General features: G+C 41.6%; 1 protein-coding gene, 1 long non-coding RNA gene and 2 pseudogenes across 3 annotated transcripts in view; 3 read left to right on the forward strand and 1 right to left on the reverse strand.

Annotated features, from left to right (window-relative positions):
* The window catches only part of LOC123787297 (uncharacterized), a 56,959-nt gene extending 19,715 nt beyond the window's left edge, over positions 1 to 37,244 (forward strand). The window contains exon 4 of one of the 2 annotated variants that reach the window (XR_015727236.1): positions 36,798 to 37,244. This is a non-coding gene — a long non-coding RNA (uncharacterized LOC123787297). Of the gene's footprint in view, positions 1 to 11,435; positions 11,676 to 36,797 lie in introns of those variants that run through there. The other variant, XR_006778140.2, reaches the window with a different exon arrangement.
* On the forward strand, positions 12,326 to 18,249 carry LOC123787101 (large ribosomal subunit protein eL18 pseudogene; annotated as a pseudogene).
* A 21,893-nt stretch (positions 37,245 to 59,137) lies between the features above and the next one.
* Positions 59,138 to 199,914, reverse strand: HMGA2 (high mobility group AT-hook 2). The gene is made up of 5 exons (XM_045789650.2): positions 198,998 to 199,914; positions 196,254 to 196,340; positions 186,014 to 186,064; positions 74,933 to 74,965; positions 59,138 to 62,186 (listed from the first exon to the last, which is right to left on the reverse strand). The coding sequence occupies exons 1-5, from the start codon at positions 199,106 to 199,108 to the stop codon at positions 62,139 to 62,141; spliced, it is 330 nt and encodes a 109-aa protein (XP_045645606.1). The 5' UTR covers positions 199,109 to 199,914; the 3' UTR covers positions 59,138 to 62,138.
* Positions 199,915 to 226,299: 26,385 nt separating this feature from the next.
* Positions 226,300 to 227,227, forward strand: LOC123787298 (metaxin-1 pseudogene; annotated as a pseudogene).
* The last annotated feature ends 61,131 nt before the right edge of the window (positions 227,228 to 288,358 follow it).

Below are 288,358 nucleotides of genomic sequence, written 5' to 3' on the forward strand. Positions count from 1 at the left end.
ATAAATAAAATCTTTAAAAAAAAAAAAAAAGAATGGCAGAGCTGGGGTGGGAGTTTTTGTGGGTCCAGGGGCACTAAGGTGTAGGTGTGACATTTGACTGCACTTTGGATACCTCGGACTGCTAAAACTTCTTCTTTTTTTTTTCTCCCTATTTAAATTGTTTGCCTCCCTTATGGGACCCTTCCAGTGTTCCAGGGTGGCAGGACCCATCCAAAAGTCTGAGGCATTCTGTGTTCGGAGAGGGATGCTCTCTGTCTCGGTTGGATCCATTTTCGATCCCAGCATGTGATTTGCCATCTTTGTGCCCCTTCTGCTCTGTCTTCTGTTTCCGCTCCCACCCTTGTGCTTGTGAAGATACAGCCTTAGCTGGCTGCTCTCTTAGCGCTGGTCTTGACCCCCATTTCCCCAGTGATGACGTTGGCCGCTTTGGTTTTAGGAACTGTCAGAAAGAGCCACTAACTAAGAGAAAGAGAGGAAGGACCAGTCCTGAGTAATTGGTAAGTGATGCTGGTTTTGTTGGCTTCATTTGTCTCTGCTCCCTCGGAAATACAGATCTACGAAGAGGATACTGTGAGTAGGTTGGTGCCGGCAGAGAGGAAGCTGGAAGGATGGTTGTGAATTCTGTCGCTTGGTCTTCTCTCTCTTCAGACCCAATATTAGCATGTTGTCAGAGGCTTGGGATCAGGTTATGTACTCTGACTCTGGTCTGTTCTTCAAATGGACCAACTTGGGGAGAATGGGGCCCGTTATATGTCTTCATAACTTTCTTATAAGGTGCCAGGTAACATTGTTTTGGACCATTTTGAAGAAGATGGGAAAATTCATTTTTCAAGGCCAGCAGGGATGGTTGCCATGAGCAGGCCTATGTCAGCACATAAAACCTTGCTCTGCCTCTCCTGTGAAGTTTCCAAAGGAAAACTTTTCCATAATCAGAGGATAGTTGCCGAGGCAAGAAGGGTCACTAGATTAAGGATCGGATGGTTATGGCAACAATGACCCATCTGTTCATAAATTATTTCTAGAACCTTTACTTTGTGATAGGCCCTCTGCCAGGGGCTGGGCAGTAGTACCTCTTTGTTGCTTTCTGAACTTTTTAAGCTATTTTTTGTTATTTTATTTTATTACCATTTGTAAGTCAACATTTAGGGAACTTGCTTAAAGAACTCAATAAATCTTGATCTAATGATTCACTACCTATGTCTGTCTGTCTGTCTGTCTCTGTTTTCTCTCTCTCATGCTACCCACATACTCCTCATTCTAAATATTTATCGAGGTTGCAGAGAGGGGGACACTGTTATGGCTATCCTATTACTTGACTGAATTTTAAATGATTATTTGTGAGGCCTCTTCCGTTCATGTCCCGATAAGCAGAAATGTTTTCATCCAGACTTGGTTGAAGTAATGTTTCAAGGTGGGAAATAGTGGTTATTCATTTCAGAAGGGGTAATAAGTAACCCATTGTGTTTTACTGCTGAGGTGTGTAAGATATAAAATTATAGAAATCCAAAGAAGGAAATATCTTTATGGCAAGCTCTCCATGGAAACCTATCAAGCTATGAATTTGAAGAGTGCTAAGTGGCTTCTGGTAAAGCCACATCATTGGAAAGGTTTATCACTTAACAATGTTAGCACATGGAATGCTATAATTCTGTGGTAACTGCAGCCAACAGCTCTTAGCTTTTCTGGACAAAGACACAGATGTTTTCTTTTAGTGCGATATTTAATGTATTCTGTCTTAATTCTGAAGGTTTTTCGCATGCCTCCACATCTGAAACAATTCAGTGCTGTCTCTGTTTGAAGTCCCTCCTGGTTAGTGAGCAGGCTGTTGGTGATGTATCACGTACAGTGGTTTCTGTGATGTGGTTTACTGACCATGGCAAGATGCATGAAGATCACAGTCCCATTAAGTTGAGGCCTATGGTCAGACTTAAGCCATTATCCTCGAGGTGTACGGCTGTTGATTTATCAATGTCCTCATTTTAAGAATGAAATCTTCTCGAGGCTGCCATACACTCTGGATGTATGTCAATTGAAGTATAATGGTATATTCTCTCATAACTTCATCAATAAGAATGTCTTTGAGGACGGAATAAAATGGCAAGCTGGATTTGGCATCTATGTAGTAAAAAGGTTGTGAAGAGATTCATGGTTGTTGGCAGCTGGTCAAATTTCTTTGATGCTCACTATTTTTTTTTTTTTTACTAGAATACTGCATTTGTCACTCCCTGAGCAAGTTGCCCACACATTTATGTACATAAATTATGGTGCCTTTATTACATCACTTCCAACCTATCTGGATAAAAGCATGATGGAATTTTTTTTCCCTGTGTGCAATTTCCATTTCGGTGGCATTTCTGTTTCCTAATAAATTCCAGACAAAATATATGCCCAAAGCCTGTTTTTTATGTATTTCAGCTTTCTGTGTTCAGCCACATTTTGTTTGGGAGATGTCCTGCAGGAATTTACTTAGATTTATGAGTATTTGGAGAGTAATTTACAAAAATGGGGGTCTAGAGATTCGTATAATCCCATCGTGTATCATATCTTTTCTTTTTTTAACCCTATATACTTCAGGGGCGCCTGGTTGGCTCAGTCGTTAAGCATCTGCCTTCAGCTCAGGGCGTGATCCTGGCGTTCTGGGATCAAGCCCCACATCAGGCTCCTCCTCTGGGAGCCTGCTTCTTCCTCTCCCACTCCCCCTGCTTGTGTTCCCTCTCTCGCTGGCTGTCTCTCTCTCTCAAGTAAATAAATAAAATCTTTTAAAAAATAACCCTATATACTTCAATTTTTGGTAATTTGGATGCGATACTTAATGTAGTGACTTAATTCAATTATTTTCTTATAGTTTCAACTTTGATCTCTTTCTAAACTATTATCAGGAAGATATAAAAAATTCCAAAGTAAACTCTGGCACGGATATAGAAGGAACCTCCTCTATTGTTATGGTTTTCTGTCTCCAAAGAGAGCCAACTTTTTCACTTCTACCACTTCACTGACATGAGATATAAATGTGCCCAAGTGCCCTCAAATGGTCTCAGCCTACACTCACATCCCTGCTGCTTCTCTTTCTCATTTCTCTGCCTTCTAGATGTAGAAGTTGGCCTTTTCTGCTACCTAACCAATGCTTAAAGGACAAGTGTTTACATATATTTATTTTGGTTTTTTAATGTTTCAATATCAGCACCACTGAGGAAATGTTTACTGGGAAAACAAAATTCAAACAAATACCAAATTGATAAAATCACTGTATTGATTTTTCTTAAGCAACAAACAGAAAAAGAAACACATTAAAATCTACACCTGCAATCTGTTAAGGTAAAAAACATAAACTTATTATGTTCTTCATATTGAGAAGGTAGTAATACAATTCTATTAGATGTACTAAGAAATCACTCTACACTTGGCAAAGATAGACGTAACCATGTGGCTCAGTTATCCAGCTCAGTGGGTTAGGGCCCCAGGTTTATGGGAGTCTGCAGAAAAATATGACAGCATGATATTTCTTTTTTTTAAACAAAGATTTTATTTACGTATTTGAGAGAGAGAGAATGAGAGAGAGCAAGAGCAGGGTGAGGGAGAAGCAGGCTCCCTGCTGAGCAGGAATCATGACCTGAGCCAAAGACAGATGCTTAACTGACTGAGCCACCCAGGTGCCCCAACAACATGGTATTTCTGACAATATTTTTGACTGGCGACCTCACGTACTTTTTATTTGCCTGGAATTGAGTTGACTGGTTGCACTGCTTGCTGGTGGAGACGCTCAAGAGCTTAGTCAGAGGCTGGCAGTGGATGGGGTTAAGAGATGGGATAAGAGTACAAAAGCCCTTAAATGAATAGGAAATTATCTGAAAACTGACTATGATATATGCAACAAAGTCGATTCTAATATTAAACTTTCTACTGTAACAAAAATCACTTGATATATTATCTCACACCTGTTAGGAAGGCTAGTATCAAAAAGGCAAGAGATAGCAAGTGTTGGTGAGGATGTGGAGAACAGAGAACCTTGTGAATTGTCAGTGGGAATGAAAATTGGTGTGACCACTATAGAAAACAGTATGGAGGGTCCTCAAAAAACTCAAAATAAAACTACCATAAGATCCAGCATTCCACTTCTGAGTATTTATCGGAAGGAAATGAAATCACTAACTCAAAAGGGTCTCTTCACCCCCACATTCATTGCAGCATTTTTACAAAAACCAAGATATGGAAACAGCATAAGTTTCATGGATGGATGGACAAACAAACATCCACATCAATGGATGAATGGACAAACAAAATGTGGTACATATATTCCATGGTATATTATTCAGCCATAAAAAATAAGGAAATCCTGCCATTTGTGACAACATGGGTGGATCTTGAGGGCATTAGGCTTAGTGAAATAAGTCAGACAGGAAAAGATAAATACTGTGTAGTATTTTTAAAAATGTGGAATCTAAAAAAGTCTCTCAGGCTTATAGATACAGAGCACAGATTGGTGGCTGCCAGAGGGAGGGAATGGAAGGTGAGCAAAGTGGGTGAAGTTGTCAAAAGATGAAAACTTCCACTTATAAGATAAATAACTCTGGGGGATATAATATGCAGCAAGATGACCGTAGTTAACAATACTGCATTATATATTTGAAAGTTGCTAAGAGAGTAGATCTTAAAATTTCTCATCACACACACACACACACACACACACACACACACACACACACACATTTGTAACTATGGCGTGGTGATGGCTATTAACTAAACTTATTGGAGTGATCATTTTGCGATAAATACAGATATCAAATCATTATGTTGTATAGCTAAAACTAATATGTTGTATGTCAATTTTATCTCAATCAAAAGAAAAAGAAAATCACTTAATAAAACAACAGGAACAACAAAATAAGCCAACAACAATAACAAAAAGGAAATCTTTTCCCAATCCTCAGGATTAAGTGAAGGATGATTATTTGCAGATAGGTTTTTTATGCAAAGCTCCTTCTCAATCTTTTTGTTGTTATTTAACTCAGCAATCTCTATTGCATTAAAAAATAGTTCACTCTCCAAAATATATAAAGAACTTATACAACTCAACACCAAAAGAAAACAAAGAACCAAGTAGAAAATGGGCAGAAGACATGAACAGACATCTCTCCAAAGAAGACATCCAGATGGCCAACAGACACATGAAACGATGCTCAACATCACTGATCACTAGGGAAATGCAAATCAAAACCATACTGAGATATCACCTCCCACCTGTCAGAATGGCTAAAATCCAAAACACAGGAAACAACAAGTGTTGGAGAGGATGTGGAGAAAGGGGAACCTTCTTGCACTGTTGGAAATGCAGATTGGTGCAGCTACTCTGGAAAACAGTATGGAGGTTCCTCAAAAAGTTAAAAATAGAAGTACTGTATGACCCATACCCAAAGAATATGAAAACACTAATTTGAAAAAAACATACGCACCCTTATGTTTATTGCAGATTATTTACAATAACCAAATTATGGAAGCAGCCCAAGTGTCCATCAATAGATGAATGGATAAAGAAGATGTGAGATACACACACACACACACACACACACACACACACACACACACACACACACACAATGGAAGATTACTCAGCCATAAAAAAGAATGAAGTCTTGTCATTTGCAACAACATGGAGCTAGAGATGGAGCTAGGGAATATTATACTAAGTGAAATAAGTCAGTCAGAGAAAGACAAATACCATATAATTTCACTCATATGTGGAATGTAAGAAACAAAACAAATGAACAAAGAAAAAAAGAGGCAAACCAAAAAATAGGCTCTTAACTACAGAGAAGAAAGTGATAGCTACTGGAGGGGAGGAAGGTGAGGGAATGGGTGAATTAGGTAAAGCAGATCAAGAGGACACTTATCATGATGAGCCCTGAGTATTGTACAGAATTGCTGAATCATTACACGGTACACCAGAAACTAATATAACACTCTATGTTAACTGTACTGAAATCAAAATTTTTTTAAAAAGTTCACTGAGTAAAGCTGGTGGAAAAAAGAAAAGCCAAAAGATAAAATGAAATTAAAAATAAAAAAATCTCAAAAAAATAGTTCACTTTAAAAGTTAAGTTTTAGAACAAAGATTTGGTAGACATACTTTCTGTGTCTTGTACAACTTGTGAAAGGCATACTGTGAAATGCTGTTATTACATTTTGTGGCAACGTTTTCCCATCCTACCAAGGAAGCAACTCTGAGTTTTCTTAGTCCCAAAGATAAAAACATAGTGTCTTTGGCATGTGAACTGAATTGAACACTATGCTTGGAGCCAAGCAGAATAAAGAAAGCTCAGTTACCAAAAGGAATTGTAAGACACTTTATAATGGGCTACACAGATGAGTTTTAGATGCTCTACTGTGTTAAAATTCATTCAATTAATTCCACAAATATTTGCTGAGTGTCCACCAAAAGTCAGGCATTGTTCTAGCCACTGTAAGCTCATATGTTTTCAAATGATGAAAAACTTTTCCATAATCAGACAGTAGTCATTGGGGGTCACAAGATTATGGAGATGATGGTCTTGGTAACAATGACTATATTCAGTTCAAAAAGTAATGATTGAAGATCTATTTTGTAACAGGCTCTCTGCCAGGTGCTATGTAGTAAGTAGTGCTTTCCATTGCATTTTGAACTTTTAAAATTATTTTTTGTTATTTTACTTTATTAACATTTACAAGTCAACATCTAGAGAACTTGGTCCACGAACTCAATAGAGGGGTGCCTGGGTGGCTCAGTTGGTTAAGTGTCCCAACTCTTGATTTTGTCTCAGGTCATGATCTCAGGGTGGTGAGATCGAGCTCCGAGCCGGGCTCCACGTATGGAGCCTGCTTAAGATTCTCTCTCTTCCTCTGCCCCTCCCCCTACAAAATTTTTGAAAAAACTCAATAGAACTTCCCCTATGGGCACAATTTTGATCTGTCTTCTCTCTCTCTCTCTGCCCCCTTCTCTCTGTCTTTCTCTCTCTCCCTCTGTCTTTCTCTCTCTCTCTCTGTCTTTCTCTCTCTCTCTCTCCCCCACCCCCGGTCTCTCTGTCTCTTTCTGTCTCTCTCCTCTTCCTCATGCCTACATACACCTCATTCTATCCCTGTTTGGCAGAATACAAAACAGCTAACCATCCCTACCTCATGGAGCTTACATAACAATGTGAAGATAGAAAATACACCAACATAAATACGTCAGTCATCAATTATATTGGCAAGTGATAAGTCTCTGAGGAAAAATAAAGCCAGGAAATGCAATGAACCAATGGGGAGGGGACATTTTTATAACTTTAAATAGAGGTAGTCAGAGAAGATCTTACTGGGAGGGGACATTTGAGTAAAACCCTGCAGGACGAGGGGGAGAAAGCCATGTGGATAATTGGAGAGGAGCATTTCAAGCATAAGGAACAAGGAGGATACTCACGTGGCTGGGATGAAATGGGAAAAGGGAGGCCGGCAGGAGATGAGTGAGAGAGGAAAATGAGGTGGGCAGATGATGAATAGCCAGGTAGCAGTGTATTTAGGCTTCCACAACACAAAAACAGAGGCTGGGGGCTGAAACAGCAGGAAGTGATTTTCTCACCGTTCTGGAGGCTAGAAGTCCAAGATCAAGGTGACACCAGGGTTGGTTTCTGGTGAGACCTCTCTTCCTGGTTTGCAGATGATGGCCTTCTCACTGTAACGTCACTTAACCTTTCCTCTGTTCAGAGGGGAGGAGGAGGAGAGAGACACAGAGAGAGAACAGGTTAAAGAAACCTTAACTGGGGAAGTCTATAAGAGTGTGTTTGGGTTGGAAAAATCTGCTTTCCTCCAGTCTTCACTTGGCTGGCTTTTCTTGGCATATAGCTTTCACCTCAAAAGCCTTCTCCTCTAAGAGGCCTTCCATGACTACTCAATCAAACGTGTTCCCTGCAGTCACTTTCTGTCTTAGCTGTTTTATTTTCCACATGGCCCTTACACTCTTTGATATTTTCTTAGTTGATTGTTCATTGTTTATGGTCTGTCTGCCCCTCTTACAATCTGCACTCCGGGAGAACAAGGTCTTTGTCTTGTTCGTCACGTATTCCCAGCATCTAGAACAGTGCCTGATGCATAGTAAGCACTCAACAAACATTTGTCAAGTGAAGGAAAGGCTAAAAAAAGAAAGCATGGAGACCCAGTTACGTAGATCACCAAGACTTACTGTGTAAGGGGAAAACAATCCCTTCTGCGTAGTGCAATGTTGAGGTTGACAGGGGACCACACAGTAGACAAAGGGCTGGGCAGATTTCAGGGCTCGAAGCTTTGTATTTTTGAAGGTTTATGTGCAGATCTGGGAATCAAGAGATTGGGGGTTCACATCTGCTCTATCTCCAACTCCCTGTGTGACTACGGTACAAATCATTAACTTCCGCAAGCATTAGTTTCTCCATCTGTGTGGTGTTACCGGCTAGTTTAAACATTTAGAAACCTTCATTGGCATAGATGACTCTATTTATGCTGTTGCTTTCAGGAGATTGAGTGCTTTGTGGAATGGAGCCCTGTTTTTCCTTTTGGCTTCTGAACTGCACTTCCTTGGCAGGCAAGGTGATTCATAGCCTTGAATTCCTCTTCTCCATTTCCCAGCTTCTCCCAGATCATGTCCTCTTTCAACGAGGCTGCATGACTCTGATGGGAAGGACAAGGCCTTGATCACCTTAAGAAATGCCTTGGGTTGTCATTCTCTGCCTTTATTCCTCTTTCTTTGCCTACTCCAGCTAGATGAATCCTCCCACTTTCCACCATGCAGAGAGGCAGGCCTGGCTCAGAACCAGGTCGAGGACATAGCTTTTATTCATCTCCCACTAGATAGAGAGTACAGAAATTAAATCCTGTGTTCAGATCCAAAAGGCCATCCCTGCATCTCCTATGTATTCTCCCCTGCCAGCTAGATATACGGTGCCAGGAGGAGGCCTTGGTTCTGTACACAGTCATTGGGTGATTTCCTTCTTGACTTCCCTGCATTCTCACCTCCGAAGAATCAAGCTTCTCTCTGCGTTTGTCTCTGGCTTCCATCCTCTGGCCATACCTCGCTCAGAAGAAGGAGATACTGCTTGGCAGAGATAATGGTATGGCAGTCAAGGGGATTCAACCAGACTTGGGTTAAACGCAGCAACACTACTAACTCTGTGAGCTAGGGCAAGTTACTCAGTCTCTCTGGGACTCAATTTCTTCATCTGTAAAATGAAGCTGAGGAGAGGTGGTAAGAATGAAGGGATATGATGTGAGCCAAGAATGGAGTGTAGTGCGTGGCATGCGTGCAAATCTGGTAGTTGCTGTTCTCAATGACTCGTACCCTCTTCCCCAAGTCTAGGGAACTCACCTGATCATGTTATGCTCATCTTCTTTTTTAGTTCCAAGGGTTGTTACTGAGGGTTTACCATTTGGGGTTTAAAAAAGTTAACCTCCACCTTTTTGAGACCTTTAATTTGTACAATTAGATAAATGATTTTCACTGTCGGTATGATCTGCTCATCAGCTTGTCTCTGATGGCTAGGGTTGCTGGTGTTCAGAGATGTCTCACTTCACCTTTTAAATAACGATCCTGTAAAAAAGCAAGTGCTCTATCTAATGCTATGTCTACACAGACAAAACCAGACAGAAGTTCATGTAGTTTCCTGGAGCATAGGAACCTAGACATAGCTGATGTAGATGATTCCGTCTACATTATAACACGTTAATGCTTGTGGGACTACTTAATTTTCTTCAAATGGTTGGTATTAGCAATATTTTTTAAAAATAGTTTTATTCCGAAATGAACCTGATTTCATCTTTTCCATGCAATAAATGGCGTATTGGCTTCCCATACGGCCCAGATTGATGAAATATTTTCTTGGTGTCATGGATGGAATTTATTTCCTCTAAAAAAGGAAGTATCTCAATAGGGGCACTTAGTATACATTTGCCAACTTATCAAGTAGTAGAGCAGGTTTTCTTGAGTGGCGTGTAATGTTACTTTCTGGTTTGAAGTTCGAACTTATCCTATAGGGTAGAGCCGTGAAGTGGGATAAAATCTGTTGGTGTTAAGAAGTCTCAGTAGTAGAAGAAAGAGAAAAAGAAAGCAAGAAAGAAAAAAAGGAAAGAGAAAGAAAGAAAGGAAGAAAGAAAGAACAAAGGAAGCATTGTAAGAAATATTTATAAGTCAAATGTTACAGAGAAAAACTCCAAACCAAAACCCATTTCAAAAAATGTTGGAGGAAATGGTGTATCTTTTTATGTGCTTAAGAAAACAGTTAAAAAGAACTTCACAGCATTGGGTCTATTAAGTACATTTATTCTAGTGATTTCCCAGATATTTCCAAGTTCCATTTAAAACAGAAGTCTCCTATCAAGCAATCCTTTGAAATTATTTACCCTTTTATGGTTGTAAAATATGGAAACATAATACTTTTAATGGAAACTCTAATAAACGGCATATGCTACAAAGTGTCTACTGATGTGCTTTATAGGTTAGTATTCTTACGTCACACGAACTTGCAGTCTACACTTCTGATCCCAGTAAATGCCCCAGTGATGGGGAAGAGGATAGCTGGAAGGGCAAGGCCATGAAAGAATGGTATGGCTCACTCATGCTCACCAGGAAAGTATGGCCATCCAGAGTCCTGACAGCAAGCAAATTCCACCAGCAGGCAGAAACAGAATTATTTGGATTAAGGACTTTGTTTTGCCTGAGGGTTGGTGACTTGGTGGTCACTGTAACCTGAAAAAGGTTTTTTCTTATATTCAATATAAAGGAATGTTTTGTATAGACTTGGTTGTGAATCCCGGAATAAAATAGTATGTAATATTTTTAGCACGTATTTAATTGGCAACAGAAATATTAAAACCACTTGACTTATAATGTTAAAATGGTATTCTGGTTAAAATCAACTCCCAATCAAGAAATTTAATGTGTTTCACCAAATGCATATTTTCATACAAAGTAAATATATTTTAAAGTTATATATCCTTAATTTCAGGCTGAAATAGTACTAGCGGCTCACAGATGGATTCCTCTGCCCCTCCTCCCCCCACCCCCAGCCATACAGCCCAGCAAATTACTTTTCATTGAAGTGTTTTCAAAGTATTCTCACTGGTGTATGCTTCAAATTAACAATTCAGGCATTCTACATTAAATAGCAATTGATTTATTGACATTTGATGGATTCATACTTGCGTTTCTTGGTTTCAAAATCTTGTTAAAATGTTGTTAATAATCTGTGGATATACATTTTAAACAACTGTCATTAAATTTAGAATAACTGTCATTAAATAAGGAGAATTAAATTTAATAGAGTAGTTGCTATATATTTAAATACCAGTGGATGATTAGAAGCAGATTTATTGAGGGTTTAATCATGACTGGATAGATTCATGCCTTTCCAGCAAATATATTCATTTTATTTCTTTTGTTTTATTTTTCTTTTTTACAGTGAATGGTTTGTAGGCACGTAAATTGGTACCATATCAAAAGCTGAAGCATCAAATAATTAGTGTCCAAGATATAGAATTCATTATACTGCTCAAGATAACTCAAGACTGTATACTAATCCTTGGTGAATCTGGAAAAGTCTTTGCCGAAAGACTCAGAGAAGCCAGAGAAGAATGGCTGGTAGGAATAGAGAAGAAATTCACCTGGTTTTGTTCATATTTGCCACTTGGTAAAACAGTTGTCTAACCTCTTTTAAAATGCCTTTGATACTATGGGTAAAATATCAAAGACTGATACTTTTAATGACATTGTTCAAAAATGTCAGTTTGATACACTTAGACTATCATGTTTTAGTTTCCTTTTATTTTGAAAGAACAAGACATATCTTCTAATCTATCTGGAGAGGTTGGTTTCTTTTCGCCAGGCTTCAGCCCACCCTACCCCGAGCTTGAAGCATTTTGTTAGATGTCTTTGATCTTCTGTTTGACTTCTGCTTCATGGAAAAATGCTCATAAACCTTTAGAGAATGGCTTTCTGTACTTTCAGATTTATTCAAGAATTATAAACAGTGGACAGATCTATAGCAAAACGATTTTAAGAGCACTTAGGACTCACATGCTAATTTATTTGCTCACCACCAGAAAGGCTTGTTTGGTAAAAAGAAGTTTAAAAAGTTCAACTTTGCTTAGTGAAAAAAACTCCACTTTTAAGTGGCTAAAAGTATTGCATTTCGGGTTTTTTCTTTTTTTTAAATATTAAGATCTCTAAAGCAACAATCTTTTTAAAGATGTTATGCACAAGGATTGGCATGACATTTGAAATGGCTTCAAGAGTCCTGTTACTCTTGACATGCCAGCAAACACTTCACAGATGTGCTTTTCCACTGCAGCCATGTCGAGAGAATACAAGATCTGCAACTACAGACAAGTCCCCCTTACTGCGAGGGCCAGAGTAGCTAGAACACGTCAGCGTGAGAGCCTCCTGTTTGCCCTAATCCATCGTTACTCCAACCTAATTGTAGCTTTTCCACAAATGAGGGGATCCGCCGGTTGAGCTCTACACTCTTAGATGTTGGATAACAGTTGTGGTTTCGGATCAAACAAACAAACAATATTAGAAATCTTTGCCCTTTGGCATTTTGTAATTCTAAAAATATCTTTCAGTATAAAACGTGAAAAAGGATTAAAGATTGTTTATGCTTTTGCTTTTCAAAAATGGAGTCTTCTAGAGTTCTACGGGAGTTGCAAACTGATGTCTCCTATGCTGAATCAGTACTGATTTTATGTGGAAGATCACTTAATTTCATGTTAAAATTCAGATTTCAGCTTCTATTGAAAAATCAGTTCTGGCAACATTAGCATTTTCTTCAGCAACAACAACTGGAAATAGTAGTGGCTGCACATTTTTTTGGGAGACAGTTTAATTTTAAAGTATTTTCTACTCTTTAACCATGACATTGGGCTTCCCGACTCATTTACCTGTGGCCTTCAGTTGACATTCGGGTCTGTGACTCCTGTAGTAAGATTACTCTGAAATACTAACAGTATTACTGGTGTGTCCGTATGAGGGAGTCTGCAAAATTTAAGTTCTGTTCTCAATAGATACCCATTGTGCAGAACCGAACCCTTTTCTTTAGCAGGACATTATGTTTGATGCAGAAGTTGTTTGGGAAATCTACAAACCATTCTCTCAATAGATCTAATTCAGTGGCCTTGGTCCTTGGCAGCCCAGCTTCAATGGGGTAAGCAGTTCTATTCTGGGCTTGGTGTAAGAAGCATCTCTTGCTATGTGGGTGGCATGTAATATACAAATTCCCAATAGAATGCCAGTTCCAGGAGGACAGAGATTTTGTTTTTCCTTGTTGTCAAATTCTGTGTACCTAGAAGACTGTTTGGCCTATGGTAGGTGCTCAGTGAATATTTCTTGAATGAAAAAGTTGGATTATTTATGAAATGTGCAAGCTTCAATTTAAATAGGAAATAATTTTTAAAATGACAGTTATTTTTATTACGGTTCACTGAATGCCTTCTATGTGTTAAGTACTTCACAAACTCCATTTTATTTATTTCTCACAGGAATTCCATGGGATGGGTATTGTTTACCCATTATATGTAGGGACACTGAGATTCAGGGATTTTTAATCATGGGAAGTCACATACTTAGAAACAGCAATGATTTTTTACTCAAGTCTGCTTGACTCCAAAATATATGCTCTTTCTGCTACTCGGTGTTTCCTTTTAAACATAAAACCATATTTTGAAACATTAAGCAAAGTGATGATGAAAGGGTTCTGTCCAAAAAACACCAAAACATCTGACAAATTGCTGACATTGTCTATTTAGTCAACTGGCTTGGCTCTTTATTCCACAAAATCAGCCATTTGGTTGTTTTCTGGCCCTTGCAGTGGAACTGGGTGAACTGAGGATGCCAGAGTTGATCTGTGAACCTGGATCAGAAAGGTTACAAGACTGCCCACATTGAACTGGTTATTCAACCTCAGACTCTCTCCTTTCCCCTGGCAATTGGCCTTCCTGACGCCACGAATTTTCAGCTGGAGCGTCTAAAGGGTTGAATTTTCTCAGGGTGTCCCCTTTACCTCTGGTTTGTGCAACCATAGCTTAAAAGGTTGGTCGAACTCCCAAAGCTTTTGGCCTTCCTTGCTTCCGATCGATTGTGTCTGTTTTGTCTCAGATCTTCACCTTTGGATGTCTACCTCTGGCCTGGTAGTTTTGCTCCAACTCCTGATTTCTCCCCTAGCCTGGCAGTTTTGGGTTATGTATTTTTGATCTTGAACAGTAGCCAAATCCAGTTAATCCAACCATAGGAGTGTAGCACACAAGACTCAAGACACTTGACTTTAGTTGGATTGATCTGAACTGGTCAATATAGCTTGAGTCTGAGAAAGTTGTTTAACTTCTGTGTCTCATGAATACATTTTCCTCTCTTCTTCATGGAGTTGTGGGAACAGCTTTAACGGTGCTTATAAAGTTGTTAATTGAAAATGCTCATGAATTCAAGGTAGTGTATTAATAACATTTTAAACTAAATTTCTGTTAATTTATATCTAAAAATAATTATGTAGGCATAACACAAGAATAGTCTTTATATACAAAAATCAAATAATTGTAAATGGCTAACAGACACATGAAAAAATGTTCAAAATCATTAGCCATCAGGGAAATTCAAATCAAAACCACACTGAGATACCACCTTATGCCAGTTAGAATGGCAAAAATAGGGGTGCCTGGGTGGCACAGCGGTTAAGCGTCTGCCTTCGGCTCAGGGCGTGATCCCGGCATTCTGGGATCGGGCCCCACATCAGGCTCCTCTGCTATGAGCCTGCTTCTTCCTCTCCCACTCCCCCTGCTTGTGTTCCCTCTCTCATTGGCTGTCTCTATCTCTGTCAAATAAATAAATAAAATCTTAAAAAAAAAAAGAATGGCAAAAATAGACAAGGCAAGAAACAACAATTGTTGGAGAGGATGTGGAGAAAGGGGATCCCTCCTACATTGTTGGTGGGAATGCAAGTTGGTACAGCCACTCTGGAAAACAGTGTGGAGGTCCCTTAAAAAGTTAAAAATTGAGCTACCCTATGACCCAGCCATTGCACTACTGGGTGTTTACCCCAAAGATACAGACGTAGTGAAGAGAAGGGCCATATGCACCCCAATGTTCATAGCAGCATTGTCCACAATAGCTAAATTGTGGAAGGAGCCGAGATGCCTTTCAACAGATGACTGGATTAAGAAGTTGTGGTCCATATATACAATGGAATATTACTCAGCTATCAGAAAGAACGAATTCTCAACATTTGCTGCAACATGGACGGCACTGGAGGAGATAATGCTAAGTGAAATAAGTCAAGCAGAGAAAGACAATTATCATGTGATTTCTCTCATCTACGGAACATAAAAACTAGGAAGATCGGTAGGGGAAGAAAGGGATAAAGAAAGGGGGGTAATCAGAAGGGGGAATGAAGCATGAGAGACTATGGACTATGAGAAACAAACTGAGGGCCTCAGAGGGGAGGGGGGTGGGGGAATGGGATAGACCGGTGTTGGGTAGTAAGGAGGGCACATATTGCATGGTACACTGGGTGTTATACGCAACTAATGAATCATCAAACTTTACATCGGAAACCAGGGATGTACTGTATGGTGACTAAAATAATATATTAAAAAAACATTAAAAAAATTTTTAGGGGCGCCTGGGTGGCACAGCGGTTAAGCATCTGCCTTCGGCTCAGGGCGTGATCCCGGCGTTCTGGGATCGAGCCCCACATCAGGCTCCTCCGCTATGAGCCTGCTTCTTCCTCTCCCACTCCCCCTGCTTGTGTTCCCTCTCTCGCTGGCTGTCTCTATCTCTGTCGAATAAATAAATAAAATCTTTAAAAAAAAAAAAATTTTTAAAAAATCAAATAATTGTGAAACCCAAAATGGAGAATCAAAATTGAAGCAAATGTAGAAAATGATGGCCATTAAGGTGAAATAATTGAAAAACTTCTGGAAGTAGGATCCATATTTTTTTAGATAACAGTTTTATCTGTATTTCTCTCCATACTTTTTTCATTAAAAAAGTGATGTAGTTTAGATACACTAAAATTAACTCTTTTTTGTATAAATTTTTATTAGATGTCAAATGATAGTCACATAACTACCACCAAATTAAAAATATAGAACAGTTCCATCTCGCCAAAATATTTTCTGTGCCTTTTTATAGTCAAATTCTACCCTTGACCCCAGTCTCTGACAATTAGTGACAACTAGTACAGAATATTTGGATTCCCTAACCATTTGTGATATTATCTGGCCCTCTTTATGCTTCCCTGTGGGAATTGGAGTTAGAGTTACCAGCACAAGAAAATACTGATATTCTGGTGATTACTATTGCTATAAGTAATAACATCCTTTTCTATGACTCAGAAATCTTGTGCCTTCTGCCAGCATCTGTGAAACCAGGGCAGGTATCTTGTTTATTTGCAAGTAGGGTAAAATTTCAGACCGTTTATATGATTCTTGACTAGTTTATTTATTCCTTTCCAATCTATATACATCTTATTTCTTTTTCTTGCCTTATTGCATTGGCTAGGAATTCTAGTATGATGTTGAAAAGGAGCTGTTTGAGGGACATCTTTAACTTGTTTCCAGTCTTGGGTGTGAGGAGGGACATCTAGTTTCTCACCATTAAGTAGACATAAGGTGTTAATTTTTGATAGATGCCCTGTGTTGGTTTTAGATGTTCCCTTTTATTCCTAGTTTGCTCAGTTTTTGCTAGAGATTTTTTTCATCTTTGTTCAAGATGGATATTGGTTTGTACTTTTCTTATACCATTTTTGTTTGATTTCAGCATCAGAGTAATGCTCAGATCATTAGGGATTGCCAACTTCTGGATGAGAAGAATCATTGAGAAGGCCCCACCTTTAAGGCGCAGGGATGGAGCACCCATCTAAGACTGGGATTGAAGCAGAACAACAAAACACACCTCCATGCCACTCCCAACACCAGGCTAGCAAACTCTAGAAACAAGTAACAGTGGTCTTCAAAAGTATGGAGAGAGTCCTTCTGGAGGCAAAGGCATAAAAGGAAGACCTAAATCTTAGAGTGAAGCAGACATTGAGAAAGACCTTCTGGCAAATCACCCCCTACCCTAAACACAAGGCAATGCTGGAAGCTAAAGCTTGTAGTATAGTGATTGTAACCAAAGCAAGAAAATAACCAAAATCCAGCCCTTCTGTCTGGGCTGACAATTCCACACACTAAAGGCCTAGCAATCCCTAATGATCTGAGCCTACATGTATTCCTGCCCTTCCCCAGGGGTTTTTCTGTTCCTTTTCTCACCTGCAATGTGTCTTCACCTGTACCTTGAGGGTAACAGAATGTAATGCCCTTCCTCCAGTGGGATAAGGCTCTTATTCTGTAGGAGACATAGGAGAGAAGGATATGGGCAGATCTTGCCTTCACCCCACTGGCTGCTCTTTCCTTCTCCAAGGCTGTACCACAAGGATGCTTCTCCAGACTCATTCTGTCTCTAGTTTTCCCATGCACACTCAGTGAGGTCTGTGAGAAGGGCCTGCAAATGGGTGTGAATTCTCTAAGTCTGTGGCTCTCAGCAGTTCTATGCTTTCACTTTAAACTCTATACCCTATACTCTCCCACTGGACCTTTATGATTTATCAACAATTTCAGTCAGTTTTTGTTTGTTTGTTTGTTTTCTGGACCTGGCTGAATAGGAGTTTCCACCATGTCACCTACATTTGCCACAACAAGGACCAAAAGGTTTGGCGCAAGAAGCCCAAGATCCGGGGCTTCTACCTCCTATCTTCTTCCTGAGACAGTTAGTCAAGCTGTATAGGTTTCTGGCCAAATGAACTAACTCCACCTTTAACCAAGTTGTGTTGAAGAGGTTGTTTGTGAGTCACACTGACCAGCTGCTTCTGTCCCTCTCCTGGATGAACCAGAAGAGGAAGCTGCCTGGCCAGAAAGACAGAATAGTGGTGGTTGTGGGGACTATAACCAGTGATGTGTGTGGTAGGAGGTGCCCAAACTGGTGTGTGCGCTGCGTGTGAGCAGCCATGCCTGTAGCCACATCCTCAAAGCTCGGAGCAAGATGCTCATCTTTGACCAGTTGGCCCGGACTCTCCCAAGGGCTGTGGCACCATCTTGTTCGCTGGCCCATGGAAGGACCGAAAGGTATACAGGTATGTTGGCAAAGCCCCAGGAACCCCGCACAGCCACACCAAACCCTATGTGCAATCCAAGGGCTGGAAGTTGGAGCAGGCCAGATGCCGCAAGGCCAGCCTCGGCTACAAAAACTAACCCCAGATCCTGCTTTGTTATTAAAAAGATTTTCGTGCTGAAAAAAAACAATTTTAGCCAAAATTTTTTTTACCAGCTTGTATAGCATCTAGTGTTTTGCTGCAGCTGAGCAAGTGCTCTCCTTGGAGGCATCTTTGTTTGCATTTCTTAAGTTAATTGTTTGCCCTGTGACCACAGCTCTGTAATAGATTCAAGAAAAGTAGCAATTTTGTAAATTATCTAGCTTTTTTTTTTTTTTTTGGTCGTAAGTATGGAGTGATGTTCTTTCCTATTTCCTACTTCCTATATGAAGCCAGAAACCCTATTTCTTGACTTACAAGAAAATTTATTTCTAGGTGTTCAAACCATCTACAAGCAAATCTTATTTCATAAGCCAAATGTCAGGTAGTTTTGGACCTCAAGTAAAAGAAAATCCAATCCAAAATATGTAAACCAGAAGTTCTTATTGTCTTATTTGAAGGGAAATGTGGAGGTACAGGTTTAAATCAAGTCAACAATTTTGTTAGGGTTCTGGATTCTTTCTCTTTCCCACTCTGCTATTCTCAGGACATTGTTGTATCCTTTAGGGTAACTTACTCCAGGGTCCCAGGATGGCTACTAAAGTTCTGGACATCACATCACAGAGGTGAAAGCAAACAAGCCACACTTTAAAAATATAAATAAAATTAATGACCTTTTTGTGTCATTATTTTTTAAGAGAAAGAAAAAGATCTCAAAAGGCTTCCCATCAGACTTGCCACATGTCTTATTCAACAGGACTGGGTCACATGCCCATTGCTCAATTGTTTACTAGAATAGGAATGGAACTCCCCTATTTGATTTAACATCAAGATTCTTCTCTGGCCTGGAAGGGGGACAAATTCCTCTGAAGCACATGGCCACCTGACAGCTGAGAAAAATCAAGATTCTATTATTAGCAAAGAAGAATATGGGGAATGGCTCTTAAGTGCGTGACTAGTGGTGCCTGGTAGAGTTCATAAGGCCTAAGAGGGCAAGCTCTACAGTCAGCCGTATCTAGGTTCAAATCCTGGCCCTTTGTACTTTGGAAAATACAAAGGGGATACTATTTTATAAATTCTAAATACTTGTTATTTATCTCTTTCCCTCATTAAAGCATGTTCTTTACCATTCATTTTGATATCATAGCTCAGGAAGGGGCCCTGGAGAACGCCACAGCCTGGACGTAGATGAGGTGATTTTGGATACGGTAAATGTTCAGAATATGGTAGCTAATGTTACCCCACAAATAAATTGTTGTAATATATTTAGCTAATGGCCTTTTTCTAAGTAAAGGCCTTTTATTACAGCTGCACTTTCTATTCTGAGAGAAGATAAGGAAGTGTTTTCTAACTCCAATGCAGTGTGACAGGCCTTTCGCCGACCTCCTTCTCCGTGCTAGCAAGGGGGCCCGGTCCTATGGCAGGAATGGTAATTTATAGCTTTCCCATTAAGGCAGAGGGTCCTATATTCCTCTCTGGTTCAGGTGAACCATAGCTGTAGGGTATGGAGGGCCAAAGAGGTACAATGAGAGTAAGAGAAAGCTTCAGGGGATGTTTATCTTCTTGTTCACAGCTATGGGATTCTGCAATGAATAAGAAAAGTAAGAGCACTGGGCAAATAATGGAATGGTTTAGATAAATTTAGAAAGACTCTTACTTATATTTTACCAGAACATAAAGATAAGACTCTGCTCAGGTTAAAGTGTAGTGCACTGAGAAAAGAACCAAAACCAAATGAGGCTTTTTTGATTTATCACTCACCAGAGAAGTTGGTTTGCTTTAGTTTTTCTAAAATTTACGCCTAGTCTTCTTAATCTCTCAACATATCTATTTCCCCCAAGGCCCTTGATCATTTTAGTTTCTTTGAATCTTAGAATCGACTTTCTGAATTGGAAGTGTTAGAGCCATTCTGTAAAAAGAGGATGGACCACCCCACCCATAATTTGGTTTCAATGGAAGAGACATACCAAGAGCATATGAAAATACAGAATTAGGTTCCCGTGAACCTCTGGTCACAACGTTTTTATCAACCTGTCAACACATAACCTTGTTTTATGTGTGTGTCCTTTTAAAGACATCTTATTTAATATATGCTGTTGATTCACTAACAATGAACTCACAGACAGTGCTATAACTCACGCTCGAACACGTGTGTTGTCAGACTTCTTAAGTTTTGCCAGAAAACTTCACATAGACTGCTATGTTGCTTTTGTCTCATTTTCATTTTCCTAATTAACAGGGAAGGGGAAAATCCTTCCGTGTGGCTATTTGCCATTGGGTTTCTTTTCGCTGTGAATTGCCTGTTCAGTTCATTTACCTGCTTTTTTTTTTTTTGATGGCCCTTTTCCTATTAATTTATAGATTCTTAAGATTACATTCTGTATACTAATATTTATATTAGTATAAATTCTTAAGATGTACATTCCATATACTAAATAATATACTGATATTTTCTTGAGTAATATCTTCTACATGGTCTTCCAACTGTGTGTCTTTACATTTTGTTTACATGGCCTTTGTCATACAGAAAATTTTAATTATTTTCATGAGGCAAATTTTGTGTCTTATTTAAGAGATTCTTCTGTCACTATGAGGACAATCAGTTTTATTTTTATTTTTTGTGCCTTGTGGAATTTTAACATCAAGGTTTTGCTAGCTTCACAAAAGGAATTGGGGAACTACTCCCTTTTTTTAATCTCTAGAACTCTTATATAAGAGTTGAGTGTTCTTTGAAGGTTGGGTGATATCTGATTCCATACCTTTTATACATGTTAAATCAAACATGTACCTAATAAATCTAATATTTATAGCTATTAAATTAATAGTTGTGATTATATTAATAAGTCATAAAAATAATGTTTAATATGATCACTAAATTATACATTGATAATATAACTTAATATATAAGTTATTAAGTTAAAATATTTCATATGTTTAGTGAATATCACTTAATATTTAATATTTTCTTCTATCTTACAGTTGAGGCAGCAGCTGTATCCCAATAATTGCCTTAGTTTTCCATTTTTAGAACCTTTTGAGCTTATCTTCTTTCTCTGGGAATTAAAAAACTCCAGGTGATCTCAATGTGTTGAGAAACACAGGCCTAGCCTTCTGACTGATTCTCGGAGGAACTTTCTCCTCAGCTTTTCCTGTTTCTCCATGGCTCAGTGAAGTGAACTGCAAATTGCCTTCTTGTGGGGTTAGGGCCTTATTTCAAACATTGAGAGTAATGGGCGCTATGTGAAAACAAGCTTTTATACCTTTCCATTGGAATCCAACTCATTCTCAGTGGTCTCTGAATAAACGTTATCCATATCTAAAATCCAAGGGAAGTTAGTTCTGGCTTTAATAAAGCTCTCTCGAGCAATATCATGAGCCATTCATCCCTGCTAAAACAAGAAAGTAGAGGAGACGTCACAGGGTCAGTCTTGTACCATTTGAGGGCTCTTTGCAGATGTTTGTAGGCCACCATAGGCTTCCAAAAGAAGAGGCTGCATGGACAAGACCAGTTCTCCCCTTCCTTTGTGAGATCTGGAACTCACCATGCCATCTCTGACCTTCTTAGGTGCCTTTTCCTCCAGCTGGGGACCTGAAAACTCCTTTTACCTTCTAGATGTGAAGCAGCATGGACAGTGCAAATTCCTAACCAATCCCAACACTGGATCTTCTTTCCATCAACTGGGGAATAATGGGCTTAATCGGGCCATTGAAAAGGAAGGTCACTTGATCCTTCGTTTGCATTTCTGAGCTTTATTTTCCCTTTACTTTCACCTTTATTGCCTGAAATCAGTATTGCCTAGAAATTCTTTCTACCACAATTATATTGCTTTCCCAGAAACTCTGGAGACTTCCCAGCCCACACCCAGGCCCCTGCATGCCACCATTCTTACTCACAACTCTTGCGGGTTTTTTCCAAGACGGAGAAGATTCAAAACACACTCTTTGAGGCAAAATGGCCCCAGGAGGAGATTCATACTCACATAACAGAGCCTGACAAGGAGTATAACTTATTTTGACCCCTCTCCCATATCAGGATACATATTTGAGAAGAATTGCCAAGTATTAAATTTAAAAAGCACACAACTTCATTCTTATGGTTTTTGTACCCCATTTCAGACAGGCTTGGACAAATTCTACTAATTCTATTGTAAGTCATGGCTCCGAAAGCATTTCCAGCAACTTGAGGGAGAAAGGAGACAGGCAAGGACGGGGAGAGGGAGGCTGGGTAAGATAAGCCTGATGGGCTCTAGTGGGTCCGCCCAATCTGCTTGGGAAGCTGCTGCCACTCACCCTTCAAACTTTGAAAATCTGCTCCTATGGAGATAGACATTGGCAGGGGTAAAGAGGCACACAAGTGAAGAAGAATGAAGGTTTATCCCCCGTCTGCAAAGCTTTGTTCTGCAATCCTATGTGGAACAGCTGTTATGTACAGAGATGAGCAGTGTCTCTCTGCTGGCTGAACCAAAGGACAGGACTCTGGCTTTGGTGGTGGTCCAGGTCCCGGGATTGATCAAAACAGACCCAAGATTGTAAGCTTTTGGCATTCAAGCAAAGTCTGGGGCTGGAAACATGGGTGGATCTAAAACATTAAGCCCAAAGCAGATCACAAAGAATAAAATCAAGTGCTGGAAGAAGAGTGAGTAACTGGGCCCAGAACAGGTACAGGAGGTGAGGCCTGGAAAAACCCTTCCGAGAATGCCTTTTAAGGAGGCATCACAATGACCATATGGTGCAGAGACAGCTGTACAAGGCCCAGCCTGATCAGGGAATTGAATCACAAAGTTTCATCCACAAAGAATGGACATATTGGAAGAGGAGACAGCCATCTACACAGATCAGTGGACACTGTGTCATAGCTGTAATCATGTCTGTAATCTCTGTAATGCTTAAGTAAAAAATAGAGGAGCCTTAGGGGGTCTGTTGTGGGGTCAGTGCCATGGAAAATTTGTAGAAGAGGCCATGATTAAGCAGGGTTTGGAGTGATGCTGGCAGATAAGAATGTGGGAAAAGCCAAGAGAACAGCACGTGCAAAGATACGGAGACATGACACAACATGGTGTGGACGGAGCCATAGCAGTGAGATCATTCTGGAGGGGAGGAGGCAGGGGTAAGGGACAGAGTCAAGATTGGAAAAGAGGATCTATGGGCTGGCATAATGATGGAGGGCCTCAAATTTCATGCTAAGGAGTTGGGTTTGTTTGGTTTTCATTAGGGGGTGTGGAGCCACTGATGTATTACAACCAGGGCTAGGTCCCATGTTAGGCAATTCCAGAACTCCCAAAGATCACGGGGATTAATTGAGTAGATTTCTTAAAACAAATGATACTTGTTACCTGTCTTTTATTCTGATCCACTTGCCCCTCCTCATCCCCTCCCAAAGACTTCGGCACTTAGTTTTACTCTCCTTTCTGATTTTAGCTAGAAAATCATAAAACTCGGAAAGTTGCATGATTCTCTGAGGTTAGATCTGATCAACAGATAGTAACCCATTTTTTTTAATTGCTGTTTTCTTTGTCAGTTGGACTTGAGTTTATCAATTAGTCAGTTTATTTGTAGTGGAAAACTGCAGTTGTAGCATTCCAGGGACAAGCCTTAGTGGGAAACTGAACTGAATGAATCACCATTAGGCATATGAGGTTGTGGTTGAGAAACAAATATTTGTGATACACGCAATTGGCTCAGGTTATGACTTGTTGGCCCCTGGGTATCTGGTATTGACTCCCCTGAAACATGGAATGAGTAGACGAAGGCTCGGTCAGAAGTTGGGCATTTATATTAACACATCTGTCTTAGCTTTCTAATTTGTGAATAAAAACATTGAAATGTACCCACAAGGAAACACATCCAGGCCAAGACATAAAGATCTTTGAGGTCTTTTCAAAAATGAAAATGGTGAATATTCTCTCCTCACTTCACCTATCCCAGAAAAAGCTAGATACAGACATAGCTCTGAGTATTATGGTTGCAGAAGAGTTGGGTTATGTTTGTTTGGTTTTAGTTCCCTGAAAGAGGAAAAGAACAGGATAATTATGGTACAATGAATAGTGCTGATGGCAACACATAACCTAGGTGTAGAGATCCTGGTGAAGGGGCTAGGTCTACATCTTCGCCCTGAGATCCTTGTTATCCGGGTTCCTGTGCTTAGTGTGCTGCAAGCAGGTGGTTGCAGACAATGCCAGCAAGAATGGGTCCTTGGTGCTGGGAGCCTTCTCGGAAACAAAGGCAGGGTTTCTGAAAAATGCAAATGATGCTCAAAGGCAAGGTCCCTTGCAAGGTCTTTTTCCCTGACTAGAGGCTCTGGCTTGATTCTGGCATGAAACTTCAGCTGTGTTCTGGAAGCTGAGAATACCCACCTGCTTTAGGAATGCTTACTCGCCAGAATTAACACCGTGAGGTTATAAGCTCATTTTTATTATTATTACTTTTAATTTGAGTATAGTTGACACCCAATGTTATATTAGTTTCAGGTGTACAATGTAGTGGTTCCGTAAACCTATACATGATGTTGTGCTCACCGTAAGCGTAGCTCCCATCTGTCCCCATAAATTGCCATTCAACCTCATTGACTGTATTCCCTATGCTGTGCCTTTTGTTCCCGTGACTTACTCATTCCATCACTGGAAACCTGTGTCTCTCACTCCCCTTCACCCATTTTGCCCATTTCCCTGCCCTTTCCCCCTCTGGCAACAATCAGTTTGTTCTCTGTAGTTTATAGGTCTGTTTCTGCTTTTTGTTTGGTAAATTCATTTTTATATGAAAGAAGTGATTAAAGAACTTGCCCAAAGAAGCAGAACTGGTAACCGGATAGGAGGGTATTTAAGTCTTCTCTGACTGACTCTACAACATCTCTTTTTAACAGAAATATAATGCAGGCCGCATATGTTATTTTATTATTTTACTTTATTTTATTTTATTTTATTTTATTTTACTTTATTTTATTTATTGAGGTAAAACTGGCATACAACATTTTATCAGTTCCAGGTGTACGACATTATCATTTGATGTTTGAATGTACTACAAAGTGATCATCGTAATCAGTCTAGCTGCCATCCTCACCGTACAATTGACCCTCTTCCCCATTTTGGCCCACCCCCCAACCTCTTCCCCTCTGATAACCACTAATCTGTTCTCATTATCTGTGAGTTTTGTTTTGTTTGTTCCTTTGTTTTGTTTTTTAGATTCTACATGTAAGTGAAATCATATGGCATTTGTCTTTCTCTGGCTGATTTCATTTAACATAATGCCCTTAAGGTCCGTCCATGGTGTCACAAACCACAAGATTTCTTTTTTTTTTTAAAAGATTTTATTTATTTATTCGACAGAGATAGAGACAGCCAGCGAGAGAGGGAACACAAGCAGGGGGAGTGGGAGAGGAAGAAGCAGGCTCATAGCGGAGGAGCCTGATGTGGGGCTCGATCCCATAACGCTGGGATCACGCCCTGAGCCGAAGGCAGACGCTTAACCGCTGTGCCACCCAGGCGCCCCACAAATGACAAGATTTCTGATTTCCTTCTTTTTTCTGGCTAAGTAGATTGCATTAATTGTATATGTATATACACATCTACAGATATATAGATAGATAGATATAGATAGATATAGATAGATATAACACATCTATATGCATTCATCATTGATAGGTTGTTTCCGTATTTTGGCTATCATAAATAAAGCTGGGACAAACATAAAGGTGCATTTATCTTTTCTAATTAGTGTTTTTGTATTCTTCAGGTAAAATGCCCAGCAGTAGAATTGCTGGATCATATGGTAGTTCTATTTTTAATTCTTCAAGGACTCTCTGTACTGTTTTCCCATAGAGGCTGCATTAGCTTACAGCCTCACCAACAGTGTATGAAGGTTCTTTTTCTCTGCAGCCTTTCTAACTCTTATTGTTTCTTATCTCTTTGATTACAGCCATTCTGAGAGGTGTAAGGTGATATCTCATTATGGTTTTGATTTTCATTTCCCTGACGATGAGTGATGTTGAGCATCTTTTCATGTGCTTGTTGGCCATTTGTATGTTTTCTTTGAAAAAATGTCTATTCAGATCTTCTGCCCATTTTTAATCAAATTATTTGATTTCTTGTTCTTTGTATACTTTGGGTATTAGCCTTTTAGCAGAGACATGATTTGCAAATATCTTCTCCAAGTTAGAAGAGTGTATTTTTATTTTGTTGGTCGTTTCCTTCAGTGTGAGGAAGATTTGAGCTTGATGTATTTGCACTTGTTTTATTTTGCTTTTATTGACTTTGCCTTTGTAGTCAGATCCAAAAAATGTATGTAAGAGTGATGTCAAGGGGATTACCATCTTTGTTTTCTTCTGAATTTTTCATGCATTCAACTCTATAAATTATTTCAACTTAGTTTTTGTGTATAGTATAAGATAGTGGTTCAGTGTCATTCTTTTGCAGTGGCTATGTATGTCCAGTTTTCCCAGTACCACTTATTGAAGAGGCTGTCCTTTTTCCATTGTATATTCATAGCTCCTTTGCCATAAATTAATTGGCCATATATGCATAGATTTATTTCTGGGCTCTTTATTCTGTTCCATTTACCTATGTGTCTGTTTTTATGCCAATACCATACTGTTTTGATTACCATAGCTTTGTAGTACAGTTTGAAATTAGAGAGTGTGATACTTCAGCTTTTTTTTTTCTTTCTAAAGATTGCTTTGGCTATTAGAGGTCTTTTGTGATTGCACACAAATTTTAAAATTATTTGCTTTAGTTAAAAAAAATGCCATTGGAATTTTGATAGGGATTGCATTGAATTTGTAAATTTCTTTGGGTAGTATGGACATTTTAACAATATTAATTCTTCCAAACCAATAGCATGGAATGTTTTTCCACTTACTTGTGTTTTCTTCAATTTCTTTCATCAATATCAAATAGTTTTCAGTGTATAAGTCTTTCACCTCCTTGGTTAAATTTATTTTCAGATGGCATAAAAAATTATTCCCAGGTATTTTATTCTTTTTGATGTCATTGTAAATGAGATTGTTTTCTTAATTTCTCTTTTTCTCAATAGAAGCATCACAGATATTGTATTGAGTTTGTATCCTGTAACTTTACTGAATTCATTTATTAGTTCTAGGGGTTTTTTGTCTTTAGGGTTTTCTATATGTTGAATTTTATCATCTGCAAATAGTGATGGTTTTACTTCTTCCTTTCCCGTTTGGATGCATTTTATTTCTTTTTCTTGCCTAATTGCTTTGGCTACTACTTCCAGTATTATGACAAATAAAACTGGTAAGAGTGGGCATCCTTCTCTTGTTCCTGATCTTAGAGGAAAAGCTCTTAGCTTTTCATAGTTGAGTATGATGTTAACAGTGGGGCTTGTCATATATGGCCTTTATTATGTTGAGGTATGTTCCCTCTCTCCCCCCTTTGTTAAGAGATTTTTATCATAGATGGATGTTGACTTTTTCCAATGCTTTCCCCGTGTCTGTTGAGATAATCATATAATTTTTATCCTTCCTTTCATTAAAATGGTATATCATGTTGATTAATTGGTGGATGTTGAATATCCCTAAATTAAGTTTCCCTTAATCATGGTGTATGATCCTTTTAATGTATTGTTAAATTCAGTTTGTTAGTATTTTTGTTGATGATTTTTGCATCTGTGTTGATCATATATAATTTTCTTTTATTTTTGGTAGTGTCATTGTCTGGTTTTGGTAGCAGGGTAATGCTGGCCTTGTCAAATGAGCTTGGAAGGGTTCCTTCCTCTCTAATTTTCTTTCTTTTTTTTTTTTTTTAAATATTTTATTTATTTATTTGACAGAGATAGAGACAGCCAGCGAGAGAGGGAACACAAGCAGGGGGAGTGGGAGAGGAAGAAGCAGGCTCATATCGGAGGAGCCTGATGTGGGGCTCGATCCCACAACGCCGGGATCACGCCCTGAGCCGAAGGCAGACTCCCAACCGCTGTGCCACCCAGGCGCCCCTCCAATTTTCTGAAAGGATAGGCATTAAATTTTTTTAAATGTTCAGTTGAATTTACGATTGCAGCCATCAGGTCCTGGACTTCTGTTTTTTTTGGAAAGTTTTTGAATACTGATTGACTCTTCCTACTAGCAATTGGTCTATTCAGATTTCCTATTTCTTCATAATTCAGTCTTGAAAGATAGTAGTGTTTCAAGGAATTTATCAATTTCTTCTATGCTGTCCAGCTTGTTGGCATATAATTGTTCATAGTAGTCTCTTGTGATCTTTTATATAAATTTCTGTGATGCCAGTTATAACTTCTCTTTTATTTCTGATTTTATTTATTTAAACCTTCTCTCTTTTTTTCTTGGTGAGTCTAGGTAAAGGTTTGTCAATTTTTCATTGATCTTTTCTATTTTTTTAGTCTCTATTTAATTTTTCCTTTCTGATCTTTAGTTTTTCCTTCCTTCTGCTAACTATGGGCTTCATTTGTTTTTCTTTCTCTAATTCTTTTTTTGTAAAATTAAATTATTTACTTGAGATTTTTCTTGTTTCTTGAGGTAGGCCTGTCTTGCCATGAATTTCCCTTTTAGAACTGCTTTTACAGCACCCCATAGAGTTTGGGCTATTGTATTTCCATTCTCATTTCTCTCAAAGTATTTTTTTGATCTCCTCTTTGATTTCTCCATTGACCCATTGGTTGCTTAGTAGCATGTTGTTTAATCTCCACATAGCTGTGATTTTTCCACTTTTCTTCTTGTAATTGATCTCTAGTTTCACACCATTGTGGTCAGAAAAGATGCTTGATATGATTTCAATCTTCTTAAATTTATTGAGATTTGTTTTGTGGCCTAATATTTTATCTATCCCTGAGAATATTCCATGTACACTTGAGAAGAAGGCATGCTCTGCTGCTTTTGGATGGAATGTGCTGTATATAGTTACTGAGTTCATCTAGTCTAATGTGTCACTTAAGGCTGATGTTTCCTTATTAATTTTCTTTCTGGATCATTTACCCATTGATGTAACAGGAATATTAAAAATCCTTACTATTATTGCATTGCTGTCAATTTCTCCCTCTAAGTCTATTAGTATTCATTTGATATATTTAGGTGTTTCTATGTTGGGTGTGTAAATATTTACAAATCCTATATCATCTGTTGGATTGACTCTTATTACAGTCTTTAAAGTATATTTTTTCTGATATAAGTATAGCTACCCTAGCTTTCTTTTTGTTTCCATTTGCATGGATAATCTTTTCCCAACCCTTTACATCAGTCTGTGTGTGCCTTAGATATGAAGTAAGTCTCTTGTAGGCAACATATAGTTGAGTCTTGTTTTATAATCCATTCAGCCACTGTATGTCTCTTAATCGGAGAATTTAGTCCATTTACATTTAAAGTAATTATCCAAAGGTATGTACTTATTTCCATTTTGTTCATTGTTTTTTGGCTGTTTTTTAGTTCCTCTATGTTTCTTTCTTGTTCTTGCTGTCTCTTTCTCTCTCTCTCTCTCTCTTTTTTTTTTTTTTTTTTGGATTTTATTTATTTATTTGTCAGAGAGAGAAAGAGAGAGCACAAGCAGGGAGAGTGGCAGGCAGAGGGAAAAGCAGGCTCTCCACCGAGCAAGGAGCCCGATGCAGGACTCGATTCCAGGACCCTGGGATCATGACCTGAGCCAAAGGCAGACCCTTAACTGACTGAACAACGCAGGCATCCTTCTTTCTTGTTCTCTTGCTCTCTTCCCTTGTGGTTTGATGAATTTCTTTAGTGCTATGTTTTGATTTCTTTCTTATTATCTTTTGTGTATCTACTGTGGGTTCTTTTGTGGTTACCATAAGTTTTACATATAACACCCTGTGTATATGCCACTCTATTTTAAGTTGGTAGGAACTTAAATTTGAACTTATTCTAAAAACTCTACATTTTTACTCCCTCAACCCACATTTTATGGTTTTGATGTCACATTTTACACCTTTTTATATTGTGTATGCTTTAACTGATTATTGTAATTATAGTTAGTTTTGTTGCTTTAACCTTCATATTAGCTTTGTAAGTGGTTAATTCACTACCCTTTCTACATATTCATCTTTACCAGCAAGATTTTTGCTTTCAGTGTTTTTTTTTTTGTTATTAGTTAGTGCTTTTTCTTTCCAGCTTAAAGAAGTCCCTTTAACATTTCTTACAAGGCTGCTTTAGTGGTGATGAACTCCTTTAGCTTTTGCTTGTCTGGAAAAATTGTATCTCTCCTTCATTTCTGGATTTTAGCCTTGCTGGGTAGAGTATTCATGGTTGGCAGTTCTTTCCTTTCAGCACTTTGCCTGTATCATCCCACTGTCTTCTGACCTGCAGAGTTTCTGCTGAAAAATCATCTTAACAAGTTGCTTTTCTTGCTGCTTTTCAGATTCTTTATCTTTAACTCTTGACATTTTAATTATATTGTATTTTAGTGTTAATCTCTTTGGGTTCATATTATTTGGAACTCCCTGTGCTTCCTGGACCTGGATATCTATTTCCTTCCCCGGGTTAGGGAAGTTTTCAGCCATAATTCCTTTAAAGAATTTTTCTTCCACTTTTCCCGTCTCTTCTCCTCCAGGGACTCTTGTAATGTGAATGTTACTCTCCTTGATGTTGTCCCATAGGTCTCTTCAACTATCTTCACTTTTTAAAATTCATTTTTTCCTTTTGTTATACCAAGTGAGTGAGTTCTACTGCCCTGTCTTCCAAGTCACTGATCCATTCTTCTATTTCATTTAGTCTGCTATCAATCCCTTCCAGTGTATTTTTGAGCACAGTTATATTTTTCAGCACGGAGACTTTCTTGTATTTTCTATCTCCTTTTGAAGTTCTTATTGTGGTCATTTATTCTTTTCCCAAGTTTGGTGAGCATCTTTATGACCATTACTTTGAACTCTTTATTAGGTAGATTATTTATCTCTGTTTCATTAAGGTCTTTTTCTTAGGTTTTTCTTGTTCTTGCATTTGGAACATACTCTTGTTTTCTCATTTTGCTCAATTCTCTGTTTGACTCTCTATGTATGAGGTGAAGCTTACCTCTCCCGGTCTTGAAGAAGTGGCCTTGGGGAGGTGATGATGCTTTTTGTTCAACCTTGCCCTAGCTCTTGGTGTTTTCTCAAACTTTTGTGATTGCTTAAATAGCCTGATTTATTCTTTTTTAAAAAATCCAATATAGTTAACATACAATGTTATATTAGTTTCAGGTGTACAATACAGTGATTCACCAACTTTATTCATTACTCAGTGCTCATCAAGATAAACAACTCTTAGTCTTCTTGGCCTATGTCACCCATCCCCCTACCCACCTCCCCTCTGGTAATCATAAGTTTGTTCTCTATAATTAAGATTCTGGGTTGTTGTTGTTGTTTGTTTTTTGGTTTGTCTGTCTCTCTCTTTTTTATCCTTTTTTTTGGTTAGTTTTGTTTCTTGGTATTCCTTTCTCTGACTGACTTATTTTAATTAGTATTATACTTTCTAGATCCAACCATGTTGTTGCAAATGGCAAGATTTTATTTTCTTTTATGGCTCAGTAATATTCATATATATATATATATATATATATATATATATATATATGGAACATCTTCTTTATCCATTCATTTGTGCTGCTTCCATATTTTTAGCTTGGTTTGTTCTTGATAGGTCCCAGTGGTTGAGGGTGTGCCAGGACTTCTCAGTGTTCCAAAGGGAGAGATTTCAGCCAGCAATAGATTCAGGCTGCCAGCCAGATCCTCAGGCAGCAGCTTCTAAAGTATCCAAATATATACACTCCTGTGGGGCTGCAGTTGTAGACCCTGCTGACCTTCAGACTGAGAGATCTGGAGGTGTCCCTTGGGTGACAGGTGCAAGAATTGTGGCGTCTTCTGGGAAGTAGCAGCAAGCTATAGCAAGGAGAGCACATAGATGGTACCTCCCTGCCTATGTTCCCTGAGAGCCCCTCTGTAGCCTTTATATGTGTGGCAAACTTGAAGTTTGTTCCTCAAGTTGAAGTTCCAGGACAATTAAATGGGCCTTTTTCACATGTAGACTGGAGGTATGTGTTAGCCTGCCATCTGTGCAGTGCCCCGCCTAGAACTGTCTTTCTGATTGTTACGGTTCTGTGGGGCCAGGAACACAAGATTCTTTGGCCACCAAAGCCAGGCAATCAAGAGCTGTTCCCTATGTGGACTGAGGTTGTCCCCTGGCTTTAGCTGCTGGAGAGTGTTGGGGAGGGAGGACATGTGACTGTGGTTTTAGCAAGGCCAGGAAACAGTACTGGGGGCTGGGCAGAACCATGCTTTAATGATGCTGGAGAAGGGCACTGGAAGTGGGGCATGCCTTTGGCTCTAGCGAGGTGGTGTCCATATGTGCCTGCCTGTGCTAGCCAGGTTGTGAGGAAACCAAAATTGGCACTCACCAGAACCTCCGTTCCTGAGGAAGATCCCAACTAATTCTGGCCTCCAGCAGACACTTGAAGATAGCAAATGAATGACCTTCACAAAGAATCCCCTTATCTCTCAAACTGTGGCCTTAGTGCTGCTGGTTCCCAGGATGATTGAGTCCACAGGCGAGCTTCTCAAAAGGAGTGTCTCAGATCCCCCCCTGGATCCTGGGGATGTAAGCTCTTTTGGTTTCCAAAGACAGACGTTTTGGGGGCTTTGTTTGTCTGGTATAGGTTCTGAGGGTTGGGGTGACTGATGTGGAGCAAAAACCCTTCACTTCTTAGGGAGAGGCTCCCGGCCTGTGAGATCCCTCCCTATTGTGGGTTGCTGTACCCACAATAAAATGTAAGACCACATTTTTGCCTCTCCTGTCCATCTCCTCCCCCTTGGGGAGGAAGCTGGTCAGCTAGTTTTATGTTCTTTTCCAATGGGAATTATTCCATATGTAGTTACAGATTTGATGTGTCCATGGGAGGAGGTGTGGTCCTACACCACCATCTGGCACCAACCCCTCACCCCAAACATGTAATTTTAAGATTTCTTATAGCCACATTTAAAAAGTAATAAGAAACAAGTGAAACTAATTTTATTTTATTTTATTTTATTTTTTTAAAGATTTTATTTATTTATTTAACAGAGATAGCCAGCGAGAGAGGGAACCCAAGCAGGGGGAGTGGGAGAGGAAGAAGCAGGCTCATAGTGGAGGAGCCTGATGTGGGGCTTGATCCCAGAACGCTGGGATCACGCCCTGAGCCGAAGGCAGGCGCTTAACCGCTGTGCCACCCAGGCGCCCCTATGCCACCCAGGCGCCCCATGTGAAACTAATTTTAATAATATATTATTTTTAACTCAATATGTTAAATTATTGTGATTTTGAACACATAATCAGTATAAAAATTATTAATGAGTACTTTACATTCTTTTCCACACTAAGTCTTCAAAATACGAGACTGTATTTTGCCTTTACGGAGCATGTCAATTTGTATCAGCCACATTCCAAGTGCTTAAGAGCCTCATGCGGCCAGTGGCTACTGAACTGGGTAGGTAGCCCAGAGCTGCAGTCTACCAAACCGTATGGTTTCTCAAACGCTTCAGATTGTAGGAGGGATTTGGAAGAGTGGAGATGAACACCTGGTGTCACCACTAACACCCTTAAAATGGAAGGAAAGTAAGGCAGGGCTGCCACTAGTTCATTTGGTAAATTTACACAGATTTGAACAAAGTTCTCCTTCACCTGGGTAGACACAGCCTGCCCCAGGGTGCTTGATTTGGCAAGCAGAGTGCTTGCTAAATTTTACTCTCACTTACCACCTCTGACAGGAACCCTTATGCAGTGAACAACCCGCACAGCCACACATGGTGGCCCAGTTCCTTACCTTCAGCAAACTCTGCAATCATCTTCTGGCCCTTAGTGGCCAAGATTCATCTGTAGAGCTTCCTCAAGCTTTGGTATCCTGAGAAGTAATTCTTTCCCTTCTCTTAATATTTACATTCTTCTAAACATTTCTGATAGAAGCAAATGCTTCTAATTAAAAAACCCAAAAAACAAAAAAAACCCTGTGTCTCTCAACTGATTCCTTCATGAGGCAACAGATTCTCATTAACAGGACTTAGGAACCCTGCAAATGAAACCCTTGTCTCTTAGCTCTATCAATTGAGTGACTGTGTTTCCACATTGGCTAGAGAATCCTTTCATTCACCACAGAAACCCCAGGACCAATCTATTGAGATGAGTGTATTTTAGAGATGGGCCAGATGGGAAGCGTCCACACTCCATCCGTTTATCATATAGATGTGGCCATTGTCCAAATCTTATAAAATCGCCAAGAGAGAAAAAAACCACAAGGCTGTGCATTTCGAGGGTGATCACAGCTCTTTGGATTATTTTAAAAGCACTGTCTGTTCCATGTATGTGCGTGTGTGTGTGTGTGTGTGTGTGTGTGTGTGTCTTAAGGGACACCTTCCAAGTCTCTCCAGATACAGGCAGATCTGGGTTCAAACTTCTAGTCTGTCACTTATTAGTTGTATCAGGGCGGGTTAATTCATTTTGCTGCCCATCAGTATCTTCATCTCTGTCATAGGGTTGGTGTAAGAATGAAGAGGTCATAGAGATCGTTCATGCAAAGCACTTAACACAGAAATCAGCATCTGTCAGTGACTGACAGATGGCAGCTATTATTATGGGTAATAATAATTTGTTCTTATTTTAACATTTGTAATATTTTGTTGTTAGTAAATCTTCAACTGTCTCACAGCATTTCTCATTAGCTAATGGATTCCAAACATCCCTCGGACTTGAGAACTTGGGAAATAGTTCACACATGAGCTTCCTGCAAAGTAGTCTTAAGAATAAATTCAAATATTCCGGAAGTAATTTTTTCACTTCGATTCAGCCATATTCATAGAGTATTTATTTGGTTTCAGATCCTGGGCTTGTAAAAATACGTGTACCAGGATCCTTCACTCAAGGTGCTTCCTAAGACACAGAACCTTCCTACCACACAGTGACTTACACGACACCTTGCGCTACCAGACTCCCAGAAAGCAAAAATGGTGCCGGGTTTGTAGGTGGACCTCCAGCATTTAGCCTAGCACATAGCCTAGATGCATAATAAGTGCCGAGAAAGATATTTCTGAATGAATAAAAGAAGTAGATGAGGCACGCCCGGGTGGCTCAGTCAGTTAAGCATCTGCCTTCGGCTCAGGTCATGATCTCAGGGTCCTGGGATCAAGTCCTGCGTCGGGCTCACTGCTAAGTGGGGAGTCTGCTTCTCCCTCTCCCTCTGCTCCTCCCCCCACACCCCCTTGAGCTCTCTCTCTTTCAAATAAATAAAATCTAAAAAATAATAATAAAAAAATAAAAGCAGTAGATGGTGAGTGCCAACAAGAAATACGTGTATCAGTCCTAGATGTCTTTCTTTGGGTCCTATTCTAGCACCATGTCCAACCGTTCCCTGACCCTCACACAGCTTTACGTCCAACCATGTAAAACTAACTGCATTTCACAGTGCGTGATTACTGAGCTTTGTACGTGCTGTTCCCACTCTCTGGTTGCCCTTTTTACTGTGTTTGATGAGCTCTTAACTATCGCTGATGTATGTCTCCCCAGTGGAACCTTCTCTGGCCTCTGGGAGTTAATCACACTCTTCTCGGTGTTCTCTTGGTGTTTTGAACAAGGCTGCCCCTGACATTCGTAGGACCCTGACAAGAGCATGAATGGAGGCCTGCATACCAAATGACCAAATGTTTAAGAAGTTATAAATCAAGCTAATCAATCAATAAAATAAAATATGTTCTCTCTTCCTCCCTTGTCAAATATATCATCATCATAATAGAAAAAAAATACGAGAAAATACTATTTTTATAAGACTGAAAGTTGGCAAAATATTGAAGATGACCGAATTTGATTTATCAATCATTATTAAACGTTCTTTAATTTATAGGCTGGAAATATTTGGATGAGTAATAAGAAAGATAAACAGAATTCACACATTATTGTAAATTATTATGTATACTTTTACATAGTTATTCTACAAAATAGACTTTTCTTGACTTCAGCAAAATCATTTATTATGTTATAATAAAGATTTTCATTTCATTTGGCAGTTATGATCTAAGGGATTAAACAATAAAATGTAGTATTCGGTGGATACAAAATTGAATATATCTTCTAAGTGTCTATATTACATTAAAAATTAAAAATTTGTTTTGTTTTCCAGAGAGCTATTTCTTCCAAATATTTTAAATTGTCTACAAAATTAGGAGGCAAAACACGCATGAAAATTAATGCATATCAAAAGTTTAAATCAAAATTATTAAAATAATTATTAAAATAAAACTAGTCCCTCTTCCAGAAATGTTCATACTGATGTACTGGTGCTGAGATTGTCATGATGGGTTGACCAGGGATAAGGAAATGAAGCTGATGACTGTAAAGTTCAAGGTTTGCTTTTGCAGGGCTCTGCCTTCTTCTCCTAACTTTCATATATTTAAATTCATTATCTTGAAAAGTTAATTAAGCCTTATTAAATGTTTTTATAAAAGTAAAAGTATGGAAAAATCTAGTTCTCAGTAGGCATCTAATTACCAGTGTAAATAATCAGTATTCTATTTCATGCATTAACTAGATCTAGATATAAATTTAAGAGTGATTTGAATTTTTAAAATGTTGCAAATTGTTTTCTTTAGAAGCCATGTATGACAAGGTTGAATAATGAGCAATTGAAGAATATCTCCCAGGCCACAAATTGGAATATCAAGAGAAGCAGGAAAATTGATCTTCAGGACTGCTGGGAAATGACGCTCTTCAAGCAGGAGGAAAGACGTGACCACTTCATTTGTCTCTCTCTCTTACCTAAGCACTTGCACTGCTCAGGTCCTCTTCTCGGTGTCTCCCAGATGAAAGCAGTGCTTCCTTTCCAGCCTTGGCAATGGCACAATCTGTATACCTTCCGGACGCACATATGCTTACAGTTCAAGGATATGGGGCAAGAGATGGAGAGAAGTGTTTCCCTGGGGGCCTGAAGGATGTTAGTCTTGAGAGCGATGTTTAGGATTACCAGACATGTGCAGGCACTGAGTGCCAGACCCTAAGTAACGGAGTCCATAAGCTCTTTAATAAAATGTGTGTGGATGTGTGAATGTGTGTTGTGACATGCTCCATTATTTATTTTAAAGATTTATTTATTTATTTGAGAGGAGAGCGCAGGAGAGTGCTTGAGCAGGGGGAGGGGCAGAGGGAGAGAGAGAGAGAATCTCAAGCAGACTGGCTTCTTAGTGCAGAGCCCAATGTGGAGCTCGATCTCACAGCCCTGACGTCACCACCTGAGTTGAAACCGAGAGTCAGGCACTCAATGGACCGAGCGACCCAGGCACCCCGTGCTGCCATTATTTTTTACATAGTGTTCCCTAGATAGAACCCTTAGTTCCTTTAGCATGAAGCCTTGAAATTACCCTGGGCCTCTTTCTTTCTTTCTTTCTTTCTTTCTTTCTTTCTTTCTTTCTTTCTTTCTTTCTTTCTTTCTTTCTCTTCCTTCCTTCCTTCCTTCCTTCCTTCCTTCCTTCCTTCCTTCCTTCCTTCTTCTTTCTTTCTTTCTTTCTTTCTTTCTTTCTTTCTTTCTTTCTTTCTTTCTTTCTTTCTTTCTTTCTTTCTTTCTTTCTTTCTTTCTTTCTTTCTTTCTTTCTTTCTTTCTTTCTTTCTTTCTTTCTTTCTTTCTTTCTTTCTTTCTTTCTTTCTTTCTCTCTCACATCCTCTATGAAATCCATCTCCTAATCCTGTTGGTGTGAGCTTCGAAGCTCGCCCTTGAATCTGACTGTGCACCCAGCTTCTACCGCCACCACTGCCGCCCAAGCCACTGTTACTTTCATCTCTTGTTGGTGCACTGTGCCTTCTGACTCTTCTCTTTCCTCTCTTGCCCTCCTCTGACGCCCCCTAAAGTCTGTAACAGCAGGCAGTCATCCTCCTAGAATATAAGAAACGTCATGTCAATCCTGTGCTCAAATTACTTCAGTACTTTCCTGTCACGTTTAGAATAAACTCTCCCTTGCCATGGTCTACAAGGCTGTTCCTAATTTACATCCTGTCTCCCTCTTTTTCTTCATCTCCTACCACTTCCTCCTGGCTTTCTGTACTCCAGCCACATGGGTCTTATACTATCTGTCAGATACTCTCAGCACCAGCCACCCTCAGAGCCTTCGCATCTGTCCTTCCCCAAATCCGGAACTCTCCTGAACCTCATTCCCTGCTGGCCTTTTCTAAAAAGCAGACCTTGTCCTCCTCTGTTCCTTTACTCTGCCATATCTTTATTTGGAAGATTTATCAATACTTGATCTAATTTTACATATCTATTTTTTTAATGCTCTGTGTCTGTCGTCCAGAATTGTCATTTCAGACGTGGTCTATGTGTTCCAAAGAACTGACTCACCCTCCTGCATCTGGAAACAGACATTTTACCCAGGTTTGGACATGCCTGGTCACAGTGATTGCTTTGGGATTGGACCAGTGAAGCAAGTTAAGTACCTGGCTAGTACTGTTACTGAAACATTTTGCAAAGAGAAGTTCTGACTTCGTTGGAGTTGCTAAATTGGAGCCATGTGTGGCCATTCCACCAATCTGTGGGAGAGACTGTTTAAGGATAAAGACAACATGGAGAAAAATAGCACTAGAAGAAGAAAAGAGAGATTCTTGAATACGTAGTTTGAACACTTGGATTTTCAGTTCAATGATCCAGTGAATTCATTTTTTCCCTTAGGCCAATTTGATTTTCAGTGACCAAAAGATTCTGATGAATATTTTTATACTGCATTACTTCTATATTTGTCTTCACATTCCACACGGATGTACACACAAGTCAGATTTTTACTGAAGGTTTGATGCATTTAAAGAGAATTACCGAATGGGGGATTATAGTAATAACAGGATATAATATATTAATATTATGATTATGTTAGTAATATAACATAATAATTATATAATAAAATGATAAATATCTAAAATAATACATTATGGCATTTCCCATAGTCTAAGAGAAACTAATCTAAGAAGTTGAACAATTCGCAAGGTATTCCCTTGGGGATGTTCCACACCCAACCTCACAGCCCTGTCCTCAGATGCGTGCCTCTCTAAAAAAAGTGCCTCTTCTTTCTAAACTCTCATGGGGAAACTCCACCTAGCTTTTGGGAAATCCTACTAAGGGCGAACGTGACGTGAGGAAGAGAGGTGGGGAGAGGCAGCTCCGGGAGGCCAGTCTGAGGTGGCCTCTGGCATTCCGAGTGCCTCGTAAGTAGCCGGAGGTGAGTATGCATAATCTAAACCCAGACTGGTTTTTTCAGGCCTTCCTACTAGGGTGAGTTGCAGACACCCTGTCCAACAAGTGGTTCCCCTTGTCCAGCAATCAACTGCAAGATTACACACATACAAGCACTAATGATTCTCAAAGACAGTGTAGTCTGAGCCTGTGTTTCCCAAACATACTCCTGAAGTCTTGCAGAGTACCATTAGTTCTTTTGCTTGATCCTACCTCTAAATTTTATCACAAAATATACTCTCTGAGGCATGATCAAATACGAGAGAATCTTAGTAGTGTGCCATGATGTAGTTGCTGATTAAATTTATAGCCCGGGGATCATTCTCCTCAGTGATCTGGACTAGGGAAGTTGAGATGGGAAGTCGTCTCCAGAGGCAAGAGTTTCATTCTTTCACTTACCGTATCTTTCTCCCCTACTGGATCTGGAGCTTCGTGAAAAATCTCAGGTCTCAACCAAAGTAGTCAATAAATAGGTGTTGGGTTAACGAACGAAGACTGTCATGGTTATATTTATGGGTGCATCTCTCAAGAGTTTGGTAACTGGCTTGATTCTTATACACTACTAAATAGAAATGGATTTGGAGTCTTTATTATGGGGCAAGCTCTTTGCCCAGAAGTTGCTGATTGAGAAAAATTCTGAGAGGGGAAATAAATTAGTCCTTAAGGATCCATTAAAAGAGAATAGGTTCCCATGTTGGCCAGAAGAGGGCAGGATCCCTGTGAGAATGTGACAGGATAGCAGTATCTCGGGTGCAGAAAGGTTTCAGAGCATCAGCCACTGCCTGGGGGAGGTAGGAGTTGGAGGCGAAGATAGTCTGAAAGGGATAGGATAAGAGATCTTTAAAATTCTGTTTACTTTATTCAAGCTCATCATTAACTTATTAATTTATTCCTTCATCAAACATTACTGAGTACCTAGTATGTGTCAGGCACGGTGCTTGGGACAAATGATATAGAGATGAACACAGCAGACATGGTCCCTGCCCCAGGGAGCTTACAGACTAGTAAGGGTTACAGAACTTAACAAATAAGTACATCTGTAATTAGAGATTTGGGTAAGAACGATGGAAGAAAGTAATAGACATTAAGAGAACCACTTTAAGTTGGGGAGATTTCTCTGATAAGGTGGAACCTGAAGGATGAAGAGAAAAGTTAGTGAAACATGTGAAAAGTTAGGAGAAACATGTTCTAGGCAGAAGGAATAGTTTGTATGAGGACCCCGAGGTTGGAAGGAGGTTGGAATGTTCAAGGAATTATATGAAGGTTGATGTGGCCACACAGTTTTCCAGAAGTAGTGAGGGAGTATTTGGTATGAGTAGATTAGAAGAAATGCAGGAGGAACATGCAGGGCTTTTTAAGTCATGCTCAAGGGTTTTGACTTTCTTGTGCAAACAAGGGGATGCCACTAAAGGGTTTTAAGCAGAAGAGTGATATTGTCTTGTTCGTGTTTTAAAAGTTCACTGTGGCTGCTGTGTGAAGAATGAATTGGAGGAGGCCTGGGGGAGGCAGGACAGGAAGAAGCTGTTCTAGTAGCCTCGAGCAGGGATGATGTTAGCTTGGACTAGGTGGGGCCAAAAGATGGAGAGAATTGGGTAACTTTGAGTTGTATATGAAGAGAGACTTGATGAGACTTGGTGATTGGAGTTTGAGGAAAGGTGCCATGTTTTTTGACTAGTATCTGTCATGAGCAATTGGGAAAGACTAGGGAAAGGCAAGCTGGTGATGTGAGCATGGAGGGTGGGGAGTAGAAAAGCAAGAGTTCAGTGTTGGACACATTAAGTCGAGATATCCAAATGGAAAAATTCTGGAGTGGAGTTCTGAAGGGAGGGTCAGTGAGAGATACAAACTTGTGAATCATCCACATCTGCAAGTAGCATCCAAAGCCATGATTGTGGATGACAATACAGGGGAAAGGAAGAGCGAGGGATGAGAAGATGTCCCAAGGAGCTGTAACAATCATTTAATATTGAGGCTGTTGTGGGCTGATGGAAAGAAAGGCCTTCAGAAATTAATCTAGTTAATGGCCATGCAGTCTTTCCTCTTGTAAGGTACTCTTAGGTATCATTTTCCTATTGGCACTACAACAAATTGCCATAAACTCAGTGCCTAAAAACAACACAAATTTATTTTCTTCAGTTTCTGGAGGTCAGAAGTCCAAAATGGGTTCCACCGGGCTAACATCAAGGCATTGACAAGGCTTCATTCCTTCTGAAGTCTCAGGGGAGAACCTGTTCCCTTGCACTTCTCCAGCTTCTAGAGGTTGCCTACATTCCTTGGCTTGTGCTCTGCTTCCATCTTCAAGGCCGGCAAGCGACAGGTCAAATCTTTCTCATGCTGCGTCACTCTAACACTGACTCTCTTCTCCCCATCTTTTCTTATTAAAGACTCCTTGTGATTACCTGGGGCCCACCTGCATATTTGAGAATACTCTCCCTATCTTAAGGGCTCCTGAGTAGCAACCTTAATTCCATCTGAAACATTAATTCTCCCTCGCCATGGTATAGAACATAGTCGCAAATTTAGTAGATTAAGATGTGAACATCTTTTTGGGGGGTCATTATCTACCCACCAGACCTTACAAATCTTGCTTATTCCCCTTTGGAAAAGTGTAAAAGAGTGCACACCACACCTCACGTCCTAGAAAGAAGTCCTGTCTGATGGCCCAAAAGGGTGGCACTTGACCAGAGTAGTGAGACTTACTGATGTGACTGTGCGCTCACACCCAGTTGGACAAGGAAGAAAAGCCACTAGCAATGTTATTGGTTAGGGACTTGTTTACACTTCTCTCGTCAACTAGAATAGCTGTTTATCTGCACAGGAATCCCTAGGTCGTTATCATAACGAATGTCTCTATGTTGGTCCCTTTGTTCTGCTTTAGCACAATACGATAGACTGGGTGGCTTATAAACAACTGGGTGGCCCATAAACAATGATGGAGGTTGGGAAGTGCAAGATCGAGGTGCTGGCAGATTCCATGGTGTCTGATGAAGGCCCACTTTCGGGTTTACGGATGGCCATCTTCTTGCCATGAACTCACATGGTGCAAGGGGGGAAGGATCTCTTTGAGGTCTCTTTTGTAAGAGCTCTCATCCACTTTCATCGCCGTCATGACCTAATTATCCCCGAAGGCCCCAACTCCAAATATCATCACATTGGGGGTTAGTATTTCAACATATGAATTTGGGGGGACATAAACATTCCATCTATAACAGTCTCTAAGTAAAAAATAATATCACTTAACACCTATTATAATGAGGAAAAAATCCAAAATCAACCATACAATCCCCACCCCAACAATACCAAGTGCTTGCAAGACTTAGAGCAACTGGAATTCTCATGCATTCCTGGGAGGCATGCAAATGGTGCAGCCATTCTGAGAAACAGTCTGACAGCTCCTCAGAAGGTTAAACACAGAGTAATCCTACTTCTAGGTATTTACCCAAGAGAAAAATACTACACATAAAAACCTGCGTGTGAGTGTCACATTGACTTTATTTGTAATCATCAAAATCAGAACCAATTCAAATATCACTTCCCTGGGGGATGGATAAACAAATGGTGGTACTGTCTTTTCTTTTCTTTTTTAAGATTTTATTTATTTGAGAGAGAGAGAGAGAGACAGAGATAGAGACAGCAAGAGAAAGCACAGGTGGGGTGGAGAGGGAGAAGCAGGCTCCCGGCTGAGCAGGGAGAAGCAGGCCCGATGTGGGGCTCGATCCCAGGACCCTGGGCTCATGACCTGAGCTAAAGGCAGACACTTAACCAACTGAGTCACCCAGGCGCCCCCAAATGGTGGTACTTTCATATGGTGGAATACTACTCAGGAATAAAAAAGGAAGGGAGAACAGATAAATGCAATAGCACAGATGAATTTCTTTTTCTTTTTTTTTTTTTTTAAGATTTTATTTATTTATTTGACAGAGACAGCGAGCGAGAGAGGGAACACAAGCAGGGGGAGTGGGAGAGGAAGAAACAGGCTCCTAGTGGAAGAGCCTGATGTGGGGCTCGATCCCGGAACGCCGGGATCACGCCCTGAGCCGAAGGCAGACGCTTAACGGCTGCGCCACCCAGGCGCCCCAGCACGGATGAATTTCTAATCCACTATGCTAAGAGAAGGAAGCCAAACTCCAAAGGCTACATACTGTATACCATTTTGTGATATTCTGAAAAAGGTGCAGTTATAGGGAGAGAAAATAGATCAGCAGTTACCAAGGACCGGGAGTGGGGGAAGGAGTTGACTGCCAGGTGACCCAGGGGCATTTTCGGGGCAATGGAACTGTTCTAGATCTTGATTGCAGTGATGGTTACATGACTGTAGGTGTTTGTGAAGACTCACAAAGCTACACTAGAAAGGGTCCATTTTTACTCTCTGTAAATTATATTTCAATTTTTAAAAAAGGATGTGTACAAATTCTACAGGTCTTTTTGTCCCCCCAAAAAGGCCCCATCCTAGGTCTATATTTTTATCTAGTATTAATTCTTCTACTATCTTCTTTTTTTTTAAGATTGTATTTATTTATTTGAGAGCGAGAGAGAGAGAGATCACAGAGGGAGAGGGAGAAGTGGACTCCCACCTGACCAGAGAGCCTGACGCAGGGCTCGATCCCAGGACCCTAAGATCATGATCTGAGCTCTAGGCAGATGCTTAACTGGCTGAGCCACCCAGGCGCCCCATTATTCTTCTACTATCTTAAGAGTACTTAGGTGAACCTGCATCCCACTTAAGCTGATGAAATAAAGGTTCTTTTGGAAGAGATCTCCAAACAGCATCCCTGCTGAAACACATCATGGGAAAAACAGCCCACGAGGAGGTCAGAAAATCAAGGTTCCAAGAAGACCACAGAGCCTCTACCTAGTTTTGTGGTTTTAGACAAAGCACTTAAGCTCTCTAGGGCTTGGCTGTTCTATCTGTAAAATGGGAATAAGTCCTGATCAAAACTACTTAATGGAGCATTATGAATATCAAAAGACAAATGACCTTCATTTTACTAGCTCAAGGAGAACACAGGTTCCCTTTATGCATCCTGAAGTGCTTATCAAGATTAAACATGCCCGTCCATGGTAGAGTATGATTATTCTCTTTTCTAATGCTAAAAATCTATTTCTGATGACTAGCTCTGCTGGGCAGCAAGGTAAAGCACTCGGTATGTGGTAATGGTAATCATCACAGTAATCGGTTGTGGCTGGGACCAGTGTTACAGCAACTGTCGTTTACAGAGTAGGGAACGGAGGTGCTCGGAGGCTGCACGCCCGTGCTGGAGTCCGCCCAGCTAATACAAGGGAAAGTGGAGACAGAATTCAGGGCTGCCTGACCTCAGGCCCACGGTCTTTTTCATCCCTTCATCTGCTTTTCTCAGAGCTGTTTTCTATTTAGCAGCAAAATGTCCAAGTTACACTATGATATATACACACAGAGAATCATGTTGCATATACATGTAGATAGCCAAGTATATACATACTATATATGAGAAAGCCAAGTATATACATATTATATATGAGAAAGCCAAGTATATACATACTACATATGAGAAAGCCAAGTATATACATATTATATATGAGAAAGCCAAGTATATACATACTACATATGAGAAAGCCAAGTATATACATATTATATATGAGAAAGCCAATATATACATACTATATACGAGAAAGCCAAGTATATACATATTATATATGAGAAAGCCAAGTATATACATACTACATATGAGAAAGCCAAGTATATACATATTATATATGAGAAAGCCAAGTATATACATACTATATATGAGAAAGCCAAGTACCCACGAACTCACGGAAGTTTCTGACCAATACAGACATAAAAAAGACAAAGAAGGCAGAGTTAACAAAACCAGCATTTTTATTACTTGGCCGATAAAAATTTTACTTGGAGCAAATAGGTGTTTATTTATTTACCTAATGGTCCCATTTTTCTCTATTGTGGTAAAATATACACAACGATGTTTTGTGTATTAAAAAAAAAGTTGAGACCTTATTTTGAATGATTTAATGTGTATTCTTGAAGTGAATGCTTATTCACTTCAATACTCTTTTAAAGAAATATTTGAGCCATAAGTTTATATCTAAGAATCATTTTAACTGTACCCCATTATTCTGATAGGTGGTACTTTTATGGTTGTTCAAGTTAAAAAATTGTATAATTTCCATTGTCATTTCCTCTTTAGTTCATGGATTGTTTGGAGATGCATTTAATCAAAATGTGCTGTGCCTCCCTTTCTATGTTGTCGATGATACCTCATTTAGTGAGAATGTGGTTAAAGTAATGTAATCTCTATGACATCCAATTTTTGAAAGATTTCGAGTTATCCTTTGCAACCTAGTACGTCAATTGTGATAATCAGCGTTTTGTATGTGCTTGAATAGGATGTGTGTCTTCAATTTGGGGAGTACAGAGTTTCGTATAGCTGTAATTAGCCTATTGAATCCATGATGCATGGCCTGCAACAAAAATGCAATCTTAAGTTGACTCAGCAGGAGTAAACTTCCTCTGTCCCTGGATGTAAATTCTGGAAAATGTGATGTCTTTTCTGTGAACTCCCAAATAATAGTCCTGTTCTCACTTTGGTCCCCAAATCCCCATCTCTGGGCAGGGTCCTGCAGGAGATGTCAACCAATGCTTCGTTTGTGTTCAGATGAGATCGCTCCTCCTTCCATGCTAACGTCTGTAGTTGCCAGTCCCCGGCCTTGGTGCGTATCGCTGACTTCCGGATCCTCGGTTTTTCTCTCTCCATTCACCAGCTTCTTCTTCACCTGCTGTTCCTTCTTTGCACCAGCATGCACCTGCCTAGGCCAGCAGTGGGAATTATCCCTGACTCCCCTTCCTACGTCCACCCCTATTTCTAACACACACCAAGCCTCATCAACTCTACTTCCCAACTATCTCTCACCTTGGTCCACTTCTGTCAGTCTCCTCTGCCTCTGCCTCTCTGTTCGGGCCACTGTTATCTCTCGCTTGCATCACTGCGATCGTCTGTGGACTGGTCCTTATCTGTTTTACCCCCTACTCACTTCTTTCCGCTGGAGTCAGTGATTTTTCTGAAATATAAGTCTGATGACATCATTCTCTGCTCAACTCATTCAGTGGTGCTCTACAGATCATAGAACACCCTTCAAACCTCCTAACTCTGCTTACAGGACGCTTCAAGATCTAAACCCGTTTTTTGAAAATTTCTCTCCAGCGTCTTCTGTGATCTTTTTTTCTCTTCCCAAAATGAATCTGCACTCTAGCCATTCTTGGCAGGATCTAAAAGAGGCTATGCCCTGTCACCTTGAAACATGGTGTGTAGAGCTTTATGTCTTTGAGATTGATGATATTTCTTGAGTTTACATATCTTAACTCCCAAAGAGTGGAAGGATGGAAAAAAAATTATACACACATGCTCATACACACACACACACACACACACACATATACACACACAAATACATATATACATATATTTATATTTGTATATACATATATTTACATACATATATGCAAGTATAATAAATGTTTGAGTTAAATATATGGAAAAATGTATGTAAATGTGTATATATATGATGGAAAGTATAACAATCAATGAATGCTTTTAAAAATTATACATGGATGTCCAATTATAGATGGTAGATTAACCAACACACTAACTTCCTCTTTTTCTCTAGACCCCATTAGAATCTTAGTAAAACCATATAAAAAGTATGGATCCATGAGAATAAAAAGAATGGAACTGGAGTCAATGGCAGATACGAGATTTCTACACAATCTTGGAATACCGATTTAGCAAATTTAGCAAAGTAGGGGAGGCTGTCTTTTTGACTACACACAGAGGGAGACAGAGACAAAAGAAATCAGATTTTCCCAGAGGAATCCTAGAAGGACTAAGCATTTTGGAATGCCAGGCAGAGTGGCAAGTGATATTTAGGCATAGAACTGACACAGGGAGATAATATGAGTCATTTGACTGCCATCCATTTCTTTGGACATAAGATATCAATAGCCTCGTTTCTGTACCGAGCCAAGAAGTCAGAGGTCACTTCCCAGGAGACCTGAAGAATCTCAGAAAAAAATAACCTCCACATACCTGGTGTATGAAGAGTTAAAAAGATAAAATCAAGAAAATGTCCCAGAAAACACAACAAAATGATAAGGACAGAAAAATATATACAAGAAAATCCCAGCGGTGTGAAGGATTAAACTGCAGGGTCAACATCTGACCAATGGAGTATCCTAAAAGACAGAAGAGAGAAAATGAAGGTGAAGAAAGTATCAAAGGAAAAGGAAATCTCCCAAGGTTAGAGTCTGTTCAAATAATCAACTTCTCAGTGAGACATTCCCTGACCAACCTCTTCAAACCGCAGCCCTTCCGCTCAGCGCCGTGTTCTCCCTCCCTATTCAGTTCTTCTCCATTGAACTTGTAACCACCTGACCTATTACACACTGTACGTGTTTATCTAAACTCTGCCTTCCCCACGGGAATGTCAGGCCCCCAAGGCAAGGAGCTCTGTCACCTTTGTTCACGGTGGCATCCTCGGTGCCTGGCTGGTGCTTGGCACGGTAGGTCTTCGGTAATTATTTGTTGAGCGAATACATAAGTCAATGACGCCTGAGACCTAGAGCCTCATCTGAGATGGAAAGAAGTCCGTGGATAATGCCTCCAATTGGTTCATCAATAAAAAGATGTAAAGCCTATAACTTAGAAATCCGAGGCAACCACCTGCAGGCACCACTAATGGAATTAAAGGCCCTGAACGGCATCTCGGGGATGGGATGGACGACAGGAGCGCAAGCAGACAGTCACTGTTGGTGTTCATAATTTTTTGGGAACTACTTGCTTTTTTCACCATGTGCCTGAACAGTTAGTTTTATTAAAAAAAAAAGAGTGTATGTCTTAAAAAGCATTTTTTAAATTTATTTACTGTAAATATGTCATATCCATGATAATAATAGCTAAAATTTATTGAGCACTTATTACATGCCAGGCATTGTGCTAAGCTTTACAATGGATTATTGGAGAATGTATTATATATCTGTTGTCATTTTGCATGGATTGAAAACATCTGGATTTAACCTAAAACTAGGAAAAAACCTACCCTCAGTCCAAAAATATAAATATTTAGTAACTCAAACTCAGTTGAATAAATTCCACTTATCAATCCTCATAACAAAGATATAAATTTGATATGCCTCCTCACGTCCTTAAAATGCAAGAAAAAAAACATCCCACAAATATTTTTTAAATAAAGTTTTTATTCTCTAGGAAATGCTTGTAGAACTGCCAACGTGCCTGCCAACGGGATTTGTTGCAACCGGAACTGTAGAAGGTGAAGGGAAAATTGTGTGGAAACTCTTCTGGAAACATCTGTCGGTGTCATCTGCTTACTTTCCTGCCACTCTTCTCTCCACTCCACGTTTCTCTTGCAGTCTCTTCATCTGGAGGATAAGTGACCTTTGATTCAGGAAATCTATGTGGTTTTCACAACATGAAATGACTCCTGACAGAGTCCATACTGGGCCTCGGCTGGTCAGCCTCCTCCTGGCTGGGCTGGGATTTTCTGCTACGCGGTCAGCCACCCGTTGTTCAGACACACGTGGAGCCAGTCACCACAGCAAGTCATTCCTCAATCATTCCAGAGGTGAAATTTAACATTGCTAGGTGTTAAAAACATTTTTTAAGCACGATTCTTTTATTTAGATGTTTCTGGTGTTCAGACTGTGCCAGGGATCTATTGGGAGCCGCCTCTCCTTCCCCTTCTTCCTTTTCCTTGGCTCAACTCCTTCCCACCTTTCAGGCTTCAGTTTAGATGTGTCCTCCCTCCAGGAGACTTTCTGGGCCATGACACGACCTAAATGGGACTCCTGTACTTCCTGAAGCTTCTGGAGCACCCCCCTAATACTTCGCTTCCCATACTGCATTGTCACCACCGTTTATTTTTCGTCTCTGCTGAATCTGACGCTCCCGGTGGGCAGAGACCGAACTATTCGTCTTGCTGGCTCCGGGACGTGGCGGAGAGCCCTGGTACAAAGTAGGGGTTCAGTAAACATCCGTTGGAAGAATGAATGGTCGCGTGGACGAATGAACGGATGAATGAATGAAAGCAACTGTCACTGTATACGGTTCCCACGTAGTCTGCAGAGACTGAGTGTGTGTCCACACTCACAACCGGAACAACTGCATAGCTGAGCTTCACAGTTACAAAGTCAAAGGCTCATGAGTTCAGAATATTGGCTTCAATCCCAAAGCCAGAGGAAAAAGAGATAGAAGGCTGTGCCTCTTTCCTGTGCTTGGTAGGAAATGAGTATTTCCTAAGCTCTTTTTCTCCAGCACTTTCCTAAGTCAAGTGAGAATGCACCCCATAATTTTATAGCCCCGTGAAAGAAGAAAGTAAAAATATTTTCAAAACGGTTTGCTCCTCCTGCTATAACCTAGCCTCGTCCTCAGGGTTTGACACATAGGGGAGGGAAAGTTGTTACTTCTTCAGAGCCTTTGAGTAATAGTTAACGAAGACCACGTGGAAAATGAATTTGCCTCATCAGGCGATCGGGTTCTGGGTTACGTGAAGAGCAATGTTTCCCGTGCAGCCTCCCCCCCCCCCCACTGGGGCATGAGTTGTCCTGGAAGCATCATGGTTACTTCCTGCTTTTTCTATTGCTCTTCATTGGACCAGAGCTAATAGGCACTGAATGCCCTCACGAATGATTTGAAAAAGTTGAAATAGAACTTTAAAGGTTGTCTTAAAATTTGAAGCTAAGGCTAGTGGCAAGACGATGGTTTAAGGGGATGTGGTCCTTCTGTGATTACTGCCAAGCTGGGCAAGATTTCATTTTTTTAGTGCAAGTTATGGGACAGGTTAAGGAATAACAAATCAAAGAAAACCATGGTTTGGAACTGCCTTCTGGACATGCAAATGAGCAGTGAGAAGAAAGAATTATTCTACTTGGCTTATGTGGTGGCTTATGTGTTTTATGTATGATGCTGGATTTTCAGTTTAGGTAACTCTGAAAGACAACGGATACATCAGGACGCTATTAACAATAATTGTAGGAAATTTTTCATTGATATGTAAGACTAGACTCTGCCTCAATGCCAATTTTTATATGGCAGTTGTTTCTTCTGTAAGCAAAGTACTGCTTTCAAACAGAATGTATCTTTGATGCAAATGGTGTTCCAGAGACACATAGACTTAAAAGTTGAAACAGTGTTGGTCACAAATCTTTATCATGTTGTCCATTACGACCAGAACAACAGACACATTATCTTTCATTTATCCAAGTGTGATAATACGTTATGTTTAATTCACTTTCTTTTTTTTAAGTTTATTTATTTTTTAGTAATCTCTACACCCAACATGGGGCTCGAACCCACAACCCCAAGATCAAGAGTCACATGTTCTTCTGACCGAGGCAGCCGGGTGCCCCTCATTCACTTTCTTTACTAACTCTACTTTGAGAACTAGTCTCTGGCTCGAGTTATAATTGTTATTATAATAATGATTATTATTTATGCTTAATTATGACTGATTGCATTTTTATATTATCTTAAGTTTAAGAAAAGCCGTATCTCCCAGGCATGGTTAACTTAGAGTAATATATACACAGGTGCACACCATCTCCAGCAGCTGTGAGGTAGACAGTCTCTCTCATGAAACTGCTGCTGACCCTGAGGTTGCTATTTTGCTGTCTATTGGCTTCAAATTCCAGTAGGTTCTATTATCAGCCCAGGAAGTTGCTTGTTTCTCTAACCTGGAACTATAATAGGAAGTTGTGCACACGTGAGATGTGGGAGAGCCAGGAAGCCTTCCCCCCTCTAATACTATAGGCCTCTCTTGCAGATTTGCTCCACTTAGAACTCATTCCTTTGTGTTAGGTTTTGGGGATATCTTAGTATCAGAGAATCTTAGACTTTTTTTTTTTTTAATATTTTATTTATTTATTTGACAGAGAGAGACAGCGAGAGAGGGAACACAAGCAAGGGGAGTGTGAGAGGGAGAAGCAGGCTTCCTGCCGAGCAGGGAGCCCGATGCGGGGCTCGATCCCAGGACTCTGGGATCATGACCTGAGCCGAAGGCAGATGCTTAATGGCTGAGCCACCCAGGTGCCCCTAGAATCCTAGCCTTTTAAACCTAGAAGGAAAATTAAAGGTGGATCGAACCACTATCCTCAGTCTGTAGATAAGGAAACAGAAACTCAGAGCTTTGTCCAAGGTCTCACTCTGAGAGCTGGAGAACCAAGACGAGGAGGAAGGCCTACTGAAGGGCAGTTCCTGCCTTCCCCTGTGTTCCTTCACCTACTCGTTCTCTAACTTACGCCATAGTTGGGATTCTTCTGGGTGCAAGTGAAAAAAACCCAACTCTGACACACTTCAAGAAAGGAAACTTTATGAGCCTTCCAGCACAACAGAATCCAGTGGGTCAAATAAGGTCTTCAGCACTTGGTCTGTCTCCCAATCTTGTCTCCACTTTCGCCCGTGCTGGCTTCATGGATGGATGGCAACATGCCTCCCCTCTTACCATTCTTCCCTCCGAAGTTAGAGGCGTGCGTCCTCCTAGCTTTAGTTCTGCCAGAGTGAGAAAGGCTCACTTTCCTAGTTGGCCCCAGAAAAGTGCTGACAGTAAGTCTCCTGGGTTTATGACGGACTATGCGCCTGTCCCTGAACCAAACAGAAGTTCGGGTGCCCTGTTAGCAAAGGAAAATAAAATCGATGCTGAGGAGTGTGACGCAACCACGGTTTGCTTCGGGTACCCACTCTCTCTGAGACACTGTGCTGGGTGTCTGTGTAGCATTTGTTGTTAATCCATTTAAAAAAAATCAGTTGGTTTTTCAAAATGAGCATGTGGGCAGAAAGTTGAATGAACAGAAATGGAGCAGATGAATGATTATGTTGGATGTGTTGAGGGAGTGATGGGGAGGCAACAGAGAGAGGCTTGGGGTGCAGAGCCCTGCATAGGGGAGGAAAAGTGAGACCTGAATGAAGGTCAGTGGGGTGCCAGAGGGCTGGAGAGATCTGGACAAAGGCCATGTGATGAACCGCCAGGGAGACTCTATCTGCTCAGTCCCGGGGGTGACCGAGCATGGTTCATTCCTTCGAGTACTTTCAGAGGGGCTAGTGTGGCCATTCACTGTGCCAGGTGGTAGGGATGCAGACGTGGTGAGGCAATGCTTGTGTTGTCCCCGCAGCGCATTACACAAAGATCAAAGCGGTAATTGCCAGAAGGGAGAAGTCCAGAATGTGCCAAGGGAACATACCCTGGAGAAGCTGGCTGCGTGGAGGTGAGAGTGCAAGCAGTGAGACAGGCAGAGACGGCACCCTGGAGAAGCATTTAAAATGAGACTGGAAGAACGAGGAGGAGGTTTGCTAGGGTAGGAGAGGGGCCAGGACAAGGAAAAGCTCTCCAGGCAGAGGGTGTTCAGAGCCCCTGAGAGAGTGTTCAGGGTTACAGAGAAGAGACTGGTGCATTCCAAGCTCTCCTAGGAAGGTCAGCCAGTGAGGGGGGTTGGTAAGAGCTCAGGCCGGAGAAGGAAGCAGGAGCCAAACCGGGCTACAGGACTTGGGCCGTAGGAGAGATTTTGAATTTTATCTGACAGCCTTAGATTTGTGCTTTTAGAAAGCCCTCACTTGCTGTGGGTAGAGAAAGAATTAAACGGGGCGCCACTACACAGTCAGAGCGCCCAAGAGTGGTGGTGGCTTGGCTTGCAGTGGTGACAATGGAAATGAAGAGAGGACAGCCACATTCGAGAGGTATTTGGAAATCTTGGTTTTGCAAAGATGACTTCTGCAATCGTTGGACAGGCAGTACAATATAACTGAGGATTTGTGAAAGTTTCACATTTTCATTAGCTGGTTGAATTGTGGCTTTTATTTTCCATGACAGTATTAAATCAGCTGGGGATTAGGCCGAACATAATTGTTTTATGGCTAAATGTATCCCATTGTAATAAATAATGGCCATATATCAGCCTGCCACGTGCCTGATTTAAGAGTACAAGTCCACAGGGAACTTGGTTGAGCCTACAGATTGGGTGACTAAACTAAAGATAAAGGCCTGGGACTTTAAACTCTGGTGGCCCCGAAGAATGTTCTGGGTTCTCCAGCCAGCTTGCTTGCTGCAGTTTGGATAATTCCTTAAATCTGTTGGAGCTCACGTTCTCCTGAGGCATATTCTTGGATTCATAAATGGGACAAGTAGTCGGGTTCAGATAGATGCTGTGCCGTGGGATGAAAGAACTCTGGTGGTTGGGAGTGAAGACTCGGAGACCGAGCGTTCTGTAATTACAGTGATCTCCCAGAAAGCCGACTTCGCTAAATCACACTGGAGTCTGGGGAGCTAGAATTAAGGATGTTCGGGGTTTGCACCCAAGAGCAGTTTTATTCTGAGCAGCGATTGCGTAAGATATTCTAGATCGGCATTAGTCCAGAGGAGAGAGCGTGGAGCTAGTCAAGGGGCCTCAGGTTCCATAATGGCTCTGCTTTTCCTAGCTCTGTCTCCCCAGGCTGGTCATTTATGCTCTCTGAGCCTCAGTTAACAGCCCCTGTAAAATAAATATAATAATAATAATAATAACAACAACGATAGTAATAATATCTGCTATGCCATTCTTGGTGATGAAGATGAAAAGAAATGAAATTTGTAGAAGTGCTTTGTTAAGTGAAAAATGAGGAAGGAAAAAGATTTGTCAGTCTTTGTTTCTGTCACGATGGGCTGAGTTGTGCCCTGGTAAAAAGCAGCAACATCTTGGGTCCTTAAAACAACGTTGCTTTCTTGGCCCTGTGACGTCCACTGCCGGGGTCCCAGGCTTCTCTTCATGTTGATGCTAGAGCCTGAAACTCTGTGGGGCCTTGTGCGCACGGATCTCACCTCCCTTCCTGCGTCTTCAGGGAGCCTTGCTGCATGCATCACCAGAGCAAGCAGCTGCGCTTTTCCTCCTTCCCGTTTCCCTTCTGGAAGTGCACGTGGATTTTTCTTTTGGGGCATCGCCCATTTCATGTTTCACACAGGGGAGGCCCACCTCTCCCTGCCAAGCGCTCCCAGACCGGCTCAGGGGGGCAGATATGTGACCCACATCTGGCCAATATGTGTTTTCTTTCCCCTGGCCAGAATGATGGGTACATGATGAGCCTATGATCCAGGTCACCCCCAAAATACTCAACCCCAAGATTTTGCTGGAAATCCTGGAAAACAAAACACAGCACAACTGCCCTAGAGGTTGCTAGGCCACCAGGATGTGGATCTGTGACTTCCAGCAGCCACCTTGCCAGGCCTAGAGCAGAAGCTATCTGACAAGGCACCAAAGAGAGAGAAAAGCCGAACTGAGGACTCCACAAAATCAGACCCTGCCCGCATCCCGTGGGTCCCTGGATCAAATCGCGCTAAAGATCCGGTAGCCCGGATGTCTCGGCTATGTCAGCTAATATTTTCTTTTTGGCTTAAGCCATTGTGAACTAGGCTCATACTCCTTGCAGTTGAAGGAGCCCTGGCTAATCCAGCCACTCCTCTCCGGTGCAGGGGCCGCTGGGCTATGGCGGTGCAGGTGGACATGGGCATGAGCCCCCTCATCTCATCCCGGCTCTGATTCGTCATCAGAGAAAATAAAAAGCAGGAACAATCTGTCTCCTTGTTCACTCTCCTTTTCCCTTCCAGTATGCCAGGAAGTAGTCAGTTATTCCAGGTCCAAGGAGGCCAATGCATTGAGATTTAGCTGAGGGAAATCTAAGGGGCTGCAGAATCGGGGGGAAGAGGACAGGGCAGAAAAAGACAATGAGGCAGCCGGAAGAGGAGGTGCGAAGGCTGGCTGCAGAAGTACATTGGGTTTAGGTCTTCTAGGTGGGTGGTTACAGTTAGCGGCTCGAATTGGAAGGATTAATAGGAGTTGGGTGCTATGCACCAGGCAGGAGGAGGGAGACCAGGAGGGTCAGGACCCCAACACTGTGATACTTTCACCAACGCCAAAGACAAGCGCCTGGAGCGACCAGGGCTGATGGCAGGACTGCAATGGCAGAAAGTGAGTGTCCCCTTAAGCACACGAAGCTGTGGGGCGTCAGGGATCCCCAAGACTTGGGCTGTAATGGAGGCAATTTGCATTTTGCTGATTTTTCATTGGTGATTCTTCAGTGAGCAAATCAACTGAGGTCAAATACAGTGCAAACCCCAGTGGGAAAAAGGAGCCTGTATATATATTAATGCTTTCTGTGCATAGAATGTACAACCAAAAATGGGGTTTGAAAACCCGGATACCTTTTTGCCCACGATGTCTAGATATCCTTTGTGTGCCAAAGCTCAAATAATGATAGAAACCAGAGGAAAAAATGTTAGCTTTAAGCCCACCCTGCAGCCAGAAGCAGGCTAAAAGAAATAATAGCCAGCACTGGGGAGCATCTCCTATATGCCAAGTGCTCTTAATCATTTCACATGTGCTGACTTATTTAATCCTCTTAACAGCCTTTTTAGGCAGAGGTTATTATTTCTCCTGAAAAATGAACAAATGGATCCCGCGACTGTTATATGGGTTGTGCAAGCTGCCCCAGCTAGTTAGGGGCAGAGCCAGGATTCACACCTAGGCAGTCGAGTTCCAGGGTTCACACCTGTTGCAGCTCCGGGGCATGGGATGCCTTGTCCAGTGTCCCTGGACGTCAGCCATCACACGCTTTCGAAAGGCGATTGAATTACCTGAATTTCAATGCTAACTGAAGTGAACAGCTGATCTCGGAGGGCTGTTGCTTAAACAGGAACTCCTCTTCTTTAGGTTCCTCTAAGACGTGGCTGCCATGCCCGGCAGAGGCACACACCAATCAGGAACACGGCTTGAGAGGACCCCGGTGGTTCTGAGACCTCGAGTACTCCGGGGACAGTTGTGGCCGCGCTTTCATAGGGCTCCTCTTTCCTCCCATCTCTCTAGGGCAGCCGAGGACAGGGCTTGATCTGCGGCTACCATTCCTCTGCCCCCAACCCCCACTCCAGCGAGTTTCTTCCAAAGTAGGCACCCCACTGTCTAGGGTCTGGCGAAGGAGCATTTTCAAATGGTGTTATCCCACATTTCCAAGAAGGTATATTTCAGCCAGGATTAGGGCAGCCACAAAAGAGGCGAAATCCAAAGTGAGAAAATAGGTAATCAGATGACAGGAGAAGAGGACACGGGAGTAGCCGGTCACAAGGGGTCAGCCCCAGTCTTGATGGAAGTACAGGGAAGGGATTTGGGCCCTGGGAAGGCAAGGGCATCGCCTTCCTCCCACCAGCCTTCCCAGGGCCCTAATCCCTTCTCTGTACTCCTGTCAACACTGGACAAATGGGGTGGCCGGGAGTTATCAAGGTTGTGAATCCAGCACAGAGGCAGAAGGTGAGAACCCAACTCTTGCTCGCTGACCTGTACCCGGGCCTTGGTATGAGAGTAGGGCAGAGGCTGGGCTGGCTGAGCGTGAGTGGGGTCCTGAATGAGGAGGAGAGGATGGAGGCACAGCGAGCCAGGCAGAGGGTCCGGCCCACAGCCATTTCCCATACGGCAGGCAGAGTGCAGACCGCCCAGTTTCACGGATGGCTAAACTCAGACTGGGGGTGTAGACCTCTGTTGTTGCCTTTTGACTGTCTGGACATTACCCGTCTGAATTCCATATTTCACAAGTAACTTTGATTCTTTTCAACTTCTCTTCCCCCTTTACGCCAGATTTCCTAGATCTGAAGAGTGATTGCTCAAGGGTGACCCTACCTAACTCTGAGAATCAGTCTCATTCAATCAAAAGTTATCTTTTTTTTTTTTTTAAAGATTTTATTTATTTATTCGACAGGATAGAGACAGCCAGCGAGAGAGGGAACACAAGCAAGGGGAGCGGGAGAGGAAGAAGCAGGCTCATAGCAGAGGAGCCTGATGTGGGGCTCGATCCCATAACGCCAGGATCATGCCCTGAGCCGAAGGCAGACGCTTAACCGCTGTGCCACCCAGGCGCCCCTCAATCAAAAGTTATCTTATGTAAACCACGCTTGATAAGAAGCATGTCCATTCGGTCCTCTTCTCCACTCCTGAGCTTCCTATCGCTTTCCCTTTCTGAAGTTTCATTCACTCATCTGTGGCGTGAGCTCGCATCACATCGCGCAGATGGCAATGTCATTCATTCTTTGGTTGTTTTTATTACTGCCCATACTTCTAAAGCACTTCCCATTCCTGAATTCACCAAAGAGTTGAGTACTCCTAGCCCTGTTGAAAAACCACCCCCTCTACCCACACCCCACATATGAAATGCTACACAGGCTGAGACTCGTTGTTCCTATAGCGCGGGATCCCTCCCTGTTGGTAACGCAAAACCCCTTTTGTGAGAGGGCCAGCAATTCATCTCTGGTATTGGCGGAGAGGTCAGGATGCCTCCAACCACCTTCAGGGTAACTCAGTAAGGTTCTATTTACGCAGCTCCCCTCCCCCTTGGGTCCAGCTCCCCGGTGAGAAGTTCTGGCTCTTGATGGGCAGGGATGAAATCTCGTTTACCTTTATCACCCCAAACAATATTGGGCACATACTAGGGGCTCCACTGTGATTTGAATGCATTGGCTGATTTTTATGGACACCCTCCTTGAACTTAGGTTTAAACTTAAAATGCTTCTTCACATAATAACTTTCATAAGTGTACTGTTTACTGTGTGAAAGCAACATAATTTTTCTAAAATGAAAAAGAAAACCTAATTCAGGGATCATTTAATGAGTGTCCACTCTACACCATGGTAAACATTTTACCCTCTTCACCTACTTATTCTATTCTGGGTGTGGCACTTCCTTTCTTATTCTTTCTTTTTTCAAGCCAAAGAGTCTCTGTTGGTGTATTTTCATTTTCCAGAAGTAATTTCTTCTTATGTGTTTTTCTATAATAATAAAAATGAAGAGGCTAAATATGGGTTGTATTAGCTACATTTGGTCTATCAATAGGGCTGAACTAATGATCCACTCCAGCAGGAAATGGCTTTCCCTCCCCCTAATCCTTGCAATTTGTTTCCTAAGCAATATATTTGGTTCTTTGCGCATGCTGCCTGGATTTCTGCACCTGCGTGATTTTCTCCAAGGAGATGATCTTTTGAAGGGCCTCTTGGTGCGGGACTTAGCACAAAGTAGGCACTCACAGAATACTGGCTATGAAAATAAATGAATGAAAGAGTCAGGTAATAAATTTGACAATAAATTCCCCAACAGGAGATGTTTTCATGTGGGTAAGTCCTGCTGAAGAAGCTAAATGAAGGGTTTTAGTGGCAGTGGTGGTGGCAGCCCAAAGCAGAAGATTTTTGCCTGGGAAGAATCCTGGATTTATTCACGATCAGCAGTTGATATGTAAAGGCGACCTGGAACTTGGTGGAGTCATTCTGACCCTGCTTATTTATGATTCTTATAAAATAAGAGACTCCTATCCAGAGAAACTCTGTGTCTTTCATTTCTTATACTCCTCACCAAACTTTTGGCTCTCCTGCAAATGGTACTTGAAAGATAACTAGCATATCACCAGCTATTTCCCCTTAGCAACATCGCAGATGCCAGCCTTCAGTAGAAATTCTCTAGTTTTGAACTACAGTGTCTTCTTCCTTTACATTTATTCTAAGGTCCTGTGTAGGATTAAATGCCAGACCGTGGAAGGTGACTCTAGGGCAGTTGATTTAAGAAGTACAATACTTGAAAACGTGACGTCAGTGTTCGTAGTGGTGCGGGCGCACAACGTGCAGGGGGGTGCGAAAAAACGACTTGCGAATGAATGTCTCTCTCCATGACCTGTTTTGACCAAACTTTATTACGCGTTTAATGGCATTATGACAAAGAGTAGGAATCCAAACACATGGGGATCACAGAGGCTGTTATGTTTATTGTGTAGAACAGACAGTGATAATCCACTAAAGAAATATTTTCAACAAGCTAGCGATTCAAAGTACAATCACAGACAGCAATGCTACATGAAGAACAAAGAATAAAGTTAGAAGACGCTCAGAGGCACAGGGAGAAAGTCAACTGCAGTTAAACGTCTTGATACTTTTCTCCTGCAAACATACCTAAACTTGCAGAAATGGTAGAAAAGTTAAATGTCCAGTCTTACTTAGCCGAGACCAACAACAGCAAAGAACAGTCCTATAAAATTTATCTCCCACAAAAATAAACTATATATATAAAAATTTTATGATGTTCTTACTGTTCCATTGGCCACAAGCTTTTTTTTTTTCAGTATGAAAAATGAGGTATACTGGGGCTTAAGAGGTAGTAGTGTGTTTTGATTGTACAACGTATAAGAAATAAAAGAGTAACTTCATCAGAGATGGAAATCGCTCGGTGCTCCGAGTTTGGCCAGCTTGCGCAACTTGCTTTAGTTTTATGAGCTGGCCAATGAGGTTTCGAAAAGGCCCAACCGAGGATATGGAATGGGACCCTTTATTTTTATGAGCCACTGTTTATTTGCTTATTTAATGCACATTAACAGTAAGGTTGAGTTTTAATTCTCTCCGTAGCTCCTTTGGTGATTCACAACCGTGAGCCATCTGCCAGTCTCAGAGAGGTATGTGGCCTCTGAAATGACCTCCCTGAAGCGGCTGGAAGAGAGATGGTTTTGAGTTTCATTTGGCTTCAGTACTGAAAGCCATCCCGACACAAGCCGTCATGAGAAGCTACCTCCTGGCCCAGTTGATAATACCATGTTAAAAAGTCAGCACACTCACTAGGAGAGAAAGCAATAAAAACTCTACATAAGAAGTGTTTAAAATAAATCTGGTTGAGACATTTTACAAAAATCACATTTGTGTAAAATACATGAAAATATCTGTCAAGCATTTTCTCATATTCGACGAATCTTAACAACACATATTTTTTGATTGCATCATGCAAAAGCTGAGCTGGTTGCATCACACCTACAAAGCTTCAAGTTTCTTTGAAGGGTTGGCTTTTATTTTATCTATTTCTTTGCAGGAAGTATGTAAAAAATGCGTTCCTTTCTATCAAACGTCTCTTACAAAAATAGTTTGGACTAGGGCTAGCGGCAGTCTGAACAGTTTCAGACATTGACAAACATGAGTGCTGCAAGTTTCACAAGTTCATGCCTTTTGAAGTCTGGAGGTAGGTCTTTGCAAGTCAATTAGTCCATTTCCTTAAACAACGCATTTTGAGGTACAAACTTGGAGGCTAAGATTGAAACATTACAGTCAAATTTTGTGTGCTGTGTAGTGTGACTGAGGAAAATTATCCTTAAGAACCTAGGAGCGACTTGGTTAAAAAAAAAAACCAACAACAATATTCAAGTTAACGTAGAAATCTAGCAGAGAAGCTGAAACAAGTATTTGTAAAATTTTAATTAAAAAAAAATAGAAAAATACATAGCCATGCTGAAACACAGTAAGGAGACTGCTGCTTTAACTGTAAGGACGTGTAGAAAAAGAACCGCGATGATGGACATCACCTGCCCGTTACGTTTCTTTTCTTGCATTGCTTGTGTATAGCAGCATGTAATAAGTACTAGACTGTAAATTAATTGTAACATTCAGAGGTAGTATTGAGTAGTGGGGATATATTATTGCATCTCTGGCTAAAAGTGCAGTTTGAATGAAGAGACGGTGAACTGAAGCCAAAAGTCAAGCACCTCAGTCAACCATCCTATGTCAAAACGTATTACTTGAAGTAATACATACGCTTGATTTGAGGTAAGTGGTATTTAGGTCTTTCACGGAAACTGATACACAATGAAGAGAGGGGAAGAGAGAGAGAGAGAGAGAGAGAGCCTGCTTTTTTTTTGTTTTTTTCAATTGGAGTATAACTACAGCAAAAGAAATTTAGATTTCGCTCCTCCCACCTCGTCATTCAGGTGAGTTCATCATGCATTATTCTGTTGTACCTTCTCATTAAATGACCAAAAGGATAATTTTGCTTGTCGAGGTTCCTTACATGCTTTGAAGGTAACAAGTGTGATTTATTGCTAAATGGCGTTTGGCTCTGTAGGAAGTAGGTTTTACCCGGATGAGTGTTTTCCTGAAAACGAGTGCCATGAGTCAAGTTCTTACTCCTGCTGATACGTGTGATATCCATCAACAGAGGAGTTGGCAATATTTGCTTGCTTCCTTCCCTTTTTGAAAAATGAACATAACCTTTTCTGGTTTGTTAGCTGAACGAAAGGGTACATCAGCATTTCGTCTTACTTAGAAATAAAAGTTAAAAAATCATCAAGTAAGTGTCTACGAGATTATATGAAAAAGAGAGAAGTAGTATCTAGTCCTATCTTTGGTGTTCTAACAGAAGCTTCGCTATGGCGAGCGGGTTGGGCGGTGGGTGACGTGTACACAGTGTCGAACACCGCGCCTTTCCTACGGGAATGCCCGATGTCACCAGCGTGACACTTTCTCGTCTGTGTGCAGTGCAGTGATTGACTAAACCCGATTCAGAGTTTTTCCTCACCCACCCGCTCTTGCTTATCAGTTCAACAAACTATTAGTAGGTTAAGAAAAAAGAAAACAGTAATTAAAAGTTGCATTGTTAAACTGTGTCCCCTGTGTTTACAGCAGTTTTTCACTAAACCTGGGACTGTGAAGGGATTACAAAGAAGGTGATTAATATAGTCCTTTTTAAGGTTATGTGATTTCTCCCCCCCCACCCCCCGCCCCGCCCCCCGCCCCTCCCTTCCCCACCCCAGATGAAAGTGGAAAGACCATGGCAATAGAGAGTAAGTGGTCACTGCAGTGTCTTCTCCCTTCAAAAGATCCAACTGCTGCTGAGGTAGAAATTGCATGTCGGCGCCCCCTAATCCTCTTCCGCGGACTCTTGTGAGGATGTCTCTTCAGTCTCCTCCTGGAACACACAGAGACACAACCATTACACCGTGTGGGCCGTTCTTACCGGTGGTTCGGAGATGACCTGTTTCCACAGCCCATTATGCTGGCTTCAAAAGAGGACGCGGAGGATTGGCAAGGCCTCATTCCCAGGCCTTCTTAAACCGTAATTGAGGAATCAAGGTGTTGTTTTTTCCCAGAGCAGTCATTAGCCGCTGTTGACTTAAGGCTTGACATCATGGCGGCTGGTCAGCAAATTCAATTGTTTGCAGTTCAGAGAATGTCAGGCCAATGTAAGCTTACTCACCAATTAGAGTAAAAAAGAAATGGATAGATTTTTTCCCGACAGCATGCCGGCCATCAGTTTTAAAAACCAGTGCACAAGTAAGCAAAAAATAAAGGGAAATCCTTTCTTAAGACACAAATGAACCCGTCCTGCTGATATTGGCATAGTCATAGCAGATACTTTTATGATGCTTGCTAGATGCTTTTTTAAAAAAATTTTTTATTAAAGATTATTTATTTATTTATTTGACAGAGAGCCAGAGAGAGAGAGGGAACACAAGCAGGAGGAGTGGGAGAGGAAGAAGCAGGCTCATAGCGGAGGAGCCTGATGTGGGGTTCGATCCCATAACACCAGGACCACGCCCTGAGCCGAAGGCAGATGCCTAACGACTGAGCCACCCAGGCGTCCCTTTGCTAGATGCTTTTAGGCATGCTTTGTTATTGTTCCCATTTGATAGACAAGAAAGTCAAGACATGGCAAGGAATGAACCCAAAGTTACAGACAGAGTAGGGCCAGGAATTGGGCACGCCTGGGAGAGGGTGGCGAGAGCTGACTACTCACTTCCTTTCTAAATCGAGTTCTTCATCCTTGTATTTATTAAAGCACATTTTAAGACAATGAGCAAAGTTTGGCATACCGGCTGGACGTCAATACTAAATCCACATTGACCAAACATTTAATGGTGGGCTGGCCAAGCAGAGAAAATCTAATATATATGTTTTTGCAGGGCCTCCTCTTCATATAAATCTAATTCTTCCTTCTCTTTTTCTTTTCTTTTTTTTTTTTCCTCCACGATCCCTTATGGCTCTGGAATTTGTTGGAGTTTCTGCAAGCTGGCTTGAGCTGCACGGTTCTCTTTCCCTTTGCTTATTTAACAAATGTGCAGTACCTTTCAGGACATGGGTGGTAAAGCGGAGACAATAAACATTTCTGATAAAAGTGTCGTTAGTGAGAGGATGATTTTTATCAAATGCTGCACACTGTCTCATAAGACGGCATGTGAAAAAGATCTGGGAGAAGAGGTAAACATTTACTCCTGCAGCAAACTGAGCCCCTTTAAGAATGGCCAGCTTAAAACAGCTTATAACAGTCTTCATACTTTAATAGATTTGATTTTCCACATGGCTTCATTTTGTCTGGGTGGCTAACTGACACAATTTATACCTCTCTTCCTTTCCCAGGTCACTACAGTACACCATTCAGCAAAGCGTGCTTAAAGCTTGTCTGCATCATATGACCAAACTTCCATTCATTAGTGTTTGAAACACTTCAGCTGTGAAGGAGCTCCTAAATGCTACCATGTGTGACGCTTTTGCGTAAGAGCAGCAAACGGGAGGGAAAAAACCCACACGAACCGGCACTCACACACTCACATGAATGTGTGCGCACACACACACACACACACTCACACACACTCTCTCTCTACCCGGGGCTTTAATCACAGACCACTGCTTACTGCAAACCCCTTGCAAAAGGTTTCAAACATTCTCTTCCCCCAAAGACGGAGAAAGCTGTAAATCCTGGGAATAAACACACATACAAATGAATGGATTACAGCTTAAAAAATAAAACCACAGCAGCATCAAGTCATGAGATTTCACACTGGTTTTGTTTAGTCTGCTTCGGGTTATGTGGGAAATGTGGAACGTATGAGGCTACCTCCCCTCCGTGCCCAACCCCCAAACTGAGGGCTCCACATATTTAAGCAGCAGGTTTATACCTCTTGATAGGCAACAGGCCATGACCCTGAGATTCTCTGTGGAGTCCTGGCCACAAAGGAGGATGTAGCATGATCAAAGCCATACGGACGAAAGAGAGACAAGCCAATGTTCGGCTGCCCTATGACCTTGTCTTTTCACTTAATATTTAAATTCCAGAAAGTCACTAAGCTGTTCGGCAGATCCGCTCTTCATCCTTCCCCCAGTGACTCACTTCTCATTATGACCCAAGGTGTGAACTCAGGGTACTGCTCTGAAACAGACCACAGCATAAACGCTGGCAGGTATCTTTTACTCCTCCTTCTTATGGTTCACAAATTAATAGAACTTGGTCAAGCTGGAAAACTTTCCGGATTTAGCTGTAATTATTCCAATTTCCAAGTGCCCGATTTTTCTATACTATCTGGAAACCAAAGTACTTCCAAATCCGGAAGGAAATAGAACTTTCAGGCCATGAACTTACAAAGACCTTGCAGTAGATGGAATGCGATCGGCTTTTCAAAACATTCCCAGAAACTTTGCTTGATTTGAGCTCTTGAAGCTCCCGATATGTAAGTGGTTTATTTAAATCCCTTAGACACAGCTCAGCTGAAAATGATGGTCCCTCATATTGTTTCCTTTACTTAACAGCATGGATAGTTGTTTGACTAATGAATCTTTCCGCTGACCTTGAAATTCTTCTACTAGTAGCTGTCAGTTAGTCCTGGGTATGTAAGTAGGATGTCAGAGGGTGGGAGCCGCACTCTGTTAACTTTGGGAAGTAATGTGGCTCTCACATGCTCCGAATGATGGTTTTCTCAAATGTCTAGTTAGTGGAGCATTCCCTCGTCTTGGCATGGCCCCGACTGGCCACCCTCCAAGGGACAGCATGGCTGCCAAGCGGATGACGGTGGGGCGTGTGGCACTTCTCACCTCTGCAAACCTCTGTTCTCACCTTTTCAGTGACTTAACTTTTGCTACATGTGTGGTTGCTGTGACAAAAGTATGGATATAATTAAGAGAAGAAAAATCTTCCCTGTCAGGAAAAAAGATTGAACTTGGAAAACCCACCCTCGGCTGCCCTACGTGTCACAGCTGACCAGACCTCACACAGGGCCCTTGTGTGGTGCCAAGTGTGAATGGAAACCAGTGATGTAACGGAATAGGCAGCTGGCTCTGGCGTCCCCAAGGAATCTTATTTCCATAGTAGAGTAGCTGGTTGGGACCCCTGAGATTCAATCCTCTTCAGTGACTTAGAAGACACTGCCACTCCTTCTAGACCATAGCTTGCACCTTGAGATATCTATTTAATTTGCAACATATGGCCAAGGGACCTCTGAGCTTTGAGTAGCCCCCCCGAGAGCAGCTCTGAGGCAATAAGGAGGTGGAAACTCGATAGCCAAGAGTGAACCACATCTCATTAGAGGCTGGTCCGCAAGGTGGGAAGGCAAACAGCAGCAGTCTGGTCAAGGAGGCTAACTGTTGGAATGGGGCTTCAGGAATGCAGGATAAAAAGACTTTTCCAAGTGCAAGTGCACAGTGACATTTTTATGAGCACCAGCCACCAAGACCTCTAAAATACTGAACAGCTCCCAGCTAATCACGCGGCTACTTTACAAAGACAACGGAGGCTTGCACCACATTGGGGCGAAACATGGGAGTGTTTTGGGCAGAAAACCGATGAGAAGGAAAGGAAAGTGGGCAGAGCTGGAAAGCTATATTTTTATTATGACTCCTGGAAAATCGCACTCATTTTGCCTTAGTTTTTCTTTCGTTCGTGAAAAAAAAAAAAAGGAATTTAATAAACGTAACTCTTTCATTGCTTTGGTGAAGCTTGGAAAAACACCCCACTAAAACCTAGAAATATAGTTTGCACTTCCAGCATGTGGCATTTACCTTTGGGCGTACTTCCGCTCATGGACTCAAAAGGAGGAAGAAGACAGCCCCATATCCAACCTTATCTTCGAATGCTTGATGGAATTTTAAAACGTCTTAAGAGTCCAATCGTCCATCTTAGCACACAGACACAAGCGAGGGTGTGTGCTGGAGGAAAATTTAGTACTTAATGTGAGAGCCGAAGCTCTGGGTTTAATTTTCAGATGCAGACTAAACAGCAGGTCTGTAGTGGAAGGGAGGCCAGTGAATTCTAAATGGAACCAGGAAACGGAAATACTCTCCTTGCACATTTTAGGAGTCGGGTCCTCGTGATCCCCTTCTTTGCGTGTAGTTAAGGAGAGCAAAATCACAGCAGTCCGTGTCGGCTTTAATAAATCCTTATTTTTTCCTCCTTGATGGCAAAGAATTCTGCAACTCTTTTATTGTGAAATGCTGCAGGCTAAAAATACATCTGAAATTTCAGCTATCTTGCCAATAAGCCTACAAATACCTGGTTGTCTAGGAAGAGTCATTAGCGTTTCATGACAAATTCTTTTTGTCGTCTTAATATGTTCAAATCCTTAAGGACTCAGAATGACCCATTTCAGAGTTTTTCACGCTCCTGAATATCTCCACCAGTCCCGTCAGAACAGAAAGAGTGGACTCTCTTTCTCAGCAGCAAGAACCAGAAACCGATTTCTCAAGTTCCATCTGCAGCTAAGTGACCCCGCAAGACCACAGAGCTGAGTTTTTCTATTTCTCTGTCAGATATTTTCATTTAAAATGGATTGAGGCTGTTTAACTTAATGGAAAGTGATTATTTCCTCCAACTAGGAAAACTTTACATCAGATTTTTTAAAAATACGTTACATGGAACATATATAAACCAGATATCCTGCCAAGTGGAAGGCATTCTGGTGGAAATGCTAGGAGGGAAATATATTTTTTAAAGGAGACTGAAGAAGTTAGGATATTTAAGGCATTTGTACCCCGTCCTTTCTTTATTTTAGCTTTATATGTCTAGAAATACACAAGCGTCAGGACTACTTGCACGCGTTGCCATCAACTTAATACAGTTAGTGTTAAGGTTTTTATTGAGGGGTGTTTAAGGAAAGAAGGTTGATCCTGGAGGTCTCTGCCCACCAACATCACCCTGACATTAATGACTTGTGTAACTCATGTCATATTCTCACTGCGTCAGACCAGTAATGACAATAGCCATCTAACCGCCCAGCAGGGTAAGAAAAAAAAGAAGTGACAACCAAATGGGGAAATTTTGAAGAAAACAAACAAACAAACAAACAAAAAGCCAGTATAAAACCCTGTAAGATCTAGTGTGGAATAACTATTGTTAATTACAGTTACTCATTCTATCTTTATTTCTTTACCTGTGATTCAATGAGAGACTGCTGAGAAAGAAAATTTTAAATAACGCCTCCAAAAGAAAACAGAACAAGACGTCTTCGATTTCTAAAATGCACTCCTGTTTGTCTCATCTGCACCCTTGATCAGCGTTCTGTCACTGAAATTATCGTAAATAGAGGTAACGTTCATCCCCAGGATACTACAGATTTCTTTCCTGGGGTGAAGGAATATTTACCACTATCTTGAGAAGGGAGTCACACTTTGCAGACAGGGAAATCATTTCACGTGTGAACTCACTTCAAGTTTCAGGATTCTGTAAGTCACCATTTCTGAGGGCCGCGAGCTCTACCAATTTTCCGTGCCAGTTCTGCTTACCGAAGGAGCCTCATATTTGAAAAATAGCTTAAGATGTAGCAAAAGGATTTTTGCATGAAGGAAGAAGCATTCAGAAGAAGGAAATTTATTTCAACATCTCCAAAACTGTTGAGGAATGTTCTTGTTTTTACGCAAAATAGCTTTTATTTTTATTTATTAATTATTATTATTATTATTATAATTTTAGTGAGGGAGAGAGGGGGGCAGAGGAAGAGGGAGAGAAAGAACCTTAAGCAGGCTCCATGCTTATCGCGGAGCCTGACACAGGGCTTGATCTCATGACCCTGAGATCATGACCTGAGCCAAAACCAAGAGTTGGGCACTTAACCAACTGCGCCACCCAGGCGCCTCAGCAAAGTTTTTAAAAACGATTACGTCAAAGGGTATTTAGTGGTTATATTCCAGACGTGTTTATTGGTGGCAGAGACCAGGAGAAAACTTTTCTCTTGCTTTTCTAGGTGTGTAAGTTTTTGCATATCTATTTTTTTTTTAAGATTTTATTTATTTATTTGACAGAGATAGAGACAGCCAGCGAGAGAGGGAACACAAGCAGGGGGAGTGGGAGAGGAAGAAGCAGGCTCATAGCGGAGGAGCCTGATGTGGGGCTCGATCCCATAACGCCGGGATCACGCCCTGAGCTGAAGGCAGACGCTTAACCGCTGTGCCACCCAGGCGCCCCAGTTTTTGCATATCTATTGTGTTTACTGCCAGGGAAAAAAACATTTCCGGATTTTAATCAAACTTTTTTCACCAAACGTTTTTCATTGTCCTGAGTTAGGACCATTGGTTAAAATTAGGAAATATCAGTAATAGTAATGTCAACAAACAATTTCTCAACATACATTCGAGTGTCCAGCAACCACTTCCTGAATGTAAAATAAGTGTCTTTGAACCAAGCAACATATTGCTATTCAAACATTAAGGATTTTTTTTTTTTTTTTAGAAAGACCAGGTTTTAAAACCAGTTACTATTTATTCATATTAATTTGGGTCAGCATGTTTAGATAATGAGAAGAAAGTCTGAATATTGGATCAACAATTGGTTTTTATTCAACTTACTTCAAAATGCAGAGGAAAAGCAGGCAGACATTGCCATTTTCCTTTTTAACCTCATCTATGGACTTCACCACATGGTTAAAAACAGTCATACTTAAAAAAAAAAAAAAAAAGTCCTATGGGAAATCTGGCAAGCCCAGAAACACTTAATTTTGCCCTGTGGAGGTTTTTCTATGGCCTGAAATTGAGTGAGGTTCTTTCACTTCTGTTACAAGTTTATGTCATCTCTCGGAGACAGTCCCTGACAAGACACAGCTGAGCTCACCTTGCCCACATTCCTTTATTACAAGGGTTAGCCAAGCTAAGTACTTCGTATGCTTATGGTTAATAATCATATTGATAGGGGCGCCTGGGTGGCACAGCGGTTGAGCGTCTGCCTTCGGCTCAGGGCGTTACGGGATCGAGCCCCACATCGGGCTCTTCCGCTATGAGCCTGCTTCTTCCTCTCCCATTCCCCCTGCTCGTGTTCCCTCTCTCGCTGGCTGTCTCTATCTCTGTTGAATAAATAAATAAAATCTTTTAAAAAAAATAATCATATTGATATGTTTCCTTGCCCCACCTCTGTGCGATTATATCCTTGAGCGACTTTACTGTAAGGGTTAAACATTGGTTTCTACTGTGCTCTCTCCTTTTCCCTTGACCTCTGCATGTCAGAGGTCAGAGGTTAAATCAAAAAGTATGTCCTATACAACAAAACAGTGCCACTCAGGCTGGGCTTTGATAGAATTCTTCATGTTTTGCCAGTTGGTACCAAACATTTACTGGCTCACAAAATGTTTTACCAGCTTGAAAGAGCATACGTAGGAAAATAAATAAATCAGTACTCTTTATGACTTAGGCAGCATAAATCACTGCGTTCCCTGAGTGAGTAGAAGAGTGACTATTTGCAAGTCTGACTTATTAGGAACTATTTACTGCATTGGCCAACGTACCATTTAAAAGACAAGTGTTAGATTGAGAATGCTCTCCCCTCTGTCTCCCTCCTCCTCTCTCCTTTGTATGTCTAGACCAAGAGCTCCTAGTAAAAATGCCTTCTTCAAGGACAAGAGGCTGACTGCAATTCATCAACTTGCTTGTCCCAAAATGAAATCTCTCATTTTGCTCCAAACAATGTCTAGGTTGTCTGAAATATAAACATCCTTAAAACAGCCCTTGAAGTCCCTGTAAAAACATTCAACCTTTTTTTTTTTTTTTTTTTTTTTTAAGAGGGGAAAAAAATCCCATGATAACCAGGCTTACTGAGAGTTCTTTGCCCGGGTACACACACCCACAGGAGATGTTACTTGCAGGTAAAAACTCTACTTTGAAACAGAAAGCTTTGTTTCTACTCTTTTAGAAAGAGAGAACTTTCCAAACCTCTCCTTGGGAAACTGCAAAGGGGTAGGTTTGTACCTGTCTTAATTGCTAGAGGCGGAGCTGGCCAAGATAGTACAACAATGAGGAAATTGGGGTGAAAGTTAAGGACCCCGTTAGGATTTTTTAAAACCTGTTTTCCCTTTGGGTAGGACGCAGGTGAGGAAAAAAGGTCTGAATTAAAGAGCAGGAGTCATTTCTGATCTCCGCTTAAAGCCTTAAAAGAAGGAAATCAAGAAACAGTAAGATATCCGACCAACCAGCAAAATCTTTTTAGAAGTCGGAGATGGCGGGAGATTTATTCTTACCGAAATACAAACTTGAGAAACAAGGCTCCCTCTACCCATAAGAATAACCTCATACTCTTACGGTGTTCTCGTATATAACAACGACGACAACAAATCCTACCACTATTTCCTACTAAAGTTAAGGACATGATCCATGTGGTGGAGAAGTCAACTGTTTCAAATCGCTAAAAAACGAACATAGTAGCTAATTTCTATGTGTGGCTTAATTTGTCATTTTAAATAAAAATATGGCAGAATTCTCCCAGTAAGCTGTGTTTTCACTGTCTCTGTAATTTAAAAAATTAATGTGACTATTGCGGATTTTTCTCTTTAGATTGTTGAGAGCCCATTAAGGTTCCTGTGAGGATGTGGGACACACCCGAGGTCTCTCGCTGACGGCACCTGCTGGGCTTTTATGAACACAAATCCCTGCAGTAGGGCTTCCCTTAAATTTTTATTCTTCTCTGGACACATGTATTTATATACATAAACGTAGATCGAGATTTTGAAACTTATCGTAATTCTAGACTTGTCTCCTCAGAATGGATTTTGCTGCTTTGTATTCCAGTTTTAAGAAGTGGCGTTCTTGAAGCTCTGGGGAGCTTTCAGAATTTGATAGTATTAGAGTGGTTTACAATGGAGTCTTTGTAATTCCATATAAATGTGACATACATACGAGAACAGTGATTCTGACTGCTTTAGTCCTAATGAGAGGATGTAGCAATTACTGTAACATTTCCCCCTTAGTTAAAACAAGCTTCATTTTTAAAAAGTGCAGTGAAAACGCCAGAGGTCAAAAAGATAGTAGTTTTGAACTAATGCGAATTCTAGGATTTTGGAGAGTATAAATCTCTGGAAATGAAAAAAACCCAGCATCCAAAAATAAGTCAGAACGTAGCAATACACCCTGGAATTTATATAATTTCGAATCTCTCCAAATTTTCTTGGGAGCAAGGGGGTATGTTCTTATCCCGGTGCATAGATGGGTAAGTAGGGAACAGAGAGATTAATTCATCCAGTGATGGGGCCAAAAAGCAAAATCTAGGTCTCTTTACACAGCGCTGAGCCCTTTTCTTTAGACCTAAAATATTTAATTGTATTAAAATTTTCACCACCTCAAAACAGGATCTGAATGGAGCCCCTCGAAGTACTGTTGATGAAGAGAGGATACGAGCCTGAGTTAATCCAGACTGCCACATGGAAAAGCCATCTGGGAGGGTATTTTGAAATAAACAGATGGAAAAGGAAGAGATCCTTTTGAATGTAGTGTTAAATTTACATTATCCTCCATGAACTTCCACGTAGCCCCCATGTTTATATAATTCATCACTGTATCCTTAGACAATATAGATTAGGAAGCCCAATGAGCTCACTTTTTTTTTTTTTAAACTCTGAACTCTTCCTCTGGAGGGCAAATCTGGAGAAAGGTCTGTAAAACAGCCAGATGGATCAGTGAAGACCAACCCAATTCATCTGTGCTTTCTTTGATATTCCTGATTCTCTTGGGAAAGTATTTATGATTTCTTGGTGTATCACTGACCAATTTGCCATCAGTTTCGGCCACATCGACAATCTCCACCTACCATTTATTTGTTTCTGCCTCTCTACTTTTGAATATGCCACTCATTTCATTGATAACATCTTTCTTTCTTTCCCTAACTTACATCTCCATTTTCCCCTCTGCAATTAAACAACACAAACAAAATCAGAAGGCTTCCAGGGGTGCCTGGATGGCTCCTCAGTTAAGTGACCCACTCTTGATGTCAGCTCAGGTCATGATCTCAGGGTCCTGGGATCGAGCCCTGTGTTGGGCTCCCTGCTCAGCGGGGAGTCTGCTTGGGATTATCTCTCCCTCTCCTTCTGCCCCTCCCCCTGCTTACTCCCGCACACACTCTCTCTTTCTCCCTCAAATAAATAAATAAATCTTAAAAAGTCTTCCAAGAACTATCCCCTTAAGTAACACATGGCATTCCTCTCGTCCATCTGCATCTCCTATGTGCCTCACATACACTGGCATTCTGTGGTCATTTGTTCAACAAATGTTCAAACGTCTTCTCATGTGTGTTCACCCAGTATCTTCTTCACCCCTGGCTGGCTACACATTAGAATCATGTGGGGAGTTCATAGAAAGAATGATGCTTGGGTCTTCAGACCGGATAATCAGAATCACTGAAGGGTGGGGTCAGTGGTATGCAGGTAAACTTGCTATCCGGGAAAAAAAAGGTCCTGATTTGTAGCAGTCAGTTTCCGTGGGGTAAATACTCACACTGTAGTGGCTTTTAAGCTATCAACCTGACATCACCAAACATACAATTTGAAAGAGATGCTTACAACTGCCTCACAAGCGCTGGCTCCACACACTGCTGGGCAGGGTCCAGGCATATATACACATGTGAGATATACACACACACACACACACACACACACACAAATATACATATAATATATACACACACACACACATATACATACATACATATACACACAGAGACACACACACACACACGGTGATAGATATATACAATATCCATATATACAATCTCTAGGTTATTCTAATATGCAGCCAACGTTAAGAACCTCTTAACTAGACTACACATTTCTCAGATGCAATGACTGTTTTTCTTGGCCTCATCTCCCCTACAACACCAAGAATAGAGACTGAGTCAATGTCATTAACGGACCACATAAGGTTATTAATCTAGTGTTCACAGCCAGTGATGCAACAGTGAACACTGCAGTAACCTCTGACCCAAATGCACTGACTTTTAAATTTACTTTCTCTTGAAGTTCTTATTGATGAAAAATGAGAGGCTAAATATCTTTGGAATCTCCTATTTAAAATGTTTTTGTTTATATTTTGTTTTGTTTAAATATTGTTTACAAACACTCAAACACTGGGTATTTATTTTTAGTATTCCCTACCACTCTTGGCTTTTGTGGGGGCAGCCATGAGAATTTTGTTTTTTTTCAGTTGAACTCCGCTTTTATTCGACTTAAAACACACATGTAATTATTGACACATTTTCCCTATATGCTTACATGTGTTTAGAAGTTTCAATTTTCTTTCAACCAGCATTTGTAGAGAATAGGAGACACACAAGATTGATTGGATGGTCTTTCCCAGGCAAGGCACCACTGTCCCAAGAGCACAGGGTGTGAAGTACATTTTCAGAGACCACTAGGGAAAAGATCCCATGCATATTGTAAAATATATAAAAGAGCTCTACAAAGAACAGAACTTGGTAACCCATGACCCTGGGTAACAACTTATTTCAGCAGGTTCTGTATGGTGTATTCAGATCTCCTGGGCATCTTTTTAAAAAAGATTTATTTATTTATTTTAGCAGAGGAGGGGCAGAGGGAGAGGAAGAGAGAATCTCAAGCAGACTCTATGCTGAGTGCAGAGCCCAACACGGGGCTCGAGCCCATGACCCCCAGACCATGACCCTGAGACCATGATCCTGAGATCATGACCCAAGTAGAAACCAAGAGTCAGAGGCTCAACTGACAGCACCACCCAGGTGCCCTCTCCTGGGCATCTCTTTAAAACCCAGAAGGGGAGCATAGTGGGACATTTTTAAATGTTAATAACAGCTCACTACTTGGTGATCATGGTTAATTTATTCTTCAGTTTTTTTTTCCCCTTCAAGATGTACTTCCTCAATAAATATGATTCTTATGGTTCTATGTATAGATTATATTTAGGACAAGGAACACCAGGCATAAAGAATAAGAGAAGTATAATTGGCTCCTAATTTTGATGTTGCCAAGACTTCAGAAAATGTGATTCAGCCAATGAGGCAGGACCTGAGGGTTCATCAATCTGCAAAATTGGGATAACTTAATTTCCCAGTTCCCCCACTTTCTTTGAGGGTTTTTGGGATTATCAAAGGTTATGGAATAATGTAATAAACAGATTACATTCCTGTCATAAATCACAATATATTTTTCAGCTAATAAATCCTGTATCAAGTCAATGGAATATGAATAGATCGAAGGAAAGGACAAAATCTGAGGTTTAAGAGTTGGCAAAACACATGATAAGATTATTAAATATGTGTTTTATATGAGGCATGGAAATAAAGATTTTATTTTTTAAAGTATTTGCATTTGCTTTGCACACTTCAGGCCTTGATTGTGTAGGTTTTTTGTTTGTTTGTTTTTTAAAGATTTTATTTTTAAGTAATCTCTATGCCCAACATGAGGCTCAAACTTAAAACCTGGAGATCAAAAGTCTCCTGCACTAGGGACTGCACTGGCCAGGCGCTTCCTAGGGTTTTTAATGACACAGTCTCAGACTATGTATTCCTGGCTTTGTCTGGAGGACAAAACAAATTTGCAAGAATACTGTGATGCTGACATAATCAAAACTAGAAAAATTCTAATCAAAGATTTAATTTGGGGTCATATCTTTTTCACTCTACTTTTTATATTAATGGGGAGGAAAAAAATCATAATGACCATCTCTTACCTGAGCAGGCTTCTTCTGAACGACTTGTTGTGGCTAAAGAAGAAACAAACAAAAAAATTGTTATATTTTAAAGGGAAACATACATAATGAAAATAATTAAGTATACGCATTTTAAATATAGACACTTGCCTGCAAACTTAAGACAAAAAATTGGTTCTAAAATTAGATTCACTTGAGGAGTGAAAGGGGCTAATTTGTTAATAGTTTGTTCAAAAACACTCAGTGTTCTTGAGATACAATTTCCACACCATAAAATTCACCCATAAAGTGTATAATTCCAAGGTTTTTTAGTATATTCAGAGAGTTCTACAATCACCATCATGATCTAGTTTTAGAACATTTTCACCTCCTCTCGAGGAAACCCCATTCCCATTATCGACTGCTCCCCACTTCCTCCTGCCTTCCTAGTCACCCCCCCATCCCTAAACAACCACTCAGCTTTCTATCTCTATAAATTTGCCTATTCTGGACATTTCATGTAAACGGAATCATACAATATGTGGTCTTTTGTGTCTGGCTTCTTTTATTTAGCACCATGTTTTCCGGGGTCATCCGTGTTGCAGCACCCCTCAGTACTTCATTCCTCTTTACGACTGAATAACATTCCCCTATATGGATATACCACATTTTGTTTATCCACCCGTCAGATGATGACATTTGAGTTGTTCCCACCATTTGACTATCATGAACAATGTCATGAATATTCATATATATGTTTTAATGGAGACATGTTTTCATTTCACTTGGGTACAGAGAGCTTGGAGTGGAATTTCTGGGTCATGGAGGTAACTCAATCTTACACTTTTTAAGGAGTCGCCAGACAGTTTTTCAAAGCAGCTGCACCATTTTACATTTCCCCCAGCAATGAATGAGGGTCCCAATTTCTCCATATACTTGTCAACACTTGTTACTGCCTGTCTTTTTATTGTAAACATCTACTGGGTTCAATGCCACCGTGGTTTTGACTTGATGTTCCCTAATGACAAATGATGTCGAACATCTTTTCATGTGTTTATTGGCAGTTTATATATCTTCTTTAGAGAAACATCTATTCAAATCTCTTGCCCATGTTAAAGTTTGTCTTTTCTTATTGCGTCGTGAGAGTTCTTTAGCAGAACTCTTTATCGGAATATGATTTGCAAATATCTTCTCTCATTCTGTGGGTTTGTTCACTTTCTTGATAGTTTCATTTGCAGACTATTTTGTTATATTTACATCTGTAGCTCTTAAATTATGTAGGTAGTACAGAATTCTCTTTTTTGAGTGAGACATCTGAGGGAAGTTTTTTTCTACCCAGCCTAATTAGTTTTCCAATAATTAAAATATTTGGAAGATATTTAAATTATTCTTGGTTTATGTAAGAGTAGGATCTGAAGCCCGAGATTTTTGATGGATTACTTCCAGCGCTCACTCGCAAGTCTAAATAGAAGGCTTACTTCTGTCTATACGTCACCAGGATTTGCCAACATAACTGAGCTAGTCTGATGTGGATCGTGACATGTTTTTGTGGCACAAATGAAAAAAATAAAATCGCTACAGTTCTCTCAAATAACAGAAGTTGGGGCAAATTCACCCTATCGCGGGGCGAAGAGCCCCTATTCATTTTCTTTCATCTCGGAATTTCTCTGACGGTGTGATGGTCCTACGGCTGATGTACTAAACATGTTAGATAAAAATCATCAGAGCTTTTTTGCTTTGAGATGAACAAGATAAAAACTTTTTAAAATGACAAAACACTTTTGTTCGCTGAAAACAAAAAGCTCTTCCCTTTGACTTTAAATCACCGGGGAGATGACATCATAAAAGCCCAGATTGCGAGATGATATTTTCTCCAGGTGGTACTGAACCCAGGATGATGAGGACTTCTTGCCTCTTAGGATTCAAAAGTGTGTGCTGAGAGAGTATTCATTTCATAAGAGTCATTTGTAAGGACAGACCACTTTCTTCCTTCTCTTTCTTCCTGCCGGTGACACCTGTACACATGTTTACTCCCAAACCGTTTCAAATCCCCACACATTCTTGCAGGCTGACTGGTTTCTACTGCCCAGAAGTTCCCCTCCTCTTTTGGCTGAGGATCCCGCATTCATGGGACTCCTGCACACTGCGGGGCTCAATGAAATCTTCTGAAAGGGCTGCCAGCTCACCCAATTTTCCATGAATTAGGTCCTGACACTTCAATGAGGGGAAAGACAATGTCTGAACCTCAGCCAGCCCTGGCTCCCGGCCTAGTCCGTGTCACAGAACTCCTACCAGCTGCCCTTCCACACAGCACTTCATACTTCTCAGACCACCAAACAAACAGACCCTTGAATGCTCTCAATGCTGGTTGGGGTGATGGCTGCCAGGATGTTTTCCCAGCCTCTGGCACCCAATGGCTCCAGACTGTGCCGAGAAAGTTTTTTGTTGTTGTTATTTTGTTTTGTTTTTATTTTTATGAATGGCTTTGGTAGAAAATGCAGACGGAAGCATAATACTACAGCCATTCATAAAAAGGGAAAGGAAACAAACTCTAGTCTGGAAATCTTCTGGGACACCAAACAAACCGCAAGTTTCTTATCTTCCTTGGGGTATGTCCTACCCACTGAGTGTGGGTACCTAGAAACCAGTTGCCTCTTAGGATTCTCGTCATCAAAAACATGGTTGGCCACTGTATCTCTAGAAGGACTGAATACTATCAACTATGCATGCGAATCATTAGTGTGGGTGGCAGTGTATTTCCCTGCACCTTAATGCATGAGTCATATTTTACACATGCATTTCCCACACAGAAGCTAAAAGCCTTTTTATTTTAGCATCTCCTGCCCCTTCGTGACCAGGAGGGCCCAGGCCTTATTATTTCCTTTCCTTTTTTTTTTTTTTAACTGGGAAACTTAGGCATAGGGAATCAAAAATAACTTCCCCTAAGATCATTTTCTAAAGCTAACACAACTTGAGTCTTCTATTTCTTTTAATCCCCTGTATAATACTCTGAGGAAACCCATTTTCTTCCTTCACCACTCCCCCGCACAAAAAAGTCAAATTCAAATCCAGATCCAATGCAGGTGGAGAGTGGCCTTGATTTCCACCTCCAGCTGCACCTTCTTCTCTGGGATCTGAGGATTCCCCACTGCCCCCACGGCCAGAGGAAGCCCCTGGCTTCCTGAGCAGGGCCCAGCTCTGGTTTACAAGGCTTCTGGTGACAGGTGAATGCCAGAGGACACGAGTCAGGCCCCACAGGTTCAGCTGATCCCCTCTCCCACTTGGAGACTCTTCCTTCGTTACCAGCTGTGGAGGGTCTGAAGAAGTCCCTTTTAAAGGCATGGATTTCACGATGACTATTCTATTGAACAAGTAGCAAAGTCCTCTAACTTGCTTATTTAGATGATTCTGATGATTCCATTTCTTTTCTTTTTTTTTTTAAAGATTTTATTTATTTATTTGACAGAGAGACAGCCAGCGAGAGAGGGAACACAAGCAGGGGAGTGGGAGAGGAAGAAGCAGGCTCCCAGCGGAGCAGGGAGCCCAATGTGGGGCTCGATCTCAGGACCTTGGGATCAGCCCTGAGCCGAAGGCAGACGCTTAACGACTGAGCCACCCAGGCGCCCCGATGATTCCGTTTCTAATAACTCTGCACACATGTTGAGTTCATACACTTTAGGCACCTTGTGGACTTGGTATGCAAACTCCAAGTGCACTGAAATTTTAAGTTGCTTGGGTTAAGGCAGAGTTAACCTTTTAAAAAGCTTGTCATGCAAATCTCCACTCAGTTGTTGCATTTAAACATCTCAAACACAGTAGGTAAAAGAGAGCTTCCCAGCCAGAATGAAATAACATCATCATCAACAACAAAGGACTCTAAAGATCACGTGCTTTGGGTTAATACAACGCTAAAAAAAGACCGTGAGAACTAAAAAGACCCCATCACTAGAACATTATCACCGGAAGATTCAGAAAAGCCCTTTCTAACCACTTGGACTTCGAAGTGTGGTTCTCTGCCGGCTCATCTTTATACTGGACTAGCTCAGCCAAATTCGAAGTACAAACTTGATGTAAATAAATATTGTTAAAGTTCGTACAGAGCGTAGGATACAGCGTGCTAAGAAAGTGCAAGGGATACAAAAAAGAAAAGCACATGAGTTTAGATTTCTGAGATCATACAGCAAACCGGTATTTCTCCAAACGAAAGGAAAATAGTTATTGAATTTTTAATGTCCGCAGAGTATTTTGGTTGTTAAGGTTTTGTAGAACGGCACTTGTGTAGGAAATGGCCTGCTGCACCATCCAGTTCCGAATAATTAAGGGGTTCCCCAGCCCTCCTGAGAATCCAACCTATGGTTCCACAGAGTCTAGGTATTTAAAGCTGATACTTAGACAGCTAAGCCACCCTTCTGATAGGCATTGAAAGAAAATCCTTCATAACAAAGGGCCTAGACATTCATAGCTCATTTTTAGTACTAATCTAAACGGTAAATGAAATGAGGCTGGAATTGGGCTTACCAACTTCATTTGGAAAAAAATGAGGTACAATGTGCAGTAAAGTAAGAAAGATCATTATGTGAAGAGTCTTAAGTTGACCTTTGAAAGAAAATAGCCCTTCATTCGGATCTCTGCACAGATGGGTCTTTTGGTTTCACGCAAGCAGCAGATTTTTAATCTAATTATAGCTTTTGTTTTTGCCAGCCACTGGGAGGCGCTTTTGTTCACTTTGCTTTAAAATCATAAGACGGTTGTTCAATCAAGAGGTACTTCTGTCCCTTAGCACAATCCTTTCTTCACGTAGATTGTTTTTCATTCTCACAGCAGTATAGTGGGAGACAGATTCCCCTAGCTATTTACTAAAAAAAGAATTTTAAAACCCTCATTTCTTCTGTAAGACATGAAAGCCCCGTTCAGTGTAACTCTTGAAATGAGAGTTACATTGAAGGGGACTTTAACATCTCCCAAAATAAGCTCAGCTATTTAAAATTTTAAATTAAAAAAAATAATAATAAAAAAATAAAATTTTAAATTAAATATGGGATCATATTAAAAGCATTTGCTAAACAGATTTGTTTTTAGACTTTCAGAGTCCTTTATGCCTAAGTCAGCTTGTTGAAAAAGTGGGTCTTTCGATTGCAATTGTAACCACAGGAGTGCAATCACCTTCATATTTTGCCTGAACTGACTGACTAAAGAATGTATCCCCACCACTTGGAGAAAATTTCATTAAATAAATCGACCGATTGCTCAATTACCTCCACTGCTTTCTGGACTAAATTAATTGGTTATTTGTGATAAAAAGTATCACCCAAATTCAATAAGTAGACACAGTCCAGATTCTACACAAGTAATCGTCCAGTTTCTACATAAACACTTCAAGCATGGCCATGAACCACGAAGGCCCACAGCCCCTTCGTGTCATGTGGCGTACATATTTATGGGAGTGTTTTTTGACTTGTGTTTTGAATACCTCTTTCTACCCTTTTCCCAAATAGTTTAAAGGCAAAAAAACCAAACCAAACAAAAAAAAACACTTTCTTTCTGTATATAACCATTCGCCAAGATTCAGTGCTGAGAAATACGCCTTTCACCCTTCGAAATTTCACAGTGCTATTTTGAATGTATTTTCTTTGACTATGACGTGAACCGAACTGGAGGGAGATTACCATCATCAAGAACGAAAATTCTTTCCTGCCTTTCACGAAATGATGTAATCAACACACTTGTTCATGACGCTCTGTATTTACCATTCTAAAACTTCAATATGGACTCTGGGAAACAAACTGAGGGCTTCAGAGGGGAGGGGGGTGGGGGAATGGGATAGGCCGGTGATGGGTAGTAAGGAGGGCACGTATTGCATGGTGCACTGGGTGTTATACGCAACTAATGAATCATCGAGCCTTACATCGGAAACCGGGGATGTACTGTATGGTGACTAACATAACATAATAAAAAAACATTAAAAAAAAATAAAACAGTATTTCTCAAAAAAACCCCCAAAACTTCAATATTCCTGAAGTCAAGATTTATGTTGGGGTTCCTTTAACAAAACGAACATGCTTTATAGGTTTTGAACCATTTTTTAAAAAGTGTAAGGACCTTTCCCTCTCCTTTTACAAACCAGATCTTCCGTGGAATCCCACAGCAGAAAGCAGACAAAATAAAATGGTACTTCTGACAGGAATGCCGGCGCCTCATTCACCTGACTTCCACTCCAACCCATTCGCGGACCTCCAAGGATGCCCCAGGGGCCCCTCAGCGGAACGCTGGCGCTCCAGAGAGGGTCGTGTAAAGGTCTCTGATCTTTAGATGCAAATCCTCCATCAGACCTATCACACCAGGATGGGTGGAGGCAGAGGATTCCCTTTCACTCAGAGGGATTACACGGTTAGGTTGAACCACAGGACCTTGCACATGTGTTTGTCAAACCCAGTAGGACAGCAATAATTTCATAGACGTTAGCCTGATAGAACCAGGGTAAGGTGACCATTCTGCTTATCATTTTTGTGATTTGTCATTAGGCTTTGGTAGCCCACACATCCTACAGATTTTTATACCTTCTGTGTACTTAGACCCTGCACTCCATTTCCCATGCCACTCCGCCCTGGCTCCTAACACTGACACTTATTTTGCCAAAGTCCTCCAGACTCTGTGGACTTTGTGCCAAAGTCCTCCAGACACAGAGTCCTCTGTGACTCTGTCCCCAAAGAAGGGATTTGCTTATACCAGGTGTGATGTACCAGTTGTCTCGTTTATTCTTCACCTTTTCTTCCAGTACACCATGGCCGGCTTTGTGATCAAAGCTAACTTCTTCTCATACCCACACAAGCCCTTCTGAATTCTTTTTTTTTCTTTTCTTATTTTATTTATTTATTTGACAGAGATAGAGACAGCCAGCGAGAGAGGGAACACAAGCAGGGGGAGTAGGAGAGGAAGAAGCAGGCCCATAGCGGAGGAGCCTAATGTGGGGCTCGATCCCATAACGCCGGGATCACGCCCTGAGCCGAAGGCAGGTGCTTAACCGCTGTGCCACCCAGGAGCCCCAAGCCCTTCCGAATTCTACCTCTTCATTGAAACGGAATGGCTGGAATAATTTGTATGTAATAATTCTTGGTGGCTAGCCAGGAGCGCTCGAAAAGGAAAAATGTAACTTCTATTTAATTTAAAATGGTCAACTCTCAGTTACTGACACTGAGTAGGGGAGTGGAGTTCAGGGACTCTGTAATGCCAAGTGATCCAAAATTATTTTATTTACCTAAGTTTTTTTTTTTTTTTTTGGTAATTAGGAATACGGTGTGTTTAAAGTTTGAAGAGTTTATTTCAGATCAAATGTTGGTGCAGCAGTGTGAGGAGTAGACTCAGCTATAGCTATACAAATCCCATCTCTGCCGCACACGTATACCACTTTTCTTGGGCTGGAAGTCTTGTTGTCATGGCTTCTGCAGTTGCGAATGATCCTGCCCCCTAGTGGTGGGAGGTCTTGGTAAAGAGAAACCATCTACGGTAACTAGCCGGTGGCAATCTTCCTCCAGCTTTGAAAAAGCTTCAGTTAGGTCATAACTTCTATTTCTTGTGCCTCCTGTGTGCAGTTAGAGATGACTGTGCAATGTGTGTACACATGTAGCCCCGGATGGTTACAATTTGACAGTAACATCTGGCTCTTATAGTGCAAAGGAGATTTTGTAGTTCTCTGTACAAAGTCTCCTAAGAAGTGATAAATCTATGGGGAGTTCTGGCAAAATCTCTGGAATGTCTGCTTGGTTTTGGGGGGAAGGGAAGGTGTTCTTTATTTCTTACTCTACTTGGCTTTACTCTTAGACTTTAATGCAAAAGAAAAAAGTAAGCATCATTTCAAAAGTATTTATTAGATTATTATAGCAAAGTGTCCTCACTGTGGCTGGGCTCATTTCATCTGTTCAAGGATGAGAATAGTCACAATCTGCTCTAGTTAGGGTTTATTAACATCAGCCTGTGTGTGTATGGCAAGATGCCACAGCAGTTCTCATGAAAACAGATTTGGGGGTCAATCCTTTGGAGTCTCAGCCTTCCCTCTGGTGCCTCTCAGACACCTTCAGCATGGAGGGCAAAGATCAACAGGGGACCCTTTAAAAATTTCAGTGTCCTGATTACTTTCGAAAGCCAACCTTCTATAATCTGATTAAGTTATTTTCGAAAGCCAACCTTCTATAATCTGATTAAGTTATTCATTGGCTCATCATTCTAATTGACATTTGATAAACTATAAATCAGAGGGGGACTGGGTGTACAAAATAAATAAGAAATATTTCCTGGCCTTAAGAAGCCTAGAGTTTAATGGCGGCGGGGGGGGGGGGTGAACAAGGAAATAGATATTAGAATACGATGTGCAATTTTAGGTTATTTTTTTCTAAGTGCAATGTAATCCCTTATGTTCAATGTAATTTCAAGTGTAGAGAGGCACGGCCATGATTATCTTCCCTCTAATAGGGAAAGACAACATGATTTTTCCCCCCTAATAGGGAAAAGGAGAAAGTAGGGGTAGAAGAAAAAAAAATGTAAGAAGAAATTTGAAGACTTGTTGTAGAGGAAAAGTATCACTTCTTTCCTATCGCACGTACACAAAAATACAGATAGGAAAGAAATTTCTTTGTTTTCGCTTAAAGACTATAATTAAGCTTAAAAAACAAACAGAACAAAACAAGATGCAGTGTGGGATAATGTTGCCAAAACTAGGGTTAGTTTTAAAATGATACTTATTGTGCTCCTGAGTTAGAGCATTTAAGAGGCATTTTTATTTTCTAGAAGACAGCCATGCTTGGTGATATGAGGCATTCTGAAGTGAACATTCACACACAAGTGGGACAAAGGAAGACATGGTCTCATGAATGGACTTTTCATCTCAATTTTTGTGATTCTCCAAGATGTAGGGGCAAAATTCACCTGTAGGCAAACATTTCACTTGAGTAAAAATGATGAAATTAATGTTCCTTCATGGAAAAAGAATTAATCCGTTGCAGTCCTATTTCCGTATTCTAGAAGTTTTTAAACAGAAACACTATGTATTTTTTAAAGGCTCAAATTACTTATTTATTCGCTTTACAGATTTCTTTTTCTCTACATATAACCATTCACATAGCTGGTTCACTCTGCATACACACACATGGTTAACGGCACCAAAGTAAAATGAATAAATGTTTGAAACACCATGCTGCTGGGTTTCAGCAAATCAAACACATATGCATAAATGCTGTGGGCTAAGTTCATACTTTAGCTAATGTCAGCTTTAGCCAGATAGAAAGACTAATTAATGTTCAATAGTAGATGAAGATAGGCAGCTATGTGATCATGGAAATTAAATTATATATTACTGAAAATGAACAATAATTAATACTCCAAGTTTGTTGGTGACATACCTGAAAGTCCAATTAATGGACATAATGTCTTCTTAACATTTGACTGATTCTTCAGGTAGTCGTTATATGAAACTGGGTTTGGACTTGAACCAATTATACCCAATTTTTCATATAACATTTATATCTTTTCTTGTGTGCAGGGGGAGGGGCAGAAAGAGAGGGAGAAGCAGGCTCCTCACTGAGCAGAGACCCCCAGCCCCTCAAGGTGGGGCTTGATCCCAGGACCCTGGGATCATGACCTGAGCCAAAGCCAGACACTTAACCGACTGAGCCACCCAGGCACCCCAGACATAACGTGCTTTTAAACTGGTTCTAATTACTTTTATTTTGATGGAAGAGATTTAGAATCAGTACTTAGAAAATTTGGGGGGGACATCAACATCATGGTGGCATGAGCCATTCCTTTATTCTCTTCTCTCTGATTTACAACTACTCAGACAACCATAACAGGAAAAAAGAAGAAAAAGGTGCCCCATCAGGACACAGAGATCCACTGGACCGCAGAGGAGGTGGCAGAGTCAGGGAAATGGCAGTGGAGCCCACAGGCAGAGAGACAGTGGTGGCAGAGAGAGGGTGGCAGCTGGCCAGCAGTGAGCCCGCACAACCTTTTTGACAAAGGAGGTGAAGGGTGAAGGAAGTGAGTGAGGGTCTGCCTGGTCATGCCCTGCAGCTGGAGGGAACCCTAGCTCTAAGAAGAGATGGCACTGACTAGGGCTGGGTGGGGGGAAGGAAAAGAAAGGGAAGTAGGCAGACAAAGAAGGAAAGCTCTCTTGCTGTCTGCCCCAGGATCAAGAAGACTGCTCATGGACCACTGGGCCCCTTCCCACTTGAGAATCCCCCTACCAGGCAGTAGGCATATCCAGAGCCCAAGTGCTAAGTACACCACATGTCTCTTCCTCTGCTGCCACCCTTTGCTTTTTTTTTTTCTTTCCCCTTTTAAGTGTTTGCTGCCAACCCTCAGTGGGGAGTCAGCTCTGGGTAAAAGAAACCAAAAACATGTGCTATCATGCCACCTTCTGGAAGACAAAAGGAAGGCTCTAGACTACCAGCCCCTTGAACTGTTAAGAATCAAAGTAAACAAAACTATGCCTAAATAAGATAGGTGTTCCCTATTTCATATACAGAGGCAGAGACACTTCTCATCAAACACCATGGAAAACCATGGTAATACAGTATCACAAAAGAACGACAATTTTCCAGCAACTGAGCCCAAAGACATGGAATATTGCTAACTGATAAAGAATTTAAAAGAGCTGTTATAAAGAAATCCAACAACCTATAAGGAAATTAAGAAAGTTAACACAATGATCTCATAAATAAAGAGAAGGAGTACTTCGCTGAAAAGATTCAGATCCTAAAAGAGTACCAAAAATAAATTCTAGAGTTGAAGACCCCAATAAATGCAGATGATATGACAGAATGCATTGGACATAAAGCAGATGATATGAAACAGAGAATTAGGAAGCTCGAGGATGGAAATACAGAAATTATTCAAGTGGAAGAGGAGAGAGAACCACATTTTAAAAAGTAAAGAAACCCTGTGAGAACTGTCTGAGTCCACTGGAAGAGCCAACATAAGAATAATGGGTATTCCAGAAGGAGAAAAGAGGAAGGAAGCAGAGAGCATGTTAAAGAATACTAACTGAGAAGTTTCCAAACCTGGGGAAGGAACTGTACATACAAGTCCATGAAATTAATAAAACGCCTTGCTATCTCAATGCAAAACAGAACAAAACAGAACAAAAACCCATCTCCAAGACACATTATATTAAAAGTGTCAAAAGTCAACAATAAATAAATAGTTTTAAAGGCAACCAGGAGAAAAAAGATAGTAACTTACAAAGGTACTCCGATTAGGCTACTGCAGATTTCTCAGCAGAAACTTTTTGGGCCAGAAGAGTGTGGGAGGACTTATTCAAAATATTAAAAGATAAAAACTGCCAGCCAAGAATACTCTATGTGGTAAAGTTATCTGCCAGATATGAAGGAGAAATAAAGGCTTTCCCAGACAGACGAAAGCTGAAGGAGTTCACCACTACTAGACCTGCCTTATAAGTAATGTTGAAAGGAGCTGTTCAAGCTGAAAAGGCAAAGGAATACAAAACTGATACAGTGATCAATAGTCAGAATTAGAATTGTAACTCTTTTTTAGAATGGTATGTTAAACTCTTAACTATAGTATGAAGGTTAAAGGAAAAGAGGACTAAAAAAAACCTGACTACTACAACTTGTAACAAAATCACAGCATAAAAAGAGACGATTTGTGACATCAAAAATATGAAAGGGGAAGAGTAAAAGGATGGAAACTTTATAGGCAAAAGAAGATAAATTACTCTTTTTTTTGCCAGTAATAATATTTTTTTTATTATATTATGTTAGTCACCATACAGTACATCCCTGGTTTTTTGATGTACAGTTCGATGATTCATTAGTTGCGTATAACACCCAGTGCACCATGCAATACGTGCCCTCCTTATTACTCATCACCAGCCTATCCCTCTTAGCAGAAAATGGACTATTTTATCTATGAGATGTTTTATGCAAACCTCTTGGTAATCAAAAAGTAAAAATCTAGAGTTGCGACATGAAACATAAAAAATGGGGGGACTGAGCAAATCAACAAGGAAAGCCACAGACTTACAAAGGTAGACAGAAACAGAAGGAAAAAAGAAACGATGGAGAGACGAAATAACCAGAAGGCAAAAAATAAAATGGCAGTAGTAAATCCTTACATATCAATAAGTGTAAGTGGATTGAACTCAACAATAAAAAGGCACGGAGTGGCTGGATGGGTAAAAAACCAACACCCAACTATATGCTGCCTACAGGAGATTCATTTTAGCTCTAAAGAAACACACAGGCTCGAAATGAAAGGTTGGAGGATGATATTCCAAGCAAACGGAAATTTAAAAAAGGTGAGCATAACCATAGTTATATCTGGCAAAATAGACTTCAAGCCAAGAAGGGTAACAAGAGATGAAGAAGGTCAATATATAATGATAAAGGGGTCAATGTCAAGAAGATATAGCAATCTAAGTATATATGCTCCCAACACATGAGCACCGAAATACATTAAGCAGTTAGTAACAGGTCTTAAGGGAGAAATAGACAATTCACTACAATAATTGTAGGGGACTTCAGTACCCCATTATCAGCAATGGATAGATTGTCCAGACAGAAAGTCAACAAGGAGATGCTGGAATTCGACCACACTTTAGAATGAATGAACTTAATAGACATAGGACATAACAGATGAATGAACATAATAGACATAGAACATATTACCTAACAGCAGCAAAATACACATTCTTCTCAAATGCACATGGAACACTCTCCAGGATAGACCATGTGATAGGCCACAAAACAAATCTTAGCAAATTTAAGAAGACTGAAATCATACCAACTATATTCTCTGACAACAATAGTATACTAGAAATCAACAAGAGGAAAGTGACATGATCTACAAATATGTGGAATCTAAACAACAAACTTCTGAACAAACTTTGGGTCAGAAAAGAACTCAAAGAGGAATTGAAAGTTATTTTGAAACAAAAATGAAAACACAACATATTGAATATTATAGGATGCAACAAAAGTGGTTTTCAGAGGAAAGTTTATAGCAATAAATGCATATATTAACTAGAAGGCTCTTAAATAAACAACCTACTTTACACCTTAAAGAACAAATTAAGCACAGAGTTAGTAAAGGAAGGAAATAATAAGGATCAGAGTGGGGAAAGAATGAAATAGAAATAAAAACAAAATAGGGCGCCTGGGTGGCACAGCGGTTAATCGTCTGCCTTCAGCTCAGGGCGTGATCCCGGCGTTCCGGGATCGAGTCCCACATCAGGCTCTTTCGCTATGAGCCTGCTTCTTCCTCTCCCACTCCCCCTGCTAGTGTTCCCTCTCTTGCTGGCTGTCTCTCTCTGTCGAATAAATAAATAAAATCTTTAAAAAAAAAAAAAAAAAGAAATAAAAACAAAATAGAAAAAAAAAAAATAAAACTAAGAGCTGGTTCTTTGAAAAAATAAACAAAATGGACCAACTTTTAGCTAGACTAAGAGCAAAAGAGAGAAAACTCAAATAAATAAAATTAGAAATGAAACAGGAGACATTACAACTGATATACTACAGATATACATGAGACCACTATGAACAATTATGTGGCAACAAATGACATAACCTAGAAGAAATGGATACATTTCTAGAAAGGAAGAGGTAAAACTTGTTATTTGCTGATAATAGGATCCTATATATAGGAGATCCCAAAGAATCAGTCAAAAACCTGTTAGAATTAGTCAACAATTTCTGTAACGTGGCAGGACAGAAAATCACCATACAGAAATCAGTTGTATTTCTATACATTAATGATGAAGCATCTGAAAAGGAAATAAAGAGAATAAAGAAAACCATCCCGTTCACAAAAGAATTTAAAAAAACCATAAAATACTTAGAAATAAATTTAACCAAGGAAATGAAAGTTCTGTCTAATGAAAACTACGGAAACTTTGCTAAAAGAGATTGAAAAAGACAAACGAATGGAAACTCATCCCATCATCAAAATGGCCACACCATAGATTCAATGCAATCCCCATCAAAATACCAAAGGCATTCTTCATAAAAACAGAAGAAACAATCCTAAAATTTCTGTGGAACCACAAAAGAATCCCAATAGCCAGAGTAATCCTGAGAAAAAAAGAACAAACCTACAGGTATCATGCTTCTGAATTTTGAACAACACTACAAAGCCATAGTAATAAATATAGTATGGTACTGGCGTAAAAAAAATAGACCCACCAACCAATAGAACAGAATAGAGAGTCCATGATTAAACCCCATTATATAGGGTCAATTAATATTCAAAAATACCCAATGGGGAAAAGACAGTCTCTTCAACAAGTAGTGCTGGGAAAACAGGAGAAACAGGGAGAACAATGAAATTCAATCCCTATCTCACACCACTCACAAAAATGAACTCAAATGGATGACAGACTTAAACATAAGACCTGATGCCATAAAACTCCTGGAAGAAAATACAGGGAAGAAGCTCACCAATATTGGCCTTGGCAATAATTTGGGGGGTATGATGCCAAAGCACAAACAATAAAAGAAGCGAATCAATAAGTGGGACTACATCAGACCCAAAAGCTTCTGCACAGCAAAAGAAACAACAAAGTGAAAAAGACAACCTACAGAACGGGAGAAATTCTTTTGCAAACCACAGATTAGGTAAGGGGTTAATATCTAAAATATATAAAGAACCCAGCCAACTCAAAAACAACAACAAACAATCTGATTTAAAAATGGGCAGACGAACTAAACACATTTCTTCAAAAAGGACATCAACATGGCCAACAGACACATGAAAAGATGCTCACCATCAGTAACCATCAAGGCAATGCAAATTTAAACCACAGTTAAGATACCACCTCACACCTGTTAAAGGCTGTCATCAGGCAGACAAGAGACAAGTGGTGGAGGCAAGGATGTGGGGAAAAGGCAACCCTTATACACGGTTGGTGGGAATGTAAATTGGTCCAATCATTATGGAAGACAATACGAAGGTCTCTCAAAAAATTAAAAAGAGATCTACCATATGATCCAGCAAGGACACTTCTGGGTATATACTCAAAGGAAATAAAAACAGGATTTTGATAAGACATACGCACTCCTGTGTTTATTACAGCGGTATTCACAGTAGTCAAAATATGGAGACAATCCGAATGCCCATCAACAAATGAACGGATAAAAATATGTGGTACGTAAACACAATGGAGCATATTCAGCCGTGAGAAAGAAAGCTCTCCTTCCATTTCCGACAACATGGATGGCACCTGAGCACATCACGTTAAGTGAGATAAGTCAGACAGAGAAAAATAAGTACTGTATCGTCACTTATATATCAATCTAGAAAAGTGAAACCTTAAAAAAAAAAAAACACAGAGTGAAATGGTGGCTACCAGGAGATGGTGTGGTAGAGGGATGAAACGGTGCTTAAGGGTACAAACTTGTAATGAGTAGAAAATAAGCCATCGAGATCACCGTACAGTATAAATGAAAAGAGATACTAATACTGTACTACACTTCTGTGTATGTAAGAAGTATATAATGTGATAAATGTTGCTCTATCAGCCATCACCTTACAATATATAAATGTATCAAAGTAACACACCGTATACCTTAAACTTACACAATACTGCACTGGAATTGATTCACTTCGAAAAAAAATTTCTTTGATTCTAAGAACATTTGGTTCTTAGACTAAAACATTTAAAAATAGTTTTACGAAATGATTTGAGTATTGAGTATTTCCCAGCAGCTATAATAGTTACACATGGAAATTGAATTTAAAAAGCTGAATCATGATTTTAGGCATTTCCTTTCCTTAAGGAAAGAGTCAGTAAATTTATTTGTAATCTCTTAGGTTCTCAAGGACTACAAAGGGATAGTTTATGGGTTGTGAGCCCTATGATACTTCACTGAGTCATATCTCTCCTAGAACCCTAATTTAGCAGTATTTTCTTGGCACCAGCTTAAGGCTGACTTTAGCAGTCGACTTGTTTTGCTTGGAGGAAGTTTAATATTCAATCCGAGAAATGTTAACTATTCCCGAACATTAGCTTATACCCTTTAATTTTTTAAACAGTTGTAGAAGGGAGTTCTCTTTCTTTCACACTCTCACACTTCCAGAGTGCACGCGGCGCCCTGGTCTTTCCAGAAAATACCTTCTTCCTGGACCCACCCTCAAGGTTTTCTCTGGATCAACGTCCTTTTCTTTAGAATCCGTAAATTAAAATATCTCATTCCTTCTTCAGAAAACCAAATGTTTCATTCAGCTTGTCTCCAAATTCTCTGTTTCAAACTCAAGTGGGGCTTCAAGCAAGCCCTGAACCACCCAACTCAGGTCAACTCTTCTAAAATGGGTAATTCTGGGATCAATGTACTGCCAGTTTAAAAGCGACGTATCTTTGTTCATACTATTCCAGAAATGTCTCTCTGAACTGCACTTCCCGATCACATTCATTGAAGTAAACATTTTAAATTTTTTGAAGATTTTGATTTATTTGAGAGAGACAGAGAGAGAGTGTGGAGGGGAAGGGGCAGAGGGAGAGGGACAAGCAGACTCCGTGCCGAGCGCAGAGCCGACGTGGGGCTCCATCTCATGACCCTGAGATCATGACCTGAGCCGAAATTAAGAGTTGGACTCTTAAACCGCCAGAGCCACCCAGGCACCCCCAAACATTCTTAAATTACAATTCAGGATTAGATCATAGGACTTCATTTTGTATCAGTCATAGGATAATGCAGCAATATATAAAGTGATTTAGTGTGTACTGTCGAGGTGACCTCACAATGGCCACCGGAAACAAGTACCTCTGTTCATATAGTATGGTACTGGCGTAAAAAAGCGGGACCCTAAAACAGAGAATGACTCACAAAAGACGACAAGGCCAGTATATAAAGAAGCTACCACTTCACCCCACATTGTAGAGTTCCACATCTTTTGTTCTTCCCACCATGCCACACTGCTCCCGCAGTTAAGCTTATTCCGTGCTTGTTTTCTTATGAAAAACACCACACGTGCTATATGCAACCATCTTCTCTCATCCACAAAAATAGCACTTTTTTAAAAATTAAAAAAAAAAAACCAAGCTAAGAAAAAAAAAACTACCAACTAATAAGAAAAACTGCATTTTGATGAAATAATTTTAAAGATCTTCATTCAAAAGAATGTTTCTAGTATATTTAAAGGACACATCAGTATTAGAAGACTGTTTTCATAATAACAGTTTTGCTCCGGAAAGAGTTTTCTCACCAAAAAGTTCAAGATGTCTCAAATATAAATAGTATCTTGTTTCTCACTAGATTCCTAAAAAGTAGGGATCCCATCCTGCTATTCTTATCTTTACATGTATAGTTTCCTTCATCCTTTTCTTATATTCCCTTCAAAAAGTCTGTGGGGAAAAAAAAATTCAGTCAAGACGATGAAGCCTAAAATTTCTGAGATAACTGCTAATGAATTTTTTGGTTGCTTTCTTTCCCTCTTGTTTATCACCTGTTCTAATAGGTGGTCCTGTTTAAAATATCAGCTATAAATTCCATGGTGCCTACGACACAGGCTACACTTGGTCAGAGTTCCTGTGTCTGTGGTGTTTATAATCTTACGTATTACGTATTATTGTCTGTGACCAACATGTGAGGAAGAATAAAGATGCCTGCTTCCCACTCAGATGCCATATAGGTCCTTCCCACACAGGCCCCTCATCTACATCACCAGACATTTCCCCTCTTCTTTCCCTATGGCTTTCTCCTCAAGAAATCTGTACGTCTCCGGCCTTTAATTCCTGGTTCTGTATCGTCTCTCCATTCGCTGGCTGATGCTTTTGTGCATGTGTTCATTTCTTTGGAATGTGACCACCCATGACACTTATTTTTTACCCATGATATATATAAATACACATTGCCATACAGAGGGAGTCATTTAAAACACTCCATTTAAAGCCAGCATATATGTGTATAATATTTATATATATTTACATTAAGGCACAATTACTAGTCTGAGATATGGACGCTGACCACTTCATGCTCCAACTTCAGAAAAGCTGTGCAGACCACACCAACAATGGAAAATTCCCAGAGATTCTTCACAAACAGGGAAATTGCCCACCCACCTGGCTCAGCCGCTAACACACTTCCTGTCTTCTGCATGAAGTAAATATTCCAAAAAGGTTTTTGACTGAGTTCTAAACCCTAAATTGCCTGGGGGAAGTCCTCTTCCTGAAGTGGTAGTGAAACCTTTCATTGATCTCATAAAAGGTGCTGGTTAGAAAGGATGATTCCTGACTACACGCCTAGATTCAGGAGGAACTCAGGAACCTGCTTTGAAAATAAGCAGCCGGTCCTCTGGGTGGTGCTCTGAGAAACACCGCCGTGGGAACAGCAATTCTTCCTTCCAGAAAGGCTGTCACTGACGCGCGAGAGCGAGCTACCTCTGTGCAGATCCAAAAGTGGGGCAGGAAAATGGGTATATTTTTAAGACATGAGAAGACATATTAAATACGGCTTTATCTCCCTATATTTCTTGTAGATCAGTGTATGTGGGGAAGAGTAATGGATATTAAACTAATTTATAAAAATGTTGATAATAAATTCTGATGCATCTCTCAAGTATCCCGCCAAAGAAATTTCCTCTTCTACGCTTTTGGGTACAACAGGGAACCCAAATGCAAATGGACCTGATAAGGACATTATTTACCTAATGTGACAAAAAGCTTGGACAAAAATGCACCTCCAGCATTGGTTAATTCAGCAGCTTAAATTCAGTTGGTTAAATCTCTTCAGATTCTTTCTATCCTTCTGCTCTGCCATCTTAGATTTATTCTCGGTCTGCCTCCCTCCTAAAGAGTCCTAAAGAGTCCTACCTCCCTCCTAAAGAGTCCTAAAATGGGCATGGCTGTTCCTGGTGGCGCTTCTAGGAATGTCCACGTCCAGTGGGAGAGCCAGTCTCTTCCCACTCCTGAGCAGACTGCCCTGCAAGGGGAATGGGGCCACATGATGGGCTCTGACCAACCAGATTGACCTTTCGGCTAGGAAAAAGGGTCACTCTCTGTGAACACAGGAAGATGGGGAATGGCTACGGCATACCAGCTGACTGGGCTTTGAGCATTTTACTAATTCCCCGTCTCTGAGGGCTGTGGTAAGAGGTGTTCTCTCGACTCTGAACCCAGCTGCACGAGGGTTTTCTTCGCAGTGTTCGTCCCGTGTTAGGGCATACAACTTCGGTCTTTGTCAAGTGTTTCCTTGTAGAACGCACACATTTCAGTTTTGCAGTTATTATGGAGATGGTGTCTGTGATTTTTGCTTTCCTGGTCTGTTTGGAATTTTCCCCTGGAAAATCCGGATTTGCGTTCATTTTGCTGTGGACCGAAGGGTGTAGCTGTTCCTGACAGCTAGTCAATGAGTGCGCCCCGCTGCCTAAAAACCAGGTGTAACTCACTGGTCATGTCCAAAAGGAATGCCAGAGACGGGCAGTAAATAACTAACGTGGGCTCCTGCCCACGTTCTGGATGTCGACTCAATGTCTACTGACTTTCAGCGGGAGTCGATTGGAGTTGTGCTTGGATAAAATGAAGAAGGGCAGAAACTGTGGGTGTGCGGGGGGCCGTTGGCTGGCTGGTAATAACTACTCTCTTTGTTTTATCTTGCTCTTCTGACTCCTTGTCACTTCCCGGGAGTGTCCTTACTCTGTGAATGAGTTGTCTATTGAAAAGAGATGCTTGTCTCTCTGTAGATGCCATGGGCTTCAAGTCCCGTTTCTAGATAATACATGTTTTGGTATGTCTGGGCTTACTGCCAGATATGTGTAGGTATCTCTGATCTTACGGGGGACTGTGGTGGTGGTAGGTTTTGTTTTGTTTTGCCCATCTTCTTTCTTTCTTTCTTTCTTTCTTTCTTTCTTTCTTTCTTTCTTTCTTTCTTTCTTTCTCTTCTTTTCTTTTTTATAAAGGAAGGCATTTATGGGGTACTATCTTTGATTTTAGTTGCTGTTTCCAGGATATGGAAGCTGCTTTGCATTTACTCCAGAAGCAGCTTTTGGCCTTGGGAAATTCTCCCTCAAGGAACTCAGTATCCTTTGGAAGGGTTTGGAGGTGACATCTTGGTACCTGCAGAGATCTATTCCCTTCACACATGGGGAAAGGAAGTTTAAGACGGTGGTAAAGAACACAGCTCTGGAGCCAGAAAGGCCACTGAAATCAGGTCTGGGATCAACTAGGCACAGGCTATGTGACTTGGTAACGACGTAAACCTCAATTTACTGATTTGTATAATGTGGGTAGCTCATTAGTGTGTTGGGCTGATTAAAAATGATTAATGTCTCTTAAATACATTAAGAGCACAGCTGCTGGCTGTAAGAACTTAATAAACATTGTGCAATCGCACTAGGGAAGGTGGCGGTGGTGACAGAGTCATAACAGTAGTGGTAGTGACCGTCACAGCAGTAGTCATCCTAGGAGTAATAGCAACAGCAGCAACATTCTTCTTTGTTTCTCATTTCCATTGTTCAGTATCAAAGAATTAGGTATCCCTCTGGTGAATGATTACCGGACGCTCTGCACCATAAATTTCAAATCCATATTCTCATTTGCCCACGTGTCCCGTAAGCCATGCCATTTCTGTGGCCTTCGAGATTCCGGTTTTGGTTGCACAGGAATATGCATGGCAACCAGAACAGGATTTTTTATGTGCTTTGTTCACCTAACTTGCACAGGACAATGGCAATTTCCTTTGTATTGTGTGATGCAGAGTTCATAGGCATACATTTTACAAAGATGTTATCTAGCCTGATTTCCTTCACTCAGCTCTAGCCTGGCTATTTAAAGCCCTTGATTTGTGGATAGGGATGTCCTCCCCCACATTCTTGTAAGGCCAAAAAGGAAAAAAAAAAAAAAGAGAGAGAGAGAGAGAGAGAATGGAACAAAAGATTTACAGAGAGAGCAAAGAACACACGCATTCATAATATTAACAAGGAACCATTACTTAATGGTAAAAGTAAAACAACTTAATAATGGTGGCTTGCAAACTGCATCTGACCCACAGATCCCATTTGTTGAATAGATCCAGCCATGTGAACATTAAAGCTCTCTATGTGTTAGGCATGTTTGAGAACTCCCTGTAGCTTTTTTCATAATATTACTGTAATATGACGCTGCATCAAGAATGCAGCGCCCAAAGCGCTAACTGCAACCCCGCAAGACTTCAGACTTGAAGTGCGTCCCTTGTTCTCCTATCTTCAAAACACCCTGGGCTGCTGGGAAAGAGAGCCTGGCTTTAAAATGTACTATTGTCAGGGATTTCTTTTGAAAGGAGCCTGTATTTTATTAAATATAATTAATGATTGCCAATTAGATCGCAAGAGTAAAAAACAAAACAGAAACGAAACTCTTAATATTTTCTTCCAAAAGTACCTCTCTCCAAAACGAATTTCCAGCAAGTTACAAAATTAGAATGTCAATGAAAGCAAACTTAATTCTCCTTCTTCCAAGTTATGGGTTGCTTGCAAACTAGCTCTAGAATGCTTAGGCTGTTCAAAGAGTCAAGAGATATACTTTTTAAAAGGGTAACAGCAGTAAATATTCACATCGTGTCTGCAAGTGTGTTACACAGACAGGAAAAAAAAAGCCCCAATTCAAACAGATGCCTCCAGGCTATAACGAGCATGTGTAACACACTGCAATTATGCAGATATTTCTATCAAAAACATTTCATGTATTCAACAAATTTTCGAGTAGCTACTTTGTGCTCCAATGACTAACAGACTACTCTCCAATGACTGTTAAGCAGCCTCTAAGAGATGACATTTCACTTTCAGTTTACTTACTTAACAACACTTCTAATGTTTCTAATAATTGATAATGCTCCCTGTATAAACATAACCTTAAAATTAAGCTTAATTTCCAACCTATAGTTTGATATCCAAGAGAATTCAGAGCTAATGGGAAAGAGCTTGAATATGCCAACAATCGAATTTTCCCGATGTTTACCCCCAAAGACTCAACAAATACAGTATCGTCAGGATGCTAAGCCATGCACACTCTGTAAGTTCCCTTCTACCGAGAGGCATTAGAGCCAGTACTCCTGGCTGTGGCGACAGGGGGAGAAGGACCAAGGAAAGAAGAGAGAGTCTGGCTACCACTCAGTTCAGAAGCCATCTTGCTGTCACTGCTGGAACCTGTAACTGGCTCTTCTGCTTTCTCTGTTCTGACCCCTGAAAATCCACTCCTTCCTTCTCTTGCTCTCAAGATCCCGCCAGGTTCTGCGGGGTGACACGTGCTTGGCTGCCAAAACAGTGGCTAAGTCAGCATCTCCTAACACCTTTACGGACGCTACCGCTCACTCAAGGTCTTCAGGGAGAAGACGAGGACACCGAGGGATAATAGTTTGAAGAACGCTGGCCTCTGAGTTGAGTGCTTACCTTCCCAGTTCCTCAGCCTACTTGCAGACCACGATCAACTTGTGAGCCTTCATTCATATTAACAAAGGTAAGCGTCAGAACAGAAGTTCCTCTGTTTCAATCATCACTAAGAGATGGCGTGTAGGGGTGCTCCAAAACTTGGGGTTCTTAGAGAGGAAACACAGGCACGAGGAGCCTGACTTGGCATAGGCGCTGAGTCTCTCACGAAGGCAAACTCTGCATCCTTCAGCTATAGCCTCGACACATTAGGTAGTAAAATCACACGTGCGTAGAGGAGCAAGGGGCCTAGGGTTTACTTGGAACCGGTCCATATCAGGAATCCCAGTATTCGTTTCATGAAAAGCAAAAAGACTGAAGCATAAAAAGATGCTAATATTATTCAAGAATATGGCCGTTGCTTACAACTGGAAAAAGTGAGCACAGGAAAATACCACCGGATCCACGCAATACTGATTTATCTACCTATATTTTACCAACATTACAAAGTACCACTGTTGAAAATCTGCGTAAATTTTCAATTACTCACACTGTGTTGCATAATACCTCATAGTGTGCCCTTTAAATGTGACTTAGACCCTTGACACCGTATTTTCTTTAGATGGCTCTTTTGTTTTAAAGTTTTGTTGTTGTTTTTTTTTTTTTGTCAGACAGGGAGAGAAAGAGCACAAGTAGGGGGAGCTGCAGGCAGAGCAAGAAGCAGGCTCCCCACTGAGCAGGGAGCCCAGTGCGGGGACTCGATCCCAGGACCCTGAGATCATGACCTGAGCCAAAGGCAGACGCTTAACTGACTGAGCCACCCAGGCATCCCTAAAGATTTTTATTTATTTGAGAGAGAGAGAGGGTGAGCGCATGAGCAAGCAGGGCGACAGGCAAAGGGAGAGGGAAGAGGGAATCCTCAAGCAGACTCCCCACTGAGCAAAGATTTTATTTGTTTATTTCAGAGAGAGAGCACAAGCAGAGGAAACAGCAGGCAGGGGAGAGGGAGAAGCAGACTCCCCACTGAGCAGGGAGCCCGATGTGGGGCTCGATCCCAGGACCCTGAGATCATGACCCGAGCCAAAACCAAGAGTCAGATGCTCAACCGACTGAGCCACCCAGGCGCCCCAAGGTAGCTTTTTTTTTAAGCAGATGTAAGAATTCCCTTATGTGTGAGGGCTACCGTCATGCAACCACACAAACAAATATAAACATTTTCTCAGGCATTCAGACAGCTGACAGACACTTACATAACTTCCAAAAGAGAGACAATGCTACAGCAAAGTGAGGCAAAAAAGGAAATAAGGTATGGTTGATACGGTTGTTTACAAAAGATTTCTGCGGCTGCTTCTGAGAGCTCCTTTTGCACAGGCTCTAGTCCCAGAACAGTTTTAGGCTGCTGATAAAGTGGGTCCACGCTGGCGCTGCTTTCCACGCTCTACACTGATGTTAGTGATTGGTGTCTCCCTGGGTTTAAGCAAATTAAGGACAGGCTGATTCTCCTTAGAGATGGTGAGTAAAAATTTAGCGATTAGAAAATATCTTCACTTTTGCTTATTGCTTACAGAGAGCAAGCTAATGGTAAAAAAGATGAAGATGGGGACGCCTGGGTGGCACAGTCAGTTAAGCATCTGCCTTAGGCTCAGGTCATGATCCCAGGGTCCTGGGATCGAGCCCCACATCGGGCTCCCTGCTCAGTGGGGAGTCTGCTTCTCCCTCTCCCCTGCCTGCTGTTTCCTCTGCTTGTGCTCTCTCTCTGAAATAAACAAATAAAATCTTTAAAAAAAAAGTTTAAAGGTATGTTTAGTGGATAGTTCCCACCATCTTTTATATTTATTCTTTCAGTCTTAGAACAGTAGACTTACCTAGGGAAGGCCACTTGAGGAATCAGGGTGTAATTTTGTGCCTATTTTTGGTAATCTTTTTATCCCTTAGCATTAATTACCTTTGATTCACTGTGCAGATTCTTCAATATATGAAATTTTTTAAAAGATTTTATTTATTTATTTGACAGAGAGAGACAGCGAGAGAGGAAACACAGTCAGGGGGAGTGGGAGAGGGAGAAGCAGTCTACCTCCTGGGATTATGACCTCAGCTGAAGGCAGGTGCTTAATGACTGAGCCACCCAGGCACCTCTATATGAAATGTTAATACAAACTGGCTTTCATGAGAAATTCAATCTATTTTCCAGACTCTGTAGAGATTGTTTAGATGGGATAAGTGAAAGGGGAACTTGCAGCATTGCTTCTGCACGGAGGACACATATTAAGGAAAGCTGAAAAAACACTTCTAGCTGGGTGCTGTGTCTGGTCAGGTGTATGCAATCTTCTGATAAAGGTAGCAGTAATACAAGTAACAAGCTTTTATGGAGCTCTTGCAAAGGTCTCCTCTATATATCTTCATGTTTATGAAGACAGAGGAGTGGACGGAAGCTCCCCAAGGCTACCCACACAGCTGATAAGCAGCTAATGATGGATGAAGCAGACGTTCGAACCTACCTTGTCTGTCTCCAAAGACCACAGTTGCCCTCCACATGATGTTGAGTAGGGGTGTAATGAAGATAAAGTATTGGTATGAATGCAATCCATCCCCCAAAGTATCCTGGCCCTAATTCTCCAAGTGGGAGCCATGCTACTCTGTCACACCCCAAGAACAAACTTAGTGTGTGTGGAACAGAGGTGTGGTGAACAAAACTGGCAAGTTGGTGTCTGTGATATGTGCCCAGAATGCCAAAATGGCAGCAGCAAGGAAAAGTCCATTGGCTGATGTTGTTAGGATATTTGCATTTTTTTTAAGATTTATTTATTTATTTGAGAGAGAGAGGGAATGGGAGAGACAGTCCCAAGCAGACTCCACCCTGAGCATGGAGCCCCACGTGGGGCCCAATCTCAGGATCCTGGGATCACAAACTGAGCTGAAACCAGGAGTCAGATGCTTAACCGACTGTGCCACCCCTGGGATACTTGTTTTTTGGGAAGTGAGGAAACCCTTTGAAGAGGTAGTTGCTTTAGTTTTTGACCTGAACACACGTTGGGCAGACAGTAGCCTTGTTGCGATGCCCAGAGTCCAGCAGCTCGTAGGTTTCTTCCAATTTCATGAGCAAGTGGTCAATGATTAGAAAGCTACTCTCATGTTCTAAGTACTTTTCAAGGAGGGACAGGGTACCACTGGCCTGGGGATGAACACATTCGTTCCTGTAGTCCACATAATTTGTGACCCTATTGCTCCATCTATAGTCTCAGCTACCATTGTGCCTGGTACTACACCCAAAACAACTCAGTTGTTGGACTCAATCTACCCTCATAACTATCCACTGAACTTATTTATTCCCTCATTTCTTCATTTCTTCAACATACGCTCATTGAGTACCTCCTAGGTGCCAAGGATGGGGCGGGGGCCATCGTAGTTCCTCTCATATAGTGAGCATTCAAGAAATGAGAAAGGGAGAAAGGATGAAAGAATATGATCTTTGCCACTTGACAAGTCTAGTGATGCTTATGCTAATGACCAAACGTCATCAAGAAACACATAAAATTATATTCAGTGCATTGACAAATGTGGTCAGAGACATGCACCGTATACATTAGCCAGATTGTCATATACAACAACATTATCAGAATTTAAAGTTAAAAATTGAAGATGTTAACATTCAATTATCTGGAAAATTAATACGTTCGGAAAGTCCAAGATTAGCTGAAATTTTACAGTTTCTAGTTTTGACCCCAACTCTTAACTTTCCCTTCCTTTTGGGGAGGAGGGGGGCAATGACAAGGAAGCTAAGTATCTTGCTTTGTACGTCTCAGGATGAAAATATTGATTTCTTGCACTTGAAAATCTGGATCTTGAAGCCAAACTGTGCCACAAAACAATTCAAGAATGAAGATGACTATTTAAATGAGCCACTAGTTTAAACTTGACTAGTTTCTTGGATTTGGTAAACATTTTAGTCTGCCATCGGTTGTGGCAATTTGGTCCCTGGCAACTAATAGGTCCACGCACTCAGAATATTTAGAGAAAAAAGAATAGATGCCTAATCAGCAATTTGTATGCTAAAATTACTGTGTATAATTGGACACATAAAACTTTGGATATGTATCAATACACACGCACGCGAGCACACGCACACACACATGCGCGCACGTAGCCATAAACTTTGTCAGCTCCTGGGCTCCATTCTTATTGCCCTCGATCAACAGAGGAGTTATAGTCATATAAGGGATATTTATAGTTGTGAGAATCTCTTAAGTCTTTCAACATTGGATCGCTTTACGTGGTTGTGAGATGATGGTTTTGGGAGAAGGAAAGAAGGAAATTCCAAAATGTGAATGGTATTTAAACCTCTTAAATTTTTTCTTCAAAGGAAGAGAAAAAGAATAAAATTATGTTTTCCTTATTCAACAAGATGGCGCACAGGAGGGCTGTTGGGCAGTAAAGTAACTAAAAAGAATATAAAGATCCAGTGACTTGAGTCCCTTTCATGGAATATGCGAGTTTAAAAAATCCAATAACCATAAAACAACTTTTTCTTTGATGCTGAACAAAAAACAAGCTTGAAATTTAGTGCTGCTGAGCAAATGAATGAAAAATACAGATGTTTTTACCTCCAGCTCAACTCAGATTTGCCATGTGAACAGTCCCATGCTTAACTCTTTGTGCGACTGACTACATGTTCCAACACATTAGTTAGCCCCAAAGGTTTAGAGTAAAACTTAAAAATACATATTTCCCCTTCTTTAAAAGATATCTCTTAATGAATTGGGAAATTCAGCTGTGCCATATCCCTTTTCTTGTCCTCCATGAATTTAAACTTTAACATAACTTTAAAATAAACTTTAATAATAACACGTTAAAAACAAAATACATTATGCTTTTTCCTGGTACAGTACTCCAGTTTGATTTTTTCAAATTCACTACGATTTTGATTGTTTTATTGAAAATGTAGGAACGTTGATGCTATTTTAATTTTCCAAATTATCAACTCATAATACCAATTTTCCTAAAGGTTAAAAACAATATATTAAGGAAATACCACCTGCTAGAGGTTCCACAGGAAATTTGCCTTTCCACTTTGTACTGTATTATTTGGGGGAGGAAATGACAACCTATTTCATTATCCAAAGCACAGTATCCCAATAGCTGCAAAGCAGCAGACAAAAAGAAAGAAGGCCAGTGTCTGCTTGCCCACTGACATTTCATGGAAATTAAAAATTCAGTAGGAGCAAGCGGAAAGCACATGTTGAAAGATGCCAAGCTCACCCAAACTCTCTCTTCCATTTCCCTTAAAGCTGGGCTTGCCTGCCAGCCCGCGTGAGTGGGGCTAGGTCCACGGAGGGGCAGGCATGGGCCCTGGGCACATTTTTCAACCTTTTGTAAACAACCGGTGAAGGACTAAAGGAATGAGGTGATGGTCATGGCCATGCCCTTTAACCCACCTCCAAGAGTGAGAGAGAACACATGGAGACCGGCTTTCCAAAGCTCAAAGCCTTTTTCTACAGTGTTATTTACAAACCAAACAAGGTTGAAGATAGATTACTTCCTACTGTCCAGCTCACAGGAAAGAAGCGTTTTCTTCAGGTACAGGATAGACGTCAGGAAACAGAGGAGCTGCTGAAAGCATCTCTCATAAGCATTCAACTATATCGGGGTTTACAATAGATTTTACTCTGAAAATAGTCCCTGTTCATTCAGCTTTTCTTGAGTGTATCACCTCCTTCTTTTTCCCTCTCATCCATTTCCAACTTTCACGGGTTTCCCTCTCTCCACAGTTCTTATCACCATGTAAGAACAGCCTGTTGTTCCCTGCCATACCCCACATTTGATGTGTAAGATAATTAGAGCAACTTATATCTTGGCACATTAGAAAAACTTGTTCAATAATCAATCAGCGATTTTATCTGGGTAAGGGCAAGCAACTAGTTTGATCAACTGTTTTTTCCTAGCGAGTTGACCGACAATCCTCTTTCAATTACAGCTATTTTCAGTTGGATTTAGTTTAAAATGCAGTGGAAATGGGTATTCATTGAAGGACTTAACATAAGATACTTGAAGAACTGATATAAGGCTTATTCTGTTATCTACCATGTGAACCGGCTGCTTCACTATGCTTGTCTTCAGGAAAGATCAAGTTGATGAGTTTTTTGTTTTGTTTTTTTTAATTTTAATAACAAGGGTGAGTTAAAATAGGTCTTCGGAGATGAAAATTATTTTAATTTTGTGGTCATGATGCGCAATAGCTATCAAAACAAAATCCTGCTTTAAAAAAATCACGTGTTCAAGATATGACCCTGAAATCCAAGAATGGAAAACATGAGGAAATTTTGCTCTTGAGAGAAATGGTTCAACAGACTGGCCGAAGAACACCCAGTCTTTCTCTGGGCAGCAGTTGTGAGAGCAGAGAAATGTAGGACTTGTCTACACAGTATCCAAATACCTATACAAAAACTTGGCCAATTCCCTGTATAATTTGGTTCAGATTCTAAAAGTCTACTGTGCACAGACCACGTCAAAATGGTGGGAAAATTAGAAAACGGATCTCTAAATAAATGAAAGGAATGGGATTGTTTGAAGAAGGTGAGAATGCCGGTGACTTCAGAGCTGTCTTGAGGATAAATATATAAAACAGAGACACATAACAAGACTTTATCTTCTGTGAGGGCACTTCAGGAAGCATTCGTAATATCTTAGTGAAGGGGTGTGGATGGCGGAAAAAGCACAATGAACCAAATGAGCTATGAGGTCTTTGGCAAGTCTCCTGACCTCTCTAGGATTCCATATCTCCATCTCAAAGGGGGATCACTGTCAAATTTTGCAATTCCACACCACATAAAGAACTGCTTGTGTCCCCGCGTTCTTCAAAATTGAAACAATTACCAATTTTGCCTAGAACCTGGCTACTTAAAAGGGAGGGATTGTCTTTTCCAGTGTGGTTTAAACATTTGGCAGCACAAATGAACACCCAAAAGAGGTAAAATAAGAAATCAAAAGGCAAACAGTCTGTGGTAAAGTAGCAATTCATCTCCAGAAAGTTGTGATCCTTTCCTAGAGCCTGGCGTAACGGATTGTAGCTCCCAGAATTAAATTTCAGAAAACACTCTTGGTTTCCCTACCATGAAGGGAATAAATTCAGTTCCTACCAGCAGAGCAATTAATAGGCACCTGTGGCCATCCTGCTCTGAGGAAGAAAGGGGCCATTTTGTGAAAACAATCCAGGGCTCGAACTCAGGCTGGTTTGAAAATGGCGCTAAAATTGTACTTTTAAAATGAGTGATAAAACTCCCATGTGTTGAAAGAAGGCCATAAAAACACTGCAGCTCCTCCTCCCTTTACAAAAAAGGCCAGGATGGTCTGCTATGACATATCCTCCCAAGGACGTGACGCCTGAGCAGCGGGAGGACCCCTGCTTCCTTCACAGATCACAGTGACCAACATGGCCACGCAGGAGAAGAAATGCAAGAACACTTTTCCCCCCTCCTTTCCTTGAACGAACACAGGGCTGCTTCTGGAATTAAAAGTTGCATTTTTCTCACCACATACCTCCCTCAGAGCCGAGTGTGTGTTGCAAGACAGCTGAAGGAGCTTCTTGCTAAATGTTTCTTGTGACAATGGGGGCGTTTCAGGGCTTCCTGCTGGCTGGTGTTGATCCTGCTAACCCTTCCTTTGTGATCTCAGCAGTTAACGAGACTGTAAACCAGCATCCAAGCTGATTGAATGCAGGTTTAAAGGGCAAAAGAAAAAACGGTGGTTGTTTAATGATTAAACAGCTTTTTTTTTTTATTGCTAAACACTGAAGTTGTTTTATTTTAATGTGTAAATCAGTGTACATGCAGGATGCAAACCGCCTTCAGGCTGCAACAGAGCCTCACCGCACTACGGCGCTTTGGGGGGAAATTGCAGCGATTACTTTAAAAACTCAAATTTGTAAACCAGCCTGGAAAGCCTGGGCTCCACCCCTCCTCTCGCCTCCCAGGAATTAATTCTATGGAGACAAAGTTAAACACGTAATTTGTAAAACTATTGAGAAGTAAACTTCTTGTTCCATAGTAACCCCGGTAGTTGCCAAAAGCAGATAAATCTTCACCCCGAGTAGGAAGCCCCACACTGTTTTGAAAACAATTCCTAGGCTTTGCCACTGTTGAAATGGATTGAATGCGCAGAGGCCCCACTGTTCTCACCAGCACTTACTGCTTTTAAGGGCAAAGTTAACACTTTTCAAAAATCAGCAGCCTCCCTCATAAACACAATGATTTAGTGGAGGTTTTGGTCATCTTGGGTTGGTGTCCCTGAGAACAGGGGTTTGATTTCTTTTGCTCTAAGCAGGTGTGTAATGAGAACAGCGGCTGTGTTGATGAGAGGTCCCTGGGAGTTGCTAGCATATTATCCTCTGTAATTTCTTCCCAAAATAGACTTAACGGAAAGAGGATGCGTGATATACCCCTCCTCAAAGGAAGCATGCCCCAATACAACAGAAGCAGTCATTCTGAAAACAGCTTTATGGCTCCGTAGTCAACAGCTCTATTTTCTCCCCTTTCCACTTCCTTCCTTCCACTGGGGAAGAATGTGTGTGGGGACACACATGCGCGTTCACATCTCCATGCACGCAACTGAAAATGCCCCTAAGATCTGCACGCTTTCCCTTCACTGGAACTCCAGGCATTACTTGATGCCGTTCAACCTGCGTAGTTCATACTGCTTCTCATCTGAGGTCATTTTTTATCCCAATCTGACGGTGAAGACCTGTTAATTAGCCTTGGGTTAAACTCCATTCAGGGAGCAGTTACTAAGTGCCCCACCATGAAGCCCTGTATCGGACACAGGGACGAACAGGGCAAGGGCTCACAAAATACTAGGAGCAGCGAGCAGAACTCTTTCCTGAAGGCAGAGATGGCCTCAGGAGCAGAATCAGAGGGTGGCTCCTCCGGATGGCTGGTTACCCTCCGTCTTAAGCACACACCTGAACTGTACGTCGGATTCCCTCCCAAGCACTCCGAAAGGAGATTTCCTTGCCCACCTGTGGTGTTTTCCTAAGCTGTATTTCATAAGCTAGAACGCTTCCTCCTGCTCAAGGCCGACCAAATCCTTACTAGAAGAGAAGCAGTCCAAAAGTCGAGTTGGGTGTCATTTTTTTTCAAATTCAGAAGATGTTGTCCCTTGAGTGATCAAAGGTAAAAAATGGTGGTTAGATTCTCAGGCAGAGGGGACAAAAGCCTACCTAAAACTTAGCACATTCGCAATAGAAATTTAAGGGAAAAAATAATTAAAAGAGTTACACAAAAGTTTGTAAGAAGTATCTTTAAAATTCATGTTGGAATTTGACGTTTGAAGAATACCAGGGTTTAATAAAAGACAGTGAATGGAAACTCTTAAGAAGGGTCTGAATGGGAGCTTCTGGGCATTTTCAAGGGCTGGAGATTAATGGCATTCTTTCTTTATTCTATTAAATTTTACCTCAAAACATATGGTTTCTCTCTTCTCTGATACGTGTCTTGCCAGGGCCACTCAAGCAATATGACAAAATGGTGGAAGAGGCATGGGAGAAAATGGAAAGACATGTTCTAAAGAGCTGGAAAGAGTTTAAAGAGTGAAGGAAAGGGAAAGTAAATTGGATATTTGTACAAAAATAAGTGTGAGACCACTATCTTGAGAAGATATAAAGATGGGAAGAAACTCTGAGCCATCCAGCACCCCACCTAGTCCACAGCACAGTTACTACTATCTCAAGAGACTTCCGACGCATGTGTGTCAGGGGTTGTGGGGGAGGCTGAGGCAGGATAGAGGACAAGTGGGACTTGTAACCCCAAGGCATTTACAAACTTTGAGTGTCTGTCCTGTCTAATTTATAGCCCAGAAATTAACATTTTGGAGTAGTTGGAGATTATCTGCAGACCCAGCAAAAAGAAGAATGGGATTAGACGCAAGTCAGATGAAGCTATATTCAAATAATTTTATACTTTAATTTGAAGTGGGTTCATTTAAAAAGAAGCTTTAATAACATGAAGGAGCTTAAGAAGGAGGGTAAGCTTCCACCGCCCAGAGTCAACCAAGACAAAACAGACCTCCATGATAACAGGAGCTAGTTCAGTTAACATTAAGTAGTATCCTTTCCAAGGCAGGCTGGGGTAGGAGTTGGGGAAAGCTTTCTTGGGGCTGTGAAACGTTGGTATCTCTCATCAGACAAACTCTAGAGCTCCCATTTGAAGCCACAAAATGGCACTTGTATTGAACGCACCACCCCGGGTTCTCACCAGGTACCGGAAGTAGTTGTTTGATTCTCAGCAGCACTAATACATTCTGTTTGACTGGTCCAGTGGGGAGGCAAGGGGAGCCCCCTACTGCACCTGCTGAATCCTTAAAAGCCTGAGAACTGACAGTGACTTGTGCGTAATACAGGTAAGCCCATAGCAGGTGATGAGTGTTCCTTCATCTAAGAATCCTCCTTCTTCCCCTTCCTCCCCCACATACAGTCTTCAGAACATCAGCTGATATAAATAATAAAAAAAGAACTGCTCTGCTTTGGGAGTGGGAAAGGACCCAGAACTCTTGGTCCATTAGGAGCCTTCTTATAAGTACAGCCACAGGGATTTTTTGCTTCTCTTTAACTTGGCTGATTTACCATAGTCACCAATTAAATCAGACAGAGGAGAAGCTACCCTTCCTTGGGGCACAGCAATTAGCGGGGACGAGCAGTTTCACCTCGTTTCCAATTTTGTCGCACTAAAGAAGTCATCAGATCTTTCCCAAGGCCAAGTGGTTAGTGGTAGGAGAACTGGATCTAAAATACACATTTTAAACAAATCTTTACATTTTCCTTGCCCTTTTCCCTTTCTCCATAATTTCCCATTACATTTTAGTAGACTCTTGCTGTTTTTCAGGAATTGGCAAATCCCCCAAAGTCACAGTCTCCAAATTTGGGAATCCAGGAAATATTTTGCTCAGGTTTGGAGATTTCTCTTGAAACTGTATTACTATCTAGAGGCAAGAGTTTCCTGTGCACATCCTCAAACCAAAGGTTAGCTCCCTCTCCAACTTTTACCAAGGATTCATCTCTCACTTGGCTGTTCTCACACACACACACACACACACACACACACACACACACACACACACACACACAAAACCCCCCAATTGTTCAGTCTCTTAAAGGAAGTTACCATGTCAACTCAAATTAGAAAAAAAACAGGTCTCATCAGCATGTGACTATTGGCTATGTGTTGGCTCACTTCATCCAAGAATTGAATGATTTTCTCCCTAACTTCAGCTTCTAGGAGCGAGAATTCAACCTCGTCCCTGAGAAAAGTGGCAAACCTCTCAATGCCATGAACCTCAGAGTCCATCTTTGGTCCCTGAAGCCTCAGATTGCCTGAGGTCCATTGTGTTCCTTTTAAGCGCCTTGAATCCTCTATGGATTGAGGTAAATATTCAATAAGAACACAAATAAACAGAGAACAGGTCTGAACACTACTTGGTGACATTTTTTGTTCCATTTTGTCACTTGCATACACATTCTACCACCTATTTCCATGACGTGTCTTTCAGTGATGATGGGTTCTCTGACATTTTAATTCTCAGGGCAAGTAAGAGAACATGTCACACTTTTCCACATTGTTCTCTATCGTTCCTGAAATGGGAAAATAGAAGATTTTCATAAACCTTAGAGATTTGTTGCGTTAGCCTTTGAAATAATGTTTAGTTTCTGTTTCGTAGATTCGATTTCATCTGCAAAGATCTGCGCCGGAAACACCTACCCTTGCGAACTAAATAAAGCTTCACCCAGGCTGCTAACTTACTCTTGCTCTAATGCCTGGAATTAACAGATGATGGATATCTGCCTTCTGCAATCATGGTTAAGGCTCCTCTGCTGTCACCCACTCTTATGAAAGTCAGACAAAAGTGGAAGGAGAAAAGCACATTTTTTTTTTATTAGTACCACTACCATCCTTTTATGAGGTATCTTGTGTAATTCACTTTAGCTTTCTTTTGAGCCAGGAGCTCACGGGCGACTGCTGTTTTCTTCAGGGAGACTGTGTTATGTATCATTTAATAAGCACGCCCAAATGCCAAATGTATCCGTCAGTGTGAACAATGCAGGCTTGCTATTGTTCCTCTCAGGGCGCCAGTCTATATTTTTCGAGGGCATTCCCTCTTAAACGTTTGGAATTTAGCAAGTCTATGCTGCATAATGCTCCCAAAGAGATGTGTCTGTGACGTCTGTGAGGTCTGATAAAATGTTCTTATCTGATATTCGTCCATTTTCTGTGGGAAAGTTCTATCAGATGAAACAAGACTGTCTAGACCTCCCTTCTCTTTTTCATCCCGCTGCTTTATCAGAATGGTCCCCCTTCCCTCCTGCAGAAACATGTTTTCACATCTAGAAGCGCTTTGAAAGTCATGGTCAACCCAGTGGTATGTCTTGCTTCACAGCATCACTGATATCACTCCTAAAAACAGGGATCGCGCCGGGAAGTGGATGCAACAACTCTTCTATGTTTAATAAAAATAAATAACATTGGGGCGCCTGGGTGGCACAACGGTTAAGCGTCTGCCTTCGGCTCAGGGCGTGATCCCGGCGTGATGAGATCGAGCCCCACATCAGGCTCTTCCGCTATGAGCCTGCTTCTTCCTCTCCCACTCCCCCTGCTTGTGTTCCCTCTCTCGCTGGCTGTCTCTATCTCTGTCGAATAAATAAATAAAATCTTTAAAAAAAAAAATTAAAAAAAAATAAATAAATAACATTGTTGCCTCTTCAACAGTCTCTTCCTTGCCCTTCTTGGAGTGTTTGTGGTAGAATATTATAAAGTTATATACACTTGTCACTGACTGTTTTCAATCTCCAGCCTCCTGATACTCGTCAGCACGACCATCTTGATTTTTCCCCAAAGGTGTATTTTATTTCTTTTCTTTAAAGCTTGGGAAAAACGTGCTCCGGTGTTTTTAAATTAGAAGAAGGTGAAAATGACACGTTTGATGCTTTCAACGTCATTTTTCTTATTCAGATCATTACTGCATACAAATGGTTGGAAATAAAACAGTTGAAGTTTTCCAGGTGTCCCGCATTCTTGGAGGGAGATCTCACAGACTAAGCGTTGAAGCATTTCCCAGGTTCAAAGTTAATTAACTGCCTCCACCCAATTTTCTCACCAGCCCTGCTTAGCTTTCCCACGGGTACATTCCACGTCACTACGCGAGTTTGACCTTTCTTTATAAGTCCTCCTACCACAAACTTACACACACGTCTGATCTCCCTCTAGATCGGCACTGCCTTTAATTCATCTGCAAAGACTTACAAATATTCCTATGAAAATGGAACAAAAATGGAGTCAGGGAAGAGAAAGAAGCATATTTCAAATCTTCTAGGCACATGTTTCACGTTGCTAAAATTAGGAAGGACGTTTGTATAGCTGCTTCTAAAGGACGTTTCACAGTCAATGTATCTAGACCCTCTTTACAGGTAGGGCTTTGGGTAAATTATTGAGAAAATCAAAGATAAAAGCCTCCTCTGAGTGGAAAAGGGGTTATTTTACTTTGACTTATCAGAACTAGATGTTTTCTGTGACTAAATTTCTAGATAATTACATATTTTTAGAAAGCACTGAAAACTTGCCTTTCTTTCGTTCAACCGGCCAGTAAGTGTAGAGTAAATGCTTGCATTAGGTACTAGAGAGATACACAAGGGGCGCTTGGGTGGCTCAGCCCTTAAGCGTCTGCCTTCGGCCCGGGGCGTGATCCCAGGGTCCTGGGATCGAGCCCCGCATCGGGCTCCCTGCTCCACTGGGAAGCCTGTTTCTTCCTCTCGCACTCTCCCTGCTTGTGTTCCCTCTCTCGCTGGCTGTCTCTCTCTCTCTCTTCAAATAAATAAATAAAATCTTAAAAAAAAAAAAGAGATACACAAAAGTAGTCCTTGTCTTTGCCAAGAAGCTTAAAGTTTCTATCAGAGAGAAGAGATACAAATTTGAAAAACAGGTAGAGATACACAAATTAAAGTCCAAACCCACAAATTGAAGTTGTTTACCTCTCTGACTTCACACTCCAGGAAACCCCTGGCCTTCTTCACTCACTACTCCTGTTTCTCCCCTCCATCCTGTCTGTGACTTCTTTCCTTCACTCCCTTCCGCCTGTTCTATGTGTTAGGCATGAAGCGACATTTATAGACACTGCTTAGTACTATTACTAAGTTATATTTACTAGTTATCTACAATACTATTATCCTTTCATTTATGGCAAAAAACCATGATTACCCAGAACTGTTTATTTGACTGATCCATTCACTCATTCACACACGCATTCATTCATTAAACAAATGCTATCTTACGAAGCTGTGTTAGACAACATGGACCTAGCAAGATTCGGTTTGGGTTTTGCCCGTCTCTCTGCAGTCCTAGTTCGTGTTTGTCACTTCTCTGAGAGCCATCAAATACCAGGCAAGAGCTGAACTTCTCAGCAGCTCCCCAGTTCCAGAGATCCAGTCACCATTCACACTGTGACGGGATTCCCGACATCATGGCGTCAAGGGCATGTGTCTTAGGCTATGGGGCTTCTCAAATATCTCTGCTTGCTTTTTCTTTGCCTTCTCCCTCTTCCCTTGGTGTGTTCTCACTTAGTGTCCCCTGGCCTCAGCTTGGGGCCCCTTGCTCTTCTTTCCCTTCTCTACTCACTCCCTTGGTGCACCCAACTTGAATTCAATTAGCACCTACATTCAGGAGAGCCCCAGATCCCCATCTCCAGTCGGACATTTATACTCTCTCTTCAGTCCCGTGTTTCTCAATGTCTACAAAATACATCAAGTAGATATTTCACTGTCATCTGAATCAAACATGTCAAAACCAAATTTTATTATCTCTCGTCCCAAAGTTGCCTATGCTGGCTGCCTCCCCATAAGCAGCAGAGACACCAGTGTCCCCAGTTCCCAGGTCCATCTTCCACCAGCCTCCTTTTCCCACCCACTGTCCCCTTGGCCCTGTACCCTCCCCTCAGTCTTCTGTAAGTCCTACTCATGCTTTTGCTGTACGATTTCCTCAGACCCAAACTTTCGCCACTATTTCCCCAGCCCAAGAGCTATTCCAGATATTAACTATCTCAAAGTAAAAATATACATCCACATTAATACACTCAAAGAAGTGATAAACAGGAAAGCTTTCTCGGGGCATCCTGCACATGCTCAAACAGATCAGGAACGGTTCCTGTCACATGTTTTCTAGTGATTTATAGAGCATAAAAGAAATGCTTCAAGCTGGAGTTATATGAATATTTATTAGGTTTTTCTATTTACTTAACTCAATAGTTGTTTAATTGTTATGCTCCCAGGGAGGCAATGGCCTAACAGGCACATTAGAAATGGATGGAACAAAATGGAGACCCGGCAGATTTAATAATGGCATTCCATGCATCTACGTCAGAGAACTTACCCGAAGTCAGTATATCATGCTGTCAGGGAATTCTGCCTCTCATTTATCTTCAAGTTTCTTATTTCTTCATTTCTATCCCTTGTTACCTTTTTTTTTTTTTGCATTACATTATTCTTTTTTTTTTTTTTAAGATTTTATTTATTTCTTTGACAGAGATAGAGACAGCCAGCGAGAGAGGGAACACAAGCAGGGGGAGTGGGAGAGGAAGAAGCAGGCTCCTAGCAGAAGAGCCTGATGTGGGGCTCTATCCCATAACGCCGGGATCACGCCCTGAGCCGAAGGCAGATGCTTAACCGCTGTGCCACCCAGGCGCCCCTGCATTACATTATTCTTCTACCCCCTTGAGATGAATTTAAGAATAAGTATCGGTTACTGGATAGAAGAACAAGCTGACTGAGGCTCGCCACTCCCCCGTCTCCAGCACTCACTTGGCTGACTTTGGAAAACTTAATTGTTCACTGCATTCCCTTATTTTTCTGTGTGGGACTTGTCCTCAGTTGTGAGCTTAGCATAAAAGGCTCTTCTTTCCTGTTAAGGAAGAGAGCATCATACCCCTCTTAGAACCGCGGGACTCTCACTTCCTGGGAAAGTTCTCAGTGGGCGGCTTATCTAAGTCCCTCGGCAGCCCCTCTCCCCTTCTCCCCGTTACCTCCGTGTAGGCCATTTAGATGCTCACAGAACTCGTCTCTAAAGTCGTCTCCGGAGGAAGAGTAGAGAAGAGGGAAAGCGACGCTGAAATAAATCAGCTATATGGATTTTGCCAATTCATTTCTAATAAGAATCTGTTAATAGAATGTTGGAGTTTTCAGGAAACTCTGTTGGGCTTAATCCCAAATTGCACAGAGTTTAAACATAAAGAGTCACTCCACAAAGAAAATGGAAGTCGAGGCAGATATTCCAAAGTGCATGTAAGGAAACTGCGAGAACCAGCAGAAGTAACGAGAATAAATGTGAGGCGGGGAATAAAATGACATTTACAAACTGTAGAGGGGTAACAGATAGAGGCAAGGGGGAAGGCCAGTGGAATAAGGGAGGGTTCCTATCAGATGATACCGAAGAGACAATGGCGCTGAAGTACTCCTGAGCACCTGTTTTATGAAATTAAACCGCACCAGAGCCAACACTGTGGTTTCTACAAAAAGGTTAATCCCACGCAAGGGCGCCATGCCAGGCATGGCGTTGTGCCTGCTGAGAGCAGGTGACCTTTTCTAATTTCCACAAGGTGCCACATGCAGCCGCAGTGAAAGTGCATCCTGGGGTTCATCTAGACCCGAAGTGGAAACCCACGACTCTGGGTTGAAGTGATCTGAAGGACATCCGACACGTCTCCCTATTGCAGAGAGCCACGGGCAAGCCGCACAGAAGTAACCTGAGAAAGTCCTCAAGGTGAAAATGAGGTCAACAGCTATCCTGAACTCCTCCAATGTCCATTAAGTGACTCCTTTAGATATTGTTTCCCCGGGATGTTCTCTTCTCAGAGCTGGTTCTTGGAAGTAGCCCATGGCCATGGCACGAATGCCTCGGAAGGGATCTAGTGAGGGAACAGTGTAATGGGGGGAGCGGGAAAGCATATTCTTGAGGAATGGGTAAGCAGAATTATTTCCAATTCTTAACACCGTTCAATCGCACGCTCCATAACTAGAAGGAAATGACCTGACGTAGAAGAGAAGCACCAAGAGAGGGAGAGGGGGAGGGAGCTAACTTTTATCAGAGCACTGATTATACACCAGGAATGTTACATGCATCATCAGTTCTGGCAAGGACCCTGTGAGATGGGTCCCATTAACCCCACCTGACAGATGAGGAAACTGTAGTTCACAGAAGTTAGGTGCTGTGGCTGGGGTCAAACAGCCAGTGAGTCACATGGCCCAGATGTCAACCCAGGTCTGACTACAAAGCCCATATTCTTTCAATTACACCATGCAGCTTATTAAAAAGCTGAACAGTATGCCTGAGGAGTAAAAGTTAAAGGAAGTTCTATAACTCATGCTTGACAAAAAAGACTGAAAAGTGATATAATGTTTTTGAAGTAACGTCTAGAAAGGACAGGCCTAAAGGATGGTAACCAGCTGTTTTCAAACTCGTTCTAAAGAAACAAGAATAGGAAATGGGCTTCAAGTGCAACATGAAGGAAAGCTTCCTTACCAGAAGGGCTGTGTGGAGTGGAGTTGAGGCTAAGCAACACTGTGGAATCTTCTTCCTGTGCAGAAGTCAAGACAACGAACCCCGGGGAGGAGATGAAGGGTGGAATTTGTTTCAAATGGAGGAAACCGTTGAAGGAGTTCACTAGAGAGAAAGAAGAGATGGAAAACTGCCCCAGAATGGCATGGCACAGAACAGCACAAAATGGCAGAAGGAATGGAAAAAATAAAAGAAAAGTTGCATGGGGAAATAAATAGAAAACAAGAGAATCATGATTATAAATAATGAAGACATTTTTGTTTTCATAAGGTCTAATATGACTCCCTTAGTGGAGTAAAGTCCTACAGCATTGCTTTCTCTGAACGTATTTTTTAAGCAATATAGGTTTTAATCTGAAAGGAAGAATTTAAGTGTGGGCCTGGCCCAGAGCACGAATACGTAAGTACTAAATGACAACTTTAGGGGCTTTGCAATCCTCAAAGCAGCTTATTCTTTAACTTTATATTTCTATAAATTTTAGAGTGCTCTCATTTTTAAAAATATTATGCTTCATTTCATTCTCATATTCCCCTATATATTAGCATTATCATCCTGTGACAATTTACATTTCAGAGTTAAAGACAACTGTGGCCCAGAGAGGGTAAAGGACTTCCCTACTTAAAAACTGACAGAGCTAAGACTTGACATTAAGTCCTTGAATGGATCCAAATCCAGGATTCTTTCCAGAAACTTAACCTGCATTTCCAACCACATACAGAGGGTTGACTACCTGTCAACCATACCACTTTGCGTTGTTCCCTTCACTTCATTTGTAAACTCTACAGACTGCTTAAAAGGGCAGAAGAAGTGCAAAAGAAAAGTGACACTCAGAGTGACAGAACAATAAAAAGGACCGACGTGGACACCCATGGCCTGCTGCAGACATATTGATGGGATGAGTTTCACAATGGCTCTAGATGTGGGAAGCAATGTCTAAAAGCTTTTGGTCTTTATGTGGCTGAAGCCCACTATGAAGACTGCACCCCCAAAAACATGCTTTCCTTCATTTGTTTATTCTTCCATTTTTTTTTCAAATTTGAAACAGATAAGGTCACAATTTTTCATCTATGTTTACAGTACTGAAAAATGTTAAAGTACTGTATCCTATGGAGAAATAAATGACAAGATGTACAGAACACATCAAGCTCACTTTACCATTTTAAGAGATTTTAATTGCTTTGCTTACTGAAATAATATACAGGAGTTTAAAGAAATTTTAAAACATTTATCGTTTGCCTTAAGGAATCATTCTGGGAAATGCGGTAAGGATTGCAACTATTGAGTGTTTGGGGCTCGTACGGAGAACACAAGCAGAAAAAGCAATGGGAAGAAAGTATAGTTACAGATAATATTTTAAGGAATATATACGGTGTCTAAGGAATTGCTGATAAACATATAACGGAATGTGGTGAACCCCAAGTCTTGGATATTCAACAACACCGAACCTTCACCACGGTATGGTATTATTTCCACACAGACTCCCTGATCTCTAGGGGCTGGGGGAGAGCTACAGTATGAGGTAACCCATCATGACAAGTTTGACAAGAAAATGGAATTGAAATTGTTTGATATGATGGAAATTCAAATGCCCAAGTGCTCAGTAGGAGGCTTGGCTTAGGGACAAGCCGTGTTAGTGGAATCGACCATGCTAAGGCAAAAAGAGAAATAGACGACTTAGAGCACGTGACCCAGCCCTGTTGCCTGCCTCCTAATCTCTCTGTCATCACACAGCTTCCCTTGGAGCTCTGCCAAGCAATGTGCCAGCAGAGAAGCTGCTCTGTTGAGCAGAGGATGTGGACCCTAACTACCTTGTCACCTGCTTCGGGGGAAGGCTGAAGGCAAACTAGGGTTTTCAGAAGGCTCATCGTCCCATCAACCAGCTCAGCTCCATTATTAAGCCAATCTATCCTTTTATCTATAACTAATCTTTATTATTATTATTATTTTAGAGAGGGAGAGAGAGTGGGGGTGTAGAGCACAGAGGGAGAGGGAGAGAGAATCTTAAGCAGACTCCACACCAACATGGAGCCCAGCTTGGGGCTCGATCTCACAACCCTGAGATCATGACCTGAGCTGAAATCAAGAGTTGGATGCTTAACCGAATGAGCCACCCAGGTGCCCTAAAACTAACTTTAAAGTCAAGTGCTAGAGATAGGGTGTATGCTATGCGGATCGTTGAATATTTGTTTTTCTAACAAAAAACGCACTTCTTTCGCAGACCCAGCACTCAAGACAGTGGCATCTTTCTGAACTTGCTTGTGCCTTAAGCTTGTGAATGTGAGGTTATCAAAGTATTCCAAATAACCTGGATATATAAAGTCTTGTTCTGAAATAAAGAGATGGGTTTCTACTAGACCCACATCATTTTTAGGATTAGAACATGTCCATCCTTCTTCTCAAGCCTCATCACTTACTGCTGTTATTCACAAGGGTCTTGATCACTGTGAGGGCCCCACGGCTGAAAGGAGCAAACTTCACGGTGATGGCATACGGCGAAGGTTAATAGCCAGGTCTCTTTCCTGACATTCGGTGACTTCTAATTGCTCTGACTTCGTCTATACAGTTCCGAAACTTAAGAGTTGAATTTGGGTCTCTGAATCGAGTCCACCCTCGGACAAAAGGTACTTAGGCTTTTGTAAGAAAAAGGAAGCACATAAGAAACCAAAAGAAAACCGTGAAGGTGTGCATTTCAGTTTAAGTTGGACAGTGCTCCAAGAACTAATAAGGAGCTATTTTAAAAAAGGAAAAAAAAAAATATTGGAGGAAACTAGGAAAAGTGGCCAGGATCCCGTATCCAAAGTTTCTATCTGAAGATATCCATGATAAATCAGAGACCACAGAAGGGGGGTGAGGGGGCAGAAAGAAACACACACAGGAGCAAAGGGAAAGCAGCAAGGTCTTCCATAGTGTCACCAACGATATGTGTTGGTACTCGTTGATACTTGTGGCTAAAGCTATATGACATCTTACTCAATGATCTCTAAAATTGAAACGATAATATCACTTTTACAGAAGCGAGGATTGAGCAAGATGTCAAGAATTTTAAGCAAGAGAGCAAAGATTTAAGACAGTGCTTCGGTAAGTGGTCGCTACTGCTCGTGGCCGGAATATCTGTCTTCCAGAGACTATTCAGATTATTGGACGAAAAAATAAAAAGACTTGGAGAAAGTATTCATTCCTGTGACGAGGACCTGTATTATGAGAATGGTAAGACAATGACCAAATTAAAAGATCGAGTGGAGGCCCCTTTTTCCGGCTGGGAACAGGAAAGGAGGCTTTTCTCAGCTGTGGCGTCCCACGGGGTAGTGTACAAGGCCAGGCTGTGGCCTGGGAAGGACTGGATGTAAGAATCATCTGGAGCATGAAGAAGGGAGCTGGAGAGAAACGGACTTAGACTGCTTTGGTCTTAGTTCTTTAGTCCCCTTCCGTCTTTTCCTCCCTCTGTTTGTGTCTGTCTCTCCTTCCTTCCAATCTAGCTTTTTTCAATGTATCTGCCTTTGTACTATTAACTTTTGTCTACCTTTTTTTTTTGGTCCTAGTGCAAGTGTTTCTTCTACACATTTGACACCCAAGATGACGCACAGGCAGGCTTCTCATGTCTGAGCACCACCTGGGCCACCAGGGCTGTCCACAGGGCATCAGCCCATCAGTGACCCGGGTCACGGAGGGTGTGCCTGCGTGCCGAAGGGGGGCTCTCCATCTACATAGCTGGGTGGACGTGGGTTTCTCCTTCATGTTGAAAGTCTAATATCTTCCTCTTTTAAGCAGGGTATAAAATTGTGTTCAATGGATTTACGACCATGCGGTTTATGTCTCCATGGTCCTGCCCATGGATGCTCGACTTCTGCGTTCATGTCTATATAGACTGAACAGAGGCATGACGTCAGGCTTGAAGCATAACGTCTTGGTTAAATTAGGTTAAAGGCCCCTATTTTCTCCATCATTCTGTTTGTTTTTTGGTCTGTTTCTAAATAGACTTCTTCAAATAGCACCTCTTTCCCCTCTTCCCATAGCAAGGTACAGCTTTAATACCACTAGCTTTAAATAATTTTCATTGTCAAGTTAGCCTAAGAGACTAACAGGACTTTTGAACTTGTCTTCCATAGGAATGCAAAATTCAAAGTATGCCTGTGAAAAGATTAAACAGAAATTAGGGATGCTAAATATCCCATGTTACAGGAACAAACCAGAGTTAAAAGAAAAAAAAAAAAAGGCAATCCATAGTTTAAATTTCCTGCCTGCAGGGCACGGTACACCTTACATCCTCTTAAATTCCACAGGTAATATAATTTATATTAAATGGGACAGGTCCCAGCAGAAATTTGTACTGGCGCCAGGCAAAACAATTACTTTGATGTGCTCTTTTGAAAGGACTGCGGCTCCCAGGTACAGGGGCTACATGCAGACAAATGGTAGAAGATTTAGATGTCCTATCTGCTATTAGAATTATTAAATTGCTAACCTACAATCATTGAGTAAGATGCACAAACAGAGCTAATCTATTTACTTGGTTTTTTTAAAAAAATTCATCAACAGCTTAAAAGTCAGAAAAATTAAAGTCAGAGAGTCTAATAGTTTGCTAAGCTACAGTTTCCTAGAAAAGAAAGCAAAACATATCCCCCGCCAGCGGATGTGTTCAGAACGAAACCTTTCTCAGATGATGGCAGGATATATATTGTAAAGGCAATTACAGTGGAATTCAGGTGGGGCCAAAGTACATCAAGATTACAGTTCTGCAACAAAAAGCCTTTTGCTGTGTTTTGAACAGGTTTCAGGAAGTCCTCCACCTACCCTGTTGTTGCGTTCCAAAAGTCTGTTTGTAAATGGACTATTTGAAAAGCAGAATGAACTTTCTTATTGGAATTATGGCGGTCGGAAACAGGGGCACTTACGAAATCCCCATAAGATGCCAGGTAGGTCGCTAAAGATGAAGGCCCCTTCAAGGCAGGGACAGACGCACGGTCAAATAACTATAAGTGCTCCTGGGTCAGAAGACAGATGCTGTGCAGGAGCCGAGAGAGCATATGACTCTGTGTCCCCAACACCACCGGAGAAAGACAAAGGAAAGAAAAGAAGAAACGACATGGAGAAGGGAAGCTTTGGAGGAGCCAGGTGAACAAGGTTACTGAGACGGGGCAGAGTACAGAGAAGACGTTGGAGCGGGTGAGTAGGGAATTGCACAGAATAGGAGAAAGACTAAAGAAAAGACCTGCAATGCGCGTGTGAGATACCCCAAGTTGAGGGGCACAGCTCATGGCTCGTGCCAGCAGCTCCCTGAGGGCGAAGAGGAAGCCCAGGCCATAGACAGGCCACCACTTGCATGCAACAGATGCTTCGGTCAGACATGGCTAATCCCATGGGTAATCCTGAGTCTTGGGCAAATTCTTGGTGTCCTTGATTGTCTCATTTGGCTTTTTTTTTTCTCCACGAGGAGGGAATTTAGTTTTCTTTACTGCTTAATTGGCAAACTTTGTAGATACTGTTTGGGTCTCATTGTGTCCCCCCCCCCAAAGTCATAGGTGAAATTACAGCCCCCAGAGTGATGCTATGAGGAGACAGGGCCTCTGGGGTCGGCTGGGTCATGAATGGGATTGGTCCCTTTCTACAAGAGGCTCCAGGGAGCTGGCTTTCCCCTTCCACCATGCAAAAACACAAGAAGAAGGCTGCAGCCTGGAAAAGGGACCTCACCAGACTGGGCCAGCTCCCTGATCTGGGACCTCCTGGCCTCCAAAATTGTGAGAAACAAGTTTCTGTTGTCTAGAAGCTTCCCAGTCTGTAATATTGTCTTACAGCTGCACAAAGTGATGATGACAGGTATGGTATTAATTTTATTTAAGAGAGTAAACACTGAGTAATTTAGTGGAAAGAGGCAGTCAAGCTCCGTTTGTATAGACTGGGAAGCGGCAGCAGAAGCTGACTTGGGCTGGTAACATGGAACTTAGGTCAGAGGAGTAGTTGATACCACCCAGGAGCAGGAGAAGGACTGGAAATTATGCTGGAAACCCAATTACATCATTAGTATCCAGTGCAGCTGCTTAATCCCATGTCTACCACATCCCAGAACCACTCAGCCACAACAGGATTGTTACCTAGAAACATCCTTACTGGAAAAATTAAGCACTGGTCCAATAATTTCCCATTAATGACCAATTTCCCTAAATGTTGGCTTGTGTGCCTCCTAAGTGGCCACTCCATCTTTCTGCTCCGTATCCCCAAATCACTGTCATTAACGAAGCACTTCTCCCAAGAACAGACCTTCCAGATGCTTCCAAAGAGGGGCACGGACTCCTTTTGAAATTTCCCCATCATTTCCCCCCTCACGCTCATTTTAATTGTGAATGATCCTCACTTCAGACAAATGCGGTGAGGCCTGAGCCTCTCGGCACGGGACTCCACCAGAGTCCTTGCCCCTTTTTATTGACGCTAATAGTTCACATGTTTGGTTTCCACTTGTCCTCCGCTGCAGGGTCCGCCCCGTTCCCCTTTGGAACAAGGTGCTAACCTTACCCTGGTCCCGGCACACGGCAGATGATCAGTAATTGTGAACGAAACCCACTTAACAGGGCATGGATTTTTAATGTTTGTAGCAATTATGACCCTCCCTTGACGCGGAGCCGCTGCAACGATTCCTACGACTCTACCCGTCAGCGTTTACACTGGTAGTAACTTACAAGCATGGTTTTCTGCCCTCAAAGAACTTACACTCTAAACAAAGAATAAGAGAAGAAAACTCAACATTCTTACTCTAAGGGAACTTCATGTTCATCAGGCTCTATTATTTTTAACCTCTTCCATCCTGATCTTCTCCAACGTCCTTTTCTCTTTCCACCCCGCTACACGATGTTGCTGAAAAGCATTCTGTGAGCTGAACCGACTCACAATCTGAATTCTAAGTGTTGGTGGTGGGCAAGACGATAGAGTCGCCTTGCTGTTCAAGTCTGGGTGCACAAACCACAGGCCACTGAGACTTCGGCTTAGCTTTTCCCTTCTAAAGCCACAGAGCCCACTAATAAACACGAAGATGTACACAAACTCTTTTTCGTGAACGTTGCTGGGCTACTGCAGGCCCACTCTGTCGGAATCAACCTTCGGGGGCTCATGTGAAATGGCAACAAATCCGCAGGCCTGGGAGACGCGATCCCCAGAGGCACTGACGCCCCCCCCCCCCCCCCCCCCCGCCCCGCAGTGACCCCTCACAGTCCCGCTCACCTCTCTGACAAGACTTCCAGAGGAACTCCCCTCTGGCCATTGTTCCATGTGACCTCATGGCAACTTCCCGACATGAGTTTAGCTGCAGGCTGATGTCTAAAAGTTCAGGCACTATAAAAACTGGTTTATTGGATGCAAAAGAGAATTAGGACTTCAAAGACTCTTACTCTGTCAAATTAAATTAACATATGGAACAGCAACTAAGCTATGATCGGTATTCATAGCATCAGCTCTTTGGTAAGGCTCTGGCTGGTTTTTAATGCAGCCTGTTCACTGTTTTAAGTGAGCTACTGCTGATGTATTCTGGTTACTTTGGCGAATATTTAATGCTGTGGGAAATGCTCACAATATACTGTAAAGTGTAAAAAGCCAAATACAAATTATATGTAAAGTATCATCCAGATTTTCTAAATAAGATAGGCTCTATATTATGCTTAGTTTAAAAAAAGTTCTTTACTTTATATGAGAAAGAATTATACCAAAATACTAACGCAGACTTCCTCTGGATGGTAGGATTTAAGGGAACAATTTTATTTTATTTCTTGTACTTTTGTGAATTATTCAAAATTTTTAAAGAAGAGCATATTACTTTAATAACCAGAAAAAAGAATATATGTTTTTAAAGAAAACATGTTTTTAAAGACAAATACGCCTCACGTAAGAAGAAACGTATTTCAACAAAGAGTACGCAAAACAGAGACGCGCATTCCCGTGCGCTTTCTGGGCCTCGTGTGGTTAGTTTCCGAGCCAGAGTCGTCAAGTGCTTATATGCCTGTGTGATAGAGGCAAGCGTCCACACACAGGACAGGTTTTGACATGAAGCATTTATTTTATTTTTGTTTACTCTTCTTTCTATTCCTTAACCTAGAAAACTTTTATAATGAACAAAGTGATAGAAGAGTGGTAAGATTTTTCTTTTTCTTTTCTTGTTTTTTTTTTCCCCCCCTGGAAGAGCAGCCAGTATTAAACTACAGTAGTACGTCACTGAAGAAGCTTAATAAAGATTTAAACAAAATCAGGTAGGTTGAAGCCTAAGAAATAAGCAACGTTCAATCGTTTTGTCTCACAGAAACATCAAGTTCGTGGGTTTAATGGCATATATCAATATCATTAATTATAAGCAATAAATATCCATTTTAGTATTGATCCTTATTACCCAATCATATATGTACATATGTATTTAAGTGTAAAGTCAATTTACTATGACCTACATCCCCTAAACTCAGAAAGCCAAACCTATTAGAGAAAGGCATTAAGACATGCTTTGCAAAGTCTGATATAAATGATTTTTTATGTATCTGCAAAGTTTTTGATTTTTTAAATTGCTGTTTCACTCCACGATTCACCTAAATAAGAGCAATAATTTGGCTGTCAAGTTATACACGCACAAGAAGCTTAAAAGATAGCTTCAAATTAGCAGGCAATTTAATCCCCAAAATATCAAAATAAGTGTTTGGATCAATCAGTGGCATCATTCGGAATCATCAGACCGACCGATTGGGCGTATCAGAACCATTCTGTGTGCGCCCTGCTCTCTCTACCTGGAAAAGAGCAGTATTTTACCTGGTAAAATTGGCAACAAAGAATGGGTGCAAAAACAATCACTAAGGGATAGGAGGATAGGGGTGGCCTGTACTGTTATCTTGATTCTGGAGGCTTTCCACTGTAGAAAAACAGGATATGCCACAATCATATGTTGAAAGAGATTAACTGATAATTGTACAATGCTTGATATTAGAAGTAATTTAAAATGAACTGCTGTGCAACTTGCAGTTGTTACAGGAGTTTATAATCTAGAAGCAGATATAGTGGCTGCAATGCTTTGATCACTCAGCAGACTGCTTGAGCCAAAAGACAGCATTGGGCGGAAGTCGTAAATCCAGACTCTAGGCCCAGCCTCTCAGCCCGTGAGTTCGATGACCTTGGAAAAATCTCCCAAACCTTCCTAGCTTGGGGTCCTCTGGAAGACAAAGCTCATGATTTATCTGTCACATGAAGTGGTGCTTTGCCAATTACTCTACAACTCAGATGAATTATAATTACCATTCATGACAATCACTTGGGGATGCGTTTGGTTTTGTTATTTACTATGACTGGCAAATATAGCTCCACCTCCCCCAAATGAAACGTTTCCTTTTTGTTTCCACCAGGAAATCAAGCGGCTCGAGGCAGTTATCACGACTGTAAATTTGTCAGTGTTGAGCCTTGTTTCATTTCAGCAACAAAAAGGAACGTTATCTGTTATCTGCTAATTATCCACAGAAGCCCGGATCTCACCTACCAAGAGGCCAGAAGACATGACGGAGGGAAGGGTGCAGATATTCCGTGAGTTAATCCATATTCATTTTCAAGATGAAGGAACACTGCCCTTGGAACGCAAACAGCCTCTCTAGGCCCACTGATGCAGTGTTTGACAGGGCTGTCAGAAACATTTTGCTAACATTTGACCTAAATAAATATTCACTGTGACACCTCGAACCTTTTACATTCGATCCTTTTTACAGGGGCTCCCTTTAGCCAGGGACCTTTGCTCTGCCTCCACCAGACAATGTCTCAGTCAGCTTGGCCTGCTCTTGTGACTGCGGTCTTTCCAGCTTTCCCCAGAAGGTATTTTTCTCTCCTCAGATCATTTTACTGTGTGCTTCGGCATTTCTCCAAAATTTCCTTAATAAATTGCAATTTATATTGCTTCAAACTGTTGACTTAAAATAAAGCAATTAATAAAAAAAAAAGAAAGAAAGAAAAGAAAAACCTACTCTTCTCTTCATTCCCAGTGTAAGTTGACCCTGGATATATTTAACTTTACAGGTTTTTTGAGCACTACTTTAGTGAAGTGTCCCAGGCTTTTTCACCAGCAAAGCCACGAAATTGTGTGTTTTATGCAAAACATATAAATAAATAAGTCCTAAATCCATATACAACAACATATAAATAAAGGGAGGTGGTATTTCCCGTGATACCGCAGGTCCTGGCACTTGTCGTTATTCTTTAAATATACATATATTCTTGGGCTAGTATTTTTATTCATGAACAATGTACTCTCTTTCTGGTATAACACACTTCGGCTTCTGTATTTTTCTCTCTAATCATATACTACCAGGTTTATATGACCATCGCACTCTACACGATTGCGATACAAAATTTTGGATTAATACTGGTTAGAAGCACATTGCCGTTTTCCGGGGGACAAGAGTGAGGAAGTCAGAATTCCATTAGGGCCACACTGTGAATTTAATAATTAAATCCTGTGGCTCGGGGTGCCTGGGTGGCTCAGTCGGTGAAGCGTCTGCCTTTGGCCCAGCTCATGATCCCGGGGACCTGGGATCGAGCCCCGCATCAGGCTTCTTGCTCAATGGGGAACCTGCTTCTTCCTCTGCCTTCCCCCTACTTGTGCTCTTTCCATCTCTCTCTCTCTCTTGCTCTTGCTCTGCACTCTCTCTCTCTCTCAAATAAATAAATAAAATCTTTTTGAAAAAAATCCTGTGGCTTAAGCAGGTCAAAAATCTGGTTGTACGCAAGATGACCAACAAGATCAGACTATGGTTCTCTAACTTTCCTTTGAATGCAAAACATACTAGAATACCCAGTCCTCCATCCTGTTCCCTCATTTCTGGGAGGCTGTTTTCTCATATTGTGCTACGTACTACTGAAAACAGATCTGGGCATCCAGAAGTCCCTGAGTTTTGTTCTCGCGCTTGCTGAAAAGCATTTCCCCAGTCTCAGTGTGTGATCAGTCATGACATACAAAAGAATATAAATGTGGGAGGTTTTTTAGGGGCTCTTGGGGTGGAAAATCCTTTTAGGAAAGACAGAATTTTTGAATCAGAAAGAGGTGAACTCAAATCTTCTCTCCATCATTTATTACCAGTATCATCTTTAATGTTATGTAAAATGTCTCATTTTTGTGTAAAATGGAGATGCTAGAACCTAGCTCACAAGGGTCTTTAAGAGATCAATTTTGAGGAATGTGCCCAATACAGAACGTAGCACATAACAGATGTTCAATATTGTTGGTTTCCATCTCATGGTAAACAGACTATCATCGGCCTTAGCAAATGAATACCAATTCTCCTTAAGAAGCTGAGATTGGCCCTTTAGTTTTACTATTTATTTGGAATGGAAAAAACATCTTTAAAGTGGGATGATCATCCGTATTGTGAACAAACATTTGAACTTGAACAGGAACCAAATCTGATCTCTGTGTGGAGCCACGGACAAACACGGGCACATGGCTGGTTCTCAAAAGATAAATGAAGATGAAAAAAGAAGTTAATCAATGCCATCAATTTTTATTATACCCGAAGCACAATTCTGTGCGCCTAACATAAAAGCCTTAGTTTTCTGATTTACTTCTGTGTATTTCAGATATAAGTACTTTGATTAGATTTTCAAAGACAAAGTAGGTTAGTAGTGGTGGCTTTTCTTTCTTAGGCGTGTGTGTGTGTGTGTGTGTGTGTGTGACTTTTCACTCTGTTTGAAAAGTTCTGCTGGTGTCCTTGGAATAACAAGGACCTAAAAATAGGACTCAACAGGAATTGGTGGAGAATTTATGAATTCGGTCATAAAGCTTCCATTGTCTCTGTTATCTGGTAAATGATTAACACCTGGCTCTCCAGGAGGAAAAAAAAAAGTGTGCATGTATACACTTACATAAGTTTATTATAAATTTTGTGACTTAAAGAATGTATATCGAACAATCTCAAATAATAATAAAATGTACACTACTCTATTTGTGCATTCCAAACACCTGTAACTTCGGTTTGAAATGCTATTTCTTGCAAAATTCACCATCAGTTTTTATAATTCTATCATCAAATATAGTGTCATAAAATCAGACTATAAATCAATGTTTGATTACTTTTCCATTCAGCAAAGAAATGTCCACGTAATTAACAAATCAGTGCAATGCCAACATAAACACAGGTTGATATTTTTGTTTACATTAATAAGTAAAACCAAAGGGAAGCAAGTCAGAACTTTGCTCATTCATCAATAATGTGATTGACTTCTTTGCTGAATTGGATGATAGTTTTTGAATACTCAAGGGATATTTCCTCAAATTTTTTTGTGTGCCGGCTATGATACGACACTCTTAAGTTTAACCTGCAGTATTAAAATGTTCTCAGTAAATTTTTAAGTCTGGACAATCATCAAAAAGATATGTCAAGCCTTATTTGTAGCATTTTCCAAGTTTTGTGACATAAATGCTCCCACCATGGTCGATTTCAGGCTACCCATGTGTCATCATTGAACACAGAGGTGGAAAGAGATGGACAGTGGTGCACGTTATGGACTATTTTCTCCATACAGATTCGATAAGCATAAATAACCTCAAGAGCATCAATAACAGTAAAATTTGGTAAAATAATTTGGAAATTATGAGCTTTGTGTATTACCTTTGTTTTTAGCATAATTCATTTAAGTTTATATACTTCAATTTTTAATAATTGCTGCATTTAACAACCAGCTCACGAAATTCCTGAAAATTTTATAATCTGCTCCAAGTTGGCTCCTGCACACCCCCAAATCTCCCTTAATACCTCTAGCTAGTTTGGGTCTATCTAGCTTTATCTATAAATAGGTGAATTTAGTGAGTCTTTAGAAATGGCTAGAGTTTCTATTGCACGAATTGGGCTAATTTTGTTTAGTTGCCTTTTCGAGAACAGGAAACTATAAAATTGTTCCTGTGGTCTCTGAGTACCCTGCTCTGCACATTTATTACAGTTCATAGAGTTGGTCAGTTTCCTTTGACACAGTTGGTCCTTGACCAGCGGCTAATGTGAGCCTGCTGTGGGTACTAAGAGGAAAAGTTAAGGCTATTTGTCTGATTCCTACCTGAATCGTGCACAAGATTTCAGGCTGATAAGCTCTGATCTCTGGCACTCAGATGTGCCCCTAACTAGGAATAGATTCTATGTAGCTTGATAACACCCTGGAAAGGAATCCTGGGGAGAAGAGCCTGACCATACCCTGGGGAGTGAGAACAAAATGAGTTCTCGGAATAGTAGTGTGGGAAATGTTAAGATATTTAGTAACATAAGATCTAGTACTTTCGTAACAAAGTCTCACCATACAGGAATTTAAAGTGTAGTAAGCCTCTACCAGAGAATGTAGAAACTGATCATTACCGTCTTTTTTCTCCGAGAGAGCAAAGACTGAAATACTCCAAGGGGTGGGATCTCGATTCAAACAAATCGTTTTCACTGTCAACACAGTAAGCATGACCATATTTGCTACTAATAATTAGCAAAATAATCTCAACTTCATATACTAAATAGTCTTAAATAATGACATAAGTATCCTATAAGTCAGGGTTTCAGAAAACAAAATATGCAGATGACTGAGACAAAAGGTTTCCCCCCTTGTTGGGTTTTATTATTTATTTATTATTTTCTTACAGTCCCCCACACAGTTGCCTCAATGTCTGACTTTATGAGAAGTAGAAGAACCCTTGTTTTGAGAAATTGGTTACGTAGGTGGCAAAGGTATCGACAGAGAAAATGTGATGGTGCAGTTCATGATGGAACTAGAAATACCCATGTTCCTAAGATGTAGCGGGATATTCGTAAATTAAAATGAAAACTGTCCAAAGATCAAAGGTCTCCAAATCTCAGCATAAAAATAATGCAATCTGGAAAATAATCACTTTCTTCCTTAGCATATAAAAATAAAAGGGTACAGACAGACCACGGTAAAATGTTTAGAATGTAGAGAATATTCTAGGGTAGTAGGCTTTTCTCCAATAAGCTTTCAGAAACTTGGTCAGAACATTTCCATTAAATTCCCTAGGACAGAATTCTTCACACTCAAAGATAAACTTGACTCAAGCCCTCATCTTTCTCTACTCAAACCTTTTGCAATTCAGAAGATATCTTGTGATTATCCCAAGGCAGATTTGAAAGTGTATATGTCCTGTGATGATGAGGAAGAAAGCCAGTGAAGTAGTGGAATGAGTTCTGAAGCAGGAGAATGTGGGATGTGAAGCCACTACTGGGGTGTGGGGAGAGTTACATATAGGTATTACAGAGAATAAATCATCACTGAAAAGGACTTGCTCCCAAACATGTCATAAACGACAAGCTATGAATTATAAGGATATTTGGAAACATTTGAATATTTGACTAAACCTTTACGTTTTCATCCGTCTGGAAGCATTAGTTACAATTGGACAAGGGGCAGCATAGGAAGGACACAGCCATTGCAGCTTGCCAGATGTGGTTGGACTCTGGCTCCATTACCTCTCTCGGCCCCAGTTTCCTCACCTGTAAAATGGGAATAATCATAGCATGACTCTCCCAGGGTTGCCAAGAGGATTAAGGTTAATGGGAATCAAGTGCTCGCTGGTGCTGGTGCTCAACGTACATGGCTATCGTTGGGATCATAGGCGGTATAAAGGAAATCGAAGCCCTGAAAAGACGCCAAATATATTCAATAACTATGCATGAAACATCAGAATATTAAATAACATAGATATTTAAAAACTCATGAAGCTTTCTTAATGGAAAAAAAAAAATGACGCCTACTTAGCAGGTTTTCGGGACTGATGGAACAAGGCTCTGCAGGAAACACCAGCCGCAGCAGGTTTCCGCAGGGACCGGGGACGCTCCACTTTGCAAGAGTTGCAAAAGTCATTGAAAAGATCTGAACACGGGTTCATGATTGACAATGGAGTATACTGAACTGATTATAACACATAGCGTTAATCAAAAAAAGAAAAAGAAAAAGAAAAAAACCCTGAAACCTAAAAAAAATGAATAAAACACTGTTGTACCGAAGAGAATGATTTTCCACCCTACCTGTGCTAGCTGTCAAACTTTCCCCCCGCCTGATCTACAGTGCCTGTGTATTTAAAAATGTGCTGATGGGGCGCCTGGGTGGCACAGCGGTTAAGCGTCTGCCTTCGGCTCAGGGCGTGATCCCGGCGTTCTGGGATCGAGCCCCACATCAGGCTCCTCCTCTGGGAGCCTGCTTCTTCCTCTCCCACTCCCCCTGCTTGTGTTCCCTCTCTCACTGGCTGTCTCTATCTCTATCGAATGAATAAATAAAATCTTTAAAAAAAAATGTACTGACATAGGGATCTTTGGGGGCTATCATGCACATCTTAGCTGGAAAACAGCCTGGTATCACATTTGTTACCCAAAGGGACTGAAGCTCCCCCACGGAACCAGGTCACACCAGAATTAAAATGAAGAATTAACATCAGTGGCTTGTGGAAACAAAGCCATTGTGTTACCCTTTCCTATGGACGAATCATTTATCTTTCTTATTTCTCTAGGAGAGATGGTTAACATCCCTCCTCACCCGCCCGTTGCTCTCCCTAACAACATCCCTTTTGAATTTAAAAGCACTGATCTGCATTTTTCCTTCTGTTGGGTGCTCCCCGACCAATCCCTTTTTGTCCTTTCTCCTGCAACCCCCCCAAAGATGGAGCATAAGAATGTGCATTGAAAATAAGTAACGTGTCTCTATTAGCAGGCTTAGAAGTCTACTTGTTCCCAAGGAAGATTTCCATTGAAGATAAGAATGTTTTCCTGAGTCTTCTCGGGCCCATAAAATCAGGGAGACAACACAACCGAACGTTTTCTAGTTCACCACGTCCGTGTCTCTTCCTCAAAAACCCGTGTTCTGTCATTGAAGAGAACTCTGAGCCCGACTTTTTACTTCTTTGCTATTGCAGGGATCAGGTTTTGCCTGATCAATGCTATGGAGACAATACCCACGAGGACTGAAGCCACCCTGTGAGGTCTGACACTGACAACATCGCTCAGATGTTCTGGGCAGGGCCGTCCCACGGAGTCCGATTCTTAACATTACGTGTTTGTTCCCACACATTCATTCATCACAGCCACCAGATACTTTCAGTAATTAAACGCCAGCGTGCAAGAAAGATCTCTAAATCAGATTCTTCATGCAGTCTTCCTCCAATGTTTAATCGATTAGAAAAACACAGACCTCCCCGCAGGCTGTGGAACTACTGTAGATCCGTTTACAGAATCATCTTGGGTCCAACAAAGGCCTGCAATTGGCCACTGACTTATGAGCAGCAGCAAAGGTCAGAAGATCTGCTCCGAGAAATGGCCACGCTGTGCACACACACAGAAATGTACATTCACAAAAAGAAAGGGGAGGAAAAGACCAAGAGGAAGAAGGAAAAAAAAAAAAAAACCCAGAAGAAGAGAGAGAAAGAGATAAAGCACCACACCTCTGACAACGGCAGCTTTGTGACCCCCCGGTAATGTTACCCAGTTTTGTTTATCATGAAAAGATCCCCTTAATGCCTCAGCCCCATCAAACAGCAGACCAAGTCCATGAATGGCACCTATCAGAGCCCAGGGTAAATCCAATGATTAGAGGGAATTCGCCAAAGGGCCTTTGTAGCTGAGAAAAATGCCTGCTCCAGAGAGGAATGCAGAAAATTCCTGGGAGCACAGGCCCTCCTTTGTTGGCAGTCTGGCGGTATTTTGGAGCAAATAAAGGGACAAAAATGGGATCTTAGATGCAATGAACATTTGAAGAAAATGTTTTTCAAAGACTTCCTTGAAACATTTCTTTTGAAACCACCCCCCCAAAAAAAAACCAAAAAAAAAAAAAAAAAAAAAACCCACCCCGATTACTCCAATAAAGATGAGCTACAGAATTTGGACCCAAACCACCATTTTATAGTCCTGCACCACCCTGGAGATTCTCAACAGGAATATAGTTTCAGTTAGCTCTCCTTTGTCCTGCTGAGTTTCCTGGTTAAACAGTAAGCCAAAGTTAAAACCTTACAGATAAGAAAATACACACATACACACGCACGTTCACTCACTCACTCCCCTGGAATTCACTGACAGAGCGAACTAAGACTTAGCATGACACAAAGGCATCGGGCAAGGAAAGGGGATAGCATCTAGGACTGAATTGAGGGTATTAACCAAACTCAGGCCAGAACAAAGCATAAAGAATATGCTGAGTTATCCCCGTTATCAAAACATGCAGACAGCCAACCAGAAAGAAAATCTGCGGGGCAGACTCCATAGGAAAAAGAAGGGAAGTTAAGGCATAAGCACCCTAGGCAACCGTACGTTTGGCTCTCATTTGTTCTGTATAAAAACGCAGTTATCTATTTACTAAAAGCCCCTGAGTAAAGTATGGCAAGAAGAACACATCTGATGTTTTGATCATTCAACAGCCTCCTCTACCAGAGCACGCCAAAGGAATGCTAGGCCCACGATCCTTCTTTTAGTGCAGTTGTCCTGGGGAAAACAGAATCTTTCAGGTGTGTTTGGTGAGAAGCAGCTGACACACTCGAAAAATGAATCAGCACTTTGAGGTACACTGGTGTTTTAAACCTTAAACCTTAGGTAGTCGTCAGGAAGACATTTGGGACATTTGAATTTCTCATTTTTCTAAAAAGGTACCCCCCCCTTCCTAAGGCCCAAACAATTTTAATGACTTTTCTGCACAATGGGCCCTAAGTGTAATACCTTTCCTCGTAAATCTTGTTATAGACTTATTTTATGTTCCATTTTAATGTTTGCTGGGTTGAGGGAGGAGCAAAGTAATAATCAGGTAATTCTACTTGAAGGTTTTCCTCCCCTTTCTCCTGGGCTGAAATCTAATAAAATATTATTTATTTGCATCTTTGGACAGCTAGTCACTAACGTTTTCAAAACTGTAGTAAAGTGGTTGCAAAGGTGGTGCCTAAGCTTTGCAAATGCTGTTCATTTTATTATTTGTTTTAAATGCCATTTTACTGGTATCAGTGGATTTACTTTATAAGGCTGTCTTAGGATGCTATTTGGGTTCTCTACACAACAAATGCAAGGCCTTTGGTTTGTGCTTCTCCGTACTCGCTTCTGTTTGCCCATGTAATCATATAAAACCATGTAAGTCTCCCAGACTTCCCTTCCAAATAATTGAGCATACATAATTGTGGGGTTATTGCATCACTGTTTATGACCAACCCTGCCCTTTCTAAGAGTTACTCCAATAAGTCTCTACCTAAGGGTGTACTCCCATAAAGTTTATACATCTGTGCACCAAAAGGGAGAGGTCAATTTTACTTTTGCATCATTAAATATACAGTTTTGCAAGCACTAATGAATACAATACTTTCTCACCATACCCGATGGCTTGAAAAACAATTGGCATACTTTCCTGATGCATTTTGCACATTTCCTCCTATGTCTGGACTGAAAAAGCTTTATTATGAGAGTTCTTATGAATAAAGGGCTTAGATTTGACAATGTAAAAAAAGATCCGTTTGAAAGAAATGTCCAGAGCAGAAATAAATTTAAACACAGAGCAAAATAAATGCTCTCAATGACCCTGATGCAGGATTCCCTATAAATGGAGTGTACCTCTCTACCACCATAGAGTTCTCTGAAGTCTAGCCAAATGCATAAATCTTGGAAATATCTCCTAAAAGATAAGAATGAGCTTGGAAAATAGATCATCAAAGAAATATGCGGTGCCTATAAAATACCCCCCCCACGCACACAATTTTCATTCACCAGATCCTCTTTCACTAATCTAGCAGATGGTAAAAGTTTTAAAACTAAGTTTTTAAACTGCAATCTGATTTTCTATCTAAACCAGAATCCTCAGCATGGTAAAAAAATATAGATAGACAGTGGATATGATACAATCACCAGGGTCACATAACCATGCTCAAGTCAAGTTGGCCATGGAAGGGAAAAAAGATTAATAAGAATTGTGAATTCAAAAACATAACACTAATTGTTAAGAATATAAGTTTTGACTCCTCTCTCTCACTTCTTTATAGTACTATAATCTTAAAAAGAGCTTGAATTAAAAAATGCCATACAAGCATTCTAATGCAGCTAGCAACATTTCGGGGTGCTCAGAGCAAAAACAAACCCAATGATAAGCAGCAGCTCTCTTGTACAGGCTGGACTCCAAACAGAGTCAGACCTAAGTCTTGCTTTTCCCCTCTTAGAAGACTCAAACCGCGCTAACATCATCCTCTTTTAATTTCCATCCTCCAAAACTAGACCAATTAAACTTTTTGCCAGTTAGTTGCTTAACTCTTGAAACCACAGCTCAGATTTAGCTCTTCGTCACCAGGGACTTTAAAGCCAGGTAGAAACCATGAAAGTGAAGGTCAGACAAAAGAAGGTTCGGATCAGCCATCGCTCTGGAACCCTACGATGTACACTACAGAGGAACATCTCGTACAAGGAGGTGGTTTGCAAAACAGGCTCTTTTCTGTCTCCCTTTACAAACACTAGTAAAACCTCTGGGTGGACTGAACGCTATCCCCTGCCACCCCCCCCCCCATTTTTTAGCATTTTAAACTGGAGCTCTCTGGAAGAAAAAGACCTTCCTGTTCAAAATATAAAAGCCATAACAAAAGAGGTTATTTGTTCTTTTCAAACGTATCTGTTTGGTCTGCACGCATACAACGCTGGATTCTGGAGTGCCCGTCACAGCCCATCTTGCTGTGAGGCCAAGGGCCTCGCAGCTCAGCTGTAACCACACCGACTGTGAAGAGACAGGAGATGCTGCTATGAACAAAATAGGTTCTTCGTGCGGTCCTTGAAGGTCCTCCTGTACTAACAGCAATTAGAGAGCCGAGCTGTAATTCCACCCCTCCTTCATGCAGGACCTTGTCTCCCCTTCTACAGGAAATGGGGGCTGAGTTAGTGGGGCATGACTATAATAGGAATCTGTGACTGTGGAGCAGTGTAGCCATCAGTATAAATCTGTCATAGACACACTCGCAGAGGAAGAGGGACTTCCATACACTGCCCCCTTTACACTTTTTGATGCAGATACAGATTTATGGCACGCGGGAAGCAGAGCGCCTTTGAGCCAAAGGGGCCCTGTGAATCAAGGCCATTTTGTAGGTTTCCGCCGCTCGAAAGAGCTACCCATTTATAATTGTGCTTGAAGTCAGCCCCCTTCCAGCCCCAGGAGGCAACACCATTTGGTTGAAATAAAACTGAGGACTTTACCCAACAGCTGGCCAGCTCTAGTTTAAGTTTTAACAACAGGATGAATGGATTGAGGACTGCTGAAGGGATCAAAAAGCATTATGCCAGACCGTTGGAGACCCTTTCCCCGGCTACACTGTTTCCATGTATCAGATTCATTCAGAGATGATGAACTCTGCTTTGAAGAGTTCCCTTGCATTGTTCACCCAACACAGATGACTCTTTCACCAAGATCCTTAAAAATGATTCAACTGAGACCTTGAGGAAATGTCTACAAAAAAAGTTTCAGACAAGAGAAGAAAAAAAAGGAGTCAGCTAGGAGTAAATTAAAAACCAGCCCAGAGTTGGTGTTAATTAATTAAAAACACAATTTCAAAGCATCCTTAATAGAAGACTTCCTCCACGCAGCCCGTATCTGATTCAGGGAGTGACTCAAGCAATAAAATCACAGTTGGGACGAGTCTTGTGGGGCTGGCAGGCCAAGTTCAATATTTTCCCTATGAGGCATGCCTGTACTATAAAAAGAATGTGATGTTTGAAAATGAGTGTCTCTGCTCTCTGTGTGCTGGCATTAAAAGCCTTTCCTAGCCCTCCTGCCACATTTCGAGAGTACAGTATGAATCACGATCATGTGGCGAGCACCTCCTTGCCAAATTCTTTCACGCTGCTACCACGGTGCATTCCCTCTCCGGCTTCTGCCAGCAGCCTCTGTCCCCCGGCCAACACCATCAGTGCGCACACCGGCGAGAGGCAAGCACTCCGCCCCGCGTTCACCAACGAGGAGCCGAGGAGGCACATTATCGTAAAAACCGTGATCGCTGAATTGACTGAGTGGGCAGGAGGGGCAAACGTCAGCTGAGAGCTGAAGCACAGAAGCTGGAAAGAAAGGACCAGGATGCAAAAGAGGGACTGACACCGTCAAGAGTGTCGTCTCTGTGGCCGGCACGGGATTAGGTTCTTTATTTCTTTTTCTTTCTTTTTTTTTCCTTTGGCTTAAATGTATTTCAACTTTAGTTAGTGAACATACAGTGCAATATGGGTTTCTGGAGTAGAAGTCAGTGCTTCAGGGGACTAGGGTCTTTAACTGCATGCTCTCACGTAATACTTCTGAGAAACGACCACGGATACCGTGGATGAGGGAATGGAGACCCACAGGTATTGGAGAAGTGGCTTGCTGTGTTACTCAGCAAAGGGCAGCCGAGCTGGGGCTGGAACCTGAGCTCCTGTCCTGCTTTCTTCTTTCTATCCTGCCTCCTCTGATTCTGAAGCTCAGCCTCGGAAAAGCCACAAACTGCTCTTCTGCCATCTTGATCTTTTTAATATGTAAGCCACTCTCTTAACTACCACTGTCTCCTAAGTGCACATAATGCCACTGTCAACAATACATGTTTATTAAAATACTTGTCAGCCAGATTAACATCCACGGACCCATCTTCCACAGCCATGACCACAGAACCCACCCCAGACCTAACGGATATCCCCAAATGCTGCTCCAGGGTCATAAAGGGAGCTGGGAGGGTGTATGGTGGGAAATATTATTGTAGTTCAACTCCATGAATCACTGCTGATGGAACCACTCAAAGTTTATCCCCTACTTACATCTGCATTTCCTTTGTGTTCATTTATTGCTGTGGTTAACTACAGATTAATCGACTTGCCAGTTTTCTGGCTGAGTCTCCTGTAAGCCTACCATTGTCTGGCCCCTGTGAGGCAGAAATGGATCACGAAACCAGGAAGCTGCCTGGAGTTACGATGCTTGTTTATCCCAGTCTTCTAAGGTTTAGAATCAAAAGCAGTATTGGATGGGTTAAGTTTCTGTGTTTCACGTTGAAAAGACAGCTTGTTCCAGTGGCTGGCAAGATATAGAAAGGGAGGTGAAAGAAGGAGTGGAAGGGTCAGGTCACATGCGAGAGTGTACAGAAGAAACAGTAAAGCGGTCCTCTTAATCTCAGCCTAACCTAGGAAAGAGTTTGCCCTTCATGGAGTTCTGGTCTACCTGAAAGGGAGTGGGGGATGTTGGTTTTCATGGTACATGTACCTGACTGAGTCAGTAGTATAATATGGCTGCAAAAAAAATAAATCAATAAAAAATAAAAGAAAGAAAGAAAGAAAGAAAAATGATGTACATTTTAGGCAGTATTCTAGAAATATTTGAGAATAATACTAGGTGCTGATCTCACTTTTCCTTGTATTGATCAAATCCTAAGAATCTATTAATGGAAGACTAAGTAGGCTTTTGAAAGGACTAGTACTATATTCAGTCCATCATTCATTTAACAATTATACCTTGTGCAGCTATTACACCTCAGACACTGTGCTAATGGCTAGACATATACAAAGATACATAAAACATGGTCTCTGTCCTACTGGAGTTGAATACGGTGAGATAATACAGTGTTCTAAGAGCTATACTTTAATAGTGGCCTGTACTTAGTAACCACTAACTTTGTGGTGTAACAATTTTTGAGATTTGGGCCACTCTCACCTTGCTTAGTGTTTTTGCTGGTAAAATTAGCCCAGAGGAATTTATCAGATTCTTCGCAAATGAAAGACTCTGTGAGTTGGTGATGTTGTACAGATCCATATTTGTGGCAATTATGGAAATAAATAAAGTGGGTAAGAATTAGTGGGAAGACAGCCTGGATAGTCATTCGTGCAGAAGACAGAAGAATTTTTCAGAATGATCCACCATATACGTGGGGTTAGGGTGTAGAAAGAAATAGGGAGTCAAATGTGAAGCCAACCCGCTCTGAAGCCAACCTACCCTGCCTGGCTCTATCATTTACTCCTTAGCTGCTGAATTCTCTAGTAAATCCCCTCGCCCATCTGTGCCTTGGTTTCTTCACCAGTAAAACAGGGGTGATACTAGTACTACTGCATTGAGTACTGTAAGAAAGAAATGAGATAATCCTTGCAACCAACCTGGTATGTGTACTTTCCTATGACTTAAACCACTTCAAAACTAAGATTTGTCAACAATTACTACGTACCGCTTTAAAGTCACGCTGGATTCATTCACCATTCTACAAAACGAGAATATTCTGTCCTATACCTTGTTGGCCTCATGTACTGGGTGTTCAGTCAGCATTCCTGGAACGGAAACTCTCTACAGTATTCACCTGTTTTTATCTATGTGTATGTAGAATTATTTACTATATATGTATTTATTACGTATTTTCTATAACAGGTCAAATGGACATCTACAGTGCAGCTCTGAACACCCTTGATCCAGTGTTAAGATCATTCTATTGGGAAAGAGAAGGAACAAATACCAGATAACAATGGAAACTCTAGGTGCACTGAGGATATTGTTGGAATTATAGAAAAAAAGCCTTTTTTCTTTCCTGGGACATGAGAAAAAAATTGGTGGTGTTACTGTGTTACTTACAACAATCAGTCTTATCAAATCCAAATGAAAGAAGTCTTCAATGTGTAGCTGGATACTAGAGTTTATGTGACAAAGTAGTAAAGAAAGAGCCTAGGAGATTAAAATGGGCAAAATTAATATTTCTTTTAAAGGATGTTTAATAGTTTGGATATTTGGGAATAGAGTGGAGTAGGGTGAAGGTAAAATCAAAAGTATAACAAGACAAGCTATCAAGCCTGTAGTCCTTCTCACTAGTACACACAGAGCGGGCAGCTCACTGCTGGTGGAAACAGCACAGGGTCGGAGGCCAAAGGAGCTGAATAGGAGCACATCTCTAAAAAGGGACACTGGTCCCGGGGCTCCTGAGTCATCTGTGTTATAAGAGTTACACGAGATCATCTGATCAAACCGCCTAGCACACCGAGGCCCGCTGTACGTACTGGTGAATGAATGAGTGAGTCAGCGGTGTAAACAAAGTTCTATTCAAAGCTTTCTCTTTAAGAAAATATCTGGGCCTCCCTAACTGGCAAACTACAAACTATGCCCCTACTCCACGGTGGAAAAGGGCATTGATAACCTAGAATCCAACTGCTGTTTCTCATAGTCTTTGTGAAGATGTGTGTGTGCCTCTTTGTAAGTGAGACAGACGAAGGGGAAACTCTACAACCTAATGGGTGATCTAAAGCGCACATGATGGGGCGCCTGGGTGGCACGGCAGTTGGGCGTCTGCCTTCGGCTCAGGGCGTGATCCCGGTGTTATGGGATCGAGCCCCACATCAGGCTCCTCCGCTATGAGCCTGCTTCTTCCTCTCCCACTCCCCCTGCTTGTGTTCCTCTCTCGCTGGCTGTCTCTATCTCTGTCGAATAAATAAATAAAATCTTAAAAATAAATAAATAAATAAAATAAAACGCACATGATGCCTTGGGATCAAAGGCAAGGAAGGCATGATTGGAATAATAAACCCAAAAGTTGTTTTGTTATTTTTTTAAGCTTATCTGTAACAGGCTATGTTGACCGTAGGTCTTACTGTCAAGGACCTCGTGATCAAAATCCAAAGAACCTTTACTGTTTAATTATTTTAATTATAGAAGTTATGATGTGACTACGGTTCTCTAAGATTTTTAGAATTTCACAGACTCTAGGTATAAAATATTTTTCGTTATAGTCTTCCCTATGACGATGCACTGGAATGCCAACTTGAAAAAGAATAGCCAAGATACGATTTTCATTGCTTTCATCGAATGGGCCTCAGAGCGAGTCAGGAAACTTCTGTCTTTGAAATTCCCCACTAAAATAACATGCACTGTACAGGGGCCGGTTGTGTAATGAGCTCTTTATAGAAAAGGCATCACTTAAATTGCCAAATAAACAGAGTGAGGTAATTGGCCTTCTACAGTTCTGGGCCACGAGGAACCCACATTACTTTCTAAATGAGCTCAAAGTCATTAAAAATCCCAAGAATTTCATAATCCAACCTAGAGTTCAAGAGAGTCTTGCTTACTTATTAAAGGGAGCTGGAGGAAGGTAATGAATAAAACAGGAAACGAGACATTCAATAGACTGCCTTCAAATAGCAAGAGTGTGTTCATGATAAGGCAGACAGCAAGAGTGACCACTGCCAGCAGGCTCTTGGCTGGGAAACTGAGAAGCTCTGTCTGGAAATTTCTCTTGAATTCAGCGGTTCGCCCGGGCTGGATTTTTGCCTCCCTCCCCCAAACACCACTGTGTTGTCTTTTCATTGAGGTCCCTCTCAGGAATCCCCTGCGGGAATGATGGATCAAAAGAAGCTCCTCACCAGGAGAAGGAAACAAGACTGTGGGTGCTGGAGAATCTTTAACCTCAGTGAACTCTCAGCTTGCAAGCAGTTCGAGAACGGTCCAGTTTACATTCCACTCAGCAGCCTAACCTCTCGAAACTGTGCACTTTTGACTTAGTCAATGAACGTCTTTAAAGCATGGTGACAATAGAGGAAGAAAGATAGATACGTAAGCCAAGTGTCAGAAGACTGATCTTTCTACGTAGTAATGCACTTTTTTTTTTTCCAAAGGGGACATTTCCATGGCATAGGTATTTGATATTATCAAATCAAACTTTATTTTCATTTATTTCTATTGTTTTTAAAGATTTTATTTGTTTATTTACTTGAGAGAGCGTGAATGCGTGCCTGCGGGGGAGGGGCAGAGGGGGACCGCGAGGGACAAGAGGACTCCACGCTGAGAGCAGAGCCCCACGCGGGACTCCCTCTCGAGACCCTGAGATCATGACCTGAACGGAAACCAGAGGTTGGACACTCAGCCGACCGAGCCACCCAGGAACCCCTCAAATCAAATTTTTAAAATGATTTTGAGGGGTGCCTGGGTGGCTCAGTTGTTAAGCATCTGCCTTCGGCCCAGGGCCTGATCCCAGGGTCCTGGGATCGAGCCCCGCATCGGGCTCTCTGCTCCGCTGGGAGCCTGCTTCTTCCTCTCCCACTCCCTGCTTGTGTTCCCTCTCTCACTGGCTGTCTCTCTCTGTGTCAAATAAATAAATAAAATCTTTTAAAAATAAAATAAAATAAAATAAATGATTTTGAAACTGTGTCTCTCAAATTATAAAAATTTTTTCATATCATTGTAGTGATTATTATCATTTGAACCAAGAAATACCGGCGAGGTGTCCTGTGTTGAAATTATTTCTAAAAAGGAATTTAGGTTTGAGATACCTAGAGTGTGCTGTAAGGTGCATGAATGATCCTGCGGCCTCCAAGCAAACTCTTTTCCAGCATGTTATTTATTCCCAGGGATTGCACACATTCCAAATTACATCACCGGGGCTGCTAGTGCACGAGAAAATAAGCAAATGAGACACACATTGGCTCATGTGGCAAATCACTGGGGTTGCCAAGTGGAAAAGAACAAAAACGGGGAGGGAAAACATTTTGTTTTCAATCTACAAGGATATTAATAAAACTCAAATCCAGCATTCTGTGGCTACATTTCCCAGGAAGAAGAGTCTCTTCTGGCCAAAAGAACATAACAACAAACTTTTGTATCTAGAAATATGTATCTCGTGATGTCATTTAAAAACCCACTATTTATCATAACTAGGGCTGGAAACATGTTTCTCTGAAACTTGGACACCAAGAATAAAGGCGAGGACAAATTCTACCTAAAATACTCTGTAGTTCAGAGTAAATCAATTCGGGGAGGGTAATTTGATCCATTATATGTCACAGCTTAAAATCAAAAGTTTCTCTAGACAAAATTCTAAAGAAAAAATAAACAGCAAGTCACCACTGATTATAGTGCCTAAGACAGGATGAAGTAAGAGAATTTAAAAATCTCTTTTAAAAAAAGGGAAGACTTCCCATGCAAATGTAATTTATAGATACCAGAGAGAAATGAAAAAAGCAAACTGCGTATTCCTGATTACCAGTTAAAAGTAGAATCAGTTGGAAGGTTTATTGTCATTTAAATCTTACTGGACACTATGGTAAGACCATTCCAGTTTGGAAATCATCAGTGATGAATAACAGGAGTTAACACTTACAAAGCACTTACTATGTGCCAGGCACAGCCTTTTATATCATGAACTCATTTAATGCTCTCAACAACCTGGTATATTAATACAGTGACCCCCTTCCCAGTCTCATTCTGCAGCTGAGGCAGCCAAGGCCCCGAGAGATGAAGACCTTGTCCAAAATCATGCAGGTATTCATTATTAGCACATATTAATTTAGATGAGACTAACAAAAATGGAAAGATACGAATAAATATGGAGAATTGGAAGCATAACTCCATGAGAACATGAAAATTTTTGAAAGAGAAATTTCAGTTAGTGAAGTAATAATGCTTCACTTAAGTCACGTCTCTTACTTCGAGGATACAAACCACATGCACAAATGCACAACGTTCCCTAGAAATAAAGGCCAACGAAAAATCAAGTGCAAATTTCGTCCTTGACAGCAAAAGGAAGATATACACATGCACTGATATTGATCAGCCCTTATCAGCTGAGCAGCCATAATTTGGTAAACACGTTAATCTTTCCCAAGGGCCACTGGCCATGCATACATATGGAAACATCACACGAAATTATTTTGCCCAGTTTTTAACCCCTTCCTGACTTCTCCAGTTTAAATGATACATGCATACGAGAAAACCAACTGGTGACTTGATTGTCACAGAGCAGAATTTATCGGGAAAGCAAGACTGCTTATCGTAAACTGTGCCTCTTTCTGGAAACGTTTAGAATTTTCAAAGAAGTCGCCTCGGTAATAATGTGGTCCAGCCTGTAATTTCCAGGGGAGCAAGCTCCAAGCCAAGGAGATGAAAGGCAGTATTACCCTTAAGAGGGTAGCAGGGCATAGCACAGTGACTAAGAGCATAGGAGCACTGACAAGCTGCGGGGGTGGCGAGGTGTTTTACCTTTGTAAGACTCACTGTGCTCATCACAAAAGGGGAAACGTGACGTGGGGTTGTTGTGGAAAGTAAGCGAGATAACAAATATAGAGCACTTGGCACAATCGCTAACACCCAGTAAAGGCTCCATAAATGGTCATTGCTGCTGTAGCATTCTCTTGACTCAGTCATTCATGACCAGTTAGTGTCAGAACTGGATGTCACGCACCTTTGGAACAAGCGTTATTATAAGCGGCTTCCTTATCCCTTGCATAGAACCTGGGCCTATCGAGGGAGGATCCCGTATCATTGGAGTTTTCCCCAAACACAGTAGTATCCACCATCTCACCACCTCTCCTCTTCTTTTACCCTAGAATAATCCGTCAGCCTTTTCGCCTGGGTTTTCCATCAGAACAGAACCTCGAAGTTGACCATTTTAAACTCTCAGTCAGGAAGGCTCAAAATGCGCTTTCACAAAGGGGATAAACATAGATTCAGGAAGTCTGAACAGCAAAGATTCCACGGCTCACATTACCGGCTTCCTCATTATTCAAGTCCCGCTCTTCCTGGAAGGGGGAGGAGAGTCTGCCATTGATTAAACATTGCAGTAACATCAGCACTGAACAAAATCACATCATCAACCTAATCCGAGCTCAAGTGTGCCCCCCCCTTCTTGCGGAAAGCAGCCCTGTTTTTAAAAACACTTGGACAGCACATCAGGGGCTTACGAACAACTCCCAATCTTTCCTGCTCCCCTTTGCTCCTCGAGTCCTCCTTCAAATAAGACGAGCTGACAGGTACCCAGGGCTTCCTAAGTGGCTTGTGCCAAAGGCTTTGCTTACATGTCCTCATTGAATTCTCACAGCCACCTTTAGATGGAGAGAGGTATTCCTCCCATCCCCATTTTACAGATGAGCTAGCTGAGGCTAAGGAGAGTCAAGTACCTTGTCCAGGGTTACATCACTAGCATTAGAGCTGCTAAAAATCAACCAGCAGTGTGGACGGGCCCTCAGGAGACCCGGCTTGGCCACTGCCCAGATAGGTCACATCCCCTCCGGGCCTCAGTTTCCCGTCTTTGAGGGGATGCAGCCACTCTTGAAGTTCCCTCCCTGCCTGACATTGCACGGCCGGCCGCTGCTGCGGGCAGGCTTCTTTGTTTCCACGCTCAGCTGCTCTGGCCGGGCTTCCCCGGGCTCTGCCCTGCTGTGTTTTTGCTGCTGGACCTACTACAGACGCGCTCCTGGCAGCGCAGCCCCGGAGCACAGCCGAAGCTTCCTCTTTCGCTCAGCTCCTGGCCGCGTCAGTATGAACAGAAAAGGTGGGCAGGGGCCAACTGGCAGAAGTCACAGAAATAGCAGCGCATGATTCTCCTACGAGCAGCAGAAAGGTCGGCACGCAGGACCCCGCCGTCTGCCGAGCTCTTTCATTGACTAAGGTTGCTTTTGGCACGTACAGGCACCAGGGGTTTCCGTGCTCATTTCCCTCCAGTCGGAGCCGACAGCTTTGGAGGTAATGCTCCGCAATCCCATGCCAGCAACTGACCGTCCAGGGACAGGAGATGGAGACATTCAACTGCAAAAGCCACAGGGGAACCCACACTCGGATTCTCTCACCGCATTCGGCAGCACGCAACCTCCTCCAGGACCTACCGAGGGCTCCGGCCGCCTCTGAGCACAGGAAAGAAGGTGTGCGGGTCCAGGATGTGTAAGCAGCCGTGGGCCGGCCATCCCGACACAGGCGTGGAAGGCACCCCCACCCCCGCCCCAGCACCAGGCAGGCTTCCTTCCCCAGCATGCTGCTCTCATTAGCCGCGGGGGGAGGGAATGTGTGCAGCGCTGTCTGCAGGGAGCCCCGCGAGCCAGGGAGCTCTGTCCTTCAGCCCAGTCCTCCTCCTCTCCCTGTGCTTCTCTCGCTCTCCCTGGGTCTAGGACAATCCTCAGGCCAGGCCAGTTCCAGTCATAACTGGATCTTTCCACTACTTAGTAGCACACAGGAGGATTTGTTGGAGTGGTTTTCTGTTTTGTTTTGTTTTGCTACTATTAAGCCAGATTGCTTCATAATCCTTTAAGTGTTTTTTAGCCAACTTTTATTTACATATCCGGGCCAGCAAGCACGTGATTCGCCCAAGGATGTCACGGAGGGAAGGCAGATGCTATATCTGAAAAAAAAAATCTGATGCTGTTTCACTGAGGACACACCAACAGCTGAGCTGTCACAAGGACAACTGTCTCTGAGGCCAACACCACACAACACTCTCAGCCTCTGGACACCCTCCCAGACAAGAAGAAGGAGCGGCCGAGGTAGGGACACCAGAGCAGGGAGCCCTGCTTCTCTGTCTCTCTTTCACTCTATCTGCTCCGGGGGCACCGCTTTGGGAGAGCCAGATGCCCGGGGCTTCTATACACGTGAATGGTGGCAGACGTCTGTCCCTTCTCTGTACCACGACAATCCACTTAAAATGTGCTGCCATCCTACAACTTAGACGCCATCCAGAAAGCAAGGCTTGCTGGCATCCCCAGGAGGGAAAGCGGCTACACGTCCCGAAAGGCACCCTTTCCATCAATAGTTACTGAGTGGTTTTATGGGATAGACTAATGCTAGACCTATCAAGGAGCTCTTTGCATCTTTCACCTTGGAGCTGGTCACGATGATTCTCCTTTCTTAAAACTATCTCTGAAGAGCCACCAGAAGGTTAAATGGATTTTGACTTATCAGATAATTTTTTTCAAAAGTAAAAGGAACCTACAGCCCGAGAGACCTAGACCCCTGGAATAAGGATCTCTTCACCAATAAGAAAGCCTTAAACATTAAAATAAATATTTGCCAGGAGATAGCAATGAGGTTCTGACTATATATAGTCAGATTCTCAGGCAAAACATACTGTAACACAGTGACCTAGTTCTAAGTCTTACCCCCGCCACGCTGCCTAGCTATCAAGTGTAAGCAAGTCACTATCTCTGAGTATGTATTTTATTATCTTTTTTTAGATTTTATTTATTTATTTGAGAGAGAGAGAGAGAGAGAACACGCACAAGCGGGGGGCACTGGGTTGGGGGGAGACAAGCAGACTCTGTCCTGAGCGCGGAGCCCAATCCAGGGCTTGATCTCAGGACCCTGAGATCATGACCTGAGCTGAAATCAAGAGTCAGACACTTAACCGACTGAGCCACCCAGGCACGCCTGTATTTTATTATCTTAATATGAAAGGACTGTGTTAAGGATTTCTAATTTCCCATCCAGTTGTAAAGTAAAATATTATCCATTAACATTGTCAATGACAGTTTTTTAGTTTAATCCTTAAACACAAAGGGCAACACGTGCCGTATAGCACAAAAATATCTCATTGCCGCAACCTCGGAAAGAAATATTTTTAGGAAGTTTTTCTTGCTCTTCTTGGAAAAAATACCACGTCATCAGGCTCTATGAGGGAGGAGATGACAGTGAGACAAGACGGGGGATGAGGGTTTATTTATTCACTTTGAACTGAAATGTTTTGAAAGTGTTAGGCTTTTCCTCATGGAAAATGCTTCTGCCGCTAACATTATCTCCAGTGATCGGGAGTTAGTGTCAAAGGTTTGTGAATGGATTTCAGAATGTGCCAGGGGCCCCTCCCATCACTAGCTGTCTACATTTTTTTCTAACCACTTGCATACTTTTGGTCAACCACTGTAAAATAAACAGCCCTTCCCAAATGTTTTTGTTTTCTTTGACAGCATAGCAATAATTCACTTGGAATGCTGCAGAATAGAGTAGCACTTTAATGCTGCTGTAAGGCTAGCTTTCTATCATTTCTACTCATTGAGTTGCTTTTAAGCTAGAAGATGCCAGGCTGAAAAGAACCTAACACGCTTTGGAAAGATGCATTATGCTCAGATCTTTTCCTATCCCTTCAAACAGGTAAACATATGTACACACTTGTGCGTGTGTACCCACGTGTGTGCACGCATACTCTAAGTGTATATTAAACACAATACTCACCTAAGGTGTTTGCTGCTTTTGTGCTTGTATTTCTGTTTTATACTGGAGATGTATAGTATCTAAATTAAGATACGGTTTAGTGCTCAGGCAAAAGATGGTGTAAATCAATATTTATTCCTGCCTAGAAAATTTTAGGAAACAGGTCCTACTACACTCTTGGCTAACTTAGTTAAAATACTCTTTCTTGAGCCCTTTTTTCCAGTCATGCACCTACTAAAGGAGTAATTTAGAAAAGATATATAAAAGTTGGTCGAAAGAGCTTTGTTTTCCTCCCTCTTGGGGGTGGGGCTCATGGTCTCAGATGTATGTAACAGGATACAGTCTCTCTCTATGTGTCAAGCGTGGGAGGACAGAAGTTGACTTGGGGGAACAGTACAGGCTCTGCGCCCCCATGGTTAACTTTCTAGAGGACAACATTCGAAGTAAGAAATTGGAGTTTGGCCAGTGCTCCATTTTCATCCCAACCATCCTCCTCTCTGAGAAGCCCGTCTCTAGAGTGCGCAACGTGGCTCTTCACCTGCGGTCTGCAGCAAGCATGAGTGCGTCCTGCCAACACAGAGTTTAAGTTCCAAGGCCGGGAGTCGATCCGCTGAGCCACCTGCATTCCTTGCAACTGGCTGGAGCCCAGAAAGCCTGGCTTAGCTTTGGGCTTCTCCAGCAGAGAGCAGTGAAACACTGTCAATAAACTTAATTCTGGAAACCAGAGTAGCTTCCAAGCTACAAGAATGGCCAAGGCAGACCTGGCAGACTCATCAGAGTTGCAAACAAACTGGGGAAACTGGGCTTGGAGATTTGACAAGCTGGCTATGTGCTGGAAGCTTGATGTCGAGATGGACGGTACTGCGTCTATTTTTAGACATTTAACTGTAAGTCACGACAGCACTGTGGAGCAAGACAGACGACACCAAAGAAAAAGCATATGCTTTCCAACACTAGCTTCTCGTTTTGACCACACTGTTATTGTATTCGCATCCACGCATGAGGCCACCTTCACCTGCATTCAGTGTTATCACAATGTCAACTCCCGATTCCCAATCTCAGGCCACCTACCTTGGCAGTCCTGCGAGCCTCCCTTGCTGGCAGCGGAGGAACTGGTTGGTAGGTCAGGTGCAAGAAGCAGTCTATGCATACGCATTCTATGGGAACCGTGGTTGCCCCGAGCCATTCTGAGCAACTTGCAAACAGCTCTCAATGGCTCCAGGGCAAGAGGAGGTTCATAGTGGGGATGTGTGAATGGCACTTCCAGGTAAAGTGATGTACTGACAGGGAGCTTGTTAACAATATGACACAAAAATGCAAACGCTCCCCTGACACCCAGCCCTTGGCTGGGGTGTGAATGGGTTCTCCTCCTCCTGGTCCACCAAAGCTAATGACACAGAATACTAGGGAAGGGCGCATGTTTGCCCTAAGCTGCTCTCAAACAGAGCACATATTTTCGCAAAGGAAGTACGGGCATTTACAATCCCGTGACATGATAGGTATGATCTGATCTGCTACTTTTCTTGCATGAAAGGGAGTTTAATTCATAATTTTTTTTTAAGCAAAGATATCAGAGAGATTATTCTGAAGAGCTCTAAACCGAACCCAACGAAGACACGCAGAGCGTTCACCTGCCTCGTGGAAGCGGGAGGTAACGCCCTCTGTAGCCCTCACACAAACTTCTTACTAGAGGCTCCATGAGCTCCCATTAGGAAACTTTTTTTTTCCTGTCTTCAAGTGCGGGGCTGGGATGCCAGGCTCTCTGTGCAGGCTGCCAAAATGCTAAGCGAGGCAGGGGGCACTACACATCAAAGGGGAGAGGGCAGCGTGGCACCGTGCCCGAGAAGCGCGCTGTACAAAGGACGGACTTGGAAGAGACCGGCTCACATCAAAAGCCACCGCGTGCTTTACACTCCCCAGTGACCAGGCTCATTTTACCTTCCCCTGGAACCTCCTTGCAGCCACTCTATCTCCCACTTCTCGAAGGAAAACTCTTTCCTTCTTTACTCCTCCCAAAGCTGTTCTCCCCAGTCCGGTCTCAGCAAAAAGGAACACCTCGCAAGCAGAAAACGACTTCCAAGGGGCAAACAAAGCTGCCCGCCCCGCACACCTCACTGCGAGGCTTCCCGGCCCCACAAGAATGCCGTTGCTTGGGAAAGTGGAGCCCCGCTGGTCCACGTCAACATTCCACCCCCTCGGCCTTTCCCAAGGTCTCAGTGAGAAAACCTCCCCCCCCCACTTTCTTTCTTTCTTTTTTTTTTTTTTTTTGTTCTTATCAGTTCAAACAAGAACAATGAATTCCTCAAGCCCACAAGAATGTGACAAGGTGTCAACAAAGCCAACCAGGAAGGTGATGTATGGCCCATAGGCTGCAGCTCCCATAAATCACTCCACAAACCAGAGTCGTAAAGAATGAGCCCTGCAACCTAGAGCCCAGAGTGCCAGCTCCTTGCACCCTCAAGGGTGTACGCCCCTCCCCCACTCTGGCCACCCTCCTCCGGCACCCTTGCCAGCCCACCTGCCCCAGTGTTAAGTTCTTTTCTTTCTGTAGCAAATACTGCTTATAGGTGGTGAATCACTATAACATTTAATGTGCTTTAGGGAACGGTGTTGACATGGCTTTGTCGAAGGCTGGAAACATCTACGTAAAACCCTAATTTCAAAGGTTTATAAATGGCAAAAGTATTCATTCTTTGAGCAAAATTTGATCTAGAAGGTTTACGCTTCAGTGGTGAAATGATGTCATGGTTTTCAAAAATCAGATGCCAGAAATTGCTTTGCCAGTTTCATACATGATACGGAAGAGAAACAGAACCACCAAGCTAGAATTCCTTTCTGGGCTCCTAGTATGTGGCTTTCTTCAAAGAAACATTGGATGTATAGTCACGTATGTACTAAAGTTAGGAAGCGACTGGGGGTATTCAACATTGCCATAGGCAAAGTAATTTACGGATGAGTACAGGATTACCAAATAAGATATTCTCTGTCAGTGTTTTAATGCATCTGATTTATACTTTACACCATGATTTGAGAGCGAGTATTCAGTGTAAGCTCCTAAAAACATTTCATTACAGATGACTGACTAATTTTGCAGAAACTTAGGATCCACCCTGTGAAAAACATAATACAGAACTACTTTCTTGGAAAAAGTGTCTTAAATACATATTTAATGGACAGACCAGAACAGCTAAGCAAATTGCTTGTAAACGGGTATTCATAGGACAGACTGATCAGAGCAGCTAGTCTTATATACCAAGTTGAAGAGAAAAAGGACTTGCAAAGAAATGCTTTTGTTGAAAGCTAGAAGCAACAACAAAAGAGAATAACCTCACCAGTGCCCATGCTAATGGAGACCAGGGTCAGCATAGTTGAATGTAAGCTCATTTCTTCCCTCCAAACACTTTTTTTTTTAAATCAAAGATTCTAAAAATAGCTGGAGCAGCAGAGACGAATTTATTCTCTACCGACTAATCTTGCTCTCTAATGGTAGTAATTTTAATTCAAAGAAAGAGCAGATTATGAAAAAGAAAGTACCAGGGGCGCCTGGGTGGCACAGCGGTTAAGCGTCTGCCTTCGGCTCAGGGCGTGATCCCGGCGTTCTGGGATCGAGCCCCACGTCAGGCTCCTCTGCTAGGAGCCTGCTTCTTCCTCTCCCACTCTCCCTGCTTGTGTTCCCTCTCTCACTGGCTGTCTTTCTCTGTCAAATAAATAAATAAAATATTTAAAAAAAAAAAAAAAAAAGAAAGTACCATCCACCAAACTGGTAGTTCAACTCATAGGAAGGTGACTTACAATGGAGGTAAGCCTTGGTCCTAAAGAACAACTAAACATATGAAAATCTGAATAAGGGATTTTTTGCAGTACAGTGTGATCTTTGAAATAATATGCTAAGCTCATTATAAATGACAAGTTCTTCTAGGGCATGTAAAAAGGTCAACTTTGAATGATATCATTTACTCACTCAAGAGCACAGCTATTCAATTAAATGAAGTGCATCCGGAATTCCTGCCAAAAAGACAACCAAAGAAAGTATGTACTGACCCATTGTCAGTGTATCTTCTAAGATGAGAATGGACGAACGGAAGTTCAATTTGGCGCTACTTTGGAAGAATTACCTGTTCCATTAACTCTTTTTAAACATAAACATTTCTTTTTATTTTTACGCATGTGTGATTTTGAAAAACAACAGAAAAAAACCCGCTATGGCCACAGTATTCAGCTATGTAGTAAGTCTATAATAGTGTTACTAGGGGAATACAAACTTTCTGGTCAATAAAGAAGGAAGAAATGATAGAATGAGCGAATGCAGATCTGTGAGATTCCAATTTTCTTGCATTGGAATAACTTGTAGAAAGCACTATACTTGCTTCAAAATGCGATTTTCCTGAGATGGAACTCCGAATTGAAAAAGACAAAGAAGAGGACACTGGGGATGACCACTTAAAATCTTATAATATTTTAAAGCATGCTTGTGAAAATATTAACCTTCATGTATAGACAGAGAATCAGGTGAATTAGAACCATGAATATCTATTCTTTTGTTAAAAAGAAAAATAGCTTGCTGAACCTTTAGGAATTTCCATGGGTAAATCTGGGCAGCCTGCTGCAAGTTATGATTTGTCCCAAAGAACAAGGGTACACAGCTCACCTGTACTCCACTCCAACAAAACCTGGAATCTCCCAATGTCTCCTTCTGGAAAAAATTCTAAAACAGCTGCTGGAGGGAACGCATCTTAGATCATTTCCTTCCTATTGGAAACATAGGCTTCGTTGTATGAGAGCAATTTGTCCCCACTGAAAAGACAATGTTTAAAGTTCTCTGAGAGTCGCCTGGGTGGCTCAGTAGGTTAAGTGGCTGCCTTTGGCTCAGGTCATGATCTCAGGGTCTTGGGACCGAGCCCCGCGTCAGGCTCCCTGCTCAGCGGGCAGTCTGCTTCTCCCTCTGCCCCTCTCCCTCTGCCCCTGCTCCAGCTCCTGCCCCTGCCCCTGTTCCTGCTCCTGCTCACGCTCTCTCTTGCTCACTCCCGTTCTCAAATTAATAAATAAAATCTCCTTTAAAAAATTCCCTGAGGATTTGCCCATGTCATTAAAGACTTTTATCTACATTTTTACCCACTGTATCTCAGCAAAACTGACAAAGCTTTCAAATAAGTAGCAGACTTTACATAGCTTTAAATTGTGTTCATTTGTACATATTCTATGCATATTCTATGTGCATTTATTATTTAAATTACCTATTTATTAATTTTGATTTTAAGTTTCCAAAATAAAAATAAGCTTTTCTTCATAGGTAATAAAGGAGATCTATGAAAGTATCAAGGAGGGTAACCCTCTCGGGTCCCCTCCCTCTTCCGGAGCTTTGTACTATCACTTTATTCTCGCTCAATAAACCTTGCTTTGCTGCCCTCCACACACACACACACAAGAGTATCAAGGAAAAAGTCTTACTTTTATTCACTAGTTTGTGTCAATAAACACAGCCAAGACCCAACGTCAGTTTAATGCGGGAAGGAAGAAAATTTAAAAATCCTACAAATCGGGTTCTGTCCTATTGTCACTTCATTCATATAGCAAATACTTATGTGTGTGCAGGGAGCTATAGTAGGGTACAGAGAGATACAAAATGGAATCTCATTGCCATTGCCATTAACTGACCTATCTCACATTGCCCTGTCTTGTTACATACATTGCCTTCTTTATATGTGTTTGATTTTGAATTCCAGAAGGCAGGACATATACGTTAAACCCCATGGTGTACTCTTCAGTCCTCTGTCTTTATTATTGGACTTATAATAATTTTTTGAGGATAAATATAATAAAATATAACTCAGACTAATGTGATAATGGTTATATACGTATATGCTTCATATTACACATATATATTCTTTATATGACTAGTAAGACACTAACTCTCTACCAAGCTGTCTTAGTATTATGGGAAATTAAACTTAATTTCTCAAAAAGGTGACTCACTAATAGTGACATTGGAACTCTCCTCTTCCATTCTGTTCTATTGAAATAAATACTATTCCGCACTTTGTGATTGACCATATATAGCCACACATACTTTGCCTTGATTCAATTTAAATGAAATAGTGAGAGAAGGAAATAACTTCTTCTGCTGGTGGTTGCCCTATTGGATTTCCACAGCACCATTCACTTCTAACATGCCTGGTAACAGAATCTATAGGGATCATGATGTAGGTAGACACACAGCTTGAACACGTTCACTCCCTGCCTACGTTTTATAAGATCGACCCTGTGCTGTGCACTGAAAATACAAATAGGAAGGAGACGCAGTCTGGTGTGCACAGGACATGCAAGCAAACAAGCACAGTGCACTGTGAATGTGCTCTGTTCAAGGTGCTTGCGGACTCCCACGATGGCGAAGAGGAGAGAGTAATTAATTTCGGGAGGGGAATACTGTATTTGAACTGGGGCTGGGGAGATGTGCTGAGATTTGTCCAGATGGAGATAGAGATAAAGAATAGGACAATCAGAGGGGTGCCAGGGTGGCTCAGTCAGTTAAGTGACTGACTCTTGATTTCAGCTCAGGTCATGATCTCAGGGTCATGAGATCAGTCCTCACGTTGGGCTCCGTGCTAGGCGTGGAGTCTGCCTGAGATGCCCTCTCCCCCTCTCCCTCTGCCCCTCCCCCTGCTCATGCTCTCTAAATCAATCAATCAATCAATCAATAAAATCTTAAAAAAAAAAAGAATAGGACAATCAGAGCAGAGGTGGGAAATAACCAGTGTAGGTTTCAGAAAAAACGGTCTTTTGTACTAATGAAGTGCGAACTACAACCAGCAGACAGAAGAAGGCAAAATGAGAAACTAGAGCTCATGCTATAATCACCGTAAGCAATTTGGACTCTGTCCCTAGAGTGAATGGTAGCCACTGCAGACTTTTGGCAGGAGAGTGATGAGCTTTCTGTCTTGAAGATAGCACTCGCAGTAATGTAGGGGGTGGGCTGGAGGTGGAGGAGACGAGAGACCGCAGGGAAACTAGCAGGAGACTAGCGCAGAGAGTTCAAGTGAGGGAGGATGAGGGCCCGTTCAGAGAAAACAGCAGTGGGAATGCAGGAAAAGAAAACTCAAAACATATGGAGCAGTAAATGACAGGACTTGGTGAGTGTTGAAAATGGAGAAAGAAGGGCGTTCAGGATGACCGGGTGAACGAGAGGACTCTCAAGTATGCTTCGAGAAGAGTCAGTGAAAGGGAGTCACTGACTATCACAACTGAAACAGACGTCACTGAGCATGCTCGGAATGGACACGTGGCATGAAAAATAAAGAGGGCCTCAGTTCCACCCCTGGAAATGAGCCGCAAGTGAAGGGCAAGTAGAAAAGAGAAGAGCCTACCAGATACGAGGACCTTTCAGAGAGGAGCAACATGAGGACAAAGTTTCATTCTGGGAATCCAAGAAGGAGAGTATGAAGTTGAGAAGCATGGCCAATGTGTCCAAAGTTCAGAACAGGCAGGGGGCTGAAGACTGAGAAGTGTCCCTTGGATCTAGCAGTTAGGAGGTTATCGGAGACCTTACTGAGAATACGGTCCATGGGATGAAGGGGGTGGAAGCCAGATCCCATTCCGCCCGGGCGAGAACGAAAGACGTGACGAGATGAGTCCTTGTCACTTCGCATCCTGTTGCCTCCCCGCCATTTCAGAATGGCTTCAGTCTACAAAAGACAGGTCCTCTTGATACGCCCAAAGACCTTAAAAGCCAAGAAGGCTATCTAATGCTGCAAAGCACGAACAAAGCTGCAGGCACAAAAGGCGATCGTAGGTGAGGGTGATGTTAACACATCAAATAGGGAAGCTGAATGTATTGTTCACAGTCAAGGTTATTCCACTATCCCTGAGCCTTTCTCAGGAAAACTACCTGGAAACAGAAACCAAACTGGATGAAAATTTTAAGAGATCCTAAGACACTCATTTGGCATCGTTCCATGGAACTGACAGCCTGTGTGTGAACTTTTTAAAAAGGGAGTGTGCCCAGAAAAGAAATGCAGCTCTCTAACCTAAAGGGAAAACCATACTTTTGGGATCCCTATAGGAAAGGGATATGGTCCTGGAGAAAACAGACTCTACCTCACTAGTCTTTAGCTTTTAGGATTTAGATAGAGAACATTCAAGATTCTCAAGAGAAGGAAAAAAATAACATCTGGAGGCAAAGCTAAAGCTTTCTAGAACTCAAATTCATTTTCCATTTGCACACTAAAGGAAGAAACTCCTTCCTATAAATGAATTGAGGGCCAGAAAGACACACTCAAGCGGTGGTCAGCAAACGTTTTGTGTAAAGAGCCAGGTAGTAAATATTTTAGGCTTTGCGGGCCAGGAGGTCTCTGTGGCAGCTACTCATCTCGGCCACTGCAGTGTGGAAGTAGCCACAAACAATACGTGGACCAGTAAGTGTGGCTGTGTCCCAGAAAAAAATTATATTTCTGGATGCTGAAATCTACATCTCACATAACTTTCACATGTCACAAAATATTACTATTCTTTTTCATCTTTTTTCCAACCATTTACAAATGTGTAAGCCATTCTTAGATTGGAGGATCATACAAAAGCAGGTGGGGGCTGGATTTGGCCTGTGGTCCAGTTTGCTGACTCCTACGCTAGAAGAACCCCATCTAGTTAGTTCAACCTCCTCTGTGAGCCCAGATTTAGTGACTTAGAATTTCTGGGTGTGGAATGCACTGACCTGGAGAGACCATGGAATTGATATATTTGGCAAGTTAGAGACAACTGGTTCTTTGGAAGTGTCACAGCCCTTCTCGCTGTGACCCTGAGCTAGTCACTCACCCTGATGCTGAGAGAGGAAGTTACAGTTGACCTAGGGGCTATCCATCCCATTCTTCATTCATTCAACAAGCATTCACTGAGTGACAATGGCTTTTCCAGTACTATGGGGGATATTAAAGAAAGCAAAAATGGGGGCCATATCTTCCAGAAGTCTACATCTATTTGAGACAATAGACTCACACATTGGAATAACAGTACCACAATCTCAATGCAAGTTCATCAAATTAAAGGGCAAGTTCTCAGGCTGCTAATATTTAGACCAGATTGCTAGAAGGAGGTGAATCTTTTCACTTTCAAGTTAATCAAAGCATGTGTTAATTACCAGCTGCTGGCATTAGGAAAGTATAAAAATCATCTCATAAAATGCTAATCACCTGTATTATAAATACCTATTTTAAAACTGATATTTTGTCAAATTATTGTAACAAATGATTCTAATTCATTGGTCATGACAGACAGATGCTTCTGACTAAGCCTACATTTTTTTTGAAACTAAATCACATCTGATCAGTCATTCTCTTACTCAGACACCTTTAGTAGCTTCTCATTTCCCAGGATGCCCAATCTCAGGCATGCCAGGCATGGCCCACATGACCTGTTATCACTAACTATTTAGACTCACTGTCTATAGCTATCCCTGACCCATGCCGTGGCCTTAATTTGCACTCTCCAACCCAAACTAGTTGCTCTCATTTGAACGCACCCTCTACCTTCCTGCCTCCATTAATTTTTTTGTACTTTTCACACAGCTGGAAGGGTCTCTCCAGGAACTTTTCTTCCAGCTGTTCTATTAAAATCCTATTCATTCTCTAGGGCTCTGCTGAAGTTCCATTCACCTTTTTCATAAAGCCTTCCTTCCTTTACCTCATCAGAACGAAGACCTCATAGATCTTTCTTTATGATTTACATTTTGGCAAAAATATTTATAAAATACCTACCTCATAAGGATCTTTTAAAGATTAAAAAATAAGGAAGATAAAGTTTATAACGCACCTAGCATAACTCCTGACACATAATTGGAGTTCAAAATAAATAGAAGTTTCACATGTATGCATATCTACCCTTAGATGATAAGTTCTTAAAGTTTAACCATATTTTATTTACTTACACACAAACCTATTATGCTAAGTGTTCAATATTTCTTAAATATAATTGGAATATGGGGCACGACACTTTTACAAAGCATAACCAATGCTTTTAATCCTAAAGCTAAGTGTGAGAAGGACTGAAAAACTATGGTTTCCATAATGTTTCTAATTGGGTTGACTATATGGTGCAGAAAAATCATGGTTTTTGGAGTAGGTTCCAGGCTCAGTTTTATTACTGTGTATCTGTGCAAGTTACCTACATTTTCTTAGACTTGGTCTCTTCATATATAAAATTATGTCGGTCAAATGCGCTCTGAAGGTTTATTTTGAGGTCTCTAGAACAATGCTTGGTATTTGGTAGGTGTTTAATAAGCATTGATTATGGATATTAAGCAGGGTTGCGTTTAGATGCCTCATTTATATTACCTACTTTGTGAAAAAATGCTCAAAATTAGCATGTACCAGAACAAAATGTGAATTGTATTTCTTGACCATTCTTTCCTAATACGTAAACAGAACAGCAATTTCTAGCCCTTTTTGTGTGGAAGAGCAGGTGCAATGGAATGTAGTTTACTAGCAGTTTACTATGATCCCTGATGAGTTACCCTATTGATAGCACCCTCTTTGACTTCTCCTGGATGACCAAGGCAGATAACAAGAGGGCAGCGTGGACCATGATGTCAGATCGGACATGAGGATCCATCAACCTATCAGGTAGAACTTTGGAGCCATGATCGTTTTACCATCTACTGGAGAGGGTCCCTGAAATACTGTGTTTCATTTCCTAGTCATTGCTGCCATCTTTCTGAGTCGCTCTTGGTCCACCATATATATCCCTTCTGGGTTATTGCTTTGATTTATGTACATACGTGATGATGGCAGTGATGGAAGCCTGTTTCAAATGGTGCGTATCCAAACTAAATTGGCCTAGGGAACCCTGAACAAGAATGAATCAGTCTATCTGGTATTGAATTGAGTGAGTAGGATCCTTAGAAAACAGTTCTTTGACTCACTCTAGCTAACCATCCCATCAACTGAATGTTTTGTGAAGGTTTGTGCATCTTTGACCAAGAAGTGTAGCAACTTAGTGATGGCAATCTCTAAAACTATATGATACAGGAGATCAGTGATAATCTATCAGACTCACTTGCACACGGTGTGTTGGTGGTTTGGGACAGCACCAGTACTTTCCATAGGACAGTGTCTATAATTGGGGTTTTGGCACAAACTCTTAATTTACTTTTCAATTTCAAAATGCCAGGATTCCATTAGTCTATCAAGAGTAACCAATAAAAACCACTAATCACCTCGTTGATAACTTATTAAAATTGGTGCTAGCATCTCCACAGGTTCTAGGGAGGATTTAGATAAAAGAGTTAGGGGAGAACAAGCAAGACTGAGACTAGCTGGGTTTTTCTGTCACATCACCATTGCACAAACCATCACTTAAGATGTACTGAAGTGGACAAGAACCATGAGCGAAAATAACAAAGAAACTCTTGCTTCAATTTTTCTCCATATTCAAGGTAAATGGTGCCTTGGGCCCAAATGAGGTGACTCATTGCCTCAGTTCTCTCTTTCCTGTTTCATGTTCAAATGCAGCCAAGACTGGAAAGTAATCCGACCCCTCCCTGATCATAGTGGACTGCTTCCAGGACGACATTTACTTTTCATTCTCCATGTGCTCTGTAAAACCACCTACTGCTCAGAGAAGCTCTTTGACATGTTCAGAACGCTAAGAGCAAATGAAAATGGCACTTTGAAGGAAAAAAAAAAGAAGAAGAAGCCAGAACAAAGACGTCAGAAACACGATCTGCAAGATCAGGCACTTATCCGCACTCTACGTGAAAAAAGCTTCAGATGCAAAGAACTTAGCGATTTAACTACCAGTTTTCTCCTGAGACTTCACTGTCACAAGAGATCCTTACATTTCCAGTGGCAATGAACAGATTCTCCCCTTTCACTGAGGCCAGCTGCAGCTTACTGGATATTTGTTCCTTCTCAGACGCTGAGATTGTTTTGTGAGCAATGCTGGAGGGAGAAGGAGCTCCAAAGGAAGAGGACATCAGAAGACAAAGGGACAGGTCAGCAGGTGCCTGTGACATCTGTGTCCATTCTGCTCTTTGGCTGGTGGCAGAATGGAAGGCCTACCTTTCATCGGTTTAGCAACATGGCGCCCAAGGCCCATCGTTCAGGCTCTTGGTAAATACTGCTGCGGGATAACAGGGGCTTCAGGGAATACGTCAGAAAGAGACACTACATCCCGGCCCTCCAGCTGCCTTCAGTCTTGTTCAGACACAAGCTTTATGTATATTAATTCACTTCCTTCAGGGCTCCACCCAAAACTCTTCTCCCGTAGGCAGCCTTACAGCACTGACTAATGGCTCCCGCCTCAAGGCTGTGTGCCCCACCAGACTCCTATCCTCCACGTTTACACAATTGGAACTTGGCAGAAGTGCTCTTGCGTTGATTCCTGTGTGCTCAGTCCAACCGATTTGTCAGGATCGTGAGGAGAGGGTTTTGGTTTTCTCTTTCCTTTGTGTCCTTTCACAGTAATTAGTTCTGTAGCTTAAACATAATAAACACTCACTGAGGGAGGACCGATCAGCCAATTCCGACGCCTCCTGCTCAGATACCATTCCAAATGTGCGGGTTCCTGGCTCTCCCCATCACACATTAAGTTCCTGGAGGTTCCCCTTCTTGAGAGGTCTCCAGATTCTCATACTGCCTTTGTGTCCAAAAGCAAAGATGCTCTCAACAGACCAAAAGTTAGAAAAGAATTCAGTGCCTCAGTGAGCTAGACCTCTGCTCATCATAGACACAGGACGAGGGGCTGCTTTCACAGTCTGGGGCACTAACTAGGTTCAGGAGTGCCAGCTAACCATGGCAGGTCCTCAACTCAAAGCGTCAACATTTTCAGTTATGACATGCGACAGTAATTTAACCCCCCGCTAAGGAGTCTCGTGTATCTACTTCTACCTCTTTGCTCAGAAACTCTCTGCTTTCTCCTCTACTACGTTCTTCTGTAGTGTTTAGAAACCAGAAAACCAGAGCTGATTTCTCCTCCTCCTCCATTCCTACCCTCCCCCATTTCTACAGAGAAAGCAGCAACAGAAAGAACAATTTGACTCAGATGGGTAAGGAGGGCACAATGCCAAGCAGTGTTGATACACGTTGGCTACATCTCAGCTAAGTGATTTTTTTTCCTGAGTTAGCACTGCTAAAAAGAAGAATGACTATTTTAATTAATGACTGCTTCGATTGCTTTCTTAAATCTGTGCTAAAGAATAAAAGGGGGGCTAAGGTAGGAGAGGTAATATTCATTTCACCTTGAAGCTTACACATAGTCACACAGGTATCACCAGAATAGACATAATGAATCCTCTCGCTTTTTACTTGCCTCTTCTGATTGCAACACATCCTTGGGTGTTCTGCCTTGTCAGGTTTTTCATAACCCAGGGGATAAAAATAAAGTTGAATGCTCCCTTAACCTCTCCTAACTCCCTCCTCCCATTTGCTATTAACGCTGGCCAACAGATCTACCAGCTGCAAGGCTGGTTCCTTCTTGTCATTTGGACTTGAAATTCACACAGCAACTCCTCCATGATACCTACCCAGACGGTCCAATCTAACGTAGCCTCCCCTGTTCCAATAGTCTTCATTACGTTAACTTGGTTCGCTTTTATTCATAACTCTTATCACTGTTGGAAATTATCATCTTTATTTTTGAGTAACTAGATGGTTGTTCATAATACCTCTCTAGAATGTAAGATCCGTAAGAGCCGAGGTTTTTTTTTTTTTTAAATTAGATGTCAATCTATGCCTTAGTCTGGTAATTACAATGAATTTCCTGAACACCTATTATGTACTTCTTTTTTTTTTTTTTAAAGATTTTATTTATTTATTTGACAGAGATAGAGACAGCCAGTGAGAGAGGGAACACAAGCAGGGGGAGTGGGAGAGGAAGAAGCAGGCTCATAGCGGAAGAGCCTGATGTGGGGCTCGATCCCACAACGCTGGGATCACGCCCTGAGCCGAAGGCAGACGCTTAACCGCTGTGCCACCCAGGCGCCCCAGAGCCGAGGTTTTGAACTGCTCACCAGTGTATCTCAGTATCTAGCACGGTGCCTACCCAGCATTAGTACAGACACAAGAAACATCAGTGAGTGCGTGAAGATATAGCCCTCCTTACAGGCAAGTCTTAAGTTTCAATTCTTTCTCCTACATTCGTAAAGTGTTTTCCTCTCCAATATAGAGGTCTATCCTCCTTGGACATGGAGGAATTACATATTTGGTGGGATCCCTAGAGTTCCCAAGTTTTGGTTCTCCATCATTTTCGCTAGTAACCAAACCTTCAGTATTAGTGACAAACAGATGAGGGCACAGAGGCTTAGAACGAATGTCTTCCCCTCTTGGCAACAGAGAAATGGAAAAACGCCCCTCTAGTGCATGCCATATTCGATTCCATTCAAATTTGAAAACTCTAGGAAGTCTGAAGACTAACTTAGGTTTAAATTTAATATAATAATTATTTTAAAACAATAGCTGTAATATATTTTTAGGGCATAGAGATTTAAATATTATAGAATGCTCTCAAATCTACCTGTAAACGTGTAATATAAAACGTTCGCCCTTGTGAAATCAAACAAAAATACACTAATGTGCAAAAGAGCAGACGTGAATAAAAATGGATCACGATGTTTCTAGTCGCCATTAAATAAACCACAGAATACAGGCCACTGACGATTTTATGCTGGTGTTCAGGTGACCACCGCAGGTACACACTCAAGGAAAATCTGCTACGTTTGTTTAACGTAAACACTATAGAATCATTTGTAGTGTGTTCTAGGAAGAAAGAGGATATATTAATATTACAATATTCATGTTACTGTCATTAATTTAGACCATTTTTCTAGTATGCTAAATATTTCCCAGTATTAAAAAAAAAAACAACACCACATGACCATTAATAGCAAATCTAGCAATCTCTGCCAAAGGCAAGGTAAATGTGTGCTACCTATAAAACAGCCAACCACAGAGCCAGTGACATAATACAAGATTTCAAAGAGGTGCAAGAAAATGCTATTATTTGCCTAATAATCATAATTCTGTTTCTGAATGTGTAATTTTGTCTTTACAACACTGTGCAGTTAAATTCACAGGTGAGTCAAAAATTATCATCTTGGCAGCTGTGTGGCATTCTTCAAATCTCTTAAAATCCCTTGCTTGGGTTTGCTTTTCTGAAAAGCACTTACCCACCTCTCCGGGGTGTTATATGAATCAGGCTTCCTGGAGCCCGCAGAGTGGAAGCATGGCCAGCAGGTTGGAAGCTAATAAGCACGATGGAAACGGGCCCTACTTAGTTACTATGGATACCGCAGATATAAAGGATTCCTACTTGTGGTACTCATCAGCAACTACTAACACAAAATCCCACATGCCGCTTGGACCTGGCTGTGGTCATAAATGTTTACTGCACATACATGATATTCATGGAACTGCTAAGGCAGCAGAGCCACCGCACAGGAAACAATACGTTTCTTTCCCTCAGTGTCCGTGCGTATCCCGCTTTCCATCTGGGGAAGTTAAAGTTTTGTTTTGCAATTAGCTTTACAGAATAGAGCGGTTTTTGTTTTGTTTTTTGTTTTTTGTTATTGGATAACTAACACCGCTCGGCCAAAAGCGGATCGAAGCACAGGTCCTGTGCAGGGTCACTGGCTTACCCAGGAACACAGCACCCTTCAAAAGGTTTGAAAACCTCGCTTTGCTGGAGGTGGAGGCTGCAATTACCGGAGCCTGAAAACGGAGTTCTCCAGCAGGTCAGAGAGACGGAGCTGGGCACAGAGCCTGACTGTTCCTGACTCTTACCGTCCTATTCATGTGAAAACCTTCCAGACCTTTTCTTGTGAATGAGTCCCAAATTACAACTCAATGTCTCCTCATCTGATCCATGCAGAGGATATCATCTGGCTTTTTTTTTTTTTTTTTTTTTTTTGGCTTTGAAATCAAATAATCTTTGAAGGCAAGGCTGTCTGTTAAAACACACCGGGGTCATTTCACTCTTGTTCACAGATGTGCCCTTCACACCTCAGAAAGGAAGATGCAGTCGATTGCTGGGACCGGAACTTGCCCTTGTGCCTGATCTGGCTAAACAGTTTCAGGAAATCCACAGAAATGCTTCGTTCTGAAAAGCTAACTGCACGACAAAACCTTAACTTTCCAGATCGAAAAGGAGAGGTCATAGACATGAGTTCATGATCTGGCCCCCAAACGATTCTTCTTGGTTTCATTCCCTTGCTTTCTCTGAGCTGCCGAAAGCATCGCCAGGATTTAGGGTTCACTGCTGTCCACGGTGTGCCTCCACGGCGAGCTCGGCCCAACGAGCTAACAGGGGAGCAACAAGCACGCCAATTATCATGAGCTGAGTGTGGGTGAAGAGGGGCCCGGGAACCCCACACAGGTGCTGTGTCTAGCGGGACACCCGGGGAAGCATCCAGGGAGGAGCACGGGTCCACATGCCACCGTTAGCTGACAACCTATTTTATCTCCTTTGTGCGCAGCGGCCCCCAGATTCCCTTCCTTCTCCACTTTCTGCATCGCTTTTCTTTTTCCACAGTCTCTGGAGATCATTATCCACAGCCATGGCTTCAATTACGGCCACCAGTGGCCCCGTAGCTGTCTCGGCAGCTCAGCTCCCTCTCCCACGTGTCCCCCGTACACAAGGAAGAATGAGAAGGCTCCATCCACTTGGAACTCTAAACCCATTCTCCTCCTTCCTGGGTTTTTCTCTTAGGTGTAATCCTTGACACTTCCCACCTTTTCAATGCTTGGAGTACAAGAGGCTTCTAACAGCTGGCCTCCATGTGGTACCACCAAGAGGATTAATTGTTCTAAAGCAGTATTTTAAACATACTTTCAGAGATATTGAGTTTTTCCTCAATTCCTGTGTCATATAAAAACGTGAAAGTACTTAAAATATTTAAGCCTGTTGGTAGTCGCAGTGGGATGCAGGGAGAGAAGCAGGCAGAGAAAGAGCCATTTCCTGTTGTTCGAGGTTGTGGGTGTGTGTGTGTGTGTGTGCGTGTGTGTGTGTGTGTGTGTGTGTGTGCTTTGTGTGTTGCAAGATTCGGAGAAAAAGTAAACATACCCAATGCTTATTCTTTTGTTTTTAGCCTTTAAATGCTCACGTCACACTGTGGAGTTAGCCACATGTTCATGCATTAATCGATTTTTGCAAAAATGCATGTGGCTATATTAAATTTTAAAGTATAGTCTCTTCAGAAAAGAGTTGCAATATTCCTTTACTGAATTTCTGTTAAGAGTTTATCATTGTGTTTACCACAGACATACGTGGTATGTAAATTAAACATAAAAAGTGTGCAGGTTTTTACCAATTTAAGATAAACTGACATAACCTGACAAGAGATGAAACCACCAATGCAATATTCAGAAAAAGAAAACTCATTTAGTTTCTGAACTCAGTCTTCCACAGTGACCCACATATCTTAAAAAATAATTAAAAAATAAAAAATATATTCACGTATAAGTTTTGCCACAAGGAACTCTGTTTTATCCATTCCAATCAGCAAGTGTTGTGTCTCTAAATGATCTTTAAAAAAAAAAATCAATTACAGACACATTGTTTTTTGGTTGTTTATTTAGAAGAAAATGCCCCAAAATAGACATAACTCTTTCCACTTGTGGAAAGAACATGCCACCATGTTGTCAATACCAGCTTGGCAGCTTCATCTTAGACCGTATCCCTGAAGTAATCCTTTTTTTTTTTTTTTTAAGATTTAAAAAAAAATTTTTTTAAAGTAATCTCCACACCCAAGTAGGGCTCGAACTTAGAACCCTGAGATCAGGAGTTGCACGCTCTACCAACTGAGCCAGCGAGGCGCCCCTCTCCTGAAGTAATCCTAGCAAGACTTTCTACATTTGCTATCTTTGGAAGGTATTTTTCCAACATCTCTTTCTATTTTGTAATCTCATTGAACGCAGTAGCAGCGCTAATGTCACTTATATTTACGTCTCTAAGTATTGGATCCAAGAGATTAGCAGCCGCATAACTCTTCAGGGCACAGTAATTAATGACATAATACTGTGCAAATGCTTCTTCTTTTCTTTTTAAAGCTTGCAATTACACAGTTTTAAGAAATCATCTTGTGGGAATGACCTAAGTAGCCTAACCATATACTTTTTTCTTCATCCAACAAATGTATATTAAGCAACTACTGTATACCATTGTCCTCAATTTTGAAGAAAACGCAAAGCATGTAGGTATCTCATCTCATGGAGCTTACAAAACTGGTAAACAAAGATAAAAAATGTTCAAAAATTATCAGGACAAGAGAAAATGGATAATGCCGTAAGCAAGGCATTAATGACACGTGTTCACGTTCCAGGAATGAGTCAGCCTGCATCTGACTGAGGGAGGCAGGGGTTACTTCATGAAAAGAGCTGGTGTCAAAACCAGACTTTGAAGGTTAAAGAAGATTTTATGCAGTTGAAAGTGGGAGAAAGAAATTCTAGGGAAAAGCAAAGGTGAGAAAATGTCCTGTTGGTGGAATAGGAAGTTCACCTCCTTGGCGACACGTATACGAGGAAAATGGCACACAGACAGCTCAACAGTCTTATCTGTGTGACCTGGAAATTTATAATTTATTCAGTCACTAATGAGGAGCGCCTGGCAGTTTATAAACAGAGGAATGACCTGATAGAGAAATGACCTGAGAGAATAATCTGAAAGTGGCCAAGGAACACAAATGTAACAAGATTGGGGGAAGTACGAGGTGTGTGTGAGCACGTAAGGCGAAAGTAGGCAGGGTAATCATAGAGCTTGCCCTCCCCAAATACGGCACTCTGGGAGGTGCAGGAGGCTGTGATTGGTAGTCATATTGGAACACAGGCACACACTGGGACTGTCTTGAAAAAAACATGACATACGATCATCTTAATTATGGGGCCCTAGTATAGCATGTTAAGAGGCAATAGCTTTCAACTAGATAAAGCACTTTATTTAAAAATGGTTTGAAAGTGAACCTCTTTAGAAATAAAATCAGATTTTTTTTGGTAACACCTCCCATCTCAAAGCCATAAACTCGGAAAAAATCCACCAAGGACTTAGGCAGGGCTATAGCTGAACCATGAATTGTCTGCTCACTGTCACACAGAAAACCCAGGTTCTTTCTATTCTGTAAGCATTTTGAGGACGAGGAATATGTTTTCTTTATGTCTGAACTTCCTCCAGGTCCAAGCACAGCGGCTTACATATAAAAGTTATTCGATTTTTGTCATATCGTATTAAGCAAGAGACCAAAGGCAGAATATGGCAAAATTTGAATTGAAGGGCATTCAGGTCTCCTCCAGGGTCCAGTGGCAATTAGAATGGAGTCGATACAAGGTACTATGAAGGTAAAAAGGACAGATATGGAGGGAGGGCAAGACATGATGGATCCAAGGGCTATTGTGTTATCCAACACAGTAGCCTTACCCACATTTTGCTATATAAATTCAAATTCGTTAAGGTGAAATAAAGCCAAATATGCAGTTCCTCAAATGCACTAGCCATACTTCAAGTATTCAAGTAGCTCCATGTGGCTAGTGGTTACCATACTGGACGGTACAAATGCAGAACATCTCCATCATCACAGAAAGTTCTATTGGACAGCTAATCCCGAACCAGGAGAATCCTAGCACCTTCAACAACAGGGAAAGAAATCAGAGGGGTAGGTCTAAGAGGCAAAGCAACATCTAAGCTTTTCATGGATGTCAAAAGCTAAGGAGAGGGAAAGGAGATGGAGGCTGGGGACCCTTGAAGACCTCAGACGAAGCAGGCTCGAGAGAGTCTGATTGCAAATGAGTTCACCAATGTGAACACCTCCTTCAGGCTGTTAAGTGAATTTGATGAAGAAGGAGAGAAATGGGACAAGAACTTGGGGGCCAACAAGGATAAGACTTCTTAGATTGATTCCTATTTCTTTAAGTACAGATCTGTGTCCTATAATTTTTCAAACCCTCCACCAACCATGGCCTATATCTGAACCTTGATAAAAGTGGAGTCACTAACTGGTATTACGGATAAAAAGTGTCCACAGGCATCCGGCCTGGCTGATACAGTCCGCATTTTTCCACAAGGTCAAAGACGGCAATACTCTAGGATTGTCAAGATTTCCCTTTATGACTTTAAAGACTGTTTCTAGGTTAGCTTGGTTAATAATTTAGATCAAAACAATGGAACAGGCCAGCTGATGAAGATCGGAAGCGGAAATGCAAAAGGGCTATCTTTTTAAAACAATCAGAAAGGAGCGTGAGGGGCGACATTTTGACACTTTGGCTTCGTGTCTGGGAGTTTATGTGCATTTGCGTTTTGTGTCGAAGGGTTCCCCATTATCGCAATATTTAATATACATAAAGCCCCTGAAATGTTGACTAACAACATGTGTACTGCTCTTTTATGGATTCAGTGTGTAAAGGTGTAATGTAAGGCTGCCTGTTTTGTAAGTGATAGAGAAAAATCAGAGTGGCACAGCCAAATTATTACAGGGTCAAAAAAATATTCTTGCAGGGGCGCCTGGGTGGCACAGCGGTTAAGCGTCTGCCTTCGGCTCAGGGCGTGATCCCGGCGTTATGGGATTGAGCCCCGCATCAGGCTCCTCCGCTATGAGCCTGCTTCTTCCTCTCCCACTCCCCCTGCTTGTGTTCCCTCTCTCGCTGGCTGTCTCTATCTCTGTCGAATAAATAAATACAATCTTTAAAAAAAAAATATTCTTGCAGCATTTTATTCTAACAGAAACTGGAAAATAAACTTTTTTTCACTTCATAACACACATGAAACCTGAATATTATTTGAAGTTGATAACAGAAACTGGTGTTTCTAAATATGTCATTGAATCCAACACTTTTAAGCCTTGAGCCAATGTAGGAATTACTGAATCAGATTTTTTTTTTAAGTGGTAAAGGTGGAGAACTGTAAAATCGGTCATAAAACATATGGAATACTGAGGGACGATTCAAACAATCTGACTTGCTATTGTATGTATACACAGTCATTTTTTTGAATTAGTACATACCATTGGAAACTGCATCAACCCATAAAAATAACTCATACGCCTATTATGTTTTTCCATTTTAAGCTTGTAATAGCAATAACGACCTTAGCAAAAGACATTTCCTTGGAATTAATGGCTGGCTGGGAGGCAGAGCCAAGGGCCACTGGTTCCTCCCAGCTGGTCATTAATCCTCAGGAAATGCCTGCACCTCCATCATTATTGCTAAAGCACCATTACAGAAAATTCTCACAGTTCTAATATATGGAAATTTGAGGCTATTTTGCAAGCCCACAGTATTCCTGTTAGCTAATAGGCCACCACTGAGCACAGCGGACATAATTACCAAAATGACAGAAGGGAAAATATTGTTCTCCTAGGTCTGTAAGATTATAGGAAATGGGGACTAGCCTTATGGGAAGAAGTATATTTGAAGCTAGAAGACATTAATTTAAAGAGATATTTGGAATCACGTACATAAAAGTTAATAAAAGACAGAGCATCCATCCCAGTTACTTGGTTAAAAAATATTTTTTAGAAAAGTTACAAATTAAGGTTATATGGACCTTTATTTCCTCCCGAGCTGATCAAAGAGAATGAGGTCAGGAAGCCTATTTATGAACACAAATTATTGTATTTGACTAGTGAAGTTTAGGGAAATGCATACAATTGAGAATAGGATTTCTTTCTTTTTAAGTTTTACTTAAAAATTATGTACATACCATTAAATATCATATAGTAAACATTTGTTTTAGACTTTATTACCCCGGCAGCTTTTTTTTTAAGTTCAGGGTTTTGTTTTTGTTTTTCTTTATCTTGGCTCGAGGCTTAGCACATGCCAATAACCATCAAATAACTGAGGATAAAATGATAAATACAGTGCTGGCGTCCTGTGATATAGTCTTCAATTCTCAAAAACAAAACAAAACAAACAAAAAAAAAATCCCCCACAGATTTACTGGCTTCCAGGCTAAGACGAAAATTAGGTGTTTTTAGGTCTATTCATTCCCTCCTTTAAATAAACAGGGCCCAACAAACGGTTTCAAAGTAGGGAATTAATCCAAAAATCACACCCAAAACAGTCTATAAATCTTTACAATGTGTTATTATAACGAACTACAAACGTTGGCTACGATGCTTTCCATGTAACGAAATTCACTGCAGGTTCTCACTGTGTGCTACAAATACCTGGTTCTAAAAATGATTTGGGAGCTAAAGAGACCCTCTACGGGGTAACTTGTGCCCCCACCCAAAAGTGTTGAAGTCCTCACCCCTGTGCCTCTCTGAACGTGACGTTATTTGGAGACAGGGTCTTTGCAGACGTAATTGGGTGAAGGGGAGGTCTTTGGGTAGGCCCTCATCCAGTACGACTAGAGAAGAGGAGACGTATAGACACACGGCAGGAAGAATGTCATGTGACGACAGAGGGAGAGATTGGAATGATGCAGGCTAAGGACCATCCAGAGCTACCAGTGACCCCAGGAGCCAAGGAAAAGGCGTGGAACAGATTCTCCTCGAGACTTCGGAGAGAGCACGTCCCTGCCAACACCTTGATTTCAGAGTTTTGGTTCCCAGAACTGTTAGAGAATAAATTTCTGTCGTGCTAAGGCACCCGAGTTCGTGGCGCTTTGTGACAGCAGCCCCAGGAAGCCATGACAGGCTCTGAAGGAAGAGGTTCATCAGAAGAACTGTCAACATTACAAATGGAAAATCAAGAAAGACTGGTAGGGTGACAGGAAGTTGCTCCCTGTAGTGGAAAAGCAGTGGACGAGAAGTCAGGAAACCTGGTTCTTGTCCTAGCTGATGAGGTGGTGTGACCTCGAACTGGACACTTAATTGTTCTCAACTTGCATTTTGTCACCTGCAAAATAGGAGAGAATTCAACTGCAGAATCTCTCCACCAAGTCTAGGGTGACTGCGGGGTACGTCAAGTACCAAATAGACCAACGTTTTCATACCTACCAAAAAAATCACAATTTTGGCAGAGTTTGGACGAGGCCTCAGTGACAGACACCAGGACACAGGAAGCAGAAATGTAGGCTTTCCTTTGCCACGTCCATGGCCACACCTTTTCTAGAAGTCTGACCACAGTTACTTGGATCAAGTAAGACCCAAGGGTGTTTGCTATGGAAGTCAGAGCAGCCTGTCCTGACATTCTTTTAGGATTTTTTTCTGAACTTTCAAGATTCTCAAAATGTCTCCAGCTGACTTATAAGTAAGCTTTGGTTTAAATAATTGTTACCACCAAAAATAAAGAGTGTTACTTGTAAATCATGAAGTTGTAAAGGGCCAGTAGGAAAAGTCTGAGTCCAAAGAGGAAAAGAAGTGCTTTATATGCCACAGCATAGTTGGGATTTAGGATTCGAAAGAACGGTGGTAACAAATGTGCTAAACTTGCTCTCCAGAAGGATCCATAGTGATCAGATTTACAGCTTGTTGCTCACTGGTTATTACGTCCAAACATCATCATCCTCACCATCATCATCATAAATGTGGTCATCTCATCAAACACTCCGATTCCAGGAGTGACTAGTAGAATGCGACAGGCTTTTGTCATTATCAAATGTTAATATTCACAGTTGGAACTACTTGTAAATCCAGTGTTTCTCAAACTGGAGTACAAGACTCAGATACTTAGCTGGTGAGGCAGCTTGGCTACGTGCCAGTGTTTACACCTCAGCACAATTTTGCTCTGTGTGTGTGTGTGTGTGTGTGTGTGTGTGTGTGTGTTTGCATGTGTGTGTATGACAGTTGCAATTTTTAAAAATTTTTTTAATTTAATTTTTTTAAATTTTTTATTTTAATTTTTTAATTAAAAATTTCAATTAAATTAAATTAAATTAATTTAACCTAATGGTATTGCAGCATTCTCAAATGGGGATATTCCTACAGGTCTCGAGATAACAGGATTCTACTGCAGTTCATTCTAGAGACTGGGCCAGATAGCCAAAGTGCAATTAACAGGACATTTCCCCAAAGAGTATCTGTTCTCATGGACATTCAAAATCTGTGTGAGATGGATTTCTAGAGGGAGCAAAGTATTTATCCACAACTTCAGGACTCTGGAGACATGTTTCAATATATCCCAAGAGGGCAAACAGGTACTCAAATCAGCCTGTTGTTGTATGTGGCCTCAGGAAAAGCAGGTGTGTTACCCTACGAGGCCAACTCTTTGCTTCCTGGCCTCTGAAATTGGCAGAACTCTTAACATAGTACAAAAGCATAAGTTACTCCAGGCAAATAGCTAGCTGTGTGCCAAGCCCACCTATGATTTTGGCTGGGTCAGCCAGCCCTTTCTAATGAGGGAATGTGAAAGAGTAACTACACAGCCACAGACAGGAACCAGGGGCCAGATTTCCACTCTCCACCTTCCTACAGCCACAGAAAGTTTTTGCATGCTTAGAAGAGAAGACACTTAATGTCTGTCATCACAGGATGTGTCGAAAACTCTCAAGCAACCTACAGTCTTAGAAGAGAATACCTCTGGAGGTCATACGTGAATTTACACAGGTGGTAAAACTGTATAGAACCACACACACACACACACACACACACACACACACACACACGAGTACCATAAACATAGGCATATGAGAATATGATGGGCGGATTGTGTTCATGCAATATCCTAGTTGAGATTCTGTACAAAATACCACGACTGAGGGGAAATTGGGCAAAGTGTACAAGGGATTGTTCCATATAATTTCTTACTACTGCAAAGGAATTTACAGTTATAAGAATTAAAAAGAAAGATAAGGTTATATTTGCTGGAATTTGGAGTAGAGGAGAAAGGGAGAAAGTAAGGGAGTCTAATTTTTCTCTCTACCAGGAAGAGGGCAAGAAAGAAACTTTTTTATTTAAAAAAATACAAATGTGTAAGGTTATCAAAAGGTTCCGTTCCAGTTTGATGTTTTTCCTATCTAGGAATTTGGAAACAATGTGGAGGGCCTTCCTTCTGATCTTTTTTTAGGGGAGAAGAAGAGAGGTCAATAAAATCCAAACAACGTTGGGAAAACACAAAGTATCTCTAAATACGTACTCCCATCAGCTATTTTTCATACTGAATACTTTCAAATGTCACAATATTACACATAGTTTACCAATTTTGCATGAAGTTAAAAGTCATTAATCCCGTAAGAGATTTTATTATGATTCATGAGCATGGGAAGCGTCGCTGTAAACCAGTAGGATCATCTTTTGTAGATGAACTGGAGTCTGGAACTGCATTCCCTCACATCTGCCTCAGCTTTCCCTATGGATTTTAATTGGGGAACTAATGCTATGGTGGTGTTCTCAAATTTGGATATTCCTATTTGAGGTCCAGAGAGAGACAGGAAAAGCAACTAAATTTATTGAGCACTCACTATATGCCAAGCACTGTGTATTGAGCTGCCTAGACCAGGAAGGGTGGGACCCGTGTGTGGTGAGGGTACAGGCTCATGCCCCAGACATGACATCACACTACCACTCTGCCCACTCAGAATCACTGACTTAGGAGGCCAAAAACGATTACATGATTCAGTGGCTAAGGTCACAGACAGCCATGGAGGAAAGGGCCCCAGGAAAGCAGCATCTCCAAATCCCAAATGGACAGCTGGATCATTGTGGCTAGTTTTACTGGAATACAGAAACATGTAACAACATCAATAGGGACGTTTCACCAAAATCCACTCTCTGCTACCCAAACTTGAGTTCTTTCAGCCCCGTAATTAAACATAAATCCAAGCTGAATTGAGGCAACACAACAAAAAATTAATATGGTACAAATATGGGGGAAGGCTGCTCCTATAAATGGTAACTGTATATTCGAGAGATTTTTTTTAAGAAGACAACACGTGTAAATATTCATTTAAATATGACTACGTCCACTCTACTTTCTTTTCCCCCAATTTGAACACTCTTAGATGGTCCTCAGGGCTCGGGCTCTCAGAGCTGAAGCGCTTAGCCTTCCTACTGGTTTCCTCCAACACCACATCCTCAGCTCCGCACGAGTCAGTCTACCAGACCGACCTCCCCCCTTCGATTGTATTTCTGCAGAAATGGATTGTCCTCTACTGCCTGGGATCACTGCGACCTCCAAAGTCACTTCCACTGTAAGCGATCCCCTGTGTCCCAAAGTTCCCTTCTCATTCCGATATGTTTTGAGCATGCCATTTTTCTGTTTGAAACTTGGCACTGACTATCTTAGGAGACATGGATCTATACTCCTCTCCTTTAATATCCATCACTTGAGACAACTTTCCTGCTTACCCACTTCTCCTGGGCCACTTCATCCCTTTATTCACACTTTGATCACCTGGCCCCTCTTAACCTCACCCAACAGTGCACACTGACTCTCTCTGCACACAAGTGTCATCGTATACTGTTGGAACTGTTTTAATATATGTCATTGTACATCCGAAAGTTATCCATTTTAGCCTTCCAACCAAAAGAGCAGATGAAAATGGAAATAGAAAAAGCGCAAATGCCTCCTAATTGCTAAGTAGGACACGGGTGAGGCTGAAGACGATGACCTAAGTTTTAAAAGTTATATAAACAACAGGCAATTTCATTCACCCTATTATAAAATATTAAATTTTAATTGCTGATTATATGTACCGCTGTCACCTTATGACCATGGTGCTTCGTGACTCATAAATTACTTCCTTATGTTATCCTAACTGCAACCCAGAAAGGAAGCCTCGAGAGATACGATACCTGTCATCCCCATCTTACATATGAGCAAACAGGCTCAAGGCTGTTAAGTGACTTTTCCAAGCACATATAGTTACAAATTCATTAACTCAGAAAGCAAGCCAGAAAGACCTTCCATTGCAAACCTAGCATTCCACCTAGGATACCATCTGAAGTCTCATTTAGGACCAAGATTCACAGGTTAGAAAAACAGGACAAAGTCAGAAATATCTGGGAATGTTACCGTGGAAAAGAAAAAGCTGACTTCATAAATTCTCACAGGTTTTAACACTAATGATGCAAGGTACTATATTTTGAGCATTTACTAGGAGCTGGCCACTTGAGCTAAGCCTGCAAGGGAGGGAGTAGGAGCTGTGTTTTACAAAAGAAGGCACTGAGGCTCAGAAGGGCAGCGATGGCTTAAGGCTGGTAAGGGCTAAGGCCCGGACTCAAACCCAGATCTGTGTGGACACTCTACACTGCCCCAAGTAAGACGAATTATTTTGAAGAAGAACACACCAGATGTTCTCTGTCACCACGAAGAACAACACAAGAGGAAATGGACTGAAAATCGTACAAGGAGAAATTGAGGTTGAGTATAAGACCCTTCCGTGACAGGCTGGGTATTTAAATTTGCACACCATGACCAAGGGTACTCATGACATCTTTCTGGACAGCTTTTCCTCACATGTAAAGATTTTCTACCGAAGATAGTTTTGAGATTGAAAGTAAATCAATAGAAACATTTTCTCAGGCTCACAAATTTTATAGAAAGATAAAACCTCAAAATGAGACACCTACATTTTCAGGCAAATTTTAAAAGTTGTGTTTGCCTTAAGGATATAAGATGTCAGCTTCTCAAATGGGGAGCACTAAATTTTTATTGGAACATAATTACTTAAAAGAATAGGAAATAGCAATGATGAATACATACCACATTATAACAATCCTGGGCGGAAAATGCTTTTTTTAGAAAAAAAATTCAGTTGCAAGGGAATTCTTCATGCTGTGACCATGTATGGCCAAACCCTCTCAAACTATACAAGCTAGGTACACTGGACCTTCTATTAATCCCATAATGTACATAACGAACATAAAAGCTCACTCAGTGCATCATAGCAGGAAACACGTGGTACTTACTTACTGTAGGGCATGAATTAGTTTTCTGTGAATACTTACGAACCCTTAAGAGGTTCCAACAATGCAAGTTAGATAATAGAGCAGTTTTGTTCCCATAGGTGTTAACAACTGAAAAGAGTCCCAGTTGATATCCACTGAGATCAGTGATTTAACAGCGAAGCAGATTAAGACTATGTATTAGACTAAGTCACCGTTCTATTGTTTAGAAAATTACAGCCTTTCAATGGTTTTTGTGTAGCTTATCAATTGCCTGAACAGGATGTAAAGCAGACACACAAAATCCTAAACCCGACTGATTCATGGATAAACTTTAGTGTCCACAAAAAAGTAGGCTACCCTTGGAAGAAGAGCATTCCCAGTAAAAAAAACAAAAATAAAAACAAAAACAAAAACCCGCAAGATCTACCAGTCCCTTGGTTTGATAGCCTGGAAACGGCATGCTGTACACCGCAAACCTGAACAGAACGTCATTAAACTCTACCCCATTGCTATTCGAGGAATTCAAAGGGGGTGAAATAGGGGTGGGAATGAGTTCACTTTCACCCAACACATACAGGAATTATAGAGTCCAAAGACAAGGAAGGGAAACAGAGAATGTAAAATCAAACTTTGCTTACTCTTAAACAAGAAATTTAAAATTTACTAAGAGCACAGGAGAACGAAATGTTATAGGATGGACGGTATCAGCACACATCGCCTTCCCGTTCTTTCTGATAAACTCATAAGGTGTGCACCCCGCCTCGGTGCTACACAGGGACTGTGGGCCTCAGGAGAACAGGCTGGGGGGCGGAGGGAGCACAGAGATGGCCACGTGCATCCATCCACCTCCAACTTCATCCATTTCCATTAGGGAATGTAGAGAATATTAAAGTTGGGCCATCTGAGAGAATAAGGGCAGGAAAGAAAATGTAGAGACGGAGATCCTGTGACAGGGAAATGACCCTCTACGATCAGCTTCGGACACGCACTGAAGTCGTCTTCGACCTCAGAATCATTTGGAACAGTGAATGATAAAAGACTGCAAAACAAATTCTACTTTATAGGACACTATCAGCTATCATCTTATGATTCTCTGTTCTTAAACACAGGGTAATTCCCTCACCTCCCTGGGCTTTGGTGGTTCCCGTAATAGGGTGCTCCCTCAAGACTGAAAATATTTGGGTTGTCTGGAAACTTGGCAGGCCTGCACTTCCTTTATTGGTAATGTTAATGCTTAAACTTCTAAGTTATGAGTTAAGACATTGCTACCTTTGTTATTCTGACTGTGGACTCCTTACCCCTTTGGTGGTATAAAACCTAGGGTATTAGCTCCCTCCCCCACCAATGAATCCTTAGTTGTAAGCCCCCCAGCTTTATGTGGGGAGTTTCAAAATGCCCCTTCAAAGTCCCCTGAAAGAAGTGCTTCAAATTGCCCCTGAAAGAAGTCAAAGAAACAAAGAGTTATTAACTGATTTTCCTTTTTTGTTTATTTTCATGTGAACACTAAAAATTAGGAGCAAAGGACATGGGAAACAGGCAACTAAAATAAGTTTTTGTAGGGAAAATAAATGAGAAACTACCTGAGAAAAGTATTCTGTGAGCTTCTGCCAACAAAGCTTTCTTCTGTTTTTCTGATGATCCAAAGTTGTGACAAAAATTCTTTGAAGGTACAGCGCTAGAGTCTATTTTGGAAAGCAGAATGCTATTTCCAGGAGTGAGGGAATGGAAAGATGAATATAGGGCAAGGCATTCAAAGTCTGTATCGGGCCTGGGTGATAGTGGTTCCCAGCTTACTTCTTCAGTGGAAAGGCACAAGCTGGAATTTGAAATTATTACAAACACTGCCTTGATGCCTATGGTGTGTACTTTTAACCCCTTTGGAGCCTCTTTGAAAATACAAATCTTCGGATTAAAAAAAAAAAAAAAGACAGGGGCGCCTGGGTGGCACAGCGGTTGAGCGTCTGCCTTCGGCTCAGGGCGTGATCCCGGCGTTATGGGATCGAGCCCCACATCAGGCTCCTCCGCTATGAGCCTGCTTCTTCCTCTCCCACTCCCCCTGCTTGTGTTCCCTCTCTCACTGGCTGTCTCTATCTCTGTCAAATAAATAAAGTAAATCTTTAAAAAAAAAAAAAGACAAAGCATGCGATTCAAATGCACATTCATACTGGAAAACAAACCTTCAAAGACCCTGCTTTATACACAGTAAAGAAATACTGTCATTCTATTCAGCCAACATTTATTAAGTCCTGCTAGGGGCCCGACACTGTGCTAACATCAACAACCGTGATCTGCTGACTGCATGCCACACAGTGAATAAAGATTTTTGGTGGCTTCTCATTGAATTCATACAAAATAATCCTATGAAATGAACACTAAAACTTCTTGTTTTACACACAAGAAGATCAGAGCTGGTGACAACAAGCAACTTGCCTTGCTAAGCTGTTAACTGAACGCAGGCAGTCTGAGCTCCTAAAAATTGGCTGAATATCCACCTAGGTCCTAGGTGCTAAGGGTAAAAGGATAAATATGATATGCTTTGCACTTTCAAGAGCTCATTTTTAAATACAAAGGGTAGCACTACTCAGAAATATTAAGGTATACAATTAATCGCTTAAAGTCATCTGATAAACAAATTATCAGCACGAACAAGGAGAAAAAAATTAGAGCAACGTATGTTGAGGCAGTGGCCCGACAGAATTATCCTGATCTTTCTAATTCCCTTTCAAACCCTCCTTCTTGGAGCCAGTATCTGGCAATTTAATACCTATCTGTTTAAACCTATACTAACCAGATAAAATTTGACTCACTATTTTGATAGATCAAATATGTTTACATTTGCTATTAGCCTGGATGTTCACTGTGGTGATAACGAGAGAATGTAAACTCGGGCCCACTTGTACAATTAATTCCTAGATTATATGTATAGCTATATTCAAATAATGACACTGAGTGTCCTTAGGATTTGGAAAGCAACACAATCATTTCTATGGAAGGACTGTTAAATTCCGGGAGCTCAAAATACTTGAAAACCGGAATTTTATTTAGCTTCACGGGCTCCAAAGCACGGAGGGATAATCGACGGGGCTGTCAGAAGGTTTTCCTTTTGGTTCCCCAGACTGTAAGTGCCCCCAAAGCAACCCCCATCTATACTGTTGGCCTCCATAACCCCAGGACCTAGCACAGGGCTTGATCCATAGTCCCTAACCATAGTACGTCAGAAGACTTTAGTAAAATGTTCAGATAAATGGATAAGTGCAAAATCAAATGGTCTCGCCATTGTAGCCTTAGGGTTTACGTGGTCCAGCCAAACAAGACAGAAGTAAACAAACAAGTAAGTGAACTAAAACAGTGTCCAAAACAGTCAGGTTAAGCGTCCAACTCTTGATTTGGGCTCAGGTCATGATCTCAGGGTCATGAGATTGAGCCCTGCGCTGGGCTCGGTGCTGTATGGAGCCCGCTTAAGGTTTTCTCTCTCTCCCTCTCCCTTCTCCCCCACCCCCTCTAAGAACAAAAACAGAAACAGGTGTCCAAGCATTTTTTTTTTGCAAGTCTGTGCTGTCCGTCTTACATGCTTAGCCTTCTGCAGGATATTTCGTTCAAAGAGACGCTCAAAGTGCATTTCCTGGGTGAGTGCGTTGAAACCACAGCACAAAGTAATGACAAGGCCTCCCTTGGTCCTACAGCCGGGATTAGCTCTATGAGCTTTTCACACTCAAACAGGACTCTTTGAGCATCATAAGGCAATCTCCCCCCACCTGAATTTAAACAACTATCATTCCACAACCTGAGTCTCATGTAAGAGTAGATTTAATGCCATTCTTCTGAATGTGAACAGGGTGCAAAAGCCTGTTAAACCAAGTCTGATTTGCAGCCACTCGTCAATGCTGAGGAAATATGAAAAAAGAGGCCTCTGCTTCCCATAGCATCCTAAAAAAGACACCATACTTCTAAAATCACATTTATTATAAGAATGAATAAAGAATGAGTGAAAAACTAATTTTGGGGTCGTGGCTACATTAGATTACCCCTGAGGATAGAGTTTGTGTAGCCTGGGTCTATCAAATCGACAGATAATCTGAAAACCTTATGTCTGTCATTACTCCCCGCCTCTTTCCCCACCAAGTCTTTTACCAGAGTTGACCCCCTGTTTCTGGCCCTGCCCCCCCATCTGGCGGAGGTGCTAATGACTAGTGAAATGGCCAAAGGGCAGGCAGCAGGGGGAGCTGGGAAAACAAAGCAAAGAAGGAGACAGGAGGCTGGGTCACCTACAAGCTCAGTAATCAGTCCCGGCTAAGAGAGCCGGCTGCAGCAATGGAGTTTCTTGTGTTTTCCAGCCCTCGGTGCTTGAGAGCCATTAGCTACAGATAGAATGTTCCTGTCAGGTACTTCACCAGGAGAAAAAGCATGGGTAAACTGAGCAACCTGCCTATTATCTCCCGCTCATCAACACACAGAAGTCCTGATTTCAGTCCATAGTAGAGACAGTAGGCTCGATGAAACGCCATTAAATTGAACTTTGGCCAAAAACGGTTAAATATTTGTGTCAAATATTGAAGAGTTTAGAATAAGGAATTCCTGGACTTAAAAAAAAAACTTAAAATAAATGCAGATACCACCTTTAAAAACAGAACACAAATGTTTTCTTGAAATATGGAACAGTTTGACCTATGTTGCCTAGTAAAAACTATATACATACACACACATACATAGAGAGAGAGCATGTTAATTGTATTTATATACATCGTGAGAATTTCCAATATTTTAGAAATACATACTGCCATCCATAAATACTCAGTTGTGGGTAAGCATATGTAAATATGCGTCTGGTGGTATGGATAAAGTCTTAAGTACCTTTCCCGTCATATAATTTCATATTCTTTGAATTCCATAACACCTGACATTTAATTAGAGTGAATGGAGGTAACTGTCTTAGACAAGATTTTATTGAGCTGATTATTTTGTGTGGAGAAATAGGACATTTATCAGAACTACCTCCTATCTATAATTTGTCACTCAATCCAGTGGGACAAAAATATGTTCTTCTTTGATTATAGACCCCATGGTGTTTGTGGAACTGTGACAACGTCACCTGAGTGGCAGACCCGGGGGTCAATGGCTGTACGGTCCTGAACAGACAGGATTTGGTAAAGTTGGCCATGCCAAACTGAGCCGGACGGCAAAATAGGGCAGGTTATCGACCTCTTTTTTAAAGACTTCGTTTAACAGAATAATTAAGAATAGCATTTCAATATTTAAACAAATAAAAAAGGAGATTAATCTTGAATCAAAATATGAATGATCAAATCTAATTCTTGCCTTCAGAGTATGATTTATTTCTTAGTACTTTCATATTTAATCTTGCACTTTTAAAGAGTTATTTTAGTAAATTTTGTAGTAAGCTATTCAAAGAGAAAATAAAGTGAAATCACTTTTTTCCCCACAGAGTTCTATTAGAGTTTACAAAGCACTCCATTTTTATCAGAAAATACGGCAAAGGAGATGGTTTCAGAAAACACAGCTTACCAATTTTCAACACATTATATGCATCAGAAGACTCCTATGTAAGTTACTGAACATATAGCAAAGAACCATGTGCTTTTGGGGGAATATCTCCACTTTTTAACGCATGTTATTACTACAAATTTCTAAGGGAAAATGGTTTTCCCTCTGCACACTCCATTAGCAGCTCTTGATGTTATATCAAAGTCACTTCCTCCCCTCCGACTCCCATAAAAAGTTACAATTATCTGCAATATGCATTATTGGATATTTCTTTCTAAACATCAAAGTTATACTTCAGTTTAAAAAAGCAAGTGTTAAATTACAAATGGCTGAAAGTTAAAAAAAAGGGGGGGGAACAAACATCTGGAGGGGAAAAGTCATGGAAATGAAAACCTAATGTTTGAGCTTCCACATCAGATTTCCAGGTTCCTCAATACACTAATGCTTGGGATCTTTAGAAGAAATCCAAAGAGTTTTAATCAATCTAGTTTGTAATAGGTTTTAGGCTGATTTAATTTCCTGTACTTGATCTTCACATCATCGCTGAAGTTTCTAGATGTCTTCAAACTTGAAAAAACAAAAAGCCTTTGTGGCCTCTCTAGAATCCTCACATGTCTGACTAACAGCTGAAATCACATCACTTTCCTGTGCATCACAAGCTCTGAAAAGACAACTGCCTCCCCAAAAGAGATGCAATGGAAATGCATATTTTTAAATCAGTGCACTGCACACACCCCATTCCCAAATAAAGAGAATGAACAACCCCTCCCCCAAAACAGCTGGGCTTCCTTAGTGACCTTTTCAAAGTCCAGCTTTAGAAACTCGTCCTTGGTTCAATTTCTAGGTCAATCTCAGTATCTCCAGAGTGTTGGCTGGTTGATTGGTTGGTTGGTGTTTTCTCTTTACAAACCATGAATTCATATTGGGGGTATACTTCCCTTGTGTCCTGTTTCCTTTCTCATAAAGGTATTCTGAAAACAAAACACCTACAAACATCTTTGTTCCCACTGCTTTACTCTTTATTATTCTGTCCTTGCTTTTTTTTCTTTCCCCCTCCAGAAGCACTAGTCGCTTCCCTAAGCAACATCTGGATGGAGCGTTTCATCTTCCAGGTTCGCATCTTCTTGAGACTTCGCTCCATTCTCTAAAACTTCTTCCAAATAGTTTCCATCACAAAATCTGTTCTGTGATGAGCTCGCTTCCCAGGCAAAAACTGAGAAAGGCAAATATTAAATGCCTCGTCTCAACTGGCAGAAGGACTAATGGAATTCTACGGAGGTTCCAAGAAACCAGCACGTCTCTGGACGTGCATATTGAGACACACAGGAGGAAGCACACTTTTCAGACTGATGAACAACGCATGACACCAAAACTCTACAATTAGAAGAGAGGCTTAGAAACTGCTATGCACAATTTTCCCCTTAACTGAAAATAGATTCAAAATGTACTTTAGGATTAAGCAGTTCTTAAGTTTGATGATACTAAGCCTAGATACATTAAAGACATAATGATACCACCAAGGGTGCTTGGCTGGTGTGATGCCTGACGGTCACCTCCCTCCGTGCGTGTGACTACTGGTAGCTGTGAGTAAGTAGGGCTTAGGCTGTCGGTGGTAACTACATGAAAATGAAGAATTAAACGTGGTATTAATCGTATTATCTAACGTTATTTGAGTGCTCGAATGTGCTATGCCTTTTATTAAGCCCTTTGCACGCTTGATCTTATTTAATCCCCACAACAATTCTATGTATGAAAAGGTATCTACCTAACAACTATGAAAAATGTGTTGCTCTTTCCACCTTTTTAGAGATAAGGAAACCAGATCTGCTCCAGATTCCATAATTAGTCAAGTGATGGGCCAGAATTTGAACCCAAGCCGTCTGAATCCAGATCCTGAGCTCCCAACTATAAGACCAGGAGGAAAATCTAGGTCCCACTTCTCTCTCCTTCCTTTACACCCCTCATCTCCTCCACACCAAAAAAAAAGTTTTAAAGTAGAAGTCCAGACTAGCTCATTAAAATAATAGATCCAAAATCTAATTCAAACTCAGGGGGTTTGGAGGGGGCACAAGCAGAGTAAAGGAAAGAATAAAAGTGCGCTTAATCAAAATCCAGCCAATATACTCACTGGATTAGCCAATGGTCCGTCCCTTGCTGAAGCAAGACTAATGCAAGTTTCTCCTCTACGTCTACACACGTACTTTTGGTTAGTCAACTCCTGAGTATCCTACCAACTGCCGATTCCAATCACATCGGATGAGAGGGTCACACTGCAGATATTTTTTTCCAGGCCTGTTACATGACATTGTAAGATTTATAGGACATCTTTTTAAAAGTGAAGGAACTTTAAAACAAAACAAAACAGCACAGAAGAATAAAGGGGTAGCAATTTGGCTTTTAGGCCATGTACCTAGTAAATCAAGTCAGTTCAAAAATACATTTCTAATACAAGGAAATCAGTGAACGACACTGTTGGAAAGAACTGAACTTACTATGAAGCACAAGCCCATTTCCTATGGAAAATGCAATAATTTATTTCTTTAGTTCAAGCTTTCCAGAAAAGAATGCCACTGAACCGAACGCCTGGCCGTGACTGGTTGCGGACTCTACCCAACAGAATATATACAAGCAAAGAGGAAACACACTGTCTAGAAAAAATACACAATTTCCTTTTATTTCCTCTTCTAAGTAGAACAGCTCTTCTTTGGGGACCAAGTGAGGGAGCTGTAACAGTTCACTACACAATATTTTCCATTCTCACAGCCAGTAAAAATTAGACATCACCCCAGTCAATGAGGACGACCCTGTGACTCCCAGAAAGCAAGGGCTTCCATGGTGGTTGCTTCTCGCGGGCTTCTTCTCCAGCATAAAGATCAGATGCCTGGAATCCATATCTCCCTCCAATGAGTAAGACTCCATCAAGAAAGAAAAGAAGGCACATAGGTCCTTGGCTGAAACATTGTCTATGTAAAGATGAGTGGTGGGAAATAAAGCCGTAAAGATAGGTGGGTGTGAACTGTGGGACCTTGAAAGTGCTAGAGCAGCTTGTAATTAATTCAGTGGCTAGCTGTGCCACCTTAGCAAGTTTCAGAGCAATGACGTGACTATAATCTACAGATATTACTGGTGAACATTATAGGATATCCCAATGGTAGAACAATACGAGGTAGAAAGACCAGCTAAGAGGCAAGCTATGGAAAGAATCTAAGTGTCCATGTACAGATGAATGTTTAAGGAGATGTGGTGTGTGTGTGTGTGTGTGTGTGTGTGTGTGTGTGTGTGTGTGTGTGTGTGTCACACACGCACAATATATATATAGGATGGAATATTGTTCAACCATGAGAAAGCAGGAAATTTGGCCATTGGCATGGATGGGACCTGAGGGCATTATGCTTAGTGAAATAAGTCAGACAGAGGAAGACAAATACTGTATGATCTCACTTGTAGGTGGAATCTAAAAAACCTAGACTTACAGAAACAGAGAGTGGAATGGTGGTGGCCTGGAGTGGAGGGTGGGAGAAGTGAGGAAATGTTGGTCAAAGGATACAAACTTTCAGTTATAAAGTCTAGAGATCTAGCATGCTGATTTTAGGTAACAACACTGTACTATATGCTTGAACGTTGTTTAGAGAGTAGATCTTCAATGGTCTCACCACAAAAAAAGAAATGGTAATTATGTGAGGTGACAGAGGCCTTAACAAATGTTACTGCAGTAATCATTTTGCAATACGTAAGTATCAAATCCGCACTTGGTATTCCTTCGGTCTCCACAATGGTGTATGTCAATTTTCTCTCCATGAAGTTGGGGGACACAAGAGGGGCCACACTTGATGGAAGCTATTGTGCCCGTTAACGTTCATTGTCTTTGCTTACGATTTATTTCATTTTAGCAACATTAATCTCAAGACTTCAAAGAACTCACCATTTTCTATTATGTTCATTTTAGAAAGTTTGTACAGGTCTGTGCTCTCAAAGTTCTCATGCTTAGGAACTGGCAGACCTGTATTTACATGTAGGCCAATACCAACTTAGTCAACACTAGCTCACTAGTGTATGATGGAAACAGCACTTTTTGACTTCTGAGACTAAGCAGATTTATCCTCAATTTGCCAGAACACTCTGGGAGCCTTGAGTATACGTCAGAAGGCTGACCATCTACCCTGAGACCACCAAGCTGGAAACGCCATGTGTCTGGGTGCTCCCGTGGACACTCCCACATACACCCAGCCTTCAAGCCCATCTTACAAAAGCTCCAGTCCCGTGAGTGAAGAAACCTCCAGACGGTAGACTCCTAGTACCAGAGTGCCCCCCAGCTGCTTGCGTCCTCTCCCTGAGGCCCCAGACATCTGGAAGCAGAGACGAGCCTTTCTGCGGTGCCCTGTCCATATTCCTGACCCAAAGAATCCAGGAGCATAATAAAATGGCTTTTTTTTTTAAACATTAAGTTTTGGGGTGGTTGATTAATCACTAATAGATAACTGGTACCATATGTACAACAAGAAAGGTGATAAACCCACGGGTTGTGGAGCCCACACTTGGAACATGATACTTTAGTCTGGGTGACATATTTCAAACGATTAAAAAACAAACATACTCAGGAGAGAATAACGAGAATGTTCCTTTAGGGGAAGAAAAAAATGAAAGGATTGAAGGTATTCAGACTAGAAAAGACAACAAAGGGTATGTGTTAATTGTCTTCAAATATTTGAAGGAGTATCATGAGTAAAAGTGAGAACAATTACTCTGTATATTCCCAGGAAGAAGGCGTAGGGACGGTGAGCGGAAGATACGGGGTGGCAGATAGAAGAATTTTCTAATGTTCAGAGCTTTCCAAGAAGGAAGAGGCAGCCTTAAGAGGTAGTGAGCTCCTTAACACTAAGGATCTCAAGCAGTCCAGATGATTACCACCTGGTGGGTACTTTTGGAGAGAACTCATGTATCGACCAGAGGTTGAATGAAATGCTCTTACTTTAAGGTTACATTGCAACGCTGAGATGTTTTTAATCTAAAGATCATCCCCATTTCCTTGTGCTAAGAAATCTAATCCCAACACATGTTGAGCAGAGGAAAAAAAAATACAAGATGAATACATTAAATGAAAGGCAATACCACAGTATAAATAGAAAGTGATGTAGAGCTCTAGAGGAGAAAGGAATGGCATACCAACAGGAAAATATAATCCAGCATAGCTGCAAAGACACTTAAAAAGGATGAAGCATAAGAATAAATCAGGGAAAAGAGAAAAGGAAAGCCTCCCAGGGCAGAGGATAGCTCGTATAGACTCTGATGCCTTTATCTTTCTCGGGAAATGGCTTTATTCATTTTTAAGAGTTTCCTCCTCTGTCTGTGGGAAAGACAGACCAAAAGAACATGGGCAGTGTAGCAGAGAAGGGAACAATGTTGAAGGGGTAAAATTAGGGAAGCTCTTCAGTGATCACTGGATTTCTGGCCTGAAAGAGCTACAGGATCTGGGTGCTTGTGGGATCAAGAGCACCTGCCTAGAAGCCACGGTTGCTAATGTCAGTACGCAGGAATACCCACTGAGGGAAGCAAAGAGATCTGGGGACTAAAGACCTGGTTTCCTAAAAAAGCCAATGTAAAAAAAGGAAAAACACAAGCCACCTCGAAAATGAGATGTGTCCAAAGCAAAGCCATGAAGGAAACAAAAAAAAAGAAAGAAAGAAAGAAAACGTTACAAAGTTATCTAATGCACATTTCATCTGAATTTTATCACCATTTGTAATCAACTTCCAAGGTTTCATAATACCCTTTAACCTTAGTTACTCAACCCACCGAACAAGTCATCTCATTGTTACCCCGGCTGGAAGGAAGAGTGGAGACTCTTTTCATGTTGATAAGAGATAGAAAGAGGAGTCACTCCCAGGAAAGAAAAGCATTGTGAGTAAACTCGTGGAGCCTAATGGTAAAGGGCGGTGATAATTCTGCGCTTGCCTTAACCCTTTCAAAGACTCAGAGAACCAGAAGTCAGAAATACATGTAATTGAGAAAATAAAAGTAATTTTCACCTAAAAAACGAAAACCAGAAAATTTTCGTTACCAAAAAAAAAAAAAAAAAGAGAGAGAGAGAGAGCCCAGAAATTATATCTGATTACTCACCCATTTCCTAGGTCTGCCTCTTGGCCGTTTTTCTCCAGTGGCTTCTGCTTTCTGAAAAATGAAAAAGGAAGTCATATGGTTTCCTACCTGACATTATTTATAAGTGCTGCACCGAGGGACACATTCCAAGTTAGAATGTTCTGGTTTGCGATGAGGTATGGAGATTGCTTTAACAATCCCCTTTCGCATGAAGGCTTATCTTCTTCTCCATGTTGGAGTATATCCTCTTTTCCGGGTGTTTCATTCCATGATGGACAGAGATATCTATGCATCTCTCACCCTCAAATACTCCCCTGGAATGATCTCCTCTGAAATGCATGAAAATGCTTTTAATAAGGCATTTTGCTTTTATTTCTATCCGTAATAAAAAAACATACTCTCACATATCCGTAATTATATAAAGTAGTATTTTAAGAAAAGTCATGTCTCTTAAATGATTTTCTTTCCATGCCACAACTAAAGTTACAAAAATTAATATTGATATATTGCTTTACAACTTACAAAGCACTTCTACCTACACTGCTAATCAAAAGTTAGTCTAAAGTAAGAATACATAGGCTTTCTAATTCAAAAAAACCAAACATTTTCACACATCTACATAGTTAATTTCCTATTCCTTGCCAAAATCAATCACGTGTCAATCAATTCCTTTAAAGCAGAGAGAAAGAGAGAGAGAGAAAAAAAAAGTTCACAGAAATCATCTATGTCTGTCCCTGTGATGGAAAACAGGGGTGCCAAAAATAGTAATTAATAAAAATGTGTATTATTATCAATAAGTCCTCACTCAACACAGACCTGACAGGAATATATTTCTAACCCCCTTGAGAGTTTGTTTTATTGCTTCATACAAGATTTTTCTGGTATCACTGTTGTTTTGCCTTTTGAATCAAATGTTAACGTAATCTATAAGGTAATTTCCCTCTGTTTATGACTCCTACTCAATCCCCAAATACACCAAAACACACATACACACACACACACACACACACGACATACATCTTCTATAAAAACATATGTTTATATTTTTCAGAATAGAGAAAAGTTAGTACACACTCTTCTATATGCGAGAATCACCCCAAGGCCATATAAACTCAGTAATACAGGGAACTGAGGCAGCACAACTTGTTTTGCATTGTGCCCGTTACCTAAGTTAGCAGTCAGTGGGTACTTGGAACAGTAATACTAAGATTACCTGTTACAACGGTCTACACTACCAAATGAGACTCACCTCTTTCTCCCTTCAGATCGCCTTATAAAGATAGATGGGGATAGATAAAAGATAGATAGACAGACACAAAATAAGCCACAGGATTCCTCACAAATAATATCTCCCTGACTGGCATTACTATCCATCAGGTCCTAGGAATTAACCCAAATTCTGTATGATTATAATACTGTGAGTTCACATTTATTGAGCACATGTGTTATCTTCATCTTTCGTCTTTACAATGGCCTAATCAGGTAGGTATTACAAGTTCCTTATTCTGCAGATGAACAACTAAGTCTTAGATAGTTGAAGAAGGTCACGCACAAAGGCGTTACATGGCACCCTGGGAGCTGAGGTTTGAGCCCAGTTCCGTTGGCCTCTAAAGACTGGCTTCCTCCCCTCCTAACACTACTACCCCCCTCCCCTTAGCATATGTGCATTCGCTACCATACGGAGATATTTTAGTCAACTAAAATTGTCGCTGACTCAGCTAATTTCCCTGAACAGAAGGAAACCTGGGAGCCTTTTGGAGCTGGGTCTAACTGTCAGGTTTGGGCACCGTGAATCATTTACTGCTTGTGAATGGACTCCACAAAGGACTCATTTATTGTCAGGGGTTACAGACACTGTCTCACCTTTAGTCACAAGGGCATGAATTAAGTTAAATGAAAGCGAGGACACCAGTGAATCACACCCTCTTTCTGAGTGTTGTCTTGGGGAGAGGGAGTTGTCTTAAGAGGAACACAGACTCTACTTTGGAAAGCTTGGATTCAAAACCCTGCTCTGCCATTTTAGCTTTAGGACTTTGGGCAGGTCCTTGAAAACCTTAATTCGGTTTCGTGTGCGAAATGAAGATAATGCCTCCTGGGAGGAGCAAAGTGCCCACCATAAATGAGGTGCTCAGTCAATGCTCTTTCATTCCTAACAAGATGGAACTCTTCAAGGGAAAGTTTTCCTTCAAGTTAGTCCAATCTCAAAGAAGGTTCAGTCAATGCAAATATTCCATTACACTCTTCTGTCGCCTTTGGAATGAAGCTTTTAAGAAACCCTTTGGCTAGTACACAGTGAGTGAGTTAGAGGAGAACAAAATTGCCTAATACAGAAGCGGTGTCTGATTCAATCTTTGGGATCAACTGGGAGATTGCAGTTTACCCAGTGGTAAATTACACAAACATGGAAGACAGAAATCCTTTCTAATGGGCACAGGGATGGTAGGTGGCGTTAAAAGGAGGGGTCTATTGACCTTCAAAAGGAACAGTGCCACACCAGGCTTTCTCGGGGTGGTTGCTACGTTTCAGGGGCCATGATGGGATCCGGGCGTATCTAAAATCTGCTAAAGAGATGGTTGTGTTCTAAAAGGGTTTCACTGCGTTTCAAAGTCAGAGAAAGCAAATCTCTCCAACAGAGAGAAAACCCTGCAAATAAGAAGACTTTAAAATGAGCATCTCATTGACAAAAAGCCTATTCAAAAATAAAATTCGCACCATTAGCTAAAGGGCAAACTATCACAATTATCACTTGGACTTGTTAAAAGCAAACTCGCTCCTTGGTCTTCAGGCCAGTGTTCCATGTAAACTGAAACCCTCATTGGAGTCTACATCTAGAAGCACATTAGCTGTGCTGTGTGGCGTCCATCCGGGAGGCTTTCATTGTTCTTTAAAACCCACATTATTTAATCATTCTGATCAAACTTCACAAAGGCTGCAAAACAAGTTAGGATTTTAGTTTGTAAACCAGCAGAGACCCAGGGTTTTGACATGGAGGAAAATACTGGCTTTAACTTTTTTCCTGTGTTTAATGCTCTTCAGAATATTATTTTTTCAATAGAAGACAAACAAATCATTTCAGGGGTTTGTTTTGTTTTTAATACATCAACATATACAATGCTGTGGGAGTATATATTTGGTTTCCCTTCACCAGAGTGGAATTTGGGACTCTCCTACAAACCCACGTATAATTGAGATAGTAACTTGTTCTAAGTATTTACAGCTTATGGGGGTGGAGGGGTGGGGGGTGAAGAAAGAGGCTGGGAATTCTGCATTTGTAAAAACTGAAATTTCAAACTATGGCCACACGATTATAGGAATATTTGAAGCCACCACATCATATCTTGTTAAAAGTGTTATTTATTCCTTGCTTTTCATATTTTGCCTTTTTTTTTTTAAAAAAAAGGTTTAGATTCAGAACTGTATGTTTAATTGTATAATATGCTTAGAAGCAAGTTCATGAGGGTCGGGAAGAATGTTAAGTGGAAAATGTAATTTTTCCTTTCTAAGAAGTCTGGTACTCCAGGCTCTTACATGTACTCCACACTAAAAATAATAATAATAATAATAATTGAAAAAGGAAATTCATCTAACAAATGTAACTCTTAAGCTTGGAAACAGTGCTTACATTAGTGGCTGGTGCCTAAGACGTGCCACACACTTATTGAACGAAGAAGGAAGCAAAGAGAGAAACACTGGTGTTTATATCACGTGTGTCTTATTTCCCTCTTGCCATCAGAATTCTCCAGGTTGGCAGGAACTTGAGACAGCATTTTGTCTAGCCCCTTCATTGAACAAATAAGAAAACTGGATGTGTTCTGATCTCCAAAGACATAGCCCTGTGGGTTTGGGGGGCCAGAAGTCTGGGGGTATCGGCTGCAGTAGGCACCCATTTCCAATCCCTTTATAAGTTTGTAGAGAACTTCTCTCCAAAGGGTTTCTTGAAACCTACCTTCTACCCTGTCTTTCAGGTTACTGGAGATAACAACCTGCAGTGTAGCAAATATTTTACAGCACACAGTAGTGGGAAGGTCATAAGCTTTAGAGTGAGATTTGAATTCAGGCCCAGGTGCCACCATGTTCTAGAGTTGAACATTAGACATGTCACAGTTCACACCTTGCAATCAGTTTTCTCATTTGTGAAATGAAGACCATAATATCTACATCAGAGGATTAAGGAGCTAATACCTATGTAAAGTGCCTGAAAAAGCTCCAGCAAGTGGTAGGTACTCAAATGTAATTTGTTCTCTCCCTCCATATCTTAAAATGTTACCGTTAAGAAGAATACTCCCAATTCTGAGTGATTTTTCTGAGCATTTTCTTACTTAAATAGGACGGCTATTACTTGCTCAGTTTCACCGAAGGTGAGATTAAGCCAATTGCCCACGTTCATAAGTAGTGAAACTGAGACCCAATGTGATTTCAAGGCAATGAAGGGTCTGTTCTTCTGGGAGATATTTCATACAAAATTAAAGAGCCATGGGCAGATTTGGAAGAAAAGAAAGAAAGAAAGAAAGAAAGAAAGAAAGAAAGAAAGAAAGAGAGAGAGAGAGAGAGAGAGAGAGAGAGAGAGAGAGAGAAAGAAAGAAAGAAAGAAAGAAAGAAAGAAAGAAAGAAAGAAAGAAAGAAAGAAAGGAAAGAAAAACTTCTAGGGTGAAAATCAAATGACTCATTAAAAGTAAAATGTTTCTGAGTTTCCTATAAAGACACGGACAATTGCTCAGATTGGAAACCAAGAGAATTATCCACTTCTGACTTCTCGGTCAAATTTAGATGGCTATTAATTTTTGTTCTTTAAGTGCTCTCATCACATTTTATATGTACTGTGATAATGCATGAAAGCCCGAATTCCCTCACCCCAAATCAATCAGTGCCTCTGCACACAGACCCCCCAAAAAGAAAAAGCTAGAAAAATATGTGGGCGTAGTACCTTGTTTTGTTTTCATGTATCTTTACAGACATGTTTTTAAGACTAAGACCTGCAGATTGAAGAGCGTATGGAATGAACTATCCAACGCCTAGAAAGTTACATTTTATTTCTTTCAGTTGTTCTTTTAAATATATGAACAGTGCAAATCAGTGTGCACCGGCATCGAAACCAACTAGTCTCATCGATCAGGAGAAGCACTGAGTGTTTCTCATTTTGCTTTTTTGATAATCCAGCTCTGTCGGGTTCCAGATTTTAAGTGCAACCATTTTTAGTCTTCAAAAGATGTTGCAAATTTGCCATCACTCCATATTTTACAATAGGAAATACAAGTGAATTCCATCAGCCATTGTAGCTCATGCTCGTTTTACCCGAGGAAGCCCTTATTGTCCACTCTCATGTCATTATTTACACCTGCCTGTCTTCACCTATACAAACACTAACTTAAAGCCAAGGCCAAAATGGCAGGAAGAGCTATTTACAAAGTTTACGATTCTCCTCCTTTAAACCATCACTCTACCTTTTTTGTGATCAGAAGAATCAATAGCTATGATACAAGAGTTCGCAGGGGTTAACTTCTGAGCAAACTGCCCCCTACATCACCCTGCGGAAAAGACAGCAATTGTACCATTCTTCTCTGAATCAATCAGAAGATGCCATTCAAAACAGTCCAGTGCCTTAAAGCAACAGGGAACAAAGCAATAGCCTAAAATAGAATCACTTTTTAACGTTTTTCTCCTGAGTAGAACAAAAATTCATAACTGGAAGTTTTAGAATCTAGGATATGAAATTCATTGTTCTACCCTTGTGCCAAGCTAAGTGGTTCCAAGGTGAGCTCTGAAAACCACAGAGGGTGAGCTGACAAGACAAGATAGGTTGGAATGGCTTAACGGACATGAAATGCTCTTCAGCCTGCATCTATTCTCAAGAAAAAACTGAAAAACAATTGACTACCAGTCTGGTATGTTCTATCTCCTTAGTAGAATGATTAGTTGGACTTTGAGGTAAAAATGAGCCAGGCTTGTGGGTCAGTCAAAGCAATGAGGAGCTCTGGATGATAAATTCAGAAGAATGACAGCTTCCAGAAAATTAGGACTCTGGGTCCCTTGAAGTAAAGTGACTTCGTGAAAGAATCCAAACGTGTTTGAATTGTCCCTATTGGGATCATAATCTGTGATGAGTCAAAGGCATTACCAGATAGAGTTTACTGATGCATTAAGGCTTGGTCCTCCCTGGCAAAGTGAAGTGGGGAAAAAAAAGGAAAAGAAAAAGATCAACTGCTTAGGTAAATCAGTATAAAATACCAAGAAAATGGAGACAACCCCTGGGTTTTTACTTAATTCCACTGGTCTGGATACATGTGAATACTCAGATAGGGCCCTGAAGCCCAGTGGAAATTACCTGCCCATTCAAACACACAGGAATCGAACAAAATCATAGTAGTCACAGAAACCACAGGCTGGAACTGCATGACACCGTCCAAAGCCCATTCTTCCGTGACTTACCTAATAATGATGCCTTTGGTTACTTTCTTCAGTGGGGCCTATTATATTCTGAAAAAAATCTTGTCTTCACTCAGCATCTACGCTCTAACATTTCTCTGAAATGATGACTAAAACCTATGTTCTCTCATCGTAAAATACCTGTGCTTGGTGTTGCTAATCATTAATGAAAAATCAACGACATTGCTAAGAACGCAATCAGAAAAAGCACAAATCTGCCTTTATAGGGTCCAATCAATACTAGACTTTTTTTGTACAAGCAAATGGAAGATACAGATCAAATGTTTACTCGAACACATTACTTGAAGTGTACATACTTTACCTAGAGGATATTTTCATTCTGCACCTTGCTTTCTAGCTCTGATCAGTCCACCTAAAGTCAAAAGGCAGTTCAAGCAAACCTATGACACTTTGAAGTAGGGCTGTCTCACACCTGAGATCTTTTTATATGCATTTTCCTTCTATTAAAATTTAATTCGATCTCAGAAAAAAGTTTTTGTCCTGAAAGTATCTGAATGAGAATTGGCTTGAGGCTTACAGATGAACTTGACTTGTGACCTTAAACACTGGGGAATGGTTGAGAGCCCCTCCAGTATTCTCTCATGATTACAAAGCCACAGCAAAAACCCTAAACACCCAGGAGATAATATCTTTCTCTTCTCTAAACAGGCAAAACGCAAAAATACAAATTATTTCCATCCAACACAAACACGAGAGGGAAACAAAACAAAACAAAAAGGAAATTGAGAGACAACTGGTCACAGGTATATCTTACAAGGTCATAAATTACAAGGTCAAGACACACACACACACACACACACCAATAAATTATTTATTCAGGAAAACATTAAATTCTGATTTCTTTTATTAAGATGGCAATATGAAGCTGATTCAGGGACAAATTTTGAGCACTCAGATTGGACTTCTCAGGAATGACTAGAATTGCTACATAATGGTCATCCATGGGAATCTGTCATAATGGAACAGAAGCAGTTTGAAGAATCATTACCTTCTCTTCCAAAAGTTCCAAGAAGAACAAATTGTGTTTTTATAAATGTTTGTTTTATATATTACACAAATCAATTTTATATTGAATATGGCCTGAAATTAAAGTGATTGCTAATTTAGTAGTTGTCCACTCGGTCCTGCAACATTCAGTGTGCATTGTCAAGTTTCACATTGCTAATTTTCCAACAAGCAGTTTTGTTTTCAAATGCCCCAAGGCCAGTTACTGAGTCCAAACACAAACTTTGTAAGTAAAGAAACTCCAAGCAGCAAGAAATTTTAAACACACAACATCATCAGGATCCCAGTGTACGTTGCACCTCTTCTAATTTGAGAGATCTGTTCTCCTATATACTTACCAGTTTTGTTTTATATTTTTCCTTGGTGAATCTCAGTTTGCACAAGAATACCCAATTTATTAATCATAGGAGACTTCTCATATCTACTCTGGTCAGTCTAGCAGGGTATGTTTATCTTACATGTTATGAACAATATAACTTTTTCTAAAAAAGATTGCTTCTCAAAATCCTAATGAACATGTTTTGTCAGAGCACAATATATGTTTGATAAACAAATTTATGTTTGATAATCATGTTTACATAGGGTAGTAGCAAACTCAACAAATACTGATTTGAAAGTGAGAATACCTTCAGTTTACACACGCCATGAACAATTCATCAATGTCATTCATTATTTTGCAAAGTATTATCTTCTCCAAATGAAGCGTAATTTATAAAACTGAAGAAATGTAACAGTCGTGTTACGGGCAAATATATTTACTCATTTTTATAAGAAGGGACTTTTATACCAGAATTGTGTGAAATAATGTTGCCTGGATGAATGGAAGATTTCAGGGGAAGATTTCTGTGGGGAAGAAGAAAATCTACTTCTGTTTTAGAAGCTGTAATAATGTATACATATACATGAAGAATTATCAGAAGGATGAGTAGCCTAGTAGGATCATTTGTAAATGCCTATTACTAAAACAGCTAGAAGTAAACCAAACCTTACTTGGGAGGAGACCAGCTTTTTTGTTATTTTGCTTTAGGTAGTAAATTAGACACAAGTCTCAGCTTTCCTTGTGTCAATAAAGATTTTGTTAGTCAGTGGTAAACTTTTCAAAATGAGGAGAAGGTGATGGAAGTAACTCCTTACTCATTCGAAAAAATGTAATCCAGTGAAATGTGAAAGATAAGATTCATTTTCCTTTTTTTGCCTTAAATTTTAAATCAATTATTTATGATGAGATATACGGATTTCTTCCTGGGAGATGTTGTAATGATGCCTTTTTTCAGAGCAATTACATCAGAGTTTCAATGTTTGTTAGCTACCTACCAAGATATTCCTTTGCCATTTCATTAGAGTAGAATTAAGTTAGGTACATCCCACACTTATGGAAATTTAAAGACTCCTTTGTTAAATTAGCCCCTTTCAGCTTATTTCATAAGCCAGGTAAAAATGTAACAAATCGGGAATATTCATATCAGATATATCAGATTATAGACTGTCAGTTCTAAATGATCAGGTAATTTAGAGCCTGCTTCAAAGATCATTGATTAAATGTGGGTCCCGGTTGAATCTGCACTCTGTGAAGCAGTGATATGTAAATGCATTAGAAATCTGCTCCTTCACTTCAGCTCTGTTCAACATGATTAAAATAAAACAGACAAGAACTCATAGTTACTCCCTAAACAACTTTATATGTATCACTGGTTGCTATGGAAGTTTACAACACTGGACATTATCACATCTAACATGGTTAGTGCCCACAGTCACAGAGAAAGCCACACAAAACATCAGTCCCCAAAGATGATCTTAGAGTCCTTTTTAACAGATACTGTACGTGATGTGCTCAAAGCTACTAAAAGGTACACCAAAACTTACTTCTGAATTTTGAGCCTTCGTTTTCAACTCATATACAACCCTACAAATCAAATGCAGGAACTTTTTTTTTTTTTTTGCTTTATAAAGCTTTTTTAAAAAGTGAGTTTTATATTCACCTTCACTTCTCTGTACATGCATTGACCCTGAGATATTTCCTCTTTGCTAGCTCAAATACAACCAACATGAAGTTACTTTAAACCGCAATTTAAAATTTATAAATAAAAACACTGGAACTAATACTTGAATGGGTTCTACCCTGCCCCAAAATATACAATAAATGAATCAAATCCATGTTTAAAAAACTTCTCATTGTCCCATTTAGAACACTGCTGTATCACCTGATGGGAAGGCATTTTGAGAGATTATGATATATTGTATTGCAGGTTTATTGTACACAAACAGCATACTTTATCATCACGTTAAAATCTGTAAAATTCATGAAACTTCTTTTCCAGTATCCCATAATTGGATTTACTTCTAATTATCATTTGGCAAAGTACTTAAACTTATAGAACGATTTGGTTTTGCAATAATCATGTAAATAAACACAAAGTAAACCAGTCTTTATTATTTTTTGAAGGAAATTGCAAACATCGCCATCAAGCAAATCCTAGAGTTTTGATTTATTTTTAACTCTTTCACAACTGGTGCAGATCTTAATCGTGTCTTTCTCCACTCCCCCTCCTCACCCTCCCAGCCCGGGTTTTGAGTTTCATATTATTCGGTGATTGTTTATTTAAGAACAGTACTGGAAGCATCTTCATAAACTTTCTACGCTAAGCAATTATGCTTAGAAATCTTACTTTGCTTAGAAATAGTAAAGGTAGGAAATGCGTCTTGGGTTACCCAGTTGGGACAAATCCTTAGGTTTGGAGCTAGAAAGGAAAATTACAGGGAAGTTCCTGTGGTCATGGAGAAAGTTGGGGGGACTTAACTTGAGAAATCTCACCTTTTGAGCTGCTTTGGAGGGACTCTTGTTTTTGCTGCCTTTGGGTCTTCCCCTGGGTCTCTTAGGAGAGGGCTCACCGGTTGGCTCCTAAGTGTGGGGGGGAAAAAATGCTGTTGTGGAAGAATGTCTGAAAGAAATTGACCCTGACTCTATAGTTATAGTTTCTGCATGTGCTGCTCAAAAGAACTGTTGGAACACATTCAGTAGGAGCATAAATGCAATGATGATGATACTGAGTTTACAAGAAGAGGAAATAACTATACTTTTAATCCAAGGGTTCAAAAAGGAAATTCTATTTTGCATATGAAAAGTAGATTCTGGTTCAACTCTAAAAAGGTAACAAAGGCTGACAAGGTTGTATGTTCTAGAAAGAAAGTTACACAGTTTTAAGGTGTAAAATTTGAATGGTTATGCATTTGGCAACTTACAAATACTTTACAGGAATGCTACTACCCACTGTACTAGCATTTCAAACAACAGAAATATGAAGCTAACATCATAAATATTTCAACAATCTTCTCTGTTAAAAAGACGGTTTTTAATCATCTCTGTATATCTGCATTGTAGGTCAATTATGACTCAATCAACACATTGAGTGAAGTACTGGAGCAATTATCCAAGATCTTCAACTCAAAATAACTCCATTCCCCCTAAAATTTCCAAATAATTATGGTAAATCTGTTGTGGGAGGTTTTGCTTGAATTATCTAGATAATTGCTTCAGTTCTCCACTTCCTTTTGGAGTTGGAGGCAGGGTCTCTAGCCTAAATTTTAATGTCTTTTGATAAAAATCAACATTTTCTCCAAAACTTGCTTTTGAGAAAACTTTTTTTCTCAAAAGCAGGGGGGGAGACTGCAGAAAACTGAAAGAGGGGAAAAAATGAGGGAGAACGGAAGTGTCTGGGAAGGAGAAATTGAAACTATCAATAGGTTTAGCAAAACTTTAAATGCTTCCTATGCCAAGTAGTAAATACTCAAGTGGTTAAGAGAATGCGATGATTAATATTCCAGATCCTAAATATTTATCCAGTGAATCATCAATTTACATTTCATTCAGATTCGGTGATTAAATGAGACTAATTAGCTTAAAACGCATGGAAGTCTTCAATGAAAATTCGCATCCTCTTTAGAGAACCTGGGGAAGGTTCCCTGAAAGCTTCTGCAGGACCACTAGCGCCAGTGGGCACATCCGGAGCAAACACACCGGAGACACGGTTTTCTTTCTTTGTGAACTCTGCCTTAACTCCAAGGTAAAACCTCCAATCACCTCCAGATCCCATTGCAATTTCTTTTGGATTCATTTTTGGAGGTGGGGGGCAATTCGAGTTAGAGAGAGTTGGGTGGCGGGTGGGAAACCAGAGCGGGGGGGAAGGGCAGAGACTTCCTGGGAGGTGTAAAACAGGATCCGAACGCGGTTTAAAGTGTCGCTTGGGCAGAGCGGGAAAACTCGGGGGCCTCTAGATTGGCTTGTTTCCTTTGATGATTTCAAAAAGGTACAACCCTTTCAGCTTTTCTACAACGCTCTGGCAAGCAAACATTGTTCGATTTTCCCCCACCTTGCTCTCGGGCAGCTTTGGGACTCCAGGATTGTTTTCTAATCGGCCTATTTGCCGTGGAGGAAGCGCTTTAAGGCTAAGGAAAGCAGGAGAAGTTTTAAAGCCCGCGGAAGCGGAGTTTAAATGTTCTCAATAGACATGTCCCGCTCCAGCCCTGCCCGCCGAGGCTTGGAAATTGCAGCGAACAAAACCCCCCGCCCTGGGCGCTGCGCGCAGCTCCGCAAGCGCCTGCTGCACGCTTAATTGGTTGCATCCGCAGACAAAACCCTCCACTCCGCGGGGTCCCGGGCGCCCCTCGATCGTCCCCTCCCAATCCCCAGCCACTCGCCCTGGAGAAGTGCTTTCAATGTCTACAGATCGGAGATGCGGGATCCAGGGGCGAAAGGGGCACCGGGCGCCTGGCGAGGAAGTGACCTAGCTACCGTGCACACGCTCGGACACCACTTTCCACCGCGCCCTTGGCCAAACGAGTTAATCCCGTTCCGTGAGGACCCAGGCTTCCCTGTAGCCCCTTTCCTGGGACACCTCTGCGGCGGCGGCAGGCAGAGCGGCCGCCGCGCCGCATTTAAAGAGCTCTAAGAGGACCGGGCGGGCCCACGAGTTCTTTGTCGGGAGGGAGCGAGTCTCGGGCCACCGAGAACTTGGGGAGGGCGCCAAGGGGGCGGCTGCGGCGCGCCAGTCCCGGCCCGCGAGCAGCCCCGGTTGGCGGGAGAAACAGCCTCCGGCCCCCAGGACTTCTGCCCCTCCAACCCCGACCCGCCGGAGCACCCCTGCGCCCCTGCACCTCCCCCCCCGCACCTCCTTCCCCCCCCCCGCCCCCCGGCAATTGTAAAGCTGCCCGGAAAGTGCCGGGCGAGCCCTGGGTTGTCGGACCCCGGCCGCTTCGTCGCGAGGAGACATCGCGCCACTCGGGGCCGTGCACAATAGCGAAAGTCCGAGGACGCGCTTCGCCCGACCCCACCTCCCGCCGCCTGCCGCCGTGCCTCATCTCCCCGCCCCGAGGAGCGCGGGCGCCCCGGGGCTTAGCCGTGCACTCGCGCCGAGGACTCCGCAGCCCGCCCCCACGGCCGGCCGGCAGCGCGCCGCGGCCGCCGCCACTGGACTCCCGCGCTCGGGTCGCCGCGCGTCGCGGGCCCCTAGCGGAGGGAGCGGAGGTGGGCTGGCGCCCCCACCCCGCCCGCGTACTGACTTGCTGCTGCTTCCTGGGTCGGCCGCGTCCTCTCTTCTGAGGCGCCGGGGCGGCAGGTTGTCCCTGGGCTGAAGTGGACGGCTGCCCGGAGCCTTCACCGCGTGCGCTCATCCTGCCTCCCGCCGCCGCCGTCGCCGCTACCGCTGCCGCCGCCGCTGCTACCGCCGCCGCAGCCGCTTCGCCTCCGCCGCCCCAAATGTGCCCAGCACCTTTCGGGAGATCGGGCGATAGGGCTGGGGAATGAGGCAGGGTGGGCGAGAGCTGGCGTGCTGCGAGGGCTGCTGCTGCTCAGGCTGCCGCCGCTGCCACCATCAACACCGGACGTCCAGCGGCTGCCAAAAAGAGAGAAGAGGGGAGGAGGAGGAGGAGAAGGAGGCGCTGCTGGTGGCGGCGGCAGCGGTGGGTGGGTGCCGGAGGTGGAGGTGGCGGTGGAGGTGGAGGTAGCGAGAGGAGGAGAAAAGCGAAGGAAAGCGAAAAGAGGGTTTGAAGTTGGGAGGCTCCCCTCTCGGTTTGGGATCCCGAGTTGCGGTCACCGGTAGCACTTCGGAAGCGGCTTGGAAATGGAAGAGACTTGGAGTGGATTGTGTCCCTTGAAATGTTAGGCGGGGAAAGAATTCCTCCTCCTCTTCCCCCCCGCTCCGCGCTCGCAGAGCAAGAAAGAGAAAGAGAGAGAGAAAACAAATAGCGCCTTGGGCAGTCGGAAAGCAAAAGGAGGATGGGGAGATTCTGCCGGGATCGAGTCGGGCACTGAGCGCAGGCAAAGGACGGAGCAGTGGGTGGCACCGCGCCTCCTCGGGTGGCGGGAGCAGGCGGCAGCGGCACCGGAGAGTCGGAGGGGGACGGGCTGCTCGCTCCTGCGTCCTGCACCAAGCGCGCGCTGCCCGGGCTGGAAGTTTTCTGAGTTCCTGCCCCAGGATTCAAGTGGGAAGAGTGTGTGTGTGCTTGGGGAGGGGGCGGCGGGGTGGGGGGGGGGGAGTGCCCACCTCTAATCGTGGGCGGATAAAGGGGAGGGGGCTGCGCAGGAGGAAAAGTATGAGGAGGAGGGAGGCCAGGCGGACCGCCGAGCCAAGGCGCCTGGCCGCGGGCCAGAGGCAGCGTTCGAAATACAACTGCCTCGGCGGCGGCGGCGCCCGGGTGCCACCCGAAGCCCCGCTCACGTGCTCCCGCCCGGCGGCGGGGTTAAAGGGACAGGCCGGGGATCCCGGGACGGCTCACCGCCGGCCTCGTCCCGCCTGCCGCCCGAGGTCGCCCCTGGGCGGTTGTCCTAGTAAGGCACGGGAATGTGACCGCCCCAGAGCCGCGTTTAGGGGCTTGGCCTTTACCTGCACCTCCTCGACGCGGAGCCAGCACTCTGCAGGAAGCGTCTAGCTGCTCGCGCGGCAGAGTTCTAGTTCCTTGTGAGTGGGAAGGAACTGAGTAGGAGTAGGAACGGGCCCCCGGCAGCCTTGCTTTGCCTGGGAATACCCTCATCACAGCTTGCACGAGCCGAAGCGCGCGCGCACACACACATGCACTCAGATCCACACAGGCACATACATACATAAGCACACACGTAAACACACACACATGCATGCACATTCGCGGACACACGCACACGTGCAAACAATGTGCACACATGCACACGGAGCGCGCCAGCCTCTTCTTTGAGCTTTTTTTCTCTGGGAAAGACTAGAGGCGAAGCAAAGTCTCCCCCACCTCGGAGCTGGCGCTACGCACCCGTGTTCCAACGCAGGGCAGAAGGGCTGCCCCCCTGGGGAACCCCACAGCTTCCTTAACACCAAATTTGCGCCAACTGTCCAACTCTCTCTGTAATTTACCCTGGTTTAACCTTTTCCCTAGGAACTCCCTTTCTGCCAAGTCCTAATTTTATTGCTTGGGCTGTTTCTGAGTTATGTGAAAACTGTAATGACCACAGTCCGTTTTAAAAAGGTGGAGTACATTTAAAAATGTACCTCTTTTCATCCTTGAATAACAAAAAACTCCGAAAAAATTAGGTTCAGATTTTCACACATCACGCCCAAAATTATTTTGGACCAATTCCAAAATAAAAACTTTCACCCGAGGAAAAAAAAAAAATTTCTTCCCCAAAATACAGACCACCGTGGAATAAAAACGCCTACTTTACAGCCCTAAGCAGGGAGTTAGGCACAGCCAGGTTCCGCCGTGCCTGTGGAGGAGGCGCGTGTAAATGTCTGCTTCGGCGCGGCGGCGCTGATTGGTCCGCGTTGCCATTTTAAATCCATTTCCAGCTGCCCTTTGCAGAGCTGGGACACTTAGCTGCACGTTGAGTGCCCTGCAGAAACCCGGGGTTTCTCCTGGGTCTGGGAACGCTTAGCTGTGATGGAGAGGGAGAGCCTCCTTCCCTCCGGATGGAGCCCAGCAGTTGACTGGGGAGGGAGGGGTCTAACAGGAACCAAAGGTTTTCTGCCGGGACTTGGCTGAAAGATGGTATCTTCATCAAAGGGATTGAAATTTCATGTACTAACGATTGCAGTGACATTTCCTAACTGCCAGGTTTGCACATTTTTTAATGTGATCACATTCGCACTGTGGTGTGCACATTTTACTTACACATACAAAATGGGCTTCTAGATTTGTTTGCTTGCTTTTGCAAGGACTAGAGATAAAATTCTGAGGATGAATGTAGGAGAAGTGATCGAGGATTTCAGCCCGCCAGTTTTATACTGGGTACATTGTATCGTCGGATATTTCTTTCATAGGCACAGAGGCTGGCAAGAAGGGGATTCCAAAATTTGATTTTTGCATTAATCCTTGACTCTAAGAAAAGCACAAAAAAATTGGGGGTGGGAGAATGTCTGGCCACTCGTAGTCAGCCCACCGTGACTTTGCTGTCAGATTATTTGACCCCTTTGGAATTTATAGCAAGGATATAAAACAAATATTGCATCAAATTTTATCTAAATCAGTTTTATATATTTAATTTTTTCAGGTTTTTATTTTCTGTTAGGAGAGACATTAAAATCTGTTTTCAACTTTGAAAGTACTTGAGACTTTAAAAAATGGTGTCATATTCTGTTTATTAAGTTAAATGGTTTTATTTTAAAGAATGGATTTTTTTTTACATCCACATTTGAAGATTCCCCCCCCCCCAGTTTAAGTTGTTCAATTGTTTACATCCCCTTCTTTATTTCACCATATTTTACCCATCTGTTCAAGGTTAAACTCGTATTTCTAATTTGAAACCTTCCAGGTGGTTTCTGTCCCCATGAAACTATTTCTTTTCTTTTGCACCTACTATCAAACTGAACAATTAGCACCTTGGTTGTATATGTTAACAAGGTTTCTAATTATCTGTGATACATGATTTAGAGTTTGGATCAGGTCAGCTCATTAGTGGGTAGTAAAATCAATTCAGTGGACCCACCACATCATTTTAAAAAAAGAATACAATTGATAATATCACAGGTAAAAGTTCTGTTTTAGTTATACAGTACCTGCAGGTAAAAGTTGTATACAGAAGCTTTTCTCCCGACCTCTTTAATATTTCAGAAATTGGTATTTATCTCAGAGTTCAGGGTCTCTTGGCACTGTCTAATCACATCTTAGCCCGTATCTTTTCTATTTTAGTGATACGTGTAATACCGATGGCACCATAGATCAGTGAAGGGTATGTAGCAAAGTCTCTTTCTTACTGAGGGTTGCAGTGTTACGGGTTTAAATGTCACTGACGTAGACACTTATGAGAACTGGATTCCTTTACAACTCCACTAAGCCAGCTCTGCGGTCTTTAGTAAATCATTTCGCCTCTCTGTAGCTCAGTGTCCTCATTTCTAAAATGAAAGGTCAATATAATCTCTGAGGGTTCTTCCAGTTTTAACAGATTTTAAAACATGTATGATAGCTTGTTCTCTAATTGTGTTTTGTTTATATGTAAATGATATGTAGATTCTATGGAGACAAGTAGTATTTCTAACACTTCTTTTTAGCACCAGTTATGTGTAGGTAGCGTTCAGTTCATAATAGACTTCTGGTACTTTCTAATTTATTGCTATGACAAAGTTACTCTGAATAAGTTACTATTTTATAAATGTATCACAGGATGAGACAAGCGTTACATGTATTAAAATATCTTATTAATCCTTCTGATGAAAAGAAGATTCATCTGTGATGAAGAGATTGAGGTTCTCACACTGCACTGTATCACATTATATTTATACTTTAATATAGCCATAAATTAAGGAATAAATTAAGGGTGTTCTCAGATTAGAACAGATTGAATTAATCATAGATGTATTCTATGTGTAATTAAACAGACTTATTATAACCAGACATTTTGAAAGTCAATCTATTTGGGGGTCATAGAAAACAATGTAACTAATATTTAGTGAACAGAATGCAGAGTATACACACATATATACATATGTACGTATAGCATATAGAAGTTCAGTGTAGTGCGACGTAAACACGTATTTCTAAAAAATACTTCGGCTGTTTTGGTATGGACTCATTTGTACTGTTTAAACTCACAATTTAGAGATTGTGTCTTTTAAAGTATGCTTAGTGTTTCATGAAATGTAGCAAAAATAATCTCTAAGACTTTCCCTACATTATCACCAAGAAAGAACACATGCTGCCAAGTTAACACTTTGTTGGTGGGGTGGGAGGTAGGGAGGTGGACAGGCTTTCTAGTCCCAAAGACGGAGGATCACCAAACAAAATGAACATCTACTCATTCAGTCAGTCATTCAACAAACATATATTGAGTTGGTTTTGCACTAATTTCACCCATTGTTCTCTCAGGACTCAGGAAGGTCATCCACGTGGAACTGAAAAAAATGTCTTTTGAAACAGCTGGGTGTTCCTTTAAAAAGTCTTTACCTATTATGTTAAGCCTGTCACTTATCCTTACAAATATTTATTCTCCTTTATCCAATCCATCGTTCATTCAACAAATATTTATTAAGTACCTAATATGTGCTAGGATTCACAGAACAGTCTTTTTGACAAAAGTTATGGAAGCAGAACCGAAGTGGAATAGTTTATTTCCATCTCTCCTCTATCGACATTATACTATCATTCCAAACAATCTTGGTCTAAATATATTATCAAGTAACTTTGGATAGCAGGAAGAATATGGCCTTTTAAATCAGATTTAGGCATAGAAGGTGTGGCCTGCAGAATGTTAAAATTGACCCCTAAGACTTCCTTCGCCCCTGGTGTGCACGCTGTCATAATCTGTGATGGATTTTACTTCTATGATAAGGTGATGTTCCATGGTACAGTTTACCTTAAGATAAAGACATTATCCAGGTGAGCCTGACCTAATCATATGCGTGCTTTTGAAGCACAGCGTTATCTCAAGCTGATTTTAGGAGAGGAAGTTTGAGATTTGGGGCTCAAGAAGGATTTGACTCTCCACTGTTGGTTCGAACAGGGAGACGGCATATGGCAAGGAATGTGGGCAGCCTCTAGGAGCTGAGGGCAGCCCCAGGCGACCAGCCAGCAAGGCAACAGGAACCTCTGTAGTAGCACCACGAGGAACTGAATTCTGCCACAGACAATGAGCTTGGGAGTTGGATCTTCCGAACAGCCTCCTGATGAGAACTCAGCTAGGCCAACACCTTGATTTCAGCCTTGTGATGCCCTCCGCAGAGAACATAGTCATAGGCAGACCTGACGTCTGCCCACAAAACTGTAACCTCATAAATGGGTAGTTTGATGGTATTTAAAGTCATTTTCAGTCTGCGCAACAATAGAGAACTTGATATAAGAGGGATCTGTTCAGATAAACTTCCCCTCCTTTTTCTAATCCCATGGACACTTCCAAAACACAATTATATAGCTTGTCTGGAAATGTCCCGAGTGGTTGTACCACACCTACCAAGACCCCTGCTGTGTCTCTTTGGGCTTACAGTGAAGCAATGGCCAGCATGGAAACACATCATCTTGCATTGCTTTCCATCCTTCTCCCTCTCTCTCTCTCCTTCTTCTCCCTCTCTTTCTCTCCGTCTTCCTCCCTTCCTCTTTTTTCTCATTCTCCTCTTTCTCTGTCTCAGTACCTTAGGATTCCTAAAGCCATCATACCAGAGGGACATGGGGAGAAGTTACATATTTAGATACTTCCAGGTCCCCCCAACCCCTGCCTTGAAACCACCTCAGACTGAGGTAAAAGAGATCAGAGAGGAGAGATCCCTGCTGAATCCTGCCCCAATTGCTGATTTATGAATAAAATAAATATTGTTTTTGTTCTTAAGCCATAATTTTTGGGTGGTTTGTTACATAACAATAGAAACTGGCCCATCTTTTTTTCCCTAAAACTAGTATCTTTTTATTTACCTCATCCCAATTAATCATCTTAAACAAGTGATTTGCTTAGCTGGAAATCACTCTTACCGGGGAATCACTCTAACTCCTCTTTCTCTTTCCACTTCAGTGATCACCAAGTCCCTCCAGTTCTGCCTTCTAAATATTTCTTGAATCTATCAACTCTCGACCTCCAGCATCACTACCTTAGTTAGAGCTCTCTCCAGTTTTCATTTGGATAACTCCAATGTCTTTCTCTCTGGTCTCTTAGCCTTCGGTCTTACATTGAAAAAAAAAAAAATCTCTACAATTCTTCTAGAAGAATCTACTTTTTTTTAATCAGGTATCCTCTTTTCTTATCACAAATGCAACAGTCCTTCTAGACTTAAATTTTTAAAGAATGATTGATTGATTGATTTTATTTTAGAGGGGGTGGAGTGGCAGAAGGAGAGAATCTTCAAGCAGACTCCCCAATGAGCATGGACCCCCCCCCCCGACATGGGGCTAGAATCACAGGACCCATGAGATCATGACCAGACCCAAAACCAAGAGTTGGATGAATGTTTAACCAACTGAGCCACCCAGACACCCCTTTCTAGATTTTAAATGAACTAACATAGGTTCATGCTGCATATTTTGTTCCATAGCCTATTTTTATGCAAATAATATATCATGAATATTTTATGTCGATGAATGTTCTTGTATATATATATATATATGTATATGAATAAAATAGAACACCTGGAATTAAGTAAGCATTTGATAAAAATTTTTATGACATCTTTGTGAAAAAAATGAAGAAATATGGATTGGATATTATGCATCCTTTTGTGCTGATGTCAACTTCAAAGATAGTCTCTTTATCAGCATCCTGGCAAAATTTTCAAATGTTCAGAAATCCTAAAGGTAGAAAGGAGAGCTAACTATTGATGCCCACATTAAGATTCAAAAAGATCTCAACAAGCTCTAAGCAATACACCCAACTGTAAAACTGCATTTCACCATCTCCCCTCTAGATTAGAGTGGTCAATGAAATACAAACACAAATCCTTGGGATGAACTTCTGGAAAAACCCTTTAAATGGGACTGACTCAACTGAGAGGCCCCTCCATTTGCATGTGGCTCTCCAACTGTTCCAGGACCATTTATTGAAAAGACTGTTTCTGCTCCATTGTATTTCCTTTCTCCTTTGGCAAAGGTCATTGACTATATTTGTTTGGGTCTATTTCTGAGTCCTCTACGCAGTTCCACTAATCTATTTGTCTATCCTTTTGTGACTAACACACTGTCTTGATGACTGTAGCATAATGCAAAGCTTGAAGTTGAGTAGTGTCAGTTGTACTTCTTCAAAATTGAGTTGGCCGTTCTGGTTCTTTTGCCTATCCATATAAACTTGAAAATCAGCTTATTGATATCCACAGGTATTTGCTGGGATTTTGATAGGGATTATGCTGAATCTGCAGGTTAAAGTAGGAAGAACTGACATCTCGACTATATTGAGTCTTATTCATGCACATGGACTATCTCTCCATTTACTTAGTTCTTCTTTGATACCTTCCATCAGAGTTTCGTAGTTTTTCTTATGTAGAACTTGTACACATTTTATTAGATTTATACCTAAGAATTTCATTTTGGGGGGTGCTGATGTGAACGCTAAAGTGGGCTTAATTTCAAATTCCATTTGTTCATTACTAGTACATAAGAAAACTATTGACTTCTATATATTAACTTTGTATCTACCACCTTGTTGTAATCACTTATTACTTATAGGAATTTTTTGGTTAAATGTTTGCAAATTTCTTTGTGAACAAAAATAGTTTTATTATTTCCTTCCCAACCTGCATACTTTTTATCTCCTTTTCTTGTCTTATTGCACTAGCAAGTCATCAATTACAGGTCAGGTTTCCCTACCCCGGTACTGGGTCTGCAGTAGTTTCTGCTCTGGGAGTTGTGATTCTCTGTATTCATCTGTCTCTTCAATTTTGAGGTGGTGACTTACCCTGTAATCCCACTTCTCTTATGCATCTAACAACTGTTTTTTCAGTTTGTTCAGCTTTTTACTTGGTAGAACAGAGTGGTAATTTATAAACTCCTTACATGCTAGACTGGAAGCCAAAAGTCCCCACAGCTGGTTCTTAAATACCCAGAATAAAGAAGGTAATAATATCACTGTACTTTGCCCTTGTCAATGTACATCGGGAAAATTATTTTCAGTTCTAGGTATCATGTTTTAAGAGGGATTTTGACAAAAAACAAAACAAAACAACCCATGTGATTCAAGTGGGTTTTCCAAAATATGTCATATGAAGATAATTTGAAGGAAATGGTTTTTAGCCCAAAGAGAGACTTGTGACAGTATGATCATCATCTTAAAGAAATACTATTTTGATGAAGTAAATTCAGACATATCCTTTATTGCTTCAAACAGAAGAATGATGGGTAGTCATATTTCAGCCAGATATAAGATAAAACTTTCTAAACTTAGGGTCATTTGAAACTTAGGGTCATTAAATAAAACGATTTAATCTTATTGCATTGTAAGTGAATTCCCAGTTAGTAGAAATGTTTAGGCAGGGGCGCCTGGGTGGCACAGTCGTTAAGCATCTGCCTTCGGCTCAGGGTGTGATCCCGGCGTTATGGGATCGAGCCCCACATCAGGCTCCTCTGCTATGAGCCTGCTTCTTCCTCTCCCACTCCCCCTGCTTGTGTTCCCTCTCTCGCTGGCTGTCTCTCTCTGTGTCAAATAAATAAATAAAATCTTAAAAAAAAAAAAAAAAAGAAATGTTTAGGCAGAGACTTAGTGACCAAAAAGAGGGACACTGTGGGAAAAGTCTGGAGCAGAAGGACAAATTAGGCCAGAACCCTTTCTTCAAGTGAAAGCCATACTGAAGGTGTCTCAATCTATCTCCAATCCCAGAAAGACTCCCTAGAACTTCCCAGAATAGAGCTTTAAAAGACTGGATTATAAGATAAGTTGAGAATTCTGACTCCAACTCATAATGTTAGATAGCCTCAGTTACAGATCAATATTTACCCATAATGATTTTTTTTTCTTTAATACCCAAGAAAAGTATTGGAAAAAGACCCAGTTTATCGCCTGTAAACTTCTAAATAAAAATAAAGTCCCCTATCATATATGTATCATAGGTACACCATTATTGCATATTTTAAACGTAACAACTACATTATCACCAAAGGGAAATGTTAGTCTATGCCTTAATTTTCATAAATTTTGTAAAGTATACATTGTAATAAATTAGTAATTCGTACCTGTTATAATAGTAATAAGAAGCAGTAACAAACCATAATAAGAATGAATGATAAAGCACCCACTTGGTACCAAGTCTTGTTTCAGGTACTTTTGGGGAAGGAGACAAAGTTCAGGGAGAAACATAAAGGAAAGAGAGAAAAACAAAAACAAATCAGACCTAGGTGTGGGTTCAGACTTCTAAGAATCTAAAAAAATGGCCTGAGTTACATGTACATAAGTCACTATAATTTAAAGCAGAAAAAGATAATCACTCTCAAGTGTGTGCTGAGTGAGTTCAAGGAAAGAGGAGATTTCCATGGTGTGGGGATGAAGGGGGGCTACTTGGGAGCACTGGTGCTCGAGAGGGCCTTGAAGGACAGCTAGACCCAGAGATGAGAGGAAAGGAATTTCAAGCAAAGGGAGTATTATGAAAAAGTTGCTGAAATGCAAACCTGAAATGCATATACTAAGAGAGGTTTTACTGCATTAGTTAAATGCTAGCTGGAAACAATGCACTGCAGATGGTTTTGTGAAGACACTTAACCGTAGGACCACGTAGAGACTGGGCAGAGATATAAGTACAAACAAGGAATGTTGAGGCACCCAGACATTAGCAATACTGGGGAACCTTTACCACCCTAGGGCTAAAGGGGTAAGCAAAGGAAGTAGTATTAAAGACCCTAGTGAGAGTTGGAGCCTTGGCGGGGGGGCTATCTGCTAGGAGTTGAGGTCAAGAAGGCATGTTACTACTGCCAAAGAAGAGCACGGAGTAGGTTGGAAGAAATGCTCTGACCTCTTTCTTCTCCTGCTCTGCTTCTTTATGCCAAACTCAACAAGAAGTCAACAAGCAAGATATCCTGGGTGACTTAGGCCACCAGTATCACCTCTAGCTAGGGCACAGAACATGGTAGAGACAGACAAAGACTAGATCAAGGGTGGGTAGTTGGTTGAAGGAACAAAGAATAATCATGAAATGGAAGATTAGAAGTTTGGAGAAGATTCTGGAACATCTTAATTACCACTTTAAAAAGTTTCTAAATTATTTGGTAGTTAATGTAGAGACACCAATACCTTATCACCAAGACAGAAATATAACAAAAATCCCAGAACTGGGCAGGTCAGGTCGGCAGAACTTGACAAAGTTACCAGTGTCCCATGTTCCTTCCTCCATTCTGCACCCCAACTCTTAGCACATAGCTTTCATCTGTATGGTCACCTCTACCTCTAGTCTCACATCCATATCCTAGACAACAAAGAGAAGAAAATGACAAATGAATCAAACTTTTCCAGAAGCAGATTTTCATCACAGGTTTAACCTCAGCTGCAAATGAGGGAAGCTGGGAAAAGGCATGTGGCTACTCTGAAAAAAAGTCAGTTGTTTTTTGGTTTTGTTTTTTAAGAAATAAGAGGAAAACAAATACTGGGTAGAGGCTAGAAGCGTTTTATGTAAAAGAAAAGAAATCTTGATGGGAGACGGGCTCTCTAATTCTTAATTATTTGATCATCTAGTAATTCTGAATTTGAGTGTTGTTGCCCAGATGCAGAAGTTGGGAGAAGTTGTTTGGTAATGCAGAGGGTGTCTGAGATTTAAGACATACTGAATTCTGAGTGACAGCAACATGTAACCCATAATGAGTAAGCCATGTTAGAAGTCAGGAAAAGGGGTAGTACTGGAGATAGGAATTGAACGGTAAAGTAGATTGGATTATTGTTCCCAACTCTTTCCTTCCATACTTAATAAAATTATACATCCATGCCCTTTGCCACTGCAAGCCAAGTTTGCTTGCCAGCTCCACTGAAGTTGGGTTTGGCAACATGAATTTTTTGAACAATGATTTGAGAGAGAAAGTGAAGCATCATTTTTGGGCCATGGAATATTTCTGCTCACTGCTTAAGATTCTAAGCTCCTGTATGAGAAGAGCGCTCATAGGATAAAGATTCATGAAGTATATGAGAACGAATGCCCAGTCAAGCCCAGTAGAGCCACAGTCAACATACAAACCCATAAGGGAGAAATAGATGCTTGTGACTGAAGTCATCACGGAAGTGTGAGATTGTTCTTATTACGCAATGCTGTTGTAGCAGAAGCCTAACACAAGTGGACCTTCTTGAAGACACAAGAACAGATGGAAAAGACTTCACCCCCATTAGGATGACTGTGATCAAAAAGACAGATAAAACCAGTTTGGGCAAGGATATGGAGAAATCGGGATACTTATATATGGCTGGTGGGCATGTAACGTGAAACAGCCTCCTTGGAAAATAGTCTGGCAGTTCCTCAACATATTAAAGGTAGAATTACTGTATGACCCAACAATTCTACTCCTAGATGTCTTACCGAGAGAAATGAAAACATAGGCCACACCAAAGCGTATACATGAATGTGGATAGCAGCATTATTCAAGATAGCCAGAATGAGAGCGGCATCAATGCCCATTGGCTGATCAGTGGATAAACAAAATGTGGAATATTACTCAGCAATAAAAAGAAATGATATGCTGACACATGCTACAAATTGGATGACCCCTGAAAACAACATGGTAACTGAAAGAAGCCAGACCAAAGATTATATGATTCTGTTGAAATGCAATGTCCAGAATAGGTAAATCTATAAAAACGAAAAATAGATTTGTGGTTTGTGGAAGATGGGGAGAGAGACAAATGATCACTGAGGCTTAAGAGATTCCTTTTGGAGGAGATGAAAACGTCCTAAAACTTGATTGTGGCGATGGTTTCACAACTTTGTGAATGTACTAAAAACTAGTGGATTGTGCGATTGTAAATGAATGAATTGTATGGTATGGTTTCAAACAATGAACAGAGGACAAGGCCTCAAACCCGCAAATAAGACATATGGTGTGAGCTGGGGGCAACAAACCCATCCCCCTCTCTTACCCGATCTGACTGTGACAAATGGTATATGTGGTTGTGAAAGCTGGCTGGTGTCAGTGGGTGCAGTCTTTGTCAGACACACAGAGATTTTCTGTATGCGGCGCTAACTTGCCTATGCAGGACAGACAGATATGCATGGCTTCATTAACACCATGAGCTAGACCCCGTGGTTGTCAAACTCTGTAAAAAATCTTTCCTTTAATAATGTACACAAGCTATACTTGAATAAAATCTAATTATAGAATATTCAAACAATTCAGAAACACTTGGAGTAAACCATGAACGTATGCAAGTCCTTCTTTACCAGCCTACCAACACCACATACCCTCTCCCAGAGGTGAACGCTAGAAACAGCTGATGCATAGCCTTTTAGTCCTTTATTTGAATCATTTGCATAAATACATAGGCAAACGTACAGCTTTGTTTTACAGAAATTAAATCAAGTACTGAACCTTGCTTTTAAAAAACTTAACATGTCCTGAAGGTCTTTCCATGCATTTTTATCAACTGTATGGTATTTTTATAGTATGGTCATATCATAGCTTGATTTTTATACCTTTATGGAAGAATATTAAATTGTCTTCCATTTACCACTATGACAAAACAATGTCAAAGGAATTCTTGATAGACACATCTTTAAGCATGTATGTGAGTATATCTGCAGGACAGTTTCTAAAAGTAACATTTCGGAGTTGAAGAGGAGGCACATCTTAAATTTGATAAGGGGGAGAGAAGGAAAGAAAAGTGAATTAAGGTCCTTTCCCTAAGAAGCCTCCAGCTGATTAGGAGCAAGAACCAACACACAAATAACTCTATAAATATGGAGCAGCAAGTGAGAAGTACAGGTCAACCAAGAAACGGATAATCCAAGAGAGAAGTGGAAAAGCATGGGGCATACGTGTGACTTAAATTGTCCCATTTAGAAGGATGTATCTAAAGGGAGCAATAAGAAATAAGGGCAGAGAAGTAGGATGGGCTGGACCATGGAGGGTCTTGAAGGCCAGTCTAGACACTTCATGGTTGACAACAGCTGCAAGTTATTTGTAGGGACTCCAAAGATCAAATCTGGGTTTTAGGGGTTTTAATCTGTCAGAATTATACAGAATGGGATGCAAACGGTTATAGACTGGAGGCAGTGTAACGGATGATACTGTGCCCAATATTTAATTTTCCTTAGATATACACAGTTTCACCAACATTTGGGTCACAAAATGACGTTTTCACTGACATGAATATTGGGGTTGACAGAGAATGAAGAGATGAAGCCTGAAGCCCAAGTCAATTGCTGAAGATCTAGTTGCTGTGTCGAAACCAAGTATTCTGAAACGTTCGCCGAGAACGCTTGTGATTGCTCTGTGAGGAGTAGGGCTTCCGCCACTCCTGGGACCTTCACTGTGGATGGAGAGGGCCAGTTAGACCCACCATTCTCTTAATCCCACCATGCTGCACCATATGTTTGTAAATAGTGTTTTTGTTGTGAGCCTAATTGAGGGAGATTTAGTGCTGTCACTGGCCTATTTCTGACTCACTATTGTCTAAGATCTTGCATTCTTTCAAAAGTTGAAACAGAAAACTAGAGTAAATTACACATATCTGCTGCCTCAAGGATTTATGTTTTCCTTTAGTTTGTTCTTAAATACCATCGTTCTACTCATCTGCTGACTGTTCAATTGCAGGACATCGGGCATAAAGCCAGATATCCTGTCCTGTTGTTCCCCTCCCCCACTTACGAAATTAAGAGGCGGGGAGGGCTGTGTGGAGGGAGAAGAAGAAAAAGGCAGAGGAAGTTCCTCTGTTTTACTAGACCTCATCCAAAAATAAAAGGAAAATGTTAGTGTAAATACCACTACAAAGAAAATCTCTGATTAGCCAGAAGCTTTCAGTGTTGCAGCTGGCGCTGGTCCACTTCCTTACTCTCCGCAATGAGAAGTGGAGACTGCATGAATGTCACCAGCACACTCAGGCGCTGCCTAACGGCCCTGAATCTCAGCCTACTGTGCTGATGGAAGGGGCCCACCTGCCTTGTTACCCAGGCTGGGTCTGTGTTAAAGTGTGTGATGTCTTGCGGCTGGCCTCCCTCCCCAGTGTTGTCCCTGGGGCTCCTCTCTTTTGCATTTGGCAACTGCGCCCACGCATCCTGTAGTCAACTAAGAAGATAGACAAGGTCTCGTTTAACCATAGATTCAAAGCAATCGGATTTTAATACTTAATGTACCATGTTCCACGTTCCACCCATCAACAGAGCTCTTCCTTTCTCCTTTCTTCCCTTTGTCTCAGTTTTCCTTCTTTTTCCTCCCTCCCTCCATCTCTTTCCTCCCTACTTCTCTTCCTCCCTTCCTCCCTTCCTTCTTTCCTTTCTTCCTTCTTCTTTTCAAGGGGCAATAAGTCATTTTCTATTATGCATGTTAAGAGAAATGAAAAGAGGAATCATATAATGATCAGGAAACAATGCACTGCTCTCAGTTAATGGTACACGTCGTCATCTGACTTACGTGGTCACAGGACACATGGGTTCCTCTTAAGTCCTGTGTGTAGCTGTAGGTGGCTGGTGTTGGCATCCCTGATCAAGGAAATCTGTACTTCGAAAGCATAGAGTAATCATGCTCTTTTTCTGTCGTACTAATGTGTGTCAACAAACCTCAGGCTTTTGTCCTGGTATGGTGTTCCCGCCATTGATGCCAACAAATGGTCGCGTGGGTACCCATTTCTGTGACTAAAGCAGCTGGTGGTGAAGCATCAGCTACGTTGTCTTCTGTGCTGTGATTGTAACATATTCTCACAGCCTCTAGGACGAAAGAACTACACCAAGAGCCACACAGGAGACTCACACTGTGTGTTAGTGTCTTCGGGCTGCTGTAACAAATTACCATACACTTGGTGGCTTAACACAACAAAAATGTTTTACCTCACATTTCTGGAGGCCGGAAGGCTGAAATCAAGATGTCAGCAGAGTTGGTTTCTTCCAGAAGCTCTTAAAGAGAAGCTCTTCTATGTCTCCTAGCTTCTGGTGACTGCTGCAATCCTTGGCAACCCTCGGCCTGTAGACTCATCACTCGAAGCTTTGCCCCCGTCTTCACATGGCTTTCTCTTCTGTGTCTCAGTCTCTCCTCCTTTCTCTTATAAAGACAATAGTCATTGTATTTAGCACCCCCTCATGAATCCAGGACGATCGTAAAATAAGATCGGGCTAAATTAAGTGAAATTATATCTACAGTGACCCAATTTCCAGGTCAAGTCACATTTAGAGGTGCCAGCAGTTAAGACTTGGAGAAATCGTTTTAGGGGACATAGTTCAACCCAGTGAAACAAACAAACAAACAATATCAAAGATTAAAATGTGTAAGGCCACTACAAACCAAATCAACATTAAGCCAGTGGGAATGGAACTTTGAGCTCCAGGATTAATCGGAGACTTGTCATTAAACCAAAGAAAAAACATACCCCTTTTATCCACAAACTTTTTGCCGAGAATGGTTTCTGTTGAGTTTTGTAAAGGATGCTCTGCTTAAACACTGAGGTCTTGTTTGTAATCATTTCAGAAACCCAATAGAGGAAAACAGTGCTGCTGAGTTGCTTCCAAATGTTTTACTTAAAAAATTAAAAATGACTGCAAGGAGAAAAACCATGTGGACGGCTTCCCTAAAGATCACCTTGGGGTTAAGTACAATGCTCTATTAGCTCAGGCTCGATCTCTCAGGAGACACAATTCAGAGAAAAGTCAAAAGTCGTATTGATTAAATCAATTTAGCAGTTTTAATACATAAAAGTCAAGTGGTCAGTTTGAAAAAAAGAAATCTGTCAACTTCTCTCTTTTGATCTTAAACGAAAATCAAACGATAGCTTTCATTTAATCATCAGAAAGCCTTCAATAGACCATACATTTCTCTGGCTTCTAATATCATGATCATGTTATATCTCTGCCTCAGAGTGGGGAAAAGTCTGAGCCCGTGGCTCGATTAGTAGCTTAGGCTTTTCCGTAAGCAGACCGGCCGGCACACTTTGATGATTGCTGACAACTCTGTCTTTGGGGACGCCTCTGTTGTGTTAACACTTCTGCACACCCGCTCAAGAGAATGCATTTGATACTTTCAAGTGAAAACCCACATCTACTTCCCGATATATTTTTTGATATCTCAAGTATTGACTCTGTATGTACAGAAGTCCTTTGAAAAGCAGATATGCCTGGAAGATGGCTCTGTGAGCACATCTTGTCCTCAGTCTGAAACATGGAGACAGTGGGTAACTATCGCAACACCCTGGGGCAAATAGTACTGAAAGGCCTTTACCTCGAAATAAAATTCTTAGAATATACATTCAAACGGGACTGCAACAGTGCACGCCATTGAAGTGGCTTTCACGCCGTTTGCCATTTGGGATGACGCCTGTCTCTGAGTCCATCCAACAGTGCACGTTAACGACAGTTGACTTTACGTCTTCATTTATCTCCAGAAACAGCTCCACCTGCAACCGTGAGCCAGAAAATGGTTAAAATTTATGCTCTCATGTGAATTCCCATGAAAAGGTGGCTTTTAAGATGAGGCAGGGCTCAGATTTTGAACTGGAAAAACTGGCAGCAATTTGACAAGAACGTATAGTAGTTTGGCATCATGTTGACATGACTTCAACAAGAAAAACTTGTCAACTATAACTCCCAGCTATGTAGACATTTGGAGTTACATATATGCACTCTCCGAAACACAGAACGGGACCCTCTATACAGCCGTGCGACTCTTGAGTATATTTGTGGATCAAGCCACTAACACCTGTAAAAATACATATGAAATATAAACCTTAATTGAAATACGTTCACCATGCTTAATTGAAACATGCTCCCAGGAAAGCAAAGGAGGTTTTGCCTATGCAAAAAATGGCAGAATAGAGCCCAAAGGTAACACAATATTCTTCTATTGGTGGGGTTTTTTATTTAATGAAACTGTAAGACAAATATCTCATGTGCTTGGCTCATTAACAATACTTATTTTTTTAATCAGAATTAATATTCTTCCATATTTTCTTTGGAAGTAGCAATATTGATGTTTATATGAAATGCAAACAAATGATGCAATGTTTCACATTTTCCAGTTTTTCACTGTGATATATTCATTCTCTGAAATTTCATGTTAGCACAACCAAAACCAAAGTGCTTCCACAGTTCATTTCAAGATAATATATTGCCCCATAATAGCAAACGCAGTGCGACTTGGGCTTCAGAACTGGAAGCTAAAGCAGTCTTGGTACATGTGTCCATTATATCTTGAACAAGGCTCTTTTCGTAGGTCTTAGACCACTGATAAGTTATTAAAAGACACAACTTCTATGTGAGTGACAAAACTTGTCAAATACATAGATGCAGGGGCGCCTGGGTGGCACAGCGGTTAAGCGTCTGCCTTGGGCTCAGGGCGTGATCCCGGAGTTCTGGGATCGAGGCCCACGTCAGGCTCTTCCTCTATGAGCCTGCTTCTTCCTCTCCCACTCCCCCTGCTTGTGTTCCCTCTCTCGCTGGCTGTCTCTCTCTCTGTCGAATAAATAAATAAAATCTTAAAAAAAATACATAGATGCAGATAAAGATATAGACGCAGATATATTTCAATTCTCTGACTTACAATATTTTGAAGGGAACATCCCTGGCAGCCAAGAGAAAGTTATAAGCATGCAATTCTAAAAAAAAAAAAAAAAAAATGAAACGAAGTTTACAAGAGAAAGAAAAGCTGACTCTTTAGAATTTAGTGGTTCAGTGAATGATAGACCTCACTCAGCAAAATCACATATCTCTAACCTCCACCTGTTTACTTTGTCGCTAAAGCATATTAATACATGTTTTTATATGTAATTATCCATATAATGTTTCATAAATATTAGAAATTTTTAAAAAGGTAAGCTCAGTTTGAAAACTTTCAATCAATCCACTGCTTTGAAACTTTTGGTAGAAAAAGCTGAGTATAAGCATCAAATTATGAGTAGTTGAATTGAAATAGACAACATTGATCTGTACTATGTTCTTAAATGTCATTGACTTCTTGGTGTATGCCAAGTATACACATAAAAGCTTATGAATCCTTGTGAAAATCTTTAGAAATTGGTATCTTGCAGATTTCAACCAAGCACTCTGAAACTCAAGAGAAGTTGGGTTTCCCAACATCACATCTTGAGTAAATGATAGAATCTGCACTCTTAACCACAGCCTTTTAAAGATAATTCAAATTACTCATTGTGTATTTCCTAAGGAAATCACTTGCGTATGATATACTCTATTTTCTATGTTAAATTAAGCAAAAATAATTTTCTCTCTTGTTTAAATAGAAAAATGTAGTGAAAAAATGGGAATTTTAGGTTGTTAAAACATTTGAGCAATGTACAGTAAAGCCAAGTTCTAAATAGCAAGGATGACATTATACATATTTTCATAGGAATAAGAGCTTTCTGGAAGATCATAAATGTTTAAGCATAAACATACCATAGAGTGGCAACCAGGATAATTCTTGATTCAATGTGGAATGTTCTCTGCACAATCTGAATTTACTCATTAATTGCCAAATATCCACTTTGTTTTGGAATGTGCAAATCTTTAAGATAGATCTTAACTTTCAAGATATTTAACCTCCAAGACCCCAAGAAGACCCTGTGAAAGTAATGCATAAAAGGAAATAGTCCACAATCATCAATTTTTATGTTCTTCCTTCATCCAATTCAAATATCTCAGTCTCTGCCAAGTCTCTCCTACTCATTTTCTTTTTTTGCAATTGCTATAAGTTTACTATTTTATTTTATTCATCAATCACACGTATGGCTTAAAGGGTTAGCTTTACCTAAAATATCCATTTTCCCCTTCTTTGTCAAAAAGAGAAGTCCTGAGTTGTAGCTGGATGCATGACTTTCCAGAATAAAGGAATTTCTTACATTTCTCCGCCTCCCTAGCAGCCCGGTAAGACCTTGTGAGTTCTAGCCCACGGAATGTAAATGGAAGTAAGCAGTCCATGCATACGCCTTCTTTGTGTTTTCTTATAACGTCAGAAGCTTTGGCAGCCATCTTTGAACATGAAGTGATCTTAGACCAGAGGCTTCACAACAAGGCAATCACATGAAAGGAGGTGGTCCCTGACACTGGGGAATGCTATTCCAACCAAGATCAATTGCCTTCAGACTTTTGAACATAAGAGAAATATTTCCAGCTTGCTAATTCATGTTTTTAAAAATAATTTGCAGCCAACCAATTTATCTTAAACAACATATAATTTACCATCACATTTGATCTTTTTTGCTTATAAAATGCCACAACAAAGAGTAGCACAGGTTAGTTTTAGAGTTCTGGCGGCAGGCATAAACAAACAGCTTGGGTGATCAGAACACGGCGAAGTTTCGATTGCCTATAAATTTGCTGGCTGACTTACCTTTCTTTTGTACATGGTACAAAGTGATTTTTCTTTGTTCTGACTAATATCTGACAAGGTCCAGTTCCACAGATTTTGTGGGTGAAAGGCTCTTTGAAATAGTTAAGTACCTGTGTATGCTCACCTTTCAATGTTTTCTGAAATGATACTTGTGTGAACAACTGGGAATTCATTCGTCTGCAAAAGTCAAGCGTTCTGCGTTCTCCGGTGAGGTAGGTGGGGTGGAGATGTTTACTTGGTCAATCTTAAAGCCGCCAGGAGATCTTGGCATCTGAGGTTCTAAGCAGCTGCTCAGCTTACCTCAAGGAAAACCTCTCTCAGTAGAGGCAAGTCACTAAGGGCACAGAGACAAATACTAAAGGAAAAGTTTGGCCAGCTTTGCCACAGCCTTTAATGGCATTCGAACAGGGGAGCCTGTGATGCTTTATCTTGAGGCCGTGACCATGGGTATAGATAAACCACTGCGAGTCAGACTCTACTCAAATGTTTAGTCAAGTTCAATCCAACGGTAGCTTTATAAAACCAGTCCTGTTTTTAGTCCAGATCTGACTATAGTAAACAATTTATTGAACTTTGTAAAATTCCAGGTGAATTTTGTATCTAATTTCTCATATGATAGAGCAAAAAGGAATAATTGAGTGCTACCCAATTTTACATAAAATTTTAAGTACTTAAAAGTTTGAGTTTTGAGGCATTTATACTTAAAAGCCTTTGAAAAAAGTGGTTGAATAACTATTTCCTTCTTGGATGGAGAAACAAATTTTCCTTTAACTTAAAAAAAAAAAATCACATTTGGGAGGCAGCCACCAGGGACAGTTTCACTTGGAAAGAGACTTTTTGAGAAAGTTCCAAGTGACTGAGAAAAGAGAATTATAATGGAATTTGCTCCACAACTTTTATTCTGACAGAGGGGCTATTCATCCTATGGAATTCATGTAAAATCACTGACCTGAACAATATGCTTCTGAGAATGTTTTCCTGCTTAGCTTATAAAGATATTATTATGTATCTATGATATAATCACTAGAAAATGCTCCCTCTGGGGCATTTGTTGTTTCTCTAATTATCATAGTTGATTGTGGAACTGATATCCCTGATGTGTGTAAAGGTATATCGGGAAAGTAGATACAATCTTTTATGCAAACTGCACTTTCTGTCTTCATATTAATGTCATATATAACAATTCTGTCAATTAAAGGACATCGTATAAACAGATTATTTTAATTTAAAGGGCCAACAATGATCGTAACAAGGTTACAATGGTTCCTATAGTTATTTGTGATTTTGATGCCAAGACAAATCTATTTTCAACTATAAGTTCTGATACAAGTGACTTCTCTGAGCCTTAGTCTCCTTTCTGTGCAGCAGAGCTAGAAATACTCTCATTTCACGGGACTGTTTTGGGGATAAAGTCGGATGATATGTGGAAAGGGTCTAACACGGACTCGTTGCTGTCTATTCTTAGGATTATCTTAGAATCTGTGCAATTCTAAAGCCCAAAGCCACAAATGATAGAAATATGTATTATTTTATACTGATTTTCACTGTGAAACTGAAGAAAAGTAACTCAAGAAAGTTAACCAACTATGAAGAAATTGTACTCTTTGTCAGGTCTTCTCAATTATTCAAAGTATTTGGGAAGATCAGAGATTAGGTTAATGTAAAACAGCCATGAAACTAAAAATTCTTTACAATTGGCTTTCGAACGTGTTTGGTTCTTACATTTGAAAATCGGTGTGTCTGTGGTCTAGATATTCACTTCAGAGAAAATGATGAAGACATCCCGAGAAGACGTGGTTCGGGTGGAGAGAAAGATGCCCGGCCTCCCCATCCAGTTTCTCCAGCCAGCTCTTCTCTTAACACAATGAGAGAAAATGTCTGTTTTCTCTTAACTGACAAAAAAATCTTTGCTCTCTCAAAACCTCCTTAAAGTAGGGAGGTGGCTAAGTATTTGATCTTCAAAGGGCTTGTCTTCATGCAAACTAAGTAGAGGAAATTGAAATGTCTAAAAAGCTATAATTAAGCAGATTCCATACTAACGGCATTGAACTTGAAAGCAAGTTTATTATGGATAACTCAAATTCTGATAAACCACCCAAGGACGATACTAATTAACCTCAGTGTGCTTTGAATATTATGAGGCATAGATCTGAATATGCCTTTAAAACAAAACCTGCATCAGTGATTTATCATTTATTTAGAGGTATTAATTAATTAATTAATTTTTTAAAAAGATTTTATTTATTTATTCGACAGAGATAGAGACAGCCAGCGAGAGAGGGAACACAAGCAGGGGGAGTGGGAGAGGAAGAAGCAGGCTCCCAGCAGAGGAACCTGATGCGGGGCTCGATCCCAGATCGCCGGGATCATGCCCTGAGCCGAAGGCAGACGCTTAACCGCTGTGCCACCCAGGCGCCCCTAGAGGTATTAATTTATTAAGCGGGCATCTAAAAAACTGATAGAGTAATAATAGTAAACTGGAATTTTTTTTTGAGAAAAAAAATCACTTCTAGGATTTTCTCGAAATATCTTATTTTAGATAAAACATTTAACACATGATTTGAATCGGATAGAAAATAAATAAGGCCCATTAAAATGCACTCCAATCATACAACTGCAAAGTATTTTTAAAACCACACATGACTCTATAGCTAATGAAAGTGAAGTAAGCTATTCTTATCGATGAAGAGAAGGCGGCATTTAGCACAGCAAGGATGTTAAATCTGGTCTTCAGAAAATCCAGAGATAATAGTATGACAGTGGGTTGGTTTATTTGTTTCTAAGAATTTATGGTAGATCATATGTGTAATTCAAGAAACAAAACAAACAAGCAAAGAGGAAAAAAAGAGAGAGAGGTAAACCAACAAACTCATAACTAACCACAGAGAACAAACTGATGGTTACCAGAGGGGAGGTGGATGGGGGATGGGTGAAATAGGTGGTGGGGATTAAGGAGTGCGCTTGTGATGAGCACCAAAACACGTATGCAAGTGTTAAATCACTGTCTTGTGCACCTAAGGCTGATATGACACTGTATGTTAACGATACTGGAACTAAAATGAAAAATTTAATTAAAAAAAGGAATCAATTGTAGAACAATTTAAAAAGAAAAAAAGTTCCTAAAAGATTTAAAACAGAGCTTTAGAGAAACTTGATAATGTGTAATTGTACAGGTATTTTTTAACATTTTAACAAGAGTGTGGGCTGCCGTGTTAACGAGTATTATGTGGATGACTGTCCTGGGTCAGACATTGGATTACATAAAGTTAAACATGTTTTATTCTGCATTAGTTATCTATTGCTACATAATAAATTTTTCCGAAAGTCAGCAGCTTCGCTGGGTGGTTCTCTAATAGGCTGCAGTCAAGATGCCATGTAGGGTTGCAGTCATCTGAAGGCTTGACAGGGGCTGGAGGATCCACTTCCAAGAAGGCTGTTGGAGGGAGGCCTTAGTTCTTTGCTACTTGGGCTTCTTTGACACATAGCAACTGGCTTTTCCCAGAGCGAGTGATCCAAGAGAGAGAGTGAGGAGGAGGCTGCATGTCCTTTTATGACCCAGTCTTCAGAGTAGGAAGGCACACACTGGTATGCCTGCCTTAATCGATCCATTAGAATCCAGTCACTAAGTTAAGCCTGTATGTAAAGGGAGGGGGAACAAACCCCAATACTTGAAGGGAGAAGTATCAAAGGGTTTGTGACTATATTAAAACTGCCACATATCGCTGTAGAACTTCTCCGAGCTTTTAATACCCTAAAGTGAATCCAATAGTGTAGGTACCATTTCTCCAGCTTAGTTGACCACTGAACTCATTTATGTGGATTATTTTGCAGAACTGGTGTTCCACTGGAGACACTTCAGGATACACTGGAGGTTTAACGCTGCCATCATACACACAAAAATACTTCTATAAGAGATACATAGTATTGTTAGCTTTTAGTGATGGCAATTTATTATTATCCTTGCGCTAGGTAACAGATTTCTAGGCCTTAGATAGTCAACTTTAGTCAATGAATGTTTATCTCTATCTTCTGTGCCAGACACTGTGCTAACCAACAGTTGGCTATTTAAGGGCGGATAAGAAATGGTCCTTGTCCCTGCGGAGCCAATAAATGAGAGACAATATAGAATAATTACAGTGAAATAAGAGCAAAGACATAGAGCATATATTATGCTTGCACAATTCTAAGTGCTTTGTACACATTAACTCATTTCGTCTCCACAATAACCCGGTGAGGTGGATCCCTCTTTTACAGATGAGAAAACTGAGGCAGGGTGAGGCTGCATCACGTATTCAAGGTTATACAGCTACAAAACATGAGAGCTAGGACTTAAATCAAGGGGAGTCTGGTTCCCAAGTTTAGCTCTTAGCACTATGAATATGCTTTGCTAAGTGTTATGCTACCAGAGACTTATAGGAAAGAAGACTGCAGACAGCCCTGAACTAGGAGACTAGAGGAAAACATCACAGCAGAAGTGACACCAGAGATAGGCCTCAAAGGGTCAACTGGATGGAAAAGGGAGAAAGGAAATCATGGCCTCGGGACCCAGGGTCCCCAGAGACACTGTCCTGTTCCCGAATTGTGGGTTTGGAGAATGCCAGCATGAGCTGACAACACCATGCATGGTACAGGGATCTGGGAGATGAAGCCGAAGAGCTAATGGCAATTACCTGGGAAGTAAAATTCAGAACTACAGTGCTATCTAGCTCACATCTGAAAATGTTTAATATTAATATTCACCTTTGCAAAGAGTGATTCACAGAGCCAAGAATATCTGTCTAAGATAGCCTGGAATATGGGGTGTGGTAGACACTGCGATGCACCACCCAGAACCCCTTCCAGGGATGAAAGACTTCCTCTCCCAGCTGCCGGGAGTGCTGCCAGCAGAAAGCCCTCAGCGGTCAGCCCCCTGTGGGGATTGCATCCGCTGAAGAGAGCTGGCTTACTGAAGGCCCTGACCCTTTCCTGGGACTCCAGTATCCAGTGACTGGGCAGTGTTGGGATATAAAGGCCTGTCTCTCAGCCCAACTCAGGACAGCACAAAGGGCCACCCCGGCTTTGGAGGTCCCTGCACAGCCCATGGCAGGCCCGGGTAAGGCTGAGTCACAGCTTGACTTCTCCCTCGGCCCAATCCTGCCATCATCTCTCTTCTTCCGCAGGAAGTGATCCCAAGAGACTCCATAATAAAACTCTTGAACTTTAACCCCATCTCAGAGTCTGCCTTCTGGGGAAGCCAACCAGTGCCAATCAGTACCAGGAATGCTTGAGAAAGCAGATGCTGGGATGGGTTTTGGAGTTCTTGGCTGGCAATTTGAATTCCATCACTGGGGTAGGCGGTGCCCAGGTAACCTCTGGTACAAGGTCGTAGTGCAATTGTGTTCACCACCTTTGCCAGTGGTGAACTGGGATGGTATCACAGTGACCAGTGGAATGGAAATCACTGACTAGTGCAGTGTAGTAGGAGTTTAAGAAATGTGTGGGAAACAGTAAGTATGAGGATGGTGGGATTGGTTGGCTATACCCACACTCGACTGACACTCTGGGATAAAAACAGTTATGACAAAGAACTAAGAGAGACTGCCATTTAAAACCTAAGAGTGAAAGCCAGAGACAGCCCCCTTGGTAGTATAAAGAGCCTCTCACCTCCTAGAGGGAGGGCAGAGAAAGCTGAAGGACAGACCAGGAGTTAATCATAACAGTAGCAGAGCTCAAAAGGTTAAGCTCCCGAACGAGGCAGGTCTGTTATGCCAATTTCAGGGCCCTGGGTTGGGGGGGAGACCGACCCTGGCACATGGACAGGACATCTGGATTGATGTGTATGAGAATCATGAATTCCCAGATTCCCCTGAACCCACTGAGCCTGCTCCAGGGGCCCACTCTTCCTGTTAAGGGCTAGCATTTTCCCTTGCTTGCTATGAGGTCAACAGCTCAGATTCAGTCACGGTATAACCCAGCCAAGGACATACTGGGCCTGATAAGAGGAGGGGTCTGCACCCTGAAGAGCTGATGAATGGGCAGGAGCGGATGAAGGTACACTGGTCTGGATTAGGTGAATGCTTCATGAAATGTCGTGGAATGCAAGGCGGGGGACAACGGTTAGTTGTTCTATCCAGATATAGGATTTAAGTACCCCGGGGAAAGGACCCTGGGAGATAGCACAAACACACTACTAAGATGCCTCCTAGAAAAAGAATTGAGCACACTCAGTGAGGTAATCCTGCCAGAGTTGCTATGACAGGCAGTGAGAGGTTTTCAAGCTGAGAGAAATGGGCATGTGGCAGCGGATGTGTTACATAAGGCCAGAAAACCACCAGAGGTCCTTCTGCTGAAACAAGGGAGGAGCATCACTTGCCAAGCAACAGGGATATGCTGGTGAGAGCGGCACCTTTACGTTCAGTGGTAACTGTCCTCTGTAAGCCATGGCTCCCGGTAGGAGAGGCCATCCCTGGTAGCAGTGATAGGACCCCCTGCTCAAGGGAGACATAATTATGGTAATGAGAGGCAAAGTCATAAAGGCAGACAGAGGGGGTCTATGCTCAGAGCAATATGGACATTGTTATTAGCATCCCGAAGAGCAAAATAGACGGGCAACCGGGGGGGGGGGAGGTATTACTTAACCCATTAAATCAAAGAGATTAAGGATGGATAACCAGAAGGCTAAAGCCACTCATCTCAGTAAAATGTTTCTGAACCTGAACCAAGTTTTGGACCTGTAACCTAGTGGCTAAAGAAGAGGCTAGGTCTCCAGGAAGAAGGATCCTATAATTTCACGCAAGTGAACACAGTCATGATTTCTCTGTCCATCCGTAAAGAAACGTGTGGCCATTTACTAGAGAAAAGGGACAATGCCACCCAGAGACTCAAAGCATTGCCTGGGCTCCCTATACTCCTGTGATCACATGGGAGCTAAATAATAAATGAATTCTGGCCTGTGTCTGGCTCCCAGTGTGTCCACTGGGACCCTGGACAAACCCTGTGGTCATTTCCCTGGTCCCCAAATGTGTAACTGAAATAGATATACTTTGTAGCTGGCTGACCCCTCCATTGGTCTCTGAGCCTAAGGAGGTCAGAGTTATCCAAGAGGCCAGGAATAGCCAAATAGAAATCTCTGAAACTGCCCCCCCCAGCCAATATAGTAAGTCAAAAACAATATTGCATCCCAGAGAAATGACAGAAGTTAGGGAGGGAAAGAATGTTTGGACTCTCTATTTCCTATTGAGATCACTATGCTTCTCTTTAGGAAGTTTATTTCACCTTCAAGGCCTCCAAACTGAAAAAACAATTTCTAGTGGTGATTTCATTATAGCCGTTATAATCCAATTCTGTTATGATGAAACTATTTGAAAAACCCACAAACAATTTTAAGACGGGATTTTATCTATATATGTTATCTCAGGTACTCTTAAAAACACATTCAACTAAAGACTGCTTATACTGTTTGCGAAGGGGAAAAAAGGGGCTTTTCATTAAAAAACAAAACAAAACAAAACTATTTTCGTCTGGGACAGAGGGCAAGCAAGATGGCGGCGCCCATGGAGCTGTTCTCCTGGTTGGGGGCGGGGCTACCTTCAGTGGACCTGGACAGCCTGGCGGTGCTGACCTATGTCAGATTTACTGGTGGCCCACTCAAGATGCACAAGATCACCAACCCCTGGCAGAACCCTTCAGCAACTCTGCCTGTCCTTTGGCCCAGTCCTGTAGAGATCATCTCGGTACCACACAAGACCATCACCCACCTTCTAAAAGAGAAGTACAACGCCGATTATGATCTGTCAGCCTGACAACGGGCAGAAGGGGCAGACACCTTGGCCTTCACATCTCTGCTGGAGGAGAAGCTGCTCTGGGTGCTGATACACACTTTTGGGTAGACACCAAGAACTAGGTGGACGTGACCCGGAAGTAGTATGCAGCGGCTCTGCCGTCTCCCCTCACCTTCTCTCTTCTGGCCGTATTCCGCTGCTGTGTCAGGAGCACAGGCCTGAAAACAAGGAATAATTGGAGAAGGAGCTGTACCAAGAGGCTCAGGAATGCCGGATCCCCTGTCTCAGCAGCTAGGCTCTCAGAAATTCTTTTTTGGAGATGCCCCAGCCTCCCTGGACACCTTTGTCTTTGGCTACTTGGCCCTGCTGCCCAATGGGAAGCTGCAGGCGCACCTCCGAGGGTCTCACAACCTCTGTGCCTACTGCACACACGTCCTCAGCCTCTGCTTCCCCTGAGACGGGGATGAAGTGCCATCTCCACGCCAGACACCAGTGGGCCCAGAGACTGAGGGGGAACCATACCAGCGCAGAAACCAGATCCTACCCATGCTGGTGGCACTGACAGCCATGGTGGGCTAGCCTGGCTCGGTAGCCTTGTCTCTCTCCAGGGGATAACCCTGCTCGCGCCCCAGGCACATGGTCCCTGGGCATGGCTGAGGATGATGAAGAGGAATGATTTGTCCTCATGCTCCCAGGACTGATCTTTCTACTATCATACATTCCAGAGGCCCCTATGTTTCCCTGTTGTTGGTACGGCTGGAAATGGGGTGCCACTCCCAGAGTAAACCTGTCCACACTGAAAAACAAAGCAAAATAAAACACAATTTTCCTGAAGTGTGTGTACGTGTATACGGATGTGTACGTGTGTTTCGATGTTATAATAGCTCTGTTAATTTCTTGACCCATAATGACTTCAGTTCCTAAAATAGGAAATCTAAGGTTGACCTTACAGAAAATAATAAAATGTATACATTAGCCCTTTGTCCTTGTCTTTCTCTTCCTCATCTCTTCAACCTTTTCTTTTCTTAACTGAACTTGCCTCCAGTAACTTCATGTGAATGTTTTAAGGACTATGGCAGAAAATCCAGAAAGATGAAACCAGATTATAGTGTTCAGCAATTGATACGTTATCCTTTTCAGAGAGACATTACTTTTTGTTGTTGTTTGAAAAGAGAGTTGTAAATGGGTAAAATTTAGAGAGAACATGACAGAATGGGACATTTCGCTTGCCACTGGAGGAAGATTTTTTGCTCTTTTGGTGGAGTAGCCTTCATAGGTCTTTTCTAAAAGGGTGAACTGGATTCCTTAGAGTTTTTGCTTCAGACGACAAGATGGCAACAGTGCATTGCAAGGATTCTCAGAAACTACAGATTGTATCTTTCTCATATCCCTGCATACTTCCCACAACTAATGCATTGTTTGGCAGGAGGTGATGAAAAGCACAGGGCTCTGGCAGCTAATAAATAGTTCTGATTTCCAAAGTATTTCCATAAATGTTCATGAGTTCTCCATATTCACCTTATCAGGGTAGACAAGGCCCTGCCCTATGTGACCTAGTCTCCATTCCGGGTGCCTTCTTAAACGGTTACAGATGTAATAGGAACAGAGAACAGTTATTTAGAATTATTTACATGTCAACAATTTTTGCTCTTAAAACACAAAAACAGAATGCCACGAAATTTACGTTCGATGCTTTTTGTTGTTAACCTGGTGCTACATGTACGTTTGAATTAAAACGGTTAATGTGGGTGAATCACTTAGCTCCAGGCCATAGTGAAGACCTCTAAAAGAATCTGAACAAGACTGAATTATTACTATTATCTAAAGATACTTTGATCATACTACAGATCATAGAGCACCCATGTTGTCGTTGGTGAACACAGTGTTTTCGACGTTTTTTTCCAGTGTTTTCCACTTTTAAAATTAGGTGGTAGTGGGACACCTGGGTGGCTCAGTCAGTTAAGTGTCTGACTCTTGATTTCCGCCCAGGTCATGATCTCAGGGTTGTGAGATCGAGATCGAGCCCTGTGATCGGGCTTTGCACTGGGCATGGAGCCTGCTTAAGTTTCTCTCTCTCCCCCCTCTTCTCTTTCTTTCCCCCTTTAAAAAAATAAAATAAAATAAAATAAAATAAGTCGGTAACATTTAAAAAATCAGGGCATTACAAAGCTTGGATGTTTTGGCTGCTGGATCCACTTTTTCATGTGGCACAGTCATCAGGCACCGACGCGGGCTAGTCTTCCCTTCACCACACTCCTCCCCGTGCCCTATTGTCCCTCACACAGAAGCAGGCCGTCAGTAGCTATGTAGGTAACATTTGTGCTGTAGTCTGTTTTCATAACTGGCTGCTTTTCTTCTTCTTCTTTTTCTTCCTCAATGTTTCTAGTCCCTGGGGGCATTTCAGTTGGAATATCTATCAAAGAGTGCAATATTTGCAAATTGAGAGAGACCTCACAGTGTTGTTTTATCACTTTTTCGCCTTTCCCCTCTTGCTTCTGTCACCAGATGATTGTTACTACCAACCCGTGTCCTTCTTTAGACAACACGGTCTGACTGAAGGCTTTACCTTGGTAACACATCCCTCCTGGGAAGAGAGTGTGTGGCCTCTGTGTCCAGTAAACTGACAGAATTTTCTGGGCTTAGTCATTGTTGCAAATATAATTTCTACTAGTGAGTGGAACGGACATGAGGCTGTTTCATAGAACCTGGGAACTTTCACACTTGTTCCCAGCCCAATCCCCGAAATAACCCCTCCACTTTATAATTACATTTACGTTCATGAAATTGAGTAAGTAAAAGTTAAAATTCCTTTTAGCAAGAATTCTATGGCTGCGTATTCTGTACAGTTCCAAACAAACAAACAAACAAAAAATGACTTAGGCAATGCAGAAGGAATCGGTTGTCTAGTGTTCTGTAACTGAAAATAATTAGGTATGTTAATGTTTCCTTTTTAACTCCTTACTGGGTTAGCGCTTAGAGAGACTATGGTAAATTACATCCACTCTAACGTTTATAAATCAGCTTACCTTTTCCTATTCTTTTTGGGGGACTAAGATTTCCCAATTAGAATTGAGAATGACAAGCTTGGCCCTCAACACTTTGTGAAGTACTTCAATATTTAATTCCCGAAGTTACTCTAAGTTTTTTGGGTTTTTTTAAATTGTTGTTTGTCCTCAGAAAGGCTCCATACTAACAAATGTGACTTCATTCTTCTAAGTAGCAATTGGTAGGAATATTGGAGATCTGAATGTATTCAGAAAATATTCCAAAAATATGTCTGTAATTACTTGAGTGACTGATTGCACATCAATGAGTTATAAAGAGAAACCAAACTTCTAGGTTTGTTCTTCCACTGCTCTTCGAATTTGATTTCTGGAACCCTTCCCTCCTCATCCCTCCCCAAGATGAAATACTGTCTAGCTTTTCCACTGCTCTTGGATAATAAATGAATAGTCCTACATTTTGGCATTTAAAATGACTCAGTCTCTAATCCTATGACTACTAGTCTAGTGCACTGTAAAAATCATTTTAATCCAATTTGAAGCTTTCTATGTAGACTTTAGTTGGGCGTGGGCACTGCTGTTTTTACCTCCTTTTCCTCACTTACCTTCTTCCCTCTGGTTGCTGTTTCTGACCCTTGTAAGGTTGGCTCAAGTGATAGAGAAGATGAGAGGAAGAGCTTCGACAAGACCTTGGTGGTCTAGGAAGGCAGATGCTCCAAGCTGATTCTTTCTCTCGGTCAAGGCTATGGCTGGCTCCTCAGTTATCCTTCACCAGCGACATCTGACAGCCACCACCTTGACATCGCCAGTTGTCTGATTAACGCTGCCCCCTTGGAGGGCTTCTGGGCACCTACTCCTCTGTTAGGGTCACATCATCCCTCCAGATCATCACTTGCTTATTGAGTAAGATCCCCTCTAAGGCAACCCCAGGCTGGCTCCGTTTTACATGGTCCACATCTGAGCTCCAGAAACACTCACCTTTCCCTACCATCACTGGAAGTGAAGTTTGTTCTATTACCGTCCTCCTTACTCAGTGATCAGACACAGTAGTGCGGCCACAGCCATAGCCTTTAGGCTTCCTGTTCTTTGTGGGTGTCAGATCCCAGTCCTTATGTTTCCAGACTCCAGGGGTGTGCCTATAAGTCCCCTGGGACATCCCCTTGAAGTCCCTGTTGTGTGTGTTGGAGTACAATCCAACAATCTTTTTTCAAAGAAATTCTCTCCCCACCTCTTCCAGCCCAACTAGAAGGAGGTGGTGCTGGCCAACTTGGGTTCTCCCCATTGAGGGACAATCCAACTTGGGTTGTCTCCCACATGGGTGGCCTAGTAACTCATATTTTAATACAGGGTACTTAGAACGACTCGCCTTATTCTTGGACTTTGGTACTTCCAACAGAACCGAAACAGAATGGCCCCAATTTTATCATATAGTTACATAGTTGAACCTCTTGGCTTAGTCTCAGTGGTATGCCAGAGTTGGTTGTGAACCATGGCCATAATTAAAATTTAAATGATATGAAACTACCATTAAGTAAATTAGATATTTTTTAAAAGGTAACAAAGATTCAAAGATCTTCATTTTCTAATTATTTCAGTTCATCTTGTTATCTCTGCTTTTGAGATTATTTGCTTATTGTTTCCGTATGGTAAAAATAACACAGGATAGCGTGACACTGCACATTTCTTCCCAACTCTGCATTCGGTGATGCGAGAAATCGGCTATGGCAGGAGTATTTACACCAAGGAAATTGGCAAATGTAACCCATCAGGTGCCTCCCTTCTCCCCCATCTTGTCCTTAAACATTTACCAATACACCACCGCTTAGGATACACTCTGCAAAGATGTTAAAAACTAGCAAGACAGCAGGTGCAGTCCAAGCTAAGGTTGCTCATTTCAATATAAAAGGGCTACTTTGTAAGTATATCAATAGATTCGGCATGTTCAAACCAAGCGTGCATCTCTCTCACCAATGCTTGCAGTTCTTGGGAGACCAAATTGGTTCCTCTTCACAGGTATCCACCCTTAATACATTTTCAAGTAAAAGTCTGAGATTAGACAAAGAAGCTCCTGCAGCTGCACATTCCTTGGCAGCCCACACCATAAATGCTTTTGCAAAAATGCCTCACCCAATTTTTTAAGCTGTTCTGGGCTACATTTAATAGATGATGAAAATAATGACTTTTAAATATGCCACTGCACAATTAGGCCACTAAAGCAACTGAGACACTTTGAGAAGCTTGAACTTAGGAAATAAGACAAAAATGCCTGCAGGGACAAAAGCAAAATATCTACAGGAAAAAGATAGAACTTGGAGGTCAAAATTTGCATCTACATAGTCAAACTGAATAAATGTGAACGACACCATAAAAGAAACAACCTCTCATTTCTCATTCAGTAGTATACTTTTGAGCTTTAAATACTCTCTTCATTTCGTTTTGCTCCAGCAGACTCAGGGAAGGGCTAAGCGCACCACTGTTTCTCAGAAGGCGGGAGAGGGTGGGGAATGCTCATTCTCCAAAAGCGGAATCTTTTTCATAAATTTTAGAAGGAACTTGTTGACATGAGAGTTGTTGACTTTAAAGAAAATAATGTGAAAGCAAAATTATGAGACCTACAGAACAGGATTGTTGCTGAATGGAAGGACCTCCTTTATGAACCTGACCTCTTGCTGCCTGACACTGCTCTGAGCTCCCACACGTTGATATCCAAAGCTAGAAATACCTCTTCCACCTGCCCTATGAGGACTATTTCCCGGCATGTACCCATGTGACCATATTGCTTATGGCCACCCTCCCTTCAGATTGGTTGTCCCCTTCCAAGGGACTGGGTGTTAAATATCACCTTTGAATACCACCTTTCAAAAACCACCTGTGGATAGCACTTTATATCCAACAAAGGACATTCAGGTCCGCCATTTCAGATAAGCTTCACAGCCACTCTGTCAAGTGGGAAAGACAAGTATTACTGGCTCTTCTTTACTTTATTTTACTTTTTCTTTCATCTCCATCCCTTATTTCCTCCATCCCCCCCCCCCCACCTCCCTTCTGGTAACCCTCAGTTTGTTCTCTACAGTTAAGAGTTTGTTTTTTGTTTTCTCTCTGTCTCTTTTTTTCTTTTGCTGGCTTGTTTTGTTTCTTAAATTCCACATATGAGTAGGATCATATGGTGTTTGTCTTTCTCTGGCTGACTTATTTCACTTAACATTATAATCTCTAGCTCTACCCATGTTGCTGCAAATGGCAAGATTTTATTTTTTTGTGGTGGAATAATATTTCATATATATGTGTATATATGAAGTATGTGTGTGTGTGTGTGTGTGTGTAGACCACATCTTTTCTATTCGTCCATAGATGGACACTTGGGCTGCTTCCATAGTTTGGCTATTGTAAATAAAGCTGCAATACACGTAGGGGTAGATGTATCTCTTTGAATTGTGTTTTATTGGCTCCTCTTTAAAAATGAATTGACCCAGCTCTCTGGGCTAATAGCTGATAGAACAGCACATAGAATCTGAGGCTCCTATCTCCTGACTCTGGGTCCAGCAAAGTCTAATAAAAAGAGGATGTATTAGTTTTCTATGCTGTGTAACAAATTCCCACAAACTTCAGCTTAAACCAACACTCATTTGTTGTCTCAGAGTTTCTATAGGTCGGAATTCCTGACATGACAAATCTGGATTCTCTGTTTCCTGTCGCAGGCTGAGGTCAAGATATGGGCCATGCTGTGGTTCTTTTCTGGAGCTCAAGATCCTCTTCTGAGCTCATTCAGATGGTTGACAGAATTCAGTTACCTGAGGTTGTAAGACTCAGGTCTCTGTTTCTTCCCAGATGTTGCCCACGGCTCACTCTCAAGCAACTAGAGATTGGCCTCAGGGCTTCACTAGGCAGCCCACTCACAACATGGTAGCTTCTTGTTCAAAGTCAGCAGGTAAGTCTCCCTGACTTCTGCAAGAGTCTCCAACACCAGAATGTGATCATTGGCATGACTGCACCATCCCAGTCGCATGTTCCATCCACCCTTGTGGAGGGGATTATACAGAATGTGGAACATCAGAGGAGTGGGAATCTCGGGGGCCATCTTGGAATTCTGCCAACCACCAGGCAGGAATCTCTGACGCACGAAGAGAACATCAACTTTTAACTCTGCACTTGCTGACTTAATGACTAACCTACTTTGAGCCTCGTGTTCCTCAAAATTAGCGCAATCCTGCTCAGAGAATCACTGTGAGAGAAAGAAGGGCCAGCATCTGGACAGTGTTTGACATACGAATCTCATTCACTGAATACTTTCTTCTGCTCTTGCCACTGCGTGCCAATGCACGTACTATGGCATGCAGGAATGCCAGGTTAGCTCAGTATTTCTTACGTTATAATAGCTACAAAGCAGCATGTTGCAAACTATGACATTTGACTTTGTGCACGGACAATGGAACACAGAAAGTCGAAAAAGATGACTAGCTCATCTTCCTTACCCCATCCTAATGAGGATCTCGTCTGTTAGATGCTTCTCATATTATCTCATTAACCCTAAAAACACTGTGCAGTAGGTATCACTATCCCCATTTAACAGGCTAGGAAACTGAGGCCCAAAGCACACCGTAAGTAAGAGACAGAGTTCGTGACTGGGGATCTCAGCCTGTACAGGGCATCCCACGAAAGAGGCACTAAGAAACCAAGACATGAGTGTGTGTGTGTGTGTGTGTGTGTGTGTGTGTGTGTGTGTCTGATTCATCAGGAAGGAATGCAAAGAATTTCCCCTCCCCTCAGGGAGAAGGCTGGGCCCCTTTACCCTGAACAGAGAGTGCACAGATTTTAAAATGTTGCAAAGGGCCATCAATTCCTATTGTGAGAGAAGAGGAGCTGAAAGAATATTTTGTGAATAAGGACTCCAGAGACTGGAATTAAGGACTGGAATTACCAATCATGGTCTGTCTCTGCCACTCTTTAGTGCTATTTTTAAGGTTCAAAATAATCCTTTTGCTGTCATTGATGTAATGTTATTATTTCCATATCTTTTAAAACCTTCAAATATGGAACAAGATCAGTGACACAATTCTTTAACTCTCAGCTAAAGAAACACAAGTAAATGAAAACCAAACCAAACCAAACCTTGCCGAACACATGTTCCTACCCAGAGGATGATTATTTCTAATTGAAAAGAAGATCTACTCATTTAGAAAGATTACTCCAAAGCCCTCAAAAAGGAGAGGAGACTTAATAATTGACAAAGTGGACTTTATGCTGGAAAAATAATTCTTACTTTAGTTTAAAGATTTTCTGAGGGGCGTCCGGGTGGCGTACTCGTTAAGCGTCTGCCCTCGGCTCAGGGCATGATCCCAGCGTTATGGGATCGAGCCCCACATCAGGCTCCTCCGCTGGGAGCCTGCTTCTTCCTCTCCCACTCCCCCTGCTTGTGTTCCCTCTCTCGCTGGCTGTCTCTCTCTGTCAAATAAATAAAAAAAATCTTAAAGATTTTCTGGAAAGGGGGACTATGAACACAGCAGTAGTAAAAGGGATGCAGGTAACACTGATGACATGGCCATTCACACTTAAGAAAATGAAAGAAGGGGAACATGAACTAGAAATGTTTTCTTTGAAATAAAAGCTGCATCTTTCTAGGAATGAGGTCTCTGTAAAAAGAAAAAGTGAAGTGTTTCAAAAAGATGTCAAAGTACGGAAAAAGAGATGGAAATCTTTGAAGCTGAAGGCATCAGAGAAAACTATTTGGAGATAGATTATTACCATTTCTTCTTCATTTCACCAACTGGTATAAAGTCAGAAAGAGCTTTTCAGCAGCTGGCTCCCTTAAATTTTATTAACAGAGGATTTAGCTCTGAAGAATAAGGAATATGTTGGATCTAAAAATTTTTTCAAAAAAAAAAAAGATTTGCATAGGCTGAAATGAGCACTTTCTAATAAGATGAAGGTTATAGTCCTTCGCTTGGGTACAAATATCTAACTCTGTAGGTACGAGACAGAGGTCATGCACATAATAATATGCTGCAGGCAGAGATAGTATTGCCTACCCATTTCCATTTTCCCTTCTTTCTTTGTTTAATTAAAAAAAATCTTATCGAAGTATAGTGGACACCCAATATTATGAGTTTCACTTCCCTTCTTCCTTAATAATAAAATCTGGATTTTGTTTGGAACTGCAATGTGCCTAGTTACGACTCTATTTTTTAGCCTCTTGTGAAGAAAGGCTTGGCCATTGGGATATAAATGGAATCCTTTGCAAATAGTTTTATGATATCTATTTAGAGGGTATTGATTCATGTAGGAGGGGTAACTCTTTTGCATCTTGCCCTTCCCTGTCTCCTGCTTGGAATATAGATGTAATGGCTGGCGCTTCAGCCACCACACTGTGTCACTGATGATGGACGGGAGGAAGGGTAGCAAAGAAGAAAATTAAGGGAACACTGCATCCCTGATGACATCATGGAGCCTCTATACCATCCCTGAACTGTACTACTTCAGGACTTCCTTTATGTGAGAGAGTAAACTCTTAACTAGCTGTCCCTCTAGTCAGGTATCTGTTCAAGCAGAACTCAATTCCTTATACTGCGTCAGCAATACCATGTGATCATGAAATTGGTCCAAAGGGTCCGAGACAGCATTCATAAATATTTTGTACCTGGGTAAGAGTACACAAAACAATACAAACAGAACAACAGCAGTGAAAACTGATGCCAGGATTTCCTTCTACCGCGAGCTCCAAAAGAGAGGCTAAAGGTAATTTCCTCAAGGGTCCTGCAGGAGTACGATGCTGGACAGATGCAGAATTCAGAAAAGCAAAAGATCTGCTTGGAGGGTAAAGGCAGGAGGGTAAATGGGGGGCCCTGGGGTGAGTAGGTCACGCCAGCCGGGAAGAGAGTGGAGAGGACCTCGCAGCACCCTGGGGAGTTAGCAGTCCTATAAGCAAATGTCTGCACAGTGCACCGAGGAACGCTGGACACCAGGCAGCAAAGCTTTTGTTCTAGTTTTGGCAAAGACTCCAATGCCCACGACTGGTGTGAAAGGAAGAGAGCCTCCTGTCTTTACATGGACCGCAACAAACTCGGATCATGAAACTCTCCTGGGGACCCGTGATGCCCTGAAGGTAAAAGACAGATTCTGCCATCTCTAGGACCCACAGAACACCTTCTCCACTGCAACCTTCCCCTCACGTGACCCTACAGAGGCAGTAAAGAAGAGTGACAGTGAGTAGTGACTTTTTCATCGGTATGGTGAAGGAAGCCTCCAATTTGATTTAGAACAGCAAAAGTACATTCTTACATCTGTGTGTGATGAAATAAAATCCATATTTTTACAGTGAGTTAAAAAAAAAACAAAAACAAAAGGGCAGTGAGAGTTCTGCTCCGCTTTGGCCACAGCGTTTGATGAGTGACCGAAGAGAGTGATGGGACGAGGTACCAAATACAGCTGTCTCCAGTATTCATTACCCCTTCTTCTAAAGCCACGGTACCTCCACGTTTTAGCGGGGCATACGGCTCCCTAGAATCCTCGCATCTCCCAATCTCTCTTCCTTACGGGCGCAGGCATGTAAGTAGGTTTGGGTCAAGGAGGTAGAAGTAGAAGCGGCAGTTTCCGGGCACCCTGCCTAAGGGCTAGTGCGCATGCGCGCAGAGGTCCTCCTGCCCCACGGCTCCAGCCTGATCCCTCGGACTTGGTGCTGCCGCTCAGATCCTGAAAAGGAAACTGGGTGCGGAAGAACCGCCAGCTAGAGGGGCCTGCCTCTGTGGTATCGTGGAAGGCCGTGCTCGATCCCTCACCCGAAGCTTTAGACAGGGACCTATACTCACGCCTTGTTTAAACCATCACTGGTCAGGTTTTCAGTGACTTTGTAGCAAAACCTAGCTATCACAGAGGCTTGGGAAATCACCATCACGTCAGAGTGTTGAAGGGGCTGGGTCTACTGAGCCTGGAAGAGACGTCATGCAGAGGAACAAGGTGGCTGTTTTAAAAACCTGAAATGTATTGCAGGAGAGAGAGAAGCCTTAGCCCATGTGGCCCTAAGGAAGAAATTCTAGAAAGACAAATATGGATAAAATATAGGGCAAACTATGAGTATCACTTCGAATTGAAGTTAGTGTCTTACCTGGACCTTGTCACTGGCTCTGTGATCTGATGTGACTTAATAATTTAATCAAACCATTTCTTGGACTAGAAGCTCAGTGAGGGCGCCCCCCCCCCCCCGACTTATCACAGTGCTGTCCTCTAGCAGGTACTGGATACAAGTTTGGTATGTGGGTAAAAGGGCAAAGCAGAGCTGGAATGAGGAGTGAGCAGTCTTTGCAGGGCCAGAGGAGTGAGCTTTGAGGACAGTCCTGTCCCCAGTAACAAGCAGAATTTCAGTGCTTTTTAAACTCAGTCCCTTTTCTTGTTTGGAAGTCAAAGCAAACTGCTTTCAACAGTGAATGCTGGCAAAAGTGACCATTATCACATAACAGAAGAATGTATGGGACAGTAATGATTCTAGGGAAGAGACAGGGAAATTCTCCATTTGCTTTCTCCAATGTGTGTCTACATGTGTGGAAATATTTAAGGGCGAATACACCAGGAAATATGGTATCGGGCCTTCCTCACTACTACTTTCAGATATGTAGACATTTACCATATTTCTCTTATTCCCTTCAGCCACATTTCAAGCCATGCCATCTTGATCCCATTCAGAAAATTTGAACTTTGCAAGTAAAACTATATCAGATGTTTTGTTCACAATTTTCTTTGTATTCTTTTTATCCCCAAAACTAATTCAGGTGTGCCCTGCCTTAAAAAGTCAAATATAGTATACTAGAAGCCGAACTTGCAACATATAAATTAGAGGGTGAGAATTCATTGCAAGGAGATTCTAAATGAATCTAAACATTGAAACTAAAGTCACTTCATTAGAATAAAATCAAAATATCTCTGAAATTACAAGGCAACCCAATAAGAAAATACTATTTTAAGGACACAAAATCACTTGAGACATCTTGTGATTAGGGCATTCACTGAGAATAAAAGTGATTAGATAACTCTGGAGTGTGGCAATCAGCAAAAATCTATGACACAACTATTGGGTTTTTTTTTTTTTTAAGATTTTATTTATTTATTTATTTATTTATTTATTTATTTATTTGATAGAGAGAGAGAGAGAGAGAGAGGGAGCACAAGCAAGGGGAGCTGCAGAGGGAGAAGCAGGCTCCCCGCTGAGCAAAGAGTCCAATGTGAGGCTCCATCCCAGGACCCCAGGGTCATGACCTGAGCCAAAGGCAGATGCTTAACCAACCAAGCCACCCAGGTGCCCTAGATAGAACTATTGTACAGAGTTCTCCCTTCTTTATATTGGAGGGAAATTATTATTTTAAATAAAATGTACTTACAGAAAATAATCACATTAACAACACAGTGTTTTCCATGATGCTTTTTGTAAAAGAGCCCTTTGAATCAGATATTTGGTACTAGATCTCTTATTCATTCATTCACTTAGTAAACATCACTTAAAGCCCTCTGCCCCCAACCCCCCCCCCCCCCGGACAGCTGCTGAGCATCCAAAGAATAAGTAACGGAGGAGTGGTTCATTCACAGGCAAGGAATCATAATAGTTTATGGTGAGTGTAAAAAACTATTGCCAATCTGAAAAGAAGCTTCCCAAAGAGGAGCTGTAGCTTAGGCCACCTCTTGTGCCTTGAGAGCAGAGGGAATTGATGCATGGTCCTCTGCATTACTTCCTACCAGGTTACGTCAGAGTGGACAGACAGGGCTCGGAAGAACAATCACAGTCCCTCAGGGTTGTCACTGTATTCCACAGCTGCCATGTTGACCGTTGACTTTGGGAGAGTTTTGCCTCTGGATTAAGCTCGGCTTCAGTAGAGGATCTGGAAAAGAGTAAGAAGGAGCAGCTTGCTTTTTTGTGTGTTTGTTCGTTTTGTTTTGTTTTGCTTTGTTTTGGGTTTTTTCTTAGGATGCATGATCTCCACAGACAGAAGAGGAGGATCTTATCCAAAAGTTGGAGGGACCTAAAGGCAGAAAATGGCTACCATTATATGGTTTCTCTGAGAGACGCATTCCTTACTTTCCTTATAGAGGATTAGAGATAGCAACTGGAGACCAATATTCCTTGATTACCTCCTATGCGTTGGGCATCGTACTGGGAAAACTTACAAAAAATGTTCTGCAAGGTAGCCATGGTATGAATAACACCACATTCTTACAGATAAAGAAAACAAATCTTAGATTCAACCACATGTCAAAGTCTCAGAGTAAGAAAATGGCAGAACCAGATTAGGAGCTCTGCGTTTCCCCGAAACTGAAAATAAACTTTCTATTTCCAAAGCTATAGAAAAAGACTGCTTTCTCCTCCATAATTCTGGAAGTTGGAGCTGGCTGGAGGGACACCATATGTCTTTTCATATGTTCCTAATCCAAGGAGTATTTCTCTAGCGTGAGATCTTCAGACTGAGACCCAACTGATGCATAGGTGTATAGATGAATGGGTACAGCTGGAAGAGATTAAACTTTTGTCCAGGGAAGAGTGGGAAAGAGAGTTGGAGCACCTGCCACCCTAAGAGAATGCCACTCACTGCACAGCAGGAGCTGGGCATGTGGGAGACGTTGTCTGGCGATGCAGCAGGGTAAGCCGGGGAGACCGAGCTTGGCCTAGGTGGGGGTGTGGATAGGAAGTAGAGTACCTCAGTCTGACTGATGAGTTGGGAAGGAGAAGCTGAGCATACGTTGACCAGCCCTCCCTCTTCCTTTTATTTTTAGGTCCTATGGATCTGTGAGAAGACAGCATATTGCTTCTTGACATTACAAATTCTACAGGAGCTGGTCCCCTTTGGGGGGAGGAGTTATGGTTGCCAAATGCCAACTGTGACTAGGTTGGCAAATCTGTCTCATTCTGGGAGCCAAATTGCTGATAGAGAAAACATTCACCATTATCTGCTTCATCGGTAAGAATATATTTCGTATTCCTATCTGCCTTACCTTTTGGTCCATAATTACATAAGAGAAAGCAGGTATATTATTAATTGGACCCCCTCAAATTTCAACTAGGTAAATAGAAGGAGGAAGCAGGGCCCAGGGGATATAATAGGTATCATAGGCAGGAAGAATTTGGACCTACACAACTGAGCAGTGATGCTGGCAAGAGATATTTCACTAGGAGGAGCAGAGAGGTATACAGTCTGTATCATCTGAAACTTCTCTTTTGGAGAGATGGATTCTGCACAAAGGACCACCCCAACTTCAGCCAAGTAGTAATCGGGCTCAGCCTAAGCAAAAAGGAAGCCAGGGAGTTTTGGATTAGCCCAGTTTTGCTCCAATCTCAAGGAGTAACTTTTCTTTTTAAATTCATTTTATTCTGCTCCCTGAAGACCAAGGAAAAGAAAATTCTGTGTGTTTTTATCCTAGGTTTTTAGCTAGAGAATGCAGAATCTCTCTGGATCACACAAGGGCCAGTTCTCCAAAGCAGGCCATTACAAGGGGATTTGAAATCACAACACCAGCTACTGACCAAATATTTGGCACTGTCTCTGTGTATAAAATGAGGTGACATAAAGGAGTGTGGCTGGCCCAGGAATTCAGGATCTTGTTCTCTCTTCTTTGGGTCCATGGACCAGGGAAGAAAAAAGAATCCCTTCCTCAGGTTTAGAATAAATGTTTTTCTCACAACCACCTTCCAGTATATATATATATACACGTATACATACACATATTACTTTTTCAAATTATATAAACTGCAAACACTCATTATAGAAAAGTGGTAAGTTGAATGAAGAAAATAAAAATATTTTAAACTCCCAAAGTATTTATTGGCAGCAATAACGAGAAATCCAGATGTAGCAGTATGAAGATAGTACAGCAGCTATATGATCCCTTCAGGAATCAGACTCTTTTCTATCTTTCCCTCTTATCATATTAACCATGAAAGCCTTGGCCTCATATTCGGTGCCTCATGGCTGCAAGATGGCTGCTGTAGCACCAGGCCTCATATCCTTCTAAGGCAGGGTAGTACCTATATCAGAAAAGTAAAAGGTTTTTTGTTTTATTTTGTTTTGTTTAGAAACCCTCGCTTTAGATTTCATTGGCCAACACTTTTCACATGGACGCCTAACTGCAAGGAAATTCAAAAAAGTGAGTATTTTTGGCTGGACCCATGACTCCCCTAAATGAAATCAGGATTTTGTTGGTAAGGCAGAGGAAGAAATAACCACTGGATAGGAAGGTTGGTGGTTCTTCCAGTCCTGGCTCAGCCCACGTCCTGCCTCGATTTCCTTTCCTACATCTCATGGCATCTGTAGCCCAGGGCATCCTCTTAGTCACCCAGGTTGGCGCACCAAGGCTTCCTCCAATTTTACATCTGGCTGACCAAATGAGAATCTCCATCTTTTCTAGTTACAGATCCCGCTGAGACGATTAACCTTTTCAAAGCATGAATAAAAATGTTCCATATCATTTCATAACATGTTCCTTTCTCTTAACGATACATTTATTTTCAGTAGCTTGGCAGCAGATGCAATTAATTGCATCTCAGCTGCACAGCATGCTTCCTTGATTCATTCTATAAATATATGCCAAGCAGTATTGAAGATGCTGGGGACAGAAGTGAACAAAACACACAAAGTCTCGGCATTAGTAGAGCCGATAATCTGGTAGGGGAAGACGGTGACCAAATGCATGAGTAAGTACCCGTTATATCATATGGTGATAAGCATGCGGGAGAAAAATAAAGCAGGGTGAATGAGTTAGGAAGTGTCAGGAAGGAGAGAAGTCCTATATTATACACATAATGGTCAGGGAAGGTTACACTGTTAAGCAGAGACCTGAGATAAGAAAGAGAGCAAGTCACGGGGAGTTTGGGAAAATTTCCAGGCAGAGAGAACAGCACATGCAAAGGTCCTGACATGAGAGATGTGTGGTACATTTGAGGAACACTACCAGGACCTTTGTAACTGGACCAGGGTTAGCAAGGTGAACGTATTCAGAGATGAGGCAGAGATAGTACTAGAAGTTCCGATATAGTCAGGAGAGCGTATTTTTATTAGTCGCACAATATTAAATCACTTTGTTAGGCACTCAAGTTTTTTTCCAATTTTTCATATTTATGTTTTTACAGGTCCTGACCAAAATTCAATAATACCTACATTAAAATAATAGTTGACTAGTTTTCTTTTTTGAGACAAAATCTTAAGCACAGCTCACCTTTTCTAAAATAATGAACAAGGGAGGAAAATAATGTGAAAATACTACTTCATTTACAAACAAAACAAAACATAAAAATGTGCTTAAGTATCTTAGTGAGGTGGATATGGGGGAATAGCAAGGAATAGAGGGACTAAAAGGGAACTAGCAAGAAGGAAGTAGAGAAACACAGAAAGGAAAAAGAGTGAAGTCTCCTGTGGGTCCCGAGCTTGGGCCTCCACACAACATGGCAGTCTTTGCGTAGTTGTTACGTGGTGGCTCACTTTGAAAGGCCAGGGTGGGAGTCCTTTTCCAGGCTGGGTCTGGAACTTGCAGAGCATTACTTCTACCACACGCTGCCAGTAGCACAGTTAGAGGCCAGCCCAGATCCAGCAGGAAGGGAAATAGACCCCACTCTCAATGGAAGGGGTGTCAAAGAATTTGAAACCATTTTTAATGTACCATAATACCCAAGAAGAAATAGCCAGATTCCTTAGCCTTTGCCCATGTGAGATCCATGGCTGCGATCTCACAGCCACATGAAAAATTAGGCCCAACTTGGGATCATTGTGGCTTACACTCCTGAGATGTCTCCTTGAACTTCTCAGCTTCATCTCATAGATGGTTTACCCTTCCCTAGATCTTGAAAAACTGCCTTTAGTGAATAATAAATTCCAGATTTCCTCTATAGTCTTTAGAAAAACACCATCCTGTAAGACTTCTTTGCTTGTGTTTTGCTCTTTCTTGTTGATAGGCTGACTTTTGTGTGTGTGCATCAGAGAGCAAGCTCATATGTATGGCCTCAGAAATGGTAACTTGTCCAAGGTAACCATTTATTCCAGGAGAGTCTAAGAGAATGTTGATTGTATATATTTTACTACCTGTGCACTTCCGGGAAGGAGGGTGGTTTGATAAAATATTATTGTGAAGCTGCTCTGTTAGGGTACTTATTTGCAAAGCTGCATTAGCTAATTCCCTCCAGACTTCAAGATTCGAGTCATCTGGATCCACTGATTTGTGTATGTTCAGATTTTTCAAGTATTCCTTTACCTGCATTGACAGAGCATATATTTGACAGAATAATATTAAAAAATATAAGATGGCAAGCAGATGGTCAGAATCTTGGCTAGAAAGAGATCTTATTGAAAATGGTTTGTGAATGCAGACCACGCTTTTGTTTATGGGAATGTCCTTTTAAATATTTGGTTTGATCACCAACGGCGTTCTTGAAAGAGCCCAGTGCCTGCAGAAATGTGCTAGCTGATATCCTCTACTTGAAGTAATGCCCCCCTTTAAAAAGGGGGAAGAAACGAATGCAGTTTTCTATAACTCCTTGCTGCCAGATGTCCAGATTGCTACCTAAATCGTGGAGGTGAAAAAACCTGACCCTCTATGCCTGATGCAGCTCCTTTTTCAGTGAAAAAAAGGAATGAATTCAACCCACTGAAAACAAGAGGAGGCAAGAGAAAAAAGAAATGGAAAGACAAAGACTCATACCAAGAAGAATTTCCAGGAATTTCAAGTTAGTTGCATTGGGTTGGGAAGGCAGATTGGTGAGGAATCTAGGCTCTGCACAGATACCTGAAATACGAAAACTAACACTTAAATATTTGAAGAATGGAAATCTCTACTTAAAACCCTGGACGCTTGTATAAGACGCACAGGGAAACTTGGCAGAGCAATATTTAAGCTTTTTCTGCGGACTTTTCTTCATAGATGCCAGTGTCCTGTTAACAGAAAAGAACGTAGATCAATATTTTGGCAGTGACATCTAGTACCTTCCATTGTGCCCTGTTGCTGTCATCCTCTGGCTGTCACCGCTAGAACGCTAAAGGAGAGTTGGCCCAGTCATTAGAATGTCAGAACGTACACTCTGCCTTACAGTCTTTGGAGCCCCATTTCAAGTGCTAAGGTTTACGGGCAGGGTGAGGGCAACAGAGCAAGCCTGGAAATTGCTTATATCTATTACCAGCTATTTGCTGCTGAATCTTGTAGGATGGTTGACTCTTTGGGGAGGGTGGACCTTCTATCTTTAACACACATAACCTTCTTTGTCTCATACCAGGATATACGCCAGGTACAACAGCACCATCAGCCATGTGCCATTTTACAACCTCAGGCATATTTCCTTTATCCCTTGTGGCCTCAAGCATTTGTACTCATTTCCCTGCATATGCGCTTCTTCTCTCTCCCTTCTGGTTCTACACAGCCAAGTTCTCTTTTTACCTCCTACTAGGAGTTATGAGCCGCTTTAGTGACTCAAATGAAGCCTTGGGGCTCCTGGGTGGCTCAGTTGCATAATAGGCCAACCCTTAATTTTGGCCCAGGTCGTGATCTCAGGGTCCTGGGATCGAACCCCACAAATGGTCTCAGGGTCCTGGGATGGAACCCCATGTCCGGGCTCTGCACTCAGCAAGGAATCTGCTTCCCCCTCTCGTTCTGCCCCTCTCCCCACTCATGCTCGCGCTCGCTCTATCTCAAGTAAATAAATAAATCTTTAAAAAAATAAAAAACAAAATGAAGCCTTATTTTTAATGCTATCACATTGAAATGTTTAATAACTAAAAAGATCCCGCATTCTCTAAAAAGACACGTTAAGAGATTTTCCCCTTTATATACAGAGTGCAACAATTTATTATTCTAAAACTATAGGGTTGGACAATGTGGCAGAAGCTTCATCCACCTGCTTGGAGATGAGACTGTTTTTGGCAATGAACACAAGTGGGTCTCTCTTGGGAAAAAGAAGATAATTTTATAAGAAGTACACCAGTGTGGAAAATCAGCCAAATAGTAAGTCATTGACTACCAGTTCGTTAAAGAACCCAATTTGCCAAAAGACCATTTTTCGATATTATTGTTTCACCAAAAACTTGTTGCTTTGTAGTTATTAATACAATTGCTTGAAAAAATTCCAAACCTGATACTATTGGACATCATCACACTTGCATCTTCATGCTTTCATTATATCACATGCACACAAAGTCTTCCCACCATCTGGGTGAAAAAACATTCCCCGTGAATTGCTTATAATCCAAGCCCTTCCTCTCCCCATCACAAAAGAAAATATGTAAATTATGAGAAGTAAGAAAAGCGGTAGGCTGGGTTGAAAATATATTGGAAGATAAAAACCATACCACTTATAAAACTCATAGAGATTGGTGACATGCCTAATACCAGAATGTTTAAGAGCCCAAGAAATGATCTCTCCCCAAAGTAAGCTGTATTGAGCAGATTGACTGAAGCACAAAGTCCCGCTACTTTATTACTTGTGAAAAAAAAATATGGATCATTAAGTGAGTAAAGTGGTCATTGGACCAATTGATTTATTGACAAATTATTATGTGAAATAAACTTTAATGGATTCATCGAGAACCATTACATAAGTACTCTTTTAAACAATTCTAGAACTTGTAAATTTTCTCCCCAGAATTTTCTTGCCTATAAATCTAAGTTCATGCAATTATTTTTTATTCTCAGTAGATATACCAATGAGCTCATTAAAACAGTAAAGTTGTTCATCAATAAATACTTTTTAAGTACCTAACAAAAAATATTTTATTAGACACGGGTAGGTGAAGAAAAGAAAGGAAATACTAAAGAAATAGGTGATGAAAATTCTGCTCTTTACTGACTCAGAAGATAGAATAGTCATATATTGGCTGACTTGAGAACAATTAGAAAAACCTTCTATCAGCGAGTTCACAATGGCACTGTGAGAGTGTAATGTGTAGACAGTGCGGATGGGTTGTGCCCACAATCCATCTCCAGTGTCTGCACATGAAACCAACTATTTTCTCCTCTGGCAGCATGTCTTTTTTCCTTGCAAGGGAAGACCTCTTTCCAATTTTCAAGTCATAAGATATTTATCTCCCCATGCAAATCATTCTCAACTCTACAGGTGTTTTTTACACTTTCTATTGTCATACTCATGCAGGTACATTTTGATTTTAAATTCAATCAGAAAAAAATCGAATTCAGTCTTTATATTTCCTAGTATAGATGTTTGAAAATATACCAAAATAATCGTTTTAAAATATTTGTACATGATGACTTTAAGCAATACAGGGATCAGATGCCTGTAAACATTGACTTTTGACATCCTTCTTGTATTCAGAGAAAGTTTGGCCCAAGTTAAAAGACCAGATGACTAACCAGTGAGCCAAATGAAGATCTACAGGGAATATAGGAGGCTTAAAAATACTGTAATTTCAGTTAACTAACTGGAATTAAAAGGAAAACTTTAAAAATACTCTAATTTTGTAGGGTGGGTTTTCTAATTAAAATGCAACCAAAGTTCCCACAGATGTGAAAAGGAGTCTAGCTGGTATTAGATCCCAAGGATTTGGGACCCTGACATTATACATAATTTTGTAGACGTGCATCTTAATTACTTAGAAATAGTTTTAAAAATAACCAAAACATGATAACAGATCCTGAGGCAGGGGAAGAGCATCCAAGAACTAAGGGGCGCCATCTTCCAAGACACAGATCACATTTCCTCTATTGTTTGCATACGGTTGACGGTCAATAAATACAGTAATAGGGGCGCCTGGGTGGCTCAGTCGTTAAGCCTCTGCCTTCGGCTCAGGGCGTGATCCCGGTGTTCTGGAATCGAGCCCCACATCAGGCTCCTCTGCTGGGACCCTGCCTCTTCCTCTCCCACTCCCCCTACTTGTGTTCCCTCTCTCACTGGCTGTCTCTCTCTCTGTCAAATAAATAAATAAAATCTTAAATAATAATAATAAATAAATATAGTAGTAAAACGTTCACATAATTACAAGCTTCCATGACTAGAGGAAGTTTTCATTGAAGATATGAATAATATTTTATAAACCCTGACAAGCAAAATGGTACAATTATGTAGATACACTTCTCTCAAATACTTGTCGATGTCAATATAATCAGATATGTCTCACTTCCACATATTCAGCCTTACCTGTCTTTAGAGACTCTTCAAGATTTAACTAACATGCTGGATACACAGTTTGCTATATTTGAGCGTCAGCATTAGTGAGAATTAACAAAACAGAAATGCCTGTTTTTAACATATTCATTGTATTCCGAGCCCACATCTGCTATCTTGGTCCTATCTCTCTATCTAAAGCTGAATGTTTAAATCCTTGAAGTGCAGGGTCGCAAGCATCGTTAAAGACATTCTAGTCCAACCATCCAAGTCCAAATTCCTCCACATTCTAGTCTAGACACAGAGATTGATTGCTGGACTGAAACATCCATACGTTTTGTTTTGTTTTGTTTTGTTTTGTTTTGTTTTGTTTTGTTTTGTTTTGTTTTGTTTTGTTTTATTCTGCCTAAAGCAGGGGTCAGCAAACTGTTTCTGTAAAGGGTCAGAAAGTAAATATTTTTAGGTTTTCTGGGCCATACAGGCTCTGTTACAAGTATTTCACTATGCCTTTATAGTGCGAAAACAGCCGCAGATGATATATAAAGGAGCAGGCGTGGTTGTGTGCCGTTAAAACTATTTACAAAAAGAGGGGCGCCTGGGTGGCACAGCGGTTAAGTGTCTGCCTTCGGCTCAGGGCGTGATCCCGGCGTTGTGGGATCGAGCCCCACATCAGGCTCCTCTGCTGGGAGCCTGCTTCTTCCTCTCCCACTCCCCCTGCTTGTGTTCCCTCTCTCGCTGGCTGTCTCTATCTCTATCGAATAAATAAATAAAATCTTAAAAAAAAAAACTATTTACAAAAAGAGGCAGTGGGTCAGATTTGGTTGAGCCCTGGGCTAAATAATTTGCTCTGGGGTATGGAGATGAATGAAAAAAAAAGTCAAAATAATATGAATAAAACACTCATAATAGTAACAAAATCTATCCCTGACTTTTCAGTCCAGATGACTCAAAATTTTTAAAATAAATTGGTCTTCTTACTAAACACTTCTGTTGGGCACTATTAAGTAAAGGTCACCTCCTCCCATCCCTCCCTTCTTGCCAACCCAAAGTGGAGGTAAAAAAAGAGAAGCTAGCAGACATCCATTGCAATCACCTTTCTATATCCCAGCTATTCTTAAGGGTGACAAAAGATGTTATAACCTTATCCTAAGAGGATGTTACCCAACCACAGGCAGATAAAAGGGGTGATGTAGGAACCCAGGATGAAGAAGTAAAGACAGAGCTCAACTCCAAATGGAAGATCATGGAGTGAAGCTGATTTTGAGAAAGAGGGGCGGCATGGCCTGGTATAACACACATGGGCTTTGGACTCAGAACCATACGGATTGGAATGGTTTCTGCAGCTTAGTAATTCTGATACATTGGGTATATTTCTTAATTTGCTTGAGGCTCCATTGCCTCATCTATAAAAAGGGGATAAATAATACTTATATTTTCAGGATAGTTATAAGGGTTACATTAGGTAAGGTCTGTGAAATTTCTTTCTTTCTTCTTTTTCTTAAGATTTTATTTATTTATTTGCCAGAGAGAAAGAGAGAGCACAAGCAGGGGGAACAGAGGAGGGAGAAACAGGCTCCCTGCTAAGAAAGGAGCCTGATGCGGGGCTTGATCAGAGCGCGCTAGGATCATGACCTGAGCCCAAGGCAGACGCTTAATCGACTGAGCCACCCGGGCATCTGATCTGTGAGGTTTCTAGCACAGTGTCTGGCATACAAGAAGCACTGACATTCTATACCAAGGCAGTAATGAATGCTCTATTATAAAATTTTACCAACTGACCAGCATTCAGAAAAATCTGCAACCTCTGGGACAAAAGCCCAAATATTCAGAAAGTGTTTTGCTTCCATATTTCCAGGGGAAAGTGTCAATGGCTTGCACCTTACTAAATAACAGTACGATCAAGAATTTATAGGAAGGCATCAAACTTAGGAGGGAAGTTACCTGTTTCTCCCAGTTTTATTTTCCCGAAAGGTTTTTGGTTATTCAATCAAGTTTGGGGCCAGGTTTTGTCACTTAGGTTTCTCCTCAAGTATGAACTCAGGGACTCAAGAAATAGAGATTCCAGAATACGGTGCAGTTGTACGCTAACCAGGTCCTCAAATGATTAGCAAGGAGAGAAAAGTCCAACTTGTTTCCCTTTTAACACAGCCCTAAGACCACCCAAGAGCCTGAGACGCTCAAGAAAGCAGCGGCATGTTTATATAGGAACGTGAGCTGTATGAAACATGGAACACCTGTGCTCCGTGGTCTTCACAGCCCCAATTAGCTTCTGGAAAGAATTCGGGGTAGAAATCCTTAATGGGATGCCTCAGAAAGTGCGTCAATTCCGAGCACTGAAATTATTTCTTCAGTTCTGCTGGCTAACTATATGTAAGACATATTTATTAACAACTGTTTAGCTACCCAAGTGAGCACCATAAAAGACTCCTTGACATTTAGAAAAAAAAGAATTTATTTATAACAAGAACTTATCGTGTTGGTACAGGAAACTGCCTTGGGGCTTAATATGACAAAAGAATTTCAAAATCTAGAACCGTTCAACAAGGAATGGGTTGTCCGGAGGGATAGCAAATCTCCGTGGTTAGAAGTGATGATCTATTAGTGGTATTGTGGGCAGCATATCTCTAAGGAAAGAAAGGAAGATTTGACTCAATTGTTTTAATCTTGCATGTTTACTTAACAAGCATTTTAGAGCATCTAATATGAACTGGCACTTTTTAAGTTCTAGGACTTTGATAAAGGTTAAGAATATAAAGATAAATATGAGGACACTTTGCCTTTAAAGGACTTAGAGAGGGGAAGACAGACAAGTAATCAATGATTACAAGAATATAAGTGCTGCAACAGAGAAATGGACAAAGGTGGGGCACCTATCCTTGCAAGTAATGATGAGCAAAGTCCTCCTGGAGCAGGTGACACTGAGATTCGAAGGGTTAATTGTTATCATTAGTGGTGAGTCGCACTGCTCAGTCATCAGCCCTATTCCATTCATTGTTGTACTAAATGCTGTGTATGAAGGCCCTCTAAGCATAGTTGTGAATAATGTGAGGCTGAGCTGGTACATAACACATTTGAGTAGCAAAACTAAGACCCCCAAAAAGGATGCAGTAGGACTCAATAAAAAACTGTTGAATCAGTAATTTGACAGTGTGGTTATATGGGTGCACAAATACTATACTATACTATACTATCCACTGTACTATACTATACCCCACTATACTATACTATACTCCACTATACTATACTACACTATCCTCCACTCCATTATACTATACTATACTCCACTATACTATACTATACTATACTATACTATACTATACTATACTATACTCCACTATACTATACTCCACTATCCTCCACTCCACTATACTCCACTATACTCCACTATACTCCACTACACTCCACTATACTATACTATACTATACTATACTATACTATACTATACTATACTCCACTATACTATACTCCACTATCCTCCACTCCACTATACTGTACTATACTATACTCCACTCCACTATAGTATACTCCGCTATACTATACTATACTATACTATACTCCGCTCCACGCCATGCCACTCCACTCCACTCCACTCCCCTATACTATATTAGACCTAGGCAAATAAAAGCATATATGAAGAAGAGGTAAAGAAGGCAAGCTAACATTTGTTGATGGGTCATGAGTTTGTGGGTATCTGCCTTTTATTTTCTAAATGTTTAAACATTTCATAATTATAAAAGAGACTTAAGATTTTGGTGGTTATAATTCAACAGAGATATCAAGCCATATATGTGTTTAATGGACACAAGTTCAATTACACGAGCTCTGTAAAAATAATCACATTTTGAAAGGAAATAATACAATCTAGTGTGCTGGCTCCTGCAACTATTCTACTTAATGAATGTACGTGTGGCCCCCAATGTGCAGGAGACAGAGAGTATGACTCTCGCATCTTAGAACCATTTTGCGTCTCGGAGCATAACCCTCTCCCCCGTCTGACGGGTGACCCTAGCCTTGAAAAACATATGCATGTTTAAAATGCACGTATCTCTTATATGCAAGCCAACTACGGTCTTTGGTTCTCAACCAAAGAAACAGTGATCAATTCCGATACTGGAGGGAATACTGGCTGAGAGATCATAGGCAAATGATTTTTGGGGTGCTTTCCAGAGGAACTTGCAAGACTGAGTTTGGCCCATATGCAGTTGTTGCCTCGTGTTGACTTTAGAACCAAAACTCCTGCAAAAGATGCAACTTGACAATAAAACCAAAAAATAAAATTTGTAGTGAGATGCTTTTAGCCTAAGCTAAGGAAGAAGTCTCTCGTAGCCACTTATTTTGGAAGTTAAGGGGGCTTCCTTTGGCATCAAAGATGTTTAAACAGAAACTAGACAATAAGTGTTCAAGTACCTTGCACACGGGACTCAGGGATTCAACGAGAGTGATGAGTTAGACCAAGTCTAATCGGCCTCATATAATCTCGAGATTCTGGAATTCTGTGACACAAAGACCAGATTCATTCCAAGTCCATGATTTAACTCACGTCACCTTCTACTAGCCGGTCCATCCTTCTTTCTTGAAATTCCTTTTTGATTTTTTTTTTGAAACCAACAATCTCTGTCAAGAAGCATCTCCCAATTCATCTCGGCTCTGGGACAGCAGATGGTGACTCGGGAATGGCAACCATTACTGTAGTATTAATGCTAGCTGCATTTGTTCTTACACTTCTTTTTCCTAGTCCATGGTACTCCTTTTACATGGAACTTCCACTATTTCCTGAGGCTAAATCTTAGGGACTCAAGATCCTGGCTTAGATGGTTTCATTGTAAGTGGACGCTTATACGTGTGATATTTATAGGACCAACAGCAAACTCCCAGTGGGAGGGGAAAGTTCAGGGTTGGAGTTATCTATTGGTACATAAGAAAACACCCCAAACTTAGTGGCTTCAAACAACAGTCATCTTTTTTATTTGCTCACAAACCTGCAATTTGGGTGGGGTTCAGCAAGGACTGACTGCGACACAAAGCATAAGCTGGGATAGCTCGAATGCTGGGGATGACTCCCGTGAGCTGGAATCATCTGAAGGCTCACTCATGTACACGACTGGTGAATGGTGTCGTCTGACAGGTGGGCCCGCAGCTGGGTTGTCAGCTACAACACCTTCCTGGGGCTCTCTCTGGCTGCTTGGCTTCCTCAAAGCCCAGCAGCAGGTTCCAAGAGCAGTGTCTCAAAAGAACCAGGGAGAAACTGGATCTCCTTTTATGGCCTAGTCTTAGAAGTCACATAGTGTCACTTCTGTCATCATCACAAGCCCCTTCATATTTGAAAGGAGTGGACACAAACTGTATCTCTCTGTCTGAGGAGTGTCAACCTCAGGAGGTAAGACGTGGATGTGTGATGGATGGTCTCACTGCAGCCATCTTGGAAAGTACAGCCTGCTGTGAAGTGTTTGATTCATTTAAAAACAAGAAGACGTAGTGAAGAGAAGGGCCATATGCACCCCAATGTTTATAGCAGCATTGTCCACAATAGCCAAATCATGGAAGGAACCGAGATGCCCTTCAACGGATGACTGGATTAAGAAGTTGTGGTCCATATATACAATGGAATATTACTCAGCTATCAGAAAGAAAGAGTTCTCAACATTTGCTGCAACATGGACGGCACTGGAGGAGATAATGCTAAGTGAAATAAGTCAAGCAGAGAAAGACAATTATCATATGATTTCTCTTATCTATGGAACATAAGAACTAGCAAGATCGGTAGGGGAAGAAAGGGATAAAGAAAGGGGGGTAATCAGAAGGGGGAATGAAGCATGAGAGACTATGGACCCTGAAAAACAAACTGTGGGCTTCAGAGGGGAGGGGGGTGGGGGAATGGGATAGACTGGTGATGGGTAGTAAGGAGGGCACGTATTGCATGGTGCGCTGGGTGTTATATGCAACTAATGAATCATCGAACTTTACATCAGAAACCAGGGATGCACTCTATGGTGACTAACATAATATAATAAAAAAACATTTAAAAAAAAAAACCAAAAAAACAGGAAGACTCAAAACCTCTCAGTTCGATTTTCCCCATCACCTAGTGTATTAGAAAAAATTTCGTATGCTTCATCTCTTCCTTCCTACATACATTACCCTTGAATGTATGGTTTCAAAATGCTATTTTTTTTGAGATGACAAGGCTACTTTATTAAATAGAGGTAAGGAAGACAAAATAGATACCTGAATTTAAAGTAAAGGTATGTGCAGACGTAAATTTGATGGACAGTTCACCGTGACTACATTAAATGATGACATTGCTGTCACTACTAGTCTTGTAAAATACCTCTTCTTTCCCACGTGTGGAGATAGTTGGCCATATGCTGATGCTTTATGCTCATCCTCAGTAGAAGAGAGGTGCCACAATCTCTCACGTCGATCAGCACAGGGGACTCCAGAAAGGAAGATTCTGACTAGTTTGTTCCCACCTCTTCTTGTTCCCTAAAGACCCTTTCTTAGCCTTCTACCATCGGGACCAGCATTTCTAGTCATTGCATTGCTTTCACTGCTGTGTCCTAAGCTACCCAGCCAACAGAATGAGAAAATCAAACCAAACCAAGAACTCACTATCAATTTACAACATCTAAATATTGTGTTGAATCCTATAATGAACAATGACTGGGTTGGTTGCAGTGACTGTAAGGAGGGAAAACAGGAGGGGAGGGAGAGCAAGGGGAAATGGGAGGGTGTCCTAGGTATTTTGACTTTGAATCCTCCTTATGTGGACATATTCTACCTGTTCAATTTTGGTGTTTCTCTGAATAAAGGTCATGAGTGTGATGAACGTCATAACATGAATATGATTCTGCGGCATCATAAATGTCAGTAAAACTAACACATAATATATTCATATAACTTTTCTCTGAAAACTATCTTGAATTCTCTAACACTACAGTAGTCAACGGAAACTTTTTTTTATAAGCAAGAAACATGTAACTCAGACTGCTTCTTCAAAAGCTAGAGAAATAAGCCCAATAAAACCATGAGAGCGAGAAGAGCATCTCTAAAATAGAAGTTAGGCGGTAGGGTATTCTAGAACAGTTTCTCTTTTTCTCCTCCTTTCCTCAAGAGGATGAAATACTTCTTGATGCCTCTGTACCCCTAAGCCTATCTTGCAGCCACACCGCTGAACGTCTGTCATGGCAGATCCTTGGTGGTGAGGTCAGTGGGTGTGACAATGAGGGAGAGGAGGCCGGTTCATCCCATCTCTACCTGAGTTCGGTCAACCCACTGCATGAATCACCCAGGTCAAGAAATACTACCTTAAAATTCCCTAATAATGCAATGAAAATCATTCCAAATTTCTAAGAGGGCCTGTACTCCCTTTCAGGGTTCAAAGGTTCAAGGGAGGTTTGGGGATGATAAGAGGGTGTTAAGTTTCCGCTTAGAAATGTTTGGGAAGCTAGATAGACTTTTTTTCAGGCTCAGACTGAGGATCAGAAATATGCATAAATTTAGGATAAAAAGAGAGGGAGTTTCCCTCAGGATGGGGTCATGGCTCAAAATCCCAGTGGTCAGCTGGAGTCAGACCAAACACACATCTTGGGAAATAGGGACATTAATCTGTCTGGCTTGCGGGTGTGAGATGATTCTTTGGAGGCCAAGGGACAATGAGGTAACCAGGAACAAGGAGGAATGAAGGGGGATTTGTGAACAGAGGGAAAATCGATAAAATGAGTAAGAATTATGGGTTTCTGCCTACTGAGAATAAACAAGGGGTTTCTGGCGAGATGGATTCAGGCATGGAAGAACCTGAAAGATCAGGTGACGTATAGGGCCAAATAGGGAAGGCTGCACTTACCTTTGTTATAATGTAAGGATTTGTTTTATAAGGTGCTAGGTCTGATGCTGGGGAGCTGATGGAATTCTCAACAAGACATTCCACCGTGGGCTGTATCTGTCTAGCAGGATTTGCTATCAGTACCAGCAAGTATCCCCCAAATAAATATAACCCAGGGTGGTCTCTGGGCACCCGCCCCCTTCTCCCTCCTGAGAATTGGGGGCTTCTGATAGCTGGCAGGCCTCCCAGCCAAGAGTCATGTGTCCCTGCCACCCTGGCAAATTTACAAGTGAGCTGTGGTAAATTTACACATTTACAAGAGTGCTGCAGAGCCGGGAAAACACTGGCCTAGCGGGATGGCTGGAAGTTCTCCTGTTTCTTCACCAGAGAGAGCATGTCCTTTCTCTTTAAGAGTGTTCCCTTATTTTTCAGTTCTGCTCAGATACTCAAAACAGCCCCTCTTTCCCCCACTCTGGTCAACACTGGCCGGTTTTAGCAAAAACTCATTTTTCAAAATAAAATTGTGGTACGAATTCAGAAAATGAGCTCCTTTGACAGTTGTTTCTCATTAAAATTCTTACCTTAAGGATTCAAAACATGATTTCACAGCACACAACTCCCCCCTCTCCCCCCACCCCCACAGCCCAAGGATTGTGGAGTCTCAAAATCCATTAAAGGCTCAGATGCCTGACATCATTTTACATCAAGACAAACAGCCTGTGTTTTGCACGAGCGCTGAAAGTGAGAAGCTGGCCTGTGTGAGAAGGGAGAGATTAGACTCTTTAATACAGAAAGAACTGCACACGCATGAGAGGAGAAGAGGGGAACTTGCTATAGTTTTTCTCTGCGAATCTGGCTGCGAAGCAATTATGAAAAATCACGAAGAGTTTAGAAATAAATGAGACTTTCCTTATCTAACTCTCAGGGCTGTGACTCCGCTCCCAAAGATAGGCAGTCAAGATGTCAAGAGGGCATCAAGTTTTGCGGCAAAATGAAAGTTCCATGCCTACCAGCTTTCACCAGTGAGCCTGCTATTGACATCTCAGATGTTAGGTTGAGTGCAGAAAGCTGTTGTGTTGCTGGTGACTATGCCACTCTACACCCCTCTCATTCATGTTGGGTTCTACTGCCCTGATTCCTGGAAGAGTGGTGACAGAATTCCTGGGACAACGCTGCAGAGAAAGGCTCCTGTGGGAACACTATAGCAAGTATCTGATGGCCAGGTGTCCTAAATGGTTGGAGAAAGAAGATGGAAGAAAGGAAGTGGGAAATAGGTATGGTGCTGAGACCAGCCAGGCTCATCTCAGGGGTGTTCTCCATAGGATGAGGTCTTGGTGGCATCATTGAGGCTTTTGGTACCAACTAATCCCAGACGATGCCTTAGTAATAGAGGAGAACTCACGTTTGCCAAGGCATCAACAAACCTAAGCTCTGTCCACACTTCAGAAAGTTTCAGTCTACCCGAGACAGTTTACCCGAGAGGAAAGTATATTCCATTCTGGATAATTTGGATTTTTTTCTGCTACTGTGCTTCACCTGAATCTTGTTGGATAGCTGTTATAATTTTTTTCTAGCTCGTGTGGATGCTTTTGGGTCAAAATTGTTCAAACACTGTAGCTTGAGGGCTAACAAGCAGTAGCCCCTACCAAGGTCATTGTGACTATCCCAAGAGTCTGCTCGTCATTCACTTTCTTTCTCCTTACCTGATAAAAATTTCACATAGCTCACTAGGTTCTGGTGGAAGAAGCTTGAGAGACCTTCCTAACAGATGGCCCCTAGACCAGACTGCAAGGAGTGAGGTATATTTATTTGTACAGTATACCTTGTCTATCTTCAAAGTCTTGTGGACATTGGTGATTTGATTTTGGTTTTGATCATTTATTCTTTTTGCCTCCAAGCATTTCCACAAATAAGTTGAAATTATGATTCAGTATAAAACTTATCACTCACTTACCTAGGGTTTAGAAATAGGATCAGTTCTCAAAACCTTGGAATGACTTAAATGCCCATTCATAAGATGAGAGGGAAGTAAGTTAAACCTTTAGACCCCAATTTTATATTCACTCCAGACTCTATGAAGTCCCAGAACCTCACTTTTTTTTTTTAAGATTTTATTTATTAACCTGACTGAGATAGAGACAGCCAGCGAGAGAGGGAACACAAGCATGGGGAGTGGGAGAGGAAGAAGCAGGCTCATAGCAGAGGAGCCTGATGTGGGGCTCGATCCCAGAATGCCGGGATCACGCCCTGAGCCGAAGGCAGACGCTTAACCGTTGTGCCACCCAGGCACCCCCCCAGAACCTCACTTTTTAATTTGCTTCTCATCTTAAGTCAGTTGTGGTATTTCCAGAAAGTACCACAAATTCTGGTATCTCCCAATTGGGAATTCCTATGTCGAATGACCTATATTTGAAAAGTAGGTCAAAATCTCATAGCTAGTTGGATATCAGTTGGCTGGACATATGAGAGCTCAAAAGTACAAGCTAATCCTTTGGTAACCTCAGGAGTAAGTCCTCTACCCTGGTTTAAATTCACATTTGGATGGCGGATGTCATGAGCTAGAGCTCTTCGCTAAAAACACCCACTAATAACCTTAAGGACACTTGCTTTGGAGACAGCACGATTGACAACTACCAGCAACGTAGAACTTGAATGTGAGTAGATGCTGCCATTGTGGGGGGTAAATAAAGGCCTTTGAGTTCTCTCATGCAGCCTCAGCTTAGAGAGTATGCTTTCAAGGGGGATACTTGTTGTCTCCCACAAAAGGGTATGAAGTAACAAATGGCCAATTTTCTCTGTCTATATTGGTCATGGCTTTAGGAAATAAAGGAACTTTTCAGAGTAATTGGTGGATCCAATTATAGTAATTGGCCAATTTTCATTTTAAAGTCTTCATTTGCGAAGGAAAAAGAGTTTATTTTCTTGCGCAGAGGTGACTCTGCAAGCAATAAATCTAGGTTTATATGGTTGTTTTTCAAGTGATGTTTAAAAATTACATGACTTGAGTCAGATTTAAGGTCTCTCATATTTAAAGATTTTCTGTCTTGAGATCAATGTCTTCAACCTTTCTTCCAATGAGATGTTGTTGCCTTGCACGTCTCCTTCATACCATCTGAATGTAACTGGTGACTTCCAGGTGACAAGATCACTTCATACGTGGCTTCTGCTTTTGTGGGTTGATTGTTTATAGCTTATATCCCAGCTGCCTTACACGCATTTTAGCCCTTGTTTGGGACAACCACTTTTGCTTCCGCAAATACCGCCAATCCCTCTAATGGTAAGTCAACAAATATTTATTGAGGACTTGATTTCAGAATCATAGCAAACATGACTGAACATTTACTGTATTCCAGGCACTGTTCTAAGGGCACTACACATATTTTTGCATTCAGTCCTCATTACATCCCTGTGATAACAGTTTTACTGTCCATTAACAAGTGAAGAAGGAGAAAACCCCCAAAGGTGAAGTAACTTGTCTCGGCCACTGGCTAATAAGTGTTGAAGAAAGGATTTGAATCCAGGCAGTCTGACTTCAGAGCCTCAACATGTAATCCCTACCCCATGCTACCTGCAGGCCCATACAGGTCATCAGTTAAGGTGTGGAGGCAAAGAAGGCTTGATGATCCCTGGCCTTTGCACTCCTTCTCACTACCCACTTCCATCCGCGTCAGATTCCCGAGGGTACCACGCTCACTGTTCCACCTTTGTTGGGGCTCTTCCCTGTGCTGAGCGCCTTTCTCTCCCCATCTGACTGTGTTCTCCAAGCATCCTTTACCCTCTCCCCAGCCTGCTTCTCCTAGCTTTCCTCAGCCACTCTAGCTCACCTCCCTCCATCTCTTCTTTCTTAGACTTTTTTGTTTGTTTTTACAACGAATACAGTCACATTATTAGCTCCCTTAGGGGAGGGCTTCATTCCTGTTACTTCCTTTATATTCTCTAGATTAGGTAGAGCAACCAAGAAGCTTCTACAGAGTACTCTCGAATCCGCTGAGTGCATCCAGAAGTTTGCTTTCTGTTTGGCTGCCACACCATTCTTCCTTTCTCCCTCTTCCCTATTCGTTCCCCCCCCCAATATTATAAAAGCTAAATATACTCATTTATGTCTCTGTTGTTTCTGATGAGAGATAAGCCATCATTTGTATAATCATTCCCTGTATAATAATTCGATTTTTTTTCTTCCTCTGGCTGCTTTTAAGATTTTTCTTGGTCTTTGATTCTCAGCAGTGGGACGACGATGCGTTGAAATGTGGTTTTCCATGTATTTATCTCATTGAGCATTTGCAGAGCTTCCTGGATTTGTTGGTCGATTTTTTGGTTGTTTTTATGGCTTTTTAAAGCCAAATTTGGAAAATTTGGGGCTGTTATCTCTTGAAATACTTTCTCTGCCCCATTCTTTCTCTCCTTTCCTTCTGAGACTCTAACGCATATATTGGACTGTTTGATATTTTGCTACCATGCATTGAAGCTCTGTTCATTTTTTTTAAATTGTTTTTTCTCCTATATGTCAACTATAATTCAATTTAAAATAATAAGTTAACAAATTTTTACATTTTTAAAAATTTGTTTTTTCTTTTTGGTCTGTGAATTTAAATAATTTCCACTAATCTGTATTCAGATTCACTGGTCCTTTGTTCTCCAGATGTCAATGTGCTGTTAAGCCCCTTTAATGAATTTTTCATTACCAGTATTATAGTTTTCAGTTCTAGAATTTCCATTTTTTGTTTCTTGTTCTCGGCTGATAATTCCCATCAATTCACTCGTCTGTCGTTTCCTAAGTCCTTGAACGCATTTTCAATGGTGCTTTAAAGTCCTTGCCACCTAATTCCATCTTCTGAGTAATCTCACTATCTATTTCTACTGACTGCTTTTTTCTTTGATTGTGAGTCACATTTTCCTACTTCTTTACATACTTTGAGTACTTAGTAATTTTTAATTGCAAGCTGGACAATTTTTTAAAAGATTTTATTTATTTATTTGACAGACAGACAGCAAGAGAGGAAACGCAAGCAAGGGGAGTGGGAGAAGCAGGCTTCCTGATGAGCAGGGAACCCAATATGGGGCTCGATCCCGGGACCCTGGGATCATGACCTGAGCCGAAGGCAGACACTTAATGACTGAGCCACCCAGGTGTCCCCAAGCTGGACACTTTTGATGATCAGTTGTAGGGAGACTAGAATAAGTTGTGTTCCTTTAAAAGGCATCTACATATTTATTTTAAAGTACATTTGAAAGCAAAGGGAGGCGTGCCTGGCTCAGTCGATTAAGCATCTGACTCTTGATTTTGGCTTAGGTCATAATCTCGAGGTCGTGGGATCAAGCCCTACATTGGGCTTAGCAGGGAGTCTGCTTGAGATGCTCTGCCTCTCCCTCTGCCCCTCTCCCATTTGCACTCTTGCTCTCACCCTTCTCTCTTAAATAAATAAATAAAAATTTAAAAAAAGAAACTAAAGGGGGAAAAGGAATTATCAATGTGTTCATATGAGGCAAATGTAACCATTTTTAAAATCATTACTCATGTAGCACGGTGTCCTCTATCATTTTCTAAAATCACTCTCAAGACCTGGTTTCCTTATGGTTCTGGAAACTTACTAAAAATAGAATCTTCCCCAAGTTACTTGTTAAAAAGGTGAATGAACAAACGAGTTGTATAGTAAATTCCAGAGAGAGAGAGAGAGACTTAAAGAAAGGTTAGAATTTGGATGGTCAGAAAGGTGGGAAGTTCATGCTAGGCATATGGGTCCTATATGCAACAAAAAGCGTTCCATAACTTGTTGAAACTATCAAGAAATAATGTTCTTGTTTCATCCCTCTCTGTTATCTTGTTGGCAATCTACAGAAAAGATACAGTATAGTGTACAGTAGTCTAATATGTCCATAGATTCCCTCTCGTGGGTTCCTTGCCACTTTATTTAGTGCACTAAATTGACATCAATTATTGCTTTACTCTAGGATTCTACACAGATCTTTTGTTTTTAGGGATCTGGGCACAGCACTTGAAATAAAGATGGCTAGGTGGTTAACCCTGATAGTTACCTCCTTCAGCATAATTCCCATGCTCCTTCTCCCCTCCTGTAGTACTGCTGTCCTCCTCCCTGACTTGGGTGGACTGTCTGATGTCTTACAAGAGTAAATGCTGAATTTCCAGCTCTGTGAGCAGTGGGTCAGAGTGGAACATCTGAAACAGCAACCCTAGTTTACCGGCAGCTTCCTAATGGAGTCCAACTTTATAATTCTCTATTCCACTATCCCCATTTTCAGCCCACCCCTCTCCTGTCCTGCTCCTATTTTTACTTTCTATTAAGATCAAACAGAGCCCCCGGTCAAAATCCATTAAGTCCTATACAACTTGGAGCCTTCTAAGCCTTCAGACCTCTGTGCCTTCTGGGAGGTGGAATAGGAGTGTCTAGAACAGGAGGTTAGACCAGACGTTTGGTTTTCTGTTTAAATGCCGGGATCACGTTTTATGGAAGATGCTTAGTGCAGTATCCAGGACCCCTCTTTCTTCCTTGCTAATGGAATGCTACTTGCCCGGTGTCGGCAGTGTGGCCAGTCTCAGGCTCTGGCTCATAATTGTGAAGGGGATCCTCACCTCCTTTGCAGTTAGGAGTGGTCATTTACCCAAATCGGGCCGAGGAGATTATAGGAGGTCTGCTGTGGTGAGATATTATGGGAAATGCATTATGCTTCTTATAAAAAGGGCAGTCACGATGGCGTTTTTCCCTTTCTTCTTCTTTCCTGCCTTGAATGTGAATGTACCAGGAGCAGCAGCTACTTTGTGACACTGAGGAAAAGTCATAGACTCGGTGCCAGGACCCATCTCCCTTATGCTTCTTATAATTTGGAAAAAAATATTTGTTTGAGCTACTGGTCCTTAGGTTTTGTTTGTTCTATTTTTGTTTCTTTGTTTCTGGCAGACCAGTGATTCCTAACTCATAGGTTTGGGGGGATTTTTTCTTCGTTATACTAATAGGAACAAAACTAATCCATAACAGAAATGAAAAGATCAGTGGAAGAGAATACAAACCAATGTAAGAAGTGCCTATTTCAAAATACCTATAGCCTATGGTTGAGAGAAGGGGGCTACAGTCCGACTGTGTTCTCCTAAAATTCATATGTTGAGATCTAATGCCCAGTGCGATGGCATTAGAAGGTGGACCTTTGGGAGGTGATTAATTGATGAAGGTGGATCCCTCATGAACTAGATTAGGGAACTTATAAAAAAAACTAAAACCCTAGACAGCTCCCTTGCTCTTTCTACCATGTGAGGACACAGCAAATAGATACCATCTATGAGGATGTGAGCTTTCACCAGACCCTGAATCTTCCAGTGCCTTGATCTTGGACTTTCCAGCCCCCAGAGCTGTGAGAAATAAATATTTGTTGTTTATAAGCCTGGCTAGTCTATGGTATTTTGCTATAACATCCCCACAGGACTAGGGCAGAGAATATTTTTTTAAAGTTATGACCCTATATTTTAGATTTTTCTACTTTGGGTCAATTTTTTCCCCAGAACATCTCATTCATTCATTCATTCATTCATGCATTCAAGAAACATGTATTGACCCCTAGCTGTTTGGCTTGTATTAGAGTAGGTCCTAAAGATGCAACAATGAAATGAACAAAAAAAAAACCTCTTTTGTTCTCATGAAGCTCAGTCTGGTAGGAGATATATGCAAGTAAAGAGGCATGACTGGTGGGGAGGGAAGAAAAGGCATAACAATCCCAGAGAGCTACATGGACAAAGGCTCAGAGATGAGCTGGCCTGTGGTGTGTTAGAGATGAGTGAAATGTTTAGCATAGACCTGCTAGGACTGAGGGGCTGGAAATAGAGTTGAAATCCAGAGCAGGGCTACGTGTAATACCCTTGATTGGCAAGCTTTATAATCTGGTGTGGCCTACAGGCAATGAGTTGTAAGTAATCTAAACTGTCGTCGTATTTTAAAGTCGTTGGGTTGACGTGAACATATTTCCTTTGTAGGCAAACCAATGTCATTTAGAGGACTAACTAAAATGGAGAGAAAACTATGAAAGGGAGAAGATTCCCACCATTATAGAAAGTTCTATTGGGCAATGTGGACAATGCTGTTTTAGAACATTTTGAAGGACTTGAATGAGTACCAAGGGAAATGTAAATTAAAAGACATTCCCTGTCATACCCGTGAGATTGGGGGAAATGGAAAAGTTGATAATACCAAGTCTTGTTGCAGGTGTGCGAAAAGTAGGTGTCTGATACACTAAGAAGAGAGCGGACCGTTCCAACCACTTTGAAAAGCAATAATATCTAGTAAAGATGAATATGTGACCCTAGCAATTTAGCTTCTAGGGACAAAAGTAAGAGAAACATTCTCATGGGCAAACAAGGAGACCACGAGTACAAGGGACATCTCTATAGCATTATTTTTTAATGGAAAAAAAATCCTCTAAATGTCCATATGGGAAGATGAATAAATAAGTTCTGAACTATCCATTTAGTGGAATGCTATACAGCAGTTAAAATAAAGATTGATATATCTCAAAATGGCTAGATCTCAGAAGTTTGTTGAATGAAAAGTTGTATCTATCTTGTGAACCATAGCAGGAGGGTATATTATGTTCATGAAAGCCCCAGCGGAGGGGTCCTCTGTACTTCTGTGCAGACTGTCTCCATACTGCCACCAATTTTTGTAAAAAGCTAATCTGGTTATGTTACCCCTTGCCCTTCGTTTAAGTGGGATAAAAGCTCTGTAACTTAAAAAAAAAAAAAAAGAAAAGAAAAGAAAAAAGAGGAAGAAGTTGCCATTTTCTAGATTAGAACAATCCGTGTCTCGTTTAGCGTTGTGTTCTCAGCTCAGCACTTAACAGAGAGTCCGAAGGTGGGTCAGAAAGGTAATAATAGACCGGTGATGGGTAGTAAGGATGGCAAGTATTGCCTGGTGCACTGGGTGTTATACGCAACTAGTGAAGCATCGAACTTTACATCAGAAACCAGGGATGTACTGTATGGTGACTAACACAATATAATAAAAAATCATTTATAAAAAAAAAACACTGTAAAAAAAAAAAAAGAAAGGTAATAAAGACAATGCAAAGTCAGAGAATGCTACCTGCTAGGGAAGGTTGGCACAAAATGAACTTGCGATACTTCCTGAGGTCTTAGAGAGTCTGTGTTCTCACTGAGATGTGCAGGGTCTGGTTTAGCTTTGAAGATCTAAATCTAACTCGTTTCTTTCACAGGATCTGAAATTATTCTGGGAGTCCCTCTCCTCATCCTTCTTTTCCCTCTTCTTCCTGGGAAGCTTTATGTAACATTTGAAGTGTATCTGATAGTGTTTGGAAAGCTCCATGCAAAAAGCTGGTTCTGTTGGATGCAGCATAATTGAGAATGCACAGCTGTTTATTCGCCAGGTCCTGTGCTAGGATCTAGAGCCTTGGAACTGAGTAACACACCCCTGCTCTCAAAAATCTCATAAATAAATATAAACTCGTCATTATATCCCTGCAAGATCAATGCCAAAATAAACGACTTAAGCTTCCTTAACTATTCTATGCAAAATGGCCTTTATAAGTTGGGGAGAATAAGAGCGGTAAAGGAATCACGGCAGGCGACCACCCAGGGGGTGCCAGAAGTTGGAAGTAGCCCTCCTCCCCCAGCCCCCGCCATCAATGCGGCTCAGAACGAATTGGCTTTTCAGGAACGCTGAGAGAAAAGGAAAAGCCGGCCAAATCTTCCAGGCAGAAGTAGTTCCGATCCGAGGATTAGAGCCTGTCAATGAGGGGTGTCCGACCTGGAGGAAGGAAAGAAGGAAGGAAATATGGCTTAAGCTCCAGGGGAGACTCATTTGCTTTAGCAGAGAGGGTCAGGCATCAGGAACACGCATTCATCGGAAAGGTTTCGCAGGCGGGGATGAAGCAAGGCGCCTCGGCAGTCCTGCGCTCGCCGCGCTGCTGGGGCCCCGGGCGTCCGGGGCTCGCGCCTGGCTGGGCCCGCGGTCCGCCCCGCAGCCTGCAGCCGGGACTGGGGGCCCGGAGCTCGCGCGCCGCCCCCGCCTCCTCCTCTGCGTCGCGGCCGGGCGGGGCCTGAGACTGACCTCCAGCGGCCAGGCCGCCTTTGAAGTCCGGGCGGGCCGCCCGGGAGGGAGATGGATGACCGTGGGGGACAGGGACCGAGGTGCGCCGCCCGGTTCCCACGATCGCCGGCGCGAGGGGCCAGTGCAGGGCGCGGGCTGGTGCCTAGTGCAGAATGCGGAATGAGTGTGCACGTGCGTGAGGGAGGGATGCGGTGCGAGGGAGCCGGGCTGGCGTGAGGGGGTGAGGCGGAACTGGAGTGCCTGTGTGACAGAGCAGGTAGTGCGAGTGCATGTGTGTGCGGAGGTGGCTGGGTGGAGTGTGTGAGGGAGGTGGCAGGGGTGAGGATGAGAGGGAGGGGGCGGGGACGAGTGCTTGCGGGAGGAGGAGGCAGGGATGAGTGTGAGGGAGGAGACAGCTGAGTGTGAGTGAGGGGGCAGGGGTGAGTGTGGGAGGGAGGGGGCCCGGAGTGAGCGTGTGAGGAAGGGGCCGGGTGAGTGTGTGAAGGAGGAGACCGGGTGAATTGGCAGGACGGGCTGGAGCGTGGTAGGGCTCCAGCTAGGTGCGTGGGTAAGTGGTCGCCGGCTGTGGGTGGACTGGAGAACCGGCTGTGTCCGCCGACCCGTGGAGAGGCACTCAAGACGCCGCGCCCCGGGTGTGGAGAGGTCGGGGACTGTGGACACCAGCTTGGGGTGCGCGGGTCTGTAACCACGAGTGTGGGCGGGGCCGACCCTGGCGGGCAGGAGGAGAGCCGCGAGCACTCGGGCACTAGGCATCTTGGCCGGCGCCTTCTCTACCCTGTAAGGGGACCCGGGGTAGGAATGAGGTTCCGTTGAACCTAGGAGGGCAGCGAGAGCTATTAACTTGTCACTGGGATCCGCCCCTTCTTAAAAAAAAACTCCGCGAGCCGAGGGACCCACAGGCAGGGAGAGCCGGGCGAGCTGCGGTGGCCACTCGGCTCTGCGGGCTGGAGTTTCCGAAGCCTGGGCCCGCGCCCGGGCCCTCCCCTCCTCGCCCCACCCCTGCGCCCGGCCCCGCCCCCTCAGACTGCGCGGCGTCGGCCCCGAGCCAATGGGAAGCTCGCAACCTCCAGCCGGGACTGCAAATCACCGCAGGAAGTGTTAGGCGCGCCACAACCCCAGACAGAATCGATTACCTTTCTCCCGCCGTAACCCAGCTGGGGAACCAGAGAGAAACCCGGCCGGCTTCTGGCTCTGCCGGCGGGCGGGGAGAAAGCTTAGTCCTGATGGCTCCAGGGGCCCAGGAGCTTTGCTTCTTACCTCTCTTGCTCCAGCCCTGCAGACACGGATAATAACGCGCTCGGTTTGAGGCTCAGAGAGAGGCTCATTAACCAGAGTTGACAATAAAGGCTCTCCTGGAGAGGAAGGCAGTCTTCTTGACCAAACTCCAAATTATTTCTGATAGGGTCATCGCGTAAATCTACAGGTCACGTCTGTTCAAAGGGACTTATTAAAACATTTGTTGACCTAGGAGTGGGAGTTACATCTGAGAGGATGTGTGTGTGTGTGTGTCTGTGTTTGCAATGTTGGAGAGGGCACCCCATCCCAACCAGCAAAATACACACAATGAGAGGATGTGAAAGGGTCTTAACCAACAGCCGGTTCAATGTTATGTTTGAACGTTCTCTTTGTTTGAGGTGGAACCTTGGGCTGCAAGGTAGTTTGGCATTCCTAAGATTTAGTGGCTAAGAACAGTGTTGAAATAAAGGAAACACTGCACAGAAAATTTTGAGCAGCAAAAACAAAAAGATGGACGCATTGAAAGGAGAAAAAATAACAAAATAGATAATAGAAGACACTTAGAAATTATCTTCAGTGTTCTTTAAACTCAGTAGGCATTTCTAGGGCGCCTGAGTGGCTCAATCAGTTAAGCATCTGCCCTCTGCTCAGATCATGATCTCAGGGTCCGGGGATGGAGCCCTGCGTGGAGCTCCCAGCTCAGTGGGGAGTTTGCTTCTGCCTCTTCCTCTGCCCCCTTCATGCTTTCTCTCTCTCAAATAAATGAATAAAATCTTTTTTAAAAAAATAGGTGTTTCTAGAGAACTCTGGTCTCTCTTGCGGAGTCAGAGCTCAAATCTGCATGTAAAGGTGTTTGCTTTTTGTATTACAGTGTATTACAGCCCAATAAGGTGCTCTTGGCTACAAGGCTTGTAGTGGAGAGGTGCCTCCTTTTACAGCTTCTTTAAATTTTCAAATTTGAACTAAAGAAAGTTCAAACTCCAAATCCGAACTAAATTCCCTCTTCCCTCTCATCCATCTACCTCTAAATTTGAAGATACTGATTACACAACAAAAATGGCTCTGTTCCTTTTGGCTGGGAGCTGCTTGTATTGTCACTCTTTTATTTTACAGGGAACTTAAAGCTGATTTCCTTTCTCTGCTGCTGAAGGCAGTCAATCCTCTTGGTGTTTGTTTCAGAACATCTTTATTTAACAAAAAATGATTGATTTGCACCAGTAAGCATACCTTAACAAAGTTGTCAAATTCATTGTACTATAGCAATGGGCATTAAAATTAAAAAGGAAACATGTTAACAGTGTTTATGAAATGATAATTCTTGAATACTTGAAATTAAACTTCATACTCATTTCTTTAGTTGGTCGGATGCCTTCCACTTTTTTTTTTTTTTTTAAGATGCTGTTATATCATTTGGCAAATTTAGGAACAGATCACTTGGGGGAGGGGAAAGCTGTTACCTTCTTTTATTCAATAGACAATTGGATTAATAACAAATACCCCTATACCTTGTATGGGGCATGTGACTTGAAATAAAGTCTTTGCCCGTATTCTTTACCTTAACTAGCTGTCTCAGATTCATATTGTTAGTTAAACACAACTAAGATTGTTTAGTTAAATACAACCAGTGTTCTCATCAAAATAATTAATTCTGCTAAGCACCTAACTGATAAGGCAGAAACCTATCAGTTATTTTAAAAATTCTGCCTTCTTTGCTCCCCATACCTAATCCATTACCAAATCCTAATCATTCTACCTCCAAACTATATCCCCAGATCCCAATTTTCTCTTCTGTATCCTACCCAAAAATACCCAAGCCGTATTTTTCCCCAGGATTGCTCCAATAGCCTTGTGTACCGGCTTCTCCTTGCCCTTACTTCCTTGCCATGTCTCCTTCCCTGCCTCCCCCAATCTCTCTCCTGTGCCTGGAAATACACAAGATGATTTATTTTAAAAAACCATGCATTGTCTCCTGTCACTGCTATTCTTACAAGTGTTCAGACTCTTGTGTCATGACCTACCAGACTTGTATGACCTGGCCTCTGCTTACTTTTCCAAAATCCATGTGGGCACTTCCTTCCCCTTTACCTTCTGTGGCTTTTCCGCCAAGTCTTCACACAGTCTCTTCCTCACACTCTGCAGAGTTGGCTTCGTCTTAGCCTTTAGGTTTCTGTTTGAATGTCACCTCGGGGAGCCCTTCTCCCGAGACACTCTGTACTCTCTCCACATGCTGTTTGCTTCCTTTGGATCATGTGTCAGGTTGTAATTATATGTTATTTTGTTGTTTATGTGCTTTTTGTCTGCCCACCTGTAGGCTTCATGTGGGCAGGGATTCTGTCTGTTTTATATGCCCAAGGTCTAGCATAGGATATGGCTCTCAAAAAATATTAGTTGAAGGAAGGAAGGAAGGAAGGAAGGAAGGAAGGAAGGAAGGAAGGAAGGAAGGAGTGACTCAACTCTGAAGATGAACATCTCAGTAAAGTGTTAATGTCTCTGGGCCACATCTCCCTCCTGTAATATACATACTGTATACACACGCACACACACGCACGCACGCACACAAAGATCTAGAAGGCATCTCTACTGGGATTTCCACCAGCACACAGACTCAAAAGGTCCCAAACCAACTTCATTGTGTGGTGCCCTTCCTGTATTCCCTCTTTCCATCACTGACACTGTGACGCGTTTGCCCAATCCAGAAATCTGGCAATCCACAAGATTCCTTCCCTCTCCTCATGGCCCATACCCAACTGGTCACAAAGCCCTGTAAAAATGGCAGGCGCCATCTCTTCCTCTCCTTCCTACTTTCCCTCCAGTTGGTCAGGACTCCCGGTTTCCCATCAGCTTTACCACACTAGATCCCTACAACTCTATTCTGGGGGAATCGATCTCGGTGCTCCTCAAATGTGCGAAGCATGCCCCTCCCTTAGGATGATGTATTTGTCCTTACACTTTCAGTTCTCCGCTCCAACGTCTCTTTTCACAGATGCCCTTCTTAATCAGCCTACATAAAATAGCATTTAAAAAAAAACCCTTCACTTTCTACTCCATTTTTTCAGCTTTTACATTACAGATTTATGTACTTTTGTTTATTGTCTGCTTTCCCAGTAAAATACACTCTATGAAGGCAGAGATTTTGCTCATTGCTGAATCCTCAGTGTCTCAGTGTGTGGACATAATAGGCACTCAGTAAATGTTTCTTGTGTCCTAACTTGTCTCTCTGACCTTACCGGTACCCTCCTTCATCCAACCTCTGAGCTGCCATCACAGTGATTTTCAAAAACCCACATCTGCTCTTCTCCTTTCAGGGGTACCCTCAATCTCTATCATGAGGTCCAATCTCATGTTGAATAGCAATTGCCCAAGGCCACCCAGCTACCAAGTATGAGAGCTGGGATTCAAATCTGGCTTAGACTGCCTTCAAGGATCCAAACTCTTCAAAACTATATTTTCCAGAAACACCAGACTATTCAGGCTTACAACACACTGGCCTATTTCACACCTCTGTGCTTTCGCATATGCTATTTCATCCGCCAGGAATGTTCTTCCACTCTTTCTTACTCACCTTGTAAACTCCTACTCATCTTTCAAGACCCAACCCAAATGTCACTCCGTCTTGAAACTTCCCTATTCCATTAGCCTGAATGAATCGCTCCCTCAGCTGTTCAACCACAGTAATTTACACATATTTCTATTTTTGCATTATTGCTGTGTTGTAATTATTTATTTACTTGTCTTTCATCCACAGTGAGTAATCAATGAATAACTATTGGGTGATAGTTTAGATACTTGAGAGTCCATTTTGCTGCTTGAAGTGGATACATTTCACACTGCGAATGACCATTGGTTTACCGTCCTAATCTTCAGCTTAGCTTCTCCCAAGTCTCTCGAGACTCCTAAGTTAATTGGCTAGTTAGAGCATTTGGAAGGTGTAGCATTTAGGAATTGCTTTCAGCTAGCAGAGACCAGGAATAACTGGCTAACACAAGACAAAACTTTTTTTTTTTTTTTCTCTTGCAAAGGCAGTCCAGTTCAGGTATGGTAGCTCCACAGCCATCAGTGACTCATTTTACCTTTTTGTCCGCCATTCATATTAGGTGGCTTCCATTCCCACAATTGCCTCATGGTCCATGATGGATGCTGGAGCTGCAGTCATCACATCTTTTTTTTTCTTTTTTAAAGACAGAAGGAGAAAGGTTCATTAAAGTCACAGAGGAGCTATATAAAATTTTGTAGATTCTTGATGCCTCTTGGGTTTGGTCCTATAAGAGCCTCCTGCCACAGCACAACAGATTAATGCTGATTATAATCGTGTTAAAGTATTTCGCCACAGGTAGTAGTTATTTTAAAAATTGCCACAAATCCTTTGCTACTCTTCCCATTGAGAGGTAGAGTTTATCTGCCCCGTGCAAATCTGGACAACTTTATTCTGACCAATAGAGTATGGCAGAAGTGATACTCTATTACTTCCAAAGCTAAACCGTAAAAAAATCATGAAGCTTCTCCCTGGCTTTCCCAGAATGTGTGCTCTAGGTTAAGCCAGTTGCTATGCAAGAAGCCTGAGTACCCTGAACTGCGACGCTAGAGGGGCCAACTGCAGTCACTCTGTTGACAGCCCTTGCTGAGCTCCCAACCAAAAGCCAGTATCATCTACCCCTTCGTGTTGCATGTCGCACCTGACATCTCAGTGCAACCACATGAGAGCACGGCCAGCTGACCCATCCCCAAAGTCCTGACCCACAAAATTGTGAGCAGACTAAAATGTTTGTTTTAGACTGTTGGGCTTGGGAGATATTTGCTCACAACAATAGATCACTGAAACACTATCGGAAGTGACTAATGGTCTGTCCAGATTGAGGCGTGCCAGTCTTTACCAAATTATTTCTTTCAAACATCACCTCTGGTAGGATCCTGTGTGTTTACAGTCATACTGATCTATCGCCGAATCTCTAAATCTCACTAATCGTAAACCCAACAATATTTTTGCATAATTTCTCTGAAAGTTTTTCCAGTTTTTTGTAACTCTGAGGCTCTCAGCCTGACATTTTACCTAAGGAGCAAGTAGGTTACAGACATAGCTGCTGTCTCTTAATGTTCAGTGACACATTGCCTACCTCTCTGGGGAGAAACCCGCCTAGAACAATTAAGATGGTTTGTAGGTTTCACCAACTCTTCATTATGTGGAGAGGAACTGGTTATGCATCAATGCATGATTTCAACATAGATTGCTAGTTAAGTTTGTTCCCTTTAAAAATATTCTCCTTGAAGGCAGGATGCTAAGTGAAAAAAGTCAGTCACGACAGGAAAAATACTGAATGATTCCACTTCTATGAGCTACCGCGAATAGTCAGATTCATAGAGAAAGTACAATGGTGGTCGCCAGAGGCTGGGGGAGAAAGAATGGGAAGTTAATGTTTAATAAAACAGACTTTCCATTGAGGAAGATGAAAAATTTCTGGAAATGGTTGGAGATGGTGGTACAGCAATGTGAAAGTACTTAATGCCACTGAGTTATACATTTAAACATGGTTAAATGGTAAATTTGACGTTCAGTGTATTTTACCACAATAAAAAAAAATTCTCCATTCCAACAGCCCCTATAAGAATCAAGACAAGCAGAAACAGTCTCTTAACAGACCAGACAACAATCCTTTGAGGGGTATAAAACAGGATGAGCTCCCTTCTTGTTTACAACCCCCCCGCCATAGTAAATAGAAAGATAGATATCTTCCTCTGGTTTGATGATATTGTTTTATTATTGCGAACCCAAAGTAGCCTCAAAACAAACAAACAAACAAAAAACAAAAAAAAACCCACAACTAGTTGCAGTATCTAACAACTGTCAAACATAATGGCTTTCCTTTAATAAAATTAAAGCCGTTGTGCTCAGGAGCTAGTCTCAATTCATTCAGTTTCATTTTGCAAGGAACACATCCTGGAGTTTCCTCAGAAAGCGTCGTCCCTTGGTCAGAGCTGTTGGGGGCAGTCCCACTGATGTTTTCCTCCAGCCACTGTGGGTGATTAGGAAACACCAGCTTTGAAATATTTTCCATGCCAAAACAGTGTGGAGCTCTAGGGACTCAATTAAACATTTGTTCAAGTGCTGGAGCACATTCAAAGCAACTTCCTAAGGAAAATTTTGGCTCACCCTCGAGATGCCCCGCAGCCTACTCTGAGGAAAACTCGGGTGGTCTTCATTGGTGTGAATACACTGATTTGCTTCTGCCTCTTTAGTAGAAGGATGACAAACTTAGCATTTGCGCAGTTGTTATCCAGAGCCCGTAAATCTGTGCTCTAGGGTCCAAAGGAATACCAACACTCTGGGCTCCTGCCAAAGGGAATAATCTTAATTTTAAATTATTTGGCTCCAATTGAGAGAGGTGTTATATAGAGAAGACGTCCTAGTGGATATGTTACTTAGTGTTCAAGGTGAACCCCCAAACACTGAATTATATTAGCTCAGTCTACAAAGACTCATCTTTACTCAAGTCTTCATTTTTATGAGAGGTTATTACAGAAAACAGGGCTGTGATTTCCCCCTTTTTTTCTTGTATAAAAGTTCTCTCGGGATACTGCCTGTTACATCCCTCTCTGCCCTTCTGGATAGTCCACATAGCAAATTTCTTTTATAATTTAGTTTCATTTGAAACTGGGCATTCTTGGGACACCTGGGTGGCTCAGTGGGTTAAGCGTTTGCCCTGGGCTCAGGTCCTGATCCTAGGGTCCTGGGATCCAGTCCCACCTCCAGCCCCCTGCTCCGCGGGGAACCTGTTTTTTCCTCTGCCTCTGTCTCTCATGAATAAATACATAAAATCTTTAAACATTTTTTTAAAAAAAGAAAACAGGCATTCTTTGCATTTTTCAACAGCAAGATTGATGTCAGTTAGGGTTTTTCTGTCTTTACGTTGGCTGCTAAGAAGCTCAGAGCCAAATGTGAAGCTTGATCTCACTAATCATGTTAACTCTTAGGGTTGCCTTAATTCAAGTTTCCGCTTTTTTTTTTTTTTTTCTGGTTTTCTATTTTGATTTTACCAATTTATTTGAAATGGGGTGTTTTTAGTCATGGACCACCCACATCCTTTTTGGAAAGAAGTAATAAGTAAAACAAACTTAGCTCATAACTTTTAACTCCCTTTGATTGTGTCACCTCAGCTCAGCCTCAATTTATAGGAATTGACCCCAAAAATGAGTGCTTAAGAAACTTAAAAAGGAAGAGAGTAATGATTTAAAGCTCATGGAAGGAAACATACTGAAGGTTCAAGAAGAGGCAGTATGCTAAATCCATATCAAGGACCCTCTTACGGGGAAAGGACCTCTAGTGAATTCCTTCACTTAAAGTGGAGCCCAAGACAGAGCTGAAATTTGGCTAGAGTCAGCTTAATAAAGGGCAAGGCTTCAGGTGGGAGGGATCCCACCTCCACCAAATTCCCAGGACTTTATTTAGGTCCTATCTTGAGGCATTTACACTTTCTACCATTGTTTAAACTTTCTTCCTGTCTCCTATCACTAGACTCGTTGATCTGGGAGGGTGGGAGCCCCCTGAATTTATTCCTATTCTACTCCTTTTCCAATTCTTTCCTGCTCTTCCTACCAGAAGTTTGTTCAAGTATTCACTGAATGAAAAATACCTCACTCATTCACTTACTCACTAACTGAATGATGTTCTTTCAAAGGTTCCTTTGCATGTGTTATTTACTCTTGGGAATCTGCTGTCCCTTTCTCTGTAGTGTCAAACTCTGGATATTTGCCCAGACAGGATACCAAGATCTAAGGAGCATGTGACATTCCTCGCATTGCTTTGTTCTCCAATTATGATCAGCCATAAAGTTTCTGATAAGTAAATGGATGTGTCTCAGTAGGTCTTTCTGTTCCTTTCCAAAATTATCTCCATCGTTAAGTTCACTTTCCAAAATTGTTAGGCTTATTTGTCTGGAATGATGGGAATTGACAGGTTTTGGAACACATTCCTAGAAGATTCGGTTTAAACACCAATTCCTATGAGTGTGCCATTTGTGATTTTCCTACCAGGCATAATTAAAAAAAAAAAACGAAATAGAAATCTGCTATAAAGTTTTTTGTTCTTTTGTTTTTGTTTGGTTGGTTGGTTGGTTGGTTTAAATCTACTGGCTGAATGCTTGCCATTGGGGATGGGGGTGGGAGGGAAAGAAGGAGGGCGTGGAAGTGGGGGAGACAGAATTTATAAGGAAAGTCTGACAAGCTAACCTGCAAGCACATACACATAATGTTGTTTGTGGGTGGGTGTAGGCTGCAGTTCATTGCTATTCCTTAGGTGTCCCGAATGACCCACTGCTCTGCTCCTGTGCTTAAAATGGCTTTTGTGTTTCTTTTTCCCCCTCCTGCAGAGTCGCAGTTAGCAGTCTGCCGCTGCCCCCTCCCCACTCCACCCACCCAGCCCGGGGCTCCGGGAGAGCCCCGCACGCTGTCCCCGGGACTGGCCCCGCCGCGCGGACGGGTCCCTTGTACTCGCCGCTGCCGAGAATCGGGACGCGCCGCCGGAACGGCCTTGTCCCCCTTCCCCCGTCCCCGCCCCGCGGCTCGCCCACCGCCGGCCTCCGGCTGCCAGGGCCGGGGCCACCGCCCGGGACCCCCGCCGGCGGGGGCGCGAAAATTGCTCCCGGGAGGAGCAAACGTTTGCATCCCGAGGGCAGCGCAGGGAGCGTGCGGACTTCTCCGTGGTGCCCAGGACGGGGGTGGCTGCTCCCCGAAGGCGCCTGCCGGGAGCCCACGAAGGGTGTCCCCCAGATGGCGTCGGCTCCCGCCTCTGCGGCGCGCCGGGGCTCCCTCAGGGGGCGGAGCGAAGGGTTTTTAAATTTCTCCCTCCCGGCGGACGTGCCCTCTCCCTGCGGGCAGGGGTGCCGCTCTGCCCCGACTCAGCGCCCGGCGATTCGACTTCACCAATTAGAGGCAAGTTGGGAGCTGACATTAGCATTTAAAATGAATATTGTTAAAAAAAAAAAAAAAAAAAAAAAGAAGAAGAAGAAGAAAAGAAAAGAAAGAGTTTTGAAGAGTGAGGGGCCGGAGTGGAAGTGGAGAGTAGGAGAGAAGTGTTAAAATCTCTCCCAAACCAAACCACGAGCAATCCAACTTGTTACGAGTTTGTGACAGTTTATTGGCTTTCCTCAAATGTCCTCAGATTAGCCTGACAGCTCCTTTCCTAAAAATGCCGAGTAAAAGCCCCCGACTCGGGAGCAGTTAAACGGTGTCACTGAATCCAAGCTCAGAGCGATTACGGAGTTAATTCACATAATAAGCAAATCATAGAGTTGACAGATTATTATATGAACACAGACAAATTGTTCCATAAAATATTTTGATACTGATTGTTTTATTAGTAACGTTAAGCCTCTTCATGGCTGTTTCTGTTTCTCGGGACTGACGTGTTAAACAATGCTCCCTGCTAAATAAATAAACCAAAATGGTGTGAACTAATTGTCTCCGTCATTTAACTGTACAGTTTCATTAACATTATTAACGCGATTATTGATAATTCTACTGGTTATATACACCGTCAAGATTTTTTCAGTAGCAAATGTTACCCACAGAGAAAAATATGCTAACTTAAAGTGAACTAGAAGCACACTTTTTGATGTTTCAAGATTTGTTAAGGGTTGTTGTATCCTTAGATCCTCAGAGAATTTAAACTGCATGTGTCCCATCTATTAAAAGCAATTTCACCTATTAATGATGTAACCAAAAAACAACAAGGGATATAATCTTATAAGTCAAAACTTAGAAAAATAGGTTTCACCTAACAAAGAAAAGGAAATTGTAATTTATTTTTCATTTTATCAACGAATGCTCTGTGCAGTTTATTCAATATTGTATGTAATGATTTCCAGTTTTAATAGAGCCATGTGCATCTAAGATCAAAATGATTAATAAGCATTTTGCTGATAAAAAAGAAACACAGCAACTCAATCCTTTACATTTCAAGTAAAACTTCATTGACAAGGAAACTGTTTAAAAATGAAAGTCTTTAATAACTTAAGTGGGGTGTTACATATCACAAAAGTAGGTGAAAAGTCAAATTTTAAATTTAGCTGGCATTAGCACTTTCTCTCTGAAACTGGAATCTTACCTGTATGGTGAGCTGGACTTGGTGGGGGTGTGTGAAAAATTGGAAAGAGGAAGGAACGAACTAAAGAAATTTTAGTTCATGAAGAACAACAGAAATATGATAAAGTGTAGACTTATTTTTCTTATAACGAATGTAGTACAGTAGTAAAACTTGTTAAAATTTCCTGCAACCAGAGGAAATGTTCAAGCAACACCATGTACACCGTCTTACATTCTTTTTCTGGGCACTAATTTAATTAAAAATATGTTTCCTAGTAAGAGAAGTAAGAACATTCAGAGAGATCACTGAAACAGTGTTGTTTCGAAGAGGATGGCTTAGCACCTGTAGTATTAATAGCCTTGAAGATACTGTGGCATGAGGTTGTTACCATTAGACCAAAAGTCGAATTTGCCTCCATGTTTTAAAGAACAGTATGAGAATTTGAAATATTTCAGAGGAGACAGCCACCAGAATTAGAAATTTGAGTTACATTAATCAAAACTATTAAAGAAGTTAACTTCATGATCCTGGTAAGCGAAGTTCAGGATTGCTAACATTCAGTGGTCTAAGTGGTACCTTTAGAGCCCTGGAGTTGGGACAGATTGAAAGATTTAAGAGGAAGAAAGGAGACTTTAGTAGCAATGGGAACCATGGACATTAGTATCCAAAGACTTTCTTGAACACGATGTTATTGAATAGTAACAAGTCACTAAGCAATGCATTATTTCTTCCAGACTGTATTTCAAATACCTACTTAATGTTTAAAAATTTCTTGACAAACTGGGGCGCCTGGGTGGCACAGCGGTTAAGCGTCTGCCTTCGGCTCAGGGTGTGATCCCGGCGTTATGGGATCGAGCCCCACATCAGGCTCCTCCGCTATGAGCCTGCTTCTTCCTCTCCCACTCCCCCTGCGTGTGTTCCCTCTCTCGCTGGTTGTCGCTATCTGTGTTAAATAAATAAATAAAATCTTTAAAAAAAAATTTCTTGACAAACTGAGGAAGAAAGCAGGACTCGAGGGTCCTTTTTCGGTTGTTCATTGTGAAGTTCTACATAGAAATAAAACATGTTCAAGTGTATTCCCATAAGTTATTGTTTCGATGACAGATCCTTCCTTTGTCGTTTTCTCCTGTATTCCTAGAATTGATTTGCATTTTCATAAAAAACTACTGGTTTGGTCTGACTACAGAAACTTTCTGAACCTCATTCTCTTCAACTGTTAGAATAGTTCCTATCTCACAAGTTGTCACGATCAACTGATACCATGATGTACTTTCATCATGTTTCATCATGTTTTTAAAAAGCTGATTTATTAAGAGAAACTCCCTTCAAATTTATGTTATGGGCGATGACTTTCTACATTTTTTATTGCCATATTTGATTGCCTTTTTCCAAAGTAGCTAAAAGATCAAGAGCACACTTGCTTTTTCTTGCTAGGTTTTTAAATTGTAATTCATTTTTTTTCTTTTGAGAAATTAAATGAATACACCAGTGGAGACCTACCGCTACTGAGCATACTTTAAGGAACAAATTCACTATTAAAGGTGAACATCAGAATTGCCAGAGGGGGGGTCTGAGGGATTCAACACAGACCCAAGTGAGTCAGAACTCTAAGGGTGGGTTCCACAAAATAAGATGCATGCCCCCGAAATCTGAGAACCTTGCTCCAAGAGTTAAATGAATTACCTTCTTTCTACAGCCAGAGATGCTAGTTGTGTTTGCATGTTGAGACCCCAGAATTAACCTAGCTTCTGAACGGCATCTTCACTTCCGCACCTTCAGGGAAATTGCAGACAGCTGATGTCTTCTGGTACTTGTGAGCTATTCTGGCTTGCGTTCCTTCAGACTCAGAAAGGCTGATAGATCATTTGGTCTCCTAGAGATCTCAGAGCCTAAACTTTAAGATGACTGGAATTTTCCTCCACGTCTTTGGAGACTGGTAGATGGGCTCTTACTAATGAAGCTGGGCTAACAGGTGGAATTGTGCCTACCATGAGCAAAGAACAATATATAATCAGCCTACTAAACTTAGACGAGGCTTTCTGGAACCACCCGAGAAGCATCAGAAAGACCTCAGAGGAACCTCCATCACCAAGGGCCACTCGTTCTCCTCGGGACTCTCAGATCCTGACTTACAGCTGAAAAAGAGACCTTAGGACGCTTTGGGGGGTCAGATCGGTCCTGCAACGCAGGCTGCTGGTCCTAGGAAGAAGAGGAGTATCTTCCCTGAGGATTCCCATTTCACCATTCTGTTAAGCTCCAAGCTTTTATTTTTATTTTTTAAAAAAGATTTGTTTATTTATTTTAGAGAGAGAGATAGAGAGGGCTGAGCGGAGGGAGGGGCAGAGGGAGAGGGAGAGAGACTCTCAACAGAATCACCACTGAGTGCCCAGCCCAACTGGGGGGTTGATCCCAGGACCCTGAAATCACAACCTGAACCAAAATCAAGAGTCGGATGCTTAACCCACTGAGCCACCCCGGTGCCCCAAGCTCTAAGCTTTTAGACAACCAAGAAATGTGCTGAGGCGAAGCGTGTCCTGGGGCCCCTGAGCGCATTAAATCCATGGCTGGTCCTTAGGCAGAACCCCCAAGCGGAGCTTCTCCCGTCTCTGAGGGTGAACTGTAACTTCTCTCTCCGTTTGCTGACCAGTTCCTCATTCCACAGCCTTCTCCGGAAAGCTCAAACGTTTTACAGGCCCAATATAATTAACCTTCCCAGATTCTTCCTCTTTTTCCCTGCCTTTGTAGTACGGAATGGCCTTAATCTTTCGTTTCCATTCCTTCCTATCCGTTGACATTTTCATCTCTTTACTTTCCTCTTTTCCATATTATTCTTTCTATCTGGATGCCATGACAGGAAGCCTGACTAGAGGAAGGCCAAAATTAACATATGAGGACCAGATTGAAAGGCTAAGAGACAAGAAGGAGATTGTTAGAAAACTTTATAGAGTTTAACAGATCTTTTGGGAAGAGGTGTAATCCACAGTTCGGGATAAAAAAAAAAAAACAACAACAGAGGAAGAACATTTGAATCTCAGTGTTACTTTGGAAAATATAAGGATTAGAGGTGTGTGTGTGTGTATGTGAGAGAGAGACCACAAACTTTATCTTTCCTAAATTCTGAGAACGGCCAAGAGATTATGATTAAGCAGCATGAATCCAAGCACACACTTCGGATCACTCAGTGTCAGCAGCAGAGGTGAGCATGAAATACAAACTCTATGAGAACACTGTTCTGTAATTTAACTTAAGGACCAAATAATAAAAGGGAGAATGTTCAGTGGGCGCTCACATTTAATCTTTAGGAAATTTGTTGTTGAAGCTGTCTTCTTACAACTGTCTTAACGTTTTCATGTGTATGTATTTTCGATCCCCTGCTGCGTTTCACTGTCTTAGAAGGTAAGCCCGTTGCTTCTGTCCTTCATAAACCATGAACTTCCTGTCTGTTTCTACAGATGAGAAAACTGAACTGCTTTTATTTGCAGTCCATTTCTGAAGTCTCACGAAAGCATGAACCTCTGTACATCATCACAAACCCAACCTCTTTGCAAATTATTTCTCTTGCCTGAAAAAATTAATGAAAAGGGCCTTAGAAAAATAAGATCGGCATTTCTAGAAGAGTGGCAGGAACATTTTGTGTCACAGAACTTGAAGGCAGGAAAGGTCATACCGCTCTGGATATCCCTGCATACACAAAACATTCACCATTTTTATCAAGCTTTTCCATAAATTCGGCTTTGCTGGGGGCAAATTCTTGCCTTTTTCTAGGTGAAGGGAACAATCAAGTTAAAACCATAAAACATGGGGCGCCTGGGTGGCACTTGGGGCGCCTGGGTGGCACAGCGGTTAAGCGTCTGCCTTCGGCTCAGGGCGTGATCCTGGAGTTATGGGATCGAGCCCCACATCAGGCTCCTCTGCTGTGAGCCTGCTTCTTCTTCTCCCACTCCCCCTGCTGTGTTCCCTCTCTCGCTGGCTGTCTCTATCTCTGTCGAATAAATAAATAAAATCTTTAAAAAAAAACCCATAAAACAATTCCATAGTTTCAGCTTTCATATTTAGAATTATTGGAGTTTGAAATAATGAATCCTAAAATCAAGGGTGCAAATTCTTAGAAAACCAAAACCAAACTAAAAATGCAAACAGAGAAGAGGTTCATCGAACATTATAGCAAGTCAGTTCTCCAGTTTTGCAATCTACCTTCCCTTGGAATTTTCAGATTTTATATAATGACACATCTAGTAAAAGTGGAATCATCCATCTGAGAAAGAATTGTATAACATTAAGGAATGTGTAACAGGACAGTGGACTATCTTACTAAGCTTAAGTGTGAATGAATGTTCAACGTTTGGTCAGATCTGTTACTATTATCTACGAAAGTTTTTCCAGGAAAGAAGTTCATATAGTAAACTATGTTTTAAAAAAACAAACAAAACACAACTCTGATCTTGGGAATTACCATGAAAGAGAAATCCAGATATTGACATAAGGTGAGAAACATACCTGAAAAATTAATTTTTTAAATTATAGTTGACATACAATATTGTATTAGTTTCAGGTGTACCACGTGATGGTTCAGGATTTATATACGTTACCAAGTGATCACCACAATAAATCTGGCTACTATCTGTCACCACGCAAACTGTTACTATATTATTCACTATACTCCCTATGCTGTACATCGCATCTATACCTGAAAGTTCAATAATGTTTTACTTCTCTGCACATCAGCTCACTTAAATTAACAATGAAAAAAAATATGCCCTGCCCGTTTCCTCAATTAACTTTCCATTCATTCACAAATACAGTGGGCCTTGCCCTGGAATTAGATCCTTCATTTTTTAAACAGCCTGCTTGACCTGTGAAAGTTTTCAACGAATCAAGGAAACAAAACAAAATGTGAAATAAGCTCCAAAGAATTAAGGTTATTCCCGTAGGATAAACATGGTCTCTCATCACATACAGTTCTACAAACCCTTGGGATTGTCCAAAAAGGGAATATTTCCAAATTTAATTTCCCTCTAAACTGACAGTTAACGAATCCCATAAAAAAGTTAACTGGTTACCATATGAGAAAGAGAGGGGGCGGGACGGCGGGGGGGGGGGGGGCAAGAAGCCTTAGATTTGGAAAGAGTTAGACCTCTCTGCTAGGCATCCCTATCTATTTCTTCTGTTTATAAGGAAGGAACAGCTGTTAATGAATATCAGACCAAGCTAGAAACCAAAAATCTCTGTTTGTAGGGTCAGACAGCTCATGGGCCTTTAAATATTTTAAAAAAACAAAACAAGTTGCACAATCAATGTTATGCTTTAAATAATCTACTTAAATAATCTCAGAGTTGTTTCAGATTTCATTCCTCGAAGTAAAATGAAATCCAGAAACGTAAGTTTTCATCAAACAACTTGATATGTTTGTAACATATATATACACTCACAAACAATAAGCCCATATACAGATGTCTGCCTTCCAATGTTTTAATATTATATGCACCTGAATCATTAAATTAGAGGAAGTGCTACGGGTCTATTTTAATAGAACATGAAATAAAATCTTTATACATTTCAAGCGGTTGGGATTACTGGTATAGAAATTGATAAATAAAAGCTTAAATCTTCTCGAATCTTAAGGGCTCTACATGCTTTCCTTGGAGAGTCGGCAGAGCAGACGATAAGCCCCTCTAGGAACCGTGGGCGTCCTGGTATAATAAAGACAGAGCAATCTGAGTGGGAACTTTGCTTGGCTATTTTAACCACGCTATTTATCACAATAATGAAACTCTGTCAAAAGCAGTGGTCAGGACGATGCATTACACAGCCGAATCATAAAGCATGGTTACCACCAGTACCCAAAGACCTCAGGACTTTGGCCACCTCGCAGATAGGCCTGACATTTGTCCGGCTTTGTTATGAATGCCTCTGCACTCTCTCAACTCTGTTTACAATATTGCAGGACTCCCTTGGTGAGGCTGTGGGAAGCAGCTGGGCCGGATCCAAGTAGACGGTCCCGAGCAAAGGAGAGGCAAACCAGGAGGGACCAGAACAGGCCATTAGAAGTCCTAGAAAAGGAAAGACAAAAAGGAGACCCGGAGACCATGTGTGGGGCATCCTTTGTGGCCACCTGGGGAGGGGGGCAGGCAACACAGGGAAGGAAGTCGGACTCAGAGGTGGGTTTGATCGCAAACTGGAAAGAATCTCCAGGATTAAGTTAAATGAAGACATTCAGCATGTGGGAGAGACTAAGCGGTTCTTTTAAACCCTGGCTAAGGCAGCTAGACGACATGAAACTGTAGTATCAGCCCTTAGTTAGATACGGTTTGCATTACCAAATTCTCTGGACGCACAAAAGTCATACAAACTCATTGTGAAATATGTTTTACAACATATACAAAACTGTCCAGAATTATATAAATTCTGGATACAAACTATAATATAAAAATCGGACTCTTTCCCAATCCCATGGCTTTTCCCAGAGGCAATCAACGTTAATAGTTCTAATGAGCAGCACACACATGCGTACTGTTGTTTTCTTTTTCATATATATGTGTGTGTTCTGCGACTTACTAAATAGTATATCACAGTCTTCTCACCATGTTAATTCATATAGATCGGCCTCAGCCTGCTAATGGTTACAGATTATTTTGAAATATCATATACCGTCGCTCACGGAACCACGTCCCCTCCCGACCCCATCTTCAGCAGCAATCTCTCGCATGTCCTGTCATTCACTTACGTATTCATTCACTGGGTCCCGAGCGTCCGCAGTCAGCGTGGCCCCCTGTCTAATGCGTGGGTAGTAGGAAGGTGCAAAATGCATACTTTCTATGCTCAAGCCTCAACATCGAGTGGAGGAGCTAAGACCTAGTTGTTGTATTCATCTTGTTGTAAAATACAAAACAGTTTAAAACCACCTTAAATCCTTTGTGCTCAAAAGCAGAGTACTCACAGGAAGGGAGTAAGTAAACAGATAAATAACCGGTTCATGCAGCCCTGGCTTTGGGTATCAGGCCTCTGGAGGGGACACAAAGACCGCAGCGGTTCAGAAGCCTGAGCTGGTTTCCAGCAGGGCCTTCCTGCTCGCATCCCCTCCGTGCAGCCCCACCAGATCAATCTTCCCGCAGCGGGGCTTGGATCATGCCCCTGCTCTTCTCAGAAGCCTCCCATGATCCTCGTGGGCTTGCCTCTTTTCCCGTCTGCTACAGAAATCACTTCATCCACGTCACTATCCCATTAGCGAGGAGGTCATTGTGATTGGCCTGAGGAGACCTCGGAGTTGGTGTTACCAGGTCTGAGTGTGAAACCTGCTTCTGTCACTTGCTAGTTGGGTGACGTTGGGTAACCCATGCAGCTCCCCCAGATTTAGCGTCTTCATTTGTCCACTGTTGATATTGCCCATCTCATGAGTTTGGTGTAGGAATGAAATGAGATAACACGGGTGAATGTTCTGTGTTTTCTGAGACCAAGATGCATACACATATGTGACACACACATGTACAAAGGCACTCGATGACCATGTCCTTACAAATACGGCTCGTGCTTCCTTGCGTGACACGCCTGTAAGGAAAGTTCAAGATTTGTTTTTGACTCTGAAGTACTGATGGGATTTTGAGAGGAAAATGGGGGAACGGCATGAGAATATGTAAAGAGGTTGGAAGGCGACAGCAAATCATCTGATGTGCTGAAGGGTGAGGTTCACCAAGAGGGAACAGGAACTCACACTGTGAAGAGCTGGGGTCGGTTCTTGTGGAGACAACCAAAGACTGGGCCAGGAGCTGTGCGTTAGGAGCCATTGGGGGTTTGGGAGCAGAGGGCTGGTGGGATCAGAGATAGCTAAATCCCCAGTGCTCTGAGGGACGGATCGACAGAGGAGAGCGCTTAAGGTGAAGAGGCTCTCCAGAAGACCAGGGCTTGGCCAGGGGGCAAAAGATAAGTTCCTCAGCCAGTATTCTGCCAGAGGAAACAGAGACAGATGGAGGTAAGTTAGTGAGAGGGTTGGGAAATCATTGGCTGGATTCTTCTTGGTCACTGATTGAACTCCGGGGAGGAGGAAAGAAAGATGGATGAGAACGCTTTAAGCTGGATGGTGATCTGGGTTTGGGACAATGAGCCCACTGAGGCCCAGAGAACATGGGGGTTGAGAGAAAGTACATTTACTTGTCTAGGATGTGAGGGCAATGGAAGACAACACAGACAATGTGGCCAGCCATGAGAGTTGAACCGGTCAGCGAGGCAGCCCCCTACGGGTTGGGTAGTGCCCCCAGTTTCTCACGAGCCTCACTGATTCAGAAGCTGGATTGGAGCATATGTCTGCATTCTCTGTGAGCACAAAGTGTACCCAGAAAATTAATAGTGAAAAGTGGACTCGAGGAGAATCTCAAATCTTAAAGGAACAGTTTTCAGGAGCCCACTTATTAGAAACAATTGACTTGCTGATTATAATTTATTCTCAGCTGTCTCTTCTATTCATGAAAGAGTTTCCTTCAAAGGATTTGGCTTAGAAACTTTATTAGCTATGTTTCAATGACCGTATATCCTTAAAAGGAATCCAGATGCATTTCTTTACAAATAATCTTCAATTCAGACATTTTACCAGTTCAAACTCACTTTGATTTCTGATATGTTTGAATAAATAAAGCTATGCTGCAAAGCTAATCTGTTTCCTGAGGATTCGAGAAATAACTTGGAAATCAATCGTAAAGCACTATTCTCTGGAAAAACCCAATACTTTGCAGCCAGATGCCTCCTAAAGCACTATCACTGAGAAAAACCCTTCGTTTGCATTACTCACCAAAGGAAACGGGAATTTCTCCCCACTGTCAAAACGAATAGAAGTTTCTCTATTTTATGTGGGTTCGCTCCATTTCAAGTTATGGCCTGCTATTACTATACAGCAAGCAGCAACAAAATATAGTTCGCCATAAAAATGAGAGTCATTTCAGTACAAATGAGAACTTACAATGGAAATGGATTCTCACATTGGGACAATAACTAGCCCAGGGAAAACCAACGGTATAAGTCCCAGACTTTAAAATATACAACTTTATGTTGTCTCACTTGTTACAAATACCAGCGCCGTTCAAGAAAAATATTGTCAAGGACTCACTAGAATTTCTGTGACTTTTCTAATTGATATTACATAATGAGCCTTCTCACAGAGTTACCAGAATAATTGGAAATCATAGTTTAAGAACTTCATACTGTATACAATTGGGGGTGGTTATTGGATTTAAGAGCAGCAAACATGTCGGTTGAGGGTAATAAAAGCAAACACTTTGGAAACAATTCTTCAACATATGTAATGGAGTGTCAAGGAATTGATAGTCTTTTTGACCAGTTCATTTCTAGCAGCCGCAGAGACTAATATCTAACGTCTTCTTTTCTTTTCTTTTTCTCTTTTGTACAAAAAGAAAAAAGCGTTCCCTGTAGAAATCTAGGGAGGTCCGCTGAGGATATAGGAACATTGGCATGAATGCACAGCGCGTGAGTGAGAGCCATAGAGGTCTCTGTCTTTACTCCATATGGTCTGAGGTGAGTCTGATGGGATTTCAGATTGTGGCCCAAGATAGCCAAGGATCTTATGAAGCTCCTGAAGGAAAACTCCAAACTTTGCATCAAAACCTCAAATTCGGGCCAAGTTCGCCGAGAGGTTTGCTGGAACTCACAAAATGAGGGAACCTGCCTCAAGTCCTAAACGAGGTAGGGGCCCATGTCAAGTAAACTTGAGGTGAATTATGGTTTCAGATGGAAGTCAAGCAAAACTCAGTTTCGGCTGTGTTTTGGCGTAAAATAAGGGTGAGAATCAACAGGAGTCAGTATGTGTGTCCCCTCCCAACTTCTCATGAACCTCATGCCGACAGAAAACATGAACCCTCCAGCCAGTCAAGTTCATGACGTTTTTGTAACAGGCACGCTTTTACCTCAGACAGAAGTATAGGCTCGCAGCCATGTTATTTCAATGGCAGGAGGGCTTCAGGGTTTCTGAAAGGAAGGACGAAGGCATTAATGTTCTGAACATGGTTCATACGTGCTGGCAAAATACCTCATCCTGTCCTGACATAATACTTTGTGCTGGTCGCTCTGAACAGAAACTTGGTGTGCGGGGTGGATGTTAGACATTGTTCATAATCCTCTAGCTTGCAGGATACATAGTCTTCCATTTCATGAATAGAGGAATCAAAAGGGCCCAAATTCTGGGTTACTGATTTTTAGGCCCAGAATTACATGCCCACCTGGGTCATCTGAGCGTAGAACCTGAGGAGTTCCTTGGCCCTTATCATACTTGTTCTGCCTGGGCTGTCTCTTTAAAAGATGAAGATAATAACCTTTTATAACCTCTGACACTGTTGTGAGTCCCCCAGAGAAGGAGGGACAGAACTGGGGGGGAGAGAATTGGGGAACTGGCTGTTGGAAACAGAATTGTTCCTGGGGAGGTAAGAGGAGTCTATGTCCTGGCACAGAAGGCAGGCAGGGTCCTGGGGCAGGGGAAGTGTATGAACTTGAAGTTCAAAAACTTCATGAACAGCACCCCGAATTCCGGCTCATAATGGTTCATTGGCCCTCAGCCCCTGTGTGTGTGTGCGTGTCTGTGCGTGTATATGCTTGTGCACGTGTGTGCTTGGGTCCAGGTATGCGTGTACATGTGTGCAGGAAAGGTGAAGAAAGGAAAGAAATCACACTGCAGGAACAGACATAGGGAGAGAATAAACTACAGCAGCTGCGATGATTTCCCTAAGGACAAGCCGGGCATCACCTGAGATCTTGTTATGGCCCCAGAGCAGGTTGGAGGAAGCTGGGACTCCAACAGATACAAGGGCTGGTCCTTCCAATCAATGACAGACCTTTACTTTGTTGCCATTATGACTCATATCCTTTGCTTTTATCCCCCCTTGGCCTAGGTGGCCTGGCCAACTCCAGGAGGGCACTTATAATACGCATCCCTCTCCCCTACCCATCCCACCGGTGTGTTCTTCATTAAGCTTGGGTTTGTGAGAATTTGAACAAGGCTAAGGATTAGCTTGGAATTAGCTAGAACTTGAACAGGGCTAAGGATTTGCTTGTATCATTTAAGAATTCTTGTATAATACAATTGTAGAGAAAATGCTGAAACATGAGGGACGTTTAAAATATTCCAGAAATACAGATAAATAGCTGTTAATTTCGTTACATTCTTTTCTATTTGTAATTGTCCGAAGGGTCTTTTTGGGAAAAAATGATTAACCAGAAAAATGACAATTAGACTGGAAACCACTACCAAGAACGGGATAATATGACCATGGTTCATATTATCTTATGAAGAGTTAATATGAAATATGAAAGTGTCATTTGGTGTTGCAAGCAGACAGCTTCTTGGAACAAAAGGACAGGATCATGAGAGAGCCTGTTTCCTACTTGTTTATCTAGATGAAAAAAAGAAGAAACACCTTCATAGGTTTTGGGTTTGAAATTTTGTCAAATGCAAAACTGAAACAATTTTGGCCACATTTAAAAATGTGCGGTTCTAATTAATGAGACGTACGTGAGGTCAATACAAAGTGAAGTGGAAGTAAA

The sequence above is a fragment of the Ursus americanus genome, chromosome 17 (genome assembly GCF_024610735.1).
Source record: "Ursus americanus isolate L20-20 chromosome 17, mUrsAme1.1.p, whole genome shotgun sequence".
Classification (NCBI taxonomy): Eukaryota; Metazoa; Chordata; class Mammalia; order Carnivora; family Ursidae; genus Ursus; species Ursus americanus.

Coding starts and splice junctions, on each gene's coding strand:
- HMGA2 (XM_045789650.2), bottom strand. CDS start 199,108: ATGAGCGCACGCGGTGAAGGCTCCGGGCAGCCGTCCACTTCAGCCCAG. Junction 74,966..186,013: donor GAGGCAGACCTAGGAAATGG/GTGAGTAATCAG, acceptor TTTCTTCTTTAG/CCACAACAAGTCGTTCAGAA. Junction 62,187..74,932: donor TTCAGAAGAAGCCTGCTCAG/GTAAGAGATGGT, acceptor TGTGTGTTCCAG/GAGGAGACTGAAGAGACATC.